This window comes from Pteronotus mesoamericanus, unplaced genomic scaffold (assembly GCF_021234165.1).
Source record: "Pteronotus mesoamericanus isolate MK-2021 breed Mesoamerican mustached bat unplaced genomic scaffold, CSHL_Meso_final scaffold_31, whole genome shotgun sequence".
NCBI lineage: Eukaryota > Metazoa > Chordata > Mammalia > Chiroptera > Mormoopidae > Pteronotus > Pteronotus mesoamericanus.
This window is the reverse complement of record NW_026555312.1, coordinates 36534114-36778869: the sequence shown is the minus strand read 5'-3', so window position 1 is coordinate 36778869 and position 244756 is coordinate 36534114. Positions and strand designations below refer to the sequence as shown.

General features: G+C 41.9%; 5 protein-coding genes, 1 long non-coding RNA gene and 5 pseudogenes across 10 annotated transcripts in view; 5 read left to right on the top strand and 6 right to left on the bottom strand.

Annotated features, from left to right (window-relative positions):
• Positions 1 to 2045: 2045 nt before the first annotated feature.
• Positions 2046 to 53599, top strand: LOC129085598 (tyrosine-protein phosphatase non-receptor type 9-like; the record flags this gene model as incomplete). The annotated part of the gene is given in 11 exon segments (XM_054592005.1): positions 2046 to 2153; positions 2155 to 2171; positions 7895 to 8000; positions 23930 to 24040; positions 25974 to 26302; positions 37735 to 37828; positions 43425 to 43491; positions 48967 to 49045; positions 50163 to 50313; positions 50735 to 50942; positions 51672 to 53599. Coding segments are annotated over 11 exon segments (1485 nt in total), but the record flags the coding sequence as incomplete, so codon positions are not given.
• LOC129085626 (STE20-related kinase adapter protein beta-like) lies at positions 30141 to 31253 on the bottom strand (annotated as a pseudogene).
• Positions 53600 to 79706: 26107 nt separating the features above from the next.
• PTPN9 (protein tyrosine phosphatase non-receptor type 9) lies at positions 79707 to 171799 on the bottom strand. Its single transcript, XM_054592047.1, has 13 exons — positions 171217 to 171799; positions 135961 to 136104; positions 132054 to 132143; positions 131164 to 131288; positions 125330 to 125435; positions 109287 to 109397; positions 107016 to 107344; positions 95489 to 95582; positions 89831 to 89897; positions 84281 to 84359; positions 83013 to 83163; positions 82384 to 82591; positions 79707 to 81654 (listed from the first exon to the last, which is right to left on the bottom strand). Exons 1-13 carry the CDS (start codon positions 171277 to 171279, stop codon positions 81440 to 81442), a joined length of 1782 nt encoding a protein of 593 aa, XP_054448022.1. The 5' UTR covers positions 171280 to 171799; the 3' UTR covers positions 79707 to 81439.
• On the top strand, positions 82479 to 83781 carry LOC129085625 (uncharacterized). The gene is made up of 3 exons (XR_008530736.1): positions 82479 to 82564; positions 83073 to 83183; positions 83548 to 83781. It is a non-coding gene; the product is annotated as an uncharacterized LOC129085625 (long non-coding RNA).
• On the top strand, positions 102066 to 103178 carry LOC129085624 (STE20-related kinase adapter protein beta-like; annotated as a pseudogene).
• A 9729-nt stretch (positions 171800 to 181528) lies between the features above and the next one.
• SNUPN (snurportin 1) lies at positions 181529 to 213527 on the bottom strand. Of its 5 annotated transcripts, none has more exons than XM_054592044.1 (10): positions 213408 to 213527; positions 212685 to 212823; positions 207308 to 207470; positions 204679 to 204826; positions 197923 to 198027; positions 197346 to 197442; positions 195466 to 195563; positions 185031 to 185108; positions 183494 to 183574; positions 181529 to 182044 (listed from the first exon to the last, which is right to left on the bottom strand). In XM_054592044.1, exons 3-10 carry the CDS (start codon positions 207463 to 207465, stop codon positions 181721 to 181723), a joined length of 1089 nt encoding a protein of 362 aa, XP_054448019.1. In that variant the 5' UTR covers positions 207466 to 207470; positions 212685 to 212823; positions 213408 to 213527; the 3' UTR covers positions 181529 to 181720. The 5 variants fall into 5 exon arrangements, with proteins under 5 accessions (XP_054448019.1, XP_054448020.1, XP_054448018.1 ...); XM_054592045.1 differs by lacking the exon at positions 213408 to 213527 and adding an exon at positions 213186 to 213397; XM_054592043.1 differs by lacking the exon at positions 212685 to 212823.
• Positions 185365 to 185977, bottom strand: LOC129085621 (60S ribosomal protein L14-like; annotated as a pseudogene).
• LOC129085822 (uncharacterized) lies at positions 189223 to 189323 on the bottom strand (annotated as a pseudogene).
• Positions 213528 to 224224: 10697 nt separating the features above from the next.
• On the bottom strand, positions 224225 to 225421 carry IMP3 (IMP U3 small nucleolar ribonucleoprotein 3). The gene has a single exon (XM_054592191.1). The coding sequence runs from the start codon at positions 225278 to 225280 to the stop codon at positions 224726 to 224728; it is 555 nt and encodes a 184-aa protein (XP_054448166.1). The 5' UTR covers positions 225281 to 225421; the 3' UTR covers positions 224225 to 224725.
• A 1226-nt stretch (positions 225422 to 226647) lies between these two features.
• Positions 226648 to 226793, top strand: LOC129085795 (uncharacterized; annotated as a pseudogene).
• A 6309-nt stretch (positions 226794 to 233102) lies between these two features.
• Positions 233103 to 244756, top strand: part of SNX33 (sorting nexin 33) — a 12965-nt gene continuing 1311 nt past the window's right edge. The window contains exons 1-2 of the mRNA XM_054592041.1: positions 233103 to 235273; positions 241107 to 244756. The exon at positions 241107 to 244756 is cut by the window's right edge and continues 1311 nt beyond it. Coding sequence (XP_054448016.1) covers positions 233803 to 235273; positions 241107 to 241360 — 1725 coding nt within the window. The 5' untranslated portion in view covers positions 233103 to 233802 and the 3' untranslated portion in view covers positions 241361 to 244756. The remainder of the gene's footprint in view (positions 235274 to 241106) is intronic.

Here is a 244756-nt window from a genome sequence, read left to right as displayed (position 1 = left end):
TCATTGTAGTGGTGGAGTTGGTAGATATTACCCAGGCAAACAATTGAGGCTGGACACAGTCAATGTTAAAAAATTGAATTTTTGTAACATTAAAAATGCGAAGGTAATGTACATCTAAACTTAAGGGTTTGGATGTAGATTCTCTGGTCATTGAGCATCCAGGTGAACAAAGCTCCCAAGATGCAGCAAAACAAGAGCTCATGGATTGACCCATTCATGAGCTTTCCCTGCCCTCACTAGGCGATCTTACTGAAAAAGAGCAGGTTGTTCCTAAACCAGAAGAAGTTCTAAGAAGAAAAATATCCCAGAAACCAGAGGAAACAAAAACTTGCAAAGCTAAGGAATAAATTCATAAATACTAATAAAATAAAAAAGGAAAAAGAAGATGAAAGAAAGAGTCATGGTACTGTTGTAAGGATATTGAGAGAAGAGGAGAGACTCTAAGGAGAGACTTGTACCTGGAAGATCGTGAAGATGCCTGCTTCAGAACAGTTTTGGGGTATATATTTTAATATTCTGGTACAGTGTCTGTGCTGCTGCATGATTAGAAATTTTGCCCTGGCCAGATAGCTCAATTGGTTAGAGCATCTTCGAACCAAGTGTGGTTTGTTCCCCACTTGGGTTCATACCTGGCCAGGGTTCGTGTTGGTTTAGGGAACCAAACAATGAATGCATCAATAAGTGGAACAGCAAATCAGTGGTTCATTCTCTTTCTTAACAATAAATAAAAATTTTAAAAACCCAAAAAACCCCTGGTTGGTGTGGCTTAGTTGATTGAGCACTGGCCTGCAAACCAAAGGTTTGCTGGTTTGATTCCCAGTCAGGACACATACCTTGGGTTGCAGGCCAGTCCCCAGTGCGGGGGTGTGTGAGAGGCAACCACACATTGATGTTTCTCTCTCCCCTCTCTTTCTCCTTCCCTTCTCCTCTGTCTAAAAATAAATAAATAAAATCTTAAAAAGAAATTTGACCCTTGTATGCTGATGATACATATTGGCTGGTCTTCAGGGTTGGTTCTCCCTGATTCATAGGGAGCTATTCTACCTAAGTAGCTGATAAGGTGGCATTAGGACAGGAATTCTGATATCACTCAGTTGGCCTGGAAGGGTGTTACCAGGAGTTTATGATTCAGTTAGCTGACCTGTAAATTTGGTGATTGCATAAATCTGTTATGGATATGCAATATTTTCATACCTAACTCATCTGGTGTGCTTTATTTTTAGGAAACCGAAGGAAGGAACATTGTAAAGCTGAAACCTCATGAAGAACCGCTCTGTTCTGAGATCCTTAGTGGAAAATTCACCATCTTGTGAGTCTTCATGATCTCTCTTGTAATGTCTCATCATTTCTTTTTTTTTTTTTTTTAAACAGGGGAAAAATTAAAGTTTGTTTTCCTTCCCCCTCCCCCCATTATTTCCTTTTTGTAGCTGTTGTCCTCTTTGGATTTTTTGCTGGCTACCTTATCCAGCTCTAGAACATCTCAACAGTTGGGAGCAGATGTGAAGCAACTGTTATTTTGGCATAAGTTATTCTAGTTATTGAAATTACTGAGAATCAGTTATACATATTTACAAATTTCTTCATTGGTCTATAAGTTAGTCAAGACCTTTGGCGTGGGTATATAATGTGCCAGAGGCCATCTTACCTTGTTGAATGCAAACTCTCGTCATTTCAACCGTCCTTTCAAGTAAGTATTTATGCAATGGGTGGATTTTATCATTTTCCTCTGCTGTTTGCCTTTGGGCATCCTGCCGGGAAATTAGCCATCGGTGTAGACCATCTTTTAATCTCCGCAATTGAAGAGGTTAAGATAATGTGTTTTCTCCTGTCACCAAAATAAGGTGGGGGCCAGAGGGTACTGAGAATCAGGTACAGGATAACATAAACTTCCTGCCCTTGCTGGAGCAATTGACTCAAGCCAGTAGAAGTATCACAGGTGTCTGTTCTCTTCATATTGGAAAGCCATGTCCAGGATATAAGGAACCTCAGTGATTATTGGGATTTTCTGTTTGATTTCTAAATGTTTCTTGTTTTATTTCCTTTAGAATGTTCGGGACCCAACAGGAGCCTCCATCGCCCTCTTCACTGCCAGATTGCATCATCCCCACAAGTCAGTCCAACATGTGGTACTTCAGGCTCTGTTTTACCTACTAAGACAGAGCTGTGGATAGGTGAGCATGAAAATTATTTTTTAGATGGTCTTCATTCAGATGGGAAGGGGACAGTTCTTGATTTGATAAAACTTAGCAGTGCCTTTCCTATGCTCCTTGGATGTGCCCTGGGCAGTGAGTGCTATGTATAGAAAATGACCCATATCCTTAAAGGCTTGGCATATTTCTAGGTACTATCAAGATGGTGGGTTTTCTGTATCTTTACCTGCTTGACTCTTTTCAGGATTACAGAAGCTGAGAAAGCCAATTAAATAGCAATCCTCAGTGTATTAAGAATTACTTAATTGAGAAGCCCTGGCCAGGTAACTCAGTTGGTTAGAGTGTCATCCCAATATGTGAAGGTTGTGGGTTCGATCCCTGGTCAGGGTGCATAGCAGAATTAACCAATAAGCCCTGAGTGGTGTCGCTCAGTGAATTGAACACCATCCTGGGAAGTGAGAGGTTGCCCGTTAGATTTCTGGTCAGGGGCATGCTTAGGTTGCAGGCCAGATCCCCAGTTGCGGGCATATGAGAGGCAACCAATTGATGCTTCTCTCCCTCTCTTTCTCCCTCCCTTCCCCTCTCTCTAAAATAAAAGTTTTTTAAAAATTTAAAAAAAGAATTAACCCATGAATATTTAAATAAGTGGAACAACAAATAGATGTTTCTTTCTCCCCCCTTTCTCTCCCCTCTCTCCCTTCCTCTTCTTCTAAAATCAATCAATAATTTTTTTTTTTGTAAAGAATTATTTACTGAGAGAGAGTGAGGGGGAGATGACCTGTGCTGGTTCTTTTTTTGTTCATTCTTCCCTGGATGTTGATTTTTAAAACCCTCTGGGTCTTCAGTTTCTTTGTAAAATAGTAATAATGCCATTTAGTCATTGAGGACTTTGAGACTCAACATTCAGGAAAGAAGAGTCTGAAGGTGTAAAGTTAAGCAAAATCATCTCTATCAATAGGTACATAAACAAAAAGAACCAGCTCATGTTGTATCTCTTCCATTCTAAGGTAAATGGTATTATTACTGTTCTATAGACAAAGAAACTGAAGCCTCAAGAGTTGTGTGACTCTCACAGTCATCACATGTTGTTCCAACTAGGTCTAAGACCCTGTTTTTATTTTCTCTTGGCCAGAGCTATTTGTACCCTGCTGCACTGTTTTTCTGCCATACTTTTTTTCCCTTAGTGTTTGCCATTTGCAGTTTATTATTGTCTGGGTAGTATGGGCTGGTCCTCTGCTTTAGGAGTGATATATCAAGGGCTTGAGACCTGAGATAGTGAAAACAGCTATGCACAGTATTAGTCATACATGCACTTACAGGAAGGAAATAGCTAAAAGATTGCCTTAGTTGGTGGTCTTTGTCTAGTGTACTGGTTACTGTCTTGTTAATGTTACCTTCATAGTACTTAGCTTCTGCTTTTGATGTAGTAAGGAGATAGATTTAAACCACACACAGCACTGTCCTGTAAAAGAAAAGTTACTAAGGAGATGGGACCAGTGTCTCAGGCCGTACAGTGCAATCAGAAGTGTGGAATGTCTCAGGTCTTCTTTTCTATGATTGGTCTTCACGATTTCCAGAATATAGGTTCTTTTGAAATGCTATTGTAGCTCAAGAGAATGAATGAAAGTTTCCTTTACTGGAAGACTCAGTATTGATCTTCTTCCTTGGGCAGCTTAGGGAGTTAGAGCTCTCACACAGGCATGGCCTAGTCAGAGCTTGCTTTCTCCAATGTGATTGTTGGGTCCCACAGGAGCACCTGTGCACAGGTAAACATCATTGAAATTTTTCTACATGCATTTATTTCTTAACAGTCAGTGACTCCTCGTTATTCAAAGGGTGCATATAAAATAAATGTGAACCCTTTTCTCTAAACAAAATATTCTCAGTAGTGAGAAGAAATTCTTGTTTTCCAATGTTACCTTGAACTAGGATGGAAAGCCCTTCTCTTCACTAAATCTTGTCCTTTTTTACTTTTTAAAGTCTTTCTTTCTTTCTTTCTTTCTTTTTTAAAGATTTCTTTTATTTATTTTTTAGAGAGAGGGGAAAGGAGGGAGAAAGGAGAGAACATTGTTTGGTTGTCTCTTACATGCCCCCTTTAAATGGGGTCCTGGCCTACAACACAGGTATGTGCCCTCACCAGGAATTGAACCAGCGACCCTTCAGTTTGCAGTACACTGTCCAACCCATGAGTAAGACCAGTCAGGTTCAATCTTGCCCCTTTTAAGGCCCAACTTCTGTGACTGGCCCCGTCACCACTCCATCCTGTCATGAGTAAAAATTCTTTTTACTTTGACTTTAATAGAAGTTTTTACTAATACTGATCATTTTGTGTTTATTTATGCATGGTCTTACAATGTCATGTATTTTATACTGTTGTTTTTTTCATCTACCACTAGATTGTAAACTCCTTGAGGGCAGAGTACCTTCTTTTTAACATAATATAATGGAAAATCCCCAAGTCTCCGTCGGTGGAGAGGGAAGTGCTATCTATCATAAACTTCCACATACCCATCATCCGTCATCTTCAAAGTGATCTGTAACCAATCTTATTGTCATCAATAGCTCCTCATCCACCCCGTACCCTACCCTCGATTATTTTGAAACATATCAGGGACAGTGTTTTTAACTTATTGGTGTTCCCAGTAGCATCCAGCTTAGGAATCAAATTCAGGAATAAGGCAAATATGCTTACTAGGGAATTAGCTATTATTGTAAACCTCATATTCTATGCCAGAAAAGTGAAAATCCTGTTGCATGTTTATTTAAATCATGTGCCTTCAGAGGATGAGCAGTTTTGGGGAATATAGAACCTACATCGTTATGCCAGATTGCTTTTTAAAAATTAAATTCTGTTTCCCTTGGCATTGTCTTCACTTTGTTTCGGTTCCCTGCCACAAGCTGGAGTGGTGAGGGGAAAACCTGTAATTCTTTGAACTGGGCCTTTGATGAGCTGTGGAGAATGGGAAGTCTCTAAACCTAGATAGTAATTGTGCTGTTTGTTTAACAGCATCTTTGATCTTGGTGAATCATAATCTCTCTGGGGTCATAAAATGAGTCAAGATTTAGCACTGACTGTAACACATTAGGGACCATTTGAACTTAAGGCTGCTAGAGAAACTTGGGGCCACCTCACAATTAGAGATTTTTGAAATGCTGCTTCATTAGTGGGTGCTTCCATCCTGGATTTTGTTGACAGAAAAAAGGTATAGAGGTTTATAGAGGTCATACAAAACAGTTATTGGGTTGGCCATAAAGTCCATTTAATTTTTTCCATAAAATGAAAGACATTTTTTAATTTTCACCAATAACCTTATTTTTTTTTTTGATATATTGGGTATGTCAGCTCTCTCCCCACGTGGTAAGATGTTGATTGTTCTCAATTAATGTATTGATTTGATCACCTGTCACTTCAACTGACCTACTGACCGTGGAGCATCATCCAGTGAGAAATTTCCAGCACAGAACTTCGCAAACCACTTTTGACACATTCGATCATTCACAGCACCTTTTCCATACACTGCACACACCTTTTTTTTGCACTTTAGTTGCGTTTTACCTTTCTTGAAATAATAAGGCATAGTAGGCCAAAAATGTTGCGTATTTCCTTCCATCTTCAATATTAAACTGGCTACACAAAAATGTTGATGAGTTTTTTTAATGCACACTGATTTGATAGCTGTCACAGTACAATCTAACAAAATTTTTCTGAATGGCTTTAAAGACAACTAAGGCTACCAGAGCCACCTTACAGAAAAAACAAACATTTTGGCCAACCCAGTGGTATACAAAATATCATGAGACCCTTGATTTCAGGATTGTGTTTTGTGCCAAGACTTATTCTCAGTTTTAAATACAGTGGTACCTTGGTACTTATTGGCTTCAGAACTTGTCAGACCTGGTACTTGTCACATTTTGACAGGGAAAAGTTTCAACATTTGGCACTTGCTAGAAGTTCTATGAGTCATGACACCACCTTGTAAGAGAAAATGCTTCATCAATAGTTGCATGCTCACCACTCATCAGAATGAATTAATGAGTACTGAGGTACCACTGTAAATGTGAAAACTATTGCTGTCATCTCTGAATAATCCAGTCAAATAATTTATTCTCTGTACAGAATAAAGCAAATAAGGACCTGGCTTGATGGAAAAGGTAACTTTGAAAAGTCCACAGGTGTTTAGGAGATTGCACTGAGGAATACTTTTCGTATCTGTGTGTATTCCTAACTTCAATTTGGGAATAGGCTGACCTCCTTTCAATTTACTTTTGAAGATGTTTTCCAAAGACCATTTTTGGGTTTTCTTCCTGCAAGTCAAAAGGGACAAATTCACAGTGATTAAGCTTAGAGTTTTGTTTTACAGTTTCCCACAGTCCAAAGCATTTTCTTAGAGAAGGCTTCCAGTCCACTGTATTACAATTCATCGATCATTCATTATGGACCTGTGTTGCAAGTACTGTACTAGGGACTGTTGGGGATAATGAGTGAACAGAACACATTTCCCCTCTAGGAGAGAATTTGATGGCTATACAAAGTGAGTGTACTTTAAGCCGCAGTAAAGATCCACAGGAAGATTTATAGGGTTTCAAGAAGGTGAAGGATGGTAGTACAATTGAGTATAGTTATCAGGGAGATCTTCATGGAAGGGGGAAACTTTTGAGCTGAAAATGGAATGTTATAGAATCTGGATAGGCAGATTCAGAGACAGAAAGAAACAGTTCAAATTTTGACAACTTAGATGCTCTGGAACATTCTTAACTTACGAGTTTGGCACTTCATAAATCTGGATAAGTATGCGTCAGTAAGTATAAGTCCAATTCCAGTTTTAACATGAGAAGCTTTCTCCCATATCACCATGCAGTTTTTCAACACCAGCTCAGTGTTCCACAATTCACCTCAATTCTGACACTGTCTATCTAGAAATAGCATCAGGTATCACAGGTTAAGGGTTTATAGCCCTGCAAGACTGTCCCCTTCCACCCCCCTTCAGACAACAATGGCAAATTCAGATTGTCACATCTGCTTCAGACCAGTAGGCTGTAAATCCGAGGTTCTAACTTCTCCCTTTTTGGGTTTGATGAATTAGCTAGAATGGCTCACAGAACTCAGAGAAACATTTTACTTACTAGTTTAGCTGTTCACAATAAAAGGATATGACCCAGGAACAGCCAGGTGGAAGGGTTGCATAGAGCAAGGTGTGGGGAAAGAGCACGGAGTTTCCATGCCCTCTCTGAGATGGCCATTCTCCCAACACTTCACCATGTTCATCAACCAGCAGAAGCTCTCTGACCGCTACCCTACTGAGTTTTTATGGAGGCCTCATTACTTAGGCATGATTGATTAAATTATTAGTCATTGGTGATTGGACTCAGTCTCTATCCCCTTGCCTACCCTTCCTTCCCAGGTGGGTGTGTGGGTGGGACTGAAAGCACCAACCTAATCCAGTGGTTGGGGCATTCCAGCAGTCACCTTATTAATGTAACAGGCACCTTTATTGAGCTCTTCACTTAGGAAATTCCAAGAATTTTCAGGGTCGAAGACTAAATACATAGTTCTTATTACAAGTCACAGTACCACAATAAGCATAGCAGATACCAAAGATAAATCATCTTTTTATAAGACCAGTTTTCTGGGAGGCAGTTATCTTGGTCCCAAATGTGCCCCATATGTTGTTTCAGCCCCAGGCTTTCAACCGGCCCCATTCATCTCATTACTTAAATGTTTTTGTTCAATGATTGGTTTACAGCTTTGAAACTCAGAGGAATGGACTGGTGTTTATCTATGACATGTGCGGTTCTAATTATAACAACTTTGAGCTGGATCTTGGCAAGAAAGTCCTAAACTTGCTGAAGGTAAGGCCGTGACAGGGTCCTCTCAACTGTCCTACAGTGCTTAGGATACTTTTCCTATTCTTCAGGAGATTTAGGAATTATGTAAACTTTAGACATTGTGTTCTGTTTAAAGGTCACCTGTAAATGAAAACTAGTAACTGCTTCCTCAGAACAAGAAATGATTTGACAAGTAAAGTGGGAAGAATTTAAATAAGAAATACATGGGAACATTCTGAATCATCCTGGAGTTTTGCAGAATAAGAGTAAATGAAGGCCTAGGTATGGCCAGTGTTCTTGAAAAATGTCACCTAGCCAGTGACTTTCAGACTTTTTAAACATAATCTAGTCAGAAGTATGTTTTACATTATGACTTAGTCCATGAAGGTATTTGTACACTTACACATGTATGTAGAATTGAATACGTAGATAAAGTTCTTAATCTCTTATCCCAAACTGTTAGGTCCAGAGGTATTTTTTAATATTTTGAACTTTAGATTTTATTTATTTATTTATTTATTTATTTATTTATTTTTTTAGAGAGAGGGGTAAAGGAGGGAGAAAGAAAGGGAGTGGAGAGACTCATCAATGGTTGCCGTTCCGCACGCCCCAACTGGCATCTGGCCACAGGCATGTGTCCTGGCTGGGAATTGAACCAGCAACCTTTTAGTTTGCAGGCTGGAACTCAGTCCACTGAGCCACACCATCCAGGGCTGAACTTTAAAAGATAATGTGCATGCCGCTTTATAATCCAACATTAATATTTCTGCAATGAGATATATTATTCGTAATGAATGGAGAAGAATAAAGGCCCTAAATAGCCTAGGGCAGTTCAGGTTAGATATTGCTGCCCTGTGAATTTTGCACCAAACTTACGAAAGAAACTTAAGGTTTTCAGAGTTATTTAGATTTCAGAATCTGTGAGTAGGGGTGTCTATATCTGTGTGTACATGTTTAATAAAACAAAAAAGTTACATGAAATAAGCTTTACTATGTGCAGTCACTTTGATTATTCCCTTCTAGTTCATATTTTAAAAATGTTAATCATGACCTATGAAATTGATTTCAGGACCCACTGAGTGACATCCTGCAGTTTGAAAAACATAGAAATCTGAGCAGTCTTTGTCCTGGGACCTCACCTTGGAGTACTATGGAACTAAATTTTTAGAGATGTTTCTTTTTTATTTTTTTATTATTTTTTTACCCTTACCTAAAGATATGTTTATTGATTTTAGAGAGGGAGACAGGGGTTGGGGGTGAGAAAGAAACATCCATGTGAGAAAGAAACATCGATGGGTTGTGTGCTATACACGCCCGAAGAGGGATCAAACCCGAAACCTGGGTATGTGTGTGCCCTGACCAGGGATCAAACCTGCAACCTTTTTGGTGTACTGGCTGATGCTCCAAACAGCTGAGCCACCCAGCCAGGGCTAGAGGTGTTTATTTACTATTATATCTTTACAATAGAAAGTATATAAATAAAATACTACACTGCATGTTGTTTTCTGGGACTTGCATTTTTCACTCATCATTATTTTACTAAAATTCCTCTTGCTGCATGTAACTGATTCATTTCTTTTTACCTTTTAATTCCTCATCCATTGGTGAATATATCAGATTATTCATCTACTCTTGTCTCGATGGTTGCTTGGATTGTTTCCTGATTTTTGCTATTATGAACAGTGCTTCTATGAATAGTTTTATACTTGTTTTCTGGTGCATGTGTTTCTTGACCATTTATTTATTATTACCTCACTAGGGAGCCTATTGCAGACATTCCCTACCTCTCACTCTCAGTTCTTTTAATGAAATTCTAATACCAGAGATGTACTGTATATATTGTGATGTACTGAATGCATATCTGGTTTATGCATAATGAATATGATTTTTTTGCCCATTCTCCACTCTTTTTAAAAATAATTTCATCCCCTTGAATGCATGTTCATACACTTAGGAGTAGAATTCCTGGGTCATAAGGTTGTGAAGATTGAGCTTCATAAAATAGTGTCAGATTGTTTTCCTAATGGTTGTATCTACCTGCCATGTGTAAAATTTCCATTGGCCCATATCCTCTTCAACACTTGGGGGTGAGGTTAGACTTGTTAATGTTTTCCTGATCAAGTGGGATAAAATGGCATCTTGTGGTACAACTTGCATTTCTCATGTTTATGAGATTATCTTTTTATACATTTATTGGCCATATATGTTTTCTTCTGCAAAGTACCTATTTGTAGCTTTTACCCAGTTTCCTATTGGTTTGTCCATTTATGTAGTTTTTATATATTATTAATACTAATCCATTTATATATCTATATTCATATATATACTGTCTCAGTTTATAGCTTGTTTTTTCACTTAAGTCTTTTTGACAAGCAGCACTTCTTAACTTTAATATGGTTAAATATGTCTGAATTATTTTTTTCTGTTTAATGTGTTTGCATCTTAAGTTCTTTCTTTTTCCAAAGTCAGAAAAAATATATTAACTATTTTTTTACTGCTCTATCACTGAATACATATGTATTAATTTTTTAGTTGATTTTTTTTATTGTGGTAAAATATATATATATAACAAAATTCACTATTTTAACAGTTTTTAAGTGTACAGTTCAGTGCCATTAAGGACATTCACAGTGCAACCATCACCACTATTCATTTTCAGAACTATTTTGTCATCCCAAACAGAAATTCTGTACCCATCGAACAGTGTCTCCCAGTATCCCCCACCACCCAGCCTCTGGTAATTTGCCTTTTCTAGGTCCTCATCAAGTAGAATCACACCATATTTATCCTTTTATGTGTGTTTTATTTTACTTAGGATAATATTTTCAAGATTCATTTATATTGTAGCATATATCAAGATTTCATTCTTTTTTAAGGCTGAATAATATTTCATTGTATGTATAACATTTTGTTTATCCAGCCACCTGTCCATAGACATTTGGATTGTTTCCACCTTTTGGCTATTGTGAATAATGCCCCTGTGAACACTGGTGTACAAGTATCTGTTTGAGTCCCTGATTTTAATTCTTTCGCACATATGCGAGAAGTGGAATTGTTGGATCATGTGGTAATTCTACATTTAACTTTTTGAGGAGCTATTTTTCTTTTTTTAAATTATATTTTATTGATTATGCTGTTACAGTTGTCCTGAATTTTCCCCCTTTGCTTCCCTCCTCCCAGCACCCCCCATACCCTCAGGCAGTCCCCATACCTTGTTCATGTCCATTTGTCATGCTTATAAGTTCTTTGGCTACTCCATTTCCTATCCTGTGTTTTACATCCTCATGGCTATTCTGTAACAACCTATTTGTACTTCTTAATTCCCTCACCTCTTCACTCATTCCCCCATAACCCCACCCATCTGGCAACCATCAAAATGCTCTCCGTATCCATGATCCTGTTCTGTTTTAGCATGCTTAGTTTGTTTTTTAGACTCAATTGTTGATAGTTTTGTATTTTTTCCATTTTACTGTTCATAGTTTTGATCTTCCTTTGCTTAAATCAGTCACTTTAACATTTCATATAATAATGGTTTGGTGATGATGACCTCCTTTAGTTTTTTCTTGTCTGGAAAGTTCTTTATCTGTCCTTCCGTCCTAAATGATAGCTTTGCTGGTAGGACAGTCTTGGCTGTAGGTCCCTGCTTCTCATGACTTGGAGTATTTCTTGCCAATCCCTTCTAGCCTGCAAAATGTCTTTTGAGAAATCAGCTGACAATCTTATGGGAAATCTCTTGTAGGTAACTAACTTCTTTTCTCTTGCTGCTTTTAAAATTCTCTCTTTATCTTTAACCATTGGCATTTTAATTATGATGTGTCTTGATGTGGACTTGTTTTTGTCCAGCTTGTATGGGACTCTCTGTGCTTCCTGGACTTGCATGTCTCTTTCCTTCACCAAGTTAGGGAAGTTTTCTTTCATTATCTTTTCATATAGATTTCCAATTTCTTGCTCTTTGTCTTCTCCTTCTGGCACCACTATAATGCAAATGTTGGACTTCTTGAAGCTGTCCCAGAGGCTGCTTATACTGTCCTCATTTTTTTTGGATTCTTTTTTCTTCTTGTTTTGATTGGTTGGTTTTTGCTTCCTTATGTTCCAAATCATTGATTTGATTCTTGGCTTCATCCACTCTACTGTTGTTTCCCTGTACATTGTTCTTTTATTTCAGTGTATCCTTCATTTCTGACTGGATCTTTTTTTATGCTTTTGAGGTCCTCACTCAGTTCCTTGAGCATCCTTACTACCAGTGTTTTGAACTCTGCATCTGATGGATTGCTTATTTCCATTTTATTTAGCTCTTTTTCTGGAGTTCTGATCTGTTCTTTCATTTGGGTCACATTTCTTGGTCTCCTCATTTTGGCAGCCTCCCTGTGTTTGTTTCTATGTATTAGGTAGAGCTGCTTTGACTCCATGTCTTGGTAGTATGGCCTAATGTAGTAGGTGTCCAGTAGGGTCCAGTGGCACAACCTCCTTTATCACCCAAGCTGGGTATTCAAGGTGCATCTTCCATATGCACTGAGCACACCTCCTGTTGTAGTTGAGCCTCAGTTGCTGTTGGCACATCAATGGGAGGGATTTACCCAGGCCAGTCAGCTGTATGGACTGGCTGTGACCACTGACCACATACCTCCACCATCCGTGAAGGATCAGCTGTGTAGGGGCCGGGCAGTGGTGCTCCAATGTGGTCTGTAGCTGTCCACTGGGAGTACTGGCCCTGGGGTTTCCTGGGTGGTGCAGGTCAAGGTCAGCCCCCCCCACCCCCCCCACCGTATTTTTCCGGTGGCCATGCTGCCTGGCCTATAAAGCAAATCTGAGATGAGTGCTGCTTGTGCTGGGCTTAGAGATTCCTAGGCGAAGTCAAGATGTGCATCTAGGCTGGCTACTGCTGGTGTCTGGCCTGGAGCTCAGTGAGGCCGTCTGTTGCTTCTTTGAGAGCATTTAAGAAATTGTGCAGTATGAGCGAAGACCAGCCATTCATAATGAAAAACAGCTTGGGTGGGTCCATAAACTGAATGGAGTCAAGTGAAGTCTTTGTGGATTTCCAAAGTGGGTCAAACAGTGTTAGCCAGGTTGATGGAGTCTCAGATATGGCACGAGCTTGCCAGCTCTGTGGGAGGAAAGTTTAGAAAAGGAACAGTGGTCTCTGCTCGTCTTGAAGCCAGACACTTCAGTTTCTTCTAATATGGCACTGGCGCCTTTCAGTATGCTCCTTAGTGCCGGAGCTCAGAGGGAGTAAGTCTGAGTAGGTGATGAGCTCGTGTGTGGGTTCTTTAACAGGAACTGTTTGGAGCCCCAGCAGTTTCTTCCACGACTCAATCTTCGCTGGTTTTTTGTAGTGAACAGTTGTGGGGACTCATCTTCCTGGCAGTGGAATCCTGGGCTGGAGGGCCTTGTGTGGGTCTGGGAGTCTTGCTCCCAAGATATCCCTCCCGAATTTTTACCCACCACATGTGGGTGTGGGACCAGCCCATTTTGCATCTGCACCCCTCCTACTGGTCTGGATGGATGTGGTTTCTTTAATTCCCTAGTTGTCAGACTTCCATTCAACTTGCTTTCTGATGGCTCTGAGTAATGGTTGTTCTATACTTCAGTTGTAATTTTGATGTGGTTGTATGAAGAGGTGAGCCATGTCTGCCTATGCTGCCATCTCGACCAGAAGTCTGTTTTCTTTAAAAAGCTTAAATTTTTGTTTTTTATAGCCTTATATATCTAGAATTGATTTTTTGAGGGTGGTTTGTTTCCAGTTTATGGAGTTGATTTTGGAGTATGGTACAAGATGCAGGAATCTGATTTTTCCCCCCATGTGGATAGCTGTTTTTTCCCCCCAGTTTTACATATCAAATAGTTCCTCCTTTTTCACAACTTAGACTGTCAGTTTTGACAAAGTCACAATAACCTGGTAAGTTAATATACTATAGACAATTTAATTAACCATATAACTTTCTTTCCATGGTGTGCAGGTTGTTTAAATAATGCTCTTGTGATTGTTTTAGCTCTTCCTTTTAAATTATTTTTTAAAAGATACTTCTAAGACTTGGATTGTTTGGCTAATGATTATGAATATTTTTATATCTCTTGTATACATCACTAGGTTATCCCTTCTATAAGTGGGAAAAAACACATTGTCATTAGCAAGTGTGAGTTATCTGTTTCCTTGAACCATCCTGATACTGAACTCTAATTTTTCCATATTTTTAAAGTTAGAAATTCTAAAATAATCTCCTTTTTTTGTTTGTGCAAACTCCTTTAAGTAATAACAAAGTTGTATCTTTTTTTTTCAAATGTTCTTATACAGTTTGTGTGTCCTCCTTTTTTTGGTTCAAAATAATGAAGTACTGTAGATGTTCTGCTGTTTTTGCTATATAAATTCAAACAGGCTGCAGTAAAGTCCTATTGCTTTAGAATCTATCAATCATGGTTTTATTAGTGACTTAGTTGTTCTGTCATTGCAAACAGATACAATTTTAAATATAATCTCCTACCATCCTCATTTTCATCAAAGTTGTAAGTAGAAGTTTATCTTTAATGAACAGTCTCATACTTCAGATTTCTAAATAGTATGAATTAATTTCTAGAAGTTACTGTGATGAGGATTTGGATCAAAATATGACACTGGAATAAAAATAACAGTCTTTGACTTCTTAAATTGCTCTGAGTAGATTTTAACATCTTGGAACATTTCATAGGATTAATTCTCATTTTAAATTTTTAAATGTCATAACCCCTATTTTGGTTGCCATCATATGGATTCTTAACTTTAATTATTATTCTTAATTAATTAATTTAATTCTCACCCGAGAACATTTTTTCATTGCTTTTAGAGAGAGGAAGGGAAAGAGGAAGGGAGAGAGAGAAACACTGATGCGAGAGAGAAGCATTGATGGGTTGCCTCCTGTACACGCCCGGACCAGGGATCGAACCCACAACCTAGGTATGTGCCCTGACCGGGAATGGAACCCGCAACCTTTCAGTTACGGGACACTGCTCCAACCAACTGAGCCTCACTGGCCAGGGCTTTAATTATTGTTTTTAGATGAACCATTTTAACCCAGACAATGTGGACTGTACCCCTGAAGGATAAGTCTTTATTTTTCTGATTATGAAATGTATGGTTGAAACACATGGCTAAAATATATAGGATTAAAAAATTCATTAATGCAGACATTTATAAAACAATAATTACTAATACTTATTGAGTACTTTACATGTTGTTCTAAGCTCTTTTCATGCTTTAAAATTCATTTAATCCTGACATCAGTGCTATGAGGTGTGATAGCTATTAGTATTACTATCCCCATTTTCCATATCTAGAAACTTAGACCTGGAGAATTTAAGAACTTATCAAAGGTAATACAAGCTATTAAGTGACAGAGCTAAAATATTATAATCCTACACCTTGGATATTATCACTGTAAAGAGCTTGAGGCTTTCAAAGTGAATATGTATATATGTATGCATAATTATTTTTGTTATAATTACGAAGTTGTGTTATATCCAGTGTTTGTAACTTGCCATTTTTTACTTAATGGTGTATCTTCTTCATTTTTCTATGTCAATACATATAGCTGTTACTGATATTTTTCTTCACTTTTTTTAATTACTGCAGATATTCGAATAAGAAAAATGAAGTACGTGCCTTTTGGGGGGTTTTGGGGGGTTTTGGTTGGGGTTTGTTTTTTTTTATTTCTAAAGGCTTCAGTGAACACGATTTTACATATATCTTTACATATTTGACCAATCATTTCTTCAGGGCAAATTGCTGTAAGTAAATTGTACAGTCTAAGTGCCTATATTTGAAATTTTGATAAATATTGCCAAATAACCCTCTCAAAACTTAAGTTCAAATTTACACTCCTATCAACACTTTTTTCACTAGTCTCATCAACACTGATTTATTATTCAGGTTTTAATTATATTCATGTTTTTTAAAAAGATTTTATTTATATTTAGAGAGGGGAAGGAAGGGAGAGAAAGGGAGAGAAAGATCAACGTGTGGTTGCCTCTTGAGCACTTCCTACTGGGGACCTGGCCCGCAACCAAGGCATGTACTCTGACCAGAATAGAACTGGTGGCCTTTAGGTTCACAGGCCAGTGCTCAGTCCATTGAGCTCCACATGCCAGGGCTAATTATTTACTTTTCCACTTATTTATGCATTCATTGGTTTATTCTTGCATGTGCCCTGACCAGGGATTGAACCCACAACTTTGGGATATCAGGACAGTGCTCTAACCAACTGAACTACCCAGCCAGGGCCTTACCTACTTATTTTTAAAAATTTTTTTCTTGTATGCTTTACCCATTTTTCTTTTTCTTTCACCTGTTAATAGATTGTTCAGTTTATTATTTTTATTTAATATCAGTAGAATTCTTTTTTTTAATTTTCTTTTAATTTTTTTAAATTTATTTTTCCAAATACATTTGTCTCTGCCTTCCCCCTACCACTTTCCCCCTGCCCCCCTGCCCCCCTCCCTCCCTCAATCCTTCCCCACTTTTGCTGTGTCAATGAGTCCTTGTTATATGTTCCTTGACTTGCCCCTTCCCTCCCTTATTTCCTGCCCATCCCTCCCTCCTTCCCTCTTGTCTCCAATGGTTTCTTTTCCTTTCAGTGTTGCTGGTCTTATTTTCCTTGCATCTTTGTTTTGTTGGTTAGGTTCCCCTTATATGTGAGATTATATGGTATTTGTCTTTCGCCCCCTGGCTTATTTCACTTAGCATAATGCTCTCTAGTTCCATCCATGCTGTCGTGAAGTTTAGTAGTTCTTTTTTTCTTTCTGCTGCATAGTATTCCATTGTGTAAATGTACTATAATTTTTTGATCCAATCATATCCTGATGGGCATTTAGGTTGCTTCCAACACTTGGCTATTGTAAATTGTGCTGCTATGAATGTTGGGGTGCATAGGTTCTTTTGAGTTGGTGTTTTGGGATTCTTAGGGTATAGTCCCAGCAGGGGAATCACTGGATCAAAAGGCAGTTCCATTTTCAACTTTTTGAGGAAATTCCACACTGCTTTCCACAGTGGCTCCACCAGTCTGCATTCCCACCAACAGTGTACTAGTGTTCCCTTTTCTCCACAGCCTCGCCAGCACCTGTTGTTTGTTAATCTGTTTATGATGGCCATTCTGACTGGTTCGTGAGGTGGTATCTCATTGTGGTTTTGATCTGCATTTCTCCGATGGCTAGTGATGCCAAGCATCCTTTCAAATGTCTCTGGGCCCTCTGTATCCCTTCCCTGGAAAAGTGTCTGCCCAGGTCCTTTGCCCATTTTTTGATTGGATCATTTGTCTTCTTGGAGTGGAGTCATGTGAGTTCTTTATGTATTTTGGAGATCAAACCTCTATCTGATGTATCATTAGCAAATATATTTTCCCATATGGTGGGCTCCCTTTTCATTTTGCGGATGTTTTCTTTAGCCGTGCAGAAGGTTCTTATTTTGATGAGGTCCCACTTGTTTATTCTTTCCTTTATGTCCCTTGCTTTAGGAGACATATTGGTGAAAAAATTGCTGCATGGGATATCTCTTATTGATTTATAACTCTTATTATTAAGAATATCATTAAGGCCCTTGCCATTGTGGCTCATTTGGTTGTCTTCCCATACAGCAAAAGGTTGCAGGTTTGATCCTCTATCACAGGGCAAGTATGGGAGACAACCAATTGATGTTCTCTCTCTTTCTCCCCCCACTAAAATCAATAAACATATTTTTAAAAATTAAAAAAAGAATATTATTAAGTACACATTACCAGCATTTTTTGCAATGTATATAATTTGTTCAACTTTAAGGTGTGTACTGTCACACTGTTTTTCTTTATGTTTCATTTTAATTTTTATATTTTATAATATACTATATATTATAACTTTTATAATATATAGTATAATTAATAATATGTCATATTTGATACATAATATAGGTAAAATAATTTGCTTATCAAGTAGTTACACTGGCAACATTTACTAATTAATACATTTTTCCTACTCATTTGGGGTAATACCTTTATCTTTTACTAGATTCCCATATGGTTGGTGTTTCTATTTCTGGACTCCCTGTTCTATTTATCTGGCCATGTAGGCTAATATATGCACTGTTTTCTTTATTTTAGCCTTATAATAAAGTTTAATATCTTCTAGGACAAGCTTTCTCATAATCTTTTATTTCTAAGCAGTCTTAACTGTTTTACAGGTGTTCTTTTATGTATACTTCTATGTACTTTTATTTAAGTTTTATGGTGTATATATAACATGCATACTTAAAATGAATTTTACAATTAGTTATTTTAATTATAAAAGGAATTCAGGGAAAAGTCTTTTAATCCTCTCCCTCAGCCACCCCAAATGCCATTCCCCAGAGGTAACTTTTTCAAAATTATAAATCTGATAAGAAAATTTTTAAACTGTTATCTTTAAATTAGATGCACTTTAGAGTCATTTAGTCAAGGTGTATGAAATAAAACACTCTGGCGTTTTATTTGAATGTAGTGAATTAATAAACTAATTTAGGGAGGATTGACATCTTTATAGTATTCTCCCTTTCAGAGATGGTTTTTTACGTCTTTGTTATGTCTTTCAATAAAGTTTTTTTTTTAAAGATTTTGTTTATTTTTTATTTTTAGACAGATGGGAAGGGAGGGAGAAAGAGAGGGAGAGAAACATCAATGTGTAGTTGCCTCTCGCACACCCCTAACTGGGGACCTGGCCCGCAACACAAGCATGTGCCCTGACTGGAAATTGAACCGGCGACCATTTGGTTCTCAGGCCAGCACTCAATGCACTGAGCCACACAGACCAGGGCTGTCTTTCAATAAAGTTTAAAAATTATTTATCTTGCATGATTTTCATATTTCTAAGTTATAAAATATGTACATACATTTATAAAAACATAGCATACACCAAGGATAAATCATCTTTTATCGAAGACAAGTGAGTTATAGGGAAAGAGAGAAAGATGAACAGCTAGGGTGTATGAATGGTGTGTGTGTGCAAAACTGCTGTTGTAAATCAGGTGTTTACCATTATACTTTTATACTTATTATTGTTTATAGGGTGGCTTATTTTTTCATATTTATGTTTTACTGTTTAAAATACTATTATATTTAGAAAAAAATACATTGTAGAAAATTTTGGACAACTCAAAACAATATGCATTAAGAAGAAATATTACCTTTGGTACTATCATGCAGAAATAATCACTGTTTACATTTTGGTGTATGACACTGTTAAAAGTTTTTCAAAAAATTATATGTTTAATTTTTGTATACAATAAGCTCTATCAGCGTTTTTTATGAACAGTTGTAATTACTGAATATTAGTCTATCCTGTACTTACTACAAATTATTTAACTATTTTTAGGTTGTTGGGTTTTTAAATATTTTATAATCAATTTTTAACAGACATTTTTATATCCATATTTTGTTTGCATATTAAGTAATTTGTTTGAATTGAATTTCTAGAAGTAGGATTATTAGAATAAAGAATCTAAACATTTTCCTGGCTGGTGTGGCTCAGTGGACTCAGCACCAGCTTGTGAACCAAAGGGTCACTGGTTCGACTACCAGTTGGGCATTTGCCTTGGTTGCAGGCCAGGTTCCCAGTAGAGGGTGCTCGAAGGGCAACCACTCATTGATATTTCCCTCTCTCCCTTCCCTTTTCTCTAAAACTAAATAAATAAAATCATATATATATGATTATATTTTCATATATATATATGAAATAGAATTAAAATTACTCATGATCCCACCTATAAGAGATAAACTACTTACCGTTTGATATAATTTTTTATAATCTTTTTTCTGTGAAAGTGTGTGTGTGTGTGTAATTTTTTTTAAACAAAATTAAGATTATAGTTTTGGTTTTCTTTAGGATTATATTCTGAGCATTTTTCAAAGTTTTAAAAAAAATCTTTTCTTAGTATATTTTATTGATTATAATATTACAGTTGTCCCATTTTCTTTCTCTCCTTTATCCCCCTCCACCCAGCAACTCCCCATCACTCCAGCATACCCTACCTTTAGTTCATGTCCATGGGTGGTACATATAAGTTCTTTGGCTTCTCCATTCTCTGTACTGTTCTTAACTTCCCCTGTCTATTTTGTACTTACTAATTATGCTTCTCATTCACTGTATCTTTTCCCCCATTCTCTTCCCTCCTGCTTCTCATTGATAACCATCCATGCAGTCTCCATTTTTGTGATTCTGTTCCTGTTGTAGTTGTTTGGTTAGTTTGTTTTGTTTTTGTTCTTTTAGGTTCAGTTGATAGTTGAGTTTGTTGTAATATTACTGTTTATAGTTTTTTTTCCTGCTACCCCCCTCCGCATAGTTTTGATCTTCTTTTTCTTTGATATACTTAAATTTTTCTTGGAATACTTCTTTCCAGCCCCTTCTTGCCTGTAAGGTTTCTTTTGAGAAATCATCTCACAGTATTATAGGAACTCCTTTGTAGGTAACTCTCCTTTTCTCTTGCTGCTTTTAAGATTCTTTCCTTATCTTTAACCTCCGGTAATTTAATTATGATTGTCTTGATGTGTTTGTTCTTCCTGGGATCCAACATCTTTGGGACTCTCTGAGCTTCCTGGATTTCCATGTCTGTTTCCTTTGCCAGGCGGGGGAACTTTTCCTTCATTATTTTTTCAAATAAGTTTTCAATTTCTTGCTCTTCCTCTTCTTCTGGCTTTCCTATGTTTCGGGTATTGGAACATTTAAAGTTGTCCCAGAGGTTCCTAAGCCTCCTCATTTTTTTGATTTCTTGTTTCTTCATTCTGTTCCAGTTGAATGTTTATTTCTTCCTCGTGTTCCAAATCGTTGATTTGAGTCCTGGTTTCCTTCCCTTTACTGTTTCCCTGTATATTTTTATTTATTTCACTTTGTACAGCCTTCACTTCCTTTATTTTGTGGCCATACTCAACCATTTCTTGAGCATCCTGATTACCAGTGTTTTGAACTCTGCATCTGATAGGTTGGCTCTCTCCTTGTCATTTAGTTATTTTCCTGAAGTTTTGATCTGTTCTTTCATTTGGGCCACATTTCTTTGTCTCAGTGCACCTGTTATGTTGTAAGGGGTGGAGCCTTAGGTATTCACCAGGGCGGGGCAACCCACTTGGCTGTGTTGTGGCATTATGTGTGTGGGGGGGAGGGGTCGGAGAGGGAATAATGCTGCTTGCTTGGCTCTCACTTTCAGTTACTTCTCCCGCTACCCACAAGCAGATTGGGCCCTTCTGGTGCTGATTCCCTGGGTGGGTGGGTTTGTGCATGTTCTAAGACCCTGTGGGTCCATCCAACAGACTCTCCTGTGAGGCTGGGAGTTTATTCTGCTACCACTATCACCACAGGGTTTTACAACCAAGGTTTTGAGTCTTTAGTTTCCCACACTGGAACCCTGGGTTGTGAGGCCTGTGTTGCCCCCAGTTGTTCCTCAAGGGTTATCAGCATGCTAATGTGGGACCAGCCGGTCTGCCGGACACCGCTTCACCCAACTGGTGTGCCAGCTACCACCTTGCTGCGTGTCCTCTCTGCCTGGGCTGCCCATCTCTGCCCCTCCTACCCCGCAGCAGTCTCTGGATGAATGCTTCTTCTTTGAGTCCTTGGTTGTGGGACTTCCATATAATTCAATTTTCTGGTAGTTTTGTTGTTTTTTGTTTTTAAATTCCTTGTCATCCTTCTTTTGGTTGTGTGAGTAAGCAAAGCCTATCTACATACGCCTCCATCTTGGCCAGAACCTAAAAAAAATCTTTGAAGTATTTATTTTAAGTAACAGTCTTATTGAGAGATATGACATTTTTGTTAACCATTACCCATTTTCAGACATATGTTATTTACAATTTTAAAGTACTATTTTTAACGTCAAAAATAAAAGTGTAGCCTTGGCCGGGTGGCTCAGTTGGTTGGAGAATCATCCTATGTGAAAGCAGGTTGTGGATCTGATTCCCAGTTGGGGCATATACTTAGGTTATGGGTATGTTCCCTGGATGAGGTATGTTGGGGGAAGGGGGCATCAATGGCTGTTTTTTTCTCACATTGATGTTTCTCTCTCTCACTTCTTCCTCTCAAAAAATCAATAAACATATTCTTGGGTGAGGATTAAAAAAAATAATTAAAAGAAATAAAAACTTAGTAAACATTTTTATTTATAAATCTTTTTGTTTCTCATTATTTCCTTAGACTAGATTTTCAGAAATGGAATTACCCAATTAGAGGATACACATTTTTAAGGTCATATATGCTGCCAGATGCCTTCTAGAAGGTGTTACTGAGTTACATCAGCAGCATATGTGTGTACCAAAAAGCATTGTACAGAACTAGGTCTAAGTCTATATCTCTTTGCCCTGAAAGCAGAGGTAATGGCTTCTACTTTCTATTTATCATTTTGTGGAAATATAGCTGTTTCTTGAGACTGGTTTTTGTTATGGCTGTTAAAGGGGCCTTGGCCATTTATATTTAGGCCCTGAAAATAAACTGTTGCATCTTTCAGGGAAAATAGAGATGAAAGGTAATTTCTCAGACTTCAGTGAAGAGGCCTTTGGAGAATTTTGTCCTGGATGCTGTATATTCTCTATAGGGAATGTTTGCAGACCCCCAAATTAGTAGAACTGGAGAGTACTCAGAGAGTGACGTGTCAAATTGAGATTCAGTTTGTTGAAAAGAAGAGGGATAAAGTGGTTCAAGATATTTAGCTATAGTTTCCTCTCTCTCTTTTTTAAATTTCCTTGGGAATAATTTCTCAGTTGGATTGCCAATATTACTTGATATCTCTGCCTATGAAAAGGGCTGAGATACTGCGAAACTAAAAGAAACGTAGAGCTGTGGATTACAAAGTCATTGTTTTTTGTTCTTATGACTTGTGCAGATTAGGGTATCTCCTTTTTTTTGGACCTCATTTGCACTTGGGCTTACTAGATCATATTTATTGATTAAATAAATGAATACATAAATAAATGAAGAGTTGGGTAAAAAAAATTATAAATATACAGATACCAGAATAAAAGAAAAATTATGAGAGAAGTGTTTCTTTCATAATCACTTTATTCATGATCTAATTTTGCCTTAAAGTTTTAATAAGCACAACTTAAGGATGCACACGTGTAAGAGAGGCCCCTCCCCCAAATAATGGTTATCTTCTGGAAGGTGGGACCCTTTAGCACAAACCTCCCCCTATTAGGTGGGTGTTGTAGGAACCCATCTGTATCTGTATACCTGCTGTTGTTATGTTGTGAGAGGTTCCATTTGGCTTCAGTGAATTTTTGTTGAAGACCCTTCCACTACATTTGCCCATTTTGTGATGGGTGATTTACAAGCACACCTGCCTACACTGTGCTGAGTGTTCAGCAGTTTTTGACCAAAAATAGCTTGACCCCTGTGCCCTGCCCTCCATATTCTCACCCCTGATCTCACTCCTAGCAACTTTTGACATTTTTTGTTTCCCCAATAAAAAAATCCTCAAAGGGAAACATTTTGCAGATGTGGAAGAGGTGAAACCGAAAAAAAAAAAAAAAGGCAGAAGCACTAAAAGCCATCAAAATCGCCACATATAAGAAGTATTTTGAGCAGTGGAAAAAACAAATGTTTCTATATTTGTATTGCATCAAATGGAGAGTACTTTGAATGTGACTGAAGTTTACATATGTAAGAATAAACATACAATTTTCTATAAATCATTTTTTTTGGGAGTGGTCCTCCATTGTACGCTGATAAAAAACATCAGAAATAGTTTTTGATCCATAAGGCTTATGCCTACAAGAACATAACATCATTACCTTTAAAGGTAATCAGCTTTTAATTTTTTTAAACCACTTTTTCTTCAGCTACTCAAGTGAAACCTGAATTAAGCTGCAGACTCACTCTGCGGGGTAAGAATGGAGAGAAAGTGCTATAACCTAAACTTTGGGCCTGAAGAGTCACAGGTTCCATTAGGCTCTGTTGCAGTTCCCGGACTGGTATCTTGAAATCCTTGTATGTGTTCTCCACAGGGAGCATTTCCAGCTCGTTTGAAGAAAGTGCTGATTGTGGGAGCCCCCATATGGTTCCGAGTGCCCTATTCCATTATCAGCCTCCTCCTGAAGGACAAAGTCCGTGAGAGGGTAAGGCAAGCTAGCTTTATTTTATTTGGAGGTGGATAGATAGATTCCCATTCCTGCTGTTAAAACCTGCCAATTAATTTTCTTCCTTCAGAAAGCATCCTGCTGTCTTGTCTAGAGCACTTTCTGCTTCTGTCAGTGCATTCATGTCTATTCTCTGCTTTGTTCTTTCTCAGCTCAGTGCAGGCTTGCTCTCCCACTGCACTACAAGTTCCTTCAAGTCAGGAACTGGACAGGCTTTATGTTAAGTACACCCCCATCATAGCACTTTGCATAAAAATAGTACTGAAGGAATATATCCCATGGTTATCTTAGTGATAGCTACTACCAAAATTTAGCCTAGTGCTATAACAGGCCTTTAATATTTAACAACATCTAATATAATCGCATTAATTGAACTGGTGTTTGAATTTGTTCAACTGGAAATACCAGGCAGTCCTTTGACCACCATTGGGGGCAGAGGAGAGTTTCTCACTGTGTCTCTACTTACATTCCTGGCATTTTCTTTTAAAACAGTTTGTTGCTTCCTAACTTCAGAAGCATTAATCTAAAACCCTCTTAATTCTGTGATCATCCCCTGAATGTTCCAGGACTGAAAGATTGTGGTTTTACTCATTCACTCATTCATTTCTACACTTGAAAGAAAGGACATCTGAAACACTGGACAACAGGATAAGATAATAAAGTTGTGAAATATTATCAGAGATTTTTGTAGTAAAGGATTATGAGGCTATGTGAATCATAACAAGGAAGATTTTTATAGCTGCAGCAACTTGAGTTGGAGAGGGGGAACTGAAGATGTTTGGTTTTATGGAACTGCTTAGGGACCTAGTGACTCAGAGTAGGGGAGCTCTTTCCTCACATAACTCTTCGAGAAGACTCCTTAGGCAAGTTCTTACACTTATGTATACAAGCATAAATGCATGAATAAGCTCAAAATATATTGAGCACCTTTACAGTCCAGGCTCTGGGCCCTAGGAATGAAAAGTTGATCAAGACAGTCCTTACCCTGGAGGTGCTCATGGTTCTGAGAGAGGACACAGACAAGTGCAGAGGACTGTGGTTCCGCAGGCGCACGGAGGAGAACATTGCCTGGGCAGAGGGGCTTCATGTGCTATAAGCTGTCCTTAAAGAGGCCAAGGAAGGAAAGAGGACATTTCAGGAAGAGGCAGCAGCAAGAGAGATCAACACCTTCATTCCACATCGATTTAGGGAACAACGAACTAGGCTAATATGGTTCAGTATGGCTATGTTCCAGCAGAGAGCAGAATTAGGTATTACTATGACTTTTCTAGAATTTTTCCTGGACTACTTTCCATTTGGTGGCTGGTGTTGTCTGACTTTCATAGAAACTTATCTTTGAAAACATCTATACCGATCTGTAAGTAAAGCAAAAGCTAGTAGGTCTAGTTTTAAGTTGACAAAAATAACCACTACCTATGTATTATTTGTAGTCAAAAGGTGAATACCTGCATCAGATGTAAATAGTATAAAATAACACCTTTGTTCACTATACCTTCCTTTCAGAAGGTATATAACAGAGCCCCTAATTCCAGGAGTGAATTTGATATACATTATAGTAATTGTCTGGGGAATTTATAGAACTTCAACCCCAGGCAGATGAAGTACTGTCTACTTTGAAAACTATATCAAGTATTTCAGGCCAATCTCATCCCATTCTCCAAACCTAATATTATTTTATATTAGTTTCAGGTGTACATCATAGTGGTTAGACAATCATAATTTACAGTGCGATCCCACTCCAACCCTGATATTTCAAGTACCCATCTGACATCATACAAAACTATTACAATAGTATTGACTACATTCCCTGTGCTGTACTTTACATCTCCGAAGCACATCTGTTCTTTATCTTCTCTGTCTCCCCCCCCCCCCGCCGCCCCACATGCTCACTTGGTTATTTCTGGCCTTCCAGATTCAGATATTGAAGACCTCTGAGGTTACCCAGCACCTGCCCAGAGAGTGCCTTCCAGAAAACCTGGGTGGGTACGTCAAACTGGACCTCGCCACTTGGAATTTCCAGTTCTTACCCCAGATGAATGGCCACCCGGATCCCTTCGATGAGATCATCCTGCTCTCCCTCCCTCCTGCTTTAGACTGGGACTCAGTGCATGTTCCAGGTCCCCATGCCATGACCATACAAGAGTTGATGAATTATGTTAGCACCAGGCAAAAGCAGGGGATATATGAGGAATATGAAGACATTCGTCGTGAGAACCCTGTTGGCACTTTCCATTGTTCCATGTAAGTAGGAAAGGTTGGGCCAACCACCATGCTCTGGCATCTGCTGGCAATAGCTCCTTCTGTACTTCAGGGCCTGTGTTAGGGAGCATCACTCTTACTTAGTGATGGCTGGTTTCTTTCCTCCAGAAAGAGGTACCTCCTGCTTTGGTGCTTGTTGCCAACATTCAGTGCTCTGAAATTTCTGATGGTCTTTGGTAACAAAAGGGAACCCACGTAATAATGAATGCATTTTTTATGAATATTTTCCTGAAATGCAGGTATTTTTAGGAAAAACACAAAAGTGTAGGCTCTCTGTTCCTGTCCTTAGTGTGATCTCTGGTCCTTTCATTTATGGAGTTTCTCTGTAGAACATTTATATTATAACATTACTCTCTGAGGGAAGGGTGCAGGGTCCCTCACAGTAATTCATGGGACCATTTAAGCTATTGCTTCTCAGCATTGGTCAGTTTTGGCTCAAATAAATTGTTTTAAGTATATTTTATTGATTATGCTATTACATTTATCCCATTTTTCTTTCTCCCCTTTTCCCCCTCCACCTTGTACAACACCTCCCCTTCCTCCAGCAATCCCCTCCCTCACTTCATATCCATGGGTCATACATATAAGTTCTTTGGCTTCTCCATTGCCTACACTATTCCTATCCTCCCCCTGTGTTGTTTTGTACCTGCCATTTATGCTTCTTATTCCCCATTCTACTCCCACCCTGCTGATAACCCTCCCTGAGATGTCCATTACTGTGATTCTGTTCCTGTTCTAGTTTGCTTAGTTTGTTTTTGTTTTTTAGTTTCAGTTGTTGATAGTTGTGACTTTGTTATTATTTTACTGTTCATAGTTTTGATCTCCTTCTTCTTAGATAAGTCCCTTTAACATTTCATATCATAATAAGGGCTTGGTGATGAGGAACTCCTTTAACTTGACTTTATCTGGAAAGCACTTGATCTGCCCTTCCATTCTAAATGATAGCTTTGCTGTATAGAGTAATCTTGGATGTAGGTCCTTGCCTTTCAAGACTTTGAATACTTCTTTCCTGCTCTTTCGTGCCTATAAGGTTTCTTTTGAGAAATCAGCTCATAGTCTTATGAGAACTTTGTTATAAGTAACTCTCTCCTTTTCTGTTGCTCCTTTTAAGATCCTCTCCTTATCTTTAATCTTGGGTAATGTAATTATTGCATGTCTTGGTGGGTGCTTCCTTGGGTCCAAATTCTTTCAGACTCTGAGCTTCCTGGATCTCCTGAAAGTCTATTTCCTTAACCAAATTGGGGAATTTCTCCTTCATTATTTTTTCAAATAAGTTTTCAATTTCTTGCTCTTCCTCTTCTCCTTCTGGCACCCTTGATTAAGATGTTGGAATGTTTCAAGTTGTCCCAGAGGTTCCTAAGCCTCCTCATTTTTTGAATTCTTGTTTCTTCATTCTGTTCCAGTTGAATGTTTATTTCTTCCTCATGTTCCAAATCGTTGATTTGAGTCCTGGTTTCCTTCCCTTTACTGTTTCCCTGTATATTTTTCTTTATTTCACTTTGTATAGCCTTCACTTCTTCCTTTATTTTGTGGCCATACTCAATCATTTCTTGAGCATCCTGATTACCAGTGTTTTGAACTCTGCATCTGATAGGTTGGCTATCTCCTTGTCACTTAGTTCTTTTCCTGGAGTTTTGACCTTCCATTTGGGCTACATTTCTTTGTCTTGGTGCACCTGTTATTTGTAAGGGGTGGAGCCTTAGGTATTCACCAGGGCGCGGCAACCCACTTGGCTACACTGTGGCGCTGTATGTGGGAGACGGGTTAGAGAGAGAACAATGCTGCTTGCTCAGCTCTCACTGCACTTTCAGTCACTTCCCCCACTACCCACAAGCAGATTGGGCCCTTCTGGTGCTGATTTCCTAGGTCGGTGGGTTTGTGTATGTTCTGGGATCCTGTGGGTCCCTCCAATGGACTCTCCTGTGAGACTGGGAGTTTCTTCTGCTGCTGCAAAAACCACAAGTTTTTATAGCCAGTGGTTTTGAAGCTTTCTTTTCTTGTGCTGAAACTCAGGGTTGCGCAGTCTGTGTTGCTCCCCAGTTGTTCCTCCCAGTTTCTCTGCTCGTGAATATGGGACTGCCTGGTCCGCCAGTCTCTCTGCCTGTCGTGTGTCCTCTCTTCCCTGGCTTCCTGTTTCTGCCCCTCCTACTGGTCTGGATGAATGTTTTTTCTTTAAGTCCTTGGTTGTTGGATTTCCATACAGTTTGGTTTTCTGGCAATTAAGATTTTTTTCTTTTTAAATTTGTTGTCCTTCCTGTGGTTGTGCAAGGAAGCAAAGCTTATCTACCTATGCCTCTTTCTTGGCCAGAAGTCTTAAATAAAGTCTTTTTAAAATTCTCTACAGGGTTAGACATTCTTAAGTCAACATATATTTTGGCTTCTTGGCAATAAAAAGGAAGGGGCTGGGAGTTTTAATAATAATTGAATTCCAGGTAAACAACTAGCTGAATCTATTTGCTCATGAGTCTCTCTTCTAAATATGCTCAAAAGGAAAGCTCTTTCGAGTTTTCCCTCAGAAAGCAGCAGCCATATCTCTAGATGCCATATTAAGCCAAAGTAAGTTTATACAGTCGTGTTGCAACATGGTACTCACCACTGTTTTCTACCAAAGGACTGATTTTATAAAACTTGTAGCTGCACATATTACATACTTCAAATCCTAAATTTCCATTTCTCTCATATCATTTACCTTTGTCTTACAAGTCATAACTGTGGACATTCCCGGTTCCCACGAACTGCAAAGGATCACCCTAGCTGCAGAGCTTCCTCTCATTTTTGGTATTTCTTTTCTTTCTTGTGCCTGATTTCTGGTTACCCTAACAGCAGCCTCATAACTTGCTGCATGGACACCAAGCCTATATATCCAATACTTAGTTTTTCATATTCTCTCACCAGTCTCCATTCTTTGCTTTCAAGCAGCATAGAGCACATCCTTTCAAGGAAAACCCGTGATGCACTGACTGATGCATTGACAGAATGTAGAACCTCAAGTTTTCCCACTTCTGTGTGAGGATTCAAAAATTCATTTAATTTTTTTCAATTCAGTAAATCTTTATTGAGCTCCCACGGGGTGCATGACTTTAGCCCCTTTAAAAAAAAAAAAAAAGCAAACCACAACTTCTCTATATATTTCAAGTGAATCATTTAATGTGAGTGAGGCTCGGTTTGGTAATTATAAGAAGAAAATGGGAAAGTATAAACATTCCCCCTGTTACCAGAAGAGTTTGATGCCAGGGTAAACTAGCCTGCTGGTCTAACAATAGCTGATCAAAAACGGTAGAGAATCTGGGAGGAAAAAATGTACCTGGAAGCACTGTCCTTTGACGTCTCATTCCCCTGAGGGCAGCAAAATACTGAAAGAATTAACTGACTCAAAAGCTATATTGAGAGTATGAAAAGAAGAGTTAGTCACAACTTTGGGGGCAAAAATTTGAGAATAGGTGACCCTATATGTAGCTGGGTTAATAATTCTAAAGTTTTCCTAGAGTTGTAATAGCATTCTGAGCTATTAAAGGGGATACAGACTCATGCTCCTTTGAATAGAGTGGTTTTAAATGATAGATTCTCCAGTGCACCAACTGTATTTTCAAGTATAATTGTAGTTTTTGTACCTAGCAATACAGAAGCAAAGCAGCAGGGAGAAGTGTCAAGTACATAGGACATAAAAGGATTTGGCAGCCCTAGAATTTCCAATTTGAGTCTTTTTCATCAGGAAAATCACATTCTGGCTCAGTCCAAGGTGATGCTGGAGGCATTGCTATTGATGGCTTGTGATAAGCAGGAGGCAACAGTGAAGGTATGGAATCCTTGCTCTCTTCTTTCATCTTTTGAAGAAAACATGGGACAATAAACTGCTTGCTGATGGCCTTTTCTCAGGATCTTGTTGCAAACAGAGCTGTATGTACCACACTAAAAAGACAGGCGAGAAAGTTTTTGAGGATGGTGTTTGCAATCTGTCACCATTTACTCTGTGAGTTCCACTGGAGACAAGCACATTTTCTGCAATCCCAGAATCTATACCTGATCAAGAATTTATCATTCTGGGTTCTGACTGAGGGAAAATAATGATATCCAGTGGACTATAAGGAGGACCTTTCAGTTTCTGTAACAGCATCTGAGCACTATGCATGTCCTGGAAAGGTACCTGCCCACTGGCCAATTCACATGCTGTAATCCCAACAGAGTAAGTATCTGACTTTACATTACATCCATGTAAATCATGTCTCAGCAGCTCTGGACTCAGCCACAGTTGCACTGATGTGCCGAACTGTGGGGAGTCATACTCAGCCCTAAGCCTTTGTCCATGCTTAACCAAAATATGCACATGGGACAGGCCAGAAAGAGTCACTAGGCCATCACCAGAAATGAGGATATGGTTGGCTTTCAAATTCCTGTGAATGCAGCCATTTTGGTGCAGACAGTTCAACCCTCTCACTGCACCAAAGAGAATGTTTCTTATTAAAAGTTTGACTCATTTTTCAGGAAAGTAAGTCTTCCATAGTCAACTTGGTGAACCGTAGGCCATAAATTGAGAAGTAACCCAGAGCCAACTGCCAACAGTGAAAATGGTCCAATAAGTTGTAATGTTGGGGTGCCAGAAAAGTGGGGTAGAAGTACAACTTTATGTAAAGCTTTCAGGCATTCTTCAGTGCAGTTTTCCAGATTTGTAATTTTTATAGTCACCAGTGTTCCTGTAGGAGTGTGCAATGCAAGATGGACAGAAGTCATCAAATCCTCTTCCTATTTCCACTTGGAATTCATAATGAGAAACGTTGGTAGAACACATCACTACACTGTGTCTAGTGGATGGAGGCAACCTGGAATGGGTTTGCTCATCAACCAAGTTTTGATGGATACCAGTTTCAGACTGTTTTTCAGGTTTGAGTGATTCAACTTGTGTTCATAAAGTGCAGAAACAATTCAGAAGAGACATTGAATTGCTTTAGTTCACAGAAAGTGACAAAAATCCATCTTTTGCAGAGGATATTTTTGCTTTATCTTCAAGATGCAGAAATATTCGACCTGGAGGCAGTCATACCCAGTGACTTCCTCAGGCAGCAAGTGGTGTGGGGCCTGGGTGGGTGTGGGAGCCTGGTCTGCTGAGGGGCAGGGTGGGCGCTTAAGACCTGCTCCCAGTGTGGGGCACAAGAGGCCAGCACGATGCAGACTCGGGCAGTGCTCCAGGAACTCTGCCCCAGTCCCAGGCTATCTCCAAAAGTTCATTTTAAAAAGTCCTCCTGTTCTGAGAGCATCTCTAATAACTCCAAGTCTGAGGCCAGGCAGATGTTCTACAATGCTTTGTGAAGGCAGAGAAATAATCCCTAGTTTGTGAGGAAATGCTTCTGGTTCTGACCAAAACACTTCCAGTTACTTCGAGCTGTATCTCTGGGAACCCAGCCTCAGAAATCCTCTACGATTGCGACTTTAAGGACCCCAGCAACAGGCCTTAGAGTTGTTTCTCTAAGCATCTGGTTTCCAGAGAAAGACAAGTTAGTTGAAATATCTCCCAGCAAAATATATTTTAACAACAATAAGGCTTTTAGAAAGAAACACAAGAAATAGAGAAAACTGCAATGCTGTATTTTCTTTCATCTCTTTGTATTTTTCTTCATATACTACTCTGGGATGCCTTCAGTTGTACTTTGCAAATTTGAGATTTAGAATCATGAAAGAACTTAGTTTGTGTTGGTGTCAGGATTGGCAAGGGCAGCAAGAAGAAAGGGACTATAAATGGCCTCCCGAAAGAGAAAAACAAAACAAAAACAAAGTAACTCAGAATCAGTAACACTTGGGAATTTAGCCTCTTAGGATTTTCCTTCAACCCAAACTACCACAAAACCACCTGGTTAGCTCATAACTGGTTCATAGCTACTTGATAACTATTGATGACAATAGAACATAGATAATTTCTCTCACTGCTGCTCACTTGTAGTACCATGTTTTTGTGGGCTGTGGCAGAAATTTTTTTCTCTCCCAAGTTGAGGTCTGTTTGTTGAAAATCAAGAAAGCTATCCCAGTGGCTCCCAGGCTTAAACTTCAGCTTAGCCAATATGTCCTCTGTGACTTACACAAGTTCTTTTCCTCTTCTGCACTTCAGCGTTCCTGTGATGTTAGACTCTGATATTCACCTATGTGTCTGGCTTAAATGTTCGAGGAATCCATGATTCTTTTAGTACCTCTTCCCCTTTGTCATTCCTATCTAGCTTAGTCATTGTGCTATAAAGAAGATGCAGGGAGAGGGCCTTTTAGCAAAAGGGAAGAGAGAAATAATGAGTTAGAAAACAGGTAAAGAAAGTAAGAAAGAAGCAATTGAGAAAAAAGTCAATAAGCAGATCAAGAATGCAAAGGAAAGTAAGAGAAGAAAAAGAAAGCAGAGCGTATATCAAAGTGGGGGGGGAGTATTCTTTTCTCACACATAACTCTTGTTTCTTGTGTAACAGTTCAAAACTCCGATGTGTATCCAGTATTTTTTCCTAACCAGTTTTCCCCCTGTAGTTTTGAATCAGGGATGCATTGTGGAGCAGGGAGGAACTCTGGGCTACTCTTAGAGGATTCACACTTGCCCTGGGGATTCTTGACTTGCTCTGGGAGCTTCTGCTCTGGGGCACTGGAGATGTCATTTCTGCTGTGGCCTCCTTCCCCCATTAAAAAAGCAGGTTTGAATTGTCCTCTTGGCATCACCTAAATCAGCTATTACGTTACAATTAGAGAACACATCCCAGTCCTATGGAAGAACATCCTAATCTTTTCTCTTTATTGAATGAATGAGCCCCCTACTTCAGGAACTAGATTCCAGAACCCTCATCAGCTCCAGGCTTCTGTCTTAATCAAGTTCTATCTAGTTACAGCTATTTGCAGAACAAACTCTGCCTTGGAATTTTAGCTTATAAAGTAGATGGCAAGGTACTCATTGTTGTCCAGGATGCTCATGGACCAAGAGACTTTATCTCCCTTTTTTCTTACACAACATTTTTTTTTAAAAGATTTTTGAAATTTAACTTTTTATTATGAAATAATTGTAGGTTCACATGCAGTTGTAAGAAACGATGCAGGGAGATCACATGTACCCTTTCCACAATTTTTCCGTGGTAATGTCTTCTAAAAGTATAGCAAAATGTTACAACCATATCCTGACATTGATATAATCCACCAGTCTTATTCAGCTCTTCCCAGGGTGTGTGCATGTGTGTGTTTAGTTCTATGTAATTTTTATCATACACATAGGTTTGTGTATCCATCACCACAGGAAAAGATACAGAAGAAACCCATTACCACATACTTTTGTCCCACTCCTCCCCACCCCTAACCCCTGCAACCACTAATCTATCTTCATTACTATAATTTTGTAATTTCAAGAACGTTATTATATAAAGGGAAACATCCTGTATGTAACCTTTTGGGATTATCTTTTTTTATTCAGTACGATTCACTTGAAATTCACCTAAATTGTCACATGTTTCAAGAGCTGGTTCTATTTTACTGCTGAGCAGGTTTGTTTGTTTGTTTTTGCTTTAACCATTTACCTATTGAAGGTTGTTTCCAGCTTCTGTTTATTACAAGTAAAGCTGCTTATGAATGTTTGTGTCTAGGTTTTGTGTAAACATAAGTTTCCATTTCTCTGAGATAAATGCCCAACAGTGGAATTGCTAGTCATATGGTAATTGTATGTTTAGATTTATGAAAAACTGCCTACGTGTATTCCAGGGTGGCTGTACCATTCTGCATACCTGCCAGCAATGTATGAGTGATCCATTTTCTTTGCATCCTTACCTGCATTCAATGTCAGTTATTGTATTTTACTCTTCTGATAGGTGTATAATGAGATCTCATTGTGGTTTTAATTTACGTTATCCTAATAGCTAATGAACATCTCTTCATGTACTTATTTTCCATCTGTATATTCTTTTTGTAAAATGTCTTTTGCCTATTTTCTATTTGCATTTTTAAAAAACTATTTGAGATTTGAGAGTTCCTTTTTCTAGGTACTGCTTCTTTGTTGGGTATATAGTTTGGAAATATTTTCTTCCAATCTGTAGCTTGTCTTTTCATCCTTTAAATGGGTCTCTTGCAAAGCAAAAGCAAAAGTTCTTATTTTGGTGCAGCTCTTTTACTCAGTTTTTCCTTTTGTACATCATTATGCTCTTGACACCAAGTCTAAGAACCCTTGGCCTAGCCCTAGATTCCAAATATTTTCTCCTGTTTTTTTTTTTTTAATTTTCTAAAAGTGTTATAGTTTTATGCTTTACATTTAAGTCTTCAATCCATTAATTTCTCTATAAGATAAAAGATACAAGGTTTAGGTTGATTGGAAAGGGGGTGGAGCTACAGATGTATAATTGCTCCAGTTCCCCGAAAAGAGTATCCTTCCTTTATTGGATTTTCTTTGGAACTTTGTAAAATGTTAGCTGGGTTTATTTGTGTGGGAAGAGGGAATTTTTAACAATGTGAAAAAGTACAGTATAACATGACAAACTACTGTGTTCCCATCACCAGAATTGCTACTGACCGTTTTTAATATTTTGTCATATGTTTTATCTTTTTTCTATTGTATGTAAGAAAGTATTGTGAAGTTGAAATGCCTTCTAATCCTCACCATAAATTCTCATTCCCAGAAGCAATCCCTAATATGAATATGGCATGTTTCTTTCCAGTCCATTTTGTTTACACTGTCCCATATATGTTTGTACTTGTTAACAACATATAGAATATTATTTTATATCAGTAGTCTTTGTAATTAATTTCTTTGCTTTAATCTACACACACACACACACAAATAATATTTTTCAAAATAGTACCAAAGAAAAAAAGCAGTGACAAAATAAACAGCAATCTCCTTCCTTAACCTCAGTTCCACTCCCCTGGTCATCCATTTTCATGCATGTTTCTTCTGGTATTTCTTCCATAAATCTAAATAAAATGCTTAAAATACTTCTATTAATTTTTACAGTAGATAAACATTTAATGCCTATACTCTGTCTCCAGCTCCTTTTGACTGTCATAATTTTTTATAAAGTCAGTGTTTACATTATTATGACTGTAAATTTTCATTTTATTACTGCAGAGCTAAATGGGCTTCTATGGCATGATCAAACATATTAAATCTTTTTCTTAAAAAAAATATTTTAGAGAAGGGGAAGGGAGGAAGAGGAGAGCAACATCAATGTGTGGCTGCCTCTCGAGCACCCCCTACTGGGGACCTGGTCTGTAATGCAGGCATGTGCCCTGACTAGGAATCGAACCAGTGACCCTTTGGTTTGCAGGCCGGGGCCCAAACATATTAAATCTTTATCAATCCATTTTTTGTTCTGGAGTTAGTGGTCTTATGTTTTTATTTGCTTTTAGTTTTTTATGTTCCTATCCTTATGTTTTTCTATGATTAACTGTTTTAAAATGTCACAATGATGTGCCTTCGTGTGGGTCCTCCTTTTCATTCATTTTGTTAGGTGCATAATAGGTTCTTTTACTCTGAAGGTTTGTGTTCTTTAGTGATAGGACTTTCTGTAACTTTTCTTTTTTCCATTCTTCTTTCCTTGTATTATGCCAATTCTTTCTGGAATGGTCCTGTCAGTCTATTTGGATTTCCTATAGCAGAGTTGTCACACTTTTTCTTAAAGGGCAAGATGGTAAATACTTAGGCTTATGGGTCTTTATAATCTTTGTTGCAAGCACTCAACTTTACCATTGTAATGTGAAAGCCATCACACAGACAGTGCTAAACTGGTAGGCCTCACTGTGTTCCAATAAAACTTTTGTTTATAAAAACAGGTAGCCAAGCCAAAGTTTGCCAAGACCTATCTAGAATGATGCTCTTATCTTCCATATTTTTTTTCAATTTGACTTTTTGTTCTGTATTCTGGGAAATTTCTTCAACTTGCTCTTTAGTTTTTTCTATTAAATAAGATATAATTTTTAATTTCTAAGAGCTTTTCTTCTCTGTTCCTTCTTCATAGCATCCCTAGTCTTATTTCATGTATGCAATATCTTTTTCTCTTTGAGGTTATTAATTAAAGACTTTTAATTACAGCCTTCATTAACTCTCTTTTGTGCTTTTTTCCCCCCTGAGTATTTGAATTGGGTCTCCTTTGTGTTAAGGGCTTTCTTTAATTTTCTGGAAATCCTTTGCTGTTAGTTCACACTTAGGAGTGGGGTCCTCAAAAGCTGTTTAGGAGCAGTGTTAGCATGAGTGAGTTTCAAATAAAAATGACCAGCTAGCTTGTTGTTGATGTACTCTAACTGACAGAATTCTTTTATGTAGAGCTATTTACTTCCTCCACTCTTTTGCCTGGTAGGGTCCAAGCCTGGATAGGAGTTTAAGACAGTGTAGGACAAGGGGAATTGGGCAGGGTATTCACACTGCCTGTCCTTCAGATTTTTATTTATTCCTCTGTTTTAGCCCTGTGCCTTGCCTTGCCTCCCAGGATGTGGGATTTCTAGGGGTGAGTCATTTTGTCTGGCTGTAGGTACCTCTGTGGATCCTAGCTTTCTGTCATCGGCCAAGTCAGCCAGAATCCTTTTGATATCTCTCTGCCCAAATGGGTTTAATTCTTTTGATCCACTTTTGGGTTTGTACTGATTAGGTCTTTTTTTTTTTTTTTTTTTAATTTTAATGAGGCTGCTGGATGGAGTGGTATCAAACGTGTGTTTCAGCTGTGGCTGGTGTGGCTCAGTGGATTGAACACTGACCGGCCTGCAAACCAAAGGGTCAGCAATTCACTTCCCAGTCAGGGCATATGCCCTAGGTTGCGGACCAGGTCCCCAGTGGTGAGCAACCACACATTCATGTTTCCCTCTCTCCCTCTCTTCCCCTCTTTCTAAAAATAAATAAATAAAATCTTTAAAAAACCCAAACATACATGTGTTTCAACCTACTATGTTAATCTGGAACTTAAGAGATTTATTTTTAACGTCTTTTGGGAAATGAGTAGCAGAAAATTCTATTTATTTGTTTATTTATTTATTTATTTTTAGAGAGAGGGGAAGGGAGGGAGAAAAAGAGGGAGAGAAACATCAATGTTCAAGAGATAAATCTATGAATTATCTCTCGCAACTCAGGCATGCTCCCTGACTTGGAATCGAACCAGTGACCCTTTAGTTCACAGGCCGGCACTCAATCCACTGAGTCACACCAGCCAGGGCAATAGTAGAAATTTTAATTGCAGCTAAATTTTATTGGTGCTGTACCTCTATTTCTTTCTTTTCCTTTTTTTGAATGGAAATATTTCCATATTAATACATACTTATTAAAAATATTAAGTGATATGGAATTACGTAGTCTAGATAATGAAAAGCTCTATGTACCCACCCCTGACAGTAACTGACACCTACCTTCGCACTGCCAGGCTCTGTACATAACATACACACTGCCTCCACTTTTTCTTTCTTTTTGTTTTACTGGTTTGTTTCATTTTCTTCAGGTCTCCGGGAAACCTCGAGAAGAACCGCTATGGGGATGTACCCTGCCTGGACCAAACAAGAGTGAAGCTGATAAAACGAAGTGGCCACACTCAGGTAGACAGATAAATGCCATCTTCTCAGGAGCACTGAGGGAAATTTAAGCCTCTTACAAAGTGTAGCTTACTAATGCTGTAGTTGAAAGAACATGGATTCTCAGCCAAAGAGACACTGTTTAATATTGCTACAAACTAGTCTATTGTTATCATAGGGAAGTCCCTACATGCCCATCTGGTAGCACAAGGTCTGGTATGTTGTAAGTGCCCAATAAATGTTCAGTTATTTTTCCTTTTACTTCTCAGTTGTACAATCATAGTCCTATCATTAACCATATTGGTGAGTGTATACGCATCAATACAAGGCAACTCTGATTGTACAACTCTGATTTTTCCATTTAGAAGATTTGAAAAAAAAATTTGGTCAGCTAGTGTATACATAAATATCTAGAGATAGGGATGAGATGGTCAAATGATTTTATTATTGAATATATTAATTTGATCATATCTGTACATATTAAAAATCACATATATTAGAGATATTTAGTGAAAATGTTATTCAGACATTTAACATCAGTATTTGTGTCATCCTTTGGATCTTTTTTTTTTAAGATTTTATTTACTCATTTTTTAGAGAGAGGAAGGGAAGGAGAAAGAGATGGAGAAAAACATTGATGTGTGAAGGATAACATCAGTTAGCTGCCTCTCACATGCCCCCAACTGGGGACCTGGCCCACAACCCAGGCATTAGCCCTAATTGGGAATTGAACCAGTGACCTTTTGGTTTGCAGGCTGGCACTTAATCCACTGAGCCACTCCAGCAAGGGCATTTTTTTTAAGTATATTTTATTGACTATGCTATCACAGTTGTCCCATTTTATTTCTCCCCTAAGCCCCCTCCACCTTCCACAACACCCAGCATTCCCCCACTTAGTTAATGTCCATGGGTTATACGTGTAAGTGCTTTGGCTTCTCCATTGCCTACACTATTCCTATCCTCCCCCCATCTTGCTTTGTACCTGCCATTTATGCTTCTTATTCCCCATTCTACTCCCACCCTGCTGATAACCCTCCCTGAGATGTCCATTACTGTGATTCTGTTCCTGTTCTAGTTTGCTTAGTTTGTTTTTGTTTTTTAGTTTCAGTTGTTGATAGTTGTGACTTTGTTATTATTTTACTGTTCATAGTTTTGATCTCCTTCTTCTTAGATAAGTCCCTTTAACATTTCATATCATAATAAGGGCTTGGTGATGAGGAACTCCTTTAACTTGACTTTATCTGGAAAGCACTTGATCTGCCCTTCCATTCTAAATGATAGCTTTGCTGTATAGAGTAATCTTGGATGTAGGTCCTTGCCTTTCATGACTTTGAATACTTCTTTCTTGCCCCTTCTTGCCTGTAAGGTTTCTTTTGAGAAATCAGCTCATAGTCTTATGGGAACTCCTTTGTAGGTAACTCTCACCTTTTCTCTTGCTGCTTTTAAGATTCTCTCCTTATCTTTAACCTTGGGTAATTTAATTATGGTGTGTCTTGGAGTGTTCCTCCTTGGGTCCAATTTTTTTGGGGACTCTCTGAGCTTCCTGGACTTACATGTCCATTTCCTTGACCAAATTGGGGAAATTTTCTTTCATTATTTTTTCAAATAAGTTTTCAATTTCTTGCTCTTCCTCTTCTCCTTCTGGCTCCCCCTATGACTCGGATGTTGGAACATTTAAAGCTGTCCCAGAGGTTCCTAAGCCTCCTCATTTTTTGAATTCTTGTTTCTTCATTCTGTTCCAGTTGAATGTTTATTTCTTCCTTCTGTACCAAATCATTTATTTGAGTTCTGATTTCCTTCCCTTTACTGTTGTTTCCCTGTATATTTTTCTTTATTTCACTTTGTATAGCCTTCACTTCTTCCTTTACTTTGTGTCCGTACTCAATCATTTCTGTGAGCATCCTGATTACCAGTGTTTTGAATCCTGCATCTGATAGGTTGGCTATCTCCTTGTCACTTAGTTCTTTTCCTGGAGTTTTGACCTTCCATTTGGGCTGCATTTCTTTGTCTTGGTGCACCTGTTATTTGTAAGGGGTGGAGCCTTAGGTATTCACCAGGGCGGGGCAACCCACTTGGCTGTGTTGTGGCACTGTGTTGGGGGGAGGGGTCAGAGAGGGAATAATGCCACTTGCTCAGCTCTCACCCCACTTTCAGTCACTTCCCCTGCTACCTATAAGCTAATTGGGTCAATTCAGGTGCTGCCCTGGTGCTGACTCCTGGATGAGTGAGTTCTAGGATCCTGTGGGCCCCTCCAACAGACTCTCCTGTGAAACTGGGAGTTCCCCCCACTGCCTCAATGCCTACAGGTTTTTACAGCCAGGCATTTTGAGGTTTTAGTTTCCCACACTGGAACCCTGTGTTGCACATCTATGTTGCTCCCCAGTTTTTCCTCCTGGCTTATCTGCTTGTGAATGTGGAACCAGCCAGTCCACCGTCCTCCACCTTGCTATGCATCCCCTTCGCCCTGCCTGCCCGTCTCCGCCCTTCCTATTGGTCTGGATGAACGTTTCTTCTTTAACTCCTTGGTTGTCAGGCTTCCATATGGTTTGATTTTCTGGTAGTTCTGGTTGTTTTTTGTTTTTAAATTGGTGGTTATCCTTCTTTTGGTTGTGAGAGGAAACAAGGTGTATCTACCTACACCTCCATCTTGGCCAGAAACCCAGGGCCTCTTGGATATACTTTTTGAGTCTTATAACAAAGGACATTGATTTTATTTCCTTTTAAGGACATGGTGTTGTCACTGGAAGGCTTATTCAAAGCCAAAAAACTCTATTACCATAACATGAGCACAGTTTTTCCTTTTTTTAAAAAAAAAGATTTTATTTATTTATTTTTAGAGAGAGTGAAAGGGAGAAAGAAACAGAGGTAGTGAAACATCGAAGTACAAGAGAAACGTTGATGGGTTGCCTCTCAAATGCCCCCAACGGGACACCCAGCCCACAATGCAGGCATGCGTCCTGATTGGAAATTGAACTCGTGACCTTTTGGTTCGCAGGCCAGTACTCAGTCCACTGAGTCACACCAGCCAGACAGCACAGTTTTTGCTTTTTATTCATCCTATACCTCATGCATTGTCTATAGCATAATCATTCACTTATTCCTTTTTAAAGTCCTCCTTAATATAACTTGTATACAGCAACATCCAACACTTAAAATTTTGAGGTCAACATCTAGAAAAGTATTACATATTTTTCTTTTTCCTTCTGATATACCGGTTCTGTTTACTTTTATATACATTATAAAAGCAGCATTGGGCACTAACCAACTGTGTATCAGTTGGTTAGAGCTTTGTCCTGATATACCAAGGTTGCAAGTTTCATTACCTGTCAGGGCACATAAAAGAATCAGCCAATGAATGCATAAATAAATGGAACAACAAAATCGATACCTCCCCCCGCCCTCCTTTTCCCTCTCTAAAATAAATTTTAAAATTATAAAAAAACAGCATTGATTGAGGTTCAGAGTAAAGGAATTTAAATAGGTCTCTTAACTTTAACATGAACCACATTATAGGGAATTGTTATATCCTCTCTCCTGTTTCTGTGGGGTAAGTTTTAGGAATAGCACTTCTTTCTATATGGTGCATAGATCAGGACCTTAGGTTTCATTCTCTTTTGATGCTGTTTCAAGCATGTAAACTGAATTTCTGTCCAGGACCGTTACAGAGGGTTTTCCTCAGGAGCATTAGCTAAGAGTCTGGCTGACTGAGGGCAAATTTATCAGTATTATTGAGGTTGTCATAGTATATTCTGTGACCTATTGGAGTATAATGGTTAAGTTGGTGTTCTGGAGTCAGAGATATCTGTGTTTATCTGTCTTGTTGAGTGTTCTCTCTCCATTACTTAGAACAGTGCCTGGCACATACCAGACATTCATTATGTTCCAGGAATGAGTGAATCCCAGTATACCAGGAGACTGTTACAGTTATCCAGTAATTAATCTGAAGACCGTCACTTGAGTTATAGTCCTTCTCATTACTATAAACATTGGCAGAGGCTTTATTTTCATAATAAATGGAGGATTCAAGTTTATTAATGAATTGTTCATCAGATTTGCTCCTGGAATTATAAAGCTGTTAGTCATTGAATATTCAGATAGTAATAGAGTCTGAGTGTGTGGCCCATGCTGTTGATGGTAGATACGAGGTATAGTTTTCTTCCTTCTTAAGTCACACTTTACCTTTTATGTAATAGCAACATTGATGAGGTGTCCTGATCAATTTGGTAGGCTTGCCTCCCTTTTGATTCTAAGCTACAGTCCTGAAAGCCTTAATGGATTCCCTTTTTTGTAAATAACAGCTTTATTAATGTATAATTGATGTACCATACGATTTACCCATTTACAGTGTATAAATCAATGGTTTTTTAAATGTTTTTGGCAAGTTGTGCAGTCATGACCACAGTCAACTTTAGAAAATTTTTATAAACTGAAAAACAAACTCCACTTTCCCAAGTAGAAGTGCTAGGTCTTTTGATAACTGTGTATAACATCCTGAGGTCCTGTCAGACTCTTCCACAGTGACTGCACTATTTTATATTCCTGCCAGCAATGAATAAGGGTTTCAGAATTTCTCCACATGTTTGCCAACCTGTTATCTTTTACCTTTAGCCATCCTAATGGGTGTGAAACAGTATCTCATCGTGGTTTTAACCTGCATTTCCTTGATGGCTAATGATGTTAAACATCTTTCATGTGCTTGTGGACCATTTGTACATCTTCTTTGGAGAAATGGTTATTTTAAAATTGGGTTGTATTTTTACCATGGAGTTGTGAGATTTCTTTATATAGTCTAGAAACAAATCTGTTATCAAATACATGCATTCTACAGGTGTCTTCACTTTCTTGATTGTATCATTTGAAGCATAAAAGTTTTAATGTAGTTGCATTTATCTGTTTTTTCTTTTGTTGCTTGTGCTTTGAGATCATATCTAACAAGGCCATGCTTAACTCAATGTCAAAAAGATTTAATTGATGTCAAAAAGATTTAATCCTATATATTCCTCTTAAGAATTTTTTAGTTTTAGCTCTTACATTAGGCCTGTGACACATTTTGAGTTACCATATTCTACCATATATAATGCTCATCCACGTTTTTGGCCCAAAGTTTCAGGAAAAAAATCTTTCATTTTAATGTTTTAATTCGTTTTAATTTATATTTAGAAACAAAACCTATTCTCGTATTTCAGGGTATTATTTTGCATACGGATATCGTTATTGCTTTCTAGAGTTACACTTTTAACGCGTGAGCATAAAAAGAATTAAAAACATTTATATAGATATGAAATTAGTACTACCTATGTATGATGTTCATCCTTATTTTTCCCTCAAAAATTCTGGCAAGAAAGTATGCGTTATACACTGCAAAATATGCTAGTTTTTGTGTATTGTGTGAGGAAGGAGTCAGCTTGATTTTTTCCCCCCCTGCATGTGGCTATCCAGTTGTTCCAGCAGCATTTGTGGAAGTTGAGGTTTTAAATTGGCCCTTTTGCTTCTCTTTTCTTTTTTTCTGATGAGAAGAGACTATCCATACCCTGGGTTTTATTTATCTACTAGTACATCATTTTCCCACCCAAGTGGTATATTCCACACAGCTGCAATGATGTTTCCTTTTTATCATTAGACAGATTATATCAACGCCAGTTTCATGGATGGCTACAAGCAGAAGAATGCTTACATTGGTACACAAGGTAAGTTAGTCTGCCCCCCACAAGTTGGTTTTGAGTCATCTACTTGTGATTCTTCCACCAGATGATAGCATAAGTTTTAAAGAAAATGGTTACTTAATGTGATGCTGTGGCCACTATATTTTGGCCTTTCCTAAAGATTAGGGGTTATTGAGGAAGGCAGTTGAGAAGTACAGAGTTTCTGTATCACATGTACCTGGAAACTCACTGCATGGAGATAAACTGGAGATTTGAACACACAACATTAGTACAAGTTTTTGGACCGCGTGTTATATTGCCATCCTAAAGGGATGGGAAATGAGAACTCATTAGCTAGTGAGGTGCTCATTATGGCTAGTAGGAGGACAGGAGTGGCAGTGGAACTGCCCAGAAACTGAGTCCAATCTGTGAATGGGTGTTGCTGTACTAAGAGGCTTTGCTGATCCCTGTACCATCACAGGGAACCTCAGCAGTCTTCCGACATGGATTGTCTGTGCTAGATCTGACAGTGTAGTACTGGGCTCTAGGAGGATTTCATATGGAGTTTTTATAAGTGTTGCTGCAGGCTCAGTACTCCTGACCTGGCCTCTGCCATCTCAAGGAGAATATTAGATTGTCTTCTAACAGGGTGGAAAAAAATCACAACACAGGACATAACAGCCTCCTATGTGGGCTTAAGGCCTTTTGACCATTACAGACTGTGGCTAGCAAAAGATCTGGTGAATATTCCCTTAATCAAGTAAATGATCAAACTTAGTATCACTGTAATGGACAAACATATTAATATGACTCCTGCTGTGAAAGATTGAGAACTGTACCATATAACCTATGTTGTATGTTGCCAGTTTTTAAGTATGAATCTAATTATGAGAAACAAACCAAACAAATCCAGATCCTGGGACATACAGTAAGAAAACTTGCTTAAACTCTCCCACTTTAATGCCATTAAAAAGTTTTAAAAAGAGCCCTGGCTGGTGTGGCTCAGTGGATTGAGCGCCGACCTGTGAACCAAAGGGTCACTGGTTCAATTCCCAGTGTAGGGCGCATGCCTGGGTTGTGGGCCAGGTCCCCAGTAGGGGGTGCATGAGAGGCAACCACACATTGTTGTTTCTCTCCCTCTCTTTTTCCTTTCTTTCCCCCTCTAAAAATAAATAAATAAAAACCTTAAAAAAGAGAAAAAAATTTAAAAAGAGAACTGTTCTAGATTAAAGGAGACTGAAGAGACATGATAACCAAAGGTAGTATGTCATCCATGATTCAAACCTGCATTTGGAGGATCAAACAGTTAAGGACAAACTATTGGGACAATTGGAGACTATGCATTAGATAATATTATTGTATCATTGTTTAATTGCTTAAGCATGATAATGATATTGTTCTGTAGGAGAATGTCTTTGTTCTTCTAAATATGTATTTGAGTTTTTAGGAGCAAAGTGTCATGATGTCTGAAATTTACTTTTTTTTCTTTTTCAAATTATAAGGGAAAGTTTATTAAGAAATTTACAGATGTAGTAGAAGTGAGCCACTTGGGCTGCATAGGCTAAAGAAACAAGTTACAGAGGCAAGAAGAAAGGGCCCTTGGCGGGGCTGTTGGAGCTTAGGGTGGGGGGGAGGCAAAGGTAACACGTCTCAGGGAAGAAGAGGGGAAGGGAAAAGTGATGGCATGCTCCTGAGAGGGAGAGTGCATCGAAACTTACTTTTATTTTTCTATTTATTTGACCAAAAATAAAGTTTTTATTTCTGGGAGTTAGAATTACATCTTTATTTTTTTCTTTATTCTTTATCATATTTTCCAAATAAGTGAAACTTCTAAATAGTTCAGTAAAAAATAAAATACATGTGTATGTATGCAGTAGTGTCCCTTTATCTGCAGTTTTGTTTTCTGCAGTTTCAGGTACCCATGGTCACCTGTATTTCAAAAATGTTAAATGGAAAGTTCCAGAAATAAACAATTCATAAGTTTTAAATTGCATGCTGTTCTGAGTAGTGTGATGAAATCTAGCACTGCCCCCCTCTCTCCCACCTGAGATGTGAATCAACCCTTTGTGCAGTATGTCCACACTGTTTATGCTTCCTGTCTATTAGTCAGTTAGTAGCCATCTAAGTTATCAGATTGACTGTCACAGTATCACAGTGCGTATGTTCAAGTCACCCTTACATTAGCCTAACGCTCTGGCACAATGCCTGCATCTTTCACCTCACTTCATCTCCTCACATAGGCATTGTATCGTCTCACATCATCACAAGAAAAGAGTGAGTAGGATACAATGAGGTATTTTCAAGATAGACCACATTCACATAACTTTTATTACAGTATATTATTAAAATTGTTCTATTTTATTAATTATTGTTAAACTCTTACTACTGTGCCTAACTTATGAATTATATATCATGTATGTATGGGAAAAAAGTGTGTGTGTGTGTGTGTGTGTGTGTGTGTGTGTGTGTGTGTGTGGTTTGGTACTGGTTTTAGGCATTCACTAGGGGTCTTGGAACATATCCCCTGCAAATAAGGGGGGACTATTTTATAGAGATAAGCAAACGTCACAAAATGATAGCTAATATTGATAGCTTTTGAACTAAAGAATGTAAGAATATACTGTACTATTCTTTCAACTTTTTGTTAGATTCAATTTTTTCAAAATAATAATTGAGGGAGACAAAAGGGAAAAGGGCCTTTGGATTCTTGGTACATTGTTAATTGGTCTTATGGTCACAGGTTTATGTTTTTCCTCTAGGAGGGACAACTCCCTCCAAAAGGAGTTCTCTCAAGACCCTAAGAAGAAACAACAGAACTATCAGGAAGGATTTTTGGCAGGTATAGGATATGATGTGATCTGCTTAAGAGGGTAGGGCTTTTGTTGAGGAGGATAGTCTTGGAATGGCTGGGCCTATAAGGCATAAGGATTGGCTTTAGGGGGCCTCATAATGCTTCTTTCTCCAGGTTTAGAAGGCAAGGGCACTACTTAGCATTGCTAATTATGCAAGGGTTGTGCCCTTTAGGCTGGTGCTGTAGGCTCTGTCCAGAAGAAACTCTTCTAGGAATATGGGACAGAGGGTTTCTTGAGCCAAACACAGATTACCTTTAGAAGGTGCAAGCGCCAGAAGATGGGGGCCCTGTGATATTGAGAAGGCTGGTTTGATTTATCTGGCTAACCTTCTTGACTATATTTATAGTATTCTGATTCTTAATCATCGTAATATGTATAATAATAATTATCTTGTCTATTAAGAGTATGTATTATATATCAGGTACAGAATCTCCATCTAATTATTATTCTCTGCAAGGAAGTTTTGTTTTGTTAATCCATGAACAAATTGAAGCCCAAAAAGCTTAGGTGACCTTGTATCACACAGCTAGTTAAGTGGCTAGTAAGCCAGAATTTGAAAGTATGTTTGGGTCAAAAATCCTAGCAAGGCAAGTCAGTGGTTTTACCCATGTCAGTACAAACTGGTGACTATTTCTTTGAAAAGTCTACTGTTGAAGGAGTCTTATGTAGGGAGTGCCACTTTTCCTTCCAAATCTCTCGTGCCTTTGAGGAAATTATGACCTCTGCCTGGCCTGAATTTGAGTGGTATCTGGATTATCAGGTGCTCTGATAGGCAACACCAATTTGTCAGTGGTTTGACTGTGGAAAGGTAAGTACCTGAGAGGTGCTGTGGTGCAAGGTGGTGGGGTGTGGATAAACCTAGAGGCAGAGTTGGGGCAAGGGTATTCTTATATTCTCCTTGATATGCATATTATGGTAACACTGTCCATTAAATGAAGATGAAAATCACTTATAACCGTGAGACACAGAGATAATATTAACATCTTGCAGGATCTCTTTCTAAACCTCTTTCTATGCATATAAATAGGGACAGACATATAAAATATGTAACAAAATGGGCTCTTTCCATACATTATCTCCTTTTTCACTTGATGGTATCTCGTGCATATCTTTCAAGAGCAAAAAGTACGGACCTTATAATAATTATCATACAGACTTTAAATTAGGGGTATACAATAACTTAATCCTCTGTTGTTAGATATTTAGCTTGTTTTCAAGACCTCACATGCTTTTGGAAGTGTCCACTTCTGCACAGAGGAAATTCTAGTATCATAAAGTGTTAGTGCTTGCTAAAAAGGCTTTAGCAAAAATGGTAGTGAAACCAGCAAACTTCCAGGACAAAAATCAACTCTCAGTGCTTCCCTGTTTCCCTGTAGGCAGTGGAGGAAAAAAACACTGGAAAACTACAAGGAGTTATCCTGAATTGTTACTCCCTTGATCGAAGGGGAGTTGTTGGCCCACAAATATCTTCAGAGTTCCCACTGAGTGCCTATGCTGTGCAGATTCTAACATAGAAGAACTTGACACCATGGCCCTTATAGTCAGCACCATGTTTGCTGAGATGTGATTAATTCTCACAAAGTAAAATGACTGATGTAAAACCATATATATTATATGGTTAAGCTGTTTTGATCTAGCTATGCCATCAAAACCTGAGGAGAGGAAATCCTACAAGGGGTGTGGTAGTCAGAAAGTTTTAAGGAAGAGACAGCACTTGAAAATGAGTAGAAAATGAACAGCACTGGAAGTGAGAGAGATGGCTTGAGTAAAGGATAGAAGCAGAAGTAAGCATGATTTGTCTATATTGTGATGAAGCAATTTTTTAGAAAGATTAAAACTGGCAGGGGTATCCAGAATAGACTGGAAGAGAAAGTCCTATTCAGAAAAGTAAGCCAAGATGAGTAAAGTAACTCAGAGGAAAGATGATGTGGTTAGTTTCCCAGCAGTGAAATTGAGCAGGGAGGTCAGGAAGGGGGCAAAAAGATAGAAAGCAGAAACAATTCAAAGGCAAAACATCTCTAGGACTTAGTAGATAAAGAAAATAGGTAAGTCATAGTTGACTCCAACTTTTTAGGACTGAGTGATAACTGACTGATGTTTCTCTTTCTTTTTTCCTCCCTTCCCCTCTCTCTAAAAATAATAAATAAAATATCTTAAAAAAAAAAAAAGACCAAGTGATCGAAGAATGCCAGTACTGTTAACAGAGATGGGAAAGTGGAGAGAGAAAGCTAGATTTGAAGGAGGGGGCTGAAAATATGTTGGATCTGAGGAGATGATGGGACAGAGAAGGGGACAATTCAGTAGGCAAGTAGGTGATTATAAGGCTTAGCTTAGATGAGATGAAAGCAGCTAGAGACATGTACACAGTCCACACTGTCATTATAGATATGATAGCTGAAATCCTGGTAATAAGGCCCTGAGAGGGTCTGTAACAATGCTCAAACTGTAACCTACCTACAGTTTCACCTGGGGACCTTGTTAACATGGAGATGTGATTTTTGGCTTCCTCCCATGCTGTGCTGGTGCTGGTGGTTCAAGGGAATAGTAGGAATGTAATAAGAGCAGGGAGCCAGTGTATGTGGTTTGGAGTTAGTAGTTGGGAGGAAAACAGAAGAGCCAAGGAAGAAAAAGAAATGATTCAAAGAGTCATGTACCTTGTCTTTTCCAGGCCCTTTGGAGAATACCTATCGTGATTTCTGGCTCATGGTATGGGAGCAAAAAGTTTTGGTGATTGTCATGACCACTCGGTGAGTTCATACCTTTTCTTTCCACCTCTCTCTGCCCCTACCCTAACGAGTATAAGTGATTCAAAAGAGGAATTTATCTCTTAGAAACAATGAGAATTACAAAAGCCATGGCCTTGAGTTTGAGATGTTGGGTTCTTTGGCTTACCCAAAGATAATACAGGGTGTGGTATAGTTTGATAGATCTAACTTCTCAAAGCTTTAATCCGTGGCTCTGGTGACCCTGTGCCAGTCGCAGCCTATTCTGAGGTCCTTGCCTTATCCGCTGAAGGAAGTATTGTGAAACAGGGGGCAATTCACGTTTCATCTGATCCATGCTTCCAAAGGGCAGCTGTCTTCCTGGCTTCTGAATTACCAGTTCCCCTTTGCTCTCCCTTTCCCTGCTACCTTGACCATTTTCTGCTTATTTAGGCTGGAAGCTCTTGATGAAAAGAATATTATTGAAATTTTGGTCCACATATCTGCCAAAACTTCAGGAATTACTATTTCATTAGTATTACCATTACCACTATTTCAGATGAGAACAAAATTTAATTACAGTGTTAGCTCATTTCCCTTTTTCATGGCACTGTTACAACAGCCTTTGATTTGGAGAGGAGGTCATGGAAAAAGCATCACCTTGGAGTACTTTGGAGCCACTGAAGTGCAGTGGAGGTAGACTTCAGGCCTTTACAAAAACTTCCTGCTGGCATCCTGGGTGCTGTGCCTTTCTTATTCTTCTATCATCCAAGGGCCCCTCATTGGGGAAGAAAATGAACAGTGGCTGAGATACAAGGCAGACAGTTCCATCTGGCCCACCACATTTTCTCTACTGTCTTTCTTTGCCCACTCAGTATTTATCCCAGATATGTGAAGAGTGCCAAGAGGTATGAGGGAAGGGGCCAAATGATATGGTAGGTACTCAGTAAATGTCTGCTAAATGAGTACATGCAGAAACTTGCACTGTTATATCCATTTAGAATGAAGGTTTTCTTCCTTTACTGCCACAAGGCAAGGGTATAAGTTAGAAGCAGTGCAAGAGATGGCACTTCTGCCTGGGGTATAGCAGGTGCTGACTAGGTCACGGTTAATGCTCTGCAGAGGAAGGATGGAAGGCTTACTTTGTTCTGTGTGTCTTCAGCTTTGAGGAGGGCGGCAGGAGAAAGTGTGGCCAGTACTGGCCTTTAGAAAAAGACTCTCGGATCCGATTTGGCTTCCTCACAGTGACCAACCTAGGCGTGGAGAACATGAGCCATTATAAGAAAACAACGCTAGAAATTCATAACACAGAGGTAAATCTGGGTTTCTGTTTTCTCACTTTTTTGAAGTTAAGGGAGAACTTTTACTGTAAAGAAAGTCTCTGAAAGGAATAGGCAAGATTCCAGGGGGCTTATAAGTTACTTCCATTTTTCTGGGAATAAGATCAGGATATTCATTTCAGAGCCAATATAACTACATTGTCTTAACCCAACAGGGGCATTATTTAGGGATGAAACTTAGAAGAAATCTGGATCCTACAAATAGGAACTCTGTCCCTTCCAAATATTAAACCTTTCCTTTGGGTTTGTAAAGAAGCAGTTGTGGAGAAAGTTGAGGGTGGTAGGCAGGAATCTTGGTGGTAGGGATCCCAGGGCATCGAGAACCGGAAAAACCAAAGGTAGTCAGGGCAAACATAAGTGACCTCACTAACTTCTGCTTCTTTTTCTATCCAAGGAGCGGCAGAAACGCCAGGTGACTCACTTTCAGTTCCTGAGCTGGCCAGATTATGGTGTCCCCTCTTCAGCAGGTTCCCTCATTGACTTTTTGAGAGCGGTCAGGAGCCAGCAGAGGCTGGCTGTGAGCAGCATGGCAGCAGATTCCAAAGGGCAGTGCCCTGAGCCACCCATTGTGGTCCACTGCAGTGCAGGCATTGGCAGGACAGGTAATGATGCACCTGATGCAGCTCTCAGAGCCTCTGGAGGCAGTAAGGGAGGGGGGAGGAATAACCAAGCTCTTTACTGCCAGATTGAGAGATTTTGGTCCATTGGTGGTGAATTGCTGTTCTTCCTAAGTGTCCTTTTGGTAACCCTAGTGCTGTGTGTCCAGAATATACACTTCACAAGACAAGTCTTCTGGGGTTGATGCTTTATACATCCCATTGGCGTGATCATGTTCTGACCCCATCATTGTCACCTGGGTGTCCAGAGAGCTCAGCTGGGCTGTTGCTTCATTCCCATCCCCTCCCCTCCTCACTTTCTTCTTTGTTGGAGAAGATGAAGACTTTCTGGATCCACTTTACCCTTAAGGGGATGTGCATTGCAGGGACTGCTGGCATTTCTCATCAGAGATCCTTTTGGGAGAAGGTCAAAAAGAGCATTAGGCGTCTGGGGAGAAGTTGTAGAGTCTGAAAATTAAAGCCCAGATGTGAGAGTGCTGTTCTGTCTGGGATTTTACTTTCCCACCTGTTTTTCCTATTACCTCCATGTGAATTACAAGAGGCCTTCCCATTTCTCTGGTTTCCAACACTCAACTCTGCCCTCCTCCTTGAGTCCTTTCAGGCCTGAGGACCCTTGCCTTTAAATTAAGTCATCCAGTACTGCCTGGGTTATTTAGTAGAAGGATGGGGAGAGGAGAGGTGGACTAGGTATGACTACTTCCTTTTTCCCTTCAGGTACCTTCTGTTCACTGGACATCTGCCTGGCACAGCTGGAAGAGCTTGGTACCCTTAATGTGTTCCAGACAGTATCCCGCATGAGGACCCAGAGAGCCTTCAGCATCCAGACCCCTGAACAGTACTATTTTTGCTACAGGGCAATCCTCGAGTTCGCAGAAAGGGAGGGCATGGTGCCATCCAGCCACAACCTCCTGGCCATGGAGGGTCAGTAACTGTCCCATGAGTCTCCTACCTGCTGGCCAGCCTTCTTCCTTAAACTGTCCCAGACACCGCTGAGTCTGTAGGTTGCCATCATTTACACTGAAGCCATGGACCAACCTCTTTCTTGTGTCTCCTGGTGCACGCAAGGCAGCAAGCCCTTTGGCGAGATAGATATGATGAAATTGTTATTAGAAAGGGCCAGCAACAGTGTGTTCTTCAGTCCTAGCAACTGCCATTGAACTGTGCCTTATTATAACCAAATTGTGGCTATTGATTTTTGCCAGGGGCTCCAAGCAAGGTAAGTGGGAAAGGAAGGTCCCTACCCTCTTTCCCAATACCTTCTTCTGGAGGCCTCTTTCCCATCCCTTCCCTTTGCTAGGATTTGATTGGGAGGTTTGGTGAGTATCCACCTTCCTTCCCAGAAAGCTTGACCAAGTTATATATTCTAGAGAACATCCCGAGTGCCAAGCACGTTTATACCTAGAGCGTGTATTCCAGTCTTTTCTGTTATTCTGTGTGTGCGCGTGTGTGTATGTACACTTATGTGTATGGGTCCATATGTATGTGTGTATATAATATATTACTGTATGTGATAATATGGTCGTATTCTATAAATACATATACACAGAGTTACTCCTTTGTAGAAGTTCCTGGGGCTCCGTGTTGTATTTCAGGTCTTGTGGCTTCTTGTACCCTGCTGTTTATCCTGGACTAGCTGGGTTTGGGGATTATGTCTCCTATTGTCAAATGACAGTGGTGGAAGAGGACACAGGCACATCCACTTTCTATGTTCCTACTACAGGCCTTCATCCTTACATCATGACTTATCTCTCTGCAGGATGCTACCTGTTGGAGCCAAGAATACTGGTTTGTGGTGACACTGGTTTAATTCAGCATTGATTACTCCTAGCTAATGATTATTCTCCATTTACTTCGTTGATTTTGGTAATACACCTCCACTGTGATTTCAGACCCTCTCTTTCCTCTTCCTGTCCCTCAGGGATTGGAGCCTTGGAGTAGAGATGAACTGACTGAGCAGCCAGAGGCAAGAGCAATTGGTACAGTGCCTTAGAAGGAAAGAGAAGGATCCCAAGTATGAGAAAGGAAACTACTATGAGAATCCTTCCCTGGGAGAATGAGCTTGGGGCCCTTTTCTTTTCCCAAAAGGTTCCATTCCTTAGGCAGCTTGGCCCTATCTACTCAGATGCCCATCTTTTTCTGCCTAGTAGCCTGCCAAACCTTGGAGCTCAAGCTGGATGGATTTTGTGTCAATAAAAAGTTTAACTCCTGGCTGGGTGAGGCAGTACCCTGCAGTTTCTATCCCTGCACCCCTCTTTCACTCAACCTGCTCCTGTCTGCTGTCAGCCTACCCAGCCTGATGTACCAGGAATGGAATTGAGTCCCTAGCACTCTATATTCCCAAGAAAATCCAAGGAACCCCTAAACCTTCCCCCATCATAGATGAGGTTGGCAGCTCATCAGACCTCAATAATTTTATACTGTAATAAGCTCTTGAATGTATATGTTCTTATTTTTACAGTCTTTTCATTTTGTATTTAATGTCAATTGACTGAATCAGATTCAGAAAATAATTGTAAATGTTCATTTTCAATATCTCACACCAATAGTTTTGTATTTACATATAAATATACTGACATGATCAAACCCTTTTAGCTTCATCAATTTAGTAGCATTGTGGGGCTGGAAAAGTAAAGAGGGAGTCTAAGAGCTGGTCTGGAAGGGATGTGGACACAGGGAGGGACCCAGGTCTTTAGTACCTGAGACTTTCCGGTTTGAAAGCCGTCTGCCTTGCCTGTAGGCGATGACCTTAGCTCTGGGCAGAAATAGGGAATCAGCACCAGTTGAGTGCTTATGGGGTGCCAATTTCGATGCTTGGTGCTTCCCCCCTGCCCATTATCTTATTCAAACCTTACAATACTCCAATGAGAGGTTATTCTCCCTTTACTCTATTTCGATAAAGATGAGAGAGGTAAGGTCCAGAGGGCTATAGTGATTTGCCCTCTAGTGAACTAGAGCTGAAGTTGGTCTGCTTACAAAGCCTTTGGCCTCTTCACTGCATTGCTCTCTCAAAGATCAAGACAGTGTTTTGTCTTTTGAAACTGCAGGGATTTTTTTAATAGCTCTCTTTCAGAGTACAAGTGGTTCTTAAAATTCCAGGTAATTGATCTTGAGCTGATGTTGAATGTAGTAGACTAGAAGGGTGACAGAGCTGGTGACTTGATTCTCCTATATAGGACCTCCTTGTGTAGGGTCTTTACGTCAGCAGAGTACCAAAGGGGCCATTCTTCCAGGGACACTCCATTCCTCTGAGTACAGGGGTGTTTGTGGGAGGATCTTAAGTCATTTGCATATCTCTCTTAGAATGGAACCAGAAGCTTTATCCACATAGGACTACTCCCCATGCCATATAGCTATTCCCTGTTGACAGACTGCCTAATTGGGACAATTCTGGCCTGGAGTATGTGCAAATATTGGGGAGTTCTTAATAAAAGTGATAGCAGTTAGCATTTACTGGATGCTTAACTAGCCAAGTACTGTTTAAAATGCTTTCTAAGTATTACTTCATTCACCCTCAAAACAACCTTTTGAGGTAGGTATTGATAGACGAAAAAACAGTGAAGCATAGGAAAATTAATCTGGCACTAAGAACCTGGACCATCTGGTTCCAAAGTACCTGCTGTTAATGTTAACTCTTACACTAGGTTCCCTCTAAGGATTCATCTCCTGATCTGTCAACAAATTTTTCCTGAGTTTCTGACGTAAGAGTTGAAGTGTAGAAAAAATTAAGCCAGTCCTTTCCCCTGAGTTATCCTTTATTCCCTTGGGGCAAGCAGGCAATACTATGATGAACAGAGATACCTGAAATCTGGAAGATCAGAGATGGTAGGGTTTTGGTGAAATGTGTAGGAAACAGGACTAAATTCTAGAGGAGGTAAACTTGAACTGTCATTTATTTGAAGAAGCTGTAACCCACTGCTCTGTAAATTCAGGAGCTATGCATAAGCTTTCTGAACATCTGATGGTTGGCAAGGTTATCATTTGCAAGAGCTCTATAAAGATGCAGGTTCCTGGGTCCTGCCCTATATGTGATTAAATTAGTGACAGAATGCGCCAGGTTTTGGAAGCACTGCCTTTTTCCATGTCTCTGACTTTGAGGAAAATTAGCAAATTGCTGTCTTCCAAATCTGAGAGAAAGGGAACCATTGCCATAGGTTGCCTGTAGCTTTTACCATTGGGAAGATAATTGATACTCAGTGTTAAAGGAGGTAAAGAAAGAGGAAGACATAGAAGCCCCGAATTTGTTCGGGAAGTCAAGGCTTTCACAGGAGATTTGGTGAACAAAGCAAGAAAGAACCCACAATCAAATGCTGGACTGTACAGTTGAGAACATAAGATGAAAATGTGTTCAGGGGAGAGTGCATCATGGGCTAAATCAGGCTTCTATCTCTAATTTGATTGCTGTTTTTCACCCAGCTTACAGTCCCTATACAACTGGTCCCTTCACCTGCCCACCCGTGTCAGCTAGGAGGCCTGCTATTATCAGTCTCCATATCACTGTTTGCAGATAGATGACAGAATTGGACTGGTTCTTGGGAAGCTGGGCTATTTTAGCATTGTAGCTTGAGGAAGATGGTACCCCTGCCCTTAAAGGCTTCTCATCTTTAGGAACAACCAGACACACATATGGAAACTCACAAATCAGATCTGGAGGAAGATGGGCCAGATAGAAAAGTTTTCGTAGAGGGACTGAACTCTTTGGTAATTTTGAGATCTCACCACTCAAGTCCTAGCTTTCTTTTATAAAATAAGGGGCCACATTAGATGATCCTGCTACAGGCCCTCCAAAGTGTGAATGTCTGTAAAGGAACCATCAGGACCTTCTCCAGGTGGGTCAGCTCCCACTTCCCTATATTCCCTACCCACTTGGAAAACAGGTCAAGTATCCCCTGTAACCCACAGACAACTCAGCTTTTGTGCTGCTCCATGTAGGGTAGATAAGGTGACTCAGAGTCAAGGAATGAACCAACTAAGGACCCAGAGCCCCCAGCCAAGGTCATAAATTTGTCTCAGGTCTTGTTCAGTACCCACTCACCACTGTTAGCTTACCAAGGGCAAGAACTAAAACTCCCACCAGCTATAGAACCAGATTTTTTCTTGGGGTGTCTGCTCTGTAGTTACCATCACAAAATAGTCCTGAAGATTGTTTCCAACTACACTGCAAACCACTGAGAAGACTGGGTCTTCACAAACAGAAATCCAGCACTCAAACCTGTTGCAGTGTTTGATTTCGCTCTGCCTGCCACCACAGCTTTTATAAAATCCTTTCTTCTGTTTAATCTACATGCTGCAATCTTTTTAAAGATTTTATTTTTAGAGAGAGGGGAAGGGAGGGAGAAAGCGGGAGAGAAACACTGATGGGTTGCCTTCCTTATGCACCCTGACCAGGGACAAAACCCACACCCTAGGCATGTCCCCAGATCAGGAATTGAACCATCAGCCTTTTGTTTTGCAGGATAACACCCAGCCAATTGAGCCACCCAGTCAGGGCTACGTGCTGTGGTCGTATATACTCATTTTTTTTCCTGCAAAGGCCAACATGGACTGGGAGCAGTGATTTCTTTTCGGTACTTTAGGGTGCTGTGTTCCTGACAGGATGGAGATGAAGATGAAAGTAGGAAAGCAAGACAGTGAGATGTAGAGAAAAGATGGTCAAAGAGTACACAGTGCCCCTCCCCCACTCCACGTTCACGTCCTTCTACTCCTCCCCTGCATCAGAACCTGGCCACTTGTCTAATTAATGTAGTTGTACAAACCTCATGACCAACCAGATGTGCAGCTGAGCCTAGGTCAGCCAGTTTATCCTGTAGGGTCTCTTACTTCCTTGACCTTGAATGAATACCTGTTCTGTGGCCAGCAGCCAGTGGACTTCTGAGGTCTGATGTTCAAGCTGGGCTGGATATGTGAATTGGGGACTTAGTTTAGATGGAAGTTAGGATCCTTCGAAGTGTGTGAGAACAGAAGAGTGAGGAGAGAAATAAGAGAGGAGACCCTTAGGAGCCACCATCACTTAGGGGAGGATGAAGAAAAGCCTGTGAAAGATTTTGATTAATTGAGGTAACCAAGGACAAGCCCAGGCTGTTTTCTCACAGACTAGTGAGTGGTGGGGAGTGGCTGGGATGAGTGAACAGGATTCAGAAATGTAGTTTTACCAGTCTTTTGGTGGGGGGTAGAGGGTGGCTAACAGGGCAGAGACATGAATGGAAAGTGGAGGAATGGAGACAGCAGTGCAAGCTGTCTCTGCTTCAACCAAAACAAGGCCCACCTTTCTTTCACATATTAGGCCTCTGATTAAGATTTCATTTGAACAAAGGAAACTACTGTTTTAAAAAATGATTAAAAAAATTTTTAAGATAAAGCTCTGGCTGTGTGGCTCATTTGGCTAGAGTGCAGTTCTGTGAACCAAAAGGTTGCTGGTTCGATTCCCAGTCAGGGCACATGCCTAGGTTGTGGATTTGATTCCTGTATGGTGGCAATTGGTCAATGTTTCTCATATCAGTGTCTCACTCTCGCTCTCCGTCTCCCTCCCTTTTCTCTCTAAAATCAATACATAAACTTTTTTAAAAAGATTAAAAAAATACAACTGATACACAAAAGGAAGCAGTTTCAAAACAAGGTAACCTTACCTATTTTCTAGATTTGGGCTGGGAATCACCCAGAGGGATAAATTAATGCTTAGTGATGGGAAGGCATTTCAAGGTGGTGTATAGTAGTTTTGACACCGTCAGTGTTAAGGAATCTTAATACTTGAAAGATTTCAAGCCTCCAGAGCCACCCAGAAGTCAGAAGTATGGAATATGTACATCCTATACCAACTGGTTTCCAGAGAAATGGAGTTTCTTCACACAGTGGGATTGTTGGATCTTTAGGGCCTGTCCTGGCCTCTTCTCAGACTGCAGCATCAGGGTGGGACTTTGCATTTGAATGGCTAGGAGAAGCAGGAGTAGCAATTAAAGTCTGAGAACACTTGACTAAATGTTAGGCATACTTTGTTTTTAATCTCACAGATCCCTGTAGTAGGTATTCTTATTCTTAGTTTACAGATAAGAGTAAAAAAGATAAATGACCTGTCAAGGACATCCAGCTAGGTAGTGGCTAAACTGGGATTCTGAACAATAGCTTGAGCTTTTCCTCTGAAACCTGTAGGGTGCTATGGATTGGGGTGGGGAGCGAGCCTCAGATGCCCCTCATTTGGATATTCCCAAACTGGCAATGATTGGTCTACAGCTGGCAGAGGTTCTGTCAGCAGGGCACTGGCACTGACATCTTTTTGACAAAGTTGCAAATGGAGATGGGGTCCAGATGCTTGATGGTCTTGAACAAAGAATTGAACAGACCACACAAACAAAGATAAGGAAAGCAGGCGAGAGAAAGCAAGCAGGTGAGAGAAAGTTCCTGGCATCATAATTGATAAGTCCTCTGAAAAACAGGAGGAAGCCTAAAACCAGGAACACACACCAGAGCCAGTACTGACCATCAAAATATCCAGGGAAGTAAGTGGATAACCTGAAAATCAGGATGCACTTAATTAGAGACCAACTCCTGAAATAGCCATCTACCTTCCTGTAGCTAAAATGGTCAGACAGAAAGACAGGAAAAACCCAATCCAGTTAAAGAGGAATGCCATGATCTGTTGTATTTACAGTTTTAACATAGTAAACCAAGGTGAATAACCACTTGGCAAAAGCGCATCATTACAGTATGTTAGGGATCACCTCAGAAGTTCCAAATCTTCTTTGCTCCTAGTAGCTAATACTTCTCTACTCGCAGCCCTTGGCCTAATCTTCAGTAGATAAAGAGAAAAAAGAAAAAAAGGGATAGGGGCTCCAATCATACAGAAAGTGTCAAGAATTACATTTTGCCAATGAAGAATTATATGCAGAAATACAGTCATAACAAAAGTTACACTAAAATATTTCATTCCAAAGAAAACAAAATCTTACAAATTCCAAAGTCAAAATCATCCCAACTCACAAAATCCTAATTTCTTACAGGAACCAAACGGATAGTAGCTTCAGATTTGATTCTTGGCTTCAGTGTCCCAAGATAATGGGAGTGGGCCACCTCTGGCCAGGAGGGAATGCCTCTTCTATTGAATGGTTACAGACTTTATAGGGATTTTACTTAAATTCCTTGGCTTAAGGATTTCCCACAATTCTCCTTGATTGCCCACTTAGGGAAGGAAACCACAATGTTAGTTATTATCAGGATGCTGACTGATGACAGCAGCAGTGTTTCAGGTTTTTCTGTCTCCTGCCTCAAAGTCACTGAAGTCAAAGTCCTAACAGCCTCAGCCCTACCACAGTCACCCTAAAGAACTGGGAGTCCTTTCTGTGAATGAGAGTGAGTGAGTGTGGGTGTGAGATGTCTGTGAGACACAGGATGTTTGCAGGGGTGACGTTTTGAGTATATGTGAGCTGAAGAAGACACATGTATGTACTTGGATGACAAATTTTTTTTTTTTAAGATTTTACTTATTTATATTTAGAGGGGAAGGGAGAGAGAAAGAGAGAGAAAAACATCAATGTGTGATTGCCTCTCATGCACCCCACACTGGGGACCCGGCCTACAACCCAGGCTTGTGCCCTGACCGGGAATTGAACCAGCAACCTTTTACTTCACAGGCCAACACTCAGTCCACCGAGCCACACCAGCCAGGGCAAATCTTGCTTCTTCAAGGATAATATTTTTGGAAGGGCCAGAAATCACATAGAAGCCCCAACCTAGATCGTAGGCCTTAGTGTATATGGAGACAGCATGTGGGGGGATGTTCAAAGCTCAGAGTTTGGGCCCAGACAGTCTTGCTTTGGCCACTTGGGCAAGTCACTCTACTACTCTGAGCCTCAGTTTGCTCAACTACAAGTAGGATAGTAATCCCTAATACACAAAGGAGGCCTCCTGGGAATCAGAACCCTGCTTCTCAGGGTGACTTATGCAGGGAAGGCCCTCAGCAGATCCATTCACTGGTTTGTCCTCACTGATAGGATAGAGGGAAGAAAGGTGGGGTAGATGCAACCTTAGGTGCAGCTGGAGGGCAAATGCCTCCAAATCAAATACTTTCCCAAATAATCTGGGACTTGCTTTGTTAAGCAGGTATCGATGTACTCAGTCTGAAACAACTGTTAGACCTCTTCCAAGGGGTCTCTTGTCCTGACTTATAGGGATTTTACTTAAGTTCCTTGGCTTGTGGTGAGTTTTAGTTGTACTAAAGGAACTCCATCTAGGGGGTGTTCCGGAGGGGATTTCTACCAGGGTGGTGCATTTAGGAAGGTAGGGAGTATCAGCGAAGCCTGGTTCTCTTGAGTGGGATTAACTACTCTAGTGATAAATTCTCCATAAGTATCTTCATCCACAGTATACCATGTATACATGCTTAGAGCCAAATGATTGGAACTTTGGCCTTCAGAGAAGTTCAGAACTTCACTAGGTATACTAAATAGCATTGTATTTGATCTCTATACAGGGCAAGGATTGCTATACTATCCTTTTGTACAGGACAGGAGGACAATCCATGGATCTTAAGAAACTAAGTGGGATCCATGGGACTGAACTTCTAGACAAATTTTCTTTCTGCTCTACTGCTCTGTTTCATTTCACATTCACACAATTATCTGTTATGTCTTCATCTAGGCCACAGCTTCTTGGGAAATGGAGCAGGAATTTGATGTGGGGCTTCAGATACCAGGTGATCTGTGTTATGATATAGTAAAACTTGGTCCCTGCCCTAGGGAGCCCCCATTCTGAGAGTAAATCACCCTCCATGGCCCTGCCAGTTGCTGGACCCCTCACTGAACACACAGTCCTTATCTCCTGGCCTTCCCCTCCACAGACACACCCTTATCCTCAAAGACTTGTCAACCAACCTACCACCCAGATTCTAGCCCCCACTGCCCCTGTATGACCCCCTGCCCTTTCCATATCAGTATTTATTCCTATCTGCCCTCCTTAGTGTCAAGTTACCTTCCCCATCTGACACTCTGAGCTCCATGGGCTCTGAATAAGAGAATAGTCCTTAGAGCCTTTCTACTCCAATTTCCACAACCCCCTTCCCCCATTTCACAGGGGGAAAACAGGCCTAGAGGGAGGAAGGGACTTGCCTGAGGATATACCACCAGTCATTGGCCATGCTAAATCTAGAACCTAGATTACCTAACCACTAACCTGAAGCTCTTCTCCCTCTTCACACAGGAGGCCACTGACTCCATTTCCTACACTACTCACACTAAATCAGTCGCTCAGTTCCCTCAAGGCTTTCTCAGACTCATCTCTGCTTTTTTATTCTTGCTTACCTATTTCCACTATCCTGGTTAAGCCCTTATTACAACTTACCTGAATTGGGGCATCTTAACTGGCAGCAACAGGCCCCCATTCTGCCCAAAGGACCCCAAGGCTCTTCACATTCTGCACACACTACCTCATCCACACTACATTTCCTGGGTGCCTTCATCAATGGTCTTCCTCACTGTGTACCCTGGCCTCGGGCTTAGCTCTGTTGAGGACAGTCATGTGAGGTAGCCTCTGCCCTGCAGAAACTCCTTTTGGTTGAAAGTTATGGCAGACCTGCAAATGATTCAAGGAAGAATCTGAGTCAGAGCTTCAACTTGAGGTCTGCTTGAAGGTAGGGAAGGCTTTCTGGATTGGGTGGCTGGGAGAGAGCAAAACAAACCTCTTGATTTTCCCCACTTGCCCCAGCAGAATATGTACCTCTGCAGTCTTCAAACCGAGTATTACAACAGCATTTGTGCCCTCACTTTGCTACCTGTAGGCACCCCTCACTTAACCCACCCTTAGAACCCATCCAGGTGCTGGAATGTTGAGTATCTTAAACCATAGTTCTGGGTCTGTGGTCCTAGAACCATAATGCTTGCTCATTTTTTGTGTGCAATTCTAAGAATTTTAACCGGTATTAAAGTATTGTGCTGTTTGGTTCCATCTTTCCAATCCTGGTTTTCATGACTACAGCCACACTTGAAGGTTCTTAACAATGTTTTGCATTTACTTCTTTGTGCCATTTGTTGAAAATGTCCCTCCATTTCTGCCGGATGAAATCGTTTAAGACCCAATTTAACCCTAGCTTGTATGGCTCAGTGGATTGAGCGCCAGCCTGCAGACCAAAGGGTCCCAGGTTCGATTCCCAGTCAGGGTACATACCGGGGTTATGGGCCAGGTCCCCAGTAAGGGTCATGCGAGAGACACCCACACATTGCTGTTTCTCTCCCTCTCTTCCTCCCTCCCCCTCTGTCTAAAAAATAAATAAAATCTTTAAATATAAAAATAAAAAGATCCAACTTAAGTACCACTTCCTCCGTGGAGACTTCCCTAGTTTTCTTCAGCTACAATCTACCTGCTCTGTGCTCCTATGAATACTTATAGAATATACCTGCGCTCCTATATCTATTTATAGAATATACCTGCTCAGGTATAGAATATACCTGCACCTATGAATACCTATTTATATATTTCTGCTTTGCATTAGCTCTTTCTGTGGCATCTCCTGGTTGGGTCTGGAGCCCTGGGCGGGTAGAGTGCGCATTTCATCCATTCTTTAAAATCGTACTCAGCAGCAAGTCGGTAGGAATGTGTCTGCCTAACGCACGGTAGGTGTTCAGACAAGTGTCTGTTGCCTTGAATGCAGGACTTCCCGCTTACACAGTTCATTTAGGCAGGCATCTAACAAAATGGGCGGGACACGGTTAGGTTACACAGCCAGGAGTGGAGACATTCCAGCCAGTCCCTAGGTTGTCCCTATCGCCTCCCTCTGTCCAGTTTCAAATGGGTGTGTGTGTGAAGGGAGCGGGGCTGGACCTACCCGTTCCTCTGGGTCCTCTCTACGGATCATGTCCCAGCTTCCCTCCAGCCCAAGGGTTTCAAGATATTCGAGGCGACGGTGCTGGGATAAAGAGGTCTCCATCACAGAAGCGCCTCCCATGCGCGGCTAGTTTATCTATTTATATTTTTTTGGAGGGAGGGGGCGTTTAATGAAGGCAAGAGGTGGGGCAAACGGAGGGGGCGGGCCAACCGTGATTGACGCGAGCACCGGGGAGCCAATGGTCCGCGGTGGGTGTTCTCCCTATTCAGGACTCCCCCGCCTGTCTCGCTGGGTATGTTAACAGCTGTTCTTAATTTGGCCTCCCCAGTATCAGGCGTTTGGAGGCTAGTTTGCCGGGGGGTCGCTTTCGCCGGTCTGCCACGGTGCAGTTGCTGCGGGCCCCGGGACAGAACTAGGGGAGTCTTAGGGTCCGAAGCGAGGGTCAGGCCACCAAGGAGAGCTTTTAGCGCCGCCCGCCCACCAGTGTGTTTCCCAGCCAGGCCGAATTCGCGGGGAGCGGTCGGCCGGGTCAGGGGTCGCAGCCGGCGTGTTGCCTCGTTTATTTCACCCAGCCGCTGGTTTTCGTAGGTTGCGGCGGGGAACGGAATAAAGTGCGGGCAGGAAGGCATCTCCCTTGTTTCTGGAAAGCTTTTTAAAAATTATTGTAAAGAAAAAAGGAGATTCCGCACACTGACTGTAGCCGGGTCCGGGCTCGGCAGGGGGCGACGGCCTAAACTCTCGGAGCCGGAGAGCTGGAGTTTTGCGAGCAAGCCGCGGCCCGCGGCTTCCCCCGCTAACCACACCAAGCGAGTGCGGCAAGCCGTCCTGAGGGCTTCGATTCTGTACGCTAGCCGTCGGAGGGCAAGTGGGCGCGCTTCAGCGCGATCCCGCGGTTGTTATGGACTCTTGGGGCGTGGGCGGGGAGGCCACGGGAAAGAGACCCCCACGCCGGTTAGGCGCTCTGAACTCCCGAGCCGTGGCAGTGGAACCGGCATTCGGAACCCGCCAGGCGACGAGCCCGCGCCAATTCGGCCAGTGGCTATGGAAAACCTCCAGGAACTCGGCGGCTTCGATCCGTGCTCCAGCTGATCCCGCAAACTAGGAGCTGCCTCCTACCCCGCCCACCCTAAGACGGCAACCGAGGGGGCAGGGGCGAGGCCTGTGAGCGCACCGACGAGCAGGTGGCCTGACAGGGGCAGTGAAGGTCGGAAACTGGGAAAACAGTATCCACGCTCCGACTGGGGAAAAGGAAATGCATCAGCGGGCGGGGGAGGGGCGCGCCTGGCAGCCGGGATGGCGGCAGCCTGCTGGTAGGCGGGGCGCCGGTGCGATCCGCCGCGGTCGGGTGGAGCACCCCCTGAAGAAGAGGGGCAGAGGCCTGGTCCACAGAACTGCGTCGACTCCTAATCCTGGCTTGTTTACTATCTACCCGGACGACTGTGCACCCGGCGCCCTGCGGCGGAGAGCTAGGGGCGGGGCCTCTTCCACCCATATCCGGCTCCTCCCGAGGGCCCGCCTCCTCTTGTCTGCCACTGGCTGGGCAAGACTGCCTTTTTTCTTCTCGGTTATGGATTGGATGACCTTCTCCGAAGCTCCGCCTCCCGGACGGTGGGCTGGAGTTGTTCTAGGTGTTTTTTTTCGTGTTGGGCAGGGGAATGAATTCCTGCGGCCACCGCGAGCGAAAGTCCGCCCCTGCTTCTGATTGGCGGGATATAGCCCGCCTCTTGCGTAACGAGCAGGGAGAGCGAAGTCCACCCTTCTTCCCCGCCCCCTTTCCGGGGTAGTGTGCGCGCTCCGCACATGGGTGAGGTTAGCTCTGCTCCTTAGAACTGTCTCTCCCGCCCGGAAGTTCCGGGTTTGAGCCTTTGGCAAGGCGGGGAGGAGAGCGAAAACACTAATTCATTTCTCAAGGCTCGAGATCTGGTAGCCCTTGCTATGAAGTTCGGGTTGACGGTGTGAAATGGATTTGGGTTCTGGGGGGTTTTGCAGGGGGGTTGAGAGGAGGAGTCGAATCTGTCCTTCCGGTACAAGAACTAAAGTTCTGACCCTGCAGCCTGGCTATTCCTTTGCCCCTTGACTTTCCGAAGATCGCACTGAGCTTAACCTTGAGAATGCTGCGGCCGCTGACAGTATCTTTTCTTCCCAATGTAAGGCCGCCGCTCTCCTTAGTTGTGTTTGTCTGAAACTCCAAGCAACCTAGGATTGGCCTGGACGCAGAGAGGTAGGGGATGGCTGAATCCTGCTTGGGTTCGAAGTGGTTCCTGATGTCAGGTGGGAGCGCAGCGGGCACGCAGTCTAGGGCGCGGGGTCAACTCGCGGTTAACGGGTAGCCTCGGTTCTGCAGAAGTGCCATTTCTTTGAAGCTTCCTAAGGGTTTGTCCCGGGGTGCGCTTTTCCCTAGGTGTGACTTATTTTAGAGCTCTGCTATACTGGAGCAGGGCTTGGCTTTTGGAGACGCTGCTCCAATTTGTCGACTGTTCATGGGGTTCACAGTTAGCTGCCTTGTCCTTGCGACCGAAGCCATCCTTCGAGTCAGGCCCACCTGTTGCTAGCGTTCATTCCTTTACATTTTACCGGATCGCATAGGGGAGGACACGTTATGACTTAAGGTTCCCGGGCCTCACTAGTGGAGTGGCCTCTCTCGGAGTAAGGCTTTTGCTGGAGAGCGGAAAACTCTGGTCCCGCCCTCTCCTCTCCGGAGCCCTCAGTGAACACCCTCCAAAGCAAGGCCAGTATGAGTTTTCCACTTATATGGTGAGTAAATAAAAACAACACTAGGCACTCAAGCCACATTGTGTGTTCGAAGCCCCCCACTGACAAAGAGAGACCTAGGGACTGCCATTAACCCCTTTGTTGTCAAGGGTGAGGTGAACAGGTATTCTTACAATGTTTGTCCCCAGCTCTAATTTTTATCCTTTTTCTGAGTTTGAGTGAAAGTTTATTTCCATGTAGCCTCTTTGGTCTACTTCACTCCGTTCTAGCAGTCTGAGGATACCTCTAGATTTAACCTGGAGATCACCCTCTGCCTTCCCGGGCTTGCCAGGGCCCGTTGTCGGTTGGGGCCCAGCTTTCATATTTATCTCACCTTTTTAAGAGTGCTTGGTCAGGTTTGGGGGAGGCGGTGTTAGAAATGTGCTCGGTTGGTAAATCTCTAGGGCTCTTGTCGGCTTTGGTCTACAGTCCTTACAGTATCCTACTTTGCTGAAAGGCTGCTATGGATAGCTGTTTAGGGAGAGGCAGCGAGCAGAAATGTAAACTGTAAAAACAAATAGGACAGGAAAGGATGGAGGGGTTTTTCTTTTCTCTTTTTCTGTAAGGCAGGGGCGGAGGGGTCATCCAAGGTGGGAGTGCTGTTGCCCTCTCTCCCTTCGAATCCCAGGGACAGGACCTCTGCTATGGAGTTTCCTAGCACCTCCGGTTTGGGGCCTGAAACTGCCGCTCAGTCTCTGGTGTAAACATTCCACAAAAGGACTGCTAGTTCATCCTCCTGGTGTGGGGCGGAGTCAAACTCCTTCCAGACGGGAGGTAAATACCACGAGCCACCCACGGGGTAGGGCGGGGCTCGAAAAATGGATATTTTACCACATCTGTGTTACTTACCTGTTTCCAGAGCAGCGGGAGAGAGAAGGGTAGCCATTCAATGCGATGATCGGCGAGAGCTGCGGCAGATAGGAGTCTTCCACGAGATGCGAAGCAGCTTCTTCGTCTCCTCGCGTTGTGGCTTGCAAGGGGACCATTTCATCCACGGGAGAGCCCGACCACTACCGGCGCGGAGGGTAAGGGGCGGGCAGATTTAGCCAATTGCTGCATCTGCCCGCCCCTTACCCCTAGGCAGGGAGGGGGAAGCGGCTCACCTTCTCCACGCCTCTATTGGCGGGGAGCTTCCCGAACTCAACCCCGCCTATTGGAGATGAAATGCTGAATCCCACCCCCAAGCCACAACACTATTGGAGGAAGCAGAAAAGCTCTTCACGTCTCATTGGAAGACTCCACATATCACGCCCCGGGCCGTCTCAGCCACAGGCCTAAGAAGTCAGCGCTCGCCCTCGCCGATCATCGCATTGGATGGCTACCCTTCTCTCTCTCCCGCTGCTCTAAGGTAGGTAAGTAACAGATGTGGGGTAAAATGTCCGTGAGACAGGCTCCTCTGACCACACTGCCGGGACAGGCCCCGCCCCCAACCCGTGAATTGGATAGCTCGTGCCCGGTAGAAGCCCCATTGGCCAGAGCTCCCGTCTAGGAAGGAGCTGACTCCGCCCCACACCAGGAGGCTGAACCTTAGCAGTCCTTTTGTGGAATGTTTACACTAGAGACTGAGCGCAGCGAGTTTCAGGGCCCCAAACCGGAGGTGCTAGGAAACTCCATAGCAGAGGTCCTGTCCCTGGGATTCGAAGGGAGAGAGGCAACAGCATTCCCACCTTGGATGACCCCTCCGCCCCTGCCTTACAGAAAAAGAGAAAAGAAAAAAACCCTTCATCCTTCCTGTCCTATTCTGTTTTTACAGTTTACATTTCTGCTCGCTGCCTCCTCCTAAACACATATATCCATAGCAGCCTTTCAGTAAGTAGGATACGGAATTAAGGACTGTAGACCAAAGCCGACAAGTAGCCCTAGAGGTTACCAACCCGCAGCACATTTCTAACACCTGCACTCCCCAAACCTGACCAAGCACTCTTAAAAAGGTGGAGATAAATATGAAAGCTGGGCCCTAACCGACAACGGGCCCTGGCAAGCCTCCGGAAGGCAGAGGGTGATCTCCAGGTTAAATCTAGAGGTATCCTCAGACTGTAAGAACGGAGGAAGTAGACCAAAGAGGCCATGGCATAAATAAACTTTCACTCAAACTTCAGAAAAAGGATAAAAATTAGAGCTGGGGACAAAACATTGTAAGAACACCTGTTCACCTCACCCTTGGACAACAGGGGTTAATGGCAGTCCCTAGGCTCTCTCTTTGTCAGTTATAGGGCTTCGAACACACAATGTGCTTGAAGTGCCTAGGTTGCTTTTATTTACTCACCATATAAGGTGGAAAACTCATACTGGCCTTGCTTTGGAGGGTGTTCACTGAGGGCCCGGAGAGGAGAGGGCGGGACTAGAGTTTTCCCGCTCTCTCCAGCAAAAAGCCTACTCCGAGAGAGGCCACTCCACTAGTGGCAGGCCCCAGGGAACCTAAGTCATAACGTGTCCTCCCTATGCGATCCGGCTAAAATGTAAAGGAATGAACGCTAGCAACAGGTGGGCCTGACTCGAAGGATGGCTTCGAGTCGCAAGGACAAGGCAGCTAACTGTGAACCCCAAGAACAGTCGACAAATTGGAGCAGCGTCTCCAAAAGCCAAGTCCTGCTCCAGTACAGAGCTCTAAAAATAAGTCACACCTAGGGAAAGCGCACCCCGGGACAAACCCTTAGGAAGTTTCAAAGAAATGGCACTTCTGCAGAACTGAGGGCTACCCGTTAACTGTGAGTTGACCCCGCGCCCTAGACTGCGTGCCACGCTGCGCTCCCACCTGACATCAGGAACCACTTCGAACCCAAGCAGGATTCAGCCATCCCCTACCTCTCTGCGTCCAGGCCAATCCTAGGTTGCTTGGAGTTTTAGACAAACACAACTAAGGAGAGCGGCTGCCTTACATTGGGAAGAAAAGATACTGTCAGCGGCCGCAGCATTCTCAAGGTTAAGCTCAGTGCGATCTTCGGAAAGTCAAGGGGCAAAGGAATAGCCAGGCTGCAGGGTCAGAACTTTAGTTCTTGTACCGGAAGGACAGATTCGACTCCCTCCTCTCAACCCCTGCAAAACCCCCGGAGCTAAGCCCCCAAATCCATTTCACACCGTCAACCCTTAACTTCATAGCAAGGGCTACCAGATCTCGAGCCTTGGAGAAATGAATCTTAGTGTTTTCTCGGCTCTCCCGCCCCGCCTTGCCAAAGGCTCTAAACCCGGAACTTCCGGGCGGGAGACAGTTCTAAGGAGCAGAGCTAACCTCACCCATGTGCGGAGCGCGCACACTACCCCGGAAAGGGGGCGGGGAAGAAGGGTGGACTTCGCTCTCCCTGCTCGTTACGCAAGAGGCGGGGCTATATCCCGCCAATCAGAAGTAGGGGCGGGACTTTGCGCTCGCGGTGGCCGCAGGAATTCATTCCCCTGCCCAACACGAAAAAAAAACACCTAGAACTTAAACTCCAGCCCACCGTCCGGGAGGCGGAGCTTCGGAGAAGGTCATCCAATCCATAACCGAGAAGAAAAAAGGCAGTCTTGCCCAGCCAGTGGCAGACAAGAGGAGGCGGGCCCTCGGGAGGAGCCGGATATGGGTGGAAGAGGCCCCGCCCCTAGCTCTCCGCCGCAGGGCGCCGGGTGCACAGTCGTCCGGGTAGATAGTAAACAAGCCAGGATTAGGAGTCGACGCAGTTCTGTGGACCAGGCCTCTGCCCCTCTTCTTCAGGGGGTGCTCCACCCGACCGCGGCGGATCGCACCGGCGCCCCGCCTACCAGCAGGCTGCCGCCATCCCGGCTGCCAGGCGCGCCCCTCCCCCGCCCGCTGATGCATTTCCTTTTCCCCAGTCGGAGCGTGGATACTGTTTTCCCAGTTTCCGACCTTCACTGCCCCTGTCAGGCCACCTGCTCGTCGGTGCGCTCACAGGCCTCGCCCCTGCCCCCTCGGTTGCCGTCTTAGGGTGGGCGGGGTAGGAGGCAGCTCCTAGTTTGCGGGATCAGCTGGAGCACGGATCGAAGCCGCCGAGTTCCTGGAGGTTTTCCATAGCCACTGGCCGAATTGGCGCGGGCTCGTCGCCTGGCGGGTTCCGAATGCCGGTTCCACTGCCACGGCTCGGGAGTTCAGAGCGCCTAACCGGCGTGGGGGTCTCTTTCCCGTGGCCTCCCCGCCCACGCCCCAAGAGTCCATAACAACCGCGGGATCGCGCTGAAGCGCGCCCACTTGCCCTCCGACGGCTAGCGTACAGAATCGAAGCCCTCAGGACGGCTTGCCGCACTCGCTTGGTGTGGTTAGCGGGGGAAGCCGCGGGCCGCGGCTTGCTCGCAAAACTCCAGCTCTCCGGCTCCGAGAGTTTAGGCCGTCGCCCCCTGCCGAGCCCGGACCCGGCTACAGTCAGTGTGCGGAATCTCCTTTTTTCTTTACAATAATTTTTAAAAAGCTTTCCAGAAACAAGGGAGATGCCTTCCTGCCCGCACTTTATTCCGTTCCCCGCCGCAACCTACGAAAACCAGCGGCTGGGTGAAATAAACGAGGCAACACGCCGGCTGCGACCCCTGACCCGGCCGACCGCTCCCCGCGAATTCGGCCTGGCTGGGAAACACACTGGTGGGCGGGCGGCGCTAAAAGCTCTCCTTGGTGGCCTGACCCTCGCTTCGGACCCTAAGACTCCCCTAGTTCTGTCCCGGGGCCCGCAGCAACTGCACCGTGGCAGACCGGCGAAAGCGACCCCCCGGCAAACTAGCCTCCAAACGCCTGATACTGGGGAGGCCAAATTAAGAACAGCTGTTAACATACCCAGCGAGACAGGCGGGGGAGTCCTGAATAGGGAGAACACCCACCGCGGACCATTGGCTCCCCGGTGCTCGCGTCAATCACGGTTGGCCCGCCCCCTCCGTTTGCCCCACCTCTTGCCTTCATTAAACGCCCCCCTCCCTCCAAAAAAATATAAATAGATAAACTAGCCGCGCATGGGAGGCGCTTCTGTGATGGAGACCTCTTTATCCCAGCACCGTCGCCTCGAATATCTTGAAACCCTTGGGCTGGAGGGAAGCTGGGACATGATCCGTAGAGAGGACCCAGAGGAACGGGTAGGTCCAGCCCCGCTCCCTTCACACACACACCCATTTGAAACTGGACAGAGGGAGGCGATAGGGACAACCTAGGGACTGGCTGGAATGTCTCCACTCCTGGCTGTGTAACCTAACCGTGTCCCGCCCATTTTGTTAGATGCCTGCCTAAATGAACTGTGTAAGCGGGAAGTCCTGCATTCAAGGCAACAGACACTTGTCTGAACACCTACCGTGCGTTAGGCAGACACATTCCTACCGACTTGCTGCTGAGTACGATTTTAAAGAATGGATGAAATGCGCACTCTACCCGCCCAGGGCTCCAGACCCAACCAGGAGATGCCACAGAAAGAGCTAATGCAAAGCAGAAATATATAAATAGGTATTCATAGGTGCAGGTATATTCTATACCTGAGCAGGTATATTCTATAAATAGATATAGGAGCGCAGGTATATTCTATAAGTATTCATAGGAGCACAGAGCAGGTAGATTGTAGCTGAAGAAAACTAGGGAAGTCTCCACGGAGGAAGTGGTACTTAAGTTGGATCTTTTTATTTTTATATTTAAAGATTTTATTTATTTTTTAGACAGAGGGGGAGGGAGGAAGAGAGGGAGAGAAACAGCAATGTGTGGGTGTCTCTCGCATGACCCTTACTGGGGACCTGGCCCATAACCCCGGTATGTACCCTGACTGGGAATCGAACCTGGGACCCTTTGGTCTGCAGGCTGGCGCTCAATCCACTGAGCCATACAAGCTAGGGTTAAATTGGGTCTTAAACGATTTCATCCGGCAGAAATGGAGGGACATTTTCAACAAATGGCACAAAGAAGTAAATGCAAAACATTGTTAAGAACCTTCAAGTGTGGCTGTAGTCATGAAAACCAGGATTGGAAAGATGGAACCAAACAGCACAATACTTTAATACCGGTTAAAATTCTTAGAATTGCACACAAAAAATGAGCAAGCATTATGGTTCTAGGACCACAGACCCAGAACTATGGTTTAAGATACTCAACATTCCAGCACCTGGATGGGTTCTAAGGGTGGGTTAAGTGAGGGGTGCCTACAGGTAGCAAAGTGAGGGCACAAATGCTGTTGTAATACTCGGTTTGAAGACTGCAGAGGTACATATTCTGCTGGGGCAAGTGGGGAAAATCAAGAGGTTTGTTTTGCTCTCTCCCAGCCACCCAATCCAGAAAGCCTTCCCTACCTTCAAGCAGACCTCAAGTTGAAGCTCTGACTCAGATTCTTCCTTGAATCATTTGCAGGTCTGCCATAACTTTCAACCAAAAGGAGTTTCTGCAGGGCAGAGGCTACCTCACATGACTGTCCTCAACAGAGCTAAGCCCGAGGCCAGGGTACACAGTGAGGAAGACCATTGATGAAGGCACCCAGGAAATGTAGTGTGGATGAGGTAGTGTGTGCAGAATGTGAAGAGCCTTGGGGTCCTTTGGGCAGAATGGGGGCCTGTTGCTGCCAGTTAAGATGCCCCAATTCAGGTAAGTTGTAATAAGGGCTTAACCAGGATAGTGGAAATAGGTAAGCAAGAATAAAAAAGCAGAGATGAGTCTGAGAAAGCCTTGAGGGAACTGAGCGACTGATTTAGTGTGAGTAGTGTAGGAAATGGAGTCAGTGGCCTCCTGTGTGAAGAGGGAGAAGAGCTTCAGGTTAGTGGTTAGGTAATCTAGGTTCTAGATTTAGCATGGCCAATGACTGGTGGTATATCCTCAGGCAAGTCCCTTCCTCCCTCTAGGCCTGTTTTCCCCCTGTGAAATGGGGGAAGGGGGTTGTGGAAATTGGAGTAGAAAGGCTCTAAGGACTATTCTCTTATTCAGAGCCCATGGAGCTCAGAGTGTCAGATGGGGAAGGTAACTTGACACTAAGGAGGGCAGATAGGAATAAATACTGATATGGAAAGGGCAGGGGGTCATACAGGGGCAGTGGGGGCTAGAATCTGGGTGGTAGGTTGGTTGACAAGTCTTTGAGGATAAGGGTGTGTCTGTGGAGGGGAAGGCCAGGAGATAAGGACTGTGTGTTCAGTGAGGGGTCCAGCAACTGGCAGGGCCATGGAGGGTGATTTACTCTCAGAATGGGGGCTCCCTAGGGCAGGGACCAAGTTTTACTATATCATAACACAGATCACCTGGTATCTGAAGCCCCACATCAAATTCCTGCTCCATTTCCCAAGAAGCTGTGGCCTAGATGAAGACATAACAGATAATTGTGTGAATGTGAAATGAAACAGAGCAGTAGAGCAGAAAGAAAATTTGTCTAGAAGTTCAGTCCCATGGATCCCACTTAGTTTCTTAAGATCCATGGATTGTCCTCCTGTCCTGTACAAAAGGATAGTATAGCAATCCTTGCCCTGTATAGAGATCAAATACAATGCTATTTAGTATACCTAGTGAAGTTCTGAACTTCTCTGAAGGCCAAAGTTCCAATCATTTGGCTCTAAGCATGTATACATGGTATACTGTGGATGAAGATACTTATGGAGAATTTATCACTAGAGTAGTTAATCCCACTCAAGAGAACCAGGCTTCGCTGATACTCCCTACCTTCCTAAATGCACCACCCTGGTAGAAATCCCCTCCGGAACACCCCCCTAGATGGAGTTCCTTTAGTACAACTAAAACTCACCACAAGCCAAGGAACTTAAGTAAAATCCCTATAAGTCAGGACAAGAGACCCCTTGGAAGAGGTCTAACAGTTGTTTCAGACTGAGTACATCGATACCTGCTTAACAAAGCAAGTCCCAGATTATTTGGGAAAGTATTTGATTTGGAGGCATTTGCCCTCCAGCTGCACCTAAGGTTGCATCTACCCCACCTTTCTTCCCTCTATCCTATCAGTGAGGACAAACCAGTGAATGGATCTGCTGAGGGCCTTCCCTGCATAAGTCACCCTGAGAAGCAGGGTTCTGATTCCCAGGAGGCCTCCTTTGTGTATTAGGGATTACTATCCTACTTGTAGTTGAGCAAACTGAGGCTCAGAGTAGTAGAGTGACTTGCCCAAGTGGCCAAAGCAAGACTGTCTGGGCCCAAACTCTGAGCTTTGAACATCCCCCCCACATGCTGTCTCCATATACACTAAGGCCTACGATCTAGGTTGGGGCTTCTATGTGATTTCTGGCCCTTCCAAAAATATTATCCTTGAAGAAGCAAGATTTGCCCTGGCTGGTGTGGCTCGGTGGACTGAGTGTTGGCCTGTGAAGTAAAAGGTTGCTGGTTCAATTCCCGGTCAGGGCACAAGCCTGGGTTGTAGGCCGGGTCCCCAGTGTGGGGTGCATGAGAGGCAATCACACATTGATGTTTTTCTCTCTCTTTCTCTCTCCCTTCCCCTCTAAATATAAATAAGTAAAATCTTAAAAAAAAAAAATTTGTCATCCAAGTACATACATGTGTCTTCTTCAGCTCACATATACTCAAAACGTCACCCCTGCAAACATCCTGTGTCTCACAGACATCTCACACCCACACTCACTCACTCTCATTCACAGAAAGGACTCCCAGTTCTTTAGGGTGACTGTGGTAGGGCTGAGGCTGTTAGGACTTTGACTTCAGTGACTTTGAGGCAGGAGACAGAAAAACCTGAAACACTGCTGCTGTCATCAGTCAGCATCCTGATAATAACTAACATTGTGGTTTCCTTCCCTAAGTGGGCAATCAAGGAGAATTGTGGGAAATCCTTAAGCCAAGGAATTTAAGTAAAATCCCTATAAAGTCTGTAACCATTCAATAGAAGAGGCATTCCCTCCTGGCCAGAGGTGGCCCACTCCCATTATCTTGGGACACTGAAGCCAAGAATCAAATCTGAAGCTACTATCCGTTTGGTTCCTGTAAGAAATTAGGATTTTGTGAGTTGGGATGATTTTGACTTTGGAATTTGTAAGATTTTGTTTTCTTTGGAATGAAATATTTTAGTGTAACTTTTGTTATGACTGTATTTCTGCATATAATTCTTCATTGGCAAAATGTAATTCTTGACACTTTCTGTATGATTGGAGCCCCTATCCCTTTTTTTCTTTTTCTCTTTATCTACTGAAGATTAGGCCAAGGGCTGCGAGTAGAGAAGTATTAGCTACTAGGAGCAAAGAAGATTTGGAACTTCTGAGGTGATCCCTAACATACTGTAATGATGCGCTTTTGCCAAGTGGTTATTCACCTTGGTTTACTATGTTAAAACTGTAAATACAACAGATCATGGCATTCCTCTTTAACTGGATTGGGTTTTTCCTGTCTTTCTGTCTGACCATTTTAGCTACAGGAAGGTAGATGGCTATTTCAGGAGTTGGTCTCTAATTAAGTGCATCCTGATTTTCAGGTTATCCACTTACTTCCCTGGATATTTTGATGGTCAGTACTGGCTCTGGTGTGTGTTCCTGGTTTTAGGCTTCCTCCTGTTTTTCAGAGGACTTATCAATTATGATGCCAGGAACTTTCTCTCACCTGCTTGCTTTCTCTCGCCTGCTTTCCTTATCTTTGTTTGTGTGGTCTGTTCAATTCTTTGTTCAAGACCATCAAGCATCTGGACCCCATCTCCATTTGCAACTTTGTCAAAAAGATGTCAGTGCCAGTGCCCTGCTGACAGAACCTCTGCCAGCTGTAGACCAATCATTGCCAGTTTGGGAATATCCAAATGAGGGGCATCTGAGGCTCGCTCCCCACCCCAATCCATAGCACCCTACAGGTTTCAGAGGAAAAGCTCAAGCTATTGTTCAGAATCCCAGTTTAGCCACTACCTAGCTGGATGTCCTTGACAGGTCATTTATCTTTTTTACTCTTATCTGTAAACTAAGAATAAGAATACCTACTACAGGGATCTGTGAGATTAAAAACAAAGTATGCCTAACATTTAGTCAAGTGTTCTCAGACTTTAATTGCTACTCCTGCTTCTCCTAGCCATTCAAATGCAAAGTCCCACCCTGATGCTGCAGTCTGAGAAGAGGCCAGGACAGGCCCTAAAGATCCAACAATCCCACTGTGTGAAGAAACTCCATTTCTCTGGAAACCAGTTGGTATAGGATGTACATATTCCATACTTCTGACTTCTGGGTGGCTCTGGAGGCTTGAAATCTTTCAAGTATTAAGATTCCTTAACACTGACGGTGTCAAAACTACTATACACCACCTTGAAATGCCTTCCCATCACTAAGCATTAATTTATCCCTCTGGGTGATTCCCAGCCCAAATCTAGAAAATAGGTAAGGTTACCTTGTTTTGAAACTGCTTCCTTTTGTGTATCAGTTGTATTTTTTTTAATCTTTTTAAAAAAGTTTATGTATTGATTTTAGAGAGAAAAGGGAGGGAGACGGAGAGCGAGAGTGAGACACTGATATGAGAAACATTGACCAATTGCCACCATACAGGAATCAAATCCACAACCTAGGCATGTGCCCTGACTGGGAATCGAACCAGCAACCTTTTGGTTCACAGAACTGCACTCTAGCCAAATGAGCCACACAGCCAGAGCTTTATCTTAAAAATTTTTTTAATCATTTTTTAAAACAGTAGTTTCCTTTGTTCAAATGAAATCTTAATCAGAGGCCTAATATGTGAAAGAAAGGTGGGCCTTGTTTTGGTTGAAGCAGAGACAGCTTGCACTGCTGTCTCCATTCCTCCACTTTCCATTCATGTCTCTGCCCTGTTAGCCACCCTCTACCCCCCCACCAAAAGACTGGTAAAACTACATTTCTGAATCCTGTTCACTCATCCCAGCCACTCCCCACCACTCACTAGTCTGTGAGAAAACAGCCTGGGCTTGTCCTTGGTTACCTCAATTAATCAAAATCTTTCACAGGCTTTTCTTCATCCTCCCCTAAGTGATGGTGGCTCCTAAGGGTCTCCTCTCTTATTTCTCTCCTCACTCTTCTGTTCTCACACACTTCGAAGGATCCTAACTTCCATCTAAACTAAGTCCCCAATTCACATATCCAGCCCAGCTTGAACATCAGACCTCAGAAGTCCACTGGCTGCTGGCCACAGAACAGGTATTCATTCAAGGTCAAGGAAGTAAGAGACCCTACAGGATAAACTGGCTGACCTAGGCTCAGCTGCACATCTGGTTGGTCATGAGGTTTGTACAACTACATTAATTAGACAAGTGGCCAGGTTCTGATGCAGGGGAGGAGTAGAAGGACGTGAACGTGGAGTGGGGGAGGGGCACTGTGTACTCTTTGACCATCTTTTCTCTACATCTCACTGTCTTGCTTTCCTACTTTCATCTTCATCTCCATCCTGTCAGGAACACAGCACCCTAAAGTACCGAAAAGAAATCACTGCTCCCAGTCCATGTTGGCCTTTGCAGGAAAAAAAATGAGTATATACGACCACAGCATGTAGCCCTGACTGGGTGGCTCAATTGGCTGGGTGTTATCCTGCAAAACAAAAGGGTGATGGTTCAATTCCTGATCTGGGGACATGCCTAGGGTGTGGGTTTTGTCCCTGGTCAGGGTGCATAAGGAAGGCAACCCATCAGTGTTTCTCTCCCGCTTTCTCCCTCCCTTCCCCTCTCTCTAAAAATAAAATCTTTAAAAAGATTGCAGCATGTAGATTAAACAGAAGAAAGGATTTTATAAAAGCTGTGGTGGCAGGCAGAGCGAAATCAAACACTGCAACAGGTTTGAGTGCTGGATTTCTGTTTGTGAAGACCCAGTCTTCTCAGTGGTTTGCAGTGTAGTTGGAAACAATCTTCAGGACTATTTTGTGATGGTAACTACAGAGCAGACACCCCAAGAAAAAATCTGGTTCTATAGCTGGTGGGAGTTTTAGTTCTTGCCCTTGGTAAGCTAACAGTGGTGAGTGGGTACTGAACAAGACCTGAGACAAATTTATGACCTTGGCTGGGGGCTCTGGGTCCTTAGTTGGTTCATTCCTTGACTCTGAGTCACCTTATCTACCCTACATGGAGCAGCACAAAAGCTGAGTTGTCTGTGGGTTACAGGGGATACTTGACCTGTTTTCCAAGTGGGTAGGGAATATAGGGAAGTGGGAGCTGACCCACCTGGAGAAGGTCCTGATGGTTCCTTTACAGACATTCACACTTTGGAGGGCCTGTAGCAGGATCATCTAATGTGGCCCCTTATTTTATAAAAGAAAGCTAGGACTTGAGTGGTGAGATCTCAAAATTACCAAAGAGTTCAGTCCCTCTACGAAAACTTTTCTATCTGGCCCATCTTCCTCCAGATCTGATTTGTGAGTTTCCATATGTGTGTCTGGTTGTTCCTAAAGATGAGAAGCCTTTAAGGGCAGGGGTACCATCTTCCTCAAGCTACAATGCTAAAATAGCCCAGCTTCCCAAGAACCAGTCCAATTCTGTCATCTATCTGCAAACAGTGATATGGAGACTGATAATAGCAGGCCTCCTAGCTGACACGGGTGGGCAGGTGAAGGGACCAGTTGTATAGGGACTGTAAGCTGGGTGAAAAACAGCAATCAAATTAGAGATAGAAGCCTGATTTAGCCCATGATGCACTCTCCCCTGAACACATTTTCATCTTATGTTCTCAACTGTACAGTCCAGCATTTGATTGTGGGTTCTTTCTTGCTTTGTTCACCAAATCTCCTGTGAAAGCCTTGACTTCCCGAACAAATTCGGGGCTTCTATGTCTTCCTCTTTCTTTACCTCCTTTAACACTGAGTATCAATTATCTTCCCAATGGTAAAAGCTACAGGCAACCTATGGCAATGGTTCCCTTTCTCTCAGATTTGGAAGACAGCAATTTGCTAATTTTCCTCAAAGTCAGAGACATGGAAAAAGGCAGTGCTTCCAAAACCTGGCGCATTCTGTCACTAATTTAATCACATATAGGGCAGGACCCAGGAACCTGCATCTTTATAGAGCTCTTGCAAATGATAACCTTGCCAACCATCAGATGTTCAGAAAGCTTATGCATAGCTCCTGAATTTACAGAGCAGTGGGTTACAGCTTCTTCAAATAAATGACAGTTCAAGTTTACCTCCTCTAGAATTTAGTCCTGTTTCCTACACATTTCACCAAAACCCTACCATCTCTGATCTTCCAGATTTCAGGTATCTCTGTTCATCATAGTATTGCCTGCTTGCCCCAAGGGAATAAAGGATAACTCAGGGGAAAGGACTGGCTTAATTTTTTCTACACTTCAACTCTTACGTCAGAAACTCAGGAAAAATTTGTTGACAGATCAGGAGATGAATCCTTAGAGGGAACCTAGTGTAAGAGTTAACATTAACAGCAGGTACTTTGGAACCAGATGGTCCAGGTTCTTAGTGCCAGATTAATTTTCCTATGCTTCACTGTTTTTTCGTCTATCAATACCTACCTCAAAAGGTTGTTTTGAGGGTGAATGAAGTAATACTTAGAAAGCATTTTAAACAGTACTTGGCTAGTTAAGCATCCAGTAAATGCTAACTGCTATCACTTTTATTAAGAACTCCCCAATATTTGCACATACTCCAGGCCAGAATTGTCCCAATTAGGCAGTCTGTCAACAGGGAATAGCTATATGGCATGGGGAGTAGTCCTATGTGGATAAAGCTTCTGGTTCCATTCTAAGAGAGATATGCAAATGACTTAAGATCCTCCCACAAACACCCCTGTACTCAGAGGAATGGAGTGTCCCTGGAAGAATGGCCCCTTTGGTACTCTGCTGACGTAAAGACCCTACACAAGGAGGTCCTATATAGGAGAATCAAGTCACCAGCTCTGTCACCCTTCTAGTCTACTACATTCAACATCAGCTCAAGATCAATTACCTGGAATTTTAAGAACCACTTGTACTCTGAAAGAGAGCTATTAAAAAAATCCCTGTAGTTTCAAAAGACAAAACACTGTCTTGATCTTTGAGAGAGCAATGCAGTGAAGAGGCCAAAGGCTTTGTAAGCAGACCAACTTCAGCTCTAGTTCACTAGAGGGCAAATCACTATAGCCCTCTGGACCTTACCTCTCTCATCTTTATCGAAATAGAGTAAAGGGAGAATAACCTCTCATTGGAGTATTGTAAGGTTTGAATAAGATAATGGGCAGGGGGAAGCACCAAGCATCGAAATTGGCACCCCATAAGCACTCAACTGGTGCTGATTCCCTATTTCTGCCCAGAGCTAAGGTCATCGCCTACAGGCAAGGCAGACGGCTTTCAAACCGGAAAGTCTCAGGTACTAAAGACCTGGGTCCCTCCCTGTGTCCACATCCCTTCCAGACCAGCTCTTAGACTCCCTCTTTACTTTTCCAGCCCCACAATGCTACTAAATTGATGAAGCTAAAAGGGTTTGATCATGTCAGTATATTTATATGTAAATACAAAACTATTGGTGTGAGATATTGAAAATGAACATTTACAATTATTTTCTGAATCTGATTCAGTCAATTGACATTAAATACAAAATGAAAAGACTGTAAAAATAAGAACATATACATTCAAGAGCTTATTACAGTATAAAATTATTGAGGTCTGATGAGCTGCCAACCTCATCTATGATGGGGGAAGGTTTAGGGGTTCCTTGGATTTTCTTGGGAATATAGAGTGCTAGGGACTCAATTCCATTCCTGGTACATCAGGCTGGGTAGGCTGACAGCAGACAGGAGCAGGTTGAGTGAAAGAGGGGTGCAGGGATAGAAACTGCAGGGTACTGCCTCACCCAGCCAGGAGTTAAACTTTTTATTGACACAAAATCCATCCAGCTTGAGCTCCAAGGTTTGGCAGGCTACTAGGCAGAAAAAGATGGGCATCTGAGTAGATAGGGCCAAGCTGCCTAAGGAATGGAACCTTTTGGGAAAAGAAAAGGGCCCCAAGCTCATTCTCCCAGGGAAGGATTCTCATAGTAGTTTCCTTTCTCATACTTGGGATCCTTCTCTTTCCTTCTAAGGCACTGTACCAATTGCTCTTGCCTCTGGCTGCTCAGTCAGTTCATCTCTACTCCAAGGCTCCAATCCCTGAGGGACAGGAAGAGGAAAGAGAGGGTCTGAAATCACAGTGGAGGTGTATTACCAAAATCAACGAAGTAAATGGAGAATAATCATTAGCTAGGAGTAATCAATGCTGAATTAAACCAGTGTCACCACAAACCAGTATTCTTGGCTCCAACAGGTAGCATCCTGCAGAGAGATAAGTCATGATGTAAGGATGAAGGCCTGTAGTAGGAACATAGAAAGTGGATGTGCCTGTGTCCTCTTCCACCACTGTCATTTGACAATAGGAGACATAATCCCCAAACCCAGCTAGTCCAGGATAAACAGCAGGGTACAAGAAGCCACAAGACCTGAAATACAACACGGAGCCCCAGGAACTTCTACAAAGGAGTAACTCTGTGTATATGTATTTATAGAATACGACCATATTATCACATACAGTAATATATTATATACACACATACATATGGACCCATACACATAAGTGTACATACACACACGCGCACACACAGAATAACAGAAAAGACTGGAATACACGCTCTAGGTATAAACGTGCTTGGCACTCGGGATGTTCTCTAGAATATATAACTTGGTCAAGCTTTCTGGGAAGGAAGGTGGATACTCACCAAACCTCCCAATCAAATCCTAGCAAAGGGAAGGGATGGGAAAGAGGCCTCCAGAAGAAGGTATTGGGAAAGAGGGTAGGGACCTTCCTTTCCCACTTACCTTGCTTGGAGCCCCTGGCAAAAATCAATAGCCACAATTTGGTTATAATAAGGCACAGTTCAATGGCAGTTGCTAGGACTGAAGAACACACTGTTGCTGGCCCTTTCTAATAACAATTTCATCATATCTATCTCGCCAAAGGGCTTGCTGCCTTGCGTGCACCAGGAGACACAAGAAAGAGGTTGGTCCATGGCTTCAGTGTAAATGATGGCAACCTACAGACTCAGCGGTGTCTGGGACAGTTTAAGGAAGAAGGCTGGCCAGCAGGTAGGAGACTCATGGGACAGTTACTGACCCTCCATGGCCAGGAGGTTGTGGCTGGATGGCACCATGCCCTCCCTTTCTGCGAACTCGAGGATTGCCCTGTAGCAAAAATAGTACTGTTCAGGGGTCTGGATGCTGAAGGCTCTCTGGGTCCTCATGCGGGATACTGTCTGGAACACATTAAGGGTACCAAGCTCTTCCAGCTGTGCCAGGCAGATGTCCAGTGAACAGAAGGTACCTGAAGGGAAAAAGGAAGTAGTCATACCTAGTCCACCTCTCCTCTCCCCATCCTTCTACTAAATAACCCAGGCAGTACTGGATGACTTAATTTAAAGGCAAGGGTCCTCAGGCCTGAAAGGACTCAAGGAGGAGGGCAGAGTTGAGTGTTGGAAACCAGAGAAATGGGAAGGCCTCTTGTAATTCACATGGAGGTAATAGGAAAAACAGGTGGGAAAGTAAAATCCCAGACAGAACAGCACTCTCACATCTGGGCTTTAATTTTCAGACTCTACAACTTCTCCCCAGACGCCTAATGCTCTTTTTGACCTTCTCCCAAAAGGATCTCTGATGAGAAATGCCAGCAGTCCCTGCAATGCACATCCCCTTAAGGGTAAAGTGGATCCAGAAAGTCTTCATCTTCTCCAACAAAGAAGAAAGTGAGGAGGGGAGGGGGATGGGAATGAAGCAACAGCCCAGCTGAGCTCTCTGGACACCCAGGTGACAATGATGGGGTCAGAACATGATCACGCCAATGGGATGTATAAAGCATCAACCCCAGAAGACTTGTCTTGTGAAGTGTATATTCTGGACACACAGCACTAGGGTTACCAAAAGGACACTTAGGAAGAACAGCAATTCACCACCAATGGACCAAAATCTCTCAATCTGGCAGTAAAGAGCTTGGTTATTCCTCCCCCTCCCTTACTGCCTCCAGAGGCTCTGAGAGCTGCATCAGGTGCATCATTACCTGTCCTGCCAATGCCTGCACTGCAGTGGACCACAATGGGTGGCTCAGGGCACTGCCCTTTGGAATCTGCTGCCATGCTGCTCACAGCCAGCCTCTGCTGGCTCCTGACCGCTCTCAAAAAGTCAATGAGGGAACCTGCTGAAGAGGGGACACCATAATCTGGCCAGCTCAGGAACTGAAAGTGAGTCACCTGGCGTTTCTGCCGCTCCTTGGATAGAAAAAGAAGCAGAAGTTAGTGAGGTCACTTATGTTTGCCCTGACTACCTTTGGTTTTTCCGGTTCTCGATGCCCTGGGATCCCTACCACCAAGATTCCTGCCTACCACCCTCAACTTTCTCCACAACTGCTTCTTTACAAACCCAAAGGAAAGGTTTAATATTTGGAAGGGACAGAGTTCCTATTTGTAGGATCCAGATTTCTTCTAAGTTTCATCCCTAAGTAATGCCCCTGTTGGGTTAAGACAATGTAGTTATATTGGCTCTGAAATGAATATCCTGATCTTATTCCCAGAAAAATGGAAGTAACTTATAAGCCCCCTGGAATCTTGCCTATTCCTTTCAGAGACTTTCTTTACAGTAAAAGTTCTCCCTTAACTTCAAAAAAGTGAGAAAACAGAAACCCAGATTTACCTCTGTGTTATGAATTTCTAGCGTTGTTTTCTTATAATGGCTCATGTTCTCCACGCCTAGGTTGGTCACTGTGAGGAAGCCAAATCGGATCCGAGAGTCTTTTTCTAAAGGCCAGTACTGGCCACACTTTCTCCTGCCGCCCTCCTCAAAGCTGAAGACACACAGAACAAAGTAAGCCTTCCATCCTTCCTCTGCAGAGCATTAACCGTGACCTAGTCAGCACCTGCTATACCCCAGGCAGAAGTGCCATCTCTTGCACTGCTTCTAACTTATACCCTTGCCTTGTGGCAGTAAAGGAAGAAAACCTTCATTCTAAATGGATATAACAGTGCAAGTTTCTGCATGTACTCATTTAGCAGACATTTACTGAGTACCTACCATATCATTTGGCCCCTTCCCTCATACCTCTTGGCACTCTTCACATATCTGGGATAAATACTGAGTGGGCAAAGAAAGACAGTAGAGAAAATGTGGTGGGCCAGATGGAACTGTCTGCCTTGTATCTCAGCCACTGTTCATTTTCTTCCCCAATGAGGGGCCCTTGGATGATAGAAGAATAAGAAAGGCACAGCACCCAGGATGCCAGCAGGAAGTTTTTGTAAAGGCCTGAAGTCTACCTCCACTGCACTTCAGTGGCTCCAAAGTACTCCAAGGTGATGCTTTTTCCATGACCTCCTCTCCAAATCAAAGGCTGTTGTAACAGTGCCATGAAAAAGGGAAATGAGCTAACACTGTAATTAAATTTTGTTCTCATCTGAAATAGTGGTAATGGTAATACTAATGAAATAGTAATTCCTGAAGTTTTGGCAGATATGTGGACCAAAATTTCAATAATATTCTTTTCATCAAGAGCTTCCAGCCTAAATAAGCAGAAAATGGTCAAGGTAGCAGGGAAAGGGAGAGCAAAGGGGAACTGGTAATTCAGAAGCCAGGAAGACAGCTGCCCTTTGGAAGCATGGATCAGATGAAACGTGAATTGCCCCCTGTTTCACAATACTTCCTTCAGCGGATAAGGCAAGGACCTCAGAATAGGCTGCGACTGGCACAGGGTCACCAGAGCCACGGATTAAAGCTTTGAGAAGTTAGATCTATCAAACTATACCACACCCTGTATTATCTTTGGGTAAGCCAAAGAACCCAACATCTCAAACTCAAGGCCATGGCTTTTGTAATTCTCATTGTTTCTAAGAGATAAATTCCTCTTTTGAATCACTTATACTCGTTAGGGTAGGGGCAGAGAGAGGTGGAAAGAAAAGGTATGAACTCACCGAGTGGTCATGACAATCACCAAAACTTTTTGCTCCCATACCATGAGCCAGAAATCACGATAGGTATTCTCCAAAGGGCCTGGAAAAGACAAGGTACATGACTCTTTGAATCATTTCTTTTTCTTCCTTGGCTCTTCTGTTTTCCTCCCAACTACTAACTCCAAACCACATACACTGGCTCCCTGCTCTTATTACATTCCTACTATTCCCTTGAACCACCAGCACCAGCACAGCATGGGAGGAAGCCAAAAATCACATCTCCATGTTAACAAGGTCCCCAGGTGAAACTGTAGGTAGGTTACAGTTTGAGCATTGTTACAGACCCTCTCAGGGCCTTATTACCAGGATTTCAGCTATCATATCTATAATGACAGTGTGGACTGTGTACATGTCTCTAGCTGCTTTCATCTCATCTAAGCTAAGCCTTATAATCACCTACTTGCCTACTGAATTGTCCCCTTCTCTGTCCCATCATCTCCTCAGATCCAACATATTTTCAGCCCCCTCCTTCAAATCTAGCTTTCTCTCTCCACTTTCCCATCTCTGTTAACAGTACTGGCATTCTTCGATCACTTGGTCTTTTTTTTTTTTTAAGATATTTTATTTATTATTTTTAGAGAGAGGGGAAGGGAGGAAAAAAGAAAGAGAAACATCAGTCAGTTATCACTCAGTCCTAAAAAGTTGGAGTCAACTATGACTTACCTATTTTCTTTATCTACTAAGTCCTAGAGATGTTTTGCCTTTGAATTGTTTCTGCTTTCTATCTTTTTGCCCCCTTCCTGACCTCCCTGCTCAATTTCACTGCTGGGAAACTAACCACATCATCTTTCCTCTGAGTTACTTTACTCATCTTGGCTTACTTTTCTGAATAGGACTTTCTCTTCCAGTCTATTCTGGATACCCCTGCCAGTTTTAATCTTTCTAAAAAATTGCTTCATCACAATATAGACAAATCATGCTTACTTCTGCTTCTATCCTTTACTCAAGCCATCTCTCTCACTTCCAGTGCTGTTCATTTTCTACTCATTTTCAAGTGCTGTCTCTTCCTTAAAACTTTCTGACTACCACACCCCTTGTAGGATTTCCTCTCCTCAGGTTTTGATGGCATAGCTAGATCAAAACAGCTTAACCATATAATATATATGGTTTTACATCAGTCATTTTACTTTGTGAGAATTAATCACATCTCAGCAAACATGGTGCTGACTATAAGGGCCATGGTGTCAAGTTCTTCTATGTTAGAATCTGCACAGCATAGGCACTCAGTGGGAACTCTGAAGATATTTGTGGGCCAACAACTCCCCTTCGATCAAGGGAGTAACAATTCAGGATAACTCCTTGTAGTTTTCCAGTGTTTTTTTCCTCCACTGCCTACAGGGAAACAGGGAAGCACTGAGAGTTGATTTTTGTCCTGGAAGTTTGCTGGTTTCACTACCATTTTTGCTAAAGCCTTTTTAGCAAGCACTAACACTTTATGATACTAGAATTTCCTCTGTGCAGAAGTGGACACTTCCAAAAGCATGTGAGGTCTTGAAAACAAGCTAAATATCTAACAACAGAGGATTAAGTTATTGTATACCCCTAATTTAAAGTCTGTATGATAATTATTATAAGGTCCGTACTTTTTGCTCTTGAAAGATATGCACGAGATACCATCAAGTGAAAAAGGAGATAATGTATGGAAAGAGCCCATTTTGTTACATATTTTATATGTCTGTCCCTATTTATATGCATAGAAAGAGGTTTAGAAAGAGATCCTGCAAGATGTTAATATTATCTCTGTGTCTCACGGTTATAAGTGATTTTCATCTTCATTTAATGGATAGTGTTACCATAATATGCATATCAAGGAGAATATAAGAATACCCTTGCCCCAACTCTGCCTCTAGGTTTATCCACACCCCACCACCTTGCACCACAGCACCTCTCAGGTACTTACCTTTCCACAGTCAAACCACTGACAAATTGGTGTTGCCTATCAGAGCACCTGATAATCCAGATACCACTCAAATTCAGGCCAGGCAGAGGTCATAATTTCCTCAAAGGCACGAGAGATTTGGAAGGAAAAGTGGCACTCCCTACATAAGACTCCTTCAACAGTAGACTTTTCAAAGAAATAGTCACCAGTTTGTACTGACATGGGTAAAACCACTGACTTGCCTTGCTAGGATTTTTGACCCAAACATACTTTCAAATTCTGGCTTACTAGCCACTTAACTAGCTGTGTGATACAAGGTCACCTAAGCTTTTTGGGCTTCAATTTGTTCATGGATTAACAAAACAAAACTTCCTTGCAGAGAATAATAATTAGATGGAGATTCTGTACCTGATATATAATACATACTCTTAATAGACAAGATAATTATTATTATACATATTACGATGATTAAGAATCAGAATACTATAAATATAGTCAAGAAGGTTAGCCAGATAAATCAAACCAGCCTTCTCAATATCACAGGGCCCCCATCTTCTGGCGCTTGCACCTTCTAAAGGTAATCTGTGTTTGGCTCAAGAAACCCTCTGTCCCATATTCCTAGAAGAGTTTCTTCTGGACAGAGCCTACAGCACCAGCCTAAAGGGCACAACCCTTGCATAATTAGCAATGCTAAGTAGTGCCCTTGCCTTCTAAACCTGGAGAAAGAAGCATTATGAGGCCCCCTAAAGCCAATCCTTATGCCTTATAGGCCCAGCCATTCCAAGACTATCCTCCTCAACAAAAGCCCTACCCTCTTAAGCAGATCACATCATATCCTATACCTGCCAAAAATCCTTCCTGATAGTTCTGTTGTTTCTTCTTAGGGTCTTGAGAGAACTCCTTTTGGAGGGAGTTGTCCCTCCTAGAGGAAAAACATAAACCTGTGACCATAAGACCAATTAACAATGTACCAAGAATCCAAAGGCCCTTTTCCCTTTTGTCTCCCTCAATTATTATTTTGAAAAAATTGAATCTAACAAAAAGTTGAAAGAATAGTACAGTATATTCTTACATTCTTTAGTTCAAAAGCTATCAATATTAGCTATCATTTTGTGACGTTTGCTTATCTCTATAAAATAGTCCCCCCTTATTTGCAGGGGATATGTTCCAAGACCCCTAGTGAATGCCTAAAACCAGTACCAAACCACACACACACACACACACACACACACACACACACACACACTTTTTTCCCATACATACATGATATATAATTCATAAGTTAGGCACAGTAGTAAGAGTTTAACAATAATTAATAAAATAGAACAATTTTAATAATATACTGTAATAAAAGTTATGTGAATGTGGTCTATCTTGAAAATACCTCATTGTATCCTACTCACTCTTTTCTTGTGATGATGTGAGACGATACAATGCCTATGTGAGGAGATGAAGTGAGGTGAAAGATGCAGGCATTGTGCCAGAGCGTTAGGCTAATGTAAGGGTGACTTGAACATACGCACTGTGATACTGTGACAGTCAATCTGATAACTTAGATGGCTACTAACTGACTAATAGACAGGAAGCATAAACAGTGTGGACATACTGCACAAAGGGTTGATTCACATCTCAGGTGGGAGAGAGGGGGGCAGTGCTAGATTTCATCACACTACTCAGAACAGCATGCAATTTAAAACTTATGAATTGTTTATTTCTGGAACTTTCCATTTAACATTTTTGAAATATAGGTGACCATGGGTACCTGAAACTGCAGAAAACAAAACTGCAGATAAAGGGACACTACTGCATACATACACATGTATTTTATTTTTTACTGAACTATTTAGAAGTTTCACTTATTTGGAAAATATGATAAAGAATAAAGAAAAAAATAAAGATGTAATTCTAACTCCCAGAAATAAAAACTTTATTTTTGGTCAAATAAATAGAAAAATAAAAGTAAGTTTCGATGCACTCTCCCTCTCAGGAGCATGCCATCACTTTTCCCTTCCCCTCTTCTTCCCTGAGACGTGTTACCTTTGCCTCCCCCCCACCCTAAGCTCCAACAGCCCCGCCAAGGGCCCTTTCTTCTTGCCTCTGTAACTTGTTTCTTTAGCCTATGCAGCCCAAGTGGCTCACTTCTACTACATCTGTAAATTTCTTAATAAACTTTCCCTTATAATTTGAAAAAGAAAAAAAAGTAAATTTCAGACATCATGACACTTTGCTCCTAAAAACTCAAATACATATTTAGAAGAACAAAGACATTCTCCTACAGAACAATATCATTATCATGCTTAAGCAATTAAACAATGATACAATAATATTATCTAATGCATAGTCTCCAATTGTCCCAATAGTTTGTCCTTAACTGTTTGATCCTCCAAATGCAGGTTTGAATCATGGATGACATACTACCTTTGGTTATCATGTCTCTTCAGTCTCCTTTAATCTAGAACAGTTCTCTTTTTAAATTTTTTTCTCTTTTTTAAGGTTTTTATTTATTTATTTTTAGAGGGGGAAAGAAAGGAAAAAGAGAGGGAGAGAAACAACAATGTGTGGTTGCCTCTCATGCACCCCCTACTGGGGACCTGGCCCACAACCCAGGCATGCGCCCTACACTGGGAATTGAACCAGTGACCCTTTGGTTCACAGGTCGGCGCTCAATCCACTGAGCCACACCAGCCAGGGCTCTTTTTAAAACTTTTTAATGGCATTAAAGTGGGAGAGTTTAAGCAAGTTTTCTTACTGTATGTCCCAGGATCTGGATTTGTTTGGTTTGTTTCTCATAATTAGATTCATACTTAAAAACTGGCAACATACAACATAGGTTATATGGTACAGTTCTCAATCTTTCACAGCAGGAGTCATATTAATATGTTTGTCCATTACAGTGATACTAAGTTTGATCATTTACTTGATTAAGGGAATATTCACCAGATCTTTTGCTAGCCACAGTCTGTAATGGTCAAAAGGCCTTAAGCCCACATAGGAGGCTGTTATGTCCTGTGTTGTGATTTTTTTCCACCCTGTTAGAAGACAATCTAATATTCTCCTTGAGATGGCAGAGGCCAGGTCAGGAGTACTGAGCCTGCAGCAACACTTATAAAAACTCCATATGAAATCCTCCTAGAGCCCAGTACTACACTGTCAGATCTAGCACAGACAATCCATGTCGGAAGACTGCTGAGGTTCCCTGTGATGGTACAGGGATCAGCAAAGCCTCTTAGTACAGCAACACCCATTCACAGATTGGACTCAGTTTCTGGGCAGTTCCACTGCCACTCCTGTCCTCCTACTAGCCATAATGAGCACCTCACTAGCTAATGAGTTCTCATTTCCCATCCCTTTAGGATGGCAATATAACACGCGGTCCAAAAACTTGTACTAATGTTGTGTGTTCAAATCTCCAGTTTATCTCCATGCAGTGAGTTTCCAGGTACATGTGATACAGAAACTCTGTACTTCTCAACTGCCTTCCTCAATAACCCCTAATCTTTAGGAAAGGCCAAAATATAGTGGCCACAGCATCACATTAAGTAACCATTTTCTTTAAAACTTATGCTATCATCTGGTGGAAGAATCACAAGTAGATGACTCAAAACCAACTTGTGGGGGGCAGACTAACTTACCTTGTGTACCAATGTAAGCATTCTTCTGCTTGTAGCCATCCATGAAACTGGCGTTGATATAATCTGTCTAATGATAAAAAGGAAACATCATTGCAGCTGTGTGGAATATACCACTTGGGTGGGAAAATGATGTACTAGTAGATAAATAAAACCCAGGGTATGGATAGTCTCTTCTCATCAGAAAAAAAGAAAAGAGAAGCAAAAGGGCCAATTTAAAACCTCAACTTCCACAAATGCTGCTGGAACAACTGGATAGCCACATGCAGGGGGGAAAAAATCAAGCTGACTCCTTCCTCACACAATACACAAAAACTAGCATATTTTGCAGTGTATAACGCACACTTTCTTGCCAGAATTTTTGAGGGAAAAATAAGGATGAACATCATACATAGGTAGTACTAATTTCATATCTATATAAATGTTTTTAATTCTTTTTATGCTCACGCGTTAAAAGTGTAACTCTAGAAAGCAATAACGATATCCGTATGCAAAATAATACCCTGAAATACGAGAATAGGTTTTGTTTCTAAATATAAATTAAAACGAATTAAAACATTAAAATGAAAGATTTTTTCCTGAAACTTTGGGCCAAAAACGTGGATGAGCATTATATATGGTAGAATATGGTAACTCAAAATGTGTCACAGGCCTAATGTAAGAGCTAAAACTAAAAAATTCTTAAGAGGAATATATAGGATTAAATCTTTTTGACATCAATTAAATCTTTTTGACATTGAGTTAAGCATGGCCTTGTTAGATATGATCTCAAAGCACAAGCAACAAAAGAAAAAACAGATAAATGCAACTACATTAAAACTTTTATGCTTCAAATGATACAATCAAGAAAGTGAAGACACCTGTAGAATGCATGTATTTGATAACAGATTTGTTTCTAGACTATATAAAGAAATCTCACAACTCCATGGTAAAAATACAACCCAATTTTAAAATAACCATTTCTCCAAAGAAGATGTACAAATGGTCCACAAGCACATGAAAGATGTTTAACATCATTAGCCATCAAGGAAATGCAGGTTAAAACCACGATGAGATACTGTTTCACACCCATTAGGATGGCTAAAGGTAAAAGATAACAGGTTGGCAAACATGTGGAGAAATTCTGAAACCCTTATTCATTGCTGGCAGGAATATAAAATAGTGCAGTCACTGTGGAAGAGTCTGACAGGACCTCAGGATGTTATACACAGTTATCAAAAGACCTAGCACTTCTACTTGGGAAAGTGGAGTTTGTTTTTCAGTTTATAAAAATTTTCTAAAGTTGACTGTGGTCATGACTGCACAACTTGCCAAAAACATTTAAAAAACCATTGATTTATACACTGTAAATGGGTAAATCGTATGGTACATCAATTATACATTAATAAAGCTGTTATTTACAAAAAAGGGAATCCATTAAGGCTTTCAGGACTGTAGCTTAGAATCAAAAGGGAGGCAAGCCTACCAAATTGATCAGGACACCTCATCAATGTTGCTATTACATAAAAGGTAAAGTGTGACTTAAGAAGGAAGAAAACTATACCTCGTATCTACCATCAACAGCATGGGCCACACACTCAGACTCTATTACTATCTGAATATTCAATGACTAACAGCTTTATAATTCCAGGAGCAAATCTGATGAACAATTCATTAATAAACTTGAATCCTCCATTTATTATGGAAATAAAGCCTCTGCCAATGTTTATAGTAATGAGAAGGACTATAACTCAAGTGACGGTCTTCAGATTAATTACTGGATAACTGTAACAGTCTCCTGGTATACTGGGATTCACTCATTCCTGGAACATAATGAATGTCTGGTATGTGCCAGGCACTGTTCTAAGTAATGGAGAGAGAACACTCAACAAGACAGATAAACACAGATATCTCTGACTCCAGAACACCAACTTAACCATTATACTCCAATAGGTCACAGAATATACTATGACAACCTCAATAATACTGATAAATTTGCCCTCAGTCAGCCAGACTCTTAGCTAATGCTCCTGAGGAAAACCCTCTGTAACGGTCCTGGACAGAAATTCAGTTTACATGCTTGAAACAGCGTCAAAAGAGAATGAAACCTAAGGTCCTGATCTATGCACCATATAGAAAGAAGTGCTATTCCTAAAACTTACCCCACAGAAACAGGAGAGAGGATATAACAATTCCCTATAATGTGGTTCATGTTAAAGTTAAGAGACCTATTTAAATTCCTTTACTCTGAACCTCAATCAATGCTGTTTTTTTATAATTTTAAAATTTATTTTAGAGAGGGAAAAGGAGGGCGGGGGGGAGGTATCGATTTTGTTGTTCCATTTATTTATGCATTCATTGGCTGATTCTTTTATGTGCCCTGACAGGTAATGAAACTTGCAACCTTGGTATATCAGGACAAAGCTCTAACCAACTGATACACAGTTGGTTAGTGCCCAATGCTGCTTTTATAATGTATATAAAAGTAAACAGAACCGGTATATCAGAAGGAAAAAGAAAAATATGTAATACTTTTCTAGATGTTGACCTCAAAATTTTAAGTGTTGGATGTTGCTGTATACAAGTTATATTAAGGAGGACTTTAAAAAGGAATAAGTGAATGATTATGCTATAGACAATGCATGAGGTATAGGATGAATAAAAAGCAAAAACTGTGCTGTCTGGCTGGTGTGACTCAGTGGACTGAGTACTGGCCTGCGAACCAAAAGGTCACGAGTTCAATTTCCAATCAGGACGCATGCCTGCATTGTGGGCTGGGTGTCCCGTTGGGGGCATTTGAGAGGCAACCCATCAACGTTTCTCTTGTACTTCGATGTTTCACTACCTCTGTTTCTTTCTCCCTTTCACTCTCTCTAAAAATAAATAAATAAAATCTTTTTTTTAAAAAAGGAAAAACTGTGCTCATGTTATGGTAATAGAGTTTTTTGGCTTTGAATAAGCCTTCCAGTGACAACACCATGTCCTTAAAAGGAAATAAAATCAATGTCCTTTGTTATAAGACTCAAAAAGTATATCCAAGAGGCCCTGGGTTTCTGGCCAAGATGGAGGTGTAGGTAGATACACCTTGTTTCCTCTCACAACCAAAAGAAGGATAACCACCAATTTAAAAACAAAAAACAACCAGAACTACCAGAAAATCAAACCATATGGAAGCCTGACAACCAAGGAGTTAAAGAAGAAACGTTCATCCAGACCAATAGGAAGGGCGGAGACGGGCAGGCAGGGCGAAGGGGATGCATAGCAAGGTGGAGGACGGTGGACTGGCTGGTTCCACATTCACAAGCAGATAAGCCAGGAGGAAAAACTGGGGAGCAACATAGATGTGCAACACAGGGTTCCAGTGTGGGAAACTAAAACCTCAAAATGCCTGGCTGTAAAAACCTGTAGGCATTGAGGCAGTGGGGGGAACTCCCAGTTTCACAGGAGAGTCTGTTGGAGGGGCCCACAGGATCCTAGAACTCACTCATCCAGGAGTCAGCACCAGGGCAGCACCTGAATTGACCCAATTAGCTTATAGGTAGCAGGGGAAGTGACTGAAAGTGGGGTGAGAGCTGAGCAAGTGGCATTATTCCCTCTCTGACCCCTCCCCCCAACACAGTGCCACAACACAGCCAAGTGGGTTGCCCCGCCCTGGTGAATACCTAAGGCTCCACCCCTTACAAATAACAGGTGCACCAAGACAAAGAAATGCAGCCCAAATGGAAGGTCAAAACTCCAGGAAAAGAACTAAGTGACAAGGAGATAGCCAACCTATCAGATGCAGGATTCAAAACACTGGTAATCAGGATGCTCACAGAAATGATTGAGTACGGACACAAAGTAAAGGAAGAAGTGAAGGCTATACAAAGTGAAATAAAGAAAAATATACAGGGAAACAACAGTAAAGGGAAGGAAATCAGAACTCAAATAAATGATTTGGTACAGAAGGAAGAAATAAACATTCAACTGGAACAGAATGAAGAAACAAGAATTCAAAAAATGAGGAGGCTTAGGAACCTCTGGGACAGCTTTAAATGTTCCAACATCCGAGTCATAGGGGAGCCAGAAGGAGAAGAGGAAGAGCAAGAAATTGAAAACTTATTTGAAAAAATAATGAAAGAAAATTTCCCCAATTTGGTCAAGGAAATGGACATGTAAGTCCAGGAAGCTCAGAGAGTCCCCAAAAAAATTGGACCCAAGGAGGAACACTCCAAGACACACCATAATTAAATTACCCAAGGTTAAAGATAAGGAGAGAATCTTAAAAGCAGCAAGAGAAAAGGTGAGAGTTACCTACAAAGGAGTTCCCATAAGACTATGAGCTGATTTCTCAAAAGAAACCTTACAGGCAAGAAGGGGCAAGAAAGAAGTATTCAAAGTCATGAAAGGCAAGGACCTACATCCAAGATTACTCTATACAGCAAAGCTATCATTTAGAATGGAAGGGCAGATCAAGTGCTTTCCAGATAAAGTCAAGTTAAAGGAGTTCCTCATCACCAAGCCCTTATTATGATATGAAATGTTAAAGGGACTTATCTAAGAAGAAGGAGATCAAAACTATGAACAGTAAAATAATAACAAAGTCACAACTATCAACAACTGAAACTAAAAAACAAAAACAAACTAAGCAAACTAGAACAGGAACAGAATCACAGTAATGGACATCTCAGGGAGGGTTATCAGCAGGGTGGGAGTAGAATGGGGAATAAGAAGCATAAATGGCAGGTACAAAGCAAGATGGGGGAGGATAGGAATAGTGTAGGCAATGGAGAAGCCAAAGCACTTACACGTATAACCCATGGACATTAACTAAGTGGGGGAATGCTGGGTGTTGTGGAAGGTGGAGGGGGCTTAGGGGAGAAATAAAATGGGACAACTGTGATAGCATAGTCAATAAAATATACTTAAAAAAAATGCCCTTGCTGGAGTGGCTCAGTGGATTAAGTGCCAGCCTGCAAACCAAAAGGTCACTGGTTCAATTCCCAATTAGGGCTAATGCCTGGGTTGTGGGCCAGGTCCCCAGTTGGGGGCATGTGAGAGGCAGCTAACTGATGTTATCCTTCACACATCAATGTTTTTCTCCATCTCTTTCTCCTTCCCTTCCTCTCTCTAAAAAATGAGTAAATAAAATCTTAAAAAAAAAAGATCCAAAGGATGACACAAATACTGATGTTAAATGTCTGAATAACATTTTCACTAAATATCTCTAATATATGTGATTTTTAATATGTACAGATATGATCAAATTAATATATTCAATAATAAAATCATTTGACCATCTCATCCCTATCTCTAGATATTTATGTATACACTAGCTGACCAAATTTTTTTTTCAAATCTTCTAAATGGAAAAATCAGAGTTGTACAATCAGAGTTGCCTTGTATTGATGCGTATACACTCACCAATATGGTTAATGATAGGACTATGATTGTACAACTGAGAAGTAAAAGGAAAAATAACTGAACATTTATTGGGCACTTACAACATACCAGACCTTGTGCTACCAGATGGGCATGTAGGGACTTCCCTATGATAACAATAGACTAGTTTGTAGCAATATTAAACAGTGTCTCTTTGGCTGAGAATCCATGTTCTTTCAACTACAGCATTAGTAAGCTACACTTTGTAAGAGGCTTAAATTTCCCTCAGTGCTCCTGAGAAGATGGCATTTATCTGTCTACCTGAGTGTGGCCACTTCGTTTTATCAGCTTCACTCTTGTTTGGTCCAGGCAGGGTACATCCCCATAGCGGTTCTTCTCGAGGTTTCCCGGAGACCTGAAGAAAATGAAACAAACCAGTAAAACAAAAAGAAAGAAAAAGTGGAGGCAGTGTGTATGTTATGTACAGAGCCTGGCAGTGCGAAGGTAGGTGTCAGTTACTGTCAGGGGTGGGTACATAGAGCTTTTCATTATCTAGACTATGTAATTCCATATCACTTAATATTTTTAATAAGTATGTATTAATATGGAAATATTTCCATTCAAAAAAAGGAAAAGAAAGAAATAGAGGTACAGCACCAATAAAATTTAGCTGCAATTAAAATTTCTACTATTGCCCTGGCTGGTGTGACTCAGTGGATTGAGTGCCGGCCTGTGAACTAAAGGGTCACTGGTTCGATTCCAAGTCAGGGAGCATGCCTGAGTTGCGAGAGATAATTCATAGATTTATCTCTTGAACATTGATGTTTCTCTCCCTCTTTTTCTCCCTCCCTTCCCCTCTCTCTAAAAATAAATAAATAAATAAACAAATAAATAGAATTTTCTGCTACTCATTTCCCAAAAGACGTTAAAAATAAATCTCTTAAGTTCCAGATTAACATAGTAGGTTGAAACACATGTATGTTTGGGTTTTTTAAAGATTTTATTTATTTATTTTTAGAAAGAGGGGAAGAGAGGGAGAGAGGGAAACATGAATGTGTGGTTGCTCACCACTGGGGACCTGGTCCGCAACCTAGGGCATATGCCCTGACTGGGAAGTGAATTGCTGACCCTTTGGTTTGCAGGCCGGTCAGTGTTCAATCCACTGAGCCACACCAGCCACAGCTGAAACACACGTTTGATACCACTCCATCCAGCAGCCTCATTAAAATTAAAAAAAAAAAAAAAAAAGACCTAATCAGTACAAACCCAAAAGTGGATCAAAAGAATTAAACCCATTTGGGCAGAGAGATATCAAAAGGATTCTGGCTGACTTGGCCGATGACAGAAAGCTAGGATCCACAGAGGTACCTACAGCCAGACAAAATGACTCACCCCTAGAAATCCCACATCCTGGGAGGCAAGGCAAGGCACAGGGCTAAAACAGAGGAATAAATAAAAATCTGAAGGACAGGCAGTGTGAATACCCTGCCCAATTCCCCTTGTCCTACACTGTCTTAAACTCCTATCCAGGCTTGGACCCTACCAGGCAAAAGAGTGGAGGAAGTAAATAGCTCTACATAAAAGAATTCTGTCAGTTAGAGTACATCAACAACAAGCTAGCTGGTCATTTTTATTTGAAACTCACTCATGCTAACACTGCTCCTAAACAGCTTTTGAGGACCCCACTCCTAAGTGTGAACTAACAGCAAAGGATTTCCAGATAATTAAAGAAAGCCCTTAACACAAAGGAGACCCAATTCAAATACTCAGGGGGGAAAAAAGCACAAAAGAGAGTTAATGAAGGCTGTAATTAAAAGTCTTTAATTAATAACCTCAAAGAGAAAAAGATATTGCATACATGAAATAAGACTAGGGATGCTATGAAGAAGGAACAGAGAAGAAAAGCTCTTAGAAATTAAAAATTATATCTTATTTAATAGAAAAAACTAAAGAGCAAGTTGAAGAAATTTCCCAGAATACAGAACAAAAAGTCAAATTGAAAAAAAATATGGAAGATAAGAGCATCATTCTAGATAGGTCTTGGCAAACTTTGGCTTGGCTACCTGTTTTTATAAACAAAAGTTTTATTGGAACACAGTGAGGCCTACCAGTTTAGCACTGTCTGTGTGATGGCTTTCACATTACAATGGTAAAGTTGAGTGCTTGCAACAAAGATTATAAAGACCCATAAGCCTAAGTATTTACCATCTTGCCCTTTAAGAAAAAGTGTGACAACTCTGCTATAGGAAATCCAAATAGACTGACAGGACCATTCCAGAAAGAATTGGCATAATACAAGGAAAGAAGAATGGAAAAAAGAAAAGTTACAGAAAGTCCTATCACTAAAGAACACAAACCTTCAGAGTAAAAGAACCTATTATGCACCTAACAAAATGAATGAAAAGGAGGACCCACACGAAGGCACATCATTGTGACATTTTAAAACAGTTAATCATAGAAAAACATAAGGATAGGAACATAAAAAACTAAAAGCAAATAAAAACATAAGACCACTAACTCCAGAACAAAAAATGGATTGATAAAGATTTAATATGTTTGGGCCCCGGCCTGCAAACCAAAGGGTCACTGGTTCGATTCCTAGTCAGGGCACATGCCTGCATTACAGACCAGGTCCCCAGTAGGGGGGTGCTCGAGAGGCAGCCACACATTGATGTTGCTCTCCTCTTCCTCCCTTCCCCTTCTCTAAAATATTTTTTTTAAGAAAAAGATTTAATATGTTTGATCATGCCATAGAAGCCCATTTAGCTCTGCAGTAATAAAATGAAAATTTACAGTCATAATAATGTAAACACTGACTTTATAAAAAATTATGACAGTCAAAAGGAGCTGGAGACAGAGTATAGGCATTAAATGTTTATCTACTGTAAAAATTAATAGAAGTATTTTAAGCATTTTATTTAGATTTATGGAAGAAATACCAGAAGAAACATGCATGAAAATGGATGACCAGGGGAGTGGAACTGAGGTTAAGGAAGGAGATTGCTGTTTATTTTGTCACTGCTTTTTTTCTTTGGTACTATTTTGAAAAATATTATTTGTGTGTGTGTGTGTGTAGATTAAAGCAAAGAAATTAATTACAAAGACTACTGATATAAAATAATATTCTATATGTTGTTAACAAGTACAAACATATATGGGACAGTGTAAACAAAATGGACTGGAAAGAAACATGCCATATTCATATTAGGGATTGCTTCTGGGAATGAGAATTTATGGTGAGGATTAGAAGGCATTTCAACTTCACAATACTTTCTTACATACAATAGAAAAAAGATAAAACATATGACAAAATATTAAAAACGGTCAGTAGCAATTCTGGTGATGGGAACACAGTAGTTTGTCATGTTATACTGTACTTTTTCACATTGTTAAAAATTCCCTCTTCCCACACAAATAAACCCAGCTAACATTTTACAAAGTTCCAAAGAAAATCCAATAAAGGAAGGATACTCTTTTCGGGGAACTGGAGCAATTATACATCTGTAGCTCCACCCCCTTTCCAATCAACCTAAACCTTGTATCTTTTATCTTATAGAGAAATTAATGGATTGAAGACTTAAATGTAAAGCATAAAACTATAACACTTTTAGAAAATTAAAAAAAAAAAAAACAGGAGAAAATATTTGGAATCTAGGGCTAGGCCAAGGGTTCTTAGACTTGGTGTCAAGAGCATAATGATGTACAAAAGGAAAAACTGAGTAAAAGAGCTGCACCAAAATAAGAACTTTTGCTTTTGCTTTGCAAGAGACCCATTTAAAGGATGAAAAGACAAGCTACAGATTGGAAGAAAATATTTCCAAACTATATACCCAACAAAGAAGCAGTACCTAGAAAAAGGAACTCTCAAATCTCAAATAGTTTTTTAAAAATGCAAATAGAAAATAGGCAAAAGACATTTTACAAAAAGAATATACAGATGGAAAATAAGTACATGAAGAGATGTTCATTAGCTATTAGGATAACGTAAATTAAAACCACAATGAGATCTCATTATACACCTATCAGAAGAGTAAAATACAATAACTGACATTGAATGCAGGTAAGGATGCAAAGAAAATGGATCACTCATACATTGCTGGCAGGTATGCAGAATGGTACAGCCACCCTGGAATACACGTAGGCAGTTTTTCATAAATCTAAACATACAATTACCATATGACTAGCAATTCCACTGTTGGGCATTTATCTCAGAGAAATGGAAACTTATGTTTACACAAAACCTAGACACAAACATTCATAAGCAGCTTTACTTGTAATAAACAGAAGCTGGAAACAACCTTCAATAGGTAAATGGTTAAAGCAAAAACAAACAAACAAACCTGCTCAGCAGTAAAATAGAACCAGCTCTTGAAACATGTGACAATTTAGGTGAATTTCAAGTGAATCGTACTGAATAAAAAAAGATAATCCCAAAAGGTTACATACAGGATGTTTCCCTTTATATAATAACGTTCTTGAAATTACAAAATTATAGTAATGAAGATAGATTAGTGGTTGCAGGGGTTAGGGGTGGGGAGGAGTGGGACAAAAGTATGTGGTAATGGGTTTCTTCTGTATCTTTTCCTGTGGTGATGGATACACAAACCTATGTGTATGATAAAAATTACATAGAACTAAACACACACATGCACACACCCTGGGAAGAGCTGAATAAGACTGGTGGATTATATCAATGTCAGGATATGGTTGTAACATTTTGCTATACTTTTAGAAGACATTACCACGGAAAAATTGTGGAAAGGGTACATGTGATCTCCCTGCATCGTTTCTTACAACTGCATGTGAACCTACAATTATTTCATAATAAAAAGTTAAATTTCAAAAATCTTTTAAAAAAAAATGTTGTGTAAGAAAAAAGGGAGATAAAGTCTCTTGGTCCATGAGCATCCTGGACAACAATGAGTACCTTGCCATCTACTTTATAAGCTAAAATTCCAAGGCAGAGTTTGTTCTGCAAATAGCTGTAACTAGATAGAACTTGATTAAGACAGAAGCCTGGAGCTGATGAGGGTTCTGGAATCTAGTTCCTGAAGTAGGGGGCTCATTCATTCAATAAAGAGAAAAGATTAGGATGTTCTTCCATAGGACTGGGATGTGTTCTCTAATTGTAACGTAATAGCTGATTTAGGTGATGCCAAGAGGACAATTCAAACCTGCTTTTTTAATGGGGGAAGGAGGCCACAGCAGAAATGACATCTCCAGTGCCCCAGAGCAGAAGCTCCCAGAGCAAGTCAAGAATCCCCAGGGCAAGTGTGAATCCTCTAAGAGTAGCCCAGAGTTCCTCCCTGCTCCACAATGCATCCCTGATTCAAAACTACAGGGGGGAAAACTGGTTAGGAAAAAATACTGGATACACATCGGAGTTTTGAACTGTTACACAAGAAACAAGAGTTATGTGTGAGAAAAGAATACTCCCCCCCACTTTGATATACGCTCTGCTTTCTTTTTCTTCTCTTACTTTCCTTTGCATTCTTGATCTGCTTATTGACTTTTTTCTCAATTGCTTCTTTCTTACTTTCTTTACCTGTTTTCTAACTCATTATTTCTCTCTTCCCTTTTGCTAAAAGGCCCTCTCCCTGCATCTTCTTTATAGCACAATGACTAAGCTAGATAGGAATGACAAAGGGGAAGAGGTACTAAAAGAATCATGGATTCCTCGAACATTTAAGCCAGACACATAGGTGAATATCAGAGTCTAACATCACAGGAACGCTGAAGTGCAGAAGAGGAAAAGAACTTGTGTAAGTCACAGAGGACATATTGGCTAAGCTGAAGTTTAAGCCTGGGAGCCACTGGGATAGCTTTCTTGATTTTCAACAGACAGACCTCAACTTGGGAGAGAAAAAAATTTCTGCCACAGCCCACAAAAACATGGTACTACAAGTGAGCAGCAGTGAGAGAAATTATCTATGTTCTATTGTCATCAATAGTTATCAAGTAGCTATGAACCAGTTATGAGCTAACCAGGTGGTTTTGTGGTAGTTTGGGTTGAAGGAAAATCCTAAGAGGCTAAATTCCCAAGTGTTACTGATTCTGAGTTACTTTGTTTTTGTTTTGTTTTTCTCTTTCGGGAGGCCATTTATAGTCCCTTTCTTCTTGCTGCCCTTGCCAATCCTGACACCAACACAAACTAAGTTCTTTCATGATTCTAAATCTCAAATTTGCAAAGTACAACTGAAGGCATCCCAGAGTAGTATATGAAGAAAAATACAAAGAGATGAAAGAAAATACAGCATTGCAGTTTTCTCTATTTCTTGTGTTTCTTTCTAAAAGCCTTATTGTTGTTAAAATATATTTTGCTGGGAGATATTTCAACTAACTTGTCTTTCTCTGGAAACCAGATGCTTAGAGAAACAACTCTAAGGCCTGTTGCTGGGGTCCTTAAAGTCGCAATCGTAGAGGATTTCTGAGGCTGGGTTCCCAGAGATACAGCTCGAAGTAACTGGAAGTGTTTTGGTCAGAACCAGAAGCATTTCCTCACAAACTAGGGATTATTTCTCTGCCTTCACAAAGCATTGTAGAACATCTGCCTGGCCTCAGACTTGGAGTTATTAGAGATGCTCTCAGAACAGGAGGACTTTTTTAAAATGAACTTTTGGAGATAGCCTGGGACTGGGGCAGAGTTCCTGGAGCACTGCCCGAGTCTGCATCGTGCTGGCCTCTTGTGCCCCACACTGGGAGCAGGTCTTAAGCGCCCACCCTGCCCCTCAGCAGACCAGGCTCCCACACCCACCCAGGCCCCACACCACTTGCTGCCTGAGGAAGTCACTGGGTATGACTGCCTCCAGGTCGAATATTTCTGCATCTTGAAGATAAAGCAAAAATATCCTCTGCAAAAGATGGATTTTTGTCACTTTCTGTGAACTAAAGCAATTCAATGTCTCTTCTGAATTGTTTCTGCACTTTATGAACACAAGTTGAATCACTCAAACCTGAAAAACAGTCTGAAACTGGTATCCATCAAAACTTGGTTGATGAGCAAACCCATTCCAGGTTGCCTCCATCCACTAGACACAGTGTAGTGATGTGTTCTACCAACGTTTCTCATTATGAATTCCAAGTGGAAATAGGAAGAGGATTTGATGACTTCTGTCCATCTTGCATTGCACACTCCTACAGGAACACTGGTGACTATAAAAATTACAAATCTGGAAAACTGCACTGAAGAATGCCTGAAAGCTTTACATAAAGTTGTACTTCTACCCCACTTTTCTGGCACCCCAACATTACAACTTATTGGACCATTTTCACTGTTGGCAGTTGGCTCTGGGTTACTTCTCAATTTATGGCCTACGGTTCACCAAGTTGACTATGGAAGACTTACTTTCCTGAAAAATGAGTCAAACTTTTAATAAGAAACATTCTCTTTGGTGCAGTGAGAGGGTTGAACTGTCTGCACCAAAATGGCTGCATTCACAGGAATTTGAAAGCCAACCATATCCTCATTTCTGGTGATGGCCTAGTGACTCTTTCTGGCCTGTCCCATGTGCATATTTTGGTTAAGCATGGACAAAGGCTTAGGGCTGAGTATGACTCCCCACAGTTCGGCACATCAGTGCAACTGTGGCTGAGTCCAGAGCTGCTGAGACATGATTTACATGGATGTAATGTAAAGTCAGATACTTACTCTGTTGGGATTACAGCATGTGAATTGGCCAGTGGGCAGGTACCTTTCCAGGACATGCATAGTGCTCAGATGCTGTTACAGAAACTGAAAGGTCCTCCTTATAGTCCACTGGATATCATTATTTTCCCTCAGTCAGAACCCAGAATGATAAATTCTTGATCAGGTATAGATTCTGGGATTGCAGAAAATGTGCTTGTCTCCAGTGGAACTCACAGAGTAAATGGTGACAGATTGCAAACACCATCCTCAAAAACTTTCTCGCCTGTCTTTTTAGTGTGGTACATACAGCTCTGTTTGCAACAAGATCCTGAGAAAAGGCCATCAGCAAGCAGTTTATTGTCCCATGTTTTCTTCAAAAGATGAAAGAAGAGAGCAAGGATTCCATACCTTCACTGTTGCCTCCTGCTTATCACAAGCCATCAATAGCAATGCCTCCAGCATCACCTTGGACTGAGCCAGAATGTGATTTTCCTGATGAAAAAGACTCAAATTGGAAATTCTAGGGCTGCCAAATCCTTTTATGTCCTATGTACTTGACACTTCTCCCTGCTGCTTTGCTTCTGTATTGCTAGGTACAAAAACTACAATTATACTTGAAAATACAGTTGGTGCACTGGAGAATCTATCATTTAAAACCACTCTATTCAAAGGAGCATGAGTCTGTATCCCCTTTAATAGCTCAGAATGCTATTACAACTCTAGGAAAACTTTAGAATTATTAACCCAGCTACATATAGGGTCACCTATTCTCAAATTTTTGCCCCCAAAGTTGTGACTAACTCTTCTTTTCATACTCTCAATATAGCTTTTGAGTCAGTTAATTCTTTCAGTATTTTGCTGCCCTCAGGGGAATGAGACGTCAAAGGACAGTGCTTCCAGGTACATTTTTTCCTCCCAGATTCTCTACCGTTTTTGATCAGCTATTGTTAGACCAGCAGGCTAGTTTACCCTGGCATCAAACTCTTCTGGTAACAGGGGGAATGTTTATACTTTCCCATTTTCTTCTTATAATTACCAAACCGAGCCTCACTCACATTAAATGATTCACTTGAAATATATAGAGAAGTTGTGGTTTGCTTTTTTTTTTTTTAAAGGGGCTAAAGTCATGCACCCCGTGGGAGCTCAATAAAGATTTACTGAATTGAAAAAAATTAAATGAATTTTTGAATCCTCACACAGAAGTGGGAAAACTTGAGGTTCTACATTCTGTCAATGCATCAGTCAGTGCATCACGGGTTTTCCTTGAAAGGATGTGCTCTATGCTGCTTGAAAGCAAAGAATGGAGACTGGTGAGAGAATATGAAAAACTAAGTATTGGATATATAGGCTTGGTGTCCATGCAGCAAGTTATGAGGCTGCTGTTAGGGTAACCAGAAATCAGGCACAAGAAAGAAAAGAAATACCAAAAATGAGAGGAAGCTCTGCAGCTAGGGTGATCCTTTGCAGTTCGTGGGAACCGGGAATGTCCACAGTTATGACTTGTAAGACAAAGGTAAATGATATGAGAGAAATGGAAATTTAGGATTTGAAGTATGTAATATGTGCAGCTACAAGTTTTATAAAATCAGTCCTTTGGTAGAAAACAGTGGTGAGTACCATGTTGCAACACGACTGTATAAACTTACTTTGGCTTAATATGGCATCTAGAGATATGGCTGCTGCTTTCTGAGGGAAAACTCGAAAGAGCTTTCCTTTTGAGCATATTTAGAAGAGAGACTCATGAGCAAATAGATTCAGCTAGTTGTTTACCTGGAATTCAATTATTATTAAAACTCCCAGCCCCTTCCTTTTTATTGCCAATAAGCCAAAATATATGTTGACTTAAGAATGTCTAACCCTGTAGAGAATTTTAAAAAGACTTTATTTAAGACTTCTGGCCAAGAAAGAGGCATAGGTAGATAAGCTTTGCTTCCTTGCACAACCACAGGAAGGACAACAAATTTAAAAAGAAAAAAATCTTAATTGCCAGAAAACCAAACTGTATGGAAATCCAACAACCAAGGACTTAAAGAAAAAACATTCATCCAGACCAGTAGGAGGGGCAGAAACAGGAAGCCAGGGAAGAGAGGACACACGACAGGCAGAGAGACTGGCGGACCAGGCAGTCCCATATTCACGAGCAGAGAAACTGGGAGGAACAACTGGGGAGCAACACAGACTGCGCAACCCTGAGTTTCAGCACAAGAAAAGAAAGCTTCAAAACCACTGGCTATAAAAACTTGTGGTTTTTGCAGCAGCAGAAGAAACTCCCAGTCTCACAGGAGAGTCCATTGGAGGGACCCACAGGATCCCAGAACATACACAAACCCACCGACCTAGGAAATCAGCACCAGAAGGGCCCAATCTGCTTGTGGGTAGTGGGGGAAGTGACTGAAAGTGCAGTGAGAGCTGAGCAAGCAGCATTGTTCTCTCTCTAACCCGTCTCCCACATACAGCGCCACAGTGTAGCCAAGTGGGTTGCCGCGCCCTGGTGAATACCTAAGGCTCCACCCCTTACAAATAACAGGTGCACCAAGACAAAGAAATGTAGCCCAAATGGAAGGTCAAAACTCCAGGAAAAGAACTAAGTGACAAGGAGATAGCCAACCTATCAGATGCAGAGTTCAAAACACTGGTAATCAGGATGCTCAAGAAATGATTGAGTATGGCCACAAAATAAAGGAAGAAGTGAAGGCTATACAAAGTGAAATAAAGAAAAATATACAGGGAAACAGTAAAGGGAAGGAAACCAGGACTCAAATCAACGATTTGGAACATGAGGAAGAAATAAACATTCAACTGGAACAGAATGAAGAAACAAGAATTCAAAAAATGAGGAGGCTTAGGAACCTCTGGGACAACTTGAAACATTCCAACATCTTAATCAAGGGTGCCAGAAGGAGAAGAGGAAGAGCAAGAAATTGAAAACTTATTTGAAAAAATAATGAAGGAGAAATTCCCCAATTTGGTTAAGGAAATAGACTTTCAGGAGATCCAGGAAGCTCAGAGTCTGAAAGAATTTGGACCCAAGGAAGCACCCACCAAGACATGCAATAATTACATTACCCAAGATTAAAGATAAGGAGAGGATCTTAAAAGGAGCAACAGAAAAGGAGAGAGTTACTTATAACAAAGTTCTCATAAGACTATGAGCTGATTTCTCAAAAGAAACCTTATAGGCACGAAAGAGCAGGAAAGAAGTATTCAAAGTCTTGAAAGGCAAGGACCTACATCCAAGATTACTCTATACAGCAAAGCTATCATTTAGAATGGAAGGGCAGATCAAGTGCTTTCCAGATAAAGTCAAGTTAAAGGAGTTCCTCATCACCAAGCCCTTATTATGATATGAAATGTTAAAGGGACTTATCTAAGAAGAAGGAGATCAAAACTATGAACAGTAAAATAATAACAAAGTCACAACTATCAACAACTGAAACTAAAAAACAAAAACAAACTAAGCAAACTAGAACAGGAACAGAATCACAGTAATGGACATCTCAGGGAGGGTTATCAGCAGGGTGGGAGTAGAATGGGGAATAAGAAGCATAAATGGCAGGTACAAAACAACACAGGGGGGAGGATAGGAATAGTGTAGGCAATGGAGAAGCCAAAGAACTTATATGTATGACCCATGGATATGAAGTGAGGGAGGGGATTGCTGGAGGAAGGGGAGGTGTTGTACAAGGTGGAGGGGGAAAAGGGGAGAAAGAAAAATGGGATAAATGTAATAGCATAATCAATAAAATATACTTAAAACAATTTATTTGAGCCAAAACTGACCAATGCTGAGAAGCAATAGCTTAAATGGTCCCATGAATTACTGTGAGGGACCCTGCACCCTTCCCTCAGAGAGTAATGTTATAATATAAATGTTCTACAGAGAAACTCCATAAATGAAAGGACCAGAGATCACACTAAGGACAGGAACAGAGAGCCTACACTTTTGTGTTTTTCCTAAAAATACCTGCATTTCAGGAAAATATTCATAAAAAATGCATTCATTATTACGTGGGTTCCCTTTTGTTACCAAAGACCATCAGAAATTTCAGAGCACTGAATGTTGGCAACAAGCACCAAAGCAGGAGGTACCTCTTTCTGGAGGAAAGAAACCAGCCATCACTAAGTAAGAGTGATGCTCCCTAACACAGGCCCTGAAGTACAGAAGGAGCTATTGCCAGCAGATGCCAGAGCATGGTGGTTGGCCCAACCTTTCCTACTTACATGGAACAATGGAAAGTGCCAACAGGGTTCTCACGACGAATGTCTTCATATTCCTCATATATCCCCTGCTTTTGCCTGGTGCTAACATAATTCATCAACTCTTGTATGGTCATGGCATGGGGACCTGGAACATGCACTGAGTCCCAGTCTAAAGCAGGAGGGAGGGAGAGCAGGATGATCTCATCGAAGGGATCCGGGTGGCCATTCATCTGGGGTAAGAACTGGAAATTCCAAGTGGCGAGGTCCAGTTTGACGTACCCACCCAGGTTTTCTGGAAGGCACTCTCTGGGCAGGTGCTGGGTAACCTCAGAGGTCTTCAATATCTGAATCTGGAAGGCCAGAAATAACCAAGTGAGCATGTGGGGCGGCGGGGGGGGGGGGGGGGGGGGGAGACAGAGAAGATAAAGAACAGATGTGCTTCGGAGATGTAAAGTACAGCACAGGGAATGTAGTCAATACTATTGTAATAGTTTTGTATGATGTCAGATGGGTACTTGAAATATCAGGGTTGGAGTGGGATCGCACTGTAAATTATGATTGTCTAACCACTATGATGTACACCTGAAACTAATATAAAATAATATTAGGTTTGGAGAATGGGATGAGATTGGCCTGAAATACTTGATATAGTTTTCAAAGTAGACAGTACTTCATCTGCCTGGGGTTGAAGTTCTATAAATTCCCCAGACAATTACTATAATGTATATCAAATTCACTCCTGGAATTAGGGGCTCTGTTATATACCTTCTGAAAGGAAGGTATAGTGAACAAAGGTGTTATTTTATACTATTTACATCTGATGCAGGTATTCACCTTTTGACTACAAATAATACATAGGTAGTGGTTATTTTTGTCAACTTAAAACTAGACCTACTAGCTTTTGCTTTACTTACAGATCGGTATAGATGTTTTCAAAGATAAGTTTCTATGAAAGTCAGACAACACCAGCCACCAAATGGAAAGTAGTCCAGGAAAAATTCTAGAAAAGTCATAGTAATACCTAATTCTGCTCTCTGCTGGAACATAGCCATACTGAACCATATTAGCCTAGTTCGTTGTTCCCTAAATCGATGTGGAATGAAGGTGTTGATCTCTCTTGCTGCTGCCTCTTCCTGAAATGTCCTCTTTCCTTCCTTGGCCTCTTTAAGGACAGCTTATAGCACATGAAGCCCCTCTGCCCAGGCAATGTTCTCCTCCGTGCGCCTGCGGAACCACAGTCCTCTGCACTTGTCTGTGTCCTCTCTCAGAACCATGAGCACCTCCAGGGTAAGGACTGTCTTGATCAACTTTTCATTCCTAGGGCCCAGAGCCTGGACTGTAAAGGTGCTCAATATATTTTGAGCTTATTCATGCATTTATGCTTGTATACATAAGTGTAAGAACTTGCCTAAGGAGTCTTCTCGAAGAGTTATGTGAGGAAAGAGCTCCCCTACTCTGAGTCACTAGGTCCCTAAGCAGTTCCATAAAACCAAACATCTTCAGTTCCCCCTCTCCAACTCAAGTTGCTGCAGCTATAAAAATCTTCCTTGTTATGATTCACATAGCCTCATAATCCTTTACTACAAAAATCTCTGATAATATTTCACAACTTTATTATCTTATCCTGTTGTCCAGTGTTTCAGATGTCCTTTCTTTCAAGTGTAGAAATGAATGAGTGAATGAGTAAAACCACAATCTTTCAGTCCTGGAACATTCAGGGGATGATCACAGAATTAAGAGGGTTTTAGATTAATGCTTCTGAAGTTAGGAAGCAACAAACTGTTTTAAAAGAAAATGCCAGGAATGTAAGTAGAGACACAGTGAGAAACTCTCCTCTGCCCCCAATGGTGGTCAAAGGACTGCCTGGTATTTCCAGTTGAACAAATTCAAACACCAGTTCAATTAATGCGATTATATTAGATGTTGTTAAATATTAAAGGCCTGTTATAGCACTAGGCTAAATTTTGGTAGTAGCTATCACTAAGATAACCATGGGATATATTCCTTCAGTACTATTTTTATGCAAAGTGCTATGATGGGGGTGTACTTAACATAAAGCCTGTCCAGTTCCTGACTTGAAGGAACTTGTAGTGCAGTGGGAGAGCAAGCCTGCACTGAGCTGAGAAAGAACAAAGCAGAGAATAGACATGAATGCACTGACAGAAGCAGAAAGTGCTCTAGACAAGACAGCAGGATGCTTTCTGAAGGAAGAAAATTAATTGGCAGGTTTTAACAGCAGGAATGGGAATCTATCTATCCACCTCCAAATAAAATAAAGCTAGCTTGCCTTACCCTCTCACGGACTTTGTCCTTCAGGAGGAGGCTGATAATGGAATAGGGCACTCGGAACCATATGGGGGCTCCCACAATCAGCACTTTCTTCAAACGAGCTGGAAATGCTCCCTGTGGAGAACACATACAAGGATTTCAAGATACCAGTCCGGGAACTGCAACAGAGCCTAATGGAACCTGTGACTCTTCAGGCCCAAAGTTTAGGTTATAGCACTTTCTCTCCATTCTTACCCCGCAGAGTGAGTCTGCAGCTTAATTCAGGTTTCACTTGAGTAGCTGAAGAAAAAGTGGTTTAAAAAAATTAAAAGCTGATTACCTTTAAAGGTAATGATGTTATGTTCTTGTAGGCATAAGCCTTATGGATCAAAAACTATTTCTGATGTTTTTTATCAGCGTACAATGGAGGACCACTCCCAAAAAAATGATTTATAGAAAATTGTATGTTTATTCTTACATATGTAAACTTCAGTCACATTCAAAGTACTCTCCATTTGATGCAATACAAATATAGAAACATTTGTTTTTTCCACTGCTCAAAATACTTCTTATATGTGGCGATTTTGATGGCTTTTAGTGCTTCTGCCTTTTTTTTTTTTTTTCGGTTTCACCTCTTCCACATCTGCAAAATGTTTCCCTTTGAGGATTTTTTTATTGGGGAAACAAAAAATGTCAAAAGTTGCTAGGAGTGAGATCAGGGGTGAGAATATGGAGGGCAGGGCACAGGGGTCAAGCTATTTTTGGTCAAAAACTGCTGAACACTCAGCACAGTGTAGGCAGGTGTGCTTGTAAATCACCCATCACAAAATGGGCAAATGTAGTGGAAGGGTCTTCAACAAAAATTCACTGAAGCCAAATGGAACCTCTCACAACATAACAACAGCAGGTATACAGATACAGATGGGTTCCTACAACACCCACCTAATAGGGGGAGGTTTGTGCTAAAGGGTCCCACCTTCCAGAAGATAACCATTATTTGGGGGAGGGGCCTCTCTTACACGTGTGCATCCTTAAGTTGTGCTTATTAAAACTTTAAGGCAAAATTAGATCATGAATAAAGTGATTATGAAAGAAACACTTCTCTCATAATTTTTCTTTTATTCTGGTATCTGTATATTTATAATTTTTTTTACCCAACTCTTCATTTATTTATGTATTCATTTATTTAATCAATAAATATGATCTAGTAAGCCCAAGTGCAAATGAGGTCCAAAAAAAAAGGAGATACCCTAATCTGCACAAGTCATAAGAACAAAAAACAATGACTTTGTAATCCACAGCTCTACGTTTCTTTTAGTTTCGCAGTATCTCAGCCCTTTTCATAGGCAGAGATATCAAGTAATATTGGCAATCCAACTGAGAAATTATTCCCAAGGAAATTTAAAAAAGAGAGAGAGGAAACTATAGCTAAATATCTTGAACCACTTTATCCCTCTTCTTTTCAACAAACTGAATCTCAATTTGACACGTCACTCTCTGAGTACTCTCCAGTTCTACTAATTTGGGGGTCTGCAAACATTCCCTATAGAGAATATACAGCATCCAGGACAAAATTCTCCAAAGGCCTCTTCACTGAAGTCTGAGAAATTACCTTTCATCTCTATTTTCCCTGAAAGATGCAACAGTTTATTTTCAGGGCCTAAATATAAATGGCCAAGGCCCCTTTAACAGCCATAACAAAAACCAGTCTCAAGAAACAGCTATATTTCCACAAAATGATAAATAGAAAGTAGAAGCCATTACCTCTGCTTTCAGGGCAAAGAGATATAGACTTAGACCTAGTTCTGTACAATGCTTTTTGGTACACACATATGCTGCTGATGTAACTCAGTAACACCTTCTAGAAGGCATCTGGCAGCATATATGACCTTAAAAATGTGTATCCTCTAATTGGGTAATTCCATTTCTGAAAATCTAGTCTAAGGAAATAATGAGAAACAAAAAGATTTATAAATAAAAATGTTTACTAAGTTTTTATTTCTTTTAATTATTTTTTTTAATCCTCACCCAAGAATATGTTTATTGATTTTTTGAGAGGAAGAAGTGAGAGAGAGAAACATCAATGTGAGAAAAAAACAGCCATTGATGCCCCCCTTCCCCCAACATACCTCATCCAGGGAACATACCCATAACCTAAGTATATGCCCCAACTGGGAATCAGATCCACAACCTGCTTTCACATAGGATGATTCTCCAACCAACTGAGCCACCCGGCCAAGGCTACACTTTTATTTTTGACGTTAAAAATAGTACTTTAAAATTGTAAATAACATATGTCTGAAAATGGGTAATGGTTAACAAAAATGTCATATCTCTCAATAAGACTGTTACTTAAAATAAATACTTCAAAGATTTTTTTAGGTTCTGGCCAAGATGGAGGCGTATGTAGATAGGCTTTGCTTACTCACACAACCAAAAGAAGGATGACAAGGAATTTAAAAACAAAAAACAACAAAACTACCAGAAAATTGAATTATATGGAAGTCCCACAACCAAGGACTCAAAGAAGAAGCATTCATCCAGAGACTGCTGCGGGGTAGGAGGGGCAGAGATGGGCAGCCCAGGCAGAGAGGACACGCAGCAAGGTGGTAGCTGGCACACCAGTTGGGTGAAGCGGTGTCCGGCAGACCGGCTGGTCCCACATTAGCATGCTGATAACCCTTGAGGAACAACTGGGGGCAACACAGGCCTCACAACCCAGGGTTCCAGTGTGGGAAACTAAAGACTCAAAACCTTGGTTGTAAAACCCTGTGGTGATAGTGGTAGCAGAATAAACTCCCAGCCTCACAGGAGAGTCTGTTGGATGGACCCACAGGGTCTTAGAACATGCACAAACCCACCCACCCAGGGAATCAGCACCAGAAGGGCCCAATCTGCTTGTGGGTAGCGGGAGAAGTAACTGAAAGTGAGAGCCAAGCAAGCAGCATTATTCCCTCTCCGACCCCTCCCCCCCACACACATAATGCCACAACACAGCCAAGTGGGTTGCCCCGCCCTGGTGAATACCTAAGGCTCCACCCCTTACAACATAACAGGTGCACTGAGACAAAGAAATGTGGCCCAAATGAAAGAACAGATCAAAACTTCAGGAAAATAACTAAATGACAAGGAGAGAGCCAACCTATCAGATGCAGAGTTCAAAACACTGGTAATCAGGATGCTCAAGAAATGGTTGAGTATGGCCACAAAATAAAGGAAGTGAAGGCTGTACAAAGTGAAATAAATAAAAATATACAGGGAAACAGTAAAGGGAAGGAAACCAGGACTCAAATCAACGATTTGGAACACGAGGAAGAAATAAACATTCAACTGGAACAGAATGAAGAAACAAGAAATCAAAAAAATGAGGAGGCTTAGGAACCTCTGGGACAACTTTAAATGTTCCAATACCCGAAACATAGGAAAGCCAGAAGAAGAGGAAGAGCAAGAAATTGAAAACTTATTTGAAAAAATAATGAAGGAAAAGTTCCCCCCGCCTGGCAAAGGAAACAGACATGGAAATCCAGGAAGCTCAGAGAGTCCCAAAGATGTTGGATCCCAGGAAGAACAAACACATCAAGACAATCATAATTAAATTACCGGAGGTTAAAGATAAGGAAAGAATCTTAAAAGCAGCAAGAGAAAAGGAGAGTTACCTACAAAGGAGTTCCTATAATACTGTGAGATGATTTCTCAAAAGAAACCTTACAGGCAAGAAGGGGCTGGAAAGAAGTATTCCAAGAAAAATTTAAGTATATCAAAGAAAAAGAAGATCAAAACTATGCGGAGGGGGGGTAGCAGGAAAAAAAACTATAAACAGTAATATTACAACAAACTCAACTATCAACTGAACCTAAAAGAACAAAAACAAAACAAACTAACCAAACAACTACAACAGGAACAGAATCACAAAAATGGAGACTGCATGGATGGTTATCAATGAGAAGCAGGAGGGAAGAGAATGGGGGAAAAGATACAGTGAATGAGAAGCATAATTAGTAAGTACAAAATAGACAGGGGAAGTTAAGAACAGTACAGAGAATGGAGAAGCCAAAGAACTTATATGTACCACCCATGGACATGAACTAAAGGTAGGGTATGCTGGAGTGATGGGGAGTTGCTGGGTGGAGGGGGATAAAGGAGAGAAAGAAAATGGGACAACTGTAATATTATAATCAATAAAATATACTAAGAAAAGATTTTTTTAAAACTTTGAAAAATGCTCAGAATATAATCCTAAAGAAAACCAAAACTATAATCTTAATTTTGTTTAAAAAAATTACACACACACACACACTTTCACAGAAAAAAGATTATAAAAAATTATATCAAACGGTAAGTAGTTTATCTCTTATAGGTGGGATCATGAGTAATTTTAATTCTATTTCATATATATATATATGAAAATATAATCATATATATATGATTTTATTTATTTAGTTTTAGAGAAAAGGGAAGGGAGAGAGGGAAATATCAATGAGTGGTTGCCCTTCGAGCACCCTCTACTGGGAACCTGGCCTGCAACCAAGGCAAATGCCCAACTGGTAGTCGAACCAGTGACCCTTTGGTTCACAAGCTGGTGCTGAGTCCACTGAGCCACACCAGCCAGGAAAATGTTTAGATTCTTTATTCTAATAATCCTACTTCTAGAAATTCAATTCAAACAAATTACTTAATATGCAAACAAAATATGGATATAAAAATGTCTGTTAAAAATTGATTATAAAATATTTAAAAACCCAACAACCTAAAAATAGTTAAATAATTTGTAGTAAGTACAGGATAGACTAATATTCAGTAATTACAACTGTTCATAAAAAACGCTGATAGAGCTTATTGTATACAAAAAATTAAACATATAATTTTTTGAAAAACTTTTAACAGTGTCATACACCAAAATGTAAACAGTGATTATTTCTGCATGATAGTACCAAAGGTAATATTTCTTCTTAATGCATATTGTTTTGAGTTGTCCAAAATTTTCTACAATGTATTTTTTTCTAAATATAATAGTATTTTAAACAGTAAAACATAAATATGAAAAAATAAGCCACCCTATAAACAATAATAAGTATAAAAGTATAATGGTAAACACCTGATTTACAACAGCAGTTTTGCACACACACACCATTCATACACCCTAGCTGTTCATCTTTCTCTCTTTCCCTATAACTCACTTGTCTTCGATAAAAGATGATTTATCCTTGGTGTATGCTATGTTTTTATAAATGTATGTACATATTTTATAACTTAGAAATATGAAAATCATGCAAGATAAATAATTTTTAAACTTTATTGAAAGACAGCCCTGGTCTGTGTGGCTCAGTGCATTGAGTGCTGGCCTGAGAACCAAATGGTCGCCGGTTCAATTTCCAGTCAGGGCACATGCTTGTGTTGCGGGCCAGGTCCCCAGTTAGGGGTGTGCGAGAGGCAACTACACATTGATGTTTCTCTCCCTCTCTTTCTCCCTCCCTTCCCATCTGTCTAAAAATAAAAAATAAACAAAATCTTTAAAAAAAAAACTTTATTGAAAGACATAACAAAGACGTAAAAAACCATCTCTGAAAGGGAGAATACTATAAAGATGTCAATCCTCCCTAAATTAGTTTATTAATTCACTACATTCAAATAAAACGCCAGAGTGTTTTATTTCATACACCTTGACTAAATGACTCTAAAGTGCATCTAATTTAAAGATAACAGTTTAAAAATTTTCTTATCAGATTTATAATTTTGAAAAAGTTACCTCTGGGGAATGGCATTTGGGGTGGCTGAGGGAGAGGATTAAAAGACTTTTCCCTGAATTCCTTTTATAATTAAAATAACTAATTGTAAAATTCATTTTAAGTATGCATGTTATATATACACCATAAAACTTAAATAAAAGTACATAGAAGTATACATAAAAGAACACCTGTAAAACAGTTAAGACTGCTTAGAAATAAAAGATTATGAGAAAGCTTGTCCTAGAAGATATTAAACTTTATTATAAGGCTAAAATAAAGAAAACAGTGCATATATTAGCCTACATGGCCAGATAAATAGAACAGGGAGTCCAGAAATAGAAACACCAACCATATGGGAATCTAGTAAAAGATAAAGGTATTACCCCAAATGAGTAGGAAAAATGTATTAATTAGTAAATGTTGCCAGTGTAACTACTTGATAAGCAAATTATTTTACCTATATTATGTATCAAATATGACATATTATTAATTATACTATATATTATAAAAGTTATAATATATAGTATATTATAAAATATAAAAATTAAAATGAAACATAAAGAAAAACAGTGTGACAGTACACACCTTAAAGTTGAACAAATTATATACATTGCAAAAAATGCTGGTAATGTGTACTTAATAATATTCTTTTTTTAATTTTTAAAAATATGTTTATTGATTTTAGTGGGGGAGAAAGAGAGAGAACATCAATTGGTTGTCTCCCATACTTGCCCTGTGATAGAGGATCAAACCTGCAACCTTTTGCTGTATGGGAAGACAACCAAATGAGCCACAATGGCAAGGGCCTTAATGATATTCTTAATAATAAGAGTTATAAATCAATAAGAGATATCCCATGCAGCAATTTTTTCACCAATATGTCTCCTAAAGCAAGGGACATAAAGGAAAGAATAAACAAGTGGGACCTCATCAAAATAAGAACCTTCTGCACGGCTAAAGAAAACATCCGCAAAATGAAAAGGGAGCCCACCATATGGGAAAATATATTTGCTAATGATACATCAGATAGAGGTTTGATCTCCAAAATACATAAAGAACTCACATGACTCCACTCCAAGAAGACAAATGATCCAATCAAAAAATGGGCAAAGGACCTGGGCAGACACTTTTCCAGGGAAGGGATACAGAGGGCCCAGAGACATTTGAAAGGATGCTTGGCATCACTAGCCATCGGAGAAATGCAGATCAAAACCACAATGAGATACCACCTCACGAACCAGTCAGAATGGCCATCATAAACAGATTAACAAACAACAGGTGCTGGCGAGGCTGTGGAGAAAAGGGAACACTAGTACACTGTTGGTGGGAATGCAGACTGGTGGAGCCACTGTGGAAAGCAGTGTGGAATTTCCTCAAAAAGTTGAAAATGGAACTGCCTTTTGATCCAGTGATTCCCCTGCTGGGACTATACCCTAAGAATCCCCAAACACCAACTCAAAAGAACCTATGCACCCCAACATTCATAGCAGCACAATTTACAATAGCCAAGTGTTGGAAGCAACCTAAATGCCCATCAGGATATGATTGGATCAAAAAATTATAGTACATTTACACAATGGAATACTATGCAGCAGAAAGAAAAAAGAACTACTAAACTTCACGACAGCATGGATGGAACTAGAGAGCATTATGCTAAGTGAAATAAGCCAGGGGGCGAAAGACAAATACCATATAATCTCACATATAAGGGGAACCTAACCAACAAAACAAAGATGCAAGGAAAATAAGACCAGCAACACTGAAAGGAAAAGAAACCATTGGAGACAAGAGGGAAGGAGGGAGGGATGGGCAGGAAATAAGGGAGGGAAGGGGCAAGTCAAGGAACATATAACAAGGACTCATTGACACAGCAAAAGTGGGGAAGGATTGAGGGAGGGAGGGGGGCAGGGGGGCAGGGGGAAAGTGGTAGGGGGAAGGCAGAGACAAATGTATTTGGAAAAATAAATTTAAAAAATTAAAAGAAAATTAAAAAAAGAATTCTACTGATATTAAATAAAAATAATAAACTGAACAATCTATTAACAGGTGAAAGAAAAAGAAAAATGGGTAAAGCATACAAGAAAAAATTTTTAAAAATAAGTAGGTAAGGCCCTGGCTGGGTAGTTCAGTTGGTTAGAGCACTGTCCTGATATCCCAAAGTTGTGGGTTCAATCCCTGGTCAGGGCACATGCAAGAATAAACCAATGAATGCATAAATAAGTGGAAAAGTAAATAATTAGCCCTGGCATGTGGAGCTCAATGGACTGAGCACTGGCCTGTGAACCTAAAGGCCACCAGTTCTATTCTGGTCAGAGTACATGCCTTGGTTGCGGGCCAGGTCCCCAGTAGGAAGTGCTCAAGAGGCAACCACACGTTGATCTTTCTCTCCCTTTCTCTCCCTTCCTTCCCCCTCTCTAAATATAAATAAAATCTTTTTAAAAAACATGAATATAATTAAAACCTGAATAATAAATCAGTGTTGATGAGACTAGTGAAAAAAGTGTTGATAGGAGTGTAAATTTGAACTTAAGTTTTGAGAGGGTTATTTGGCAATATTTATCAAAATTTCAAATATAGGCACTTAGACTGTACAATTTACTTACAGCAATTTGCCCTGAAGAAATGATTGGTCAAATATGTAAAGATATATGTAAAATCGTGTTCACTGAAGCCTTTAGAAATAAAAAAAAACAAACCCCAACCAAAACCCCCCCAAAACCCCCAAAAGGCACGTACTTCATTTTTCTTATTCGAATATCTGCAGTAATTAAAAAAGTGAAGAAAAATATCAGTAACAGCTATATGTATTGACATAGAAAAATGAAGAAGATACACCATTAAGTAAAAAATGGCAAGTTACAAACACTGGATATAACACAACTTCATAATTATAACAAAAATAATTATGCATACATATATACATATTCACTTTGAAAGCCTCAAGCTCTTTACAGTGATAATATCCAAGGTGTAGGATTATAATATTTTAGCTCTGTCACTTAATAGCTTGTATTACCTTTGATAAGTTCTTAAATTCTCCAGGTCTAAGTTTCTAGATATGGAAAATGGGGATAGTAATACTAATAGCTATCACACCTCATAGCACTGATGTCAGGATTAAATGAATTTTAAAGCATGAAAAGAGCTTAGAACAACATGTAAAGTACTCAATAAGTATTAGTAATTATTGTTTTATAAATGTCTGCATTAATGAATTTTTTAATCCTATATATTTTAGCCATGTGTTTCAACCATACATTTCATAATCAGAAAAATAAAGACTTATCCTTCAGGGGTACAGTCCACATTGTCTGGGTTAAAATGGTTCATCTAAAAACAATAATTAAAGCCCTGGCCAGTGAGGCTCAGTTGGTTGGAGCAGTGTCCCGTAACTGAAAGGTTGCGGGTTCCATTCCCGGTCAGGGCACATACCTAGGTTGTGGGTTCGATCCCTGGTCCGGGCGTGTACAGGAGGCAACCCATCAATGCTTCTCTCTCGCATCAGTGTTTCTCTCTCTCCCTTCCTCTTTCCCTTCCTCTCTCTCTAAAAGCAATGAAAAAATGTTCTCGGGTGAGAATTAAATTAATTAATTAAGAATAATAATTAAAGTTAAGAATCCATATGATGGCAACCAAAATAGGGGTTATGACATTTAAAAATTTAAAATGAGAATTAATCCTATGAAATGTTCCAAGATGTTAAAATCTACTCAGAGCAATTTAAGAAGTCAAAGACTGTTATTTTTATTCCAGTGTCATATTTTGATCCAAATCCTCATCACAGTAACTTCTAGAAATTAATTCATACTATTTAGAAATCTGAAGTATGAGACTGTTCATTAAAGATAAACTTCTACTTACAACTTTGATGAAAATGAGGATGGTAGGAGATTATATTTAAAATTGTATCTGTTTGCAATGACAGAACAACTAAGTCACTAATAAAACCATGATTGATAGATTCTAAAGCAATAGGACTTTACTGCAGCCTGTTTGAATTTATATAGCAAAAACAGCAGAACATCTACAGTACTTCATTATTTTGAACCAAAAAAAGGAGGACACACAAACTGTATAAGAACATTTGAAAAAAAAAGATACAACTTTGTTATTACTTAAAGGAGTTTGCACAAACAAAAAAAGGAGATTATTTTAGAATTTCTAACTTTAAAAATATGGAAAAATTAGAGTTCAGTATCAGGATGGTTCAAGGAAACAGATAACTCACACTTGCTAATGACAATGTGTTTTTTCCCACTTATAGAAGGGATAACCTAGTGATGTATACAAGAGATATAAAAATATTCATAATCATTAGCCAAACAATCCAAGTCTTAGAAGTATCTTTTAAAAAATAATTTAAAAGGAAGAGCTAAAACAATCACAAGAGCATTATTTAAACAACCTGCACACCATGGAAAGAAAGTTATATGGTTAATTAAATTGTCTATAGTATATTAACTTACCAGGTTATTGTGACTTTGTCAAAACTGACAGTCTAAGTTGTGAAAAGGAGGAACTATTTGATATGTAAAACTGGGGGGAAAAAACAGCTATCCACATGGGGGGAAAAATCAGATTCCTGCATCTTGTACCATACTCCAAAATCAACTCCATAAACTGGAAACAAACCACCCTCAAAAAATCAATTCTAGATATATAAGGCTATAAAAAACAAAAATTTAAGCTTTTTAAAGAAAACAGACTTCTGGTCGAGATGGCAGCATAGGCAGACATGGCTCACCTCTTCATACAACCACATCAAAATTACAACTGAAGTATAGAACAACCATTACTCAGAGCCATCAGAAAGCAAGTTGAATGGAAGTCTGACAACTAGGGAATTAAAGAAACCACATCCATCCAGACCAGTAGGAGGGGTGCAGATGCAAAATGGGCTGGTCCCACACCCACATGTGGTGGGTAAAAATTCGGGAGGGATATCTTGGGAGCAAGACTCCCAGACCCACACAAGGCCCTCCAGCCCAGGATTCCACTGCCAGGAAGATGAGTCCCCACAACTGTTCACTACAAAAAACCAGCGAAGATTGAGTCGTGGAAGAAACTGCTGGGGCTCCAAACAGTTCCTGTTAAAGAACCCACACACGAGCTCATCACCTACTCAGACTTACTCCCTCTGAGCTCCGGCACTAAGGAGCATACTGAAAGGCGCCAGTGCCATATTAGAAGAAACTGAAGTGTCTGGCTTCAAGACGAGCAGAGACCACTGTTCCTTTTCTAAACTTTCCTCCCACAGAGCTGGCAAGCTCGTGCCATATCTGAGACTCCATCAACCTGGCTAACACTGTTTGACCCACTTTGGAAATCCACAAAGACTTCACTTGACTCCATTCAGTTTATGGACCCACCCAAGCTGTTTTTCATTATGAATGGCTGGTCTTCGCTCATACTGCACAATTTCTTAAATGCTCTCAAAGAAGCAACAGACGGCCTCACTGAGCTCCAGGCCAGACACCAGCAGTAGCCAGCCTAGATGCACATCTTGACTTCGCCTAGGAATCTCTAAGCCCAGCACAAGCAGCACTCATCTCAGATTTGCTTTATAGGCCAGGCAGCATGGCCACCGGAAAAATACGGTGGGGGGGGTGGGGGGGCTGACCTTGACCTGCACCACCCAGGAAACCCCAGGGCCAGTACTCCCAGTGGACAGCTACAGACCACATTGGAGCACCACTGCCCGGCCCCTACACAGCTGATCCTTCACGGATGGTGGAGGTATGTGGTCAGTGGTCACAGCCAGTCCATACAGCTGACTGGCCTGGGTAAATCCCTCCCATTGATGTGCCAACAGCAACTGAGGCTCAACTACAACAGGAGGTGTGCTCAGTGCATATGGAAGATGCACCTTGAATACCCAGCTTGGGTGATAAAGGAGGTTGTGCCACTGGACCCTACTGGACACCTACTACATTAGGCCATACTACCAAGACATGGAGTCAAAGCAGCTCTACCTAATACATAGAAACAAACACAGGGAGGCTGCCAAAATGAGGAGACCAAGAAATGTGACCCAAATGAAAGAACAGATCAGAACTCCAGAAAAAGAGCTAAATAAAATGGAAATAAGCAATCCATCAGATGCAGAGTTCAAAACACTGGTAGTAAGGATGCTCAAGGAACTGAGTGAGGACCTCAAAAGCATAAAAAAAGATCCAGTCAGAAATGAAGGATACACTGAAATAAAAGAACAATGTACAGGGAAACAACAGTAGAGTGGATGAAGCCAAGAATCAAATCAATGATTTGGAACATAAGGAAGCAAAAACCAACCAATCAAAACAAGAAGAAAAAAGAATCCAAAAAAAATGAGGACAGTATAAGCAGCCTCTGGGACAGCTTCAAGAAGTCCAACATTTGCATTATAGTGGTGCCAGAAGGAGAAGACAAAGAGCAAGAAATTGGAAATCTATATGAAAAGATAATGAAAGAAAACTTCCCTAACTTGGTGAAGGAAAGAGACATGCAAGTCCAGGAAGCACAGAGAGTCCCATACAAGCTGGACAAAAACAAGTCCACATCAAGACACATCATAATTAAAATGCCAATGGTTAAAGATAAAGAGAGAATTTTAAAAGCAGCAAGAGAAAAGAAGTTAGTTACCTACAAGAGATTTCCCATAAGATTGTCAGCTGATTTCTCAAAAGACATTTTGCAGGCTAGAAGGGATTGGCAAGAAATACTCCAAGTCATGAGAAGCAGGGACCTACAGCCAAGACTGTCCTACCAGCAAAGCTATCATTTAGGACGGAAGGACAGATAAAGAACTTTCCAGACAAGAAAAAACTAAAGGAGGTCATCATCACCAAACCATTATTATATGAAATGTTAAAGTGACTGATTTAAGCAAAGGAAGATCAAAACTATGAACAGTAAAATGGAAAAAATACAAAACTATCAACAATTGAGTCTAAAAAACAAACTAAGCATGCTAAAACAGAACAGGATCATGGATACGGAGAGCATTTTGATGGTTGCCAGATGGGTGGGGTTATGGGGGAATGAGTGAAGAGGTGAGGGAATTAAGAAGTACAAATAGGTTGTTACAGAATAGCCATGAGGATGTAAAACACAGGATAGGAAATGGAGTAGCCAAAGAACTTATAAGCATGACAAATGGACATGAACAAGGTATGGGGACTGCCTGAGGGTATGGGGGGTGCTGGGAGGAGGGAAGCAAAGGGGGAAAATTCAGGACAACTGTAACAGCATAATCAATAAAATATAATTTAAAAAAAGAAAAATAGCTCCTCAAAAAGTTAAATGTAGAATTACCACATGATCCAACAATTCCACTTCTCGCATATGTGCGAAAGAATTAAAATCAGGGACTCAAACAGATACTTGTACACCAGTGTTCACAGGGGCATTATTCACAATAGCCAAAAGGTGGAAACAATCCAAATGTCTATGGACAGGTGGCTGGATAAACAAAATGTTATACATACAATGAAATATTATTCAGCCTTAAAAAAGAATGAAATCTTGATATATGCTACAATATAAATGAATCTTGAAAATATTATCCTAAGTAAAATAAAACACACATAAAAGGATAAATATGGTGTGATTCTACTTCGATGAGGACCTAGAAAAGGCAAATTACCAGAGGCTGGGTGGTGGGGGATACTGGGAGACACTGTTCGATGGGTACAGAATTTCTGTTTGGGATGACAAAATAGTTCTGAAAATGAATAGTGGTGATGGTTGCACTGTGAATGTCCTTAATGGCACTGAACTGTACACTTAAAAACTGTTAAAATAGTGAATTTTGTTATATATATATATTTTACCACAATAAAAAAAATCAACTAAAAAATTAATACATATGTATTCAGTGATAGAGCAGTAAAAAAATAGTTAATATATTTTTTCTGACTTTGGAAAAAGAAAGAACTTAAGATGCAAACACATTAAACAGAAAAAAATAATTCAGACATATTTAACCATATTAAAGTTAAGAAGTGCTGCTTGTCAAAAAGACTTAAGTGAAAAAACAAGCTATAAACTGAGACAGTATATATATGAATATAGATATATAAATGGATTAGTATTAATAATATATAAAAACTACATAAATGGACAAACCAATAGGAAACTGGGTAAAAGCTACAAATAGGTACTTTGCAGAAGAAAACATATATGGCCAATAAATGTATAAAAAGATAATCTCATAAACATGAGAAATGCAAGTTGTACCACAAGATGCCATTTTATCCCACTTGATCAGGAAAACATTAACAAGTCTAACCTCACCCCCAAGTGTTGAAGAGGATATGGGCCAATGGAAATTTTACACATGGCAGGTAGATACAACCATTAGGAAAACAATCTGACACTATTTTATGAAGCTCAATCTTCACAACCTTATGACCCAGGAATTCTACTCCTAAGTGTATGAACATGCATTCAAGGGGATGAAATTATTTTTAAAAAGAGTGGAGAATGGGCAAAAAAATCATATTCATTATGCATAAACCAGATATGCATTCAGTACATCACAATATATACAGTACATCTCTGGTATTAGAATTTCATTAAAAGAACTGAGAGTGAGAGGTAGGGAATGTCTGCAATAGGCTCCCTAGTGAGGTAATAATAAATAAATGGTCAAGAAACACATGCACCAGAAAACAAGTATAAAACTATTCATAGAAGCACTGTTCATAATAGCAAAAATCAGGAAACAATCCAAGCAACCATCGAGACAAGAGTAGATGAATAATCTGATATATTCACCAATGGATGAGGAATTAAAAGGTAAAAAGAAATGAATCAGTTACATGCAGCAAGAGGAATTTTAGTAAAATAATGATGAGTGAAAAATGCAAGTCCCAGAAAACAACATGCAGTGTAGTATTTTATTTATATACTTTCTATTGTAAAGATATAATAGTAAATAAACACCTCTAGCCCTGGCTGGGTGGCTCAGCTGTTTGGAGCATCAGCCAGTACACCAAAAAGGTTGCAGGTTTGATCCCTGGTCAGGGCACACACATACCCAGGTTTCGGGTTTGATCCCTCTTCGGGGCGTGTATAGCACACAACCCATCGATGTTTCTTTCTCACATGGATGTTTCTTTCCTCACCCCCAACCCCTGTCTCCCTCTCTAAAATCAATAAACATATCTTTAGGTAAGGGTAAAAAAATAATAAAAAAAAATAAAAAAGAAACATCTCTAAAAATTTAGTTCCATAGTACTCCAAGGTGAGGTCCCAGGACAAAGACTGCTCAGATTTCTATGTTTTTCAAACTGCAGGATGTCACTCAGTGGGTCCTGAAATCAATTTCATAGGTCATGATTAACATTTTTAAAATATGAACTAGAAGGGAATAATCAAAGTGACTGCACATAGTAAAGCTTATTTCATGTAACTTTTTTGTTTTATTAAACATGTACACACAGATATAGACACCCCTACTCACAGATTCTGAAATCTAAATAACTCTGAAAACCTTAAGTTTCTTTCGTAAGTTTGGTGCAAAATTCACAGGGCAGCAATATCTAACCTGAACTGCCCTAGGCTATTTAGGGCCTTTATTCTTCTCCATTCATTACGAATAATATATCTCATTGCAGAAATATTAATGTTGGATTATAAAGCGGCATGCACATTATCTTTTAAAGTTCAGCCCTGGATGGTGTGGCTCAGTGGACTGAGTTCCAGCCTGCAAACTAAAAGGTTGCTGGTTCAATTCCCAGCCAGGACACATGCCTGTGGCCAGATGCCAGTTGGGGGCGTGCGGAACGGCAACCATTGATGAGTCTCTCCACTCCCTTTCTTTCTCCCTCCTTTACCCTCTCTCTAAAAATAAATAAATAAATAAATAAATAAATAAATAAATATCTAAAGTTCAAAATATTAAAAAATACCTCTGGACCTAACAGTTTGGGATAAGAGATTAAGAACTTTATCTACGTATTCAATTCTACATACATGTGTAAGTGTACAAATACCTTCATGGACTAAGTCATAATGTAAAACATACTTCTGACTAGATTATGTTTAAAAAGTCTGAAAGTCACTGGCTAGGTGACATTTTTCAAGAACACTGGCCATACCTAGGCCTTCATTTACTCTTATTCTGCAAAACTCCAGGATGATTCAGAATGTTCCCATGTATTTCTTATTTAAATTCTTCCCACTTTACTTGTCAAATCATTTCTTGTTCTGAGGAAGCAGTTACTAGTTTTCATTTACAGGTGACCTTTAAACAGAACACAATGTCTAAAGTTTACATAATTCCTAAATCTCCTGAAGAATAGGAAAAAGTATCCTAAGCACTGTAGGACAGTTGAGAGGACCCTGTCACGGCCTTACCTTCAGCAAGTTTAGGACTTTCTTGCCAAGATCCAGCTCAAAGTTGTTATAATTAGAACCGCACATGTCATAGATAAACACCAGTCCATTCCTCTGAGTTTCAAAGCTGTAAACCAATCATTGAACAAAAACATTTAAGTAATGAGATGAATGGGGCCGGTTGAAAGCCTGGGGCTGAAACAACATATGGGGCACATTTGGGACCAAGATAACTGCCTCCCAGAAAACTGGTCTTATAAAAAGATGATTTATCTTTGGTATCTGCTATGCTTATTGTGGTACTGTGACTTGTAATAAGAACTATGTATTTAGTCTTCGACCCTGAAAATTCTTGGAATTTCCTAAGTGAAGAGCTCAATAAAGGTGCCTGTTACATTAATAAGGTGACTGCTGGAATGCCCCAACCACTGGATTAGGTTGGTGCTTTCAGTCCCACCCACACACCCACCTGGGAAGGAAGGGTAGGCAAGGGGATAGAGACTGAGTCCAATCACCAATGACTAATAATTTAATCAATCATGCCTAAGTAATGAGGCCTCCATAAAAACTCAGTAGGGTAGCGGTCAGAGAGCTTCTGCTGGTTGATGAACATGGTGAAGTGTTGGGAGAATGGCCATCTCAGAGAGGGCATGGAAACTCCGTGCTCTTTCCCCACACCTTGCTCTATGCAACCCTTCCACCTGGCTGTTCCTGGGTCATATCCTTTTATTGTGAACAGCTAAACTAGTAAGTAAAATGTTTCTCTGAGTTCTGTGAGCCATTCTAGCTAATTCATCAAACCCAAAAAGGGAGAAGTTAGAACCTCGGATTTACAGCCTACTGGTCTGAAGCAGATGTGACAATCTGAATTTGCCATTGTTGTCTGAAGGGGGTGGAAGGGGACAGTCTTGCAGGGCTATAAACCCTTAACCTGTGATACCTGATGCTATTTCTAGATAGACAGTGTCAGAATTGAGGTGAATTGTGGAACACTGAGCTGGTGTTGAAAAACTGCATGGTGATATGGGAGAAAGCTTCTCATGTTAAAACTGGAATTGGACTTATACTTACTGACGCATACTTATCCAGATTTATGAAGTGCCAAACTCGTAAGTTAAGAATGTTCCAGAGCATCTAAGTTGTCAAAATTTGAACTGTTTCTTTCTGTCTCTGAATCTGCCTATCCAGATTCTATAACATTCCATTTTCAGCTCAAAAGTTTCCCCTTCCATGAAGATCTCCCTGATAACTATACTCAATTGTACTACCATCCTTCACCTTCTTGAAACCCTATAAATCTTCCTGTGGATCTTTACTGCGGCTTAAAGTACACTCACTTTGTATAGCCATCAAATTCTCTCCTAGAGGGAAATGTGTTCTGTTCACTCATTATCCCCAACAGTCCCTAGTACAGTACTTGCAACACAGGTCCATAATGAATGATCGATGAATTGTAATACAGTGGACTGGAAGCCTTCTCTAAGAAAATGCTTTGGACTGTGGGAAACTGTAAAACAAAACTCTAAGCTTAATCACTGTGAATTTGTCCCTTTTGACTTGCAGGAAGAAAACCCAAAAATGGTCTTTGGAAAACATCTTCAAAAGTAAATTGAAAGGAGGTCAGCCTATTCCCAAATTGAAGTTAGGAATACACACAGATACGAAAAGTATTCCTCAGTGCAATCTCCTAAACACCTGTGGACTTTTCAAAGTTACCTTTTCCATCAAGCCAGGTCCTTATTTGCTTTATTCTGTACAGAGAATAAATTATTTGACTGGATTATTCAGAGATGACAGCAATAGTTTTCACATTTACAGTGGTACCTCAGTACTCATTAATTCATTCTGATGAGTGGTGAGCATGCAACTATTGATGAAGCATTTTCTCTTACAAGGTGGTGTCATGACTCATAGAACTTCTAGCAAGTGCCAAATGTTGAAACTTTTCCCTGTCAAAATGTGACAAGTACCAGGTCTGACAAGTTCTGAAGCCAATAAGTACCAAGGTACCACTGTATTTAAAACTGAGAATAAGTCTTGGCACAAAACACAATCCTGAAATCAAGGGTCTCATGATATTTTGTATACCACTGGGTTGGCCAAAATGTTTGTTTTTTTCTGTAAGGTGGCTCTGGTAGCGCTTAGTTGTCTTTAAAGCCATTCAGAAAAATTTTGTTAGATTGTACTGTGACAGCTATCAAATCAGTGTGCATTAAAAAAAACTCATCAACATTTTTGTGTAGCCAGTTTAATATTGAAGATGGAAGGAAATACGCAACATTTTTGGCCTACTATGCCTTATTATTTCAAGAAAGGTAAAAACGCAACTAAAGTGCAAAAAAAAAGGTGTGTGCAGTGTATGGAAAAGGTGCTGTGAATGATCGAATGTGTCAAAAGTGGTTTGCGAAGTTCTGTGCTGGAAATTTCTCACTGGATGATGCTCCACGGTCAGGTAGGTCAGTTGAAGTTGACAGTGATCAAATCAATACATTAATTGAGAACAATCAACATCTTACCACGTGGGAGAGAGCTGACATACCCAATATATCAAAAAAAAAAATAAGGTTATTGGTGAAAATTAAAAAATGTCTTTCATTTTATGGAAAAAATTAAATGGACTTTATGGCCAACCCAATAACTGTTTTGTATGACCTCCTATAAACCTCTATACCTTTTTCCTGTCAACAAAATCCAGGATGGAAGCACCCACTAATGAAGCAGCATTTCAAAAATCTCTAATTGTGAGGTGGCCCCAAGTTTCTCTAGCAGCCTTAAGTTCAAATGGTCCCTAATGTGTTACAGTCAGTGCTAAATCTTGACTCATTTTATGACCCCAGAGAGATTATGATTCACCAAGATCAAAGATGCTGTTAAACAAACAGCACAATTACTATCTAGGTTTAGAGACTTCCCATTTCTCCACAGCTCATCAAAGGCCCAGTTCAAAGAATTACAGGTTTTCCCCTCACCACTCCAGCTTGTGGCAGGGAACTGAAACAAAGTGAAGACAATGCCAAGGGAAACAGAATTTAATTTTTAAAAAGCAATCTGGCATAACGATGTAGGTTCTATATTCCCCAAAACTGCTCATCCTCTGAAGGCACATGATTTAAATAAACATGCAACAGGATTTTCACTTTTCTGGGCATAGAATATGAGGTTTACAATAATAGCTAATTCCCTAGTAAGCATATTTGCCTTATTCCTGAATTTGATTCCTAAGCTGGATGCTACTGGGAACACCAATAAGTTAAAAACACTGTCCCTGATATGTTTCAAAATAATCGAGGGTAGGGTACGGGGTGGATGAGGAGCTATTGATGAAATAAGATTGGTTACAGATCACTTTGAAGATGACGGATGATGGGTATGTGGAAGTTTATGATAGATAGCACTTCCTCTCCACCGACGGAGACTTGGGGATTTTCCATTATATTATGTTAAAAAGAAGGTACTCTGCCCTCAAGGAGTTTACAATCTAGTGGTAGATGAAAAAAACAACAGTATAAAATACATGACATTGTAAGACCATGCATAAATAAACACAAAATGATCAGTATTAGTAAAAACTTCTATTAAAGTCAAAGTAAAAAGAATTTTACTCATGACAGGATGGAGTGGTGACGGGGCCAGTCACAGAAGTTGGGCCTTAAAAAAGGGCAAGATTGAACCTGACTGGTCTTACTCATGGGTTGGACAGTGTACTGCAAACTGAAGGGTCGCTGGTTCAATTCCTGGTGAGGGCACATACCTGTGTTGTAGGCCAGGACCCCATTTGGGGGCATGTAAGAGACAACCAAACAATGTTCCTCTCCCTTTCTCCCTCCTTTCCCCTCTCTCTAAAAATAAATAAAAGAAATCTTTAAAAAAGAAAGAAAGAAAGAAAGAAAGACTTTAAAAAGTAAAAAGGACAAGATTTAGTGAAGAGAAGGGCTTTCCATCCTAGTTCAAGGTAACATTGGAAAACAAGAATTTCTTCTCACTACTGAGAATATTTTGTTTAGAGAAAAGGGTTCACATTTATTTTATATGCACCCTTTGAATAACGAGGAGTCACTGACTGTTAAGAAATAAATGCATGTAGAAAAATTTCAATGATGTTTACCTGTGCACAGGTGCTCCTGTGGGACCCAACAATCACATTGGAGAAAGCAAGCTCTGACTAGGCCATGCCTGTGTGAGAGCTCTAACTCCCTAAGCTGCCCAAGGAAGAAGATCAATACTGAGTCTTCCAGTAAAGGAAACTTTCATTCATTCTCTTGAGCTACAATAGCATTTCAAAAGAACCTATATTCTGGAAATCGTGCTGAAGACCAATCATAGAAAAGAAGACCTGAGACATTCCACACTTCTGATTGCACTGTACCGGGCCTGAGACACTGGTCCCATCTCCTTAGTAACTTTTCTTTTACAGGACAGTGCTGTGTGTGGTTTAAATCTATCTCCCACTAAGCATCAAAAGCAGAAGCTAAGTACTATGAAGGTAACATTAACAAGACAGTAACCAGTACACTAGACAAAGACCACCAACTAAGGCAATCTTTTAGCTATTTCCTTCCTGTAAGTGCATGTATGACTAATACTGTGCATAGCTGTTTCACTATCTCAGGTCTCAAGCCCTTGATATATCACTCCTAAAGCAGAGGACCAGCCCATACTACCCAGACAATAACAAACTGCAAATGGCAAACACTAAGGGAAAAAAGTATGGCAGAAAAACAGTGCAGCAGGGTACAAATAGCTCTGGCCAAGAGAAAATAAAAACAGGGTCTTAGACCTAGTTGGAACAACATGTGATGACTGTGAGAGTCACATAACTTCTTGAGGCTTCAGTTTCTTTGTCTATAGAACAGTAATAATACCATTTACCTTAGAATGGAAGAGATACAACATGAGCTGGTTCTTTTTGTTTATGTACCTATTGATAGAGATGATTTTGCTTAACTTTACACCTTCAGACTCTTCTTTCCTGAATGTTGAGTCTCAAAGTCCTCAATGACTAAATGGCATTATTACTATTTTACAAAGAAACTGAAGACCCAGAGGGTTTTAAAAATCAACATCCAGGGAAGAATGAACAAAAAAGAACCAGCACAGGTCATCTCCCCCTCACTCTCTCTCAGTAAATAATTCTTTAAAAAAAAAAAATTATTGATTGATTTTAGAAGAAGAGGAAGGGAGAGAGGGGAGAGAAAGGGGGGGAGAAAGAAACATCTATTTGTTGTTCCACTTATTTAAATATTCATGGGTTAATTCTTTTTTTAAATTTTTAAAAAACTTTTATTTTAGAGAGAGGGGAAGGGAGGGAGAAAGAGAGGGAGAGAAGCATCAATTGGTTGCCTCTCATATGCCCGCAACTGGGGATCTGGCCTGCAACCTAAGCATGTGCCCTGACCAGAAATCTAACGGGCAACCTCTCACTTCCCAGGATGGTGTTCAATTCACTGAGCGACACCACTCAGGGCTTATTGGTTAATTCTGCTATGCACCCTGACCAGGGATCGAACCCACAACCTTCACATATTGGGATGACACTCTAACCAACTGAGTTACCTGGCCAGGGCTTCTCAATTAAGTAATTCTTAATACACTGAGGATTGCTATTTAATTGGCTTTCTCAGCTTCTGTAATCCTGAAAAGAGTCAAGCAGGTAAAGATACAGAAAACCCACCATCTTGATAGTACCTAGAAATATGCCAAGCCTTTAAGGATATGGGTCATTTTCTATACATAGCACTCACTGCCCAGGGCACATCCAAGGAGCATAGGAAAGGCACTGCTAAGTTTTATCAAATCAAGAACTGTCCCCTTCCCATCTGAATGAAGACCATCTAAAAAATAATTTTCATGCTCACCTATCCACAGCTCTGTCTAGTAGGTAAAACAGAGCCTGAAGTACCACATGTTGGACTGACTTGTGGGGATGATGCAATCTGGCAGTGAAGAGGGCGATGGAGGCTCCTGTTGGGTCCCGAACATTCTAAAGGAAATAAAACAAGAAACATTTAGAAATCAAACAGAAAATCCCAATAATCACTGAGGTTCCTTATATCCTGGACATGGCTTTCCAATATGAAGAGAACAGACACCTGTGATACTTCTCTGGCTTGAGTCAATTGCTCCAGCAAGGGCAGGAAGTTTATGTTATCCTGTACCTGATTCTCAGTACCCTCTGGCCCCCACCTTATTTTGGTGATAGGAGAAAAACACATTATCTTACCTCTTCAATTGCGGAGATTAAAAGATGGTCTACACTGGCTGACTGGCTAATTTCCCAGGCAGGATGCCCAAAGGCACAAACAGCAGAGGAAAATGATAAAATCCACCCATTGCATAAATACTTACTTGAAAGGCTACGGTCTTTAAATGACGAGAGTTTGCATTCAACAAGGTAAGATGGGCCTCTGGCACATTATATACCCACGCCAAAGGCCTTGACTAACTTATAGACCAATGAAGAAACTTTTGTAAATCTACTGTATAACTGATTCTCAGTAATTTCAATTATTACTAGAATAACTTTATGCCAAATTACACAGCTGCTTCACATCTGCTCCCAACTGTTGAGATGTTCTAGAGCTGGGATAAGGTAGCCAGCCAAAAAAATCCAAAGAGGACAACAGCTACAAAAGGAAATAATGGGGGGGGAGGGGGAAGGAAAAACAAATCTTTAATTTTTCCCCTGTTTAAAAAAAAAAGAAAAAAGAAATGATGAGACATTACAAGAGAGATCATGAAGACTCACTAAGATGGTGAATTTTCCACTAAGGATCTCAGAACGGAGCGGTTCTTCATGAGGTTTCAGCTTCACAATGCCTTCCTTCCTTCGTGTTTCCTAAAAATAAAGCACACCAGATGAGTTAGTATGAAAATATTGCATATCCATAACAGATTTATGCAATCACCAAATTTACAGGTCAGCTAACTGAATCATAAACTCCCTGGTAACACCCTTCCAGGCCAACTGAGTGTTATCAGAATTCCTGTCCTAATGCCACCTTATCAGCTACTTAGGTAGAATAGCTCCCTATGAATCAGGGAGAATCCTAACCCTGAAGACCAGCCAATATGTATCATCAGCATACAAGGGTCAAATTTCTTTTTTAAGATTTTATTTATTTATTTTTAGACAGAGGAGAAGGGAAGGAGAAAGAGAGGGAAGAGAAACATCAATGTGTGGTTGCCTCTCACACACCCCGCACTGGGGACCTGGCCTGCAACCCAAGGTATGTGTCCTGACTGGGAATCAAACCAGCAAACCTTTGGTTTGCAGGCCAGTGCTCAATCAACTAAGCCACACCAACCAGGGGTTTTTTGGGTTTTTTTAAATTTTTATTTATTGTTAAGAAAGAGAATGAACCACTGATTTGCTGTTCCACTTATTGATGCATTCATTGTTTGGTTCCCAAACCAAACAATGAACCCTGGCCAGGTATGAACCCTGGCCAGGGAACAAACCCACACCCTTGGCATATTGCGAAGATGCTCTAACCAACTGAGCTATCTGGCCAGGGCAAATTTCTTAATCATGCAGCAGCACAGACACTGTACCAGAATATTAAAATATATACCCCAAAACTGTCTGGAAGCAGGCATCTTCACGTATCTTCCAGGCACAAGTCTCTCCTTAGAGTCTCCCCTCCTCTTCTCTCAATATCCTCTCCAACAACAGCTACCATGACCTCATTTTTTTCATCTTCATGGCCAGATTCTTTTTTCCTTTTTTACTTTTATTAGTATTTATTTTATGTGAATTTATTCCCAGGCCTTAAGTTTTTGTTTCTCCGGTTTCTTCTGGGATATCTTTTTCTTCTGTGGAACTTCCTCTTCTGGTTTAGGAACAACCTGCTCTTTTTCAGTAAGATCGTCTTAGTGAGGCAGGGAAAGCTCATGAATGGGTTAATCAATCCATGAGCTCTGTAAGCTCTGCTCTGCATCTTGGGAGCTTTGTTCACCTGGATGTGCTCAATGACCAGAGAATCTACATCCAAACCCTTAAGTTTAGATGTACATTACTCTCTGCATTTTTAAGCATGTACAGCAAAAATTCAGCACTCTTTTTGGGCCACTGACCCTGTGTCCAGCCCCACTGTTTGGCCTGGGCACATCTACCAACTCCACCACTACAATGATGGAATGGCATACATTGCTTCTGTAAAGTTGTACCCTTCAGATACTTGGTGGCTTTTCATATATTCATACCCTTGACAGCCTGGGCAGTCTCATGAGTGTTCTTAAAGTGAACACGAAGGTGTGGACCTCTTGATTTACATGATTTTGTGGGGTTTTTGGGTCAAGTGCATAGTGAACTATTTTCAGGGGTCACCTAAGGCTGCTTTTGGGAAGAGCCATGGTCAGATTCTTGAAGCTCACTCTCAGCTCCTTCAAGCTCAGTCTACTGCATTCTCACATTGTCTAACTGCAGAAGGTCCTTACTGTCACTGAATCCAGTGGACATTTTCAGTCCTCCTTTGTGTGACAAGGTTGACCACTCACGTTATCTCCTTCCTAAGAGATTATCTTTGATAGAGAATACTTCCTGGGTTTTGTTATTTCTTCAACTATTCCTTCAAAGTCTCTTTTGTGGGCTTCCCCCCCCCCCTATTCATTTGCTCACTCACTGACTCATGTATTTATTCTACAAATATTTGTAGAGCGACTATGATTATGCCATGCACTAAGCTAAGTACTAGGAACATGCTGGTGAATAAAACAAATCAGTTCTTCCCCAATCTATCTCTAAAATCAAATTCAAATGCCTTAAGTAGCCAGTGAAGACAGTGTTAGTGCTGGGATCACGGAAGAGTGCATGCCCTACCTAAAACATTCAAATTCAACTTTTAAAACAACTTTTCAACCAAAGAAAGCAAGAAGTCTGAGGTGATATTCTGTCTTACATATTCTCCCAGGATGACCTCACCCATTCTCATAGCTCCAACATTCAGCTTTCCTTTGGTCACTCCAAAGCTCCACTTGCAGTCCAGACCTCTTTTCTAAACCCTAGACTCATATTCCAACTGCTTAGAGGACATGTTTACTTGGATATCCCAATAGCACTTCATGGCCAACTTAACACGGCCAAACTGAACTCATGGGCTTCTCTGTCCACATACCTGCACCCATTCAGTGTCTCCTATATTAGTGAATACCCCCACCATGTACCCGGTCATCCAAGGCAGAGAACTGGAACCCTGGTCTCCTCTTGCCTCACACACTAGTTTAAGCAACCCTGTCCATCTGATTTTACTTATAGAACCAGACCACTTTTTATCTATCTCCATTTGACATTATTTCAGAAGACACTACAATCATCTCTTTCTCAATAAGTACAAGAGCCTTTAATTTGTCTGTCTTTAGTATAGCCATTCTGGTCCATTCTCTACAGTACAGTAAGAAAAATCTTTCCAGAGTGCAAATCCGATCAAATCATTCCGCTGTTTATACCTTCAGTGATTTCTCCACCCTCAAGAAAAAGCCATGGTATGGAAGGACCTGGAGAACATTATGCTAAATGAAAGAAGCCAGTCAGAGAAAGACAAATACCATATAATTTCACTCATATGTGGAATTTAATGAACAAACTAAAATAACAAGCAAAACAGAGAGACTCATAGACAGAGAGATGACAGCTAGTGGGGGGTAGGGGAGGTTAGGGGGTGGAGGGGCTGAGTAAAAAGGAAAGAGGACTCATGGACATGGAAAACAATGTGGTGATTACTGGGGGCAGAGGGGTACAAGGTGACTAAATGGCAATGGAAAAAAATACAATAAATATTAAGTTAAAAAATAAAGAAAAAGCAGATACTCTCTTATCTGGCCCTGTTTACCTCTGCTGCTTTCATCTCTTGCCATACCCCTACTCCCACTCAGGGTTTCTACTCAGCTCAATTTCTCTCTAGTTATCAGAAACTTGCTGTTACTTCTGCCATATTTTTGTGAACTTATTTCCCCTATATTTTTGATTTCTACTCATTCTTTAAGATCTTAATTTAGAAGCCATTTCCTTCAGAAAGACTTGCACAGAACCCAGTACTGCCCTATCATAATATTTCTATAATTGATTATTTACTCTGTCTTTCTAAATGGTAATCTCTGTATCTGGAGCATAGCACTATATGATAAATTTCTGCTGAATAAATGAATAAATACTGAGCAAGATAACCCTCAAGATAGGCCTAAGTGAGCTTTTGTCTTAAACCAATCCTAGTGCTTCCGTGCTTCTTACCTAACCCCATGCCCCTCTCTCTCTTTTTTTTAAATTTAGGGAAACATCTCTTCACAAGGACTCTGACCCCAAGGTAGGGCTCTTGAATACTGACCCATTTTTTATTTTTAAATGTATTTATTTATTTTGAGAGAGAGGGTAAAGGAGGGAGAAAGAGAGGGAGAGGAACATTGATGTGCAAGAGAAACATCGATCGGCTACCTCTCACCACCAACTGGGGACCTGGTCCACAACCCAGGCACATGCCCTGCCTGGGAATCAAACCAGCAACCTTTCGGTCCACAGGCCAGTGCTCGATCCACTGAGCCACACCAGCCAGGGCATTTTGTTTTTACACGCAGAACCACTGTGTGTAGAATGTGGCAGAAAAAACAGAAACAGAGTGAGCACAGCTGCCACAGGTCTGGTCCACCCCTGAGCTACATACCCTGTAGGAGTGGAACAACTCTATGGCACGGACCACATCAAACTTGCGAGCCATGAGGAACTTTACAGCCATATTCCAAGAGAGAGGGGAAACGTTGTATTGAGTTGTCCACTTGTTAATCTCTTCAAGAAACTGCTTGGTGGCCTGTTTGACAAAGAAAGTAAAGAATAATGAGTAAGTAAAGAACATATTTACTGAAACAAAAAACAAACAAGCAAGAAAAAAAATCAATCACTGTCTCCCCCAAGCAAGTCTAAAACCATAGCTTACTATAGGGAGCAGGTAAAGACAAGAGTTGGAAACGCATCTGAATCCAGAAATAGTGAAAATTGCTTTGTAAAACTCAATGAGGCCAGATGAAGCGGGGGAGACAAAGGATCCCACATGAGATGTGAACTGGCCCCAAAGCAAAAATAAAGTTTGTTTCTGTTGTTTTTTAAGGTTAAAAAAAGGTAGATGGGATCTCTGAAGGGGTTATTGCACAATATGCTAAATAGTACGGGACACTCAACTGCTGCTCTGGTCCCACAAGCTGATTAGACACAGCAAAACAATGCTGTGAAAATGGTTCTGGCTTTGGAATTAGCAGTACTATTGGAGAGCAGCAAAACTATTAGGAAGAACTTAACAAATCAAAAGGACAATTGTTCTTTGCAGCTTACTGACCCCACAGGCCCTCTTCATGTTTCCCATGGCAGCCCAAACAGGACACAAGTGACCAGAGTCATTTTAGCCCTTTGACAGTGCTCGGTCTGGGAGAGGGTCACGGTGGAGAGCCTGATATTATGGGGAGGGTGGGAAATTTTCATTTTCACTGCCTGATTACCAGGCTGGCAAGATGCCTCTTTGTTCCTCTTTGTATCTCTTGATTAACCCATGTTCTTTTATCCTCTCTCATTCGATTCCTCCTTACATTTTTAACCAGTTTCCACTCTAGCCATACTATCCTTCTGTTTCTTCATTACAAATTGGTTTTACATGAGGATTTTTGCACAAAAAAATGTAAATCGCTAAAAATTTTCTGCAGAGCTTTCAGTTCCTTCCACCCAAAAACTATGCTCACATATTAGTCTAAAAGGTGATCAACTTGATGAGAAATCTGAAATTTAATTAATCAACCAGTCAATTCAGTTAAAATGTATTTATTAAACTACTGTTATTTATTACCTATCTGTTAATAGCTGTGATAAGAAGTATAAGGACTACAAAAATGAGGTTTGCTTCAAAAGGTGTTATTATGTGACTATTGACAAGGCAGTTCTCTCTTTACCTATAAATTTTCTACTGAAAAACAAGGGGAGAAAGGGTAACAGCAATGACCTACTTTAGAGTCTTGTCAACAAGTCCTACCTTGCATGTACAATCCAAATTGCTACCTGTGTGTTTAAACAAGTACCAAACTAGAGTCCTAGGACGGTTAGCAAATCCTCACCACAGAGCACCTGATTTATTCATCCCCCAATTTCTGGGAAAGGAAAAAGGCACTTTACAAACCAGAATAAAATCTAAGAGGCCTGTGGCAACATAGTTTACAATACTGTAAAAGGAGAAAAGCAACAAATCAGGCAAAGTGCATAAAATGAACAAAGAGATAAAGGCCATGAAGAAAAGCTTTCAGACAATCACTTTGGCCCAGTACCAGTTGAAGTCACACCAGAGAAATGAGTCCTACAGAAGACAATACAAACTTAGAATGCTCCCCGAGAAAACAGTGTGAATAGCCTCAGCGGGGTGAGTGGCCAGCATCAGAATGAGGAAGGACTGAATGGAAAACGAGGAGAAGTGGGCACAGAAAGATCCCTGAAACAAAGCTTCAGCCAGTCAGGAAGGTCTTCAGGAGACTGTATAGCAGCGGTCCCAGGCCTTTTTGGCACCAGGGACCAGTTTTTCCACAGAGGAGGGGGAGGAATGGGAGGGGATAAAAGACGGAGCTCAGGCGAGCTTCCCTAGGTGGCGAAGTTCCCAAAAGGCTGACAACCAGTACCAGTCTAGTCCACAGCCCAGATCTGGCTTTGAGGACCCCTTTTGTAAAGGATGTTCGTTTTTTAATTAACATAGCATCTTTCAAATTCTGCCCTCTCCTGGTCATTTCTGAAGTTGCTTGTAGAATCAAACACCCGAATATTAGTAGACCGTTCTTCTTTACTTTTTCTAGTAAAAATAATAGGCAAATCAACATGTAGCAGGAGGGGAAACAGATGATAGATAGATAGATAGATCAATAGATAGATCAACAGATAGAGCTAAATGACCAGGAGATGAGTGATATGAAATTATCATGTATGTTATGACAATTTTTCATTTTTCATAAATAAGCCATGCCCCAATAAGAGACACGTAAGTTTCAAACACTTTCTTCAATGTTTTTATTGGCTTCCTTCTATTAAACTCAGTTCATTCAAGGTTCTTAATGTCCTGTAGCTCTCAAGAGCTGTTGCCTTGAACTGACCTCTATCCCCTGCTGGTCAGGATGTTATTCTTGGCTTTAAGCAAGGGAACAATTCCTCCTAATTTGGCCTGTCTAGCTCTTGCATGAGGAGAATTCAGTGTACTGTAAACAACGATGTGATATTTACAGATGCAAACATACACCATCTGCCTCAAATTCACCCCCCTGTACATCCCATCCCTCTGAAAAAAGTCAGAAAGGATGGTCTCATATTTTTTTCTTTTAAGATGTCATTTACTTATTTATTTTTAGAAATAGGGGAAGAGAGAGAGAGGGAGAGAAACATTGATGCGTGAGAGACACAGAGATCAGTTGCCTCTTGCACACCCCCAACTGGGGACCTGGCCTGTAACCCAGGCAATGGGCCTGGACCGGGAATGGAACAGTGACCTTTCAGTTAGGTTAGCAGGCTGGCACTCAATCTACTGAGCCACACCAGCCAGGGCAGGATGGTCTCATCTTAGACAGCCTTCCTCTAGACAGTTATTCAGATCTCTCCTATTTACACATGGATATGGCACAATCAGTAAGTACAGATGAAGCTGTGGTCCTGCTGGTTAGCAGAAAACATGGAGAAAAGCATTTCGGACAACCCAAATATTTTATTGAGCAACATACTCTTCAGAAGGGATAATTAAAATTCCTGAAATAAATATTCAGTGTATTTCCTGGTGAAAGAAAGAATGAGCCAAATGATCAGTCACAGATTACAAAAAACAAAAACAAAAACAAAAAACTTCAACTCATGGTCAATTGTTTGAATCTATCTAGGCTTACAAGTAACCGTAGTGGTTAACTCGTGGAAGCTAAGGAATGGTCACAGTTCAAACAGCTTTGGTCTTCCTTTGGGAAAAGGTCTGAACTGATGTACAGAAAAACTAACATTACCACATATAACCCGCCTCAAACAGTTTTTCAGGTACAGGTAAAATTTTGTTTCAGCATAGTCAAAAGCTTATAGTAATTACACACTTCTCTCACAATCATGTTTAAGTAGATAAAACAAGTTTCTTGATTACAACCATAAGGAGAAAGATACTAGATAACCTGCTATAAAATGACTAAGAAATTTGTCAATTAAGTGAATTATACCCCGGCCACCATCCACTGCTGTTGAAATATGGCATAGGAGAAATAATACCAACAAACACAGTAGTCTTCATGTTATATCAAACTCCCAAAAAGGTCAAGAAAAATGTGCTAGCAGACTCAGTTCCACAAGCAGTACTTTAAATTCTGTCTCCAGGACAACATGGGAGAGAGTGGAAGATCCAGACCTATATAAAACCTGTTCTTGAAATAAACTCCTGGGTGTCTGCTACCCAAGTAGCCTCATGGGTTTGGGAGTCAGAAAAAAAAAAAAATCCTCTTACTGCTATGTGATATTTTGGCAAGTCATTTAACATCTCTGAACCTCAATTTCCTCCTCTGAAAAAAACATGGCTTAAAAGAGACAAAAGATAGAAAAGCATCCACCACAGTACCTGGCATGTGGAGACAGTCTCTGAATGGATGTTTTTTTTCCTCTTTATTCCAGTAATTTCACACTAAAACTTCTTTCAACAGAGACAGAGTTCCTCAAACTCAAGTAACCTCTGTTGTTTTTCATTAGCTTATAGCAATTCAATATCTCTAATCCATTTTATCCAAAAGCATAAACGTAAATTGGAAACTTCCAATATATGTTAAACTGCAAAACAGAAATCTCTAAAGAAACAATGCCTCTTCATTCAGACCTCTGAGGCAATATAGATGAAGCAGGCTCCAGAACTGTTTATATCTCTACTCCTGTCTCTAAATCCTCTGTTCCGACTTTCAGACCACACTGGTAGCGCTGGGGACTAATACTGCCATCCTGCGCAAAAGTCCCCCCACCTTTTTTTTTTTTTTAATTCTCACTGGAAGGCAAGCTTACTGATTTTAGAGAGAGTATAAGAAAAGGAGAGAGAGAGGGAGAGAAACATTAATGATATGACAGAGAAACATCAATGGATTGCCTCCTGTACATGCCCTGACCAGAACAAACCCACAACCCAAGTTATGTGCCCTAAATGGGAATAGAACCCGCAACCCTTTTGGTTTACAGAACACTCCAACCAACTGTGCCACGCTGGCCAGAGTGAGCAAAGTCCTTTTTACCACCTCAAACTGACTAAAGGCTGTTTCTCATTATAATAATAAACAAGCAACTTTGTACAGGACAAACACCAGCAAGAAATGCAGACACCCTGCACGGAATACCTAAATAGAGAAAGTCATTTCAATAGAAGACTTGGGGCTGCATTTTACCAAGTTGGAGATTACCTCTGTGTTTCAGCTAATATGCCATTTCCCCCATGAATTTCAGGGAGAAATGCATTAGTATACTATCTTCCTCTTATGACTGTTTTCCCATCTTTCCTTCTTTGTGAATTGTTGCCTTGTTATGACTATTAATCCCTTTAGTCCTTACCAATATGCTGAGAAACAGAAACCTGAACACATTAGCTTGCTATATGTAGTAAAGTGAGGTTTGTTGAATTTTCAAAAACTACAATCTTCCCATTAGCCCTTGTTACTGTGCCAAATATGGAAACAAACCTACTCACTTTGAACTACTATTTACTGGTTTGTTGCAAATATTTTTGTTTTATCAAAAAAATTTTGTCTTTTCTTAAGATGTGATCTTAAAAAGAAAAAGAGCCAGCCCTAGCTGGTGTGGCTCAATGGATTGAGTGCCAGCCTGTGAAATGTAAGGTCACCAGTTCGATTCCCAGTCAGGGCACATGCCTGGGTTGTGGGCCAGGTCCCCAGGTAGGGGGCATGCGAGACAACTGGTGTATCTCTCACACATAGATGTTTCTCTCCCTTTCTTTCTCCCTCCCTTCCTTCCCCTCTAAGAATAAATAAATTAAGAAAAAAAAAAGCCAATGCTTTCTAAAATAGGGTTTTATAACATCTGGGAAGGAAAAGTTGTTAAGACAAATTTCTAATTTTATCATGTTATAGAACAATGTAATAAAGGAAATTTGCAAAAAAAGAAAAGGTTACCCATAATCCCAGACACCTGTCTTCACGCTTTTAATAATTTAAAAATTAGGCTCTAACCCTTGTGGCTCAGTTGGTTGGGTGTCATCCTGCAAAAGGGAGGTTGCCGGCTTAATTCCCAATTGGGTCACATGCCTTGGGGTTGAGAATTCAGTCCCTAGTTGGGGGCACATGCCAGAGGCAACTGGTAAATATTTCTCCCCCTCTGTCTAAAATTTATTTTTTAAAAATCTTTTTAGAGGAGTGCCTTAAAAAGATGAGTAAGAATTTTCCCGATAGAAACAAGCCTTCTACAGTTAAACAAAACAAAATGTATGGAAGCAGAGTCATGAAAGAACAGAGATTATTGGGGATACAGTGTGTTCAGCAGTGTGTGAAGAGTGGTGGGAGATGAGCTGACATAGAGGCTGAGCTGCACTGGGAAGGACCTTGCATGCTGTGCTCCAGCTTCCAGACACAACACTACAGACATGAGGAGTCAACAGAAATCTTTAAACAAAGGGATGAAAACCTAAGTTCACTTCTCCTCTCCCCCACAAAAATGACTTTGTTAGCAGTGGGGAAGCCAGACTGGAAGGAAAACGATCTAGCAGCAAGAACAAAAGTTCCCTAAAGTAGGGATCCTGCCTATTTTATTCACCTAGTTGCTAGCACTGTGCCTAGCAAAAATAACTATCTCTACTAGTATTTCCTAATAAAAAAATGTATGATGAATGAATAATGAACAACAGAACTCTGAAATATATTAACATTTACAGGGCAGAGAGAACAGAAAGAACCAAGGAACTTTTAAGATTTACTTTTAGAAATATTATGACCACTGAGTATCAAAGAAATGTAAAGTAAAAAGTGAGAGTTGTCAAATATCCCCCTACAAAAAAATAACACCACCAACAGACTCGGATGATTTTTACATCATATTCTATTAAATTTCATGGTAGAGATAACATTCATGTTATAGAAAGAGCAATAGTATAGAGGAAATATACACTATAACCACAGAGGGCTTATCCCAGGAACGAAAAGATGATTTACTATTTGGAGATCTAGCCAAGTATTTCCTATATTAACAGATACTAAGGCAGAAAAAGTATATACAATCTTCTCAACAGACACTGAAAATGCATTGACTAAAATTCAGCACCCATCATGATTTTAATATTTAGCAAACTAGGAACAGAAGAAACTACCTTAATTTGGTAAAGATTATCTAATAGAAACCTAAGCAAACCATTATCATATTATTAATAAATGGTGAAACATTAAGAGTATTTTTTTCTATTAAAGATGGGAATGCCAGGAGGCCTTCTATTACTATTACTATGTAACATTGTACTGAAGATCATATAATGTAACAAGATAAGAAACCTGATACATAAAGATCAGATTTTTAAAGAGAATCCAGAAATAACCCTATGTATATGAGATGGGACACCCCCCCAAAAAACAAACCAGAATTACCTTCTGGAGGGCAGGCCCCTGTAGTACATACAGGCTTCCCCCGCTAGGTTAGTGTTCTAAGAACCCAAGTGTACCAGCTGGCGTTGTTGTGAGAGGCTACTCTTGGCTTCAGTGAATTTTTTCTGAAGGCTCTTTCAACACTTTTGCCCATTTCAAGATGGGTGATATACTGAGCACACCTGACCACACTGTGCTGAGTGTTCAAAAGTTTTTGACCAAACACAGCATGATCCTGTGCCCTACCTTCCCTAACTCACCCAGAGCAACATTTTTTTTGTTTCCCCAGATGAAAAAAGACCTCAAAGGGAAACATTTTACAGATTTAAAGAGGTGAAACAAAAACAGCAGAAGCACTAAAAAGGTATCAAAATCGAGGAGTTCAAAAACTGTTTTGAGCAGTAGAAAAAAAGTCTTGGATAGGTGTATTGCATCAAGTGTAAAGTACACTGAAGTTTAAACACGTAAGAATAAATACACAATTTTTAATAAATAAATTCTGGCCCTAGCTGGTGTGGCTCAGTGGACTGAGCGCTGGCCTGTGAACCAAAGGGTCGCCAGTTCAATTCCCAGTCTAGGGCACATGCCTGGGTTGCAGGCCAGGTCCCCAGCAGGCGGTGCATGAAATGCAACCACACATTGAAGTTCCTCTTCTTCTCCTTCTCCCTCTCCCTCTCTAAAAATAAATAAATAAAACCGTAATAAATAAATAAATAAACAAACAAACAAACAAATAAATAAATCCTGGTATTTTGGGGGTCTTCCCTCGTATATAGACTTTTTAATAGTTATATATATATATATTTGTTCATATATGCATAAAATACTTGTAGGAGGATATATGTTAAAACTGGTAATATTGGTCACCTCTGGGGAGAGGAACTGAACTGAGGCCAGGAAACATGGTAGGAGGGTAAACTATAAACTTTCATGTCTTTTAAACCAGGTCCATATAAAACCTAGTAAAAAGCTAAATAAAATGTACAAAAAAAGATAAATTTTAATAAAGGATACCATTTCTACCAATTCACAAAAAATTAAAATGACTGTTAACATACAGGATTGGCAATAGGAAAATGGAGGCTTTTGCACCATGTGGCAAGTATATATTTCACACCATTTCTTCGTACCAATATGGCACCTAACCAGCACAGTCTTAAGTGTGCAAACCCTATGACCCACAACATCACTTCTAGGAGTCTACTGTACAAAAATATAAGCATGATGGTGTAAAGACAGATTATACTTTTGTTGATTACATATGTTATTCCTAACATCTTGCTATTAGAAAAAAATGCAGCAATAAATATTGGATATATGGTAATTCAGTGTAACGTGGCTTTTTTGGCCCTAAATAGATAGACAGCCAGATATTTCTCCAGGAAAATGGGTATATTTGGGAACAACGAAGAATTACACTTCAGGACATGCAGACTAATGATTAACATGTGCAATCCAGAGAACAAAAACGAGGAAAGTTGTTTTATAAAGGAAAGGGGATGTTTAGAGGGGCCGTTGTAAAGAGTCCACTGGAGGAAACTGGTAGTTCAAAGTGGCTTTTCATTAGGTGAGTTTTAAGTCTTCCACTGGCTGAATGGCAGGGAGCCAAGCAGAGATCTTCCTTCTTCCCATTGGAGTTGTACAGTAGAAAAACATCTTCCTGTTGGAGATGGGCAGTATGGGGTCTTCCTGTTTGGGGTAACCAATGATGAGTGGTAGTGCATAAGATATACCCCACAGGTACTCCCAATTCCAATTTAAATGAGGTTCTCATTTTTAATCTTCAGTTTCCAATGGCAAAATATCAGAAATCGCCTAAATGACCAGAAATATGAGGTCTGTCCAGAAGGTATCCAGCCAGGTAATATGAAAAATAAAGACATTTATTGAAGATACAAGAAACACTGTACATGGGACAATGATGACTCAGTCCCCTCCAAAGTAGGCACCTGCGGACCTCACACAGTTCTCCCAATCTCCATCAATTTCCCTGTTTTATTTTCCTGAATCTCAACTGTCTGAAATATCTTCCCTTTCAAAGGTGATTTTAGATTTGGGAAGCGCCAGAAGTCACAGGGCGCCAAATCTGAGCTGTAGGGGGGCTTAGTCACCTGGGTGATTTGATGTTGTGCCAAAAAAACTCTGCATAAGACGTGATGCATGAGTGGGTGTGTTGTCAGTGATGAAGCTGCCAGTCACCAGTTGCCCACAGCTGTGGTCTTCTGAATCATCAGAACAGTTTTCACAGAGGAATGTTCAAGCTTAACACAAAATCTGATGGAGATTCATTGCTCCACTCGCTCATTTTGAATGTGACAATCACACAATACACATGCTCACTCAATGGCATCTACCGTCCCCACTGACTAGTACAGTGTAGTCGTCATTGTTCATGCATGCACATCCCAGTCCACTCTCCTTGGCTGCCAGGTTACATCAATGTTGTGCAATAACAATTTTTGGGAAACGCCCGGCCTGGTTTCAGGAGCTGTAACCCTGCCGACAGGCTGGAGGGCCCCAAGGCAGGAAATATTCAGGAAGCCTTGGGAAAGCAGGCTCCTGAGGAGACTTGGTCTGTCCTCCTCTGCCCCTGCCTCTCTGCTTTGCCATGGATGGCCAATAGCCAATGGTGGGTAAGTTACCTCGCACTGAAGTAAACAACCGAAGACAGGTATTGGCCCGTATTGGCAGCAGACAAGAAATTGGGGGACACGGAGAAGGGGCAAAAAGGCCACTGCACCTCTCAGCTTGGCTTGGACATGGCCAGAGTCCTCACTGCAGCTGAGAAGCCGTCTCCTTATCCCTTGCTGGCTCCCTCCTCCTGCCTGGCTCAGGCTTGAAACAGTGCAGGAAAAACAGCCCTAAATCAGATCTGGCGGGTCCCGAGGTAATCAAGCCTAAAAGTAAACTCTTTAGAGTGTGCTCTGTTCCTCCCTCAGATCTCTGGTCAGCTCATGCTGTGAAGGACCTTTATTTATACCCCTTACCTTGTTAAGACATTTGCTTTATTTATACCCCTTACCTGGTATCATTAAGATATTTACTTTATTTATACCTTTTACCGTGTATCTTTAAGGCGCCTTTAAGTCTACTTTCCCCTTATCTATAGTCCCTATAGTTGATTCTAGTCTCCTCTCGGACCCATGTAAATCAGTGTACTACTGTCACCTGTCTTCTTAAAAGCATCATATATTCACTGTGAAACTTACCATACTGATGTAATGAGATAACATATGCATTCCTCTTGCATACCCCACTGATAAGATTTTCAATAAAAGCCTTGGAACAAAGGACAACAGGGCCTTCCCCACTATAGGGATGTGCCACGGCCTTCTCCAGTAAGAGGGAAGTGCCCGTCTGCTCTCCTGGCAAATAGAGAAGTGTTTGCGACGTTTTGTGTTTGTCCCCCTCATCTGTGACAACCCTGGGACAGGCTCTGCAGGTTTCAGAGCCCTGCTCCTACCTCAGCTGGCCCCTGACGGTTTCCCTCAGGTTCAGGGAGCGCTGCACTCTCTGTGGTGCTCCCCCATGGCGGTGTGCCCCCTATAGCCGCGCACAGTGCAACAAACAATGGCTGGACTTTTTCCAGACAGACCTTGTATATAGGGAAATAAAAGAATTATAAATGTTGCCTGGGCCTGTGTGGTCAAGTTGGTTGGGCATCATCCTGCAAACCAAAAGGTCACAGGTTCAATTCTGATTGGGCACAAGCCCAGGTTGTGGGTTCTGTCCCCAGGTGGGGCACATGCAGGAGGCAACTGATCAATGTTTCTCTCCCTCTCTTTCTCCCTCCCTTCCCTTCTCTCTGAACCAGTAAAAGAAAAAAAAATTTAATTACGAATGTCCATATAACAGACCACTATGCAGCCATCAAAATACATCAGTTAGTCCTGGCTAGTGTGGCTCAGTGGGTTGAATGCTGGCCTGCAAACTGGAGGGTTGAGGGTTTGATTCCCAGTCAGGATACATGCCTGAGTTGCAGGCCAAGTCCCTGGTTGGGGACATGTGAGAGGCAATGGATCAATGTTTCTCTTGCACAGTTTCTCTCCCTTTTTCCTCCCTTCCCCCTCTCTAAAAAATAAATAAAATCTTAAAAAATCATAAAACATTGAACCAAAAACCCTTTATTTTTCTGCTTGCACATTTTTTATCACTTTTCTTCTAAGAAAAAAAAAATGAAAAATATACATGAATTTCAAATTAAATACAAAATAGTTCTATTTGCTTACTTAAGTCACCATCAATATTACTTAAGTTATACTGTATTTATTACTGCCACTACAAACTTCCTAAAAATGGTGGGGGGTTGGAGTCCCTCCAATGGACAGCGCTCAAAATTTCTAAACCCTCCCACACCCCCAAAAAGTTGGAAGTGAAAAACCAAATCTGGACAGCCATTTCTAACTATAAATGGTTCTCATTTTAAAGGCAGTAACTGACTTTATCATTTATTTCTAATAAAGAAAAAACATTTTTTCCATAAAAAGATCACAGATTCACAGATCAACTAACCAAATAAAAACCTGTTAACATTTCAGCGATTTATGATTTGCATTCCTAAAGTTCCTCCAGCTGGGGTTGGTTCCCGGATCATTCTTACAAGTGAAAATACATACAGGAAGATAGTGGAGGTGGTGCTTGCAATCAGACCTGCTTCACTTTATTTTTTTTAAAGTATTTACAGTATATTCAAATTTAATAGATTGCTATCCACTTTTCTTTATTGTCCCTATTACCTGCTCTACTTCCATAGACCAAACTTTTTAAAAAATTAGTTTTACTTTCATTTGTTTTGATTTCTAATGTTTTCCTTCAAAAAGTCAGATAAACTGGAGGGCATTTTAATGTCTCTAAATTTTTCTTCTGATTCCTTGTGCAGGCCTTAGCTATAAAAAATCCTGTATTTCGCACTTCCTAATATATAAAACATGACATACAATGCCTAAGTCCACATGTTCAAATGGGTAAGAATTTCTACCTTTCAATGGTTTCCTCATTAAGTTTTCTCTACCAATATACTATAAATAGCAAGATCGTTCAGAGAGGACACAGTAAATATAATTTGTTTACGAAAGATAAATCATTAATAGGACTACTATGAACAATCTAGATAAGAGTATTTTGGGAACTACAACCAACTGCTTAAAACAACCAGCAGAGAATCCTACACAGTGGTTATTCAAAATTTTTCTTACTTTAAAACATGGGTGTCCAAACTTTTGGCATCTCTGGGCCACACTGGAAGTATATGAGTTGTCTGGGGCTACAGATTAAATACACAAACACTAATGAAAACCGATGAGCAAGAAAAAGGTCCATGCATAATATTCGTGATATCTGCAAAATATAGGTAAGCAAAAAAGTCCTCACATAACAACTCTTAACTATGCAGTGGCGCTTTTGATAATTTTTAAAATTGTCAAGCAGGTCCCAAGGCTGTGATCATCAATATAGAAAATGCACATATCTGCTCTCCCTGGTGTGGCTCAGTGGATTGAGCACTGGCCTGCAAACCAAAGGGTTGCGGGTTCAATTCCCAGTCGGGGCACATGCCTGGGTTGCAAGCCAGGTCCCCAGTAAGGGCGTGCACGAGGGGCAATCACACATTGATATTTCTCTCCCTCTCTTTCTCTCTCCCTTCCCCTGTTTAAAAATAAATAAATTTTTTAAAATGCACATATCTAAGTACTAAAATGTCATTTTTTAATATCTTTATTATAAAAGAAAAGAAGGCAACATAAAACTAGTGGGATGTTGGACACTGTATCTGAGAAACTAACTGGTGCATCAACATCTGATTTGACAGAAGTAGTTGCAATTCTCAGTGAGTTCTCAAGGTGCTAATCAGATATTTTAGTTCTAATTTTATTCAATGTGTTTCATTCTTGAAAATAGTTGCTCATAAATGTAGGTGCTGCCAAATAGTGATGACATGAATAAGGTGTCATTGTGCAGCAAGGGATATTTGTCTCTGGGAAGACAGGACCTACAAAAGCCCAGTAAAGAGACACAATCAAATTTTTTCTTAAGCTGACTGTCAGATTGCAGCTCTATGCATTCCATTTGAAACTGGCAGGTAACATATTTATGTCGACTGAAAATGGAGTTGCCAATATATCAAAATATTATTTTCCCAGAAACCTTGAAACCTGTTTTCAAATTCTTGTATCAAATCAAAAAGCAAGGCTGCATAGTTTTGGCTGTTCATAGGACTGTGTTTAGCCAACATGTCGAAATGCATAAAATTGTTTGCCTTAACTTGAGCTTGTCATAATTTCAGTTTCACTTGGAATGCTGTTATGGCATGAAACATGGTATTGATAATTTGGTTTCACCTTGAAGACACATGTTTAACTCATTTAAATGAGCAATTAAATCCACCAAAAATGCGAAATCTGTAAGCAGTTTTCATTCTTGTCCTGGCACAAATTTGTTTTTTGATACCATAATCAACTTGATAACATGTCGCAAATCATAAAATCTTTTCAACATTTGGCCTCGACTCAGCCATCTTACTTCCGAAAAGTAAATGATGTTGCCAGACAGAGCATCAATTTTTGGGAATTCCTGGAACTGGCAATAATTGTCCTGGAATTGTCCTCTCTGAACGATCTTGCTATTTATAGTATATTGGTAGAGAAGACTTAATGAGGAAACCATTGAAAGGTGGAAATTCTTACCCATTTGAATATGTGGACTTAGGAATTGCATGTCATGTTTTATATATTAGGAAGTGCGAAATACAGGATTTTTTTATAGCTAAGGCCTGCACAAGGAATCAGAAGAAAAATTTAGAGACATTAAAATGCCCTCCAGTTTATCTGACTTTTTGAAGAAAAACATTAGAAATCAAAACAAATGAAAGTAAAACTATTGCCAATAGTTTTGGCTGTTACGAAATTCACCGTCTCGATGATGATTTGCATGTTATCCATTTTTAAAGCTTTTGTGCATAAATTGTCTAGCTGTACTATACAGTAATACTTCATTAAACACGATTGCATTGTCTTCTATTAATTTTACAAGTCTGTCTCTTTTATGTACCATTGCTGGAGCATCAGCAGTAACTATACCAGATATGTTGACAAAGGACAAAGAAAATTGCTTTAACACATGTTTTGCTGCTTCATATAAATCTCTTGATTTAGTTGTGTCTTTTGATGGCAGTAAAGGAGCCATCTCTTTGGTGACTTTATATTTGTCATCAATACCTCTAGTAAAAATGGCAAGTTGAGCTGTATCTATAGCACCAGTGTTAGCGTCCATTGCTAAAGTATAAAATTTAAAATTAGCAACTTTACTCTCCAAACTTCTTTTGATAGATTTTCCAATTTCTTCAATTCATCTGGCTATAGTCTGGTGAGACAAATTCATTTTAAAAATATCCCCCTTTTTTTCAGGGCAAATTATATCTGCCACGCTTTCTATACATTGCTTAGTAAACTCACCATCAGTAAATGGTTTTGATTTTTTAGCTATTAAATATGATACCACATAACTAGCTTTTAAAATGGAATGTGCCCGAGTTGTAACTTTTTGAAAAAAATTTTGTTGAGAAGACAGTTTTTTCAGTTCCACTATTTTGTCCTCATGACACAACCCTTCAAATACATTGAATTTGGCAGTATGTTTTTGCATATCATGCCTTTTCAAATTATAGTCTTTGAAAACTTGCACAAATCCCCTACAAATTAAGCAGAGTGCCTTACTATTTGCCTCAACAAAAAAGTAGTCATCTGTCCACTTTTAATTGAACAATCTCCCTTCATCCATAATTTTTCTGTTTGGAGGTTATTTTCTTCTTTTGAGACATTGTAGAAACCATGCTGGGATTAAAAAAAATAATAATAGATAAAGGATTTTATTTTTATTATGAAAATTAATTGACAAGAAAATAGAAAGCAAGGTTTGGGCTCTTCCACAGCTCTCTCCTCTGCTGATGCAGGATGAGGTGGAGGGCTTATAGTAAAGCATGGTGGGCAATGTGTGAGGCACCACTGAGGTGTGGAAGTACCTTTAATAATCAAATAAGAATGCTCACCTGACTTCTAAATAACATTAAACACCTAAAGTTGCAATGGTAGATTGAAATATTATTGATAAGCACTGCTTTGCTAAGTCACCATGAGCATGTGTAACACCTGATGGTGTCAATTCTACTGTCTACTCTTGGAAGATAACACACTGTAAGCTGCACACCACCATAAAACTAAAGGCACGCATGCGTACAAATAGTGAGAGTGTACATATGCCTATTGTACGTAACATTGAGACACATAACAACAAAAAAAGCCATAATGTTTTAAGGAAATTTACGATTCTGTGTTGGGCTGCATCCTAGGCTGCATGTGACCTGCAGCGCCGCAGTTGGACAACCTGCTTTAAAAGATCTCCACCATTATCAGATCTCTTTATTCTGGTATCCACCTGTTGCAAGATGTAAAATCTCTTTTACCCATCAAGGGCCCAAGTGAACTTCAAATTCAAAGCCTTACAAATCCCATCAAAAATGCTAAGGCTGGCGGGGGTGGGGGGGCGCGGGGAATAAGACCAGATAACCAGGAAGAAAATCCTAGCAGCACCGTCCTCCTGATGACACCGAATGGGAATGGTTCTGAAATTCCACTCTTCCATCTATTATATCAAGCATTGTACAAAAACCAAAATTAAAAAAAAAAAAAAAAAAAGGCTACCTGCTATTAAAGAATTAATATCGCATTGGGAACTGAACAGTAGGAAACTCAAAGTAGGGCTGACCAAATGAAGCTTCCCTTATGAGTCCATAGCGTCAGGTAACATTGAAAGGCCATAGGTAACTGAGTATTAAACATGAAAAGCACTTCAGAGTTAATGACTCCTATCAACGGAAGTGAGGGCTAGGGTTTATCAGCATTCCATCAGCCAAGTATGAAATCCCCAGACCCAAAACTTGACCAACAAAAAATGTTCTATTCCTTTCAAAATGCTATTTCTGCCTCCCTTGGCTCATGGTTCCCTTCCATATGTAAGAAAACACTGGTGATACATTACAGTAAAGAAGGCATTTCAACCCAATCACTTGTTAGGACAAGCCTTTGCCCCTCCTAGTTCACACAGGCCAAAGAGTGTGGTCCAGCAAGAAATAATTGCAAAGCATTTAACATGTGCCAAAGAAGGAACGGCACATACTTCATACTCAACAGCCGTGGCAAATGAAGTATTATTAGCCATATAAATCAAAGTACACAGAGCTAAACAAGTTGCCCAAGGTCGCTCAACTAACAAATGACAGACCTGAGGTTTCATGGTTTGAACCCAAGCCTTTTTAAATCCTATAGTGGTCTTGAGAAACACAAGACACATACCATTCATCTTAACAGATAATATATATGTCATGTGTTTGTCTATGAATAAAATTACTCTGGAAGGATATACAAGAAACTGGTAACACCGTCTCAGAGGTGAATTAGGTAGCTAAGAGAAATGGCAAGAGGGAGAATATTTAGCAGACTCTCTTCTGTACTCAATTTTAAGTTTAAATCATGTGACTATATTACCTACTCAAAAAATAAAATACACTGATTTTACGTAGTCTTATATAAATAAATAATAGGGAGATCTGAACACAGAGCTTTAACAGTAGTATTTTAATGGTGAATTTAGATGAACTGAAATTTTTTTCTTTTATCATCAGTGTTATGTACAGCAAATCTTTGCCTACTTCAAGGTTATAAAGATGTTTTCTTCTAGAAGCTTTTTTAAAGAAAAAGATTTATTTATTTTTAGAGAGAGAAGAAGGGAGAGAGTGAGAGGGAGAGGAACATTGATGTGTGAGAGATATGTCCATGCCTGTCACACGCCTTCAGCTTTGGACCTGGCCCGCACCCCAGGCACATAGCCTGACTGGGAATCGAACCAGTGACCTTTCAGTTTGCAGGTTGGCACTCAATCCACTGAGCCACACCAGCCAGGGCTCTTCCAGAAGCTTTATGGTTGTGTTTCAAGTTTAGACCTATGATCCATCTTTAAGTGATTTTTATATATTGACTCTTTTTCTTTGCTATTTGTCCTCACCTGACTGATAAGATTCTTCTAACCCTAAGGATGCTCATTATTCTCTTTGGGGGGTGGGGGGAGTTAATGGCAGAACACTGCTCTGTAACTTCTACCAAACACTGCTGCCACCTATTCATTCATGTTTCCTCTTTGGTGATGTCTCACTGAATCTCAGACAGATCGAGACATAGTGCGCGCACGCGCGCTCTCTCTCTCTCATAGTTATTCCCCATCACACTTTCAGCGCCTCCAAGGGCCTGGTTTTAAAGCGAAATATTAGGAAACTCATAGGAAAACAGCATCTTGGCCTTAAAGTTGCCACCTGGAATGATGAAGTAATTCATGAGAATTCATGGTCACCTAAACTATGCCATCAAATGATAAGTTTGTTGACAGCCCTCATATCAGCGTCAGAGGGAAAAAGTCAGGGACCTCTATAAAGGGTAAAGGGTTATAGGTGCTTTTATGAACCCCTAGCCCTAAAGAGGGGATGCTCCCAGGCACTGCAGTAACTGTCACACTTGGTTTCCTGCTGAAGGCATTAGCCAATGGCATGTTTACTAAATTCAAGCTGGCACCTCCCCTGTCAGACTTAAAAACCACTCTCCAGATAAAGGTTATCAGAGAGGATGAAGAATTCCCAGAGACAAGGGAGGAAATAATTCAACAACAAAACAGGGAAGTACACATTTCTAAATTATCATAGGAGAAAAGTCATGTCAAAAGATTGAGGGGCAGAAGAATGTAACAGAATAGAAACAGAAAAAAAAGAACAAACAAAAATGAGAAGAATAAAGAGGAAGCTCCTCACCATTGGCGAGAGCAAAGTCCTTCTGGTTCCCAGAAGGAGACAAGAGGGAGGGGAACAGGTAGTTGATCACTCTCCATAAGGAAGAATGTGAAGGCAGCTTGCCAAGTGGTAGAATGTGGGGTGAACCACACCACCAGAAGAGACTTGGAAAGTCTTTCTAAGGAAAAAAAAAAAAAAATCTAAAGGACTTGGACAACTTAGGAGGTGGGGGAGGCCTTTAGTAACAATATTGATCTCTTCCAATTGATAGCTGGGACTTTAGAAAAGAAGGAATGTGAATGGCTAGCAGTAAGTTGGGAGTTGACTTTCCAGATCATGCTGGAACGTTCTTCTCTTTCCCCTACTCCCACACCTGACTTACTCTTAATTCACCCTATAGGTGTCAGTCTCAATCCCACCTCTTCATCCTGGAAGTTTTTACTGCCTTCCACCCAGGCACACAATATTCTAAAAGCTTATGCCTATCCTGTTCCCATTAGACTATAAGCTTGGGGAGGCACAGGAGCCTAAATGCTGGTGGTCACAACTGCATACTCAACACCAAGCACAGTGTGTCTGAACACTTGCATATCCGATTATAAGAGCTTAACACTGAAAACAGAGGAAAGAGAAATTCCTAGATAAAACTGGGGAAAAAAATACCAGGAATGACAGAAGAAGAGAAAAGGAGAGGTGATAGTAAGTCATAAAGGAAAGTACCTGAGCATTCAGTTGCCAATATCTTAATTTCAGACATCTATAACAGAGATATCCAAGATAAATTAATTTAAAACTTGTGAATTTCATAACATAAATAATACATGATCCCTATCCATGAAACCTGAGTTTAGTGGAGTTGTGGGAGCAGTACAGTATGCCAATGGATGGGCAAATTTCATTCAAATCATCAAAGGGAAGGGGAAGTGGGATGGCAGTGTGTCTCAAAATGCTATTCCCCATTGGACATCCACAGGCTTCAATGGGTAATTTCTGAGAGAGAGTAATGATACATGACACAGCTGTTGACATACTCTCACCCCGCTCAATAATGGAGACTGGATTGTTTTCTTGATTCAGATCCCAAAATTGGCATATTGGCCTGGTGATAAAGATGCTAAAGATAGGGAACTCCAAGTACCTCATCATTTGCCAGCTATCACATTTACCTTAAAAGGAAGGAAGGAGTAGAAAAATCTGATATATTATTGTTGACAGTTTCATCCTAAAAGGATGAGAGAACTACTATACTGGACTTAATCCAGACCATAAAGACAAACTAGTTGAAAAACTGAAAGGGTGTCAAAGAGAAAAAATTATGTAATCTTTGAAAGTGTAACAGCCAACAGCTAAACGTAGTCAGAAAAAGGTAGTTAAGAGAGCAAGTCCTACATGTGGCACCAGTAATCCTGGATTAAAGACCCACTTCTGCCATAGCCATACCCCTCAGGCCAGTCACAACTCCCCATGCCACAGTTTCCTTTTCCAAATAAGGATCATATTGGGTTGGCCAAAAAGTCCATATGGTTTTTTCCACAAAATAAAACACATTTTTCATTTTCACCAATAACTTTATTGATCTGGATATTTTGAGTATGTTGGCTATCTACCACGTGGTATAACACTGATTGTTCTCAATGTCTCAATTTGATCGTTATCAACTTCAACTGGTCTACCTGACTATGGAGCATCATCCAGCAAGAAATCTCCAGCACAAAACTTCACTAACCACTTTTGACACATTCGACCATCACAGCACTTTCTCCACACACTGCACAATTTTTTTGCATTTTCAGTTGCATTTTTTACCTTTCTTGAAATAACAAAGTATAATATGCCAAAAATGTTGTGTATTTTATTCCATCTTCAATAGTAAAATGACTACACAAAAATTCACCACTTTTGATGAGTTTTTTTAAATGCAGGCTAATCTCACAGCTGTCACAATGCAATCTAACAAAATTGTTTTGACTGACATTAAAGACAACTAAGGGCTACTAGAGCCATCTTATGGAAAAAACTGAACTTTTTGGCCAATCCAATACCTGCCTACTCACACCATCAAATAACTGATTATCCGTGAAAGCATTATGCAAACCTTACTACACTGATTTAAGTAACACCAGACTTTTAACCTAATTAGCTACTAACAGTAGCTAATATTTATTGAGTATTGAGCTCTAACCATCAGTCATACTGAATTTTACAGGGATTATCGAATTCTCTCAATGGCCATAGGAAGTCCATCCCATATTATAGAGTAAAAAAAAACAAAACACTAAGATCTCCAACTGTTAAGTAACTGCCCAAGGTCCCAAATTAGGAAAAATGGTGGAGTCTGAATCAGTAGCCAGGTTTTCTGGCTCTGGAGAGGACACATTTTTATCTATTGTGTTATAGAGCTATTAAAATGTAGATTTCACAAAATTAAAGTCTCATAATCTAAAACTCTAAAGAAGACAGGTGCTGGTACTTTTAATTTTTATTTATTATATTGATTTGAGAGAGAGAGAGGAAAGGGAAGAGAGAGGAAGAGAAGGGGAGAGGGGGAGAGAAAGAGAGAAACATCGATCTGTTGTTCCACTTATGCATTCACTGGTTGTTGCTTTTTATATATTTTTTTTATTTATTTATTTACTTTAGAGAGAGGAGAAGGGAGTGAGAAAGAGGAAGAGAAACATCTATCTGTTGCCTCTCACATGCCCCCCAACCCGGGATCTGGTCTGCAACCCAAGCATATGCCCTGACTTGGAATCGAACCAGTGGCCTTTTGGTCTGTGGGATAACACCCAACCCACTGAGCCACACCAGTCAGGGCCTCATTGGTTGCTTCTTGTATGTGCCCTAACCAGGGATCAAACCCTCAACCTTAGTGTATTTGGACAAAGCTCTAACCAACTGCATTACCCAACCAGGGAGATGCTGGGTTTTTTCCCCCTTTTTAGTCTTTGTTAATTCCAGAGAGAAAAGAAGGGTGAGAGAGAGAAAAACATTGATGTGAGAGAAACATTCAATCCATTGCCATCCATGGGCACTCCGACTAGTGACAGAACTCGCAACCTAGGTATGTGCCCTGACTGGGAATCGAATCCTTGGCCTTTCAGTTTATAGAACACCGCTCCAACCAGCTGAGCCACGCTGACCAGGGCAATGCTGGTATTTTTAAAAGAAATCCTCAAAAGTGAAATTCTGATGATGAATTATGCAACTAATTATAAAGTATACAAGTTCAAATTTTAAAAGAGAACAATGTCAAGACACTAGTATGGTTGCACAGCATTCTCCAGAAATAGATGTGGAAAAAAAATAAAAAACCCAACAAACATACACATGTACAAGAGAAGAGATCACAGTAAAAAAGATAATAGAGCCCTGGCTGGTGTGGCTCAGTGGATTGAGTGCTGCAAACCGAAAGGCGGTCGGTTCGATTCCAAGTCAGAGCAAATGCCTGATTGAGGGCCAAGTCCCCAGTTGGGGGCGTGAGAGAGGCAACTGATCCGCACATCGATGTTTCTCTCCCTCTCTTTCTCCCTTCCTGCCCCTCTCTCTAAAAATAAATAAATATAATCTTTAAAAAATAATAATAGAGTGGTGGTTCTCAACCTAAAAAAAAGGGTTGGGAAAGTCACAGCCCAGAATGAGCCAAGGCCTGTTAATTAAGTTTAGGAGAACAAAAGGGCTTTGGGAGGACTATCTAGACCTGTTCCTACTTCTTCCATTTCTCTATCAACAAGTACAGTCTACAACCTGAAGAGAAGAATAAGTCTTGTTGAAAGCAAGAACTGGAGCTCAGAACAATATAGCCTCTAACTATTCCAACCCAGCTCAAGCATCCAGACCTGCAAAACCTTACAGTTCTGAGAGCGCCAAGGGAGTCTGAAGAGCATCTGCTGTAGAACTTTAAAGATGATTAAGCTGTTAAAGCCTGAGGAAGCATCTACTCAGGGCTTTAAAAGTTCACAGTCCCTGGCAACCTTGACCCGAATCCTGAATAAACTGCACAACTGATCTTTCTTTCACATCCATATACACCTAGCCTTGACCAATGGATTCTTTTTTTAAAAGGTGGGCTTTGAGCTTTTAGAAAGGGGAGTAGATTTCACAGGAGTGATTTACTGAAAACAAGTTTTTCAAGAAAGACTACAACTAGACTGAAAAATAAAGGAATGTAATACAGAGCAATGCTATTCAAAGTGAAGTCTGCACATCGTAGCACTGGCACCACCTAGGAGTTTATCAGAAGTGCAGGCTCTCAGGCCCCACCACAAACTTGCTGAATAAGAATCTGCATTTTAATCAGATCCTTAGGTGATTCTGGTGCATGATGAAGTTCGAAAAATCACTGATACATAGAAGAGATCTACATTTTAGCAAGGCATTTCATGAGCTTTTTTTGGTAACTTTGTGGACAGTAATATTTCCTTCTGTTATTAATTTGTTATACATATTTGTCAGGCAAATTTATAATTTGCTAAGCAGTTTATAAACTTATTTAATTCTCATATTAACCCTACAAAGTAGGTGTTACCTGTAATTTATAGACATTAAAATTAGCAAGCATTAAACAGCATTGTTTGCTGAACACTGTTCCAAAGACTTCATTAACTTATTTAATCCTCATAACAACACTTTATGATAGGTACCATTACTACCTACATTTTACATATGATGAAACCAAGGCAAAAAGAGGACAAGTAATTCGCTCATAATCACACAGAAGTTTGCGGCGCAGTTCCTGACCGGAAGTGTGCTGCCACAGTGAGGCACATGACAGCCCTGTGGGACACAATAAACAATCATACCCAAAAACAGCCAATTAAAAAAAAATCAATAGGACCTACAGGGGAGGATTTTAAGAGATGTAAAAAATAAAAAAATTTCAAAGGCATTCCGTGAAAGAGGGAGATAAATAGACTAATGTTTATTGAGAGCCTTACAGTGTGAGGCCATGAGTCAAGCACTTTGCATCCGTGTTTTATTCAACCTTTCCAGCAGGCCCATTTGTAGATATTAATATATTCTATAGATGAGGAAATAAAGACCCAGACAAGTTAATGACCTTGCCAAGTCACAATACCTGTGATGATACAACCAAGTCTGACTCTAAATCCCACGTTCTTTTCCTTGATTTGCTCTGCACCTATCCCTGGCCAGGTCGCATTGCTATAAACAACTTAGATAAGGGCACTGGGTGATGCTGATCATATAAGAGAAGGACCTTTAAGAACAAATATATTGTAAAACAGAACATGGACCTAAAAGATCAAAAACAGAATGGAACAATGGGCTAGAATGGTATTCAAAAGCAAGAGGCTTTGGAGTGAGATAAGACACTCACTGTTTAGAATGCAAACAAGTTACTAAACTTCTTTGAGCCTTAATTTCTACATCCAGAAAATGGGAGTAATGCTCCACAGAATTGTTGTAAGAGGGGAGAAAAGGTAATATTTGTAAAATTCTCAGCACATGCTGAAGCTCAACAAACAGTAGTAAACATTAAATCTAACAAGATGACGTTTAAGACAAATAAGTGCAAGAAAGTCAATTTTAGGAGCACCAGATGAAATTTAACAGAATCACATAAGGAAAAACTTAAGGATATCCATTGACTTGAATATGAGTCAAGAGTTGGCTAAGAATGCCAAAAATTATTGTGAGTTCAGAGCGCATTACAGAAGCACCGTGTCCAAAACAAATAAGCTCAAAAGAAGGAGGTCTAGCAGACTTCATTTGTAATACTGTCCTCAGTTCTGAGTGCTAAACTTTAAGAAAGTCACTGACAAATTAGAATCAGTCCAGGAAAAAATCAGGTGAGAAGCTTTGAAAACATAGTAACTAGCTCCTTCCTGGTTTTATATTCCCTCAAGTTCACACAACCCAACTGCTTCCCTTCCCTAATAACTAACAATCCCACCATATTCACCTCCCTCTCTCCCTCCTCTCCTCCTTTCTCCCTCCCTTTCCCTACACACCCCTCAAATTCAATTTTGCCAATGTCAAATGGATCTGACAGGAGTGACCTAATAACTTCTAGTCCAAAACTCTAGGACTGGGAATGTCAAACCTGTTGCTAATCTAGCCCTGGCCTACAGACTAGACCTGCTGCTAATCTAATCGACACCAAATTTAACTGGCCCCTGCTTTCTTCCAGAGACTGAGCCGCACAACTTGTGCCCTAGGTAACTAAATCCTGAGTCTTTGTCACATACTCAAGAGACCAGAACTCTCCCTCAAAGGCTCCATGACCCACAGCTCCATTACACCTTCAGAGAGATACAGCTGACCAGGTGATGGCAATCGGACAATGTCAGTCCTTTCAGACCTCAGCTGTTTCAAAATCAGATAAATTTAGGGCCAAATCTATTCATGTTCATAAAATAGTTCAAGTAGATCAGCTTACTGTACCTAACAGGCCATTTGCAAACCTACAAGAATGAAACCTAGAAAAACTGCCTGCAATCTGGCTATCCTCACAGCAGGGTCCCATTTTCAAGTCCAATTAGAACTGGGTTCAGCTCCGTGGCAGGACCTATAGAGCAAATCTGGTAACTCCTAGGTTTCTGGTAACTCCTAGCTCCAGATTCTCAGGAACTGCAACTGACACTGGAGTAACATGAGCGTCCCTATGGAATAGCCTTGTCAAAGTTGGCAGTTTTTTGTAGCTGAATCAGAACAGCCTGTCTCCTTTCATTCAATACTCCCTTGGAAGCCAAGCATCCCTTTAGGGAATGCAGTCTGCATTGAACACCAGGTGTCTCAATACCCTGTTTTCAACCATGCTAACATCATGGTTCCATTTCTACTTCTCAAGTAGACAGAGGCTCTGCTCTTTCTTTGGATGAGAAAAACCGTGGTAAGTGCTACTCTTTTAAGAACTTTGCTTCTCTGTTCCCATACTTTAGGACAGCAAAATTCTAGCTTAGAATCAGATGATTGATTCCTGGAGCTTTCATCCATTTCAGACTAGCTCTATACCTAAAGTTCCCAAACCAATTTGTAAATCCAGGCCTTCCCTTCCTGAAGTAAGCCTGAATGTCTGTACTCACTTCTATTGGGTTGGTCAAAAAGTCCGTATGGTTTTTTCCATAAAATAAAAACACACATTTTTCATTTTCACCAATAACTTTACTGAATTGGATATTTTGAGTATGTTGGCTGTCTCCCACATGGTATAACTATTGACTGTTCTCAATGTTTCGATTTGATCGCTATCAACTTCAATTGGTCTACCTGACCGTGGAGCATCATCCAGCAAGAAATCTCCAGCACAAAACTTTGCTAACCACTTTCGACTCATTCGATCAGTCACAGCCCCTCCTCCACACACCGCACAAATCTTATTTTGAGTTTTCAGTTGCATTTTTTACCTTTCTTGAAATAACAAAGTATAATATGCCAAAAATGTTGTGTATTTTATTCCATCTTCAATATTAAAATGGCTGCACAAAAATTCACCACTTCTGAGTTTTTTTAAATGCACTCTGATCTGACAGCTGTCACAATACAGTCTAACAAAATTGTTTTGAATGACATTAAAGACAACTAAGTGCTACTAGAGCCATCGTACAGAAAAAAACAAATTAACTTTTTGGCCCAATAGATGGTTCCCTGACTAACGCAACACATCACCCTAATATTTTCTGCATCACTAGTTCTCGCACTTGAGCGTGCATTTGGAGGCTTGTTAAAATACAGATTATTGGACCTCAACCCTAGAGTTTCTGATTCAGTAGGTCTGGGGTGGGACCTGAATATCTGTGTTTTTAAAACAATTGATTTTAGAAAGAAAAGAAGGATAAAAGAAGAGATAAAGAGAAACATTGATTTATTGTTCCACTTATGATGCATTCACTGGTTGGTTGGTTCTAAGTGCCCTGACCAGGGACCAAACCTGCAACCTTGGCATATTGGGATGACACTCTAATCAACTGAGCTACTTGGTGAGGGCCTTTGAAAATCTGCATTTTTAACAAGCTCCTAGGGCATGCTCCTGTTGCTGCTGCTGGTGTGGGAACTACACTTTGAAAACCACTGCTCTAGACAGACAATTGTCCAAGTCATTTCCAGAACTATAACAGGAAATGGGCAGGGCAGGAGGCGGGGATACTATACATATGAGTCCTTTTGAATCATATGATTCAGTGTTTTGTCCTACCAGAAAACTCTATTCTTCTACAAAGAAGACTTCAACTGAATCTCACAGGTGAAGTATTCAGGAATTTAAAACAGATGATAATTCATATTCTCACAAATTATTAAGATAGATACATCTGTAACCAAGAAATGGTATTTAAGAGATTCAGCAGCCAAACCAGGAGTGGAGCCCTGGCCAAGCAGCTCAGTTGGTTAGAGCCTCATCCCTATACGCCAAGGTTGCAGGTTTGAGCCCCAGTCAGGGCACATACAAGAAGCAACCCAAAAATGCATAAATACGTGGAACAACAAATTAATTTTTTTTCTATCTCCCTCTCCCTCTCTCTAAAAATCAATAAGAATATCAAACTATAAGTGGAAGTAATACCTATTTTTCTCTTGCCTCACCCAGCTGCATTATTCACTAAATGAATTAAAATCTGTAACATGCTTAAAGTAATAGTTAGCCTTTTTTTTTTTTTTACTGTGGTAAAATATACATAATAGTTATTATTTTAAAAGTTCATAAGTATACAATTCAGTGGTATTAAATACAATCACAATGTTGGGTAACCATCACCACTCTCTATACCCAAAACTTTTTCATCACCCCCAACAGAAACTGTACCCATTAAATAATAACTCTCCCTTCCTGTGTTTCTCCAACCCCAGGTAATCTACTTTCTGTGTCTGTGAATTTGCCTACTCTAGTATAGTGGAATCATACACTTGTCTTTCTGTGTCTGGCCTATTTCAGTAAGCATAATGTTTTCAGGGACCATCGATATTGTGGCATGTATCAAAATGTTATTATTTTTAAAAAATACTTATTTATTTTTAGGAGGGGGAGAGAGAGGGAAACATCGATGTATGAGAGAAACATCCATCAGTTGCCTCTCACATGCCCCTAGGCGGGGACCTGGCCCACAATCCGCACATGTGCCCTGTCTGGGGATCAAACCGGCAACCTTTCGGTCCGCAGGCCAGCGCTCAATCCACTGAGCTCCAACAGCTCGGGCAAAATTTCATTCCTCTTTAAGCCTGAATAATATATACCACATTTTGTTTATCTATTCATCTGTCCACGGACACTTGGGCTGCATTTACCTTTCAGCTATTGTGAATAATGTTGCTATGACATGGACCTACAAGTATCTATTTCAGTACCTGCTTTCAATTCTTTTGGATTCACATCTAGGAGTGCAACTGCTGGGTCATATGGAAATTCCATGTTTAATCTTTTGAGAAACTGCAAAACTGTTTTCCACAGTGGCTGTACTATTTTACATTCCCACTGCCAGCAGCAATGCTAACACTTTTTCTTTTCTTTTTTAATTAGTCATCCTAGTAGGTAGTGCTTAGCCACTATTATTATCGAGTTTTCATACCGGCCTTTTACCAATACCTGTAGTACTATAAGGGCATCATGACAAAAATCAGAGGTTCTGACTGGTCTTCAAGTTCAAGTGGTCCTAGCAGTTTCATTCAAAATATGTTCCCAGTTGCTTCTAATTTTCTCACAAAACCAACTTCAAAGCTAGCATTTCCCTGGCTTGATATCAATTAGGGAAGAAAATGACTCTTGCCCTGACCGATGTAGCTTGGTTGGCTGGGCATCATTCTGCAAAGCGATGGGTCACAGGTTCAATTCCTGGTCAGGGAACATGCCTGGGTTATGGGTTTGGTCCCCAGTCAGGGCATGTGTGAGAGGCAACCAATCAATGTCTCTGTCTTGCATCAGTGTTTGTCTCCCTCTTTTTCTCCCTCCCTTCTCCTCTCTCTTAAAATAAATGAAAGGGAGGGAGGGAGGGAGGAAGGGAGGAGAAAGAAAGAAAATGACTCATTGGGTGGCTAAAAAAAAAAAAAAATGAATGGTTTTCAATTTTAAAAAATCTCTTCTAATTTAATTGCAAATGATGCTGAGTTTTACCTATAAACAAAATGGTGCACTGGCATTCAGTTTAAGAAATGTCAAATGGTTTTTCCAAAAACCTTTAGAATTCTAATATAAAAGGATTTATCTTTTAAAACAAAAATATATTAGAAAACACTGTATATTTAAACATTGCTGGCTCTATTACTTTCAGGTCTCTTACCTAGCCAGAAATACCATTTTCACTTCACTTGGGTTTTCCAGGTATGGAAGAGCTAAAGTCTCAGTAAGACAAACAGTTATTCCAAAACAGAACTGTTTTCTTATGCTCGTGATTATGTCCAAGCTTTCAGGCCTTTCTGTCAGTAACTATTTTCCTTCCTTTACGAATATAAAAAAGAGAAAATGTGGAAGTAGATAAAGTAAACAGGAGAAAAACACCTTGTTTTTGTAAATGTTTTCTTCCTTAACTTTCATACTTGGCAAGAGTTGAGAAAATCTAGTAATAGTTAAGTACAGATAAAAACATGGGCAAAGTGAAGATATCATGAAAAAAATTTTTAAAAGCTGTAGTTTATCCTAGTTATTGACAGAGAGTATACCATATATACTTCCCATTATGCTGATGATAATATTTTAAAAATTACACTCCACCAATATAAAACTAAAGACTGGTTTTATAAAGACAAAGAGTAGGCCTATGATATTTGAAGGGTACCACCAGAGACCTCTATGAACCCTCAAATTCACTAACCTCATTAAAAAAGCATATAATTTCTTTCATAAATAAATATACAATAAGCAACTAGGAACAATGGAGCCACATCACTGTAGGGAAACTTGTGAATGGCTAAAACCAGGAATGTTCAACTCACAAATGCCAAGAGAAAGCTGTTTTTGGTTTAAGTAGAACCTCAGTTCTCAAACTGAATTTGTTCTGGAAAACTATTCAAGAAACAATTTGTTCAAAAACTAAATCTCCTGTGTTTGTCGCCTGAGAGACAGGTGACTGATCATACCAGTATCAGCATGAAAGTGTTGTCAGAGAAGTGATCTGAAGTTTTATTAAACAACCAAGACATTTTTTCCGTTAACAACTTGGTGGAAAACAGAACTGTTCAAGAACCAAGGTCTGACTGTATATGTGTATAGGTTCGTCATATACAGAAACACATGGTTAAAACAGATGAAGCTTACTGGAGAGAATGCTGCATTTAATCAGAAGAGTTTGAGTCCCAGTGCTGCAGGCTAAACTACCTGTTCTAGAACATTCACCCCTAGTCCAGGCAAAGACTATTCCAGTGCCAGAAAGAGCAACCAAGGAGCTCTTGAGTTGGAGGTGTCTAAAGGGGGAAATGTGATAGTGATTGGTTTGGAAAAGAAAGTACCTCCAGTTGTCTGAGACATCAAGGCAGATGATAGAATAGGTGTGAGGTGGCTGAAATTGCACGGGAGGATTTTAACATCTGAACAAATAATCAGAGTTAGGGGCTGTGATGTTTAATTTTGACACTGTAGTGAATGAGCCATTCTGCTATAAAATGGGACTTAATATTTAGAAAACAAACTTCAAGTATCCCAACATTACCATGTCTTTTCCAATACAATAAAGGTACACAAGTGAGAAAATGAGAGACTCAAAAATACTAGCCTACAATGAGTTTTAACTGTTATCTTTATAAAACCCTTCGGCTCTGTTCCAAAGCAGGGTCTGTCTTACTTTTCAATTCATTAATAAGTACTTAGGTTCAGGTTTCTGCAAGAAAACCTCCAGGTCCCTTAACATTCACAAAACTAAAGTCCAAGACCCTTGATATAGTCAGATATTTTAAAGAGTAAAATTCTTACATCCAAATGAGATTTTTACCTAATTGCTAATTACAATATCCTTAGTAACTGGCAATAACGAAAATAATGAGAATTCTTCACCCTTCTCTCCTTTCCTTTGCCTCTCTGGAAGACTTAACATTATAAATCACTTCGTCCTTGACATATGGCTACTTTCGGAGAGACAGTTGACATTTAGCACAGGACACATGAGGCTGTGGGAAAAGAGAAGTTCTTGGCCATGAGAACCAGGACAAAACCCCTGCCCTTGGAAAAAATGCCAAAAACCTCTTTAACTCTACTTCAAGACAGTTAAATTTTTAGCTTTAGAAGATTCTAAGATCACAAACCAGAGCATGGAATTAGGATAGGTTTTTGAAAACTACACTGTAAAGTTTAAGATAACTGTTTCCTGGCATTCATAAGAATCCATACTAAATGATGATCCCCCAGGGTAAATATGAATATTCACCACCACCACCCCCCCCGAATTGTTTTAAGCTAACTTAGCTCTAAAATCTTTCACTGGTCAAAGACAGAGACTATCATGAAAGTGGCTGACTTCACTAAGGGCTTACTATATAAGCACCAGGATACATGCTTTAGCTGCATTTGTTTGTTAGTCCTTCCACAATGCTATAAGCTCTAAATAATATAAACTCTAAATTAGGAATTTTTCTTCTTTGAAGAGGCTCTGAAAAATAAATACTAGATTATTTGTTACAGCAGCTTTAAAGAACTCATGAATTATTTTTAATGTGGAAAGCACTATGTTATTAAAACCATCTTTTGACTAAAATGATAATATGAATAAAAGCCTAAGCACTTTAGAAAACTTATCCTATCCTATCAATCACTACTTGGGAAATCCATGTCAAACTAAAAGATCCTAAAAGGCTATAAATGCTCAATTCAAATATCCTCAGAATCCTATTTAAGACTCTTTGTTCTACTGTTTATTACAAAGAGAGAGTTCTCCTCACAACTCATGCTCAAACACATGTAACCTAAGGAACCTCACCGAACTTTTTGTAGGTTACACAGACATAGAACATAGAACAAAAGCATATGACATAAAATACTTTTAACTATCATTGGTGGTCGAGTTAATCATAATTTGGCAAATCCAATAAAATTTCAGGTCAAGTTACAAATGTGCATACATGCTTTGGAAAAGTAAAATTAAGATAATTAATAACATAGTAAGAATGAAGATTAGTACTGATATGTAGAAATTACCCATCACACTGCCAAATTTACAACTTTGCCAGCACATTAAACATCAGAAAAGGATATATTCCTGACACAAAAACACCTTGGTTGTTATAGTGTAGAGAGATAATATTCTTCATATTTGGCTCCAAGAATACACATACACACATACAGTAGAATATTACTCAGCTATAAAAAAGAATGAAATTTACCATTTGTATATGAACGGACCTACAGGACATTATGCCAAGTGAAATTAAGTCAGATAGGGAAAGAAAAATACCATATGATTTCACTCATATGTGGACTATAAAGAACAAAACAAACAAAAAAGAAATAGACTCATAGATACAGAGAAAAACTGATGTTTGCCAGAAAAGAGGGGAATTGGGAAGATGGGTAAAAGAGGTAAAAATGGCAGTTACAAAATAATCATGGGAAGATGAACTGTTGTGGCACTGTATATCTGAAACCTTATATAATTTTGTTAACCAATGTCACTCCAATAAATTCAAAAGACAGTAAAATAATGCCTCACAAAAAAAAGAAGTCATGGAATGTAAAGTACAGCATAGGGAATATAGTCAGTAACATCTTACTAACTAAATAGGGGTCCAGGTGGGTACTACACTTTTGGGAGGAATCACTTAGTAAGTTATATAAATGTCTAATCATTATGCTGTATACCTGCAATAATATAGTAATGAATATCAACTGTAATTGGAAAAAATAAACCTCTTTTTATATAGACTACTAAAAATAAATAAATAATTTTTAAAAATTAAAATTTTTATTGACTATACCTCAAAAAGGAGAACTGACAATTCTACCTTAAGGAACAAAATTTTCTCCAAGAGAAATTTCATCATGATTTCTTGCAGACTGTATGATGTTTCTGCTGGTCCCACTAAAGGTTTTCCATATTTTTTCCTGTCTGCATTTTTTAAACCGTATTTTAAGCATCATTTGAACCAAACCCACAAAACCCACTTTTGTTACCCACAAAATTAGTTATCACATACCTACATAGGCATTTTAGTAAATTGGCTAATTGCTTCATGAGAAGTTATCTAGTATATAATAGAGGCAACATTTGTAGTGGAGGCAGAATATCTTAGATCTGGGTGGAAATCATGGCTCCATCACTTGTTAGCTATGTAACCTTGGCAATTTTCTCTCAGTCTGAGTTTTCTCATTTGCAAAATGAGGTAACAGCTCCAATCTTATGAGGATTAACTGTATATGAAATGCCCAGCGCGAAGCCTGACTCAAAGCAGGAGCTCAGGAAAGAGTTACTGTTATTACTCTGTTGTTGTTCATGTAAGCTCCTTAAAGGCAAAGCATAATTTTTCCTGTAATCCACTTGTAGGCTCTATAATTGAGATCTGAAAAAAATAAAGGCAAAAAACATAAAAGTTACAAATAATGAGACTCTGAAGTAATAATGATGACTTTCACCTTGGCTGGCAAGGCTCAGTGGATTGAGCACCCGCCTACAAATCGAGAGGTCAGAGGTTTGATTCCCAGTCAGGACACATGCCTTGGTTGCAGGCCAGGTCCCCAGTAAGGGACGCATGAGAGGCAACCACACATCGATGCTTCTCTCTCTTTCTCTCTCCCTTCCCTTCTCTCTAAAAGTAAATCTTTAAAAAATCATAACGATGACCTTCAACACATATCAAAATGAACAACGTCCTTATTTTTATAAGCCATTCCAAAAGAAGATGACACTGGCTGTATGCAAACCATATACAGAATTACTTTCATTCATTCCACAAGTATTTCCTGAATGTCCATTAAGTACTAGACATTATGCTAGGCAATATGCATATGATAGGGAGCAAAAGCAGACACAATTCCAATCCTCACTGAGCTTCTGGTAATGCAATTGCACAGAATGTAAACTTGTGATAAGTGATGTAAAGAACAGTACATGGTACTCTGAGAGCCAATAACAGAGATCTAACCTAACGGGATGTCAAGGAAGGCCTAGAGCAGGTGAAAGCTGAGAGTTGAAGGATGAAGAGCAAGTTGGCAGTGGAGAGTATTTCAAAGGGAAAGCAGCTTGTACACAGACCCTGCAGCACCAGGCCAGAGGTAGGATCAAAAGGCCAGTGTGCCTGGGGCAAAGAGGAAGTTTGAGAATTAGCTAGGGCTCTAGACCACTCAATGGCTGAGGCTTTGCAGAACACATTCAAGAGTTGTGATGATCCTAAGAGCAATGAAAAAGCCACTGAAGGGTTTTATTAATGCTTATTTGGGTGGAAGGTAGGAAGGGAAGATGCAGTCAGGCCTGCAGTTTGCCTTTGGCTTCAGGAATAAGAGATAGGGAATGAATGCAAATGAGTCAAGCAGGAAACAGAAGTTCTGTCAGGATATGACAATAGCTTGGGGTCTAGGGCGACGAAGGTGGTGGTAGAAGAAGTCAAAGAATTCAAGAGGTACTCAGGAAAACCTGATGATCTATCAATATAATACAAAAGGGCTCAGAGAGAACAGTGTCCAAGAGAACTTCTGGGTTTCTGATTCACGTATTGTATGGGAAATAAGTACCATTCAGGAGGGATGTGCTCCAGAACCATCTGTAAGACAATTTCCCACACTCCAAAAAGGACCTAAATACATTTCAATTTTGCCTTAACTCAGTTGATCTCCTATTTTACTTTTGAAATAGGGTTCCAGAAGATTTTTTTGCTATTTCCAAAAATCAAATTGACTCTCAAAAGTACAAGATTTTTCCAGCATTGAAGATACTTTAAAGATTCTGCCACAGCTCTGAAATAAACTCTAACTGAATTCTAAAATGTTTCAGCAATGGGCTAGCATTACGGAATAAATGTGTCATTTCCCATGACGACTACTTTGATAAGACTAACGTGCATTTGCTGTTTCAATATATTTTGAAGAAATTTTAACAGTTAAATCTTTTGAAGAAATTTTAACAGTTAATTTTAACAGTTTCAACATTTGAAATGCCAGTAGAAAACCTGGTATTTTGTAGGAAAAGAGATGGTTATAAAAAGACCACATTAAGTCCTTGATTTTGTTTCCATCCACACCTTATTAATGCCCATCATGTTCATTTGATGTAAAAGATTTTTACTAAACACACTTTCTCAATACTATCAATATTTGCTTTCCTAATATTTACAACATAATGCCATTTTCATAGTGGAATACTGATGTCACTAAGACTCAGAAACACAGAAACTTGAAATCTGACTAACCCCCCAAAAAAGAAGTGAATAAAAGTTCTGCCCCTTTAAAATCAACCTAACACATCACACCTCCGTACTAAGGTATTTCTCTAATTTTGGCAGGATGGGTTCCTTGGCCACCTGCTTGTACTAGGCCCTGACTAGCATTTTATTAACGCTCAACTTCAGTTTCCAGAATGTTACTATGGCTTGTACAGAGCAGCAGCACTCTTTTTTTTTCCCCGTGCTGATTTTATCTCAAAGCCTCAAAAGGAAAGACTGCGGTCTGAGGCCAAACATGAAAAAATGTTATCTCCACAAACGAGGAGAAAGGGGCTATTCAACAATCAGGTCTTAAACAAGCCCACTAACCAATACTAGTTGGTAAAACCAGACTGTCTTCACACTGGAGACTGTACTATCAAATGTGGTTCTTGGAAAAGCGCTGGAGAGTTTCAAATGGGTGACCATCTTAATTCAGATTTTTATTAAAACATGGAATCAAACTCATGGCTCAAAGGCTGGGTATGGGCAGTGCCAAGAAAGGCAGGAAAAGCCTGTAGGGCGCCCATCTTCCTCAGAAGGTGTGGTCCCTGTCTGCTCCGTCAAAATGTGCGAGAGGGAGTTAGAAGGCCTGGCTTTTCCCGTAACAAAGCCCTCAAAATGACACCACAAACCACTTCCTTCTGGGAACTGACAGTCCCAAGCGTTAAGGGACAATAGAGCGGTACAGAGCTCCGGAAAGATGGAGACCGGAACGAGACGGGGTCGGGCACTGGGCCTGCGGCACAGAGCGGTCTAGGCCGGGGCTTCGGGAGCATGGGAAGGCCTGCAGCTTTAACAACGTGCCCGCAGGCTGCCCAGGCCGCACGGAGCCCGCGGGTCTCGTTTGGAAACCCAGGGCATCCTCAAGAGAGCAAAAGGTCCCCGCAGGAGCCCTGACGCCCAACTGGGGTTTTTCCTGCCGTAAAACACACAGACACACACAGACACACACACACACACACACACACACACACACACAGACACACACACACACACACACACACACACACCCCCCCCACCCCCCTACCCCCCCACCCCCACGAAAGGAAGTAAGAACTGTTTAGGAAGGCAAGGCCGGAGGTAAGAGGTTGCGCAAACTTGGGGCCCGGGAGGCCTGGGGGAAGGATGGCAGGGGCGCGGAGGCCGCGGAGGCCCCTGCGGGCTCGGGCGCGCAGGCCCTGGGGTCCGACACGCCCACCGCCGGGCGGCTTACCTGCTCCTCCTCCGGGGTCAGCTCCGGCGCCATGTCGGCCTGGGGCGCGGTCGCCGGCTCCATCCCGCCGCCGCCGCCGACAAGACCGGCCGGGAGCGCGACTCCCGTTCAGCAGCCTGGGGCCGGCCTGCGCATGCTGCTCCCAAGCCGCCGTTCCTCGCCCAAAGGCTTTCGAGTGACGCCGTCTTCTGGGAGGAAATCCTTCTGTATTTTCTCCGCTCCTTCGCTCACTCCCACTCCTTTCCCGGAAAACAGAGCAGACTGGAGCCGAGAGTCGTCGAGAGGCAGTAGAAGGAAATGAAGAACGTTAGAGGCCTCGACTGCGGTGCTCCGCTGCCACCAAGCGTGACGGGTCCTCCGGCTGCTTGTCAGGCCACCACGGCCGCCTCAGCGCAGCTCCTCAGACGCCACGCTGGCCAAGCGAGGGACAGGGAGGTAGCAGGACCTCGCGGCCGCCCGAGCTCCCCGCAGCTCCATTGAGAAACTGCGTCTCCTTCGCTAATGGGCGGGCCGCGAGTTGGGTCGGCCGAGCAGGGACGCAGTCCGGAAGGGGGCGACAGAGAGGAGCCGAAGGAAGGGAGAGGGCTCCAGCTGAAGGAAAAGGGAGGAGGAAAAGGAAGGCGGGAGTGTGCATTTTTGTGAGGCGAAGCTCCGCGGGGGGAGAGTACAATCTTTCAGAAATGAGCTGTGGCCGGGCACGTCGCCGCGGTGACTCGCCGCCACCGCCCGCAAGCCAAGGACGCGGCAGCCGCACCTGTCCTTGTGGTTGACAGACTGAAAGCCGGGTCAGCGCCTCCCGGCTGACTCTGTGCCGGCCTATCCCGGACTTCACTGCCAAGGTAGCTAACTTTAGTACCCCGCCACAGCAGCCTCACACTTAGAAACCTCATCGAGAACACTGCAATTTCTGCAAGCCTCTGACTCCCCTAGGGTGGTACTGCGAGTGGGGTCTTACAACGCAGCCTAGGCCCGTATGGAGTCACAGGGAAAGCAGGGATTTCCGCTGTTTCTGCATCATTCCAAACCAAAAATAAACAATATTAAGGGCTGAGTCCGGGAGAGCTTGGGAGAGACCCAACCGAGAATCTTCGGAAGGAAATGCTCCTTCCGGGACTTTAAAAGCAGCGTCTGACCTCACCTCATTTCAGCGTGACTGCCACAGGAACTTCGGTACCTGCCCTTAGAGAAGACATCCCTGATACTCAGGGTCATTATTTTACCCTTGGCGCCAATAATGCTGACTCTGGATTGACCTCATAACCTCTAACGGGAGTTACAGTTTCAGTGTTACACCCAAGCGATCCTCTGGAAGACAATGCTTACTTAACTGGCATATTTCTTTGCCAGGCACTGGGCTATCCACCGGGGCTACTTCCACATGTCAGAATTTGGAATGATCCCTGAGCTATAACAAGACTCAAATACTGTGTAAAATATGCTGTCATATGCATAAAGAAAAAAATGAACATACATTTGTAAACTTATATATACAAAAGCTTTGGGAGGACACAAAAGAAAGGTAACAGTGGTTGTCTCAGGTGGGGAACTGGGAGTCTGGATCAGACGCGATAGGGAAACTTTTTCCTATATGTCCTCTTGTACATTTTTAACCTTTTTTTTGGTACATATGTAACTTTTTACTGAAGTACATATACACAAAAGGTGAAAATTTAACATGATGAACTTACATAAACTCAACATAGTCATGTAACAAGCACACAGATCAAGAGGTAAAACATTCCTTCCCTGGCTGATGTGGTTCAGTAGTAGGCTGAGTACCAGCCTCCCAACTGAAGGGTCCTTGGTTGGATTCCAGGTCAGAGCACATGCCTGGGTTGTGGGCCAAGTCCCCATCTGGGGACATGCAAGACACAATGCTTCCCTCCCTTTCTCCCCTTAAAAAAAAGAAATAGAACATTTCCGACTTGCCAAAACCCCCAACTTAGTCACTACCCCCAAGTAACTACCTTCCTCAGAGTAATCACTATCTTAGGTTGTACCAGCACTGTGTGTGTAAGTTTTCCATGTAGATGTATAACCTTTTCCAAAAAATTTTAAAATAGTAACTTAAATACAGTTGACCCTGAACAACACAGGCTTGAAGTGCACAGGTCCACTTGTATGTGGAAATTACTGTAGAGTTTTTCTCCCTAAGCAGGAAATGGCTGGAGGAATAAATGGCACGACCTGAATAGTATAAACCACTGAGTAGACACAGAAGATGGAGTCTCTCAATCCACTACTTACAGTTCTGTATTTGTTTTGCCCAGTGAACCTCAGTACACCAAGGGTCAGCGATTTACCCAGAATCACACAATTAATTAGTATTGAGCTAAAACTTTAACCCAGGCATTCTAACACCTACTGCAAGGATCAGGTGAGGAGAATTAATAAAGGGAGAAGTTCAGCAGAGTGAACTGGGAGAGAGAACTCAGCAGTTATTTAAGAAGCACAGCTGTGCCGGGGAGTGTGTGGGTGTGTAAGGGAACAGCTCTCAGAACTCACAGGACAATGGAAGTTTCTGAGCAGAGATGTGGGTAACTTGAGTGCAAGGCAGCTGGCTAAATTTGCTGAGAGGTAAATCTTAGGATAATCAGAGTACAACGTCTTGCCTATAACTGTAGGCTCAAACCAAGGAAATCAAGTATGGTACCGTCATCCTGCTCAATCAGCCTTAGAGATGCAAAATGGTTTGTAATAGCAAAAGAATGGATATGGTATAATAGGCTATTGATAGGAAAGTCAATAAATAAATTATAGTACACATATACACTGAAATAATAAGTTCACATTTATTGTGTCCTTACCATGTGCTGCACTGTTCTAAATGATTTGCATTCATCTACTCTCACCACCGTAGTATGAGATAGCTGAAATTATGATCCTTATTTTACAAAAAAAAAAAAAAACATATAAGGTAGATCCGTATGTACAGACATTACCTTCTTGCATTTTTCAATGCTTGGCTGCAGCGCCCCTAAAGGCAGGCTAGGGTAGGATTTGGGGAGTATAGGTGACAAAAACCATATTGTTAGTAAATTAACATGAAGGTAGGGGGAGATGGAAGAGGATGAAAGCAGTCAAATACAAAGTTAAGGAAGGAGACTAGACTTTGGGTGGTGAGCACACAATAGAGTATACAGATGTATTATAAAGTTGTACACCTGAAACATAACGTTATTAACCAATGTTTCCCCCAATAAATTTAATTAACATCAACTGAAATCTGAAAGAAAATAAATTACAAAGAGGGAACTTTGAAGGGAGGGGTGTTATGGGTTTTATTTTTGTATTTTGCTTTTAAAGCATGTTTCAGGTCTCTGTCTAGAATGCTTATCCTCCCCCTTCTTCCTACCTTCATCATCAGACAAATCTGACTCACCCTTAAGGTCTCACTTCAAAAGTCACTTCCTCAGCAAGATCTTCTGTGGCTACTTCCTAAACTGAATTAGACTCCCTGTTACTCTCACAAGTACCATCTTATCCTTTACGGGAGAGCTGATCACAGCCAGTCTGTACTTGTTCATTAACCTAGTGTCTGCCTCTTCTGTGAAACTGTAAGCTCCAACAAGGCAGGAAACACACCTATCCTGTTGGCCCCTGGAACCTCAGTGGCTAGAGCCTAGTATCTAGTAGGCAGGCCCTTCATAAATGTGTGTTGAATGACTAAATTAATGAAGACAGTCATCTTAACTCTGAAGTCTCTGTCTTACCATTTTCTCCTGCCTTGTTTATGTCTGTCCTTGCCTAAGAATAGAAATACTTCCAAAGCTGTGATTAGAACTTTATAACCTTTCCCCCAGAACAACTTTACTTCTAAAATCCAAAGCTCCTCTCAAAGTATTGCTCCAAAATATCTACTGCCTATGAAAGAGGCATGTGTTGTGCTATAAGACGTGCTTTGGCTATTAAAAAAAATCCAACGTTCTTATTGCCATTCTTCCCAAAAGACACACAGATACAGAGTAAAGAGGTCATACTGAGTCATACTGTTATCTAATGTCTTAGGGTGAAAATTTTGTTTATTTATAGGCCACATCTATAATCACTAGGATGGCTTAAGGTGAGCTCTGTAAGGAAGGTAAAAAATCTTTTCCCATTGTGCAACAGATTACATTTTGCCCCATTACTACAGGGACTGGTCCTTACCATAGCTATTCTGGTTTTTTTTATTTTTTTAATTAAAATATGATCTGCCTCTTTCCTCACATAATTTTCTCCTCTGGCACCCCTACTTACCACTCCCAGATCACAGGTTAATCACTACAGTATGTTAATTTTATACCTGATACCTGTGTCTAGAGTTTATACAACACTCTGAATTATAATTATTTGTGTTCTTGGTAGTCTCTCCCATTGGATCATGAGCTCTTTGAGGGCAGGGACCATGTCTTACTACTCTCTTCAGAACCAGCACAATATATAGTACACAGTAGGAGGTGCTCAGTGTTTGCTGAAAGAATGGGTCTGTCCTCTTCTGGCAGACAAAATGCCATTCTTACCAAAGAATAACAAACAGATTTAATTACCTTGGATACTTAGTTGCTTGTGAAAAACATTTACTATAAAAGAGAGGTACCATCTGAATTAGGTTACATTGCTTTCACTCACTTTGACTTGTGTGTGTTAATGGGGAGGCCAGAGCAGATAAAGCCTTATTTGAGCCAGTTTCAATTTCCTCCCTTGCTAAAGTTGCCAATGAGAAGCAGAACTGACAGATTAGAATTCCATCTTTTATTTCCCCAGTCTGACTGCAGAGAAAACCTGAAGGGCAAAAGTAGAGTGAGTTAAAAGCCTTTAAAGACTGCCAGCCCACTGGAGGGAGCAACTTTGCTACAAATGCTAATGGTTTGTGTCAAGTTCTAGACAGAAAAGATCTCTGGGTTTCAAAATTTGCCTCTTCCCATCCCACAGTCCCTCAAGACCTGGAGAATGCCTCTGGGCTAGGCCAATAGTGAGGCTCATCTCTCAATTGCCCAAGCTGCCTCTGGCCACTTTTCTGCCTCTGGAAAACAGATACAGAATTCAACTTTTCAAAAGAATCACAATCACTTGGAATGGATGTGAGAAACAAATGTACACTTGCCCCTTCCTGCATATTTGCTGTCTAAGGCCATTCTTAATTGACCTTCCCTACTGCCAGCCTTCCAGCTCTCCCAGGTCCTTTCCACCTCTATGCCTTTTCACTAGATAGTGGACCCTCCAGGAAGGTGGGAGGTGAGTACAACCAAATCAAAACCCCAAACCAAATCTCTCAGTACTTGGTGAAGAAACTTTAAAAAAAAATTGGTTCTTCTTTGATGTAAAGATGGGGTATAATCACAAAATCCCAAGTCAGGATAGGACTCAAGCACCACCTCATCTTACCAAAGCAAGAAGTCTGCTTTTCCTGCCCTGCATATCAGAAGGCTTAAAAAAAAGATACATTTGCTTTATAAATATATTGTGGGGTTTTTACTCATCCCCTTGTTAGAAAGGAAGTCTGTAACTAAGAAAATTGTTTCTTTCCCTCCTCCAATGTACACAGTACAAAGTTTTTAGGCTATACTTTTAATCGCATCCACAGAACTAAATATAGTTCTTGATATTAGCAGTCTCCATCATATCCAATCACCTGTTTAGCAGCCAGCCACACACCTCCAATCAGCCTTCTCTCTTCAGGGTCACCCCTCTTGTGCATGGGAGAAGGGAAGAAGCTCTCCTCCAAACTGTCTTCTCATTCCGGCTCATGATTTCACTAACTCAACCAACATTTATTGATACAAGTGCCATGAAGAATCTAAAGATGAATTAAGACCAGATCCCAGCCTGCAAACCGAAAAACCTGTTTGATTCCTGGTCAGGGCACATGGCTGGGTTGCAGGCCAGGTCCCCAGCTGGGAGCATGCGAGAGGCAACCGATTGATGTTTCTCTCACACATCAATGTTTCTCTCTCTCTTCCTCCCTTCCCCTCTCTAAAAATAAATAAAACTATTTTAAAAAAAAGAAAAAAAGATAAGGTCCCTGACCTGAAGAAGTTTGCAACGTAATAGTGTGTAGTAAAGAATTTAACCTTGCCCAGAGAAAGGTTGGCCTTTGCCCTTGTCTCCTGGGAATTAACCTAAAAGCCCTTGGAATGACCTAATAGTAATCTTTGTTTACCTGGGGGTCTTTGGCCATACCAAAAGTCCAGCAATGTGACTAGGAACAGGGATTTTAAATTACACGTTATCAGCTAGAGCACTGGAGGGGCTGGCAACTAGGTCTACTATGACAAGGCCCTGATAAAAATGTTGGACACCAAGGCTCAGGTGAGGTCCCTGGTTGGCAATACTCTATTGTCACATACAGTTACCAAGAAAGTTTAATGCTGTGCATGACTCCACCGGGAGAGGACAACTAGAAAATCCATATTTGGAACTTTCCTGGATTCTGCCCCATGTATTTGTCTTGCCTGACTTTAATCTGTTTCCTTTCGCTATGATAAACTATTATCGTGTATAAAGGCTTTCAGTAAATTCTGTGAATCGTTCTGGTGAATTATCAAACCTAAGAATGGTCTTGGGGGCTATTCCTAACTTGCAATTAGTAATGGTAGTCTTGTGAATCATCCCTAACTTTGGTTAATAGACATGTAGTGGGATGGGGAGGGCACAAAAATGAGAATGGCTAATTCTGACTACAGAGGTAAAGTTTCAAATAGGTATCTGTTGAATGGAGTTTTTAAAAGGTGAATAGGTATAGTCACCAGGTAAGTGCAATCAGAATAAGGAGGGACAGTGTGTGGGGGGTGGGGTGGGGGTGCTGGGAAGTATGAAACAGATGTGTGCACAGAACGTAAAGCAGCATCAATGGAAAGAAGGCTGCAAAAGAGACAGGTATTTTATGAGACCAGACAGGTATACTAAGGCCAGATCACAAGAAAGTTTCCTAGCCAAGGTGAGTAAACACTATTAACAGGGACAAGGATCCCAGGAAGAGTATGACTAAGGGAGGAAGATAATGAATTAAGTTTGAGACATGCTGACTTTGAAATGACTGGGAGATGTCTGGCAAGTAGTTTTATATATATATATATATATATATATATACACACACACACACACACACACACACACACACATACATACATACATATACAGGGCCGACACTAAGAGAAGGCATCAGCATGTACAAGGCAGGTAAAGTCAAGTAAGAGAAAGCCTGGGAAATGTCCCGTAGATTAGGAAAACAGGAGACAACTGGTCCGGTGATGAGAGCACTTCAAGTCATATTTCAGTGGGTTGAAATGTGAGAAGTTAACTTGTGGAGATAAATGATTGCCAAATACAGCTGGATTTGTCTGACACCAACTCTTCCATGCAGGTATTGGAATCCAGCATGACTTCTCAGCTAACATTAAAATAACAAAGATTTCTTATTTTGCCTGGTCTTTTCTAGGTGCATGGGTTCCAGTGGCACTTGAGCTAAAATAGGTGATTTCAACTACTGTAGTAGTCCCTTGCCGACTCATGCCAAAACAGTCCTCCAGTCAAGGCAAGCAAAACAGAGCCATATGGAGCAGTGCTATCAGGAAATAAGTTCTGGCTACTTAAAAAAATTTTTTTTCTTAAGATTTTTTTATTGATTTATTTTTAGAGAGGGAGAAAGAGAGTGAGAGAAACATCAATGTGTGGATGCATTTCGTGCGTCCCCTGCTGGGGTCCTGGCCTGCAGCCCAGGCATGTGCCCTACACTGGGAATCAAACCAGTGACCCTTTGGTTCTCAGGCTGGCACTCAATCCACTGAGCCTCACCACCTAAGGCAGCTCTGGCTACTTTAAATAAGACAAAAATAACTGGATGTTTATAGGTTTTGTAGCAAGAACAAGAAACACGCTCAGCCCCTCCGTGGGCCAAATAAATGAATTACTACTGATCACTCCCTTTGTTCCTCTGCTCAAGACACAAACTCTTGGTGAGGAGCATATGATTGTCTCAAATTGAGTCATGAGCCTGATGCTTGGCTAAGGAAGGGAGTTTGCCCAAATTATACTCCCACCATACCATAGTGCCTGGGGAAGGAATAATTCCACAAAAAAGAAGCTGGGAGCTGTTCAGAAGAGTGGCCTGAAAACTAATAGCCAATCACACTACTGTATAACACAAACATCTTTGTAACAGGTGGCATTTCACAAAGACACATGACCAGGATATACATTCCATTCAGTAATTGACAATACTGGCTCTTCAGTTAAAAACAGAAGGGGCACTCCTCTGCTACATCCTTCTAGCAACCATTCAACAATATCAAGTTGTGCATTGGTGATAATTTCAGCTGATACATTCTTTGACTCACGTATCTCTCCTCAGAGTGTCCTTTGGGGGAAGCAGTCCTTCCAGACCTGGTTATTTCTGGGCAGAGCCCAGCCAAGTCTCACTGATGCTAGCTAGCATGCACTGCTCCTGAAATGACACAGCTGACTGCTGAGAATACAGGCTACAGCATTCAGAAGAGAGGTGATAATAGATGAAACACCTAGGCAGCCAATAACATGCTTCTTGACAAGAGGAACACGAGGTTCCTATTGCAGAATTGACCCTACTGGAATTCAGGAAAAGAGCTTATTGATGTAGACATGCTGAAGTCTGCAGCCAGCAGGAACATCACTGGGTGTGAGGGAGGAGGCTACTTCTCAGATTTTTTAAAAAATATTTATTGTAGAGAGAGGTGAAGGGAGGGAGAAAGAGTGGGAGAGGAACATCGATCAGTTACCCCTTGCATGCCTCCAACTGGGGACCTGGCCTGCAACCCAAGCATGTGCCCCGATCGGGAATCGAACCTGGGACCTTTTGGTTTGCGGGATGGCACCCAATCTACTGAACCACACCAGTCAGGGCTTCTTCTCGGGTTTGACAGAGTTGGTTTGATAGAGTATAAGAGCCCAGCAGGAAGGTCAAGTCCTTCAACTAGTGTGTTGAATCTATAATTATGCTCCATTCAACCACAAGTTTGGCCAACATTTGTTCCCAGAATTAATCAACACAAAGGAACAACTGCATGTCACACATCTGACCTGGATCTCTCTATAATATATTTAGTCCACAGGACACCACTGCTGCTGGAGTGGAATAGTGAATTACTCTGTCCAGTAAGTCCTAGTAAGGTGGAAAGCAGTTGGGGGCAATTACACTCAATAGGAAATGAGACATGTTTCCTGAACACAGAGCAAACACCATCTTCCTTCATTCCAACAGCTGGCAAAGAACTCTATTTCATAAGTCTGAATGGATCTTGTCTCCTCAAAGCTCTTCCACGGCTCCTTTACAGTCATGACATAAAATCCAAAACCTCTGCATAGCACAATCAGGCCCATCTCTCTAGCTTCCTCTCCCACAGCCCTCCAATTCTACATTATGCTTAAGCTACTCTGAGCCAACTTCAGGTCCCACAGCAAGTCCTGCCCTACCCTGCCCTGCAGGAGTGCAACTGTGTACATTCCTGCCTCTACGAGGAACTCCTAATCTCCTTGTCTGCAGAGCACATTTCTGTCCCTCCTCTAAGCCTCAGCCCTGCTCTGACCTCCTCTGTGAAATCTCCTTCTGCTCTTCCCAGCCCCCAAGGCTCTATGGTCCTTTCTATACTATAGCAGTCAGCTTACCATCTTCACTCACGCTCTATGCTGGTGGGTTTATTTTCTCACTGGTCCTCTTTATCTCCATAACCCACTCTACATCACAGAGGCCTAGCCACAGGGCTTATTTGCTGGAAGGTGCTCCAACTTTGGTGAAGTAGTGAAATGAACACCATTTGCATTTTATCTCTGGCAATGTCTAAACCAAAGAAAATCACACCTGTCTTCTCAGAAGAGAGAAGATATTCAACTACTAGGAACTGCAGTTCCTGGTAAGACCTTTTAGAAAATGACGTTGTTAGCAACAGTAGCAACTGGAAACTAAGCAGAATGCTTAAGTGCTAAAACCAGAGTGAAACAGGCCATGGTTTAGGGAGCCTGGGAGTTCAAGATTTAAGAGTCACCAGTTCTTGGCTTTTATTTTTATTTACTTTTTATCATCACCTGAGAACATTTTTTTTTTTTAAATTGCTTTTAGAGAGAAAGAGAGAGAAACATCAATTGGTTGTCTCCCATACTCAACCAGACCAGAAACCAAACCCACAACCTAGGGATGTGCCCTGACTGGGAATCAAACCAGCAACTTTTTGGTTACAGGGTGACACTATACCCAACTGAGCCACATGAACCAGGGCAAGTGTTTGGCTTGTAGATCACAAAAGCAACCCTCCAGATTGATACACTCACCTGTACAACTGTTAAAATAAAGAATCACCAGTTCTTTTAAGAATCACATATATTTACATTGTGGATCCAGGATACACTTTTTTACAGGAATTAAGCTGTTTCCAGTGGAGCAGATTTGGAAAGTCCACTCTAAAATAAAGTCACCGGTTGTCACTGTCCTCCTCCCCAACCTTCCTTCTGGGACTGAGCACTGTCCCTTGACTCCCAAAAAAGGCTGCCCTCTTTAGTTCTCCATGAGGGTCCTGGGCTGGTGTGGGCTGTGGGGATTGCTCTTCAGTTTAGGGGTAGACAGGTGCTCCAGCTCATAGTGCCCGTTGTCAAAGGACTTGTGTGTGGGTTTCTCTTTCATGCCCTCCTTTTGGCTCCTCTTGTGCTCTATAATCTGCTGGAGCTGGTGCCCAGCATACTCCGGCTTGGTGGTCAGTGGGCTAGCTGGCACAGCCACACCAAGAATATCTGACACCATGTATGGGCGCAGCCAGCCCACCAGAGGAGTGCTTCCAGGGCTATAGTGCGTCTGCCTGTGGTAGAAGAGAAGTCCATCTACCTACAAGAAGGGAAACCAGGAATCAAAATGACTGCTGGGGCCACATGTTTCCAGGACAACCTATATACACAGAGCAGCTCTTGTGGTCCCAATCCTTTTTCTGTTTCACTGCCAAATGAGAGAGTTCTCATTTCTCACACATACAATTTCTCTATATGAAGAAATGGCCTAGAAAACTAAATTTTAGAAAATAAAACATAAATAGCACTTTCCTTTTTATAGGGTGTTTTCCTACCACTATTTTACCCTTTTACCTACCATGAGGGTATTTTCGAGATGGGGCTGGCTCAAAGTTCTGGTGGATTCTCTAAAAACACACAGTGAGTATGAAGCAGAAATTCAACTGACCCCAGGTCTTCACTCTCCAAAGCCCAGGCACTTCCACCACCCAGAGGGTCATAGTCGGGTATGTGTTCCACAGAGGGAACAAAGCAGGGGAATTGGACAGACCCTTAAGAGATGCTGGACTACTGAGCACAGGAGAAACTGGCTATCAAGAAGCCATGCTCCCCAAGCCACTGCTGGCTGCCTAAACCTCCCCCTAAACTGTTTGTGAGCTATGTTCTTGGAAACTCAGTTTTTCTCAGCAGGAAGACCTTCTGTAGTCCAAAATTTTCTTTTCCAGGAGTCATGGACTCATCTCTAAAACCATTTCTTATCACTTTATTTACAGCATAAGAGCTACAAATAAAGATGGTGTTCTTAGCACCTTCTTAATTGTCTTCCAGAAATGATGGCAATGTAGTAGCCTTTGCCATTTTCTCATGTGGGAAGCTGTGATCCTTTCTGCAAAATTATATCCAGTTCAAGCAAAAACTTGTGGGTGCCTGGGAAGAATTTTAAAGGGTATGATGGGTAAAGGAAAGTTTGCTTGCTGATCCTGGAGAGAATAACTGCAGCTTCTAAGGTTGACAAAAGACTGCCCAAGACTGAGGAGCTTCTGGAGATGTGAGACTTTCAACACTAAGACTGGGAAAGTCTGGGACTCAACCTGGGACAAGCTGGTCATCTACCCCATGTCACTGCTCTGCAAGCACCGACATACATAGGGACTGTTTGCTCTCCCAAGGAAGGATTAGAAGTTCACACCCCTGTGGTCACAGAAGCCCCTCTAGACTTTACAACCAGCCATGGCAGTCAAACAAATGGCCTGGCTCTCAGGCTTACAGCAGGCAGACACAAAGAACAACCTAGGAATGGAAGCCCTGACCCAATCTCTGTTACTGCATCTATAAAATGAAGGAGTGAAATAAGTTGTCTATGCAGGGCCCTTCCAGCTCAGGCATTGACTTATGTGATAGTGAGTGCATCTCTTCCCAACAATTAGCTTTTAACCCTTTTCTGATGCTTGGGCACAGCAAAGTCAGAAGGTATCTTAAGACTCTGTGTAACCATGCTTCCCTGTGTCATGTAATCACATGAGAACAATAAAGGCAATGGTTTTGTTACCTCAAAAGGAAAATCCATAGACAGCACCTTCCATAGGCTCTCAGGGGTACACGGAAAATTCTTTAGCCCCACGAATTTAAACTGGAATGCAAATTAGAACAAAGAATTAGTAAATATTGTTCCAGCAACTGAAAAGCTGTATCAAAGAAGAAAAGTTCCAGTCTCTTCCTTCCAAACCACCTCCCCTCCATCTACCCACTGGATTACTAGGTCAGCGGTTCTCAACCTTACTTTACACAGGAGAATCATTTGGGGAACTCAAACATTTCTGAGTGAAGAAGTTTTGGAGAGGCCCAGGCATTTTTTTTGGTAAGCTCGCCGCTTAGTTTTAACATGCAGTCAGGATGAAGAACCACACGGTCCTGTGTTAGCTTTAGGGATTGTATGTTATTCCCCTCTCAGGCCTCTGACCGTTGCTTCTAATGAAGGAGTAGTGAAACTTCTTTCCCAGCAGCCAGGATTTTTAGACTAAAGCAATATAAGAAAGTGATAAGGACAACAAACTCAGATTGCTTAGGTTTGACTCCCAGCTCTGCCAATCATTTCATGTCTACATGCCTCCATTTTTCCATCTGTAAAATGGGATAATAAAGTATCTACTTAATAGGGTTGTTGTGTGGATACAATGAGATAATACATGTAGGACACTTAGAATAGCTCTCATGCTCTCCTTCCTCAATGCACATTTTTCCAGGACCTTATTGATACATCAGTGGAAGTACTATACTGACCCCTTTTATTGTCCTGTAACTGTTATCCATTTGCCTTTAGAAATGTTGTAAGCAATCCAGGCAAACACCAATCTGCAGAGCTTACCTAATAAAATGCCCTCAAAACAGCTGTCACCTATTTAATCACTGAGCAGATAACAAACACTTGGGCCATCATCTTGTACTGTGGGACCTTAGGGAAAGCAGTCCCTCGCTGAGCCTGTATTCTCACCTGTAAAATAAGGGAACTGACTAGATGAGGTCACTCTCAGCTCCGATATAAAAGCGGAGGTTATCAAAATGTGGTTCATGGACCAGCAGTTTCAGCATCACTGGGGAACTTGTTCGAAATGCAAATTCTAATCAGAAACTCTGGTACTGAGACTGAGAAGCTTTTTTACCAGGCCTCTTGGTACTGCTGATGCATGCCACAGTTGTGAACCAAGGTACCAGAATTCTAAATACTTCATTAATAAAAGCAGTTATTAGCATTTTACATCAACAACTATTTATTGAGAGCCTACCATAAGTAGGATGTGCTAGGAGGAGGTGCCTATTTTTATCACTAGGTTCTTAGAATAACCCTGTAAAGTGGGAGTTTTTAAACCTATTATACAAATGAAGAAACTAAGGCCAAGTGATGTTTTTAACTTATCCTAAAGCCAAAACCGGAATCCAGACCTGGATGACTGTTAAGCCTATAACCTTCCCATTATGTCATACTGTCTCAAAAATAAGTAATTTCATTCATAAGGATTATATTTAGATAATAGACCAATCCAAACCAATCCCATAAAGAAATCTGCAACCCTAACCCCAGGCCTTACAGGGTTGAGCTTGGTGTTCTCTCCCAGTCCTTCTTCTTCTGGTAACTTTGAATGCATCCAGTAGAATCGGAAATCAGTCTGCCAGAGAGAAGGAAAAGAGAAAGATAAAATACTGTTCATCTCAAACTATGATAGAAACAAAAACACACCCAATTCTAAATAGTGGCCTGATTTATTAAGACCTAAGCCCTTCTTTCATTATACTCATTTTCCTTAAAACACTGCCTTAAGGTCAGGGAGATACTTTAAAATCTTTAAAGATTTTTTCTTTTTCTTTTTCTTTTCCAGCATGTAAAAAGAACCTTTATAACTGTTATAATAGCCTCCTATGTTCTTATGCTTTCTTGCCAGACACCTTTGGAGTAGGTGCTTTGTGGGCTGGAGCTTTCAGACCCTTCTGAACTTTTGGGGTGCTGTCTTCTGGCTGCAACAGTTACCTTTTTTGCTGGAACCTTTGCAGCAGCTGCACCTTTAGCAGCATGTGCTTTTTCAGGAGAAGCTTTCACAAGAGCTGCCTTCTAAAGCTTTCTAACTTCAGGTTTGATTATTCAGTTCCTCATTTTCTTTGCCTTCATGCTTTGTAACGATCAAAGTCAGTCATCTTGGCTTTCTTTTCTCTCGCTTCAATCTTCTTTGCCCATTGTATGACTGCCCATTTTGTACTGATATCTGCCTTCTGCCAGGCTTGTTGGGAGATACTTCTGGCAGGCACTTTGTGGGAACTCGAGGACAAAGTCAGTGAGCTACATGCATTTCAAAGACAAAGCCTGTCTCCTTATTTGAGTGTAAGACCCAACGACCAAAGCCATGTTCTGATCAATAACATCTACAACTGTGACCAGCTTTCCGGCATGAGGCCCAAAGGAGATGTAGGCCACCCACCCAGCCTCCAGGAAGCACCTGGACACCATGTTGGCAGGGTTCGGTGAAAAGGAAGAAGGCCTGAATATTCTTTTCTTAAGCTCTAGTAGGATTATTAATAGCAGTAGACCCAACATTTATTATGGAAAACCTACTATGTGTCCGGCTCCAAGGTAAACACTTTACACATGTAATCTTATTAATCCTCAATCACCCTGTGAGAGTTATCATTATCTCCATTTTATGAGTGAGAAGTCGGAGGCTCAGAAACATTATTATCACTTGCCCAGGTACACGCAGAAAATACAAAGGGACCAGGACTCTCCAACTCCAAATCACATTAGGTCGACTTTTGTTTTATTTTAATGCTGAGGATTAGAAACTACTGTATACTAGTAAATCCTCATAAACTATTCTCTGAATCACTGATAATGTACCTTCTGTACTTATTTATGTCATTTTTCCCCCTTACATTATTTAGCTTTTGGAAAATAATTTTTAAAAAAGTCATTTCTTTTTCCTAAAGATTTTATTTTTAGAGAGAAGGGAAGGGAGAGAGAAATAGAAGGTAGGAAACATCGATGTGCGAGAGATAGATTGACCAGATGCCTGCTGCACACTCCAAACCGGGGAGCTGGTCTGCAACCCAGGCATCTGTCCTGACTGGGAATTGAACCTTTTGGTTCACAGGCTGGCACTAAATTCACTGAGCCACACCAGCCAGAGCTAGTCTTTTCTTTATATTATAAAAACAGGTGGGCCCTGGCCAGTGTGGCTTAGTTAGTTGGAGCACTGTCCCATAAACCAAAAGTTTCGATTACTGGTCAAGGAATATGCCCAGGTTGTAGGTTCGATCCCTGGTCGGGGCGCATATGAGAAGGCAACCAATCCATGTTTCTTTCTCACATCAATATTTCTCTATCCTTCCCCCTCTCTCTAAAAGCAATGAAAAAATATCTTTGGGTAAAAAAACCAAAAAAGCAAAACAAAACAGAAACACCCAGGTGGTTTTAGGTACCAAATTCATATGTTATAAATGATATTAGGAAATTTCATTCAACAGAATTAAAGGAAAATATGTTCTGCACTGAATTTACGACTTCTGAGTTTGAGGTTTGGCTCTGCACTCGGGCAAGGTACTTAAATCTGTGGCTCCCAACTTCCATATCTATATGGTTAGGAATAAAAGTACTTATCTTATAGGGATGTTATAAGGAATTCAATGAGATAATCCTTTAAAGTGCTTAGCAATTGAAGTCCTGGTGATTATTGTTAAAGGCGGTGCATGTTAGAGTTCTGAAGTACCACCCACCACTGAACAGAATGAAGAAACCTAGCTTTGAGGAATAACTATGAAAAGAAACAGCCTATGGTAATAACCAATGATTCCCACACTTGGGCCTGTATGAAAATCACCTGCAGGTTTGTGCCCTGGCTGGTGTGGCTCAGTGGACTGAGCAATGGCCTACAAACCAAAGGGTCACTGTTGCTGGTTCAATTCCCAGTCAAGGCACATGCCTGGGTTGCAGGCCAGGTCCCCAGTAGAGGGTGCGCGAGAGGCAACCACACATTGATTTTTCTCTCCCTCTCTTTCTCCCCCCCTTCCTCTCGCTCTAAAAATAAATAAAGTCTTTAAAAAAAAAAAAAAAGAAAGAAAATCATCTTCAGGCTTGTTAAAACGTAAGTCACACCCATAGTTTCTGATTCAGCAGATCTGAGAATTTTCATTTTTCTTTTTTTTCAATTACAGTATATTAATAAATTCCACATTATTTTATATTAGTTTCTGGCATACAATAGTATTTAGACATTTATATAATTAATGAAGTGATTCCCCAATAAATCTATTACCTTATCTGACACCATACATAATTATTATAAGATTACTGAATATATTCCCTATGCTGTACTTTACATCCCCATGACTATTTTGTAACTGACAATTTGTACTTCATTGCTTCACATTTTTAAAAAAGCTCCCCAACTCCCTCGAATCTGACAACCATCAGTTTGTTCTCTGTGTCTATGAGTCTGTTTCTGTTGTGTTTGATCATTTATTTCGTTCTTTAGATTCCACATGTAAGTGAAATCTTGTATTATTTTTCTTTCCCTATGTTACTTCATTTAGCATATTACCTTCTAAGTCCATCCAAAGCTGTTACAAATGGTAAGATTTCCTTTTTATGGCCAAATATGTCACCTCTCCTTCATCCAATCAGCAACTGATGGGCAGCTGGGTTGCTTCTATATCTTGGCTATTGTAAATAATGCTGCAATGAACTTATCTTTTCAAATTAGTGTTTTGGATTTCTTCAGATAAGTATTGAGGTAGAAAGGACCCATGGACAAAGCCAAAGTGGGAAAGGATTGCTGGGGGCGGGGGGGAAGCGGGGGGAGATAGGGGAAAGTGGTGGTGGGAAAATGGAGACAAATGTATTTGAACAATAAAAAAATAAAATTAATTTAAAAAAAAGTATTGAGGTAGAACTGCTGGGTAATAAAGTAATTCTATTTTTAATTTTTTGAAGAAACTCCACATACTGTTTTCCACAGTGGCTGCACCAATTTGCAATATGACCAACGGTGCATGAGAGTTCCTTTTTCTCCACATCCTTACCAACACCTGTTTGTTGATTTATTGATGACAGCCATTCTGACAGGCCTGAGATGGATATCTCATTTTTTAATTTGTATTTCTCTGATGATTAAAGACATTGTGCATCTTTTCATATATCTATTGGCCATTTGTATGTCCTCTGAAGAAATGTCATTTTAGGTCCTCTGCCCACTTTTTAATTGCATTGTTTGATTTTTGGTGTTAAGTTGTATGAGTTCTTCATAAATTTTGGATATTAACCCCTTATTGGATGTATCATTGATGAATATGTTCTCCCATTCAGTAGGTTGTCGTTCTGTTTTGATGATGGTTTCATTTGCCATGCAAACATTTTTTAGTTTGATGTAGTTCCATTTCTCTATTTTTAATTTTGTTTGCCTTGTCCAAGGGGATACATGAGAAAAAATATTAGTAAGATTAATGTCAGAGAGTTTACTGCCTAGGTTTTCTTTTAGAAGCTTTATGGTATCAGGTCTTACATGTAAGTCTTTAATTCATTTTGAGTTTATTCTTGTATCCAGTTTAAGAAAGTAGTCTAGTTTCTTTTTTACATGCACCTGTCCAGTTTTCCCAACTCCTTAAAAAGTGATCACCCTGATATATCTAGTACCCATCTGACATCATAGTTATTAAAATATTACTGACTATATTCCCCATGTTGTATTCCACATCCACATGACTATTTTTTAACTGCCAATTGGTATTCTTAACCCCCTAAATATGGAACGTGTCATGAATTTGCATGTCATCGTTGCCCAGAGGCCATGCTAATCTCTGCACTGTTCCAATTTTAGTACATCTGCTGAAGGAAGCAACAGTTTTACTTCATCCCTTCAAATTTGCATGCTTTTATTTCATTTTCTGGTCTCATTGCTGTGGCCAGGACTTCCAGTATTATGTTGAATAAAAGTGGTAAAAAATGGACATCCTTGTCCTGTTCCTAACCTTAAGTACTTTTAAATTTTTCCTGTTGGAAGTGATGTTAGCTGTGGGTTTGTTATATATGACCTTCATTATATTGAGGTATGTTCCTTTCATTCCCAATTTCCTAAGTTTTTATAATAAAACAGTGCTGAATTTTGTCAAATGCTATTTCTGCATCTATTGATATGATCATATGAGTTTTATCCATTTTGTTAATGTGGTAGATCACATTAATTGATTTGTATATATAGAAGCAACCTTGCATTCCAGGAGTAACTCCTACTTGGTCATTAAAAAAATATTTTTAATGTATTACCAAATTCAGTTTGCCAATATTTTGTTGAGGGCTTTTGACCTATGTTCATTACAGATATTGGTTTATAATTATCGTTTTTGTAATGTCTTTGTCAAACTTTGAATCAGGGTAATGATGGCCTCATAAAATGAGCTTGGGAGCCTTCCCTCCCCTGAATTTTTTGGAATAGTTTGAGTAGAAGAGGTGTTAATTCTTCTTTGAACGTAAAGTAAAATTAACCCATGAGACATCCAGTCTAGGTGTTTTCATTTCTTGGGAGGTTTTTGATTACTGAATTGATTTTGGTTGGTAGTAATCAGTCTGTTGAGATAGTGTTTTTCTCTCATTCAGTCTTGGAAGATCATGTGTTACTAGAAGTGTAACTATTTCTTCCAGATTGTCCAATTTGTGGGAATATAATTGTAATGTTTTCTTATAATCCTTTGTATTTTGGTGGTGTCAGCTGTCACTTCTTTTTCATTTCTGATTTACTTATTTGGGTCCTCTCTCTATTTCTTGATGAGTCTCATAAAAAATTCATCAATTCTGTTTATCTTTTCAAAGAACCCGTTCTTGGTTTCATTGATCTTTTGTATTGTTTTTTCAGTCTTTATGTCATTTTTTCCCGCTCTGGTCTTTATTATTTCCTTCCTTCTACTTAAAACTCTGGGCTTTGTTTGTTGTTCTTTTTCTAGTTCTTTTAGGTGTATGGTTAGATTGAGATTTTTCTTGCTTCTTGAGGTACGCCTGTAATGCTATGAACTTTCCTCTCAGGGGTGTTTACACAATGTCCCATAGATTTTGGGTTATTGTGTGTTCATTTTCATTTTTTTCCACAAAACTTTGATTTCTTCTTTGGTCTCATTGTTAACACATTCACAATGTGTTAACACATTCATTATTTCTTTAAAAAAGATTTTATTCACTTATTTTAGAGACAGGGGAAGGGAGAGAAACATCAACGTGCAATAGACACATAGATTGGTTGCTTCCTGCAAGCCCCCAACTGGGGACCTGGCCCGCAACCCAAGCATGTGCCCTGACTGGGAATCAAACCAGTGACCTTTCAGTTCACAGGCCAGCACTCAATCCACTGAGCCACACCAGCCAGGGCCACATTCATCATTTAATAACATGTTATTTAGCCTCCATGTTTTTGAATGTTTTTCACTTTAAAAAAAATTGTACTTGATTTCTAGTTTCATACCATTGTGGTTGGAAAAGATGACTGATATGATTTAAATCCTCTCAAATTTATTGAGAACTGTTTTGTGGCCTAACATGTGGTCTATCCTGGAAAAATGTTCCATGTGCACTTGAAAAGAATGTATATTCTGTTGCTTTGGAATGAAGTGTTCTAATAATATCAGTTAAATCAATCTGATGTAATGTGTTTTTTAAGGCTGCAGTTTCCTTGTTGATTTTCTGTCTGGAAGATCTATCCATTGATAGCAATGGAGTGTTAAAAATCCCATATTGTGACTACAATTCTGTCAATCCCTCCCTGCATGTCCATCAACATTTGCTTTATATACTTAGGTGCTCCTATGTGGAGTGCATTAGTGTTTATAAGGGTTATATCTTCTTGTTGGATTGATCCTTTTATTATGAAATTTTCTTTTCTCTTATTATAGTGTTTTTTCCCCAACATCACTTATCACCCCAATATCCTGTTCCACCTCCACTCTCCTCCTTCCCCCTGCAATCCCCACACTGTTGTTACAGCCTTTGTTTTAAAGTCTATTGTCTGATATAAGTATTCCTACCCCAGATTTTTTTTCCTTTTTCCTTTGCATGAAGTATCTTTTCCCATCCCTTTATTTCAGTCTGTGTATCTTTTGATCCGAAACAGGTCTCTCATAGACAGCATATGTACGGGTCTTATTTTATTATCCATTTCAGCTACCCTTTCTTTTGATTAAAAATTTAATCTATTTACCATATTTTGCCATGGATAATACGCACTTTTTGCCCAATTTTTGGGGGCAAAATAGGGATGCGTGTTATACATGGGTATAATGACTATATACCAAGGGTATAATAATGCCATGTATAATGCACACAAAAACGTGGGTGTGCATTATACACAGCAAAATACAGTGTACATTCAAAGTGATTATCAATAGGTATATAGGTATTGCCATTTTATTATTCATATTTGTTCTTTTTTTTTTAAGATTTTATTTATTTTTTAAAGAGAGGGGAAGGGAGGGTGAAAGAGAGGGAGAGGAACATAAATAGATTGCCACACTCACGCACCCAACTAGGGACCTGGCCTGCAACCCAGGCATGTGCCCTGACTGGGAATTGAACTGGCAACCTTTCAGTTCACAGGCTGGCACTCAATCCACTGAGCCACGCCAGCTAGGGTTCTCTGTCTTTAACCTTTGCCATTTTAGTTATGATGTGTCTTGGTGTGGACCTCTCTGTGCTTCTAGAACTTGGATGTTTATTTCATTTGCCCAGCTTGGTGAAGTGTTCAGTCGTTATATCTTCAAATAAGTTTTCAATTTCTCACTCTCTCTCTCTCTCTCTCCTCCTCCTGATACTCCCATGATACAAATGTTGCTATGCTTGAGGTTGTCCCAAAGGTCCCTTAAACAATCCTCACTTTAAAAATTGTTTTACTTTTGCTGTTCCAATTGGGTGTTTTCTTTTACTTGTCTCCTAAATGGCTGATTTCATCCTCTGCTTCATCTAATCTGCTGTTGATTCCTTCTAGTGTATTCTTCATTTCAGTTATTGTATTCATTTCTGACAGGTTCTTTTTTTATGATTTCTATGTCCTTTTTCATGATTATCTCTTTGTTGATGTTCTCACCATGTTCCTTGATCATCCTTTTAATCAGTGTTTTGAACTCTGTATCTCGTAGATTGTTTTCCTCCATTTCATGTAGTTGCTTCTCACTTTTCTCCTGTTCTTCCATTTAGGACATGCTTCTTTGTCTCCTCATTTTGGCTGCCTCTCTGTGTTTGTTTCTATATATTAAGTAGACCTGCTATATCTCCCATTCTTGGCAGACTGGCCTTATCTAGTAGGTATCCTAGGGACCCCGTACTATAGTTTTCCTGATCACTTGAGCTGGGTGCTTCAGGAGTGTCTGTTCTGTGGGTTGTGTGTGCCTTCCTGTTGTAGCTGAGCCTTTATTACTTTGGGCATTTCAGTGGGTGGGGTTGACCATCAAGCTGAATGGCTGTGAGTAATGGCCATGACCACAGCATAGGAGCTGCTGTGGATGCTGACCCCACAGAGTGAGATCGCCCCAGGGGGCTCTGATACCTGCCAAGACTACCCTTTGCATGTACTGCTTGGGGAGTTAATTGTGTGGTGCTCTGTCATCATCTGAAGCCAGCCACCAGGTGTGTTGGTTCTGGGGCCTCTTGGCAAGAGCTCCAGTGTAGGCCAAGGTCAGCCCTTGCTTGTGAGCAGCCCAGTGCTACCTAGTTGGAGCTACAAAGCAACCCATAGTTGGTAGCTACCTGTGCTGTGCCTGGAGACACATGGGAGATATCATGCTGTGAAATGAGGCCAGCTGCCACCAGTACTAAGCCTGGGGCCACTCAGCTAAAGACTCTGAGCACCCCAAGACCTATTTGTGGCTGCTGGTAAGACTCGGCTGCTGAAATAGGCTTGGGTAGTACACAAGTTACGTGAGGTGGCATCTCAGGGAGTCACCAGGGTGGTGCAAATGATGTGCAAGTTAATACAGATTCAAATTTTCTTCCTGTGCTGAGCCTGGAGCCACTCAGCGAGCAAAAGGCACTGGGTACACTGAGGCCAGCTGCCACCAGCCTGGGGTTGGCAGACCTTTCAGAGTTTTTAAAGAAAACCTAAAGTGGGCCAAGGTCACTGAAAGAGCCTCTGGCAGTATACGAATTGGGTGGAGTGGGTTCCAGGGAGTCATCAGGGTGGAGCAAGTGGAGTTCACCAGGTTAATGTGAATCTGATTTGGCTGTGTGGTAGAAGCGCTCAACATAGGGACAATGGTGGCTGTCCCTCCAGCCCTCACCCTGAAACTACACAACTCAGTTTCTCCCTGTATGTCTGACATCCCCCAAGCTATATTGTCTCTTCACTGGAGCCCAGGGTAAGTGCTTGCGAGTGAGAGCCTGTGCATGGGCCCTATAAAAGGACACCTGGTATTCCCACAGCCTTCTGTCTCACCTGTTTGGATGGAATCACCGCTGATTTTCATGACCAGGTATTATGTAGACTCCTCTTCCTGGCACTGGTGCTCAGGGCTTGGGTGACCAGTGTGAGGATGTGACTTCTCATTCTTAAGGGGGTCCTGTGCAGCTGAGATATCTCCAATTCATGGGTATGGATCCAGCCTGTTCCTCATCTCTCCCCCTCCTAAGAGTCTCGGTGTGGCTTCTTCTGTATATCCTTAGCTATAGGAGTTAGGTTCAGCTTTTATTTAGATGGTTCTCCAATTCAGTTGCAATTTTGATGTGGTGATGGGAGGAGATGAGCACAGACAGCACTTAGGTACTCCATCATCTTGACAGGAACTCCTGACTGTTTGCATTTCTATTAACATTGAGAACCAGTACAATAAACTAATTGACAAGGAGCATAAAAAGTCACCACTCTAAAAGTGGGACAATGCTGGCAGACTATTGGGAACAGAAATAGAGCCTGAGGGGCTGACTTCCCCTCATCATGATGACTGTTATTGTCACTTATAAGAATCACCGATATGAGAAAAACATTGAGGGAAGTTGAAACTTGAGGAAAGAATACTAGGGCCTCTCTTAGAAAATCTCCTCCTACAGCTATTACCTTAGAGATTCAAGGTTCTGTGTTATACCAGAAAGGCCCGCCATTTTCAGGGTCAGGATGTATTTGGTGAAGGAGTAGAGGTGGCAAGAGTCTACTGGTGATGTCTTATACTCCACCTTCTCTTCCTTGCACAAAGGCATCCCCTTCACCCACAGATCTTCCCTGAGAGCAATCCTCCCACACTCTGGAAAGGACAGAAGGCAGCTGCAGCTCCTACAAAGTCCCAGCCTAACCCTCTGCTCTGTTTCTCTTTCCTCCCCTCAAGAATTTGCCCTCGATAGTGTGGTTTAGTGGTCTGAGGACCAGCCTGTGATCAGAAAGATTGCCAGTTAGATTCCCAGTCAGGGTACATACCTGGGTTGCAGGCCAGGTCCCTGACTTGGGGGCGTGTGAGAAACAACTAATTGAAGTTTCTCTCCTACATCAATGTTTCTCTCCCTTTCTTTCTCCCTCCCTTTCCCTCTCTCTGAAAACAAACAAAATCTTAAAAAAAAGAATGTGCTATATTTCCCTTAGTTCCTACGTTCCTTTTTAAAACAAACAAACCAAAAAAAAAAAAAAAAAAGCGAATTTGCCCAAGCTGGCATGGCTCAGTTGGTTGGAACATCATTCTGTAAACTGAAATGAAAGGTCACAGGTTCGATTCTCAGTCGGGGCACATACCAAGGCTGCAAGTTTGGTCCCAGTCAGAAAGTGTACAAGAAGCAACTGATGGACATTTTTCACATCAATGTTTCTCTCCCCCACTCTCTCCTTCCCTTCCCCTCTCTCTAAAATCAGTGAGCATGTCCTCAGGTAAGGATTAAAAAAAAAAAAAGTAATTTAAACACATTGAGAGAAACACTGAATAGTATTCTTTATATACCACATCCTCTACATACCAAGAACCCATATACTGAGCCATTTGCCCAGGACAGGAGAAAACAAAAAACATGAGGGGATTATTGATCCTTACCTGGCAGTCATAAAAAGGGTGTCCCCGCCAGCACATCACATCCAGCACATAGTAGGTCTGCTTTGCCTCACTGTAAATGCAATCCAGAATGGTGTAGTCTGGGAAACAACACAGAAAGTTGTTACAGGGTACCCCTCCAATCAGGGTTCCCTATACCACAATCCAGGGAGCCCCATATTAGGTCTTGGGAACTGAGTCCGACGATCCTTGGTGCTTGCAGTAAGCACCACCCCTGAGGAATCAGAATTCAGTGGACAGTACATTCTTCATCATACAGCTGAAGGGTGACCTGGGGTAGCACATGACAAGAGGGATCTTACTTCTTAAGCCAGATAGGAATTCTAAACTTTAGGTAAATTGGGACATTCACTCACCTTAGAGAAGCTCAAGTTTACAACTACTTCAAGATTTTACTAATTTACTTTACGAGGGAGGGGAAAGGAAGGAGAAAGAGAGGGAGAGAAACATTGATGTGAGAGAGGAACATCAATCATTTGCCTCTTGTTTGGGCCCCAACCACAGACCCAACCCGCAACCCAGGAGTGTGCCCTGACTGGGAATCAAACCAGCAACCCTTTACTTTGCGGGGCAATGTCCAACCAAATGAGCCACACTGATCAGGGCTACAACTAATTTTTGAGTTCCTATCCTGGGCACTGTGTTCTGTGGGGATATTAACTATAAGTAATCCCTGCCTTTTAGGAAGTTACAGAACAGTTAAGGAGGTAAGATGATCACAGAGGAAAGAACCAAGAGGTGAATAATGCAGCCCTGACCAGTGTGGTTCAGTCGGTTGGGTGTCATCTCACAAAGCAAAGGGTTGCCAGTTCAATTCCCTGTCAGGGCACAAGCCTGGGTTTTGCGTTCAGTCCCTGGTCGGGGGTGTACACTGGAAGGAACTGATCAATGTTTCTCTCCCTCTCTTTCTCCCTCCTTTTCCCTTTCTCTAAAAGTAGATAGGAAGAATGTTTTTAAAAAAAGAGGGAGCAAGATGAACTATATAGCACAAACTGAGAACAATAGGAATGCCAGGGAAAAAAGAAGGATTGGAGCAAGCAAGAAATGCTTCATGGAAGACATGTGATATAGCAGAGTCTTCTGGGATAAAAGAATTAAAACAGGACAGAGTCAGGGAGGGCATTCCAGGCCAGAGTATTGAAGTTGCATGAGCAAAGGCCCAGAATAAAGTGGGTACATGTGGGGAGCAAGGAGGCAAGCCAGATAAACAGAGCTAATGGTGGACATGAAGAGTAGGGAAAATATACAAGTATGGGCAGACCAAAGCCAACGTGAGGGGCTCTAAAAGTCAATAGAGAAGTCTGAGCTCAGTATGGAGGACATGAGGAACCACCAAAGAAGCTAAGCAGGCGGAAAGAGAGCAGGGTTCAGCCCAGCTCTGCCTCTTCCTTGCTGAATGACCCTGAGCAAGTTATTTAACCTCCATGATATTAGTCTCCTCAGGTAAGTCCAGGTGGGAAGAAAAAGCTTAGGTTAGGACAACAATAAAGGAGAAAAGGGAATTTGGTAGGGAAGCCCACATCTTACTGTACGTTATACTCAGCATTCTGAAGGGATCTTTCCCCAACTACAGTTATCACCTTTTAAAGGTGGTTCAAGGGAAAGGCATGTTGATTTTAATTCAGGGCTTTTTTTTTTGCCCAGCAGGCTTCACTGGGCTGTGTCTATTCTGCAGCTGAAGGAGGGCTGACAGTGAAGAAGATGGCCTAAGTTCAGTGGAAAGACAGTGTCTATGCAATTTCAAAGGCACGCTTTCAAAGTTGGTTTTTAAAACAACTGACCAAGCAACTTATACTATCTTTTACTGATTATAACATTTAATAATTATGAAACTTAAAAAAGAGACAATTTTATGTAGGTACCTTTTGCTGTTGTTGAGTTTCGCCTGTTGCCCCCAGGCAGTAGCGAAGAAAATGTGTTGACACAGTAACCACTCTTGGTGTAGGCACTAGTAGAACCCTGTTTGGAAAGATAACATTCTCATTAGGCATCAGGTCTCCTCACTCTTGCGCTTCCACATTCTGCAGGGTGTCATCAGCCCAAAGATGGCTCTCAAAAAAATCTTCCTGCAGGAAAGGATTTCATTCCTCATGCCAGTCACAGCTGCTGTGGCAGACAAGGAATATGGAGTGAAAAGAATTCCTCTTGCATTCTGGCCAGGTGGCTCAGTTAGTTGGAGCATCATCCCATACACTAAGAGGTTGTGGGTTTGATCACCAGTCAGGACACATACCTAGAGGTTGCCAGTTCGATCCCCAGTAGGGTCTTGTACAGGAAGCAACCCATCAATGTTTCTCTCACACTGATGTTTCTCTCTCTCCCCCCATTCCTCTCTCTAAAATCAATAAACATATCCTCAGGTGAGGATTAAAAAAAAAAAAGAATCCCTCTTGCTACAGACCAGGCATAGTGACGTAGAGAAAGGAGGCAGCTACTCACCCTGGAGGCCACGATAAGGGCTCTTTTTCCAATAGGGCACACGACCACAATCCATTCTTGCCCCAAATCTGAAGGGACGTCAATTAACCATTCAGAGAGCATCAACTGGCAACACAAAATATGGTGTAAAAAATCAACAGGGGAAAAAATCAAGAGGGGTGTGCTGCTCCACTGTTTACAATGACAAAGAATCCTCCTTCTATAATGAAAATACGAGTTAATGAATGAGGGCAGAAAAGACTGACAGTGGAAACGCCACCCTATTTGGTCTTAGCTTTCAACTCGTCTCCTGCTCTACTGATGGGATGGAGACCATTCACTGTGAACTTGAATTTCTCACCTTCATTACCCAAATGCATACCCATTCTTACTACCTCACCCTCTGTGTCCACGTGATGGAGCCCTATTCCTATCTTAATCTGTCCACCCACCTACCATAATTTGACCATTTAATTATTACCATAATTATGTTCTAAGGACTATACCTCAGAGATGTATAAGGTCCTTGACCTTGAAATGCTCTTAAAATAGATCCTTATTTCCCAAACTATAATGGCACAAATGCTACATTAAGGGATGTTAGGAAATCTGCCTCAAAAAGGGGGTGGGGGTTGGCTGTGGTGAAATGGACTTGAAAAGATTAACTTCCACTCATCACTCTTATTCCTGTATTCCCGTTCATCTATATAAACTTAGGCCTATCAATTAATCCCTCCCACTGAATCTTTCCTCTCTCCTTCCCCTTAGCCCACAAACTATTTAACCCCTATGCTTTAAAAACAAAACAAAAATAAAAACCTTTTATCACCATGCATTGTTGTTGAGCTACTCCACTTTCTGCTTTTTTTAAACTATTGTTGCTGCCTTCCTGCCTGCCGCTACTCAGTCCAAATCTGCTAACCCACAAGTCCTACTAAAGGCCATAACTAACCTCCTTGCCATCAAGTATCTCTTCCCTCACCACCTTAAACTCCTGCTTCCACTCCCCCTGTGATGTTGACAGTTACATCCTCATCCTTGACATATGTTCCCTTGTCCCTGTGACACAGTACTATTATTTTTCCTCCAAATATTCCTCCACACACTTCCCCAAAACATGCAGATAATCTTCAGGAGGCTGTTTTAGGCCCACCTTTGCTTTTCTCTTAGAGGCTGCCCCCTTGGGGGTGGGTCTCATCTACTGTAGCTTCACTCTTCATTCTAAGAGGATGCCTCCCAATTGCCTTCTTTTTCACATCCAGATTTCCTTCCTCTTCCCTCCAGACAGATATTTCCAGCTGGCTATTTGATATATTTCTGTTTGTCCTCTCTGTAGCTTGAACTCAGTATATCCAAAGCTAAATTCATTGCCTTCTGTTGCCCAAGTACTTCCCAACCCTGAAATATCCACCACTTCCCCTTCTGCATTCTGTAGCCCTGTTAACTGCATCACCACTATCTCTTGCTACTGAATCTTAAACCCAAGGCACAGTCAACACTTCCTTATAAAGGAGTGGTAAATACAACACTAAATATACAAGCAACAAAACAAACAATAAATGAGTTAGACTACACATAATTTAAGACATCTGTGTTGCCAACAAAGCCATCAAGAAAGTGAAAAGAACCCAGTGGTGTGACACCAAGATGGAGAGTTCGCTGTGCAAGAAGTTCCCTCTCCAGAAGTTCATCTACTTGCAGCACTTCCAATGACCAGAGGATGGAAGGACCCAGGAGTCACCCAACAGCAAGAGAAAATTTAAATGATTCTTAAGATTAAGTTTACTTGCACAGAATTCATAAAATTCTCTGATTTTTTCTTTTTGTCACATAAGATACTCTGCTCAGGAAGAGGACAGAAACTGGACAGTTGATCCAAGGCCTCCAGGGCCAGGTTTGGGCAGAGGCTCCACCCAGCTCAGTTACCCCGGAGCCGGCAGATGTTATGGCCAGCCATGGCCCAAAGGTGGGGAGCCCCCAACCTCACTCTCTGCAGTACAACTAAGTCCCTTCTGCAGGCAGTTTCCTTGCTGAGACAAAATTCAAGGTTCCCTCCCTTCCCCAAACTACGCACATGAGAACTGATTTCAGAAGCAGGCTTGGACACACAACTCATTCCTAGGACGGGAAAAGGAGCCAACATCTGGTGAACAACCTGGAGTTAGCCTGAATGAGCAAGTGTTGGGTGAGTGAAGAATGTTGCTGCTTTCAGAGGTGACAAGGAGTGTTGTCAGGCAACCAGCCCCCACTACTCGACAACCTCGTCCGCCACCAGAGTTAGTTACTAAGTGGCTAGGCGGGTCCATTCACAGAAATAGAAACCAAGGCACTCTATCTATACCCGAAGTATTCAGCAAGTACCTTTTAACACACGTGTCAAGTTTGTTTCCCACTTAGAAAGTGGAGATCTGCATTCTGGGCCTTAGAGACACTGAGGGGTCTCATCCTGTCCAGGGATCCTAGTAGGGTAGAGCCAGCTTATGTGAGAAGTCCCATTTTCCTAACACCTCAGCCACAAACTGCCTCTCATAGGCTGGGACAGCCGTCACCTCTATGTCTAGCCTACTTCCTGCCACTTTTCTGTTATTTTCAGGTTTTTATTATTTATTTTAATTTTTTATCCTCACCCGAGGACATTTTTTTTTTTTTTCACTGCTTTTAGAGAGAAAGAATGGGAGAGAGGGAAAGAGAGAAAAACACTGATGTGAGAGAGAAGCATCCATCAGTCGCTTCCCGTACGCTCCCAGGCCAGGGACTAAACTCGCAATCCAGGTATGTGCCCTGAAAAGAAATCAAACCATGTCCCCTCAGTTACAGGCCTCAGTTACTGGACGATGCTCCAACCAACTGAACCACACAGGCCAAGGCTATTTTCAGGTTTTTAAAACTGTACTTAACTTGTATCAAAAATAGGACTTTGCCATAGGTGTCATTAAGAAACTAATTCCAAGGAAGTAACTGTGTGTTAAGAAAGTGATAATCATGTCATAAGGCAGGTGTAACATGCTCCTGCCAGGACCTCTGGTATGATGTAACACCCCTGCTGGGAGCGTGTAGCTTAGAATGGGGGAAAGGCCCACATAGGTGCTCCTCGCAGTGTGACTCAGCAATTGCCAAGCCAAAGAGATGGCCGTTCACCTCAGTAATAAAGGTTAGCTGCCAGAAACAGGCCACTGTGACCAGGGGCCAGACTGAAAAAAAGACTGCCAGGCAAGGAGAGGCCCAGAGTGAGCCTCGAATGGTCTTGAAATCCTTTACTTACTCTATGACCAAGAGCACACAACTTCCTGTCATGTCAGGCCTCAGCATTTTCTAGAAAAATAGTGTGAAAGATGAAAAAATGTTTACAGCTTGAACACTGCAAGTGCGGTGGCATAATAAAAATGCTGAATTGGACCACCATCTAAACATGAAGTTAAATATACCATCAAGTGGACAAAGGTCTGAACATGGCCTCTTAAACGTAGGAGGAGCTTGCCCTGGCCAGTGTGGCTCAGTTGGTTGGAGCACTGTCCTGTAACCGAAGCACTGGAGATTCGATTCCCAGTCAGGGCACATACCTAAGTTGCAGGTCTAGTCCTGCACACCTGGTACAGGTGTAAATGATCTCTGGTGCATGCAAAAAAGACAACCAATCGATGTTTCTCTCTCTCCATTCTTCTCTCTCTAAAAAAAAGGCAATGAAAAAAAATGTCCTCATGTGAAGAAAAAAACAAATTGCAGAGCTCAACTTCACATATGCAAATATTGGCAAAAGAAAAGCCATGGTAAACATATTTGATGTCTAAAACCCTAAGACGGGTGGTACACAGTGCATAGAAACAGGAGTCTGAACCCTCAGACCCAGGAGAAAGATGGATTCACACTTTAGCATCTGGTCCAGTGAGACCCATGATCACATTCTGTCTGCCCTGTTGCTTTTAGTAGTGTTTCTTCTGCCAGGGCACATTTTTGATAGAGACTACATGAGAAAGGGAAATTAAGAAGTCACATTAAAAAAAAGAAAAGAAAGCGAAAAGACAACCCAAAGCATAGGAGAAAATACTTGTAAATCACTTATCTGATAAGAGACTTGATTCTAGAATAAAGAACTCTTACAATTCAATAATAAAAGACAAATAATGCAATTTAAAAATGGGCACAAGATAGACATTTTTCCAAAAAAAAATATAGAAGTGGCTAATAAGCACATGAAAAGATGCTAAATATCTTTAGACATTAGGGAAATGCAATCCAAAATCATGAGATACTACTTCACATTCACTAGGATGCCTATACTTAAAAAGACAGACAAAAGTATTGACAAATATGTGGAAAAACTGGAACTCTAATATACCACTGGTGAGAATATAAAATGGTGCAGTCACTTTGGAAAATAGCCTGGCAGTCTTCAAAAGATTTAGCATAGTTACCATATGTCTGAGTAATTCCACTGCCAGGTATATACTCAAAAGAAATGAAAATATGACCACACAAAAACTTGTAAAGGAACGTTTGTAGCAGGCTATAATAGCCAAAAGGTGGCAACAACTCAAATGGCCATCAACTGATGAATGGATAAACAAAATGTGATTATAAAAAAATGAATGGCCCTGGCTGGTGTGGCTCAGTGGACTGAGTGTCAGCCTGAGAACCAAAGGGTCACGGGTTCAATTCCCAGTGTAGGGCACATGCCTGGGTTGCAGGCCAGGTCCCAGCAGGAGGCACACAAAATGCAACACACGTTGATGTTTCTCTCCCTCTTTCTCCTTCTCTTCCCCTCTCTAATAAATAATAAATAAATAAGAAAATAAAGAAATAAATCTTAAAAAAAAAAAAAAAAGCTAATGAATGAACACATGCTTTAACACAGATGCACTTTGAAAACCTTATGCTGAGTGAATAGCCAAATGCAAAAGGACACATCTTATATGATTCCAATTACATAAAATGTCCAAAATAGGTAAATCCATAGAAAGAGAAAGGAGATTAGTGATTGCTAGGAGCTGGGGGAAAGCAGAAATGGAGATGGACTGCGAATTGAGTATGAGGTTACTTTTGGGAAGATGAAAATGGTCTGGAGTAGTCGTGATGGCTGCACAGTCCTATGAATATACTAAAAAACACTGGACTGTACACTGTAAATGTGTGAATTGTATGGTAGGTGAATTATAACTCACTATGGCTGTTAAAAAATAGTAGTAGCAGCTAATACTCATGGGGTATTTATGTTACTCTATCTCATTTAATCTTTCGAACAATCCTATGAGTCAGGTACCGTTTTATAAATAAGAAACCCAAGAGACTTATTAGAGTGGCTAAGTAACTTGCTCAAGGTCAACAAAGAGCCTGGCTTTGAGGTCAGGTCAAAGTTTAAACCCTTAATCACTTCTCATAGTGCCTCTTCAACCCACTGCTAAATTCTCTCCATTCTTTTTGGCAACATTTTCACATTTCTCATACTCATAACCTCATTTCCCTCCCATCTGCTCTGTACATCATCAGACCATTTTAGAAAACCTAAGCTCCCTATTGCTCTTCCAGACACTTCAACACATTAATGTGAGTGTCATCACATGAAGTCCAACTCTGTCCCTGGCTCAAAAATCCTCAGTGGTGCCCCCACAATCTAAAACACAGTTGAAACTCCTGCATATATTTCTATAGTATCTTCCCTCCACTCTATGCCATCCCATTCTCACTGCTCCTGAACATACCATTTACTCCTCTCCCACCTATGAGCTCTTGCTCAGTCCATTCCTACTACCTGGAACGCCCTGTACCTCTGCCTATCGATGTCCTACCCATGCTTCAAAGCTGGTTCCTTGTTTATTAACTTTATCCTGATTTCACAATCCTGCTTCCTTGTCTATTGGAAGTTAATCTCACTTTCTTATAGCAAAAACCATAATCTACACTTATTCCAGAAGTACAGAGGTTATTTCTGACCCATGTCTACCTTCCCCACAGCCTAGCCTCACTTAACACTGCCATAGAGGGTGTTATCTGTGCTGTATTTGGAGCAGAGAAGATGGGAGTGCATGCACTCAGGAACCACATTCTAAAGGTGGGAGAGGATTCTCAGGTGACAAGACACTTAGGTTACAGAAAGAAGCATACAATAGCAGCATAGATCCCTGCCCCCACTAGGTCCCTTACCATGCCTTCTAGAATACCTAGACTGCCTAGAGCACTGGACAGTCACCATGCCTGCTTCCCCTACGGCACCACAGGCCACACTGGTTTCCTCTCTTGAACCAACAGGGCACTTAGTTAAGTTTGTTACAGTGATCTGTTATTTCATGGTCTCAGCCCCACACAAGCCAACTGGGTGGCCTGGGGTGGCTACTCAAGCTCCTTATATTCAAAGGCAGTTCTACTTTCCATCTTCCTCTATTTGAATGTGAAGATCCAATACTGACATCTTAGTTCACTGTTTGGAAAATGCTATCATCTGGGAGGTGTGCTGGGCTGGGAAGGTCCAATCCAGAACAGCTAGGAATGACTATTAAAGAAGTGACAGTACATGGAGTCCATTAGTCAGAAGCAAGCCTGGGGTAATGGTTCCCAAGTCCACTATTCAGTTTTCATCAGTGATCCCTGGTTGGCACATGGCACTGTAAACCATCTCTTCTCTTCATCTGTAAACTTTCTAAACATTAGCATTTTCTTTGCAATTCTCATTCCTTTTTCCTGCCTCCTCCTCCTACCTTTATGGCAATGGTTATTTCAGTGGGGTCTGACTGCTTAGTAAAGAGAGTGGGACTAGCTGGGCCTAATCTTCTCTGGAATACTCACTTGATTAGCATAGCGTTTTGGTAACTTCTTAGCAATGTCAACGTCCATTTCTTCATCATCTTTCTTTTGTTCTTCTTCCTCACTTTCCATCCCTGCCCAGTCATCTTCAGCCAGTCTTCTGGCATGGTTCACATAATCGAGCCGCTTGCTAGAGAAAGAAAAGGCATACATGCCCTGGATGATGTGGCTCGGTGGACTGAGCACCGGCCTGCAAACCGAAGGGTTGCCAGTTCGATTCCCGGTCCGGGCACGTGCCTGAGTTGTAGGCCAGGTCCCCAGATGGGGTGTGTGAGGAGCAACTGGTTGATGGTTCTCTCACACATCATGCTTTTCTCTCTCTCCTTTCCCCTCTCTAAAGTCTTTTTGTAAAAAAAGAAAAAGAAAGGGCATACAGACAGACCTTTATGTCTTGTAGAAAGACACTCTACAATGTGACAGATAGAGTAAATTTAGAGGCTCTAAATTCAGGAGCAATTTGGGGATTCTGATGGGAGTAAGAGATGACAGAATTTCCTCTACAAAGCTAAACCAGGGACCACCTCCTCACAAATCCTAAGTAGGACACCCACGCTAAACACACACAACCTTCCTCAGAGTTTCCTAAGAATGAGCAAAGTAAAATATTTACAGGAACTTTCAAGGGTGACTAGCTAGAAAGGCTGACCCACTCGTACCTCAACTCCAGGTAAGAGCTGACACTTCTCTGTCTGGCAGATACCTAGTCCAAAGGCCCCAGGGACTGAAGAGAGGCATTACTAAGATGCAGTGAGAATCTTAAAACAAGGGCAGTTTCTGTGGCCTTCCGCTTTATAGTTCTCTGAGAAGCAGCCAGGCCTTCCTCCAGTTCCTGTTTAACTTTAGAAAAAGACCACTTAGTTTACAATTTAATATCTTTTACTTATTTGTTTCCCTTTATTGTTATCTTTCTCTTTTGAAAACACTACATATTGGTCCCATCTGGTGTGGCTCAGTTGGTTGAGCATCGTCCCACAAAGCAAAAGGTCGCCAGTTCGATTCCCTCTCAGAGCACACGCCTGGGTTGCCGGCCCAGTCCCCGGTTGGGGCATGTGCAAGAGGCAACAGATGGATGTTTCTCTTTCACATCAATGTTTCTCCCCCTTTTTCTCCCTACCTTCCCCTCTCTTAACAAAAAATAAAATTAAAAAAAATAAAAAAACATATTGTAGAAAGTTTAGGAAAAGAGAAGAAAAACAACCTGTGGAAACCTAACTGTTCCCAAGTGATGTGTAGATACCACATAACTTTCTAAGCTTGGTTTCCTCAATGCTAAGGCCAAGAGATCAAGTACTGAGAGAGTGAGACCAACTCAGCTGGTTTCTTCTCAAACACACACATGTTTATGCACACATAGGTGTACACCAGAGAGCATATATAAGAACAATAGTCTTTTGTTTCAAGAATAAGGGACATCTGTGTCCTTGTGCATGTGCAAAAGGTGAATTTCTGTGTGGTTATTTCCTGAGCATTCTCTTAGGCATTACAGGAGGAAACTACCCACATGCCTGTGAGTAAGGGACTGCTTCAATTATATCAGAACTGTCCATTCAATAGAATACCTGGCACTTTATGAACTGATACAGAACCTCTGCAAAATACCACTGTTAAATCAATGTGCAGAACAGTGTACCATACACTCTACTTCTGTTTAAAAAAGAAAACGTCACCACATGCTTGTTCATATAGCAGAGAATATCTTTGCAAGGATACATAAGAAACTAGTAACATGGCAGAGGAGTTGGATAGCTGGTGTCAGAATTAGGAGGAATACTTTTCACTAATTATTTTGCAACACATAAAATTCATTATATGTATTCATAGTTCAAAATTCAAATTACATAAATTATAATTTTTGTTAAAACAGGTGGTGGGGGTGATCTAAGAATGTAACCTGCAAGCAGCCCAGAGGCCACAGAAACCATTTCTGCTAAAGACACCCAGGGATGCAGCACTGGGCAGCTGCAGATGGTATAGAAACTGTACAGCTGTGAATAGCTGCTCTTGATTTTCAACTCCTTATTATTACCTAGAAGAGGCTCATGTTGCTCTGAGAATTAAAGGACAGGCCCTCCATTCAGAGCAGACCAACCTCAAACATTCTTATCCTGCTCTCTTTCCCTGTGTGCTCATCTTGGCACTGAGAATTACACGTACGGAAGACATGTCCTCAGGCTCCCTGTAGAATTATTTGTCTGGAACTCCCAAGAGCTCCACAGAAACATCTGGACTGCAGGCAGACAGGAAGACCACACCATTGCTAGGATTCAGAATGTGGGAGAAGCTACACAGGGAATGTGGGGAGTGGAAGTCTGGATGTGACTTTCACAAATCCATAAATTACAAAGTGCAGTACAGCTGCCAGGAAAAGAAAGAAAAAATTACCCAAATAACTGAACTTTTACTTTCAAACTTCCTCATCTTTTCCTTAGCTCTGGGTGCAAAGGACATCTACTTCTGCCAGGATTTACTGCTCCCAACCTTGTGGGCAAGACGATCAACTTATAAAGGGTCTATTTTGAAGATGGCTCTGTAGAGGCAAGCCTATAGCCTCCTGAATGGTTCACAATGCCCAGCCTAGAGGAAAAAGCCAGGAAGTTAAGGCATCCCTTACAATTTCTGCAGTTCCAATAACCGAAGGCGCCGCTCACTCTGCTCCAAGGTACTGTACTTGGACTTGTACTGGGACAGGCGGGGGTGTGGGGCAGCTGTGCTATTCAGATCTTGAGACACAGAAAAGCTGCTAGCCAGGGCTTGACTCAGCTCTTCCATTTTCCCTACAAAGGAAAACATAAGAAAATGGTTCATTCATTTCACTTTATCTCCTATGTACAGATTGTTACAATGTGACATGATGGCTACATTCCTAAAAAACCTCCCTTAATCCAAAATTGTAACTGTTTCCATGGGAAAAATGAAAGTTAAAGTCTAAATGAGTTGCAGATGAGCAGTTACATTATTTCCTGCAGATATTTCAATAATGTTCCTTCTGATAGTTCTGAGTATATAAACTTAATCATTAGTCACTTAGCAAATTCACCTGTGATTGAATCTAATGTTTGCTCTTGGCCATCCATCACGAGGGGTCCTATCAGTGATTCCTTCTTACCATCATTGAGTACCAGTGCTATGACCAAGAACTTCATTTTTTTCCTGAATAGTTCTAAATAGTCATTACTTATTAACTAATATAACTTTCTGATGCAAATATTATCCAATTGGTTGTATAACTCTCTAGTAAATTGCAATTGACATTAAGAAAATTTAGCTCCAGGAAAAATACTCATTCTGGGGCCCCTGGAGGAAGATAAGAGAAGCCAAAAACCGAAACTTAGCAGTTACTTTATCATTTTATTGTTTTGTTTGAGATGGGCAGAAGAAAGGTTTTAGGACTACCTATGTAGGACTCACTTAAAAAATGATAGCTAAAAAAAGTGAGACCTCCAGTCAAGATGGACGTGTAGATAAACTTTGCCTCCCCACACAACCAAAAGAAGGACGACAAATTTAAAAACAAAAAACAACCAGAAACGCCAAGAAATGGAAATGTATGGAAGTCTGACAATCAAGGAGTTAAAGAAGAAACATCCATCCAGGCCAGTAGGAGGGGTGGAGAGGGCCAGCTGGGGCGGAAAGGACATGCAGCAAGGTGGCAGCTGGAAGACCAGGCGGGCAAGGTAGCAGCTGGCCAACCAACATTTGCTTGTGGATAAACTGGGAGGAACAACTGGGGAGACAAACAGACCACGTAATCCACAGTTCCAGCCTGGGAAAAGAAAGCCTCAAAGCCTCTGGCTGTAAAAATCTGTGGGGGTGATGGCAGCAGAATAAACTCCCAGCCTCATAGGAGAGTTCATTGAAGAGACCCACAGGGTCCTAGAACGTACACAAACCCACCCACCTGGGACTCAGCACTAGAAGGACTCAATTTGCTTGTGGGCAGCAGGGAGAAGTGACTGAAAACCAGCTGAGAGTAGAGCCAGTGGCATTGTTCTCTCTTGGACACCCATCCCCACATACAATGTCACAACACAGCAATGTGAGTTGCCCCACCCTATCAAATACCTAAGGTCTGCCCCTTCCAATGTAACAGGCACACCAAGACAAAGAAATATGGCCCAAATGAAAGACCAGATCAGCCCTAGCTGCTGTTGCTCAGTGGACTGAGTGCTAATGTACGAACCAAAGGGTCGCCAGTGCGATTCCCAGTGTAGGGCACAGGCCTGGGTTGCAGGCCAGGTCCCCAGCAGGGGGTGCACGAAATGCAACCGTACATTGATGTTTCTCTCCCTGTCTCCCTCCCTCCCCTAAAAATAAAAACATCTTTAAAAAATAAATAAAAGCATGTGCATTGTGTGTAAAATATATTAAGGAATAAAACAAATTATTTAAAGAATAAATCAAAGCTCCAAAAATAGAACTAAGCAACAAAGAGATAGCCAACCTATCAGATGCACAGTTCAAAACACTGGTAATGAGGATGTTCACAGAAATGGTTGAGTATGGTCACAAAATGGAGGAGAAAGTGAAGGCTATGCAAAGTTAAAGAAAGAAAAATATACCAGGAAACAACAGTAAAGGGAAGGAAACTAGGACTCAAATCAAGATTGGGAACAGAAGGAAGAGATAAACATTCAACCAGAACAGAATGAAGAAACAAGAATTAAAAAAAAAAAAGAAGCTTAGGAACCTCTGGGACAACTTTAAACAATCCAACATTGGAATCATAGGGGTGCCGGAAGGAGAAGAGGAAGAGCAAGAAACTGAAAACCTACTTGAAAAAATAATGAAGGAGAACTTCCCTAATCTGGTCAAGGAAATACTTCCAGGAGATCCAGGAAGCTCGGGGAATCCCAAAGAAGTTGGACCCATGGAAGCACATACCACGGCACATCATAATTCCATTACCCATGATTAAAGATAAGGAGAGAATCTTAACAGCAGCAAGAGAAAAGGAGACAGTTACCTATAAAGGAGTTTCCATAAGACTATCAGTTGATTTCTCAGAAGAAACCTTGAGGCAAGAAGGGGCTGGCAAGAAGTATTCAAAGTCATGAAAGGCAAGGACCTACATCCAAGATTACTCTATCCAACAAAGCTACCACTTAGAATGGAAGGGCAGATACAGTGATTCCCAGATAAGGTAAAGTTAAGGGAGTTCATTGTCACCAAGTACAGGAGGCTCCGGCCAGGGAAGTCCCCTATTCCCGTGGATGAAAGAAAAGAGTCATTCCAGACACAGTTTGCCTGTCAAGGAAAGGGGAAGGTGATTCTCTCTCAAGGAGAAAGTGCCCGAGCCATGCTCAATGGCTTTTATTGAGAGGGTTACAAGGGGGAGGGGGGGCCCCCCCGCACGCAGGAATGTATAGGTAATCTAATTACATCAGCAACTTAAATTTACAGAGAGTAGGTGATGTTTAAAGAAAACAATAGCAGGAACACCAAATTGCTTGGGTTTGAGATGAGCAAACATTATGGTGCCAGATAGGATCTGGGTCAGGGTCCGGGAATTTTGTAAATTTCCTTCCCAGCCCAGAGCTGGTTATCTGGTATAAGATTAACAGATCTTGAGGGAGAAATAAAGCATGCTTCAGGGAGTATAATTTACTTCTAGGCCTGATTTCCCCCGGGGGTGGGGGGCCCTCAGAGGTATTATGGGTCCTGCCTATCAGTGGCATTACCAGTTTCCCAGCCAAGTCTTATGGAGCCTCTCCCAGGCCCCTGCTTGTGTGGGACTACAGTCCCTGATACCACCCAAAGCAGCCCCCAACAACCAAGCCCTTATTATATAAAATGTTAAAGGGACTTATCTAAGAAAAAGTTCAAAAACTATGAATAGCAAAATAACAACAAACTCACAACTATCAAAACCTGAATCTAAAAAAAACAAAAACAAAAACAAACTAAGCAAACAACTGGAACAGGAACAGTCACAGAAATGGAGATCAGAGGGGATGGGGAGAAGGGAGAATGGGGGAAAAGGTACAAGGAATAAGAAGCATAAATAATAGGTACAAAATAGATGGGGAGGTTAAGAATAGTATAGGAAATGGAGAAGTTGAAGACCTTATATGTAGGACATGACCTAAGGGAGAGAGGCAATGCTGCTGGTGATAAGGGCAAGATGATTTAAGAGGAACAGCCTAGCCAGAGACCCCTCCCAGGTTAACTGTTAATCATTGCTTATCTGTTCCTGTAGCCCGTTTTCACAGCCCTTCCCCCGCCTGGGTAGCACATCAATCTCATCAATCTCCCACCTGAATGCTAATCCCTTCCCCCACCTGGGAAGCCCATCCGTTTCCCACCGGAATGCTAGGGCTTATAAACCCCTATCTAACCCCGATTCGGGGCTCAGAATTTGGAGACTGCCTCCTCTGAGCCCGCGCGTGTGAATAAAGGCTTACTCCGTTCCCTGAATCGTGTCTTGAGTCTGGCTTTCCGTAACACTGGGATGGGCAGTGCAGGGCAGAGGGGAATAAAGGGGAGAAAAAAAATGGGACAAATGTAATAGCATAATCAATTATATATATATATAAAGAAAAAATGGTAACTAAAAAAAGAAAAACATGATAGCTAGAATGTGGAAGGTTAGCTACAGGCTAATACTACATGCTTTAGAAATGTGAAGGACAGGCCCTGGCCTGGCCAGTGTGGCTCAGTTGGAGTGTCTTCCCATAAACTGGAAGTTTGAGGGTTCCATTGCTAGTCAGGGCACATACCTAGGATGCAGGTTCAGTCCCAGGCTGGGGTGCAGATGAGAACCAACCAATCGATGTTTCTCTCCCTCTCTCTTTCTCCCTTCCCCTCTCTAAAAATCAATAACCATGTCCTCTAGCATGGATTTTTAAAAAAATGTGAAGGACTGATACGCAGTACATTTGGGAGGACAGAGAGCAGATGTCACATTGGAGAGAGACTACCCAAGTAGATCCTAAAGTATTAAAGTGAAAGAGGTGAATTCACACTTCATTCACTCTCCTTTGAATAAAGGTATGAGGTGGCAATTTAACCTAACAGGTTAAAGGTATGCCTCAGAAGGCAAGAAAATAGAAACATTTGAGAGAAATCTGATTCACACAGCTGGACTGGCTTAACCCTTCAGTTCTCGCGGGCACCACAGTGCCTAAAGTCCACCTCAGGCCAGGTCCCACTGGTCAGAGCACTGAAACTAACAAGTTCATTCCAGAGCCTCTATAGTAAAAAATACAACTTCATGGGCCTCTACTTGGCAATGACTTACTTTCCATTGCACACTTGAAGCCAGATATTTTTTCTTAATTTGCAGCCTTAGGTTTTTTTTATTTGAAAGAACACTACTCAACTGTAAAAAGAAGGAAAACTTACCCTTTGGGACAGCATGGATGGACCTGGAAAGCATTATGCTACGTGGAGTAAGCCAATCAGAGAAAGGCAAGTATCATGATTTCACTCACACATGGAATCTAATGAACAAAATATACTGATGAACAAAATAGAGGCAGACTTGTAGAGAGCAGGCTGACAGCTGAGGAGTCAGGAGGTGCTGGCTGAGGGGGTGAAGGGATTGAAGAAAAAAGAGAAACAAAACTCACAGACACTGACAACAGTGTGGAGACTGCAGAAGAGATGGGGGGGGTTGGGGGGGGATAAATGGTGATGAAATCAAACTTGGGGTGGTGAAGAAACCATACAGTGTACAGATGATGTACTGTGGAATTGTGCACCTGAAACCTGTATAATTTTGTTAACGGTGGCACCCCAATAAAATCAATAAAAAGGGAAAAAGGGGAAAGAGCTAAAAAAAAATTGGTTAAAAACTCACGACATAAAATTTACCATTGTACCCTAGCAAACCAAAACAAAATCCATTTTAATCATTTTAAGTGTACAGTTTAATAGTGTTAAGTACATTTACATTTTTGTGTAATCAATTTCCAGAACTCTTTTCATCTTGCAAAACGTAACCCACTGAAATTAACATATTATCACTGTTAATTTGAGGCTTAACACACCTGTAATGCAACCAGAGTAGTCATTTGTGGTCGAGGCTAGGTGACAGAGTAGTTAGAATCCATAATGGTATGATATTTTCTGCATTTTTCTGTACTTCTGTGTAAGTCTGAACACTTCCACAATAAAAGCTGTGGGTTCCTGCAGTGCCAGAAGCACAAAAATCCTTAATCGTAGCTTTGGATACTGCGGAGGTTCCCTGTCCTTTTCTTGGCTGTCTCCTGCTCTTTGAACCCGCTCCTCGTATGATGAGGTCTTCAATGGTTTCACCTTAGCCCAGGTGGGTGATCCCATCCACCAGCTGCGTCTGCCCCCTACTAACTCCCAAGTTTCCGACTCACCCAGGCCACACCCCTGCGCTCCAGCCCCCCGCGGGACTCCACCGTCCCCCTCCTCGTCCGCCGCGGTCCCAGCTGCGCAACCCCAGCCCTGGGTTGAGGCCTTCTGGGCATCTCTAGCCGAGTTTCTGTCCGCTCCAGCTTCTGTCCCCGCCACTGCCTTACCCGCGGGATGAGGCCGTTCTGGCCTTACAGGATTCCTCCCTTCCCCGGCCAGATCTCGGAGACCAGAGGAGCGGAAGCGCAGCCGGGGGTAGGGCCTTGCTGGCCTCGCCTCTGAGCGGGAGGTCTCGGGAAGCCCGGGGTGGGGAGCCGGCCGCCACAAGTCAGAGCCTGCACCGAGGGACGGCTAGAACTGGTGGGGCCCAGGCTCGAACCAGAACTCACCGGTTCGAGGTGACTGTTCCACGCGCCCAGTTGCCGCCGCCGACGTCAGGGACCGGCCAATCAGTTGCCCCGGAAAAGCCGGCCCCCCGGCCTCCGCCGCTATGGCCCAGCCCACCGGCTCCGCCTGCAGAGTTTCCGGCCCCCCAGCCGCGGCTCCGCCTCTGCAAGACGCTACTTCCGCCCCCAGCGGCTGACCGTATCCTTGTCAGCTTGGGATCTACTGTGTGCGATGACTGGGCCGCTCTGAGCCCTCGCCCCGGGAGCTCAAGCGCCTGGGCTGCCTGCGCCCATGGACGGAACCCCGACGTGGTCCCGCCCAGAACCTCTCAGAGTGCAGGGCGCTCCCACAACCTGCCACCTCTCGGTACCGAGTCCTTGACTGTCTCCCAGCATCCCACTGTCTCCCAGCATCCCTCACATCCCCTCCCGGTTCGCCCGCGCAACCCTGGAACCGGACCTGATTACAGATCGTGTTCGGTTTGGGAAGCTCTTTCCTACCTAGTGGTGGGCTGGCCAAAGGCAGGAACGGCTGATTCCTGCTTAAGTAGTAAGCACCCAGTACAAAACTAGGGGAAGCTGCCCAGATATGAGAGATAATCAAACTATAGTGCGGTCTCTACAGGGGAGGACAAGTGAGATGCAAAATACAAATAGGAACACCATTCACTGAATGCTTACATTTACCAGACACTGCCTCACAGGCATTATCTCACTTAATCTGCAAGAAACACAGGGAAGTAGAAGACTAAGCTCAGAGAGTTTGAATAACTTTCCTAAATCACACCTACTTTTCAGTAAAATAGTTGAATTTGCTGAATATTTGACCTAGAAATTGGATATTACTGTCCTACAGGAAGAAAATATACAAAATTGGCCTATTTTAAGTCCCAGGTGTGGACAAAAAAAGGGGAATTCTATGGAAAGTAACCTTCTCGGGGTGATCTTATATATTGCTAACTGGGCAGGGCATGGAGAGTAATCAAGCCCCAGGCCTGTAACTTCTTTAGAGAAAGGTTTTAAACCAGGCCTGTCCCTTCTTCTGTAGCATCTAGGTTAACACACCTTTGGAACGATAGAAGTAATATCCCTTGAAGAGAGTATTAACCCTCAAGAGAGCACAGAATCTTGTTATCTATCCTGTAATTGATCACAGCCTTGCTTTCTCCTATCTTACATCCTCTCCTTAATTTCAAATGCATAACATAAGATGCAAAGCTGTTATTCTCAGGAGCATTAGAGAAATTGCTCCCTGCATATGGGGTCAGTTTGGCTCAAATAAACTCTTAAAAAACTTGTCTACAGCCCTGGCTAGTGTGGCTCAGTGGATTGAGTGCTGGCCTACGAAACAAAAGGTTGCAGATTCGATTCCCAGCCAGGGCACATGCCTGGGTTGCAGGCCAGGTAACCTGATCCATGTATCTCTAACACATTGCTGTTTTTCTCCTTCCCTTTCCCCTCTCTCTAAAAGTAAATCAATAAAATCTTTTTTTTAAATTGTCTACAGGTATAATACCAAAGGCACAGACAACAAATTAAAAAGATAAACTGAGCTTCATAAAATTAAACACTTGTACATCAAAGGACATTATCAAGAGTTAATACACAACTCATAGAATGGAAGAAAATATTTACAAATCAAGTATCTGATATACAGAACTAATATCAAGACTACATAAAGAACCACAACTCAAAAACACAAACCAATGTAATTTAAAATGGGCATAGGACTTGAACAGATATTTCTCCAAAGATGGACAAATGGATGAGAGCACATAAAAACATTACTAATCATCAGGGAAGTGCAAATCAAAATCACAATGAGATACCTCTTCACATCATTGGTATGGTGACTATTAAAAATATAAAATAGTCCCAGCTTGTGTGGCTCAGTGGATTGAGGTCTAGCCTGAGAACCAAAAGGTCACCAGTTCGATTCCCAAACAGGGCACACACCTAGGTTGCAGGCCAGGTCCCCAGTTGGGGGCATGCAAGAGGCAACCTATCGATGTACCTATTGTACATCTATGTTTCTCTCCCTCCCTTCTCTAAAAAAAAAAGTAAATAAGTAAAATATTTTTAAAGAATGTTTCTGCCTTCAAAAAAATATTTAATAAAGTAAATGTTATGAGGATGTGCAGAAATTGGAACCCTCACTCATTGTTGGTAGGAATATAAAATCGTGCAGCCACTATGGAAAACAATACAGCAGTTCTTTAAAAATTTAAACATAAAATACCATATGATCCAGTATTTATCATTTCTGAGTATACTTTTATGAATGAAAAAGGGTTCTGTAGTAAAACTGACAAGTCCTGTCTTGGAAAGTAACCTCACAGAGTAATCTGATCATAAATTCCTAACTGGACAGGTCGGTGTTGGTAGTCACACTTCTGATCTCACTCTTGGAAGTGTTTGAGATCTTGTTCCCCAGTAATTGTTATCAGTTTAGCCCAAATAAACGCTTGTAAAAATTCTCTACAGGTTTGGAGGTTTCTTATGTCAACATAGTAAGTCCTCACTTAATTTATACAATAGGTTAAGAACAACACAGGGATTATGGACACGGAACCCCATCCCACCTCACTCCCCCTTCCCATAAGCCTAATATAACTAAGTGAGCCCTCCAAATCCAAGGATTCCCAAATGAGAATCAAAAGTATTTTTCCAATCCATAGTTGGTTTAATCCTGGATGTAAAACCCAGGAATGTGGATGGCTAACTGTATATTTATTGAAAAAAATTCCCTGTATAAATGGACTCCTTAGCAACAAAATGGCACCAGAATGTTACTGAGGCAATTAGACCTCAGTTCAGCAAGGTTGGTACTTGAGTTCTGGCTGGGAAATAATTCAGAGCCAAGACTCAAATACAAGCAAAAGTTTATTTAGAAAGTCATACAGGCAGAAGTGAGGCCTGGAAGAAGTGAGCCAACTGAGCTGCATGGGCTCAGGAAACAAGTTACAGAGGCAAAAGAAGGGCCCTTGTAACTTAGGAAAAGGAAAAGCAAAGAAAACATGCCAGAAGGAAGAAGAGGGAAGGAAAAACAAGAGCCTGAGAGAGTTGTGAGAGAGACAGAGATAGAGAGAGTACCCCCTGGGGAAAGAATGGGGTGGGGAAAAGCACGTCTGGGGCGGGGAAAAGCACTTCTTGAGGATTTTATACAGGTGGGGATCTTAGGGAAGGTCCCAGGGTAGAATCTCAATAGCATATTCATTAGCTTTTCCAGGTGTGGTCTTTCAGGGTCATGGTCTCTGCTGATTGGTTGGCACCAGGGCAGGAGGGTGATTAGTCAATGCAGCTGGTCCCGATGTCAGCCATGGCCGTCTGGTCTTGCGGCTTTGCGGGACCTGGAGATGAATCACAACTGAGGCCTAAATGTCATCTTTAGTTTGAACAAAACTCTGTCTCTGTGGTCAACAGACCTAGACCGGAGGCTCTGTTCCTAAGAGTATCTGATGTGGGTCATAACCTCATTGTCTCAAGGGCTTAATGCTTAAGGGAGTAGTTGTGGAAGGGCTTGTATGGGAGTCTTATGAGGCTAGCGTATTTTGCTGTGTATAATCACACTATTTTTTGCCCAAGTTTTTGAGGGGAAAACAAGGATGCGCATGATGCATGGGTACAATGATTACATACCATAGGTATAATAATGGGGTCTAATAATCTTGTGTATAATGCACACAAAAACATGGGAGTGCATTATACATGGCAAAATATGGTATTTTCTGGGCCTCTAGTTCCTCCTCTAAGGGAGACTACCACATTACTAGTGACATGCTAAGAAAGAAATAGTCAGGGGAGTCCAAACCACATGATCAGTGATATGCTAGGGGAGGAAAAGTCACCTCAGGGGTTGTTGGGAACACCCTGTCTGGTTTCAGGAACTGTAACCCCGCCGACAGGCTGGAGGGCCCCAAGGCTGGAAATAGTCAGGGAGGCCTTGGAAAAACAGGCTCCTGAGGAGACATAACCGTCTCTCCTGGCAGGGGCCTAGCTCCTGATTTTCTGCTTTGCATGTGGTGATTGGTAATCCATGACAGGTAAGTTATCTCGTGCTGATATCAATCTAAGACAGCTATCAATCGAGGTATTGGGCGCAGACAAGAAATTGGGGGACACGGAGAAAGGGCAAAAAGGCCCGGACCCCTCGGCTCAGCTTGGACATGGCCGGAGTCCTCATTCTATCTAAGTCTCCTTATCTCTTGACAGGCCCCTCCCCTCTGCCTGGCTCAGGCTGGAAATAATACTGGAGTCAGTCCTAAACCAGGTCTGGAAGTTCCCAGGGAAATCAGGCCGAAAAGTAAAATTTTTAGAGGGTGTTTTGTTCTTCCCTCAGAAGCTATAGCCAGCTCAAGCTGGGAAGGAAATTTACATTATTTACAGACCCTAACCCTACCCCTTAGGTACTCTTATGTTTACTACGCTCTCATGTTTAGTCTCATGTTTAGTTGTCCTCTCAGACCCATGTAAATCAGTGTGTTCCTGCCATTTGTTTTCTTCAAAACATCACTCATTCTCTATGAACAAAAACACTGATGTAATGAGATAACCTGGGCATTCCTGTTACCTAGCCCCAAGAAAACCCTTTCAATAAAAGCCTTTGAACGAAGGACTCTGGGCCTTCCCCACTAGGAGGATGTGCCACATCCCCTCTCCTGGAAGACAGAGAAGCATTTGCGAAGACTCGTGTTTATTCCTCCCATCCATGACACCCCGGGACAGGCTCTACAGAATTCAGAGTCCCTGATCCCATCTCAGCTGGCTCCGGAAGGCAAGCCTCAGATCCAGGAGCTCCGGGCGCCCCACTATGCGCTCCGCCCCCGCATGGCCATTGTTGGGTGGGGGGCAACATTGGCAACCCACTGGGGTGCCCCCGCATGCGCTTCCCTCCTCACCGTGCTACTGGTGGTGCTCCGAGCGGGGATGAAAAGGGACCATGCTATAAGAGGTGAGGTCTTTGTTTTCACATGCTATAAGAGGTGAGGTCTTTGTTTGCCCGTTACAAGGTACACAGGGCTTTCCTCACTGGTGACCTTTTGGCCTATCATCTTTGCTTTGCTCATGCCTGTACTACAGAACCATGCAATTCAAACCCTATTGGTCAAGGGTCAACTGCATAAAAAAATTAATTTTACCATAGGTTAACTTATATAAACAAGAGTTAAGTGTCTACAGCATGTCGATATTACAACAAAATGACAGTGAATGACAGAAAGAGGATCTGCTATGTACCCAAAAGCAGGGACTCAGATATCTGTATGTACATGTTCATAGCAGCATTATTCAAAATAGCTAAGAAGCAAAAGCAATGTCCAGAGACAGATAAGTAGATTTTTTTAAAAATGTAGTATATACTGTTTAAAAACAAAATTCACCATCCCTTGCTGAGTAGCTCAGTTGGTTAGGGTAACATCCTAATACCCCAAGGTTGTGGTTTCAATACCTAGTCAGGAAACATGTAACAATCAACCAGCAAAAGCATATATAAGTGGAACAACAAATTGGTGTTTCTGTCTCTCCCTTTCTCTCTAAAAAATAAATAAAAATTGAAAAAACATTACCTGAATAAATTTGGAAATCCAATTGGCTTTAAGTGATTAATGAGCTGGGTACCATCCCACCCAGCAACTGGAAGAGCACTCCAAGGGGAGTTGTACAAATGGAAGGTTTTTGTACAACAGAAAGAGAGAGCCCTTCTTTTATTTCAGATCTCCTCACCTGTAATTCTGTGGGCTCTGTAGGCATTCAGCTTCTCAGCCAATTCCATCCTAGGCTGTTTACCATCGCCTTGGGCAACCTCCCTCTGTGGCCCCTCTCTACCTTCCCAGTCATCTGATTAGATCTCTCTGTATCAATCTTGCACCATATCCAGGTAGATGATATTAGAACTGAATCGAATTGGGACATCCAGCTTTGAATTGTAGGATAGTTATCTTTGTTACGGAGTTGCTTGATGTGTGACCCACCCCCACCCTCCTGCCCACACACATACACTACTGGTGAACAGAGTGTCAGAAATGAAGTATTCTATGAGTAGCGTTGTGGTAAAGAGGAGAAACAGATTTTTTCTTTAAGTAACCACAACAGTCAGGTTCATAGCGAAGTCGAAGCATTGGGGTGGGGAAGTGGGGTGGAGGAGTGAGATGGGGAGTGAGTGTTTAATGGGGGCAGAGCTTCAGTTGGGGAGCATGAAAAAGTTCTGGTGATTGATAGTGCTGATGATGCACAAGAATGTAAATGTACATAATGCCAGTGAACTGTGCACTTAAAAATAGTTTAAGACAGTAAATTTTATGTTACAGGCATTTTACCTCAATAAAAAAGAACTGGTAAGTACTTGAAGTACATTTTTCATTGATTACAATAAAAATAATCACTATTACCTTAAATGTCCCTTCTTTTTTGATTTATGCTTACTCACTTTCCTGTTTTCATGAAATGGCCTGGCTAATTTGTCTTCAAGAAGTTCCTTGGGGGGAAAAAGAAGAAGAAAAAAAGTCACATTAAAGAAGCGGGGGTGGGGGGTGGGTGCAGACAACAACAGGAAGAAGAAGTTCCTTGGAGACATCCTAACTTCAAAAGCTCCTAGTTATAACCTGTAGAATGTATCATTCATCTCAGGCAGATACTACTAGGTGTTAGTTATGGGGAAACATGTTAGCCCACCTGCTATGAATTCAGTGACTTCATTCTGTAAATTCTGTAATTTCACTATTATAGAACACCTTAAACTTACGATTAAGTCCAAAGGCACCAAGGCAATTTGTCATGCCTTCTCTCTCAGACATGACTATGTAACATCCTTAAAGCTTTTCTTTGGGCAATTTCCTTTTAAACTAAAGTGAAAAGAAAAGCAATATGATTTAAAGAAAATTACTAAGAAAATAATTATGAGAGTTTAGCCAACTGCAAAATTAGGGCATACAGCCCATCCACACAAGACTGTCCTCATTTTTTTTTTTTTTTAATTAAAAACTATCTTCATTTTGGACATTTGCAAGTTCAGATGGTTCCCCAACTACTATCAGGTTTGGTGATTCACTAGAAAGACGACTCAAATTCACTAAAAGCTGCTATGCTCATGGTTATGGGAAACAGAAGGGATACAAATTAAAGACCAAGGGAAGAAGCACATAGTGCAGAGCTCCCATTGTGCTCTCTCCACATAGTCAGGACAGCATACCCTCTCCCAGCTTCAATGTGTGGCAATATATGTGGAGTACAACAACCCAGAGAAGCTCACTGGGCTGTGGTGTCCAGTCTTTATTAAGGCTCCATCATGCAGAAACAGTTAACTGTCCATGAAGTTGATCTCAGTTTTCAGCCTGTCAAGACGTCCAGCTGTAGGAGCCAAAGCTCCCACCCTACATCACATTGTTGGTGTGGCTCAGAGCTCCCACACTAAGTCACATTGCTGCTATTTGACTGGTCCTGGGACACCAGGCAAACAAAGACATTCCTATCAGACATAACAGTCTGTAGTGGAGAGACTGTTTCACGATGTGACTGCAGCCTTCAGGTAGGATAGTAAGAAGCTAGGAAAATTCCTTGGCAAGTGCAATGAAGAAAACTAAGATGAAATAGTTATAAGCAAGGCTGAGCAATTAACAGACAGTTAATAAATCACAAGATCTTATCTTCCCTAACCAAGGATACTTAGGAGCACATGGTTTATACACAGAATGAGTAGATTAAATTATCCTGATCAAGGAGATAGATAACAGAAATGCAGTTGGTGCCATTAGTGCTAGCCAAACCCCAGAATGAATTAAGTCAGGGGAATAAATAACAAAAAAAGCTCAATTAGAGATATACAAATCCAAGATAAAAGTAAAGCAGTGAAGCTGACCAGATAATGATCCCTAACTCCCCTACATGATCATTTTGATGCATCAGCATATTAAAGGACACACCTGGAAACCTACTGAATGTTGTTGAAATCCCCCCCTAAAACTCCTGCCTTCAGAAAACAGATAAGCCCTGGCTGGTGTGGCTCAGTGGACTGAGCACCAGCCTGCAAAACAAAAGGTCACAGGTTTGAATGCCAGTCATAGCACATGCCTGGATTGTGGGCCAGGTCCCAGGTTGGAGGCGAGGCAACCAATTGATGTATCTCTCGCACACTGATGTTTCTCACTTTCTCCCTCCCTTCTCCTCTAAAAGAAAATAAAATCTTTAGAAGAAAACAGGTAAGAACCCTCAAGACAAAGGGCCCAGTGTGTATCCTCTTGAGCACAACCCACGCTCTTTCCTCAGGTGGGTACGTTTGCTTTCTTTTTTCTAACCTCTAAGTGTTCCCAGGAGACTTGCAACCAGGGAAACAGCAGGCAGTGGCAGCCCATCCTGGGCTAACACACAGAATCTGTCTCCAAAGGCCCTCCTTTTGTCTCTGTAACATCCATTCCTCAGTCCATGCAGCCTAGTCGGGTTCACTTCTGTTACTGAGACTTCCTTTCCTGCATCTAGCCATCCCAGTCTAGGCTCATTACTATTGCTGTCATCTTGTCTCTTTTATAGTAAGCCCTTCCTTTGTTTCACTGTCCCCAGATTTAATAAATGTACTCTCAAAATCACGTGGACTAGTGTCTTGAAATCTTTTCTGCATGAAGTCAAGAATGCACACATTCCAGCACCTTTTCCTTCCTGGAAAAACACCCATGCTTTTCTTCCCTTCCACACATCTCCTTAACTCTAACAGTCCCCATGAGACTTGCAACCAGGGGAGGAATGGGGAGCAGCAGTTCATCCTGGGCAAATCCCCTGAACCTGTCCCCAAAGCCCCCTTTTCTAACTTCTCACTGAGCTGACAGTAGCCCTGCCTTGGCTCATTTTTTTTTCACAAAATGTTTCTAGAGAGCCAAAGCAGCCCTGTCTACATTTCTCCTGTTGCTTCTTCTGTCCTAGGCTTTTCCTTGTTTCACTGCCCCCAGCTTTAATAGACCTTTTCTCTCTAAAAACAAACAAAACCCAAGGGACACTTGAGATTGAATCAAGATTCAGAAAATCTAGATGTAGCTGTCATTATTGCCTATATCATAGAGATCCTTCTAATAATATTAGCACATGGCCCTGGCTGGTGTGGCTCAGTGGATTGAGTGCCGGCCTGCAAACCAAAGGACCGCAGTTTTATTCTGTCAGGGCCCATGCCTGGGTTGCAGGCCATGTCCCCAGTAGGGGGCGCTTGAGAGGCAACCACACGCTGAAGAGATTTCTCTCCCTCTCTCCCTCCTTCTAAAAATTTTAAAAAATGTATCTAAGCATGAGGAATAATTATGACATGGAATTAACTTAGTCATAAACCTCATTCTTATGCTTTTTTTTTCTTGCTAGTAATTTTAAGGCCATTATGCAGCACCTTGGGAAAGCTACTCTATGCTAGGATAAACTGAGTATCAACATTCTGACAAGCTATGATAGAAGTTATGTGCCCTGGCTGGTTTGGCTCAGTGGATTGAGTGCTGGCCTGTGAACTAAAGGGACATGGGATCAGTTCCCAGTCAGGGCATATGCCTGGACTGTGGGTTGGGTCCCAGGTTTGGGGTATAGGAGAGACAACCACACATTGATGTTTCTTTCTCTTTCTCCCTCCCATCCCCTCTCTAAAATAAAATAAAATAAAATCTTTAAATTAAAAAAAAGTTATATGATATCTTTTTCTTGTCTACCTTGATGCCAGTAATTTATAAAGAATCTATGTAGTTTTTATTTGAATCGTTTCAATACACTTCAGTTCCTTTTCCATTTGACTGAAAGAAGCACTAATAGGTTTTCAGTGTTTTTGTTTTAAAAGCCTGAAATCAGTATGACAACACCCAACATCAAGATTTAAAAGTAAGTAACCTGTGTGGAAGGAATATAGAAAGGGAAACATTGAGTGGTTTGGCTAGAGCATGGTTAGTGCAGGGTACATAACTAGATTCTCTGGTTTTCATACATTTTAATTGTAACATATTTCTTGGTGTGCTATTTCAATTTTTAGTAGCAAATAAATGAGTATATAGGGCATCTCATTAATATTTGAGGCATAGCTGAGACCTTTAAAAAAAAAAAAAACATATGTCAGCAATGCCAATGTTGAGTTCCTTAAAAGGAACATGATTCCAGCTCCACTTATTGGCTATGCAATCTAGGGTAATTTGACTCATCTCTGCCTTAGTTCCCTCACCTGAAAAGTAGAGAATACAGTAATTGGATTCCCTACTTCATTGGAGTATTGAATAGTTAAAATATGTATCGTACTGAAAACCATGCCTGGCATGTAAAGCATTTGCTATTGTCATCCCTTCATTGTGCCTCATTCCCTTCATTGTTTATTCAAGTGCTGCCTCACACCAGGGGATAGAGAGGAGGCCCCTGTAAAAGCCATTCCACTGGTCTTGACATTTTATTTATTCTCCTTGTAGAAGCCTTGGTTAAAAATCAGTGTCTCCCTACTCCTCCTTCCAATTCTCCCACCCCTAATAACATCTAAGTTTCCAGGAACCTCCTGGGCCACTACTAATTGCTAGATGGCCAAGCACAGGGTGATTATTTCCTTAGGTAAGCAAACACTTCAGCCCTCTAATATGGTATTTGCTGGGGCTGGAATATCAACAGGAAGTTCTGTGGGAAAGAGATCTGTGGAAACAGTCATTCTGAGGGATTGGTAAACTGACAAATTTGCCCAGCCGCGTACAACAAACACTCCTGCAACCTTCACATGCCACCCCTGTTGTAGGCCTCACGAGCATACAGCTGCTGACCCTATTCCTTTTCTCTAGGTTCCTGAGCAAAGGAGACCTGTAGATAAGACCTTATGAGAAAAAAGCAGGCAAAAATTTGCACTTACAAAGCAGTTGGACCATTTATTGGCATTAAAAAAGCATTCTTTTAAACAAGAAACGGGATACCGAACACTAAAGTCTCATCCATTTTGTGAAAACTTAAAGACAAAATTCTCTGCCATTGGTACACAGCTTAGTCATGAACAGTAGCAAGAACTAGAATTAAATGAACCAAACTGTCCTGCTAGGGGATAAGGGGAAAACGGGAGTGGGGTGCAAAGTTTTTGCTTTCACACTAGTGTTAAAGGAACAAGAACCTAATGATTCCCAGTGCAGCACAAAAACGCTTCCCCTTGTTTCAAGGCAGTCTTTTAACCTAACCATCAATAGTCCAAGGGTTAAGAAAATTTCGTGGAAAACAGGGGCGTACCCTTCGGCTTCGAATGTCCTTCGACTGGCTGGCACAGTCTTGGGGAAAAGCGCCTTTACACAATCTCCAGCATCTGGTCTCAGCTTCCTAACCTATGAAATGCAGCAGTGGCGGGGGAAGACCCGTTAGGCTTCCAGGTCAAAGTCATCTCGCTCCTCATTGTATTCCAGCACGTGCCGTTTGATCTTGGACGAGTCAACCCAAGTAACGAAGTCCTCCATACTGCGGGTGACAAGAAAGGCCGGGTCGGTGACCACGTCGGGGCCCACGCGCACGTGGCCCTGCTCCACGAAAGCCACGGCAGCCTGGAGGTGCTGCGCCATGCGCAGCTTAAGGAGCACGGTGGGCAGGCGGCGGCGACAGAAGGACGAGGCCGTGACAAAGTCGCAGAGCTCGAGCGACGTACGCGTGGGCACCAGGCCGAGAGCATACAGTTTATCCAGCAGCGCGGCAGAGGAGCGCACGCGAAACGGGTCGCGCTCGGGCAGGTCGCGCAGGCGCCGTGCCAGCTCGCGCACAGACCGGCTGAGCTGGTTGTAACGCGTGTAGTCCTCACGTCGCTGCAACCGATAACGCCGTAACACGCGCAGCTCATGCAGGTTTTGGTCAGTCACCTCCCAGTTCAGGAAGTCCACCTGCTTCAACAGCTTCTGCTCGTGGAACTTAAGCTTCCGGACCATGACGGCGACTGCAGCCTCCCTAGGACGAAAGACGGCGCACGAGTTCCGCGTTCACGCAACTTCCGCTTCTGCGCACGAAGACCTGGCAGCCCCCAAACAACTGGGCCAATGAAAGAAAGGCTTGTAGCCACGCCCCCGGTTTCCATTGGTCAGAGTGGGACCACGTTTTCATACTGTGTCTTGCGTTTCTTCCGTCACCTGACAAGCCAGGGACGGAAGTGGGCGGGGCCGCGGGCGGGCGGAGCCGAGTTAAGTTGCCAGGAAAACCAGTCTCTTAGAACCGTAATCATTTTTTGTCGTTCAGATGGCTGCCTTTTAGGGACTCCTAGGAGAGTCTCCCTACAAGAAGAGCTATAGAGGCCAGTTGCGAGGAAGGGGGAAGACAGCGCTTGTTTCGTTGAATTTACGTAGTGCTGACCGTTAGGTTCCTTTCACTTTATAGGGGACCTCCCTTAGTCTGCCGACCCGTGGGCTAACTTGGCGATCCCGGCCGATGGCCAGAGCCAGGTTCTTCACTGGGCAGACGGGACGTTTTTTTCGTGCTGACTGGGGCTAGGCTACAGGGAACCTGTGAAGTACAGATTCTCCCGCCGCTTCCTACCCTCGCAGAATCAGAATCTATAGGGGAACCACTGGGAAATACGCATTTTGACAAGAGTGCCGCTTGATTCATAAAACCCAGCAAGTCTGAGAAACTTAGATAGTAGGTATAAGCCCTGATGCTTCAGTGCAGACTCAGACGAATTTGCTAGACAGGGTTGATACCCGATCACCTAGTATTGAGTTAACAAAGGGAACTGTTTCAGCTAGTTATTTCTGTAAGTTATACCTGCGTGTAGGCTGCAAGACCAACCTCTTCCTTTGCCCAAGCCTGTGACACGGCCTAGCTTCTTAGTTGTTCACTTTCGTTTTGGGGTTTTTTTTTTTTTTTTTTTTGTATGCTTTACACTTTTTTAAAGTGTAATACTTGGTATAGGGTAAAAAGAACTTGTATCATATGTAAGTTATATGAATACTTATAAAACCAACAGCCAGTCACCAGGTCTCCCGCCCAGGCTACCAATCAAAGGTAAAAGTATCTATTCTGAGTTTTTGTTTTAAAAAGAAAAAGAGTGTTAGCCCAGGCTGTGTGGCTCAGTGGAATGAGTATTGGCCTGGGAAACGAAAGGTCGCCGGTTCGATTTCCAATTAGGACATATGCCTGGGTTGCTGGCCAGGTCCCCACCTGGGGGTGCGTGAGAGGCAAATGATCGTTGTATTTCTCGTAGATCGATGTTTCTCTCCCTCTCTTTCTCCTTCCCTCCCCCTCTCTCTAAGAATAAGTAAATAAAATCTTTTAAAAAAGGAAAGAAAAGAAAAATAGTTTTACACCTACCTGTCAGGGGAGATACCATAATCACGAAGGTGGTTTTCCCAGAGCAAGTCTTATCCATTGCACCCTGGATGTGCTGACTCCTGCAATTTCCCCAAATGTGGGAAAATCAACTGCATAATTAAAAAAAATTTTTTTTTAATCCTCAACAGAGGACAATTTTTCATTGCTTTTAGAGAGAAAGGAAGGGAGAAAGAGAAATATCGATGTGAGAGAAGTATCCATTGGTTGCCTCCCATAAGCGCCCTGAGTGGGATCATTTGAGCAGGAACCTGGATCGAACCGGAACCTAGCTATGTGCCCTGGCTGGGAATGGAGGCCTCAACCGTTTGATTGCAGGACATCACTCCAACAACTGAGCCACACTGGCCAGGACACCACTGCAAAATTTGTGGTGGTGGGGGACTGCATTTGCGCTCTCCCTAGCACAGGAAAAAAAAAAAAGAGAGAGAAATAAAAATAGTTTTATCATTATACATGCATCCCTAAATATGCATCCTTCTCACTCAAAATGTAGCCTGTGGACCAGCAGAGAGCTCATTGGAAATGCAGAATTTCGTGTCCCACTCCTGAGCTACAGAATTGGAATCTGCATTTAACAAGACCCCCCAAGTAATATGTATATACAACAACACTTGAGAAGTGTTGCTCAGAAGGAATCACATCATATGGAATTTATTATATGTAGCTGTAGTTGTGTTTTACTGCTGTGTAATACTCCATTGTTTGGCTCTATCCAATTTATTAATCTTTTTTCCTGTTGGGTATTTTTGAAAAGACTTTTTAAAAAAAGATTTTATTTATTAATTTTCAGAGAGGGGAGAAGGGAGGGAGAAAGAAAAGGAAAAAAAACATTAGTTGGCTTCCTCTTGTTTGCCCCTAAATGGGGACTCAGCTGCAATCCAGGCATGTGCCCTGACAGGGAATTGAACTGGGGACTGTTTGATTCACAGGCCAGAGCTCAATTACTGAGCTACACCAGCCAAGGCTGGAGGGACTTTTTTTTTTTTTTTTTTTTAAAGGCAGTGCTGCCAGTAACATTCTTCTGGGTCTTCTGTTGCACATATACATACAATAGCATCTGATATCTCGGAGCAGAATTGCTGAGTTGTAAAGCATGTGCTGTTCAACCTTACTAGATATTGTCAAATTATTTAATGAAAAGGTTGTACCAATTTATAGTCCTTTGGTAGTGCGTGTGAGCACCCTTTGCTCCTCGTTCTCAACTTAGTTTTTAAAACTTTTTGCCATTTTGGGGAGTGTGTGATGGTATTTCTTTGTTATTTTAATTTTCATTTCCCTGATGAATAAAGGTTTCATATCTGTTTCCTCCTTTTTGGAATGTCTCTTCATGTCTTTTGTCTATTTTTCTATTACGTTGTGTGGTAAGTAGAATAAAGGGCCCCCCAAAAGATGTCCACCCAGAACCTGTGAGTATGTTACCTTACATGACAAAGGGGATTTTGCAGATATGACTAAATTAAGGATCTGGAAATAATGAAATTATCCTGGATTATCCGAATGGATCCTCTGTAATGACAAGGGTCCTTATAAGTCAAAGAAGGAGGCAGAAGAACCAGAAGAGATATGGTGATGGAAGCAGAAGTCTGCGTGCTGGCTTTGAAGATGAAAGGGGGCCTGGAGCAGAGGAATATGGTCATCCTCAAGGAAGCCTGTAAAAGCAAGGAAATGGATTTTTCCCTAGAGTCTCCAGAAGGAACACAGCTGGGTTTATAGCTTGATTTAAGCCCTGTGAGACCTAGTTTGGATGTTTGATCTCCAGTACTGTAAGATAATAAATTTGTGTTGTTTTAAGTCATTAAGTTTGTGGTAATTTGTTGTAACAACTACAGTAAAAAACATATAAATTGCTTGCTTTTTTTTCTAATTGATTTAAAGGTGTTCTTTATATATTCTGGATATTAATCCTTAACCAGTTATATATGGTACAATTATCTTCTCCCAGTTTGCACTTTATCTCCACCCTTCATATTCCCCTAGCCGTATTCCCTCCTAGCTCTCACTCAACATGTCTGTAGCAGGACTCTTGGCTAACTTCCTTCTCCCCAGACAAACATGATAAATAAGTAAATTATATGTTAGCACGTGGTGTCATGAAACAATTCAGCAGGATTTAGGACTTGGGGTGAAGATGGGCTGTAATTTTAAATAGGGCATGTCAGGGTAGGTCTTGTTGAAGTGGTATTTAATAGGGGTTTAGTCATGTCTATATCTAGGGGAAAGAGTATTTCAGGAAGAGGCAATAATGCAAATGCCTTAAGACAGGAATGTGCCTGGCATGTCAAAAGAGGAGTGACAGCCATCTTGGCTAAAGCAAATCGGGCTAGGCAGAGAGGAAAGGGGACTCAGATTTATCTGAGCTTGTTGGCTCTTGTAAGGACTTCTTATGCTGAGTGAGATAAGAACATTGCAGGCTTTGGAGCAGAGGATTGACATCTAACATATGTTTCAAAAGGATCACCCTGATGCCATGTTGAGAACAGACCATTAAGATGCTGTTGCAGTGATCCAGGCAAGAAAGATGGTGGCTGGGACCAGAAGAGCAGCAGTGAGATGCATTTTAGAGAGGAGCCTCAGGATAATGAGGGAAGTCAAGGATGACTCCTGTTTTTGGCCTGAGCAACTGAAAAAAAAGTACTCATCATCTGACATAGGGAAGGGTGCCAAGTAGAACAGATTCAGGGGACAAGATCAGAGATTCAGTCTTGGCCATGTTGGCTTGGAGATGTGTATATATCCAAGGGGAGAAGTCAAAGAGAAAGAGGTGAATTTGGAGTTTTAGAGAAAGGGTTGGGCTAGAGATTTAAAAAAGAAAATTGGGTGTTAATGGCAGACGGATGGTGTTTGAAGCTGTAAGTCTCATCAAAGGAGATCATCAAAGGAGTGAACATGGATAGAAAAGACAAGAGGACCACAATACTTTAGTCACTCTAGTGTTAAGAATTATTGTAAAGAAGGGGATGAATCAGGGAAGTAGAAGGAAACCAGATAATATGGTCTCCCCAAGGCAAGGAAAGAAAGTGTACGCAAAGGGAAGGAATGACCAAATTGGTCAAATACTACTGATAAATTGAATAGAAAGAGGAGGGTTGAGAATAACTATTAAGTCATTGATGACCTTGATTAGTTTCAGGGAAGTGTGAAGGTGAAAGAATGGCTAGAGAGGTTAAAGAAAAGAAAGGGTTTAATTGGAGGCAAGTGGTTGGAATAGGTGCCACTTTGATGAGTTTTGTTGCAAAGATGAGCAGAGAAATGGGGCAGTAGCCTGTTGAGGAAGAGGAGTCAAACTCTTATTTTTTAAGATGTAGATTCTTCCCTTAATACCCACATATTGTTGGTTGACATTCCTTTCTGTCCTACCTCCATAAACTCCCAGACTCACTTTTCTTCAGCCCTGCCCTGTCTCAGGCCCTCATCATCTCTTGTCTGTATTACTGTAGTAATATCCAGTGTGTCTACAGGCTACCACTGGCCAGGTTACCCTGGAAACCACTGGCCATGACTCTCCTTTGCTGAATCCTTTCCTAAAGGAAGGAAGCTAGATGCTTTGGATGGAGGGATGAATGCTGTTTCCTGTGCAGGAATCAGGGTCCCAGCAAGAAAGAGAACAAACTCCAATTACAATAATGTGAGGAGAATTTAATAAAGGAACTTTTCCCAAACTAATGAGCAGAGTGTAGGGAAACCACAAATGTTAGTGTTTTCCTGGGATGCGTGACCAGAGGCTCTGTAATGCCTAAGCTTGAAGAGAGTCCCTGGAAGGGTGGGAATGGAAGGTACAAGCCCTGGAAATATCTATGAGGCTGAGGAGTGAGTTTTCCCTAAGAACTTGGAAATAAGGGTGGCCCCTGAGAGTTAGAAAAACCTACCTAGAACATATGTGAGAGTAAATTAAAGATGGTTGGTCTGTAAATGTGTGACTGAAGTGTTTGGGAACCAACTAAAGGCCATAAAGGTGGTGGCTGGGGGCCCTTCAAGGGGATGGGGCTGGACTAGGACTCTGGACGTGTGAGAGCAGAAATCCCAATTGTGTTAATTGAGCTAATAAAGTGTTTACAACAGTGTCTAGCACTAAGGAAGTAGCTGCTATTGTTACACCCAGCTTGGAGAGAGGCTTTGTGAACCGGAGAGATCACAGAAAGGCATTTCAAAGCAGCTGGGGAAAACATGTACTCAGGCCTTGGTCATAGAGATACTAGGCTAAACTGAGTCCTTAGAATCAAGGCTGCTACCATAGAGGTGGATATAAGATCTTATGGTTTTTGGGCTGAGAGACTTGTCAGTGCCATTGTCTTTTCCCATCCTGGTGGTTCCAGGTTCACAGTGCTTTTGGTACCTGGACTTCCCAAGGAGCAGTCCAGATCAAAAGACTACCTCGATCTATTGATGCAAAAATTCAGGTTTGCCTGACAGTTCTATTTCTCTGTGCATATTAACACTTGAGTTTTTGGGGTTTGTACAAAAGACTTTATTTGGGCCAAATGGCAGCCCTGCACAGGGAGGGTGTTGGATCTATTCACTGCACCAATGAATTTGAGTTTTGGAGCCAGAGGCCTGCAAATCACATCTCTCAAAATAGCCAAAGTTACCCACTTTTAGCAGTACTGTCTTCTGCCAGTTAATTTGTAGCAAGTGGAAAGATCGAGAATGAGTGGAAAGTAAATTCTAGCTAGAGGGGTAGGTAAGGCTCCAGGGCACGGCCAGGGAAGGGCGTAGGAACTGAAGCCTCTGCTTCACAACACCTCTTCCTCCAGGAAGACTTCCACCTCAAGGAAGACTTCCTTGATCCTTGCTCCATTCAGGCCAGGATCTGTGCCCTCTCAAGCACATTTCATGGGACTGGTCACACTGGTCAGCGAGCATCTGTATACTTCTCCAGATACACCTGAGCCCCTGCAAAGTAAGGACAATGTTTTATTCCTCTTTGTAGCCCAGGGACCTGGTGCCGAAAGAGCTACTTAGTTAATGTTTCCTTGAGTGCGTGATTGGAATGAGTGAGACAGAGACAGAATGGACGAATTAAGGTAAGGAGAGTGAACTATAAATACAAAACCCTCCAGCGCAGGAACCCAGGCTGCCTTATGTTGTGATTCCAGGGCTCCTTGAACAGTGCTTGGCAGTCCGTACTCAAAATATTGTGGATGGGCTGACCAACTAAGGGTCAAATCCCCCTTGCCTCTTCATGGAAGTCTACACTGTCCACCCCTCTCTCCTCGCTTCTGCAGCTGCTGGTAAAGACAGAACACCCAGTCCCCGCTGCTGCACAAAGCAACAAGGAACCAGGTGGTGTCTGAGCTTGTTTCTGTCGCTACAAGACGTCGCTCAAGAAACTTCCCTAAAGGAAATTTCCCAAAGCAGAGGTGCTCCTGTCTCTGTTTGTACTAGGACCTGCAGCGGCCACTATTCCAGGCCACTGAGGCTTTTTCTGTGAGGGTCTGCTGGCTCCGGGGCCCCCTCCGGAGAAAAATCCCGGGCTGCACCGCCACAGCCCAGTCCCGCCGGGGCTGGGGTGGGGAGCGTCTGTGAATTTCCAAGCACCCTTCTTTAATCGCTTCCCGTGGTTCCGGCTCTGGTACTCTCCTTCCAGCCCCTCAGTTTACAAACTTTCGGAATTCTCCTCCACTGGCGTCACGGAAAAGGCAGGAGGGTGACCGGATCGCAGGAAGCGAGGAGGCGGCGGTGGCTGGCAGGGGAGAGCCTGGCGTTCAAGACCCTCGGGGCGAGAGTTTCCTCTCCGCGAAGGCTCGCGGCACCCCCGACCCCGGGTCACCTCGTCCTCTCGCATCCGGATCTCGGCGAAGATAGTGAGGGGTTATTACAGTGCGGTAAATTAGAGGCAGGCGGGCCGGGAGGGCGGAGCCGGCGTCCCTGCCCTGCGCAGCTCGAGCTCTGGAGTTTGCTTGCTTTTCCTTCCTCCCTGCCTCTCCGCCACCCTCCCTGCTTCTCCCCCATCCAGCACCTCCCCCGCTGCTGTTTCTTCCTTCTCCAGGACGCCACCTCCCGGAATCGACTTTTTTTTGGGGGGGGTGGGGAGCTGGCTGGCCACTCGCTGGCTGTGCGGAGGGGCTACGGGTGCTGGAGAAGCGGGCTGGGGCGCAGGGGCCGCACACTGCCGCCCACCGCCGGACCCACGGAACCGAGGCCGACCCGCCCGCCGCGCCATCTGCTCGCCGGAGCTCACTCTGCAAACTCCTGTTGAGTGTGTGCGTGCAGGGCCGGGCGGGGGGGTCTGTACGCCGGCGCCGGGCGGCTTACCTTTGGACGGGGTCCTCAGACTCAGATCGGGTCAGCTTCAGGCTCGTAAACTGCTGAATAATTAGGCAAACAAAAGAGGCCACTCAGTTCGTGGACAGAAGTCGCCTGAGCGCCACTTTGCCCCATTCCTTCCCTTGGGTGGGGGCTGGCCACTTGAGTGAGGAGCGGGCGCCGGAACCGCCTGGGGCCCCCCTGGCCCGCCTTGTCGGAGAGTTTGGCGGTCTGTTGTGTAAGCCTCAGCCCTTGTTTTCCCGGCCTGGCTCGTTGGGAAGCTGGACACATCCACCCTTGGACTCAATTCAAGAAGCTGCTGCTTTCCTCCTTGCCCCTCTTGGATTTTGTGGATTTTTGAAAACCCAGTGGCACGAGAGGAGGAGGAAGGAGGAAGGAGCAAAAACTTGGTGGGAATGTGATAGAGCCTTCTATGGCCTGAGGAGCCAGAAGGAGCTGGGAGCCAGAGCTGCCGGTGTTCTGGAACCATTTCCGAGTGATTCTCTTTTGTTTTAGAACGTTGTTTCAGTGGAAAGTGGAATTCTTACCCTCTCAGAGCTGACTTCTCCCAGTGACTTGACTTTTCTTCTGGGAGTGGGAGGAGGGAGAGACTCCCCTTCAGGGCTGCCAAGGGAAGGGAGGAAAACTATGGGTAGGAGGTGTCCCTGCCCGCAGACTTGTGTTGGGAGATGTGATAGGGAAGTTTCTGGGCCATGGGCACAGCTTTGAAGAGGAGACTGGATAGCATCTCTTGGTGCTGAGACCTGCATTAGGGGCGGAGAGACTGAGCTGCTGGGGCAGGCCTTGGTTTGCTAGTACCTTCCTGGACACCTCAGTTCTGGGCAGGACCCTTTCCTCATCTTTCTCTACCACTGGTCTAGCCATGGCACTAAAAGGCCGAGCCATCTATGACTTCCACAGCGAGAACAAGGAGGAAATCAACATCCAACAGGGTGAGGACCTCGTCATCTTCAGTGAGACCTCGCTGGACGGCTGGCTGCAGGGCCAGAATAGCCGCGGTGAGATAGGGCTCTTCCCCGCCTCTTATGTGGAGATCATCCGTTCTGGCACTAGTAGCTTCAACCATGCTGACTATTCTGGCAGCCCTGCAGGCTCTCCAGGCACCCAAATGAGCTTGTATGACAGCCCCAGTGTGGCCAACCCTGGGAGTGGTGGGGGCAGTGGCTTCCTCTCAAACCAGGGTAGCTTTGAGGAGGATGATGATGACGACTGGGATGACTGGGATGATGGAAGCACAGTAATGGAGGAGCCACGGGCTGGTGGGCTGGGCACCAATGGGCACCCTCCACTTAACCTTTCTTACCCTGGTGCCTACCCCAGCCAGCACATGGCCTTCCGGCCTAAGCCACCTCTGGAGAGGCAGGACAGCCTGGCATCTGCCAAGCGAGGCAGTGTGGTGGGGCGCAACCTCAATCGTTTTTCATGCTTTGTGCGCTCTGGAGTGGAGGCCTTTATCTTGGGTGATGTGCCCATGATGGCTAAGATCACTGAGACATACTCCATTGAAATGGGCCCTCGTGGCCCCCAGTGGAAGGCCAATCCCCACCCATTTGCCTGCTCTGTGGAGGAACCCACCAAACAGACCAAATTCAAGGGCATCAAAAGCTACATCTCCTACAAGCTCACACCCACCCATGCGAGCTCCCCTGTCTACCGGCGATATAAGCACTTTGATTGGCTCTATAACCGCCTGCTTCACAAATTCACTGTCATCTCTGTGCCGCACCTGCCAGAGAAACAGGCCACAGGCCGCTTTGAAGAGGACTTTATTGAGAAGCGGAAGCGGCGGCTCATCCTCTGGATGGACCACATGACCAGCCACCCTGTGCTATCCCAGTACGAGGGTTTCCAGCATTTCCTCAGCTGCCTGGATGACAAGCAGTGGAAGATGGGCAAACGCCGGGCAGAGAAGGATGAGATGGTGGGTGCCAGCTTCCTCCTCACCTTCCAGATCCCCACGGAGCATCAGGACCTGCAGGATGTGGAGGATCGTGTGGACACTTTCAAGGCCTTCAGCAAGAAGATGGACGACAGTGTCCTGCAGCTCAGCACTGTAGCATTGGAGCTAGTGCGCAAGCATGTAGGGGGCTTCCGCAAAGAATTCCAGAAGCTAGGCAATGCCTTTCAAGCTATCAGTCATGCCTTCCAGATGGACCCCCCCTTTAGCTCTGAGGCCCTCAACAGTGCCATTTCTCATACGGGCCGTACTTATGAAGCTGTTGGCGAGATGTTCGCTGAGCAGCCCAAGAATGACCTCTTCCAGATGCTTGACATGCTGTCTCTCTACCAGGGTTTACTCTCCAACTTCCCAGACATCATCCATCTGCAGAAAGGTAAGAGCCAATGTAGTATGTCTGGAGATCCAGTGCAACATGTACTGAGTCTGTACTCTGCTGGATGTGGGCATATGAACATGGCCTACACAGAATGGAACAGCTCATTGAGTCTTTCTATCTCTGAGTTCATTCATTCAAAAAGTATGTTGAGCACTTACTATGTGGCAGGTGCTATTCTAGGTGTAGGGATATTATTGTGAATAGATCTGGTCCCTGTCCTCTTGGAACTCACTGTTTACCTTCTTGTTGTCCTTTCCTTCCTTTCTTCATTTCTTTTCCTTTTTCTGTCTCATTTTTCTCATTTACACATTATACAGTGAGCCCTTCAAGGTATCAGTCTGGGTCTGGAAACACAGAGATGACCAGGTCCACAAAGATGTAGACCCAAACAATGAGCACAATGTGGCCTGTCTTCCCACTGCCTCACAAGCTGACTGACCCACGAGCTCACTGCCTTTCAGAGTCTGTTCTCTCCACTGCATATCCTATCTGTAAGGTCCCAATCTATGTACAGAAGGGTCATTGGTCCCCATTTTGCAGATCGAGAGGGTGGTGTCCATAGAAGAGTGGTTACACAGGGAGTCCATGGCTCAGCTGGGACTGTCCCTCCCTCGTGTGCCTCCCTAAGCACACATCCATGTTGGCCACCTCCCAAGCCTGGCCACGTTTTCAGTTCTCACAGACCCTCTGTAAGGGAGGGACAGGATGGGCCCCTCTCTGTTACTGTTGGGCTGTCAAGGAACTGCCAGGGAAATGACTCATCCTGGGTCACTCAGGGGCACCTGGGCTGGGCCGGGGAGGAACCAGGGGTCCAGGAGCTCATGGCCCATCTAACTCCTCCTTCCTGCACTGTCTTCTTGCCTGAGCAGTGAGAGGGCTGACCTGACCTAGCGGGTGACTGAGTTCTGGGGACCAAAGGCAGGTCAGATGTCAGAAGAAGGTGTGGTCCTCCCTGGGGCTGCTTAGTAACTCAGTAAGACAGTCTGTAGGGCGTGGGGCTGGCTCCTTGGCCCTTAGGCCCTGAGGTCAGGCCTGGCTTGGCTGGGATTTTTCCCCTGGGTGGGGCCAGGAGTCAGGCCTCTGCATTATGCCTGGGGGTCAGCAAAGACCACCCCCTACCTCCGTATCCAGGACAGTCTGGTACAAACCAGCCCTGCTCTCCTTTACCAGGAGGTTGACTTCTATAGCTCCAAGCTTCTTTTCTTTACTTTCTCTTCTCTGCCCTTTTCTCACATCTCTGAATTCCTCTCCTCCTTCCCTCTCCTTTCAGCTTCAGGAGACAGGAGGCCTGAGTTCTAGTCTTGGCTCTTTCCCATGGAAAGTGCCTTCCTGTCTCTGGGGCTTTAGTTTCCTGATCTATAAAACAAGGGAGAGTGGACTCAGTGAGCACTTAGGCCCAGGGTGGGGGAAGGAGACTATGGGGAGGGTCTGGCTGAGGGACAGACTGATGCCCTCCAATCTCGCTCTGAGCTCTGGGCAGGGATAGGGCAGGGGAGGTGGCCTGGCTGGTTGGGGCCCACTGGGGCAGGTGTGTCCCTTGTTTAGAGCCACACCCAGTGCTGCCTTAGGGCCTGGGAAAGCTGGTTTAACCAGTTCCTTGGGTGACATGTTCCTGCGTGGGCAGTGGGAGGGGGAAGTAGGGGCATAGTGGTTAAGCCGCTGCTGAACCGCTGCCCATGGGGTACCTGGGGACATTTGCCCAGGGCAGAGCTGGGGGCATGAAGGCGGCCCCATAGCCAGGGCTCCCAGGCTTGTACCGAAGTAGAAGGGAGGGAAGCTATACTGGCCTTTTTGAAGGGAGAGAGAGCTAAGAGAGGCCATTTATGACTTTCCACTGGAGGTGTTTCTAAGAGTCCTCTGGCATGGAATGTTCAATCTTAGGCAGAGGCCAGCCTACCTCCTCTCACCTCCCCAATAAGCGAGGCCCCTTTGGGCTTATTCTTTCTCCTTCTGGACTCTGCACTGCCATTCCCAGGCTTGTGTTCTGGTCAGTTAGGGAAGGGGCTTAGAATCTGGCTGAGACAAAATTGGGCAGGTTTTGGGGGCCGATAGCCTAGAAGGAGGAGGGGTCCCATGCTGGCCCTGCACTAGAGCCTTTCCTCAGAGGAAGGAGCAGGAAAATTGGTGCTCAAGGTTCTGTCCAGCTTGTCTGGACATCTGGAATATGGTGAGCGTGTGGGAGAGGCCATGAAAGAGAGGAAGTGGGAGGCCTAGATGGGATCAGAAGACCAGGATTTGGACAAACATTGTCTCTGGAGTGACCTTGAGAGAGCTTTCTTCCCTCCATGTTTACCTTAGTAAAATGGGACACGGAGGCTGGTTGACGCTGAGATGAGGCTCACCAGCCTGTCTGCCCACTGGCCCAGCTCCTGGACTTTGATCCATACCAGGGCAGTCTTAGTGTGTAAGGGGGCTCTAATAATATTTACCTTGGGACAATGAGGGGAAACAGTGACGGTCAAGGGTCCCACCTGACAACCATGGCTCTGTCATTAGACTCATCACATCCAAGCAAGGAAGGCCGATGTGGTCCCTTCCATTTTAGAGATGAGGCACAGTGAGGTGGGATGTTGAGCGGAGCTGAAATTGGAGCCCAGGTGTTTCTGACTCCATAGCCTTGTGTCCACTGGCCTGACAGATGGGGGAAGGAGCTCCCCCAGGGATGGCAGGAAGGAGCATCCTGCCTGGGGTAGATGAGCTAAGAGGGGAAGGAGAAGGGAGGGAGGCTTAGATGCTCCAGCACTAACTTAGCTACGATCCTCGGTGAGCTGGAGGCAGTCCCAGAACCATAGATCATGTATGGGGGTGAGGCCAAGGAGCTCCTAGATTGGCCAAGGCAAAGTGGCCCTTGCCGACCAGGCATCTGCCTGTGGGTCAGGACTCTCTGTTCTGGGCCGTCATCTAACCCTCCCTCTACCATCCATCCTAGGCTTCCATAAACAAAGAGAACCATCGCCATGAGCCACCACCAGCTTGTTCTTGCTATGACTGAAAAGCAGTTTGCACACAACTGCATGTAGCATCTTGAACTTCTTTATTTGGTTAGGTGCCATCCTAAGTACTTTATACATATTAATTCAGTCGAACCTCAATTACAGTAGAGGGTAGGTACTCTTATCCATTTTTCAGATGTGGAAACTAAAGCATTATTCTGTGGTGAGCAGTGGTCAGTAGCATCTTATTTAGTCCAACCTGACCCCTGTGATGTGGGGAGACCTGTAGACCAGGCAAGAGGAGTGGCTTGCTAGAGGTGACACAGTGAGCATCGGGATTTAGGATTCCTGCCCCCAACCTGGAGCAGATGGTAACAATCCCCAAGAAGTGGGACAAGACTAATTAAGGTAGGATCTTAGGGACTATGCCTGGGACCCTAGAGCTCTGAAGCTCCAACCTCCCTTTCCCTATTCTTGGGACCTGGCCTATAGGACAACTGCCAGGGCAGGAGGCTCCCCTGGATCCTCAGCTCTCAGGTTGAGTCCAAATTAGAATGTAGGGTGGATGCTGGATAGGCCTGAGCCCTGACTCCCGGCCAGTTTCTGGGGCATGTTCATATTAGCTGGTCTAGGCCCCAGATCTGAGTCATAGGGTGGAGAGGTGACAGAGAGCAGGGTGGGGCCTCCCCTTCCCCCTTATTCCCTGGCTCCTTGCCTGTCTCCCTGTCTTTGGATACCTAGCGATTGCAGTAAATTCATTTCTGCTATTTGGGCCTCAATCTCATCCACAAAAGGGGCCTTTCCTTCCTCCAAGGCCATGGGCAAGATATGCCCTCTTGAGTACAGGTCCAGCCTCACTGTACCTGAACTTTCTCAGGCAGGTGGAATCCAGGCTGGTTAGTGTCTCCTCTTCCAGTGGGTTCCTTTTGCTGAAGCTTAACTTTACTTTCTTTTCCTGTTGTTTTCTACCTTTCTTTTTATAGTCCTTCTTTATCCCTTGGGACTTTTTCAAATCCCTGAGTCCATTGTCTGGGGGCCGCACACAAAGGCCTGGCTGACCTGGTATGGGTTGCTTGCAGTAGAAGTAGTGTCTACCCCCCAGCTGTGGAGGGAGACCTCTGGGCCAGGCATCTCCTGTGTGAGGGGCAGGAAGGAGGCGGGAGCCCCTAGGCAAGTCCCTTCCCTAATGGCTTGTTTCCTCTGTACAACAGTGGCATCGGAGAGAGGGAGGGCAGCTGACCCCTAGGGCCTCTCCTGCTCTGAAGTTTTGTATTGATCTTCATCACAGGCTTTGGAGTGATACTGCCTCTCCTGCTCAGATCTGGGCAGCTGAGAAGGAACAGGAGGCTGGGAGCTGGTGACTACAGAGTTCTCACGAGTGGTGTGAGCAGCCCTGGAGACTGTCCCAACTTGAGTCTGTCTGCTCAAAATGCCAGTATTAACCAATTAGCTATGTACTTGTTTACTAATATGAGTGCTGCTAGCTCTAAAAGCTTCCAGAGTTATTTCCAGAAAATAGAGCCCTGGGCCTGGCATATAGTAAATGCATCTTGAATGCAGTGAACAATTTGAGGGTAAAAAGAATACATTTTGAAGACCCTCGAGAAGCCTCCTTAAAGAAGAAGTGGGAAGCATGGATAATGAGCATGTTAGTTTTGTGCAGTGGATCCCTTTGAAGTACTCAGGAGCATGCTGCTCACCATGCCAACCCTTCCCATCTCCTTATTCTTTGCACAGTAGATTCTCTACAGCCCTGCAAGGAGTGAATGCCAGGCACTGGCAAACTGCCTTCCCTTCTTAGCAACTGTCCCACTGGCTTCAATGCAAAATTAGTCAAGTACCAGTTAATTCAGAACTGGAATCTATTCACCAATTGCTTTTTTGATTCATTCAGATTCTTCCTAAGTGGGTCACCTGCCCAGGTTTATCTCCTGCCCTCCATCTGTCACCTGGTTCTTACAATGGCCTCCTCTAGCCCCCTGGGAACTGGAGTGAGGAGGGGCCAGGGCCTGTCTGTGGGGGAGACACATACAAAGGAAAACTCCAGGTGGCTTTTGAGGCTCTGTTTTAGAATCAGCAGTGTGATGGGGCAGGAAGCATTAAGCTTGGGAGCACTGAGGGAGGCTTCTGGTATACCTGAGGGGAGGTTTGAATTATGCATAGGGAGCCAGGGGGCAGAGAAATGAAGTCAGGAAAGAGCAGGGTGAATCTGATGAACATGGGGTCAGTGTGGAATGGGTACAGGATCCAGCTCCCAGACGGCCTCATGAATGGGTGTGGACCTTGATCTGCAGACAGAGCCAGGGAAAGCTTGGAGTTAAGGGTGTCCAGCTTGGCTGCTCCTCAGATGCTATGGAGAACCTCACAGAGTCTGGGACTGAGGTGGGGAGGCCCTTGGGAGCCTGTTGTAGTTGTCCAGTGAGGAACAGATTGAATCAGCTTAGTGGACACATATCAGGATCTGCTGTGGGCTCGGCTTTGTTTTGGGTGCTAGAGACATTGAGTTCACAGCCCAGAGGGAGGCAGAGAAACCACAGGGTGGTAAGAGCGGTAGGAGGCTCAGGAGGCACCTAATGCAGTGGGAGTGCAGGGGAGGCTTTCTGGAGGTAATGTTTGAGCTGAATTAAGACATCCTGGTCCTGGAAATCAATGTAGCTAGCAGAGCTATGACTACTTGGATGTGGGCTGCTCATGGTGCCACAGGTTTGGGTGAGGATCAGAGACATCCTAGTGGTGGTACTCAGTGGCTGGACCAGGGGTCTGGAGTCTAGGAGAAAGGCCTGAATGGAGCTGATAAGGGTACTGTTTGCCCTTGAGGAGACTCATGGAGGGTTTAGGGAACAAATTGGGGAGACCAGAGCCCTAACCTCCCTTGTCCTCCACTCTGCCTGTGCCAGGCGCCTTTGCCAAGGTAAAGGAGAGCCAACGCATGAGTGACGAGGGCCGCATGGTGCAGGACGAAGCAGATGGCATTCGCAGGCGCTGCCGTGTGGTGGGCTTCGCCCTGCAAGCTGAGATGAACCACTTCCACCAGCGCCGTGAGCTCGACTTCAAGCACATGATGCAGAGCTACCTGCGCCAGCAGATCCTTTTCTACCAGCGGGTAGGCCAGCAGCTGGAGAAGACGCTGCGCATGTACGACAACCTCTGATCTCGAGTACTTGGCCCCACCCTGCCTTTGGCCTGGTCACTGCAAGTGTATTCTGGTTTCCAGACCTCCCGTATCAGCAGCAGCTGAGCTGGGGGTGGGCTCTGGGAGAGTCATGGTTACCCCTGGGGAAGTCCCTTACCCTTTAGAGGTCGGGGCATAGCAGGGTTGAGAATTGGGCCAGGAACCTTCCAGGCTGAGGCCTAGGCTGCTGGTCAGTCACTTCAGGCCAGGCCAGGTCTTAGCCAACCCTAGAGCCTTCAGAGCTTGTGCTCCTGGCTACCACCTGTTCGTTCACTCAGCAGACACTGGGGCCTGCTGTGGTCCTGGATCAGATGCTGGACCCCAGAGCTGTGACACTCCTGCCCTCAAGGGGTCCACGGTTAAGGTGGGGATCAGACACACAAACGGATGTGGGCAGCACAGAATGACAAATAGTAAATACAGGGTTCCTGGAAGCTCACAGAGAAGACCATGCATTTTACCTGTCAGGGAAGACTCCATGGTGTAGGTGACATTCAAGTGATATCTTAAAGAATGACAAGGACCTACCAGATTATAAATGAGGGCACTAGATGGAGAACATTTAGAAGAGAGGTATAGCATGAGCAAAGGTGTGGAGGCATGAAAACATCCTTCCTCTCCCCCTCACTTTTCCCAAGCAAGTTTGCTTCCCTACCTTGGTGGGAAGGGATCTTCCTTGCTCCCTTGTCATCCTTGTCCTTGCCCCTGCCCCACACCCACCCGCTGTGGGAGGGGCTGCAGGCCAACTCCCTCCTGACCCCCATTCACCTGCTAAGCCCCTATTGCCCCTGGTTAAAGACAGTGCAGCATCTCTTTCCCCTGGGCTCCAGGTGCTAAGACAAGTCAAGGACTCCAGGACCCTGCTGCTGTCTTCCTGGAGGGGATACCCAAAAGGTACCAGATATTTGAGTTCACCAGCAATAGCTCCCCACACTCTAGCAGGCTCACACCCCAGGCTCTTAAGGTTCTTGACCCTATGAATCCTGGAATCCTTCCTGGTGCTTAGTGGGAAACCCAAGGGGAAAAGATAGGCTGGCCTGCCCACCACCCCAGGGACCCTGGGCCCACCCACCTATGGCCAGCCTCACTGCAGTGCCTACCTGGGTTCTGGCCAGTTGTGCTGTCTCCCACCCATGTTTACCTCCTCAGTGGGGCTACTCCCACCCTCGGGCCAGGGCATGGTCCAGCATTGGATTGAGTGGAACTAAAAGGTGCCACTGCTAGCCCCTCCAGGAGGTCATGGCCATTCCTGGCTGCTGCTGCTTGAATATTTTCTCTTTTTTTTCTTGATAAACTTTCTACAATTAAGATAACAAAAACATGACTTTTTTATTTAGATCCCAGAGAGGATAAGGGTGGGGGAAGTATAGAATCCTAATTGTCCCAGAGGAACAAAATTTACTCCAGAACCTCAAAGTTAGGGGAAGGGCTGTACTGGTGGGAGGTGCTATCTGGGGACTGAGAGGTGGCCAAGGTCCCCAGCTGGATGCACACCCTTCCCAGACCTCATTCATATCTCACCAACTGGAGCTCTGCCAGGGGTTTGGTTCTGCTGCTCTGATCTAGGGTTAAAGGTCACATGTGGAAGGCATGGGAGGCTATGTCCCAGGACAGTCTAATCTCTGGGGTTCCTCTCCCCAGGGAGACCCCAGTCCAGAAGGGGGTGGAGCTCAGAAACTGTGTTCTTTCCCAGGCAGTCCTGGGTATCCAACCATGCGGTAGCTTCCATGTTGGAAACTGAGGAGTACTCTCCAGCCCTGCCCTTGGGGTTAGTGGGAGGCAGCATGAACAGGAATCTTCACACAGGGAAAGAGGAACATGGTGAAACCACGGTGCTCTTTCGGGGCACTGGGGACTTGGTGGAGGGAGGAGTGCTGTGGTCCAGGCAGCAGGGGAGGCTTTGGCCAGGCCAGAGGCCCAGGAGCTTGGGGCAGTGAGATGAGAAAAGGAATGGCGGGTGCAGTAGGGGAGGGGGCAGCAAGGGCTCCCCATTCAGGGCAGAACGTTGTGAGAGGAACTTCTGGAACGGGCCATTGACCCTGCATCAACATTAGGTCAGATTTGGGACTTTCCATGGAACTTTCCCTGCCTTCCTCTCTGCCCTCCTTCCCTCATTTCCACTCCCTCTGAGGACCTTTCCTACCTTAATCTTTTCTTAGCTTTTTTGACCTTCAGGTCCCTTTTGCAGAGGGCTATCTGACCACAGCAAAGGGACTGCGGGGAGTGGGAGGTTGGTGGCTCCTTCTCGAGGTCAATCTGGGTGGGATGGAAATGCTCTTAAACCCACAGTGCCTGGAAAGTCCCTGTTCTTGCTTCCTGCCCTGGACTGCCCTCTTGTATCCCTTCCTTGAGAAGGGACCGTCTCCCACACTTCCCACCTCAGGGTGAGGGAGCCATCCCTAGAAGAAGAACCAGAGTATGAAGTCTTGGAATGGCCCAGGCCTACTCCAGGCATCCTGAGATCTCTAGGCTGAGATATTCTGTATGTGGTGGGGGCTGAGAATATCACAGCTCCACTCTCTGGTTTCCTTCTATGTGTGGGTTGGGGTGTTGGGGGAATTTGAAATCTGGTGATCTGGGGGAATGGTGTGGGGAGTACCCTGGTGGTGACATGGCTTGCTGGCTGCCCTCAGTTACATGCCAGGCATGTGTTCCAGATTGCATTGGGCTAAGCTGCCTCTAGTTCCCTCTCTCATTTGCTCTGGGAGCAGTGGAAAACAAGGTCTCTCTGCCCTGGGCAACCCCAGGACTTGAGCATTTGGGACCCCTGATACCCAGTCTTGGCCCAATCCAGGGAAGGAGTCTGTTTTGTGGCCATATGTCGGGGGTTGAGGGGAGGTGGTTTCAGATCCTGCACCCTGCTGTTTCCTGGACACGGGAAGTCTGAACCACTGTGCCACGTCTGTAGGAGAACAGGGGCTGAGGGAGACAGGTGGTCCCAGGCCCAGCTCACCACTGCCCCTCTATCCTGTGACACAGCCACAGGGTCATCCACCCATCCATGTGGTCCCAGACACTTTGGCCCAACCCAAAGCATGCATAGCCACACACAGCTGTACAATTCCTCCACAGACACGTAAGTCAAACCTGGTGATATGCACACGTATGCAAGGTCATGTGCTCTCACAGTTGTACTCCTAGCCACAGTGCCACACACTCACATTCACAGCTACGTCCACACATGTCTTCTGTTCACAGCGTCAGTCTCAACTGTGTCATCACTCAACAGCCATACCCTCATACACACATACTGCCACAAAGTCACACATGCACATAGCAGAGGTGTCACACACATGTAGCTGTACCTGGGCTGCACCCGTACCACCTTCTGGGGGAGCCAGCTAGGTCATCCATCACCCGACACCACCGTGTTCA

Excerpts from the sequence above, each read along its gene's own strand:
- PTPN9 (XM_054592047.1), bottom strand. The coding sequence starts at position 171,279 with ATGGAGCCGGCGACCGCGCCCCAGGCCGACATGGCGCCGGAGCTGACC. Across the intron at positions 95,583-107,015 it reads GGCACTTTCCATTGTTCCAT|GTCTCCGGGAAACCTCGAGA; the intron begins GTAAGTAGGAAA and ends CATTTTCTTCAG. Across the intron at positions 84,360-89,830 it reads TGCTTACATTGGTACACAAG|GCCCTTTGGAGAATACCTAT; the intron begins GTAAGTTAGTCT and ends TGTCTTTTCCAG.
- SNUPN (XM_054592042.1), bottom strand. The coding sequence starts at position 207,486 with ATGTTTTCCTTTGTAGGGAAAATGGAAGAGCTGAGTCAAGCCCTGGCT. Across the intron at positions 197,443-197,922 it reads CCCTTATCGTGGCCTCCAGG|GGTTCTACTAGTGCCTACAC; the intron begins GTGAGTAGCTGC and ends CTTTCCAAACAG. Across the intron at positions 195,564-197,345 it reads AAACTCAACAACAGCAAAAG|ACTACACCATTCTGGATTGC; the intron begins GTACCTACATAA and ends GTTGTTTCCCAG.
- IMP3 (XM_054592191.1), bottom strand. The coding sequence starts at position 225,280 with ATGGTCCGGAAGCTTAAGTTCCACGAGCAGAAGCTGTTGAAGCAGGTG.